Source organism: Maylandia zebra, linkage group LG18 (genome assembly GCF_041146795.1).
Source record: "Maylandia zebra isolate NMK-2024a linkage group LG18, Mzebra_GT3a, whole genome shotgun sequence".
NCBI lineage: Eukaryota > Metazoa > Chordata > Actinopteri > Cichliformes > Cichlidae > Maylandia > Maylandia zebra.
In genome coordinates this window covers 25,308,485-25,552,846 of record NC_135184.1, presented here as the reverse complement: position 1 = coordinate 25,552,846, position 244,362 = coordinate 25,308,485, and the positions used below count along the sequence as shown (strand labels likewise).

The 244,362-nt window shown below is 41.3% G+C and overlaps 16 protein-coding genes and 3 long non-coding RNA genes across 24 annotated transcripts; 13 read left to right on the top strand and 6 right to left on the bottom strand.

Annotated features, from left to right (window-relative positions):
• The first annotated feature begins 42,077 nt into the window (after positions 1 to 42,077).
• Positions 42,078 to 54,112, top strand: LOC143413403 (uncharacterized). Its single transcript, XR_013094020.1, has 3 exons — positions 42,078 to 42,273; positions 53,531 to 53,642; positions 53,954 to 54,112. It is a non-coding gene; the product is annotated as an uncharacterized LOC143413403 (long non-coding RNA).
• A 9,029-nt stretch (positions 54,113 to 63,141) lies between these two features.
• On the top strand, positions 63,142 to 67,817 carry rgs18 (regulator of G protein signaling 18). The gene is made up of 5 exons (XM_004567119.6): positions 63,142 to 63,313; positions 63,805 to 63,909; positions 64,129 to 64,190; positions 64,695 to 64,861; positions 66,198 to 67,817. Exons 1-5 carry the CDS (start codon positions 63,192 to 63,194, stop codon positions 66,450 to 66,452), a joined length of 711 nt encoding a protein of 236 aa, XP_004567176.1. The 5' UTR covers positions 63,142 to 63,191; the 3' UTR covers positions 66,453 to 67,817.
• A 7,396-nt stretch (positions 67,818 to 75,213) lies between these two features.
• Positions 75,214 to 76,715, top strand: rgs1 (regulator of G protein signaling 1). The gene is made up of 4 exons (XM_076876824.1): positions 75,214 to 75,278; positions 75,583 to 75,662; positions 75,749 to 75,915; positions 76,140 to 76,715. Exons 1-4 carry the CDS (start codon positions 75,268 to 75,270, stop codon positions 76,314 to 76,316), a joined length of 435 nt encoding a protein of 144 aa, XP_076732939.1. The 5' UTR covers positions 75,214 to 75,267; the 3' UTR covers positions 76,317 to 76,715.
• A 6,171-nt stretch (positions 76,716 to 82,886) lies between these two features.
• Positions 82,887 to 84,629, top strand: LOC101473583 (regulator of G-protein signaling 13). The gene is made up of 5 exons (XM_004567118.3): positions 82,887 to 83,056; positions 83,156 to 83,215; positions 83,318 to 83,379; positions 83,473 to 83,639; positions 83,750 to 84,629. Exons 1-5 carry the CDS (start codon positions 82,974 to 82,976, stop codon positions 83,933 to 83,935), a joined length of 558 nt encoding a protein of 185 aa, XP_004567175.1. The 5' UTR covers positions 82,887 to 82,973; the 3' UTR covers positions 83,936 to 84,629.
• Positions 84,630 to 94,262: 9,633 nt separating this feature from the next.
• LOC143413685 (uncharacterized) lies at positions 94,263 to 116,379 on the bottom strand. The gene is made up of 7 exons (XM_076877026.1): positions 115,936 to 116,379; positions 114,509 to 114,613; positions 108,352 to 108,948; positions 107,651 to 108,000; positions 94,670 to 94,724; positions 94,407 to 94,530; positions 94,263 to 94,324 (listed from the first exon to the last, which is right to left on the bottom strand). The coding sequence occupies exons 2-7, from the start codon at positions 114,524 to 114,526 to the stop codon at positions 94,263 to 94,265; spliced, it is 1,206 nt and encodes a 401-aa protein (XP_076733141.1). The 5' UTR covers positions 114,527 to 114,613; positions 115,936 to 116,379.
• Positions 116,380 to 116,573: 194 nt separating this feature from the next.
• On the top strand, positions 116,574 to 123,068 carry LOC143413551 (uncharacterized). Of its 3 annotated transcripts, none has more exons than XM_076876774.1 (7): positions 116,574 to 116,710; positions 116,873 to 116,930; positions 117,867 to 118,048; positions 118,131 to 118,202; positions 118,303 to 118,422; positions 118,516 to 118,668; positions 122,857 to 123,068. In XM_076876774.1, exons 2-4 carry the CDS (start codon positions 116,901 to 116,903, stop codon positions 118,144 to 118,146), a joined length of 228 nt encoding a protein of 75 aa, XP_076732889.1. In that variant the 5' UTR covers positions 116,574 to 116,710; positions 116,873 to 116,900; the 3' UTR covers positions 118,147 to 118,202; positions 118,303 to 118,422; positions 118,516 to 118,668; positions 122,857 to 123,068. The 3 variants fall into 3 exon arrangements, with proteins under 3 accessions (XP_076732889.1, XP_076732887.1, XP_076732888.1); XM_076876772.1 differs by having other exon boundaries at positions 116,578 to 116,710; positions 116,818 to 116,930; XM_076876773.1 differs by lacking the exon at positions 116,574 to 116,710 and having other exon boundaries at positions 116,721 to 116,930.
• Positions 120,755 to 124,681, bottom strand: LOC143413550 (serine/threonine-protein kinase pim-1-like). The gene is made up of 9 exons (XM_076876771.1): positions 124,461 to 124,681; positions 123,813 to 124,052; positions 123,526 to 123,678; positions 123,310 to 123,404; positions 123,125 to 123,172; positions 122,803 to 123,021; positions 121,594 to 121,774; positions 121,337 to 121,507; positions 120,755 to 121,247 (listed from the first exon to the last, which is right to left on the bottom strand). Exons 1-9 carry the CDS (start codon positions 124,519 to 124,521, stop codon positions 121,156 to 121,158), a joined length of 1,260 nt encoding a protein of 419 aa, XP_076732886.1. The 5' UTR covers positions 124,522 to 124,681; the 3' UTR covers positions 120,755 to 121,155.
• On the top strand, positions 122,932 to 126,778 carry LOC112436371 (transcription factor 7-like 1-B). The gene is made up of 4 exons (XM_024805888.2): positions 122,932 to 123,068; positions 125,548 to 125,610; positions 125,814 to 125,970; positions 126,106 to 126,778. The coding sequence occupies exons 2-4, from the start codon at positions 125,561 to 125,563 to the stop codon at positions 126,226 to 126,228; spliced, it is 330 nt and encodes a 109-aa protein (XP_024661656.1). The 5' UTR covers positions 122,932 to 123,068; positions 125,548 to 125,560; the 3' UTR covers positions 126,229 to 126,778.
• Positions 126,779 to 126,946: 168 nt separating this feature from the next.
• On the bottom strand, positions 126,947 to 132,851 carry LOC112436473 (leukocyte elastase inhibitor-like). The gene is made up of 8 exons (XM_076877025.1): positions 132,841 to 132,851; positions 132,781 to 132,787; positions 130,382 to 130,499; positions 128,358 to 128,500; positions 127,900 to 127,977; positions 127,665 to 127,754; positions 127,413 to 127,593; positions 126,947 to 127,285 (listed from the first exon to the last, which is right to left on the bottom strand). The coding sequence occupies exons 1-8, from the start codon at positions 132,849 to 132,851 to the stop codon at positions 127,059 to 127,061; spliced, it is 855 nt and encodes a 284-aa protein (XP_076733140.1). The 3' UTR covers positions 126,947 to 127,058.
• LOC112436367 (kinesin-like protein KIF1B) lies at positions 130,408 to 133,361 on the bottom strand. Its single transcript, XM_076876775.1, has 4 exons — positions 133,310 to 133,361; positions 133,088 to 133,209; positions 132,841 to 132,994; positions 130,408 to 130,499 (listed from the first exon to the last, which is right to left on the bottom strand). The coding sequence occupies exons 1-3, from the start codon at positions 133,337 to 133,339 to the stop codon at positions 132,862 to 132,864; spliced, it is 285 nt and encodes a 94-aa protein (XP_076732890.1). The 5' UTR covers positions 133,340 to 133,361; the 3' UTR covers positions 130,408 to 130,499; positions 132,841 to 132,861.
• Positions 133,362 to 134,951: 1,590 nt separating this feature from the next.
• On the bottom strand, positions 134,952 to 137,630 carry LOC112436374 (uncharacterized). Its single transcript, XR_013094250.1, has 2 exons — positions 137,469 to 137,630; positions 134,952 to 137,195 (listed from the first exon to the last, which is right to left on the bottom strand). It is a non-coding gene; the product is annotated as an uncharacterized LOC112436374 (long non-coding RNA).
• Positions 137,631 to 155,398: 17,768 nt separating this feature from the next.
• LOC101465935 (uncharacterized) lies at positions 155,399 to 161,163 on the top strand. The gene is made up of 5 exons (XM_004570455.5): positions 155,399 to 155,450; positions 155,948 to 156,348; positions 156,817 to 157,087; positions 157,978 to 158,115; positions 158,707 to 161,163. Exons 2-5 carry the CDS (start codon positions 156,149 to 156,151, stop codon positions 158,974 to 158,976), a joined length of 879 nt encoding a protein of 292 aa, XP_004570512.1. The 5' UTR covers positions 155,399 to 155,450; positions 155,948 to 156,148; the 3' UTR covers positions 158,977 to 161,163.
• A 9,912-nt stretch (positions 161,164 to 171,075) lies between these two features.
• On the top strand, positions 171,076 to 178,464 carry ro60 (Ro60, Y RNA binding protein). Of its 4 annotated transcripts, none has more exons than XM_004570460.5 (9): positions 171,076 to 171,217; positions 172,154 to 172,742; positions 172,981 to 173,201; positions 175,073 to 175,219; positions 175,312 to 175,449; positions 175,552 to 175,668; positions 175,939 to 176,055; positions 176,309 to 176,455; positions 176,742 to 178,464. In XM_004570460.5, exons 1-9 carry the CDS (start codon positions 171,215 to 171,217, stop codon positions 176,892 to 176,894), a joined length of 1,632 nt encoding a protein of 543 aa, XP_004570517.1. In that variant the 5' UTR covers positions 171,076 to 171,214; the 3' UTR covers positions 176,895 to 178,464. The 4 variants fall into 4 exon arrangements, with proteins under 4 accessions (XP_004570517.1, XP_004570514.1, XP_004570516.1 ...); XM_004570457.5 differs by having other exon boundaries at positions 176,258 to 176,455; XM_004570459.6 differs by lacking the exon at positions 171,076 to 171,217 and adding an exon at positions 171,356 to 171,669 and having other exon boundaries at positions 176,258 to 176,455.
• Positions 178,465 to 178,826: 362 nt separating this feature from the next.
• Positions 178,827 to 185,040, top strand: LOC105941386 (parafibromin). The gene is made up of 11 exons (XM_014411793.3): positions 178,827 to 179,043; positions 179,567 to 179,672; positions 179,847 to 179,916; positions 180,035 to 180,097; positions 182,110 to 182,162; positions 182,287 to 182,417; positions 182,953 to 183,058; positions 183,233 to 183,302; positions 183,421 to 183,483; positions 183,626 to 183,679; positions 183,915 to 185,040. Exons 1-10 carry the CDS (start codon positions 178,913 to 178,915, stop codon positions 183,676 to 183,678), a joined length of 846 nt encoding a protein of 281 aa, XP_014267279.2. The 5' UTR covers positions 178,827 to 178,912; the 3' UTR covers position 183,679; positions 183,915 to 185,040.
• A 102-nt stretch (positions 185,041 to 185,142) lies between these two features.
• Positions 185,143 to 205,542, top strand: cdc73 (cell division cycle 73, Paf1/RNA polymerase II complex component, homolog (S. cerevisiae)). Its single transcript, XM_014411792.4, has 17 exons — positions 185,143 to 185,336; positions 185,999 to 186,104; positions 186,278 to 186,347; positions 186,490 to 186,552; positions 186,823 to 186,875; positions 187,336 to 187,424; positions 187,518 to 187,731; positions 192,320 to 192,418; positions 192,836 to 192,914; positions 193,656 to 193,720; positions 199,234 to 199,291; positions 201,087 to 201,122; positions 201,220 to 201,307; positions 201,669 to 201,830; positions 202,913 to 203,013; positions 204,397 to 204,538; positions 204,687 to 205,542. Exons 1-17 carry the CDS (start codon positions 185,206 to 185,208, stop codon positions 204,721 to 204,723), a joined length of 1,593 nt encoding a protein of 530 aa, XP_014267278.2. The 5' UTR covers positions 185,143 to 185,205; the 3' UTR covers positions 204,724 to 205,542.
• LOC101467453 (beta-1,3-galactosyltransferase 2) lies at positions 193,260 to 197,259 on the bottom strand. The gene is made up of 2 exons (XM_004570461.4): positions 196,497 to 197,259; positions 193,260 to 195,818 (listed from the first exon to the last, which is right to left on the bottom strand). Exon 2 carries the CDS (start codon positions 195,704 to 195,706, stop codon positions 194,432 to 194,434), a length of 1,275 nt encoding a protein of 424 aa, XP_004570518.1. The 5' UTR covers positions 195,707 to 195,818; positions 196,497 to 197,259; the 3' UTR covers positions 193,260 to 194,431.
• Positions 205,543 to 210,429: 4,887 nt separating the features above from the next.
• Positions 210,430 to 214,596, top strand: LOC101468165 (complement factor H-related protein 2). Its single transcript, XM_004570464.5, has 9 exons — positions 210,430 to 210,565; positions 210,667 to 210,855; positions 211,367 to 211,543; positions 211,633 to 211,812; positions 212,549 to 212,611; positions 212,693 to 212,734; positions 213,442 to 213,603; positions 214,216 to 214,244; positions 214,348 to 214,596. The coding sequence occupies exons 1-9, from the start codon at positions 210,508 to 210,510 to the stop codon at positions 214,378 to 214,380; spliced, it is 933 nt and encodes a 310-aa protein (XP_004570521.1). The 5' UTR covers positions 210,430 to 210,507; the 3' UTR covers positions 214,381 to 214,596.
• A 7,674-nt stretch (positions 214,597 to 222,270) lies between these two features.
• Positions 222,271 to 225,761, top strand: LOC101469254 (complement factor H-like). Its single transcript, XM_024806039.2, has 8 exons — positions 222,271 to 222,405; positions 222,487 to 222,678; positions 223,325 to 223,513; positions 224,025 to 224,066; positions 224,187 to 224,348; positions 224,437 to 224,607; positions 225,352 to 225,377; positions 225,556 to 225,761. Exons 1-8 carry the CDS (start codon positions 222,351 to 222,353, stop codon positions 225,568 to 225,570), a joined length of 852 nt encoding a protein of 283 aa, XP_024661807.1. The 5' UTR covers positions 222,271 to 222,350; the 3' UTR covers positions 225,571 to 225,761.
• A 2,234-nt stretch (positions 225,762 to 227,995) lies between these two features.
• On the top strand, positions 227,996 to 229,061 carry LOC143413609 (uncharacterized). The gene is made up of 3 exons (XR_013094215.1): positions 227,996 to 228,302; positions 228,388 to 228,499; positions 228,580 to 229,061. It is a non-coding gene; the product is annotated as an uncharacterized LOC143413609 (long non-coding RNA).
• The last annotated feature ends 15,301 nt before the right edge of the window (positions 229,062 to 244,362 follow it).

Sequence of the window (244,362 nt, the reverse complement as noted above, 5' to 3'; positions counted from 1 at the left end):
TTCTTCTCCAGTTCGATTAACAGCTACAGGCTTTGTGTGGCAGGTACTGTATCTGCATCTCACATCGCAATACTGACAGCTGCTATTGTTAAGATTTCATATCTTGCGAGTTCTCATGTTTTTCATTATTTAGTCCGCTGGCCAAAAGGTAATGGGAGGAATGGATTTGAGAGATGTGATGTTTTAAAAAGTTGTACCTGCTACTTCAGGTTCAGATTCCTGGTTCTGGCACTGTGCTTGAGTTTTACCAGTCACTTTTCCCCTTTTATCCTGGACCTCCTTTGTCTTTAGAACAGCCTTAATTCTTCATGGCATAGATTCAACAAGGCGGTGGAAACATATTTTCGAGATTTTGGTTCATGTTGACTTGATAGCATCATGCAGTTGCTGCTGATTTGCTGGCTGCACAGCCCAAAAGCACGCTATTGGATGGAGATCTGGTTATTGTTGTTATGGTCCCCATGTCTGCCCGGCCAACCCAGGCAACTCTTGCTCTCTCTCTCCTGTGTTCACTCAGCCTGGGCGGAGCTCATCGCAGCCTCCTGCCTTCGGCCCACGCACCTGTCCGTAATCACACACCTGTGGCTCATCATCCTGCTTTCTCTGGCTGCTTCTTAGGATGGTGCTTCTCGTTGCTGGACCATTGTACAACCCATGTTAGTGTAGCCTATTTGTGATTATCTCTCATCTGTGTGTAAATAGTTTTCCTGGACCCATCCCTTGAACCTCCTTTGGATACCTGAGCACGAGTGTTTGGCTGAGATGTGTGGCGTGTTGGCATGGAGCAAGTTGGAGACCGGAGTGCACGGAATGATCTACGAGCGACTGTGGAGTGTTTCCCTTTCCTGCCCTGTGGATACCTGAAGCCCCTGTCCATTCCCCTCACATCTGTATATAGTTCACTGATGTTGTAAATAAAGAATATTTGCTTAAAGTTCGGAGTCTGCACTTGAGTCCATTCAGTCAACCCTAACAATTGTGAAGGCCGTTTAAGTACATTGAACTAACTGTCAAGTTCAAGAAACCAGTTGGAGATCACTTGAGCTTCGTGTTGTGGCACATTATCTTGTGTGAATATTAGTTTCCTGTTCCTCAGCGATAGGAGCAGTACCCAGAGTGGTCATCTGTTGCCATACCCCTGTGCTTCGCGGTTTAAATTATTATACATTCACAGATGCTCTTCTGCATACCTTGGTTATTACAAGTTGTTTTTGAGTTGCTGTTGACATCCTATCAACTGAAAGTAGTCGTCTGACCTCTGACATCAACAAGGTATTTTCACCCACAGAACTTTTTTTGAGCATTCTCTGTAAGCCCCAGAGATGGTTGTGTTTCTGAAATAGCCAGGCTGGTTCGTCTGGCACCAACAGCCATGCCACAATCAAAGTTACATAAATAACTTTTCTTCCTCATTCTGATGTTGCTGCTTTGTGTTTAGCTAATCTGAAAGAGGTTAGTAAGAGTGATTTCCTACCTCAACAATCATCTCATAACCCACCATCATTTTTTTAAGAGCTGACGATTCTTTGGAGACATAACGTTGTTTTTATAATGCCATTTATACTTTACTTTGTGATACATCCGTATACCAAGTGTATTTAATTTTGCTACTTTAAGCACCTTGTCCTCATAATGCACTAATGTACTATGTACTGTCATAGTACTTCATGACTATGTAAAGTGTCTGTTTTAAAACATCCACTTACATAAGTCTATGAAGTAGAGAATGTACCTTTCAAACTTTACTTACCTTTTCTATCCCCCCTCTTGGCTGTCTTTGGGTGTTGTGATATCAGGGACCCTCTCTGGATAAATCGTTTACAGCTACTTAGGTTTTTCCACTACCACCATTTCAACTTAAGTATAGCAGCTGCGATAAAACAAACATGCTCTGCTTAACAATCAAGCCTTCATTTCCTTCAGTTTAGTAACTGCTGGCAGATAAATGTAGAAATTTGAAGTTAAATTTGTGGAAAAACAATTAATAGTAAATGACAGTGGTTTCTTTTCTCTCTGTTTTTTTCTAAGCTTTTAGGACAATATGTATGGTGGCCCCTAGAGACAAAGCACATGCAAACTCCAAAACACAACGGAAGTGCTCCAGGACGCTAGGGGCAGTGTTGAGCTCGATTTGCAAAATAAACGGCAAGTTTGTTGTAAACACATGGAGTTGGATACCGGTGGAAAACACCTGCAAGGATAGAACAACCACACTTTATAAGAAAGGTAATGTGTAAACTGTTGTTTGTTTGATTTGTTTTTAACTACTATGAACGCTTGGTTTATGGTGGAGTCAAATCTCACGTTAGCTAACAGTCAGTGTGCTTTGCTCAGAGGGAAGCTCAACACTGCCCCTAGCGTCCTGGAGCACTTCCGTTGTGTTTTGCAGTTTGTACATGCTTCGGAGTTTGTACATACTTTGTTTCTAGGGGACACCGTAAACATGTAATCGACATAAATTTTATAATAATTAAAATTCAATAACTCGTTTAGTTGTTATATTGGTACCTTTACTTCAATAAATATTCTGATTTTTCTACCACCAATGCTCTGTGATAAATGTGTAACTTCTGTGGAAGGAGGAGATTTGCCTGCATCTGCATAGAGACACGTGTCATCACTTGCCATCACTGGGTCCCATTTTCTTTTGAGTTTATTTGACATTATCACAGCTTGACAAATATTCACATTATGCACAGAGAATGTAAAGGCTTTAAATGTCTTAATAAATGCAGCAGACAAATAAATCCTTTCACTAGTAAGCACTCGATGCAAGGACACTGCGTACATTCCTGTTTCTTCGAATTTTGTGATTGCAGATAGTTGTCAGAGCAAAAACAAAGAGTCGGAAAGATTATCACGTCTCACTGATTCAGTGAGGTTCAGATTTGTCCGGTTTCTTGCATACAGTAATTCCAATTAAGAGAAGAAAATGTAGTACAAATGAAATGGGTGATGACTGAAAAATGTGCCCTTTGGCCCATCAAAGAAATATAATTCTGGCCTTGTCCATGAGCCTTTTAACTAATTAAACAGCAACAAATGTTACTCGCACATTAATTATGTCTTTTGAAAATTGAATAGAAAGGTATACAGAATGAATTCTCATTGTAAAAGAATTATTCATGGCTTGCCTGAAGGCTAAAAAGCTCTTTTTACTTTGAACAAGATTTTTTTTCTTTTTGTGCCTTGAATGAATGTTTATTTGCCAGGCAAATAGACATCTAGCCTGTCCTTTACAATTCATCATGAAACAATAGCCTGCGGGGATAAGAAATAAATAGCTCCAAATAATTCATTTAAACTAAAAGAAAATCCCCTCTCTGTTCTGGTTCACTGCTGGCAGCAAAGGCAGAGATAACAACCTGATGGCAGTGATTATAAACCATGTGCAGTAAAAGACCAGACAAAGGCTCGGTGTTAGCACAGACCAGAAAAATAATGCTGAATCTTCTCCTCAGATCAATGTCAAACAATTTTTATGACATTTTAGAGCCCTTCACAAAATAGTGCACCATGCTTTTTTATATACCCTTTTGTTGTCTTATCAATATGATGCAAAGTGCATTTTATTTAAAAGTGACTATTAGGATAAAGAATACTAAAGCATACAATTATGTTTGAGTCTTGCAATTTGCATTTGTTATGTATAAACAAATCATAAATGCAGCTACCGTACAATTATAATGACTGCAGAAGTCAGCTCTTTATGTGACTTGTGCTCTGTGGGAAGGCAAGAGCCCGCTTTTACTGTGATTGATGTCAAAATTTCCCTATAATTAATGTATTGTGATTTTATAGCTTCAGTTGCTTGGTTGGTAGCACCATATGTTCAGCACTGAAATCTCACGATGACTTTATGCCTCTGAGTGCGCAATAACACGGAATGATTATTACGGCGGTAATGGCTGAAGTGCTTTGGAAATATATAGTACAGCCCCCCTGTGTCACCGGCTTGCTTCGTGTGTTTGTCAGAGTCAGACCATCACTAGAAAACGCATCTTAATGATGTGCTGTTCTTTTTGAATGATCACTCGGAGGTCACAAAGTCACTGAAGATGAATCTCAAAAATCCACGACCGCGTCAAAGTTTTAAAGGTCACTGCTATGTGGTGAGACTAGTCAATCCAATGTCTATAGGGACGGCTAACGAAAGCTTTCATATTAGTTCCTGATAAATAACTAGACAAACACTGCTGCTATCGGTATTTATGCAACATTAATTCATTTCAACATTTTAACAGGTTGCTAATGATGACAAAGCGGCATTATTATGTTTGAGTAACTGTGTGTTTACATTCTCAGCGCTCCAGTCATGGCTACTGGGCAAAATGTTTAAAAGTGTGGGATTGTTTCACTACATTGAATTTAAAATGCAGCTAAATGCAGTTTGATAATGTGGCTGCTTAAACGGGGCGACATTAGCAACTTCAGGAAACACTTATGTTAGTCTTGAAAAATTGAAAGAGTGTAGCAAACCTAACCAGTGTAGCCATCAGTGCTAATAATGTGAGCCTCTTGACCTCAAGCCAAAGCACCAGTGATTTTTTTTTAAAATACAGTCTGTACTTTTTCACTAAAGACACAGTATCAGTTTAAATACTTCAAAAACACAGTGTATTGATTGTATTGTGCATTTGATACAGTGATGTGAATCTGATGTATGTACTGTGTGCTGAAAAGCTAATAGCTAGCACAGCAATAACCACTAACTGCAACCTCAGGTTGCGCGGGGAAAATTCCCTAATCAGTTGTTAAGTGGTTGCTAGAAACTGCTGTTATAAAAAGGGTGAACCAAAAAACGCTGAAACTAACACCTTTCGAAAGGTGCATCTTTTACTTTGAAGAACAGCTCCCGCTTCGCGTCACACTCATATTTTTCACAGTTTCACAACCTCTTAGTGAGAAGTTCCATACAAACTAATGTATAAGCAACCACAACAGTTGGCTACTAACCAAAACAGCCAAATAACCTGAAATCACTTCCCCCCCCTAGCAACCAGTAGTTTCATTTCCATTCATTCCAATGGGCCACCTTTTTTTTTTTTTTTTTACAGCAATTGTGTATCATGGATCCTTGCTCTAATTCCAGAAATTAGCAACATACGTTAGCTGCACATAGACATAGCAGCACAGATAAAGGTAAGATACCCATATTCCATCCATCTTCTTCCACTTATCTGGGGCTGAAGCTCAGAAAAGCCTAGACCTCCCTCTCCCTGGCTACCTCCTACAGCTTGTCCAGGGGAACAACAGCACGTTCCCAGGTCTGCCCCAGGGGCCTCCTCCCGATGGGACATCCCCAGAACACCTCACCCAGGAGGCGCCCAGGAGGCATCCTTGGCAGACACCCGAACCATCTCATCTGGCTCCTTTTGATGTGGAGGAGCAGCAGCTCTACTCTAAGACCCTCCCAGATGGCTGAACTCCTCCCCTCATCTCCAAGGGAGAGGCCAGCCAGCCTTTGGAGAAAGCTCATTCCCGCTGCTCTTATCCTCGATCTTGTTCTTTCAGTCACTACCTAAAGCTCATGACTGTAGGTAGGTGAGGGCCTGGCTACTAGGCACTCGCCCTCAGGCACCCTCCCCGGGCCTGGCTCCAGGGTGGGGCAGGTGAACTGTTCTCTGCATCTTCATCTCATAGGGGGCTTTTGAATCGTGCTTTGTCTGGTCCCACCCCAGGACCAATTTGCCATGGGAGACCCTACGAGGGAGCAAAAGCCCCCAAACAACATAGCCCCTGGGATCCCTGGGACACACAAACCCCTCCACCATGGAAAGGTAGCGATTCACAGAGGGGAAGGTAAGATATTTAAGAAATACAAATAAGTACAACCAGATACAAATAATTTGTGCATGTCTATTGCATGGGTAGATTATCTACCAATAAGCTTGAAGATTTAGGTGCTGTAAATTTATAAAAGATTAAGAGACTGTTAGCGGGACATAACTATAGTCATAGCCTGTTGTTTGTATATTCTGTTATTTTAATGCTGTTATACTCGATGTTACAACATTAGAGAATAAAGGTTTTATTTGTATTTTTGCAGTGGAGTTGAAGTTAAAATAGGATAAATGCATTCGATTCGATACATTCCATTCTACAGCTCTAGGGAACAGTAACTGTTCAAACAAATTCTCATATATTTACTGTTGAAATGCATATATATTAATGTAAACACATAGACAATGGTATATAGGGGTGGGGGAAAAATCGATACTGTGTAGTATCGTGATATTTTGTTTGCTAATAATGTATCGATACAGGGACAGCAGAAATCGATATTTTGTTACAAAAAAGGTTTTTGTGCTCTGACTTCAGAGCATGTTGATCCTCTTTCTGAGCAAGAATCCTGACATTCCTTCACTGTCCAAATGTGTTTAACTTTTTCTTTGGCAGCAATGAACATGACAGTTTACTTATTTTAATTTAAGACATGTTTTATTTTAATTAAGTTTAAAACTTTTTTATTTAATGTAAAATTATATTTTGTTTTAATTTACATTCAAATTCTTCAGTTGCTGAAGGGGCTGCATAGTTTTCATATTGCATAGTTCAGAATAGCTATAATTATACCAGATGGTTGCATTCAGTTAAGTTGGACTAGACTGTAATACAAACCGTTCAGTTTGTCAACAATAAAACTGACTGAAATGAGAGAAAGACTGAGTGTGAGACTTTGTTATTAGATAAAATGAATATTGATAAAGCTTACCTTTATGTACAGAATCTGAATATCGCAAAATATTTTTTAAAAATTGCAATAATATCGTATCGTGCGTTAAGTATCGTGATAATATCGTATTGTGGGATATATGGTGATTCCCACCTCTAATGGTATATGGTATGTAAATATTATAAGTCAGTGCATCTATACATTAATAATTAATTATCAAAGATTGATGGTCTGTCTCTTAATTGAAATTTGCCTGTAAGCACTACCAGAACTATCTGAAGTCTTTGTGTATCACGTGACAACCTGAATTTTGAACCTCCGCTGACACAACTCTGACTTACTCAAGGGTTCTCGTATTACTTATTTCTTTATAATTTCCTTCAAAGGAGCCAGTCTTTCTTGTATTTTTAAGTGCTCTCCAGTTATATTTTAGTTCTCCAGTATTTTAGTAGTATGGTAGTATTTTGCACCATCAAGGTGATTCCCAAAGAGCTTTTAGCTGAAAACTTGTGAAGCATGTTTTGTCTGTCCGTAAAAACGAGTATCTGTTCAAAGTGTTGTCAGCGTTTACGGAGGTGGTGACCAGTGTTGGGTAAGTTACTTTAAAATAGTAACTTAGTTACATTACTAGTTACAGTGGGGCAAAAAAGTATTTAGTCAGCCACCGATTGTGCAAGTTCCCCCACCTAAAATGATGACAGAGGTCAGTAATTTGCACCAGAGGTACACTTCAACTGTGAGAGACAGAATGTGAAAAAAAAATCCATGAATCCACATGGTAGGATTTGTAAAGAATTTATTCGTAAATCAGGGTGGAAAATAAGTATTTGGTCAATAACAAAAATACAACTCAATACTTTGTAACATAACCTTTGTTGGCAATAACAGAGGTCAAACGTTTACTATAGGTCTTTACCAGGTTTGCACACACAGTAGCTGGTATTTTGGCCCATTCCTCCATGCAGATCTTCTCGAGAGCAGTGATGTTTTGGGGCTGTCGCCGAGCAACACGGACTTTCAACTCCCGCCACAGATTTTCTATGGGGTTGAGGTCTGGAGACTGGCTAGGCCACTCCAGGACTTTCAAATGCTTCTTACGGAGCCACTCCTTTGTTGCCCGGGCGGTGTGTTTTGGATCATTGTCATGTTGGAAGACCCAGCCTCGTTTCATCTTCAAAGTTCTCACTGATGGAAGGAGGTTTTGGCTCAAAATCTCACGATACATGGCCCCTTCATTCTGTCCTTAACACGGATCAGTCGTCCTGTCCCCTTGGCAGAAAAACAGCCCCATAGCATGATGTTTCCACCCCCATGCTTCACAGTAGGTATGGTGTTCTTGGGACACAACTCAGTATTCTTCTTCCTCCAAACACGACGAGTTGAGTTTATACCAAAAAGTTCTACTTTGGTTTCATCTGACCACATGACATTCTCCCAATCCTCTGCTGTATCATCCATGTGCTCTCTGGCAAACTTCAGACGGGCCTGGACATGCACTGGCTTCAGCAGCGGAACACGTCTGGCACTGCAGGATTTGATTCCCTGCCGTTGTAGTGTGTTACTGATGGTGACCTTTGTTACTTTGGTCCCAGCTCTCTGCAGGTCATTCACCAGGTCCCCCCGTGTGGTTCTGGGATCTTTGCTCACCGTTCTCATGATCATTTTGACCCCACGGGATGAGATCTTGCGTGGAGCCCCAGATCGAGGGAGATTATCAGTGATCTTGTATGTCTTCCATTTTCTGATGATTGCTCCCACAGTTGATTTTTTCACACCAAGCTGCTTGCGTATTGTAGATTCACTCTTCCCAGTCTGGTGCAGGTCTACAATACTTTTCCTGGTGTCCTTCGAAAGCTCTTTGGTCTTGACCATGGCGGAGTTTGGAGTCTGACTGTTTGAGGCTGTGGACAGGTGTCTTTTATACAGATGAGTTCAAACAAGTGCCATTCATACAGGTAACGAGTGGGGGACAGAAAAAGCTTCTTACAGAAGACGTTACAGGTCTGTGAGAGCCAGAGATTTTCCTTGTTTGAGGTGACCAAATACTTATTTTCCACCCTAATTTACGAATAAATTCTTTACAAATCCTACCATGTGAATTCATGGATTTTTTTTTCACATTCTGTCTCTCACAGTTGAAGTGTACCTCTGGTGCAAATTACTGACCTCTGTCATCATTTTGAGTGGGGGAACTTGCACAATCGGTGGCTGACTAAATACTTTTTTGCCCCACTGTACTTCTCTCAAAAGTAACTCAGTTACTTCAAGTTACTCGTTACTTTCAAAGTAACTAGTTACTAGGGAAAGTAACTTTGGTTTTACTCAGAATTCTCTTGTTAATGTGTTTCTTCCATAACTTTGCCAGTCTTCTAGCTTGCTTACTTGCCACAAGTGCACTGTGCCACCTACCAATAGAAAGGAAAAGATAATGTGCATATTTCCACGAGAGAAATCCCACACCTGGACCGTCATTGACTGCTGCCATGATTCTAGCCTACCTCACAGCGTCATGTGCGCCTTTTACATCCAACACAAAAACTGCAGTCGTGGTGCTTTCGATTGTACTCAGAACTCGGAAATTCTGCCTTCTGAATAGGAAGATGTAGGTAACACCAGACTGCAGATGAGCTGCATACAGGGCTGGACTGGGACAGAAAATTGGCCCGGGCATTTTGACTAGAGACCGGCCCACCATTATAGGAAAAATCATAAAGCCTTTGAATGAAAATAAACACTGTTGTGACAGTGATGTTCACTGTTTTGATGGTATATATGCATCAATCTATCAATCGTTTGTTGTAAGATTCAGATAATTATTTTTTAAAAGCTAGACATTTTAAATGAGAATAAGAAAGAAAAGTATTTCTTTGTGCCCCCCTTTCCCTGTTAATGCCCTACCTGGCCCCCTGGCAACACTTTGCTAGACCCGCCCCTGCACAGTTACCAGCTGTCAGCTACCTAAAAAAGGATCCTGGTGTTATTTGTCTCTCAGAAACAGTTCATAACTTCCCTTCAACTCATTCATGTCACCTAAAAGGTAAACCTGTTTCTCCATCACCTGCTCAGCTCTGATGATTCAGTAAGGACATCTCCTGGTTTCATCTTCATGTTTCCCTCTCACCAGATAACCAAACCATATCATGATCAGCAGCTTTTTTGCAGCTGTGGCTCCAGCAAACATCAGCTGATACTAGAAATTAATATTAAATTAATTCTAACAATAGCTGATCAAGCTTAAACGTGCTGCTGTTGTTTAGCACGACATCCGCTGGTTTCCTCTTTCGGCGCAAAGTGAGCGATAAACAAACAAGAGAGCCGATCAGCTGATCATTGATCAGTTTTCATGATTGAAGTAGAAACGGGAGAGGGAGGGGGGAGAGGATGAGAGAAGAGGCAGCTGTGCAGCGTAAACACAGAATAACTCCAGCTTTGTGCCTTTTTCGTTGTAGCTGAATTACGGGACAAACTGTTCCTTTTCACCTCAATAAGAAACGCGTAATATTTTCTCTGAATACCAGAAGGGACGGTTGGCAACTCTAATAACTTATGAACAAAATAAAGTTCAACATCATTAGCTTCATAGCACCCACCCAGCTGTATAGAAACTCCGTCATGCTAGCTAGCATGCAGTACGGAAAAAGTCAGAATAACGAAAATAAACTCCACCTAAACTTGGTTCATATCTGACCCAGAGAGACTGCAGGTCATAACTTCTTAACTGAAGTTCAGTTCACACTTGGACCGGCGGCCGCCTCGGGTCTCTTTTCCTTCTGCGTCCCCTTTCCATCCTCCACCTGCTGGCCTCCACCACTTGCTAATGTTACTGAATCTGTGGAAGCTCCGCGATAGCCACCACACGAAGTAACGAGTAACGACCCTATCTAAATCCCAGTAACGACTAACGCGTTCCTGATTTTGGCATAATAACTAGTTACCGTGCTCGTTACCACAATAATAACGTAGTTACTGTAACACGTTACTTAATAACGCGTTAGTCCCAACACTGGTGGTGACTAGGGGTGAGTCTGTCATGGTTTGCTGCTGCATTTCATCCAGTAATGTTGGTAGTCTTGTAAACATTATGTAAAAATTGTTGGAACTATGAACCCAGAAATCTATGATCAGATTTTACGCATTATGTAATTTCTGAAAAGCATCTCATTGGTAATGGCTTACTTTTTCCTGCATGACAATGATCCCAAACACACTGCCAATGCAGTAAAAACATACATGGGCAGAAAAACACACATTAGGCATATGTGATTGGCCTTCACATAACCTGAACCTCAATGTGATTGAAGCAGTGTGAGATCATCATTGCAGAGAACAGGACAAAAGGCAGGCAACATCCAAAGAAGAGCTGTGAATGCCTTTTAAGAAGCCTTGTGGAATATTCCTGAAATTAAAAGAAAGCTGCCCAAGAGAGCTCAGGCTGTGCTGAAGAGTAAATGTGGTCATACTAAATATTGGCTTGTTAGACTCCGCTTCTTTCCTTATATGCTCTGTTTCAGAATCAGAATCAGAATCAGAATACTTTATTGATCCCTGGGGGAAATTATTTTTTGTTACAGTGCTCCATTTTAAACCAACATTAAGACAAGACAGACAATACGCTAACTAAGAATAGTACAATATATACATATATATACATACATACATACATAAGTCACTCATAGATAAATAGTTGGAAAAGAAACATGTGTAGTTGTAGCAGCAAACAGTGTGTTAAGTGGATGCGTTGTACAGGGAGATGGCCACAGGCAGGAATGATTTCCTGTGTCGTTCAGTGGTGCTTTTCGGTAATCTCAGTCTCTCACTGAACGAGCTCCTGTGACTGACCAGCATGTCATGGAGTGGGTGGGAGGTGTTATCCAACATTGTCTTTATCTTGGACAGCATCCGCCTCTCCGACACCACCTTGAGGGAGTCCAGCTCCATCCCCACAACATTGCTGGCCTTACGGATCAGTTTATTAAGTCTGTTGGCATCTGCGACCCTCAGCCTGCTCCCCCAGCATGCAACAGCATAGAGGATCGCACTGGCCACAACAGACTCATAGAAAATCCTCAGCATTTTCTGGCAGATGTTGAAGGACCTCAGTCGCCTCAAAAAATAGAGACGACTCTGGCCCTTCCTGTAAAGTGCTGTGGTGTTTTTAGCCCAGTCCAGTTTATTGTCAATGTGTACTCCAAGGTATTTATAGTCCTCCACAATGTCAACACTGACCCCCTGAATTAAAACAGGGGTCAAGTGTTTCCTGGTCTTCCTGAAGTCCACGATCAGTTCCTTGGTCTTTGCCACGTTGAGCTGCAGATGATTCTGCTCACACCACGTGACAAAGGAGTCGACCACAGCCCGGTACTCTGTCTCATCATCCCTGCTGATGCATCCATGTATGCTTGCACATTGCACCTATATTCCATGTTCCTACAAAATATAAAGGAATGAAGGGTGACTCATGACTTTTGCAGAGCATAGCTGGTCTGTGTGATTGGGGCCTTAGTTAACACACAATTTGAACTTTGCGTTGACTCTCCTGATAACTAGAGAAAACCTATTTTATATTGCCTGGTTTTGTTTTTTAATATCTAGGGAGGCTTGATCCTAGAAACACATTGGTAAACACACTTATACCTGCTGGATATAAAATGGAGATGAAAAACAAGAGTGTTAACAGTGAGATTATTCACAAGTATCAATAAGCAGTCTCAGTATTAATTTCAATATTGGTGGAATCCTTGTATTTAAAATCTAGTGCCAGCTTTTAGTCTCATCATCATATCATCTTTTAAAATGATACAGCGACCTTTTTAATGGGTTTACTAGAGATTAGAATTCATTTGGAGCAACATTTGTGTCCAACTGATGAATTTAAGTCCAATTCTCACTCTTTTTTTAATCTTTTTCTTCTCTCCTCTCGAGGGAAATATATCTGACTCTATAACAGCAACATGCAAAAATGGTGCCAGTGAGTAGTGTTCAGTTGTTTTTATAACCTGTTCATTGGAAACAGCTGCCTGCTGTGGCAGATAATGCCATGACAGTGATGTAGGTGAAGAGAAACAGTGAGGTTTCAGGCTGTAAAATTAGACAAACAGTAAAAGGATTATTACAGCTGTGATAAACTGAGAATCCATGTGATAATTCTCTGCAGGCTTGTCTCCGAGGGTCACTGTTCATATATAATTAGTCATGTGATTCATTATTAAAATGAAAATATTGAATGCAAGATTTCTATTTGTCTGTTTAATCTAAATGTTGCCAGTAGCTGTTGGGTAAATATTCCTCTGAGTAATATGGATTCCCTGTAAGAGTTATAGCTCATTTACTAGTGTCTACATTGTTTGCATTTCCTGGCAATCAGGGTGGAATGCATGGCTTGTGCAAATGTTTTATTTAATGAAGAAGAAATTGATGTGTGAAATGTAAATGTCTAAGATGATATTTGTTTCAGAGATGATTAGGCTTCCAGTTCATACTGTGGCTGTTGTTGATTAAAAGCAAACACACCTGCAGTACAGCGTATTAGAATGATGAATTCAGAGCAACAATTTCGGTCTTCGCGTTTATGGAGATGGATCATTATGTCAAAAAGAAGCATCGAAAAATGATGGGCAAGGCATTTTTTTAAACATTTCCCACAAATCACATGGTTGATACATTTTATCGTAGCCTGCTTTACAAACCATAACATGATGTTTGATGTATGAGGTGATCTTTTACTATACATGTAATATCTGGCTATGCCTTTGTCAAAATCAAACAACCATTGCATCTTAATTAAGTGCATTTCAAACCACACTGCATCTATAGCTAGGGAATCACATGTAAAACAACCAAAGAGTCAAAAACAGGAATAACACTTTAGTAAATCCACAGTATGGGATTTGTAACACTTTCAATGCAGACGTCCACGCTTCAGTCCTGTTTTAAGAATGGAAAATCCACAAAGTGTACGACTGATAGTCAAAGGGAGTTTAAGACCTTCTGTAAGATTGTTTATGCTTGTTTCAGGTTTATGGAATATAATGGTGTTACCAGCATGCTGCCTGCTGTAACCCATAATTTTATTCAGGATAAATAAAGGATTTCTGATTCTGATATACAGAACATACCAGAAAGGCTCTTGGGAGTGGGCACCTCTGCTAATGACTCAGTAATGCTAAAGTTAGAACAGAACAAAACTGAAATCTTTTGCTTGCATTGACCGATTGCAAATAGTTGCCTGAACGCACAGCTCACCTGGTGGGAGGCAACCTGTCTCCAAACAATCGAGGTCCAACTCGGACTAAGTGCAGTCATTCTGAGACAGAATCATTCTGTCTATTCTATCAACACAGACAGATTTCCAACATGCTGAGTCAACTTATTTACAGTTAACTCTTTTCAGTAGGCCAAACTGATTGCCAGCTGGTTGTATTCCCGTTTAAAAGCAAGGCTGTTGAGTACTTGTGTCATTTTGCAGTGAAATTGCTGTCCTGCAGCAACCACACCACTGCATGTGGAAGAACTGAACTTCCTTTTCATAACCATGAGGCTGGATTCTAAATGTAAGTAGCTAATTTCTGTTTAATGTGAATTTCAGTGAATGTAGATGGCAACAGATTTGCAATTGTTGGCGATTTGTTATTAATTGTTGCATTATCAAAAACTATTTGATCTCCACGAATTTCACTGTAGTTCGTTGTGCACTAAACCACTGTTTAGTATGATTGTAGCATAAGGCCAGTGCCCTGTGTCAAAAAACGTGATCTGCACCCAAATGGAAATGAGTTTTGTATAATCACATGCTCCATCTTTCAAGTTGCATGAAATCTGGTTTTAGCATAATCCTGCTGACACACAATGGAAAAATATTTTTACTGACCTCTGCATAGAAAAAGCAGTACATATTAGAGTCTATTCTGCGATGCCTTCAAAAATGCGCCGAGATCAGACGGCTGTTTTTCTCCACAGTCTGGACTTTTTATTGCTGAGATAACTTGGAAAAGAAATCACTCTTGTTTTTTTCCCCCTCACATCTTGAAAGTGCAAGTTTTTTGGGGTTGGAGTTGAGCCAAAAACATTGCAAGTCTCTTCTACATTGCAGAAATAAGTCCAGTATTGATTTAATACAGTAACTAAATGTTAAATTCATGATAAACAGTTGGAGGTCTGAATGGTTTTCTTTTAGCTTAAAAACACAAAGGTAAGCCTCTCGTCCATTGCGTCAAGCACAATACCAGTTTTGGACTGTACATAATCCCACACCATTGATGTGTGCACTATGATAATTGATAATTGTTGCACGCGTAGTAAGAAAAGTAATAATATCATTCTTCATACATATCACAGCAGGTGCTGACATATTTGCATCTACTTTATGTTATTAGCGGCTTATGCGTCCCGTAGCTTTTGCATGGTTCCCTTAATTGTTGTTCTTTTTAAACATTTCTGTGGTGATATCACTAAATCTTATGTATTTACAAAAGTAAAAGTAAGTAATGTCCTTTTAAGTAATAGCTCACAATATATAATTGGGAAAGCACTGAAAGTTAACCACACTGGTGTATTTGTATCCTTCACCGTTACTGAAGGACATTATTGTTTGTATATTGCTCCTTTCTCTCCTTTTTCTTTTCTTTATCTTTTTTAAGTTTTGGACGCGATCAAGGTACAAACAGTGAATTCATCACGATGATGTTCTGTGCTGTTCCACTACACTTTAAGAGCAACTATAAAGAAAATGTTTCTTTTAAACTTGATGCCATCAGTATTGGAATTATTCATCATGAAATAAATGTACTTTGCTTTGCTGTCCTCCCTCTTTGGTGAAAAAGAAAAACATCTATGAAAGTTACAAATTAAAGAAACAACACAGGATTGCAGCCAAATAGTTACAGTTTGCATCTGTGTCTCTCCAGACTCATTTATTAAATATAATGAAAACCACAGATTTTAGTAGCTGTGAATAAGTGTGGCCAAATGAACCAAATGTGGACGCAATCAGGATTTAGAAATGAGTGAAGTCCAGAATTTCTTCTTTTAATGTATTATATTTAAGGTGCAGCACCTGTACTCCATTAGAAAAGGCTGCACTTCTGTAGAGACTAGGTACTACAGTTGGAAAGGCTTTTTTTGTGCAGCTTCCCTCTTTTGCACCTGTGCATATATGTAGAAATACAGACGATGCCTGCTCTGTGTGTAAAGCAATGAAATGAAACATGAAGTAAAAAGACTGACTGTTTATTTATCGTTTGTTTTTTGAGTGCCCTTATTTTGTCGTTGGTGGGGATAGTGCAAAATCAGCACAAATTGTGATTTGGGAGAAAACCAGCTAAACAGCTACGAATGTGAATGAAAACATTAAAATAAATGAGGTAATAGTCGAAAGTCGAAATACCAGCTTGATCAAGCCGCGCACACTGACACTCCAGTCGTATTAAAACATTTTTGTTACAGAGCTGCAGAAAGTGCTGCGTCAGAAGACTTTTCTGGGTTTGTTGCCCAAGAGTTTCAGAGCCGGCGTTAAAAATGGAAAATGACACGGGGCAGCTGACATTTACTCAAAACTGCAGACCTTTGCCACACCATGATCTCTGCCTGCCATCACACTTGATTAGTCACACGATCAACAAGCACTTGGAGTGAGAATGACAGAGACGAGCGGGCAGAAAATGATCAACGCAGGCAAAACAAAGAAAATCCTGGGAGGGTGTTGCAGCTAAATGCAGCAGAAGACACACGGCAAGTGTTCAGGTGAGTCTATTAAGTCTCTGTTAACACCATTAACATGTAATTGTGCTTATTGGTAAAAGTGATGTCTGTGCACGGGGAGATAATATAATAATCTGTTAGAAATACACTGCAGTAAAACAATAAAAACTGTGTGCATGTATTGCCACTTGAAAATAAATAATGGTCAGCGGAAACCAAAATCGTCAATCCTCTCAAGTGTGCCCGTTTTTTATTCCTGCAGATAGTATTTGTGAAGTCCATCACACATGATGTGTGCGCCTAAAAGGTTGGGGATCATTTGAGAATAATCTGTACAGGGAGATTTATGGTGTCACTCCTTTGCTCCCTCCCTCTTGGGTTTGTGTTACTGTTATCCCCTGAGCTGCCACCTTCAGCAATTTTTTCTTGACCAAAGTCTGCCCAAAACCTGCTTTACAGAAGCTTTAACTGAGCCAGTAAATTCACTGCGTTCACTTGGAGACCTCTGAAGCAGCAGACTGAAAAGGAAATGCCTTCTGTGCTATGACTGTATGCACAAACCCAACGCACTGACTTGCACTGAGATCTACAGTACTGTAGCGCCTCATTATTTGCTAAAGCCGACCCCTAATCTAATCTTAGCCTAACCTTAAACTGAGTCTTCACCCTAAAATTCACTGATTTAAATTATGGGCTTCCCATGCGTGAGCATGTAAACAGATTTACTGTGTGTCCCAACATCACATTAAGCCCTAACACACTGAACTGTGTATTATCACAGTGCATTCAGTATATTTTTAGAAGGGTCTTGTATTTCCACTTATGAGACCACTCCGTTCACTTGGTTTCCTTCCTCACTGCCCCGTAAAATCATTATGCTTCAGCTGAATAAAGAAATCTCTCACTCTCGCTTCCCCTCTCTGCTCGAGACCTCTGAAATGATTTTCTTTTCACTGCTGTTAAACTTTTGTTAGTACTGCAGCAACCTTTGAAATTGCCCTCTTTCTGCAACACAGACATCAAGGCCACAATGTTCTTTCTGTTTTATTGTTGCATGTTTTGCCCGTGTATGCATGGCTTTTCCTACCTTCTCATCAGTGGTAATATCTGGCTTTCTCCTGCCTTGAACTTAACTTTACATCACTGCACTTTGCCAAATGATACTTGTTAGTAGCACATGGAAAGGTGCATATCAGTAGCTGTTACCTTAGTTCCAAGTGTAAACCAATCAGCACATCACTGTGAAGTTTTAATGCAAGTGCAGATTGACTTTAAGATAATTATTGATGTTCTAGGTAAAACATATCTTGTTTATTTTATGATTACAGATTTGGCTTTGTAGCAACTAGGACTACTGAAAACAAAACGAAAAAAGGATAGTTGTTTTCTGCAGGCTTCCTGAAGTTCTTTCAACATTTATTTTCCATTTTCAGTCCAGTTCTTTTCATGTTTTCCTTTAAACCATTTAACACTGACCTATGAATCATTCAAGCATAAAAAAGGCATTTAACTCAAGGGATGAACCAGAGTTGTGTCTGCGCATAACAGACAGCTCAGCAAAGATCCAACTTTAAATTGTATCTTTACATACTGGGCATATCTTAGCATGGTGTGCAGTATGTGCTTAAAAAATTGGAGGGAACTGGACAAGTGGAGGACAAAAGAAAACATGACAGGCCTAAAAATATCTAAAGCAGGTGAACAATGTGTGAAAGTCATGTCCTTTAGAAATAGGAAAATCCAGCAAAGACCTGACACAGGACCTGAGAGAAACATCTGACCCATTAGTTGAAGCCTGTTCACTGAAGCCTCATCAGAAATGGTCTCAGTGGAAGGGTGGCTGTCAAGAAGCCATACTTAAGGAAGTGGAAGGAAGGAAGTTGACTAAATGGTAAATGGTAAATGGTAAATGGCCTGTATTTATATAGCGCTTTACTAGTCCCTAAGGACCCCAAAGCGCTTTACATATCCAGTCATCCACCCATTCACGCACACATTCACACACTGGTGATGGCAAGCTACATTGTAGCCACAGCTGACTAAAGATCAGTGACCACAGGTCTGATGGAGTGATGAATCCAGAATTGAAATATTTGGCTCAAATTGCCTTTAATATACGGTATATACATAGAGGAGGTCATGCAAGAGTACAACAGTGAACGTCTACAGCTATTTGTGAATTATGGTGGATTCTCTGTCATGGTTTGGTGCTTGTCAAAATATATGAAAAAATGAATGCAGCAAAGTAAGGTGAGATTTTGATCCACCATGCGTTTATTGATAAATGGCTTCATTTTTCAGCATACCTTACCATCCTTCAAGAATCACGGAGAACTATTCCTGAAGATTTCTTAAAGGAATTCAACAAATCTGCCTAACAGAGTTCAGGTTGTGTTGAAAAATAAAGGTAGTCATATCAAATATTGACTTTCAAACTAATTAGAATTGTAAACTCTGTTTTTGCCTTATATACTGCACATGTTTGGACATGTTGTGTTTTTTTAAGTCACAGAACTGTAAAATGTAAAGAAATGAGGGGTGGCTCAATCGCTCAGTAATGTAAAAATGCATCAGGGCACACTTATTGTTATTTTTCTTTTCACTTTCCGTGTTAAGCATATCCACTGATGCAGATAAAATGATAAACACATGTGGATATTTTTCCGTAATATTACTGTGTGGATGCAAACCATTTTTTATTTTGTTCAGTGAGGGATACGGCATGAAGGATTGGTTTGGTAATTGCTGTCAGATCAAGGAAAGGCAGGCTAGGCAAGCAATTAAATATTTTCATTCTGAATTAATATACTTTCACTTTCAATTAATTGGGTAATCTACAAGCTTTTGCTTGTTAGCACAAATTCTCCTCTGCATTTTATGCCCATCCATCTGTGCATTCAGTCTGAAAAACACAGAACCCTTAAAGCTTTCGATTCACAAAAATGTGAACTTTCCTCTTTGTGTAAATGCAGAAAAACCAACTCCAGATTCGTAACAAAATCTATGAGAATACATGTGTCTGACATTGACTTCTGTCATAGTGTTAACAGCAGTGGCAGCGAGGCTGAAAAGAAAAGCAGAGACTTTGTATTCCTGTGTTGAAACAATTATAAAGTTTGGAAAAAGGAAAAAGAAAAAACTGTTTGCTCTCTACAAACACTGCTGTTCTCTGTTGCCAGTGGAAAAGGGTCTGACCAAATATCTTCAGGTTGCAGACTCATATTTCATTAATTCACTCAAAATATTTAAATCTTGGTTAAAAATATAGTTCTGAGGTTGGGGAATTGACCAAGTTGTTGCTGCGCATGTAAATGTCTTTTCTGATTTCTTGCCATCACCCGATTTCTCCATGTGAAGGTGCTCATAAATTCAAGTTAGATGTTTTTATTATAAGTTTGTAGTATAGGTTTGTAGTATATGCCAATATACTGTGCCTATATATTGTAAATGCCCACAAAAAGATTTTCTCGTGTCATAACTATATTTACTGTTTTTGGTAAATATAGTTATGACAAGAAACAAGAAAAGATTTGTCCTCCTCCTCCGTCGCTCCCTCACATACATGAATACAAACACATATAACCCAGCACGAAACATTAACATGTAGGCGTCTGAATTTTATTACCATCTGCTACACCACTTCATGGGAATATAAAAAGTGTCAGCGACGCTCATACATATAAACATGTCCTCATCAGGTATTCCTCTGTTGGAGGATTATGTGTTAACTTCCCCAGACCCTGAGGTAAATTCCACCTTTGCTGTCTCTGCTCCCAGATTTCGCCCGTATAATGTTAATTTAGTTGCTGCGTTGACATTAACTCTGGTGCTGCGGTGATTTGTCACGGGGTGGAGAGCCAGAGCTAAACTTCAAATGCCCCGATGCAGCCCTCCCTTATGTCGTATCAGTCCACTCACCAAGTTCTCCTTCTTTTGACCCACTTTTCTCAATAGTTAGTTGATGTGTTTTGAATAATGACTTTCGAGTGATGGATGCAGCTATCAGTCACACACTAACATTCAAGTAGGCCACTGCCCATATAAACCCTTCATTCATCACTTGCCTCGTGTTGCCATTTTTTTGCCAAACAGAAACCGGAAATTGGAATCCAACTCGCATATCAGTTTGTAGACGGCGAAGGGAAGTGTGTGTGTGTGTGTGTGTTAGGATCATTTTTACTACGGAGGGCTTGCTTTTGGTCAAATGAGGTGAAGGGCAGGCGTTTTTTCTGTGAGAAACCAGTAATCTGTATAGGAGGTGCACTGCTGACTTGATTAGCGCTGAAGGAACTGTGATGGATGGATGTGGACAAAAAACAAGGTCTCGGGCCATGTTTCCTCAATGACACTCCACGTTGTTACAGCATGTGGACATGCTGACACGGTGGCAGGTAAAGCCACGCATAAATGACAAATACACTGTGAAGTTGAAGGGCAGAACTCTCATTACTCATTGTGTTAATTTAACAGTTTGACACTGATATCCATCAGCTGCTCGGCAATGCAATCCGCAGCACGGGCTGCAAAATTGCACTTTAGCAGGTTTTGGCTAGTAAACCAAAGTTAAACGCGAGAGTTCACCGTTTTCGTGCAATTAAATGCAAAATTATTGGTAATATAATGCAGACAGTTTTATGCCCCCGACATAATAATGCTTGATCGTTTCCAAACATTCCCTCCAAATCTCATTTGCAGCATTTTTTAAATATAGGGTTTGACACGCGGAAAGTTTTGCCAACTATACTAGTCCTACCACTGTGATTTTATCAAGTCAGAATGCAATTGCGAAATGCATAATTTCTCAGTGTTTGAGCAAATTATGGCAGCATCCCAGATGTTTTATGCCGAACAGATGGTCAGAATGGACAAAGACGCTCTAACGGATCGCCTTCTGTAACGATCAAAGGCCATTTACACCTGCTGAACCGGTGTGCAGCGGATTATTCACTACAAACACCCTATGACGGATGGATCGCAGCAGTAAAAAATCTTTTTGGCTCTCCTTCTTTCATTCTGTCTGAGTCATCTCTGTTAAAAGCAGTAACGTCCCAGCCGCAGCGAACCGTTTGATTTATGATTTATACACTTGTTCTGCCTGTACCAGTGCAGACAACTTATGGGCCTGTTAAAAGTGTCGCCTGTCAAAGCAGGAATGAAGGCTGAACTTTAAGTCTGGCCGTCTGGCACCGCGCTACGTACCCGCTTCACACTCAGCATCAAAAGCCCCCTTTGAACAAGCCCTGCTTCAGATATTCTGACGGCATCTGAAAGTTTCTCCTTAATGTCTGAATACACTTTATCACAAAAATCACAACAACAATCTTTGCTAGTTTGGACCAAGTGATCTTTACATGTCATTTTTCGCAAAGCACAAAGTCTGATTGTGACCCTGTCTTCTGCATCTTGAATTATCACTAAATACCACTCACTAAAAAAAACACGAGTGTTTTCAGGAATGAAGGGTCTCAGTCTTGTATTGCCAAACTATTCCTGCACCGCATGACAAAGTGCAACCCTCAAACTATTTCCACATCTAAAGCACCGGAAAATTCCTTCCGCGTGAAGATCAGAGAGAGCGCGAAGTACACAGTTTGTGTGGCAGGGGCACCCCGAGTGCATAACACCTTTCATGAATGTTGAGTTTCCCCTCATTCGCATTTTCACGTCCATTAAAGAACAAATTATTTGGAAATTTTAACCTTATAGTAAAGTCTGTGTTGTAATGGACACAGAGTATGACATGTGACATTGCCAAGATATACCAATTATATTTGCACACCTTTATGAACAGGACTAACTTTAATATCTGAACAAATTTATCCAGGCAGGCTCAGTCAGATTATAAGAGTAAACAAACGTCACCCCTGGAGTGGTGCTGGAGTGTAAACGTGCATAAGCTAGAGTTTAATAATTCTCTGATCGGTTCACTAAAGCGTGTGCATGGTCAGATTATTATAAACAGGAATGCAACTTCTCTAATTATCAATGTCACTTTCAAAATACAGCAGCTATGGTAAGAATATGAGCTGACATGCTTTACATATCACTTGTGCCATCACAGTAACTCGTCATGGAAAATGTCTGAAAGAAGCTGTGGGGGAGAATAATGTCAAAGTGACCTATATCATGACGTCGCTGCTTGAACAGATTCACAAAGCCGTGAATCTAAAATGAATGGTTTGATGGATCACGCCATACGTTAGGAGTTGCGGGGTGCGGAGAGCGCAATGCTGAACATTATGAAAGCTTGACAGAAAATTTGCATCTCTCTTTTGTTAAAAAAAAAAGTCTCCATCTCTGTGCAGACTCTTACATACGCGATTTCTTTCACAGTACATGCAGTCAACACTTTTAAAGGAATATTTGAGCAGTTTGGGAAATGTGCTCATTAACCTTCTCTTTGACAGATGATGATGACTGATATCACTAAGCGAATATTAATCTTTCTGCTGGAAGCCAGTTTGCTTCTTAGCATAACGACGGGAAAAGCAAGGAAACAGCCAGGCTGGCCTTGTCCAAAGCTAATAAAAAAACTCTTCTGCCAGAACAGTGAAGCGAATGTTTTTAAGATGCCAAGCAGCCACTGAACACTTCTGTGCAAGCAATAGTCCCAGGCATAATCCCCATTTTAAAGCACATTCTTACCTGCCAGTAAGCAGAGGATTGTTATTACCTTGTATTACCATGCACAGACTCCACAGTCTGTCTCCAAGTTTTCAGTATTTGTACTAAGGCCAGCCAACCAGCTGCTGGATGTATTACCACTGCTAGTAGTGCATATTTACTCGGCAGATGCTTCACTAATTTTTAGCAAAAAATGTATAAAGGTCCTCTGAAGTCATATAGAATCCCTCATTTTGACATAATGAAAAACTTTATTGTGGAACTACCAAGGGGCAGAACTGAAAAATGAAGCCAAAAGTGGCAAATCTGCAGTCGCTCCAGGTAAAACTTGAGGCAGACTGTAAAGAGATATTGTGCCCAAAGACTTTCATATTAAAATGTCCATTTTTATAGTGTTAAAAGATCAAACACACTGCTAAAGTGCACAAGTGGTAATTTCATGGTCTTACCTCGTTTGTAGCTCTGCAAATATTTGCTCAATTATTTTAGACTACACTAATTAAAATAGACGCCTTTAAGAAAAATGCCCGTGGGGGAAGGACCATGCTGGGAATTATTTTACTGGCATGTCCTGGACTTTCTCTCTGTCATTTGTGGATGACACGTGGGTTGTTTAATGTGTAACAGTTTATTTTCCACTCGGTATTGTATAGTGGTGAGAATGAGAATCAGCACCTCCAAATCTGAGGCCATTGTCCTCAGCCAGAAAAGGGTGGAGTGCCCACTGCAGCTCAGGACGAGTTCTTGCCCCAAGTGGAAGAGTTTAAGTATCTCGGGGTCTTGTTCACAAGTGAGGGGAGGGGGGACCAGGAGATCGACAGATGGATTGGTGCTGTGGCTGCAGTGATGCGAACAATGTACCTGTCCATTGTGGTAAAGAGAGAATTGAGCACAAAAGCGAAGCTCTCAATTTACCAGCCGATCTACATCGCCACCCTCATCTATGGTCACGAGCTTTGGGTAGTGACTGAAAGAACAAGATCGATGATAAGAGCAGCGGGAATGAGCTTTCTCCAAAGGGTGACCCTAGAGATGAGGGGAGGAGTTCAGCCATCCTCAGAGTAGAGCTGCTGCTCCTCCACATCAAAAGGAGCCAGATGAGATGGTTCGGGTATCTGTAAAAGATGCCTCCTGGGCGCCTCCTGGGTGAGGTGTTCTGGGGATGTCCGGTTGGGAGGAGGCCCCTGGGGCAGACCTGGGAACGTGCTGTTGTTCCCCTGGACAAGCTGTAGGAGGTAGCCAGGGAGAGGGAGGTCTAAGCTCCTCTGAGCTTCAGCCCCAGATAAGTGGAAGAAGATGGATGGAATATGGGTATCTTACCTTTATCTGTGCTGCTATGTCTATGTGCAGCTAGCGTATGTTGCTAACTTCTGAAACTAGAGCAAGGATCCATGATACACAATTGCTGTAAAAAAAAAAAAAAAGAAGAAGCTGGCCCCACATTAAAAAAATGTTAATTTAGTGTTAGTTTCATCTACTTTTTCGTACTCTTAAGTGTCTTGCTGTCATTTCGATGCAAATCTGATCCATATTTGACTGACAAAATAGATGCAAAATGATTACGACGATGTAATTTCTCTGGTATTCTAGCAAATAATTAGAGGTTTTTTTCTCGATGTCTAAAACGGCTAAGAACAAACTAATTCCTGGGACAGATGACACGGTCACAGCTGGTTAGAGACAGAATGGCATCATCCAGGCAAACATTTTTAATGAGAGACAAACCAAGATGTGGTTGAGAAGTGACTGAGTACTGTCTGTCCGCCGATGTGTACCATACAGACTCTTTTAACATCTGTGTGTGTGTGTGTGTGTGTGTGTGTGTGTGTGTGTGTGTGTGTGTGTGTGTGTGTGTGTGTGTGTGTGTGTGTGTGTGTGTGTGTGCATGTGGAAGTATCTGTGTTCATTGCCAGACTAGTATCTCAATTTACAACAAAAACTGCAGTCGATATTTTAATTTTAGGATTCTTTTGCCTGCAGATGACCAAGAAAATCCTCCAAAATGAAGCTAAAATACATAGCAGCGGGTTATTTTGTAATTTGCATCTGCTCGTGTGTGCGATTTGGCATCCACAGGAGACACAGCTGCTGACGATATGACAAGTGTGACATTTACAAATAAATCTCTGGGGACTGTGAGAAAGCAGAGGCACATTTTCTTCCCCGACAAACTTTGATGAAAGCCAAGATGACACAATTGATCTTCTCCCGCTGCTTGTCTTGCCGTTTGTGTTGGCATCTGCTTTCTGTGTCAGTTTCCTTCTTGTCACTTCAAGTCTTAATGCGCAACCGTCAGGCAGGCGGACTGATCTTTGTCCATGTATGCATCCATCCTGCCAAAACAGCTGAGAACAAGGTCTTGATTGCTTGTGCTCTTTCCAGACCATGTTTCACCAGATGGGTCCCTAACCATTTTAACAGAAGCTCTGTCTTTGGTCTTCCAGTTATTTTTTTCCCCGTCTATTAATAGTTTTCAGTCACATGACCTGTGCAGCACCCTGGACAGCAAAAACATGATGGTCAGTTAAATTAACTGTACCACTTTAGCCTGTCAATTTTCCAGCTGTTTCAAACCAAAAACACTTAAATTGCTTTTTAACATAGTTGAAGGGTGCTTCTAACTTTTCTTTACCTCTAAAATGTTCATTTATTGGCCATTCTTCTTCTATCCACAGACTTCTGGCATCAGTAAAATCAGTTGTAAAGTTCTGCCAGAGCCATGTTTTATATGCATCTCGTGTACAAGTCCTCTCCTTGTCCATGCATTACTTGATATAATAATAATAATAATAAGTGCTGAACAGCTATTTGAAGAGAAAAAAGATAAATAAATGAAAACAATACAGTTTGAAAACTGATCAAACAAAAGGGAATAGCAGTAAGAACCAACAAAAAAATAGAATTAAGACACATAGGATATGGTGAACAAGTGGGTCTTTTAAGGTAGCTTTAAAAACCTCCACAGAGCATGCCTGCCTAATATCTTGAGGGAGGTTCTTCCACAAAGATGGAGCACGAAAAGAAAAACCACCGTCCCCAACAGTTTTTTTTTTCTGGCTTTAGGAACTTTTAGAAGGACCAAGTGTCCTGATATCAGAGAGCATGGGATGGAACATAGAGGTGCTAAAGGTCAGAGATATGAAGGCGCCAAACTATTTAAAGCCTTGTAGGTGAGCAGCAGGACCTTAAAAGCTACTCAAACCTGACAAGGCAACCAGTGAAGAGATGTCAGTTCTGGGGTAATGTGCTCAAATTTCCCAGGTTTGGTTAAAATGCAGGCAGCTACATTTCGTAGTTCGTGTTTGTATCTTCAGCATGGACGAATAACTAATACTCCAATTTTTAAAGGTATAGCACGGGAAATTTTTAGTTGTAAAAGCAATGGTAACAAAAATAGTCTGACACTAGCTACCTACCAACTAAAATCCAAGACTGGTTAGTCTTTCTTGCAGACCAAGTCGACAGCCATTGGTGCATCCAGTGTAACAACTTCCAATGTGATTTTTGGTTGAACAATCCTGGTAGAAATACTAAAGGGAAGCACTGGAAGAAAGACCTGTCAAGTGTAAATGGCATCTATATGGATTAAGCGTAAGAGTACTGGTACAGTAAGCTTTTATAATCCAACCTCCTGTTATATAAGGAAGATTTTTTTTCTACTCCTGCACATGCTTTAAACTGGGCCATTATATCCCATGAATGCAGTAAACCCAGTGGGTTGTGGTTAGCCTTGTGGGTGATCAAAAAATAAAACAGCCTTCACACTGAGTGTCCCTCAGAAATCCGTGATTGAAACCAAAAGAATAACATGCTTTCATAGCAATACTGGAATCCTTCAGGACTTTCCGGAAAGCAAAGAAACCTTTAAAGAACTTCACTTGCTGGGGAGAGTGGTTCATGTGCCTTGGAGCATGCTCTTACCCTGTAATTTCTTCAAAAAGCTTTTTTTTTCACATGTGGGGTCTTGTGGCCTATTGGCTGAGTTCACAGTAATTATGACTGCAGTAGAGAATGTCTGGAAATGACTGAAAAGATCAGATTCATCAGTTTGAGGGCTGAAAAATAAGTAAAATTATATATCAGTAGAGGCAGAGGAGCAATTTCCTCCCAGCCCACATAAGCAGTTACACAGAGAACTGAAGCATCATTGATGCACTATGTATATGTAGTGCATCAATGTGTATTTTGAGAGAGAGAGAGAGAAAGTAAAATTAAATATCCCTCACATACCTGAGTCATGCTTGCAGAAGCACTAATCAGGAATCATCAGAAAACTGCTAAAACGTTGTTTTACATTTTCAGCCTTCTCTGTATCCCAAATATGGGATTAGTTCATTATAGTTATTTGTACTTTATGTAGACAGACTTCTTTCCCAACAATCTGTTACTGCTGACAGAAACCATACTGCCATCATCCTTGCAGCAAGGACTGTACGGAAAGATGCAGTCATGTGGCCGTGTCCCCTTGCCTGCTGCCATCTGGAGACGCTGTCAAATACAGACTGACTATCTGTGATTAGAGCTGGATCTGCAGCCAAACAGTCATATTCTTAGTGCACGGGTTGGACATGATGTTTGTCCGGATGTTCAGAGTTCATGTAGTGGGGCATTCTTAACCCGATCTGTCAGTTCCACAGTCCCATGAGCTCAGTCCTTTCACCTTTCCTGCCATGCTGTCAGCTCCGGGTACACAACAAGGCAGAACAAGTTTAGAGAACAGGAGACATTCCAGGTGGCCTTCTGTGTGTGTGTGAGTCTCCTTGTTTTTTCAGGTGTTTGCTTTTTCAACCTTAAAGCCAAAGCGCACTGACATGAGGCACAACTAATCATTGCTTATTCAAAGAAGTCACCAGAGAGGGGGGCTAATTATGAACTGTGTGACTAAAATACAAAAAGGGGAAAGAGGAAATTTAATTTAGGGAAGTAGCAAAATCTTTAGCACGCTAAAAGGTCATGTATTAATACATCCAAGAAGGATGGACTTAAATCACCGTGCATTGTCTTTCATGTCATTGGTTATATTAGACATATATTAGTATTAGCTTATGAACAGTTGTTAGTTATTTAGTTTAAGTCCTGTAATATATTCTGTTGTATATCTTGAATTATCTGTAAGTAAACTTTTGAAGTACACAACTTCAAATCAAACAAGAGATAAATGCAGACTTTCAGCTTTACTTCAAGGGGTGTTGAACAATTATTGCATTACGTTTTTAGGAATTACAGCCATTTTTATGCACAGTCCCCCATTTTCACAGGCTCAAAATTAATTGGACAATAGACCGACAAACCATTGGCCAGGTAGGACCGGTTCCCTTGTCATCCCATAGCCAGTGAAACAAATTAAAGGTCAGAAGATTATTCCGAATGTTGAACTTGCATTTGCATTTGTTTTCACTGGTATTTTCAATAAGTGTGGCCAATTCTACAAACTGGTACAATCTTAAAAAAGAAGGACTGGACTAGAGATCCCCACACCAGCAGGCCTGAAAGACCACAGAAGAAGTAAAGTGGATGATTGCAGAAGAAAAACCCTTTGCAACAAGTCAACAGCACTTTGGAGGAGGTAGGCGTATCATTGGAAAACAGTCTACAGTCTCTCTGCACTCTACAATCAAGAGATGCATTCATGAATGAAAATACCTGCAAAAACTATTTTACACTGCTCTTCTCTTATTGTCTTCAACTTCCTTTTTCAGCATTTTTTACCCCTCGGTTGTAAAAGGGTGATGAGTTCTTTCGTCACCCTGCTGAGTGGGCGGGTGAGCAGGCGGGCGGGTGGTGTGGACGCCTATGTTTGTGAATTTGATCATTTGAGAACGAGGCAACGTAGGAGCTTCAAATTTACATCGTAGGTGCATCTACTAAAACTCTTAGACGGGTTCAAATCTCAGTGACCTCCACCTCAAGGTCAAAGGTCAGGTTTTGTGAAAATCTTGTGAATGAGTCATAAAAGAGGTCACCTGGCTTTTCAACTGCATACTATAGGTGTGAGGCTGAGGAGTAGCACTGGCTGTTGTCAGTATTTTTTCTCTCATCCATTAGGAATGTTACTGATATCACTTACATAGTTAATTGGTTTTAATTTCTTCCAGCAGTTTGAAAAAGCAAAATGGTTTTTAAAAGAAAGACAAACATTAAGGTGGATGTAGATTGTTGGCATCTTGTCCTACCAGCTCTATTAGTGTCAACTGAAAAGCAACATGCCACTAAAAGAAAACATGATCAACTCATAATGAATACCTACTCCCTTCTGCAGGAGTTAACACTGATAGGAATTACAGCTCAGGGGCTCTGCCTATGAGAGCGCAGTTGGGGATAATGAGGATGTCTTGTTTAGAGGGAGTGTGGATAACACAGTCGAAAGAAATAAACACTGTAGGTATCATTAGTCCTCCCCCCAAAAGAACGCACCGCCAGGGGAACAACAGCATATGAAACAAAGAAGAAAGTGGCATCTAGTCATCAGATCCTCTGAGAACTATTGAAAGAACAAAAGTCTATAAATAGGAAAAGGTGAGGGTGAAGGAGCGCTCGGCTCAGTCTCTCTCCCCGTCTCCCTGTGCGTTTAGCCCCGAGGCTCAGATGTTTGAGTCCAAATCAGGGCAAATTACGATAAGCCTGGGGCTAATTTTGTACACGCACAGTTTCCTGCGTCTTTGTGGTTTTTAAACTGTGATTCTTTTTTTTTTAAATAGAATGAGAGAAATTGTGTGGTGAAAATAGGAAGGATTCAAATTCCTCTCAATAGTTGTTCATTTATTATTATCAGACAGGACTTAATTTTAGGTGGCCATCTGCCTCCCACTAATTAGTCATTTTCATTTTATCGTCTTGGAGGAAGACACCGATTGAGTCATCTCGGGTCAAAACCATCTATTTGTTCATGTTGAATGTGTCATTTCAGAGACTTCAAGAAGAAACACAGGAGAGCTTTTTGCCCCACAAACGTCTATCCACAGCTCTGTATGTGATTTCCCAAGGTTCCCTGATTTCCCTGTTCCTGAGCTGCACCGTGCCATTTGATTACAGCTTATCTAAGCTGCACAACAGAGCAAAAATCAAATTGGATTGGTTTGGTTCTTATTGTTTACGCACAGTCCACCTGCTACACAGACAAACTACAGTGTAATTTGGCACTGACATACGATCCCTCTCCAAGTTGAGTGAGCGAGCATCTGAGCTCTTGTATTTGAGCGGTTCCAACAGTAGGAAACTTTTAATATGATAAGCCTTTGTGCTCCGGGAAGAACAGTGTCTTCTCTGATCTAGTCTTTACTTTAACAGTATGGAAAATAATTAGTTTTATGAGCCTCACTTGGATTACAGAATTTCAGGCATATTACCGAGAGAAGAAAAACACAGTTAAATGGGCCGCTGAATTCATGTATTCTGGCTTTAGCGACATTTATCCATGCAGTTAGTATTGATGTGAGCTGCCCAGTTTGGGAAATTTAGCTGGGGTTAATAGGGTTAAATGGCACGTGTCTTGTGCTGCTCAAAACTACAAAAAAAAAGGAAAGAAATAAAAACAAAAAAATCCAAAACTTGGCCAGAAATTTTATGTAGGAACTATTTTTTTTCTACCAAACTTCATACACAAACTGTATCACTCTTCAGGAAAAGTGTGCTCTACCTGTAATGCGACACAGAATGAGAGAAACAGAATGACAGGAATCAACCATTAATTATGATCTCTCTGAGCTGAACTGTAACATTAGTTGGCTATATGTGTATTTTGGTCGATGGGTGTAGATAGGAAAAAAGAAAATTGTTGCTACAGGAAAATGCTAACAACAACGGGGTTTATAGAATCATTACTGATTCTGGAAAGAGACACCGACATCAGCTCTGTGGCACTTCGTGCACCACGTGTGCCATCTGGTTGCATTAAATTCAGGAGAAGGCAGACACTTCTACGGCTCATATCTTCCAATTCTTAGTCAACTCGCATCAAAACTCTGAAGGTGGATGGATAGCACTACAGGCAGAAGGAAAAAACTGTGAATTTGATTTTAGGGGGAACTGTTCCTTTATGGCCCCAGTCACGAAAGCCTAAAGAGAGGTCAGCAGAGGTGGCATAAAATCCAAATATATTCTTTACCAAAGCAGAAGTGCAGATACTTTAAAAATACTCTGGTAAAAATTCAAGAACTGGATGGAAGTCTTTACTCGAGTAAAGTAAAAGCTCTGAACTGTACTGTGTACTCAGTGTAAGAAAGTAAAAACAGCTCTGGAAGACGTTTCTACCATCTGTTTTGTGTTTTTTGCAAAACTAACTGAACCTTGTGCTATTTCAATAAAATAATAAAATAATAGCAGTACATGGGAATAAAACCTTTTTAACTTTACCTCCACGCCTTAATAGAAAATAAATACTGTTAGGGATTAAAGAAATAGAAATTTCCCTCAGATGCATTAAACCAAAAGTAACAATCCTGTTTTGAGTAGAAAGTACAAATACTTGAGTAAAAATGTGTGTTTGGGGTGGGGGGGAATAAAAAGTTGCCCAAAACGAAATACTTGAGTAAAGTAAAGGTACCTGAAAATTCAGTAAAGTACAGTAACAAAGTATTTGTACAGCAGTTCCTCCAACCAGTCAGCAAGTGGTTGCAAACAGGGCGATTGCTACCAGGCTGAAGCAGTCGCCTGTAGTTTATAAGGAACACACCAGCTACTTACTGGCTCGTAGTAAAAGTTCTAATTGCAACACAACTCAGAACTGGAGAAAATTTGCCTTCAGTATTAAAGCTGTGTCTTGCAGCTGCTGACAACTTGTTTGTGTTGCACATTTAACAAATTCATTACTGCTTGGAGAGTAGTTGGCAAGCGTTTGCAGATTAGGTTGGCATCTTCCACGCAAACTACAGGCAACCTTAGCAGTCTGCTATTAGTCGGAGCAACTGCAAGGTGATTTTCACCTTATACATCTTTACAATTTCATGTCATAGCAACCTTTTACCAACTCATCAGGCATACATCTTCTTCCCTAGTGAACTGCGGTTTCCAGGGGGTTGCTAGCGGGTTTGTAGGCCTGTGTGAGTGGAGCCTAAGAACACATCTTGCAAACAGACAATAAGAATCAGGAACTGAAAGAATCACCCTTACCACTTTGAAAACTTTCTTATATTTTGTTGTCACTGAGACGCACAAAGCAAGTAGTTATTATAATTTAATGCTTTAATGTCACTTTTAGGATTCCCCTCGGCGGTAGATCACTCAGACTTCATTCTCGTCTGTGGATGTGACTACGTGACGAGACAAGCCCACAGTCCATTTTCTGCTTATTCTGGAACTTTCTGCATCAGATGCATCAATTAGATATGAAAGCTGATGCAGAAGTTTGTATCATTTACTTGTGTTTGTATTGCAATGAGATGAGCCCTTTTGGCAAATGTGCACCATATTTTAGAGTTGACAAATAAATGTACTTAATTAATATCCTAACCACTGTCGTTGTAACATCAGGCTGGGTGCTACATTACCCCGAGAGACCCGTAACCCACTCACCATGCATTATATGCTCCCAGACCGGCACCCTTAAACAGATGAGATGTTTGTTCCAGTGAACTGGCCAGCAGCCACCACAGCTCAGTGCTGCAGTGAAGAGGGAAAATAATGACATGTCATCTGATAATGGCTGCATTGCTGACGAACTAGGCCTTTTAATGGATTTATAATTAATGCTTGTGTGTTGGCCGATGCCACTGATGGCTGCCGAGAGGCAGGATAATGTTCTGGAACTACAAAGTCGTTTTAGATCAGTGTGGATCAAGCTGGGGCCACAGAATCAGAGATAAGAGCTGCATTTTTATTCTGTGAGAGGTGCTGGGCTGGCAGTTGAAGCCCAGAGAGCTTTCTGTCCTTCTTCTATTCCCCCCCCCCCCCCCCCCCCCCCCCCGCCTTCCTCCGCCCTTAACCAGGACATTAGAGGCCAATGACTCCACAGGCTGCTCAATACTTATCACTTTAAGGACAGAGGGTCATTATGGCTCAGGTTTTTTAGGTCAGTGATTCATACCTGAACAACACAGTCACATAATTGGTCCACGCGGCCGGTGAAATTTTTCATTCAATAAACTTCAACATCCACATTTGTTACAATAGCCGAGTCAAGATAAGGGAGTTTGTGAATTGAAGTGTAAGGTTATATTTTGGACTGCACCCCCTTCAAAACTATCTTTTTAATGAGTTGGGATGAAACGCAGAGTCAGTCAAAGGTTTTTGTGGCTGTCTGGTCTCCTCTGCTACGGAGCGCTGCACAAAGAAATACTTGAGAGGATTGCTGATTCTTTGATATTTTTTTAACTGCTGTTGAGCATATCTAAATCATGGTTAATCAGAGGGTCCATACCCCTGCCAAAAAAAAAAAATGTCACAAAGTTTCATTTTAATTCATCTGGGATCTGTATCTAAGTAAACACATTTACGTCCCCTTTAGTACATGCAAATAGCCAAATTATAAAGATTTATTTAATAATTATTTCTATTTGTGCTTCATGAAAGGTGATCTATTAATATTCATATGGTAGCAATTAGTCAGATTTTCTTCTGGCTATGACCCTGAACCAATAGTCAGACCTGTGTGATTTATGCCAACACAGAATTATGGATATGAGGATGGATGTAGCCTTCAATTTTGAAAGAAAAGCCCAGGCATGAATGATTTTCTTAGTGTAAAATAGGTATAAATGAGATAAACAAAGCTTTGCTTTATGATATATGGGACATCTGGCTTCAAAGGACCAGGATGGCCATGGCAGAAATGCTTAATATGAGGTTTTAAAATGGTAGACCAGTGGATAACATCATTTTATTAGAGTCTGTGTTGGCAAACTTCATTTACTTAGAAAACAGATGATGCTGGAAGTGGAATTCCACAATGATCCCTGTGGCTTGCAAAGCAGGTAAAAGTCAAGTTAATGCAGTACACATGTGTCTGTGCCTTTATAATCTAATCATGTCTAATGACTGGATGCAAACCTCTTCCTGTGAAGCAATTTAAAATCCAGCACATATAATGATTGCATGGAGTTGAGTCCTGCTACACTACTGCTACTTATCTAACATTTCCCTCTTCTTCTTCTGCTGGGAGATCATCTGCTTCCATCCACTAGCATCCTACCTCTACCTCACATCAACCCTCTGCATATCCTCCTTCACTACTCCATGAACCTCCTCTGAGGTCTTTTTCTCCTCCACCTGCCTGGCAGCTCCATATTTAACATCCTTTGCCCAATATATCCACTATCCCTCCTCTGCACATGTCTAAACCATCTACAACCTTGCCTCTCTTACTTAGTCTGCAAACCACTCACCCTGAGCAGTGCCTCCGATTTCTAATCCTGGAAGGAAGATCTCAGCACTCCTTACATCAATCAATCAATCAAAATTTATTTATATAGCACATTTTTAAAGACCGAAGTACACCAAAGTGCTTTCCAGTAAAATCATGATACAGATAAAAATCACAATATAAAATATAAATTACAGATATAAATAAAATATAAAATAATTACATAATCTAAATGCAAAGCCAGATGTAAATTACTCTAATTCGCCTTGAATGCCAGGTTAAACAAATACGTTTTTAAACGTGATTTAAAAGGCTGAATGGAATCTGATGCGCGAATATGAAGAGGAAGAGTATTCCATAACCTGGGTGCAGCAACGGCAAAGGCACGGCCTCCTCTGGTCTTCAGCCGAGACCTAGGTTGCACTAAGAGCAGTTGGCCCGATGATCTTAGTGCTCTCTGAGGGCTATACAGACAGAGGAGATCAGCTAAGTAGTCAGGTGCCATATTGTTTAGAATTTTATAAGTAAACAATAAAATTTTAAAATCAATTCGGTATTTAATAGGAAGCCAGTGTAAATTTGCCAGAACAGGGGTGATAGAATCGTACTTTCTAGTGCCGGTCAAGAGACGTGCTGCGGCATTTTGGACCAGCTGCAAACGCTGAAGAAGAGAAGATTGTAGGCCCAAGTAGAGAGAATTACAATAATCCAGTCTTGAAGTGATGAAAGCATGAATGAGTTTCTCCAGATCTTTGTGTGGTATGTAAGGTTTAGCCTTAGAAATTAGGCGTAGTTGGTGAAAGCTGGTTTTTACCACAGTAGAGACCTGTTTATCTAGTTTGAAGGAACTATCCATGAAAACTCCAAGATTCCTAGCAGCATCAGTGAGGTGGTTAGCAACAGGCCCGAATGTGCCAGTCAGTTGTCCCAGAGGCATATTTCTATCAAAAACAATAATTTCTGTCTTCTTTTCATTTAAAGTAAGAAAGTTACGTGATAACCAGTCTTTAACATCGCTCAGACAATCAAACGGAGGATGTAGTGAAGATGAAACATCCCCAGTCAGGTGGAGGTAGATTTGAATATCATCAGCATAGCAGTGAAAAGAGACATACATACATCTTCACCTCTCCATCTGTCTCCCTCTCACTCACACACGTATTCTGTCTTGCATCTTCTGGCTTTCTCGTCTCTCCAGAGCATACCTCCACCCCTCCAGGCTCTGACTGACCTCATCTGTCAATCCATCACCACTGCAATCAAGAATGCACTTGGAGAAAATCTCTGATGTAATCCTGCCCCCATCTGTCACTCCTACTGCACACCTCACCACTGTCTTGCTGTCGTAAAATACATGTCCTGCACCACCTTCAGGTACTTCTTTTCTCTCCTGAGTTCCTCGTGGACAGAGGAACTCTATCTTATGTTTTCTCTGGATCGACAGGGTTATCCATGAACACGCTCAAAGCAAACATCCCATCGGTAGAGCTCTTCTCAGCATGAATCCATGCTGCTGTTCACTAATCATCGCCTCTCTCTTTAAACAGGCTTCAACAACTCTTCCCTGTATCTTCATGGTGTGGATCATCAGCTTTATCCCTCAGCACCTACTACAGTTCTTCACTTCACTCTTGTTCTAGAAGCTACCATTTCCGTTGTACACAAAACAGGTTGCAAATACAAATTTCCACCACATCTGAAATCTGCACAAAACCAGCTCAGATTTATACACATGCAGTCCACTGGGAAAATCACCAATTCCAACAGTTCCACTGAATTTGACTAACTGTAATCCTTTCAATGCCATAAATGCAGATGTGACCCAGCACACGTTCCGTGCAGGCAGTTTCACAAAAACCGTATCTGTAGGAAGCAGAAACGTCCCGTGGAGAATAAAAGAGCTCCTTGGTGGAGGTAATAATTAATTTTGACAGGTGAGTCACTATAAAATTACAGGGAATCAAGAAAAACATGTTTTTATACATCAGTCGAACCATTCACCCGACACAAAATTTCAAACGATGGCGTAATTGCATCCCCAATTCTTAATTGAATAAGTGCACCAAGTTTACGGGCTAGTGGTGATATTTTGATTTATTTTGATTAAATTCCTGTCTTTCTGGTTTCACCATCTTTTCATTTAAGTTATGACAACCACAGTCATCGTAGAACACTTTACATTTTAGGCCTTCAAGATTATTATATATATTATTATATAAGATTCAAGATTATATAATAATTGTCACCAGCACTGTTTCAGGCTCAGGACGGGCAGCTATCTGTCTCACCCAATGGGAGTTCATTTCATTTGAAGGTTTACTTAATTAGTGAGATTAAGAGGAGACACAAATCAATGCGAGGGTGTGACACATCAATTTGTATTAGAAAGTCATGGTTTTTGGTAGTCTTTGATTTTTTAAAAAAAATGAAGGTAGCTTGATCAGGATTATGTATAAATTGTGTGCGTGTGTCTTTTATACTATAATCAGGTTTTTACAGTTGTGTTTTCTTCAAGTCACAAACACACTCTTTGTCTTAGCACACAAGCCCGCTCTGTGCCCGTGAATCTCAAACATCTCCTCCATCTCACATAAACTTACTTTCAGAGCTTTCGGATGCTGCGCCCTCCCTTGATGCACAGCAACACCCGGCTCCCCCTTTTTTTATGACTGAAGGAATGACAGATGTGCAAATCTTTTCCTCTCTCATCTGTCTTCGGCACATCACGACTGAACGAGGAGTTGCCAGTGTTGACGTCGGTCAGCGGAGCTCCGTGAATACTAGAGACACGTTCGCAGCCTTTTATCATGTGTTGTTGAAACAGTAATGTCAGCAGAAACCGTGCCCCAACATCTAAGAGAATATTTGTACTTCATCCACATGACTTGCCACATTTCAGCATTTGAGACGGAGGGTTGCATCACTTAACTTCGTCAAAACAGCTCAAAGCCAGGCATCTTTTGAGTGGCATAAAGATGCTGCTGCAAAGCACAGCAGTGACACAAGCTGTGATATAAGATGAGATGCCTGCTTGATGCTCATGAGCTGAGGCTTAGGGAAAGTCTAACTCCTTTACTGGTCCTGGCCAAGTTTTAGAAAAGGCTAAGACTACACCTCTGGCTTCCCTCACCTTTAGGAGGGCGTCAGGCGTGTCTTCAGTTCATCATATCGCACTCCAACGCGTTCGTGAGCATCTCCCAGTGGAGATCCTTTCTAGGACACACACTCCGTCAGAGATCAAAAAGATTGCAATCATCGGTCCTGCAGCACGCACAGAGAACACTTTGGTTACATCTTCTCCCTGGTGATGAACAAGGAGCAAAAAAACAAGCGGGGCATTATTCCAATTTTAGACCTTCACATGTTTTTCACAGAACAAGAACCTTTTATTTCTGTAGTTTATTTCATTTGAAATGCATTTATTCAGTGACCAAGTGTTTTTTTGTTTTGTTTTTTGCACTTGTATTCTTTTGAGAAGCATAATACCGTGTATTCAAGGATAGGAGATGCTCAAACAACCATTTGCCGAAATGCACAAAGAATATGGCCCATTTAATTAGAATTTCTTTCAGTTATGTTATTTTTCATTTATTTATGTGAGCAGTTTTAAGTTATTCATATTTCAGCAGTGGAAACGGAAGGTTGAAAGAATAAAGCCTGCCTCATTTTAAAATGCCTCCTATGCTCGCAAATGCAATGCTATCAGTTAACTATAGCAGCATTAACTACTTGGTGTAATTTTACTCATTTACGGCTGCACCAGTGAATGATTTCAGTGAATGAAGCAATGGCGAGGAGAGAAACGGAGAGACAAAAACAGAAATTTATCACCCAAATCTGCTGTTCAAACTGTTTTAGCATCTTTCAGATGATTTCTTTCATTGTTTTGACTTACTCTCATTTTTTCTTGGTTCACCGTCTCTGCTCACAGCAGTGTTATTTCCAAGTGTAGCAGGCTAATGTTTTCAGCCAAAAAGCTGTAAATACAGATTGTACGCTATCTGCACAGCACGAAAACAGCAGACAGATAAAATGAGCAGACCTCAGGAGCCAAAAATAAGGTGGGAATATTGGATATCTATTCACAGGTAACAGCAGATTCTTCATAACTGTATTTTCCCTCTTTACAATCTGTTTTTTGGCCCTAAAGTGAGGGAAAAGTTAATCTAGGTATAAATATTGTTTCCCCTCTGTTTGGGTAAGAAGATGAAAAAATCACAATTTATTGTAAATCAAAAGTTCAGTGACATGTAGAATAATGGTCGCATAGTGTAATTAATTCATCTATTTTAGCTATTGTATAACACATCATAAATTCTGCCTGATGAATAATGACAAGCCTTCTATTAGAAAAGCTTAATTAATAAGTTTCTGATTGATGGAAACGATCTGTACTCCTATAAATCACGAGAAAAAATGAAACACTGTAAATTGCACATTTGACCTTTGAGGAACAGTTAAGTATTCGTGTTGGTTACAGATGCTGCACTCGTGCTTCTGCTTATATTACAGCCCTGTCGCAGTATCTTCATATCAAAACAGGTTTCTGAATTAATAAAAATAGCTTTAGAGCACAAACAGAGTGGAGCACACGCGGTAAAGTTTAATATGGAAGCTTGTTATCTGTTGTTGTTTACACTCAAAGGCTGATTCTGAAGAGTTAACTTACAGAGGATCAGTCTGGCTTGTTATCTCCCCTCAGTTTTCTGTGAGGAGAATCCAAAAAGACCACGTGTGATAGAGGATCGGCAACCGCGGGAAACGGCAGGAAAGATTTATTGCAGTTTTGTTTTTGCTAGATGCGTAGATCACTTTAATTTGTGTAAGTGTGTGGTCAAACGCCGACAAGCTCTAAGTATAGGCTTCAGTTCAGGGAAGCGAGTTAATTTTTAAATCGGTCCGACCCAGTCGAACGGTCCTGCAAACACTATTGATTGCATGCAAAACGTGTCTTGTTTATCAGTTGTCAGAAAGTTGTGGCTGAAAATAAAAAAAGAAAAAGACATCGTATACTGATTTAGGTTAGAGCTGATCTATCGATTTCTCTCCCTTCTTCTGTCAGTGAGTGATATGGCTGCATTTTGAAGATCTTTGCAATTGATCTATTCCTCCTTCAGAAAAAAAAAACACCTGAATTACTTATTCATTACTCAAGTGTTTGACTGACACACAGTTTGAAGTACTGACTAATTCACTTTGCCAAAAAATCTATTGGGCACAAACTGACATTTTCAGGATGAGTGGTCCGTGAGTGAGTCTTTTGAATTGAATAGAATGAATGTTCGAGGCTGAATGTTTTTCCTGCCTGTTAATTAGTTCTTATAACAGGAATGTGGGAAAGGAAGTGTGTCCTCTATCACACCGAGAGTTAATCCTTCTGAATATTAGGAGGGAGGTTCCTCGACAGGTCCCTCATGGGCTCACATGAATACCAAAGATGGACTTTTTTGAAGCTAAGAAGAATGTCTAACCTATCTAATTTCCTGTTTTTTGTGATAGCGGGTTTCTCCATTGAAAATAATTTGTGTTATAGAGCCAGGCTCCCCCTTCCCTGTATCACTCAGACACACACAAAAACACCGATACAAAGGAAAGCAAGAAATGCCAGAGTGATGCAAAAGTAATCAATTCATAAGAGAGAGGGTCTCTGCTCACTTATCCCAACTCTGAGGTACACAATTGGTAAACCACCCAATGCGTTGTTCTTTACCCTTGACTTAAAACAGACTGTGTCCTGAAGACAAACGAGGCTGGCTACTGGCACAGAATGAAAGGTATCGTTTAATCTCGGCCTCAAATACAATCTAAGTGGGTTAATTAGGGCAAAACACTGCTCCTTCCACCACAGGGAAGATGCTGTGTTGATACAGCTCAACGAGGGCACAGTCTGAGGTGCATGGTTATTGGGGTGATTTGCATAGATCTTTCCAAATTCAACATTTAATCTTAAAAATATTAAATTGCGCATTATATGCACACATGTCACGTCACTTGTCTGACTGTCTTTAAGGCTCATGGGCACCACAGTATAAATAGGAGGCAACTGACTCGCAACTGGGAAAATTTGGTGGTTGAACAGTGATTGCATGTTTTCACATTCATATGATTGCAACTGTTCACCTAGAGGTTGAGCAACACCCTCAAAGGCAACCACTTATGCTCACAAGGGGACTGCACAGCTTACCTGGGGCAGGTACCAATCATGGTCTGATGTGGTAGCTGCACATCTTTTTGCAGTGGGGATTCAACTCAACTAATTACTAACCTGTTTGCATTCTGGTTATATTCCTATATAAAAGCAGGGTTGCTGAGCATCTATGAGATTTTGTTGTTGCATCTCTATTATAAAGGAATTACTATGAAGTTCTGGCTGCACTCACAATCTATGTAGTTTTTATGAATTTCTATGTATGTCACTGGCAATACTTATTCACCAATTTATCACAGTTAATTACCATATTACAACTATTGTTGGTTCTATGTAAATAAAACTCAATTGAATTGAATTATGATTACTCAAGAATCTACAACCATGTTCTTGTGTGCATTTCTCTATTAAACCGATGGTTGTAAATCTCCTGCCTGCTTTTTCTTTCACCATCCCACTGTCACATTCAGCTTGTCTTGATGCACTGCCTGGCCTTTTAACATCATTTTGTCAATATACAGGGTATGACCAAACGTGCCCTGCTGGTGTTGTCACTGTGGCAGGATAGATCACCATGGTAACCAAGGAAATAGCTGAAAAGCTGTTTGTTGTAGGTGGGGTCAAGTGGTTAACACTGCGAAGAGGTGATTTAAAATGAAACCTTGTAAAAATGTAAAACCGAACAAAAAGAAATGGAACAAAGATGACAATCGTGTCACAGCAACACCTGCTGTTTTATCTGCACTCAGCTGGTATGGAGGTCTGTGAACATGTAACACCAAGTGGTCCTGAGTAAGCATCAGTACAGGTGCACTTGTCATGTAAGTAAATGAAGCAAATTTAAAACTATAGTTTGTGAGTTATTGCAGTTATGGCTGACAGTCCATCAAGTAAATGTTCAGACATTTTAAGGAACGAGTGAAAATTCTGACCTGCTGTGGAGCTGACGGGGTCTCATTACAGCCACTATGATGTGAGTTACAGTGTGTATGTGAGGTTGACACTGACTCAAGCATTGAACATGTGTACGGTGAAGACTGCAGTTTTCTTTTACAGTTTGCTATGATGTGTTGTTTTAATAGATAAACCACTAATGTGACTAAAAACATGCTAATATGAAACCACTCTTACAGACTAAGAAAGACCATTGTCAGGGTCCTGAGTTTGGTGACTCGGTGTTTATGTTTTTGATCATTAATATTCTTTGTTTCGGTTAAATTCTTGTTATATCTTTTGGAGTTTTCTAATTCTTTGGTTTTGTCTCAATGCCTCCCCTGTGTTTCACGCCCCTTGTCTAGTTTCCTGTCTAGTGTCTCCTGTGTCTTTAAAGCCAGTCGTGTCCTTGTGTTGCAGTTTGTTACTCCTGTCTCTGTGCTCCTTGTTCGCTCTGTCTTCCCCGTCAGCCGTGTCCCCTTGTCAAATCTGCGTCTCTGTGCCTATCTCCTGTTTCCTGTTTTACTTTGATAGTCTGTGTCCTATATCAATGTATCCTGCTTTGCTTCCTGTGTCTGGTTATGTCAGATTAGCCCCAGCTGTGCTTACCTCCTGTTTTCCATTCCATCGTTACTCCCTGGTGTATTTAAGCCCCGTGTTGTCCTCTGTTGTTGTCTTCTACGCTTGCTGTGTTTTTCCGCTGTCATTCTGGTAATGTTCTGGTTCTCTGTTGCCTGGTTATGTTTTCTAGTTTGAGCTTCATGTTTTGAGTTTCAAACCACCTCTGTTGCCACCCAATATGACCCAATTCCTGCATGCATGCCAAAGAGACGAGCTGCCTAATTGGACTGTTTTGTAGATGAGCGGTGATGCAGATGAACATCAAGAAACCCTTGACAGGTAAACAGTGACAGTGCATCTTTGTTACAATTTTTTGAGCTAGTTCTCATCATAATAGTGGCCAGATTAAAAAAAAAAAAAAAAAAAAAAGTATGGAAAAACAAACAAAGAAAAAGACTTGAGAACTGAGATTTGAGAACTTAAAGCTTACGAGTGGTACAAACAGGACTTTATGACTTTAGGGTGAAAATTGATGCATTTGCACAGAAGGAAACCCAAACGCAGCAAGAACATGATTTGTAAATAAATTCATATGAATAATTCATGAATTAAGTTTGTGTGTATTGCACTCATGTTGCTGTCGGGTTTGTCACTGTGGCTGCATATTAGAAATACATTGTTCTGTTCGAGCACTTGGGTGTGAATAATAAAATTTCCGAATATCGTTCAACATTTCGTGTGGAAAAATATGACTCTCCAGCTCCAGTATGGTGTTTTTCTAGTTGTAAACACACCTATAAATAACTTCCTTGCCTTTGTAGCAACCTAGAACCACATAATACCCTGTGTTAAGATTCAGCTGTGTCATATTTGTGAGTTCTTTGACGTCTACATCATCAGTGTGATTCTTTTTTTTCTTTTTTTTTTAAATGAACTGCAAAAAATGAAAACGCATATGTACAAATTTATAATTTTTGTCATAAGATTCATTAAATAGAATTTCAAAAATATTTAATTTGCTGGCAATTATTTCATTGGTTCAGGCTTTACAGGGTTAAATACTCAACTACTCTTCAAAATGTCACAAATGACAAAATCATACTATTTGACTTAAATATATACAGCTGTAATCACACAGAACAGTGTTGCTGAGTGATTTCAGTGCTTAGTTTAGAGCAACATTTTCCTTGACGATTTACTTCTTGGTGATGAGGGACTAGTGTTGGTAACATTTATGAATTAAATTATTACAAACCAGAAATGAAGCATAGGACAAAAAGTATTCTGAGCTCATACGTTACACACATACATTACTTTGTTACATATTATACTCAAAAATATGGGTTCCAGTGGTGGTCGTGTACCGTAATGGTATGAGGGATATTTTCTTGGGTCCCTAGTCAGTAGTGTTGGTCACTTGAAAATAGTAATTAGTTACTGATTATTTCTCTAAGAAAGTAATCCAGCTACTTTACTGATTATGTATTTTCAAAAGTAATTAGTTACTTCATTACTTACTTTTTAAAAACATGATACACAACCTGAATACCTAATGAAGCAAAACCTTTCAGCCCAATTCTTTTTTTTTTTCTGCATTTTCCATCAATTAAAAATGAATCAAATGAAAATGTCTCTTGTTAAAACTTTTTAACAACTTTTTGTGTTTTATTAGTTTTAATCTTTTAACTTTATGCACATTGCATCAAGTAAAAAATTAAATTATATGCAACAGTCTTTGACTTGAAGAAATTTGTTTAACATTTTACCCTATTTTCTGCATATCCCAGCATATGAAATGAAATATTTTTGTATTTACACTCACTCTTTCAAATAGATGCAAGTAAAACACAGCGAAAAATAAATAAAATCAAAGATTCAGCAGCACTGAGTCCTGTCTCTCTTAAGTAGATTTTCACCTGTTTAGCAGGAGTGGGGCTGTTGGAGGTTTGCCGGGTGCTTGGTCAGATTTGACGTTTTATTTTTCGCTGTAGAAAGAACTTTTCTTCCCACACAGAGTGTACAACAGACACTAGTGTTTTTGTCACTTTTTACGGAATCAAACTCAGAGTAATGTCAGTACTTCCCAGCTTTAAACGCTGCATGGTCGTACTCTCTCCAACACTCCATATTATCCATTGTTGATCTGCACACGTCTGTTGCTGCCAGAGACGTCGCACGCTCGCACGTCATTGTCATGAGACACTCTCATAAACAAAATCACGGTTTAGTAACGCAGTAACACAGCGTGTTTATGGAAAAGTAACAGTAATCTAATTACTTTTTGTAATAGTAATCCCTTTACTCATTACTTGAAAAAAGTAATCAGATTACTGTAACACATTACTGCCCATCTCTGCTAGTCACCTCAGCCTACCTGAGTCCATCCCTTTGTGACCACAGTACACCCATCTTCTGACAGCTCCTTCCAGCAGGATCACGCAGTGTCACAGAGTCAAATCATCTCAAACTGGTTTCCTGAACATGACAATGAGCTCACTGCACTCAAATGGCCTCCACAGTCACCACATCACAATCCATCAGAGCACCTTTGGGATGTCGATGGAACAGGAGATTCGCATCATGGATGTGCATCTGTTGAATTTGCACCAACTGTGTGACGCTGTCATGCCAATATGGACTAAAACCTCTTAGGAATGTTTCCAGCACCTTGTTGAGTCCATGTCATGAAAAATTAATGCAGCTCTGAAGATAAAAGGAGGTCCAGCTCAGCACTAGCAAAGTGCACCTAATAAAGTGGTCGGTGAGTGGAGTGTCTGTCAGAGGCACTTGGGTAAAAACTTCAGTTGCACAATTTGATCCGATTTAAGTCTCTCGTTGTGTAATTGAAGTGCAGTTGATGTTGTTGTTAAAGCTGGAGTCATTGCTGAGTGAATTAGAGGCTGCACAGTAAACGATGATGAGCTGCCAGAGAACAAACGGTCACGTAGCATGTTGATAAATCAATAGGTGAAGATTGGTTCACGACTATCTGTTAAACAATGGAGGTAAGTTGTAAGGATCACTTTCTCCACAAGGACTTTCTTCAGCTACAGGACGATAATGACCCGTTCATTCCTCATTACTGAATCAATATTTACTCTTTCCGCGCACCCCCAAGAGATACATAATACTGAGAAGCTTTTAAAGTTGTGCCTCATTACTTCATGACCTCTGAGTTATTGCCTTTCCACGCAGCTCCATGGCCAAATCTTATTATGGACTAGCATTTACATTTAGTCTTATTTATACTGAAGGCCACTTTCACCTATCCACATGCACATTAAACACAGTTTTATGCTGCAAAAACAGCACTTTATATTTATCGATCTCACGCCCACCCGCCATCAATGAGCACGCGTGCCATCTTCCTCCACAGTACTCTCAGCCAGACTATGATGGGGACGGGAATATTAATAGGCTGTAAGCGCTCTGAGTATGACAGTTCAAATGCCTTCTTTTACAGTCAGCCTGATCCCCAGCTAAAACCTGGAATGTGGTTACACCGCTTCACTTCAAGGGGCACAAAAATCATTAAGCGCTGAGGTACGACTTCAAAAAACCTCAAACGCCTTACTTTGTGTCACCGACATTATGTTGTTCAGCAACTCTTAATGATTCTGTAACTTTCATATTGAATCATAAGTACAAGCATTTTTGTGTACTGTACCAAAATGTATTACTGGGAAAGGACTCAGCTTTGACTGACATTAGCAGCCGAAATCTCGTGATCATAACAGACCGAGGAAAGCTGGAGCAGCGCGTGTGACTGCGATGAATTGAGTAAGGATGTGATTTATGTAAAATTTCATTTGTTAGGTAACAAAAGTCGTATGTCTTCTCTCAAAAGTTACAGCGCTAATGTACTTTTAAATGTACTTTAATGAGATAACTATTTTACTTACCCTGAGAAAGCTCACTTAGTGTGTTGCATGGTGGGAATTAATATCCATTCATTTTCTGTCCTTTCTTATCTCATGCAGGCTTACAGGGGGTTTGCTGGAGCCTGTCCCAGCATGCATTCAGCTATACCCTACTACACTCTCAACAGGTTGGCAGTCTATTTCAAGAACACATACGCACACACACACACACACACACACGCTATTTCTCTACTTCACCTAACCTTCATGTTTTTAGACTGTAGGAGGGCATATTATGTCTCTCTGTGAGTGCCTATGCTTTGTTTCCCAGTCTTTCAGGTGTATAAAGTGTCCCCAGTATTCCATGGTCAGCTTCTGAAGGACATATTTAAGGGCACTTTGCTTTCACCATTACTCCTTTTCTCTTCTATTCACATTCTCATGTCCTCACCCAATTGAGAGGCTCCAAATCCTCATGCTTCCATTTAAGAGCCTCATTCTTTAACCTCCAGCCAACTGTGCCTGTATGTGCTTTATTTAAAAGAACTTCTTCCTGCCATACTCAGCTTTACTCCAGCCTTGAAAACAGCAGATTTTTTAGTATCAAACGCAGTGCATTATCAAACTGGAGGTGCACTGCACGCTGTGTGAAGATGCACAAAGGGACGGAATAAATGGCATGAGGTAGAAGTGGCGAATATTGCACAGACAGAAAGTAGCTTTTTGTGTCATGGTTATATATATTCACATCATCTCTTGGTATTTAATTCATTAGTTTTGATTTCAAGAACATTTACTTGTAAAAGCTAAGGAAATGAAAGCAGAAAGGTCTTTTTAATATTTAATGTGACTTACTGAAAACGACAGGCTTACACATTCTGCGCCTCACCGCGTTCTTGAAAGTTGCTAATTTAAACAAATTAAACGGAGTCATATCTAACAGCATTAGTGTCAGGTCAGTGACTATTTAATACTCGTAATATAAATAAGAATATATTCATATTTGACAGGGCCGTGGATATGTACACATGGTAACCATGGTAATTTGCAAGCATTTTATTTTAATGAAAAATCACAAGTCATTAAATCTGCTAATTATTTTCGACACACACTCTGAGTCACAGTAACTGAATCTATATATTAATGACCACCACCGCAGTTTTTCTTTCTTTTCCCTTTGTAATAGAGTTTTTAAAGCTATTTGCTTTATGTAGCATATATTTGCAACACGTCAAATTGTAAATGGGCCATATTTAACTTGGTGTGGTTTTTTTTGTTGTTTTTTTTGAGGGTTTTTTTTTTTTTAGGTTTTCCAAACAACTTTGTCCAGATTCATGATAATCAGCCAGCATCAGCCTACACTTTGATGGCTGGTGATTCTAATGATGTTCTAAATCATTATAGGTCACTACCGGAGCACATTAAGTCACTTCTTTATTCATCAAAAACACTTTAATGAGACCCAAATGAATTGTGCTAACTAGAGCACGAGCTATTTGGAATAACTAATAAGATTTAGGACTGTATCATGGGCTGGAAAAAGCCAACAAACTACACTGTAAACATTATGATGAGCTCTATAACCTAATGAGGTAAGCTGCTATGTGGTCTTCGTGGTGGACATTAAGGTTTACAAGCTCAATGTAAACACCACTGATGAGCTTTGAGCGTTCACTTTGATGAAGGAACCATTTTTCCCCATGACTTTTTATTTCAGTTTTGATTTGTGAACTCAATTCAGTCTCCCACACATAAGATGATTGCTGTTATAGATCACTTTTTATTATTTATTTATGAATTTTTTAGGCAGACAAAAGCAGCATCCTTTGGTTTTTTCTGACGATTGCTAATTTTGCTTAAGTATAGGAGATTTTTTTCAACATTCAGCTGTAGCTAGGTAGTCAGCCAATCTCAGAATAGCCTCTCTGAGTTCATTCAAAGGCTATGTCTGGTTTTGAGATTATGCTGCAATACAAATACAAAGCAGGTCGAAACAAGCTCATTTAACCCAAACGGCATCCAAGTGTGCTAGTCATTGTGCTTTTTTAAAATAAATAGGTAGTGAGATGGACAAGCTGTTATTTATTCTTATTATTCTGTTATTTATTTATTCTTATATTTATATTTTTGCACTTTTCTGTTTTCATTTTGGTTCACAATTAGCTAAGATCTGATGGAGCTAGACACAGCAACTACTGAGATGCTTTGTTTACAAGAGCTGGTTTTCACATTAGGTACTGAAACAACCTCTCAAGAGTGAAATCTAAAGAACATGTCCAAGTAGAACTGTGACTCCAAAAAGGCCGTACAGAGAAGCCACACACCGAGGAAATCCTCAAGACAGTGTGATGAATAATGGCCGTCAGGTGTGCGCATCCAGCTCTTTCATGAACTTAATTACTGTCACGCCTCCTGAGGCGGTAACCTGCCATGCACATACCCATTCTCACGAGATAAGAGAGAGAGAGAACACAAGAAAGGTGACACTGAAGACATGCGGACCACGACATGGACCTGCTTTTCCTCATTTATCCTGTCACTGTCATATATACACTGACTCACTGGCCACTTAATTAGGCACCCCTCTTCAACTGCTCATTAACGCATATATTTTAATGAGCCAATCACATGGCAGCAACTCTACATTTACACATGCAGACATTGTTCAAACTGAGCGTCAGAATGGAGAAGATTTAAGTGATTTCAAATGCAGCATGGTTGTTGGTGTCAGACAGCATGATCTGAGCATGTCACAAACTGCTTATCTGCTGTGATTTTCCCACACAGCCATTTCAAAGGTCTGCAGAGAATGGTCCGAAAAAGTGAAAATATCCAGTGAAGGACAGCTCTCGGAGCAAAAATGCCTTGTTGCCAGAGGTCAGAGGAGACTGACCAGGCTGCTACAAGATGATAGAAAAGCAACAGTACCTCAAATAACCACTCATTACAACAAAGGTATATAGAAGAGAATCTCTGAACACAGAATAAATGGAACCTTGAAGCAGATGGGCTACAGCAGCAGAAGACCAAACCAGGTGGCTCTCCTGCCAATTAAGAACAGGACAGAGGCTACGATTCACACTGGCTTACCAAAATTGGACACTAGAAAACTGTAAAAATGTAACCCAAATGCTGTGACATTCGGATGGCAGGTTCAGAATTTGGTGTAAACAACATGAAAGCATGAATATTCTTTGCCTTGTATTTATGCTTCAGACTGTTGGTGCTGTAACAGTGTAAGGGATATTTTCTCTGCACACTTTCAGTACAAACTGAGCATCAGCCCAGCTGAGTATGTTCATCCCTTTATGAGCCCAGTGTACCCATCTTCTTATGGCTGACAAACCATGTCACAAACCTGAAATCATCTCAAACTAGTTTCTTGAACACGACAGTGTGTCCATTGTACTCAAACAACCTCCACGATCACCAGATATCAATCCAACAGAGCACCTTTGGGATGTGGTGATTCACATCATGGATGTGCAGCAGCTGCGTGATGCTATCGTGTGAATATGGACCAAAATCCCCAAAACCAAAAATGTTTCAAACATCTTATTGAATCCAGGCAGTTTTGAAGGCAAACAGGTTCAAATGCATTACGAGCATGGTGTACCTAATAAAGTGTCCATTGAGTGTATGTCTGTGAAGGTTCTCAGTCATCCAGGTCATCGTAGTCAAAGGAGCTTGCAAAGAAAAGCGTCTGGACTTCTTTAAGTTGCTTGAAGACGTTTCACCTCTCATCCGAGAAGCTTCTTCAGTTCTAAGGTCAAATGGTGGAGAGTCCCAGATATAAACCGAGTGGGAGTGACCCCCCACAGAGGGACAAAAGGACCCCCTGATGATCCTCTAATCGCCTGAGCCAAGGTGTGAAACTGGGTGTGGGTCCCAATCAGCCAGAGTTTCGGGTGAGCTCATTGTGAGTGACCATCTTTGAACAGAGGCGGGGGTTTACGACACCAACTCTCTGCCATCTATAATCCAGTTTTGAGATCCCTTCCCAGACGCCTTAACGCCCACTCACATCCTGGGCCATCTGACCTCAGGAATTCGCATGATAAGGTGGGGCCAGGTTTCACAATGAACACACCCGAAACTCTGGCTGATTGGGACCCACACCCAGTTTCACACCTTGGCTCAGGCGATTAGAGGATCATCAGGGGGTCCTTTCGTCCCTCTGTGGGGGGTTACTCCCACTAGGTTTATATCTGGGACTCTCCCCCATTTGACCTTAGAACTGAAGAAGCTTCTCGGATGAGAGGTGAAACGTCTTCAAGTAACTTAAAGAAGTCCAGACGCTTTTCTTTGCAAGCTCCTTTGACTCCATTGAGTGTAGATTGTATGGTGGCTGCTTATTTTCTGCTTAATTTCAGATCAGCATATGTGCAAGTATTCACAACGAGCCAGAATCTCAGGATCCATATGACTCTCAATCTGGAAGTTTTTTCCATCCTTAAATGTGTTTGATTTTAAAAAAAGGGAATTAATATGGTCTTGTATTGATCAGCAGAGTATATATAATAGCTTACTATGTTATATAATAGACTGAAAGCACAGCATAAAAGATGTATTTAGCTAAGCTGTAATTTATAATTCTACACAGGTTTTCAAGCTGTTTTGTATTTGAGAAAGCTATTATAAGCCACAGTACAGGGAGCTACCAGTCACCACCACATCAGATAATATTCAATATTTCCAGACAGCAGAAGTTCTCAATTTTAACCTTTTTGGTGCATTTCCCTCGTGTGTGCTGATTAACTGAGATCATATCAATACTGTCTAAATGTAATTAAAAGACTAAATCCAACATTAGCTCTCAAAATGAGCAGGTAATGGGCCTCTGTAATATTAATTGCTGTGGATGTTTGGGCTGTATGCTCTCATAGTTTGGATCAGATTTGGTAATGTAGTGTATTTTGAGAAAGGTGAAGAGGTACTCAGAAACACCAGGTTGTGTTTGGGGCCATGATGAGGATGGGCACTAAAAGGGCTTATTTCAGGCAATGGGTGAGCTGATGACCTGAGGGGGCTTCACCAGGGCTTTGTATAAGTTCAATAAGGATTTTGTTAACTGTGAATAATGATTCTTTTTTAGACACAGAATAAGAATATAGAACTGGAAATTGGTGTAATTTAAATGTCAGGGATCACTCGAACTACAGCCCCATAGACATGTAAGAAGTCAAAGGCTTGACTCACCTCTGAAGCAGTGATTGGATGATTGGATGATGACTGTTCAGGGCAGGCAGCCAGCAGACATTAGCTGAATGACTCCTGCAACACAACTCCAGTAATAGTGTTTACTGTAATAGAAAGATGACTTTTATCATTTGTGGACTAACTCCTAAAAGGTGCAGCCTGGTGACACTAGTTATACTAATTTTCATAAGTACACCACAATGTTTAGTTGGGCCATATATAAATCATATATATACCACATATAAATCAAGACTGAAGAAGGAGGGTGTTACGGCCAGGATAGCCGGTGTGTTTGTGGTGCGGACCCAAGAGCAGGAAAACAGGAGAGAACAGGATTTTAACAAAAAGCGAGCTTTTAATTATGGCTGATAGAGGAACATAGAAAGGCAATGGCGAAACTAAACTATAAGCTGAACTGGGGAAGCTATAGGATTAACTATGTAAACTGTGACTTGAAACAGAAACATGAATATGAACCTAAGCTTGAAAATAATCCTGCGACTTGAAGTACATGACGCTAGACAACCCGACACTGAACAGAGGAAGACAGAGGACTTAAACACACAAGGTTAATGAGGGAAGTGGAAACACCTGGGGAAACACAGCTGACACAAACATGACACGACAGGGGAAGTAAAACTAAACACACTGAACATGGAAGGCTTTCAAAATAAAACAAGAAACATAATGGACATGACAAGACAAGCTTGACAATAGACATGGAAACACACACACGTGACACAAGAAACACAAGGAGAGACACATGGGAACAGATAAGGGAGGCGAAAGCACGGGCATAACTAAACATTAAACATAGAGGACAAGACAGACTAACACAGAAGACAGGAAAAGACTCATAAACACGGAGACATGAAAGAAACATAAACCGGAATAAATCACTCAACTAAACCTTAACTAATTGACACAAAAACTTAACATAAATGCAATCTAACATGAGAAAAACAAAAATACAAAATAAACTCAAAACGCCGGGTCACAGACCTGGGCCCTAACAACAAACAGGAATGGCATCATAGTTAATAAGTCGTTCATTAACAGTAATAACTCCTAACAGGAATTTCTAGCATACGCGCATTGTTTAACAAAAGATAATACTGTAGTGACCATTAGGGAAAAAATTACAGCTCCATTTACACAACAACAAAAAAAGTTGTCACATTGCTGCCTAAACAAAAACAAATTGCAGTAATGTTAAAATCATTAAAGTCTTATATTTAATTGAGAGTCACTTAAAAACAACACAATAATGGCTGAAATTGATACATTTGACAGTCTATTTTTTTTGTTTTGGAAAAATATATGCTTATTTTATGAAAGATGGGGCAGAAGCATGTCTATCATTGTGTTGCATCACCTGTTCTTAAGGAAATATTCTCCTTTATTTCTGAATGTGTGAATGTTTTCAGCGGGCGAGAGGTCTGCGGTCAGGTCAGGTCATCTCCTGGACACTGTTTAGACGGCATCATGCTGCTGAATCAATTCATAAGAATTCCTGATTAACACTGATGTGTACTATTTATTCCAACCATTACTCTTTTTGTGCCACCTGAATCATCATACTTTAATTCGGTCATTATTTCAGAATTACTCATCATTACCTTCTGTGTCTGTGTCCCCTCAAGTAAAGTGAAGCATGACATTTGTATCATTTTAATCAGGAGAGACACATGAAAAAAAGGTGATGAGCGATATCGATTTATGTTAATTATGAACCGATAATTACCCAATGATTCACTAATGTAATATCCTCCAGCTGGTTACTTAGTAAATAATCATTACCGGCTATAACGTCCCGGGTCAGGCGTTATTAGGGAAGCGCTGATGAATGACTAATTAACCGTCCTGCCCATTTGTATTTCACTCCTCCCTCGTTCTCTGGTCACCAAGTTTTTGTGTCGTTTATTGCAAAGTTTGACTGTAAATTCAATGTTGGCTGTTAAGCCATCTTAACTAATTCTCTCCTTCAGTGACAGATGGTGAGGTTTTTTCTAAACAGATGGTTTCTGTTACTAAATCAAATGCAGGATTCATGTAATCATCAATTAAACACAAGTACTATACAGTCTAATGTTTACTTACTACAGTGTAATGTTTCTGTATAAAATGCTATCCTTTAATGACTGAAAAAGACTTCTTGTATTTAGTAAAAGTAATATCCTGAGAATAATATCAGCTAAAGTACCAAAAGATGTAAATTAACTGTGAGATGTGGGATGAAAAAAAATGCTTCCAAATGAAAATGCAGAGTACACAGTCGTGCCAGTGTAGGAGTCTACTCTTTGGCCAGTGGATAGTTTTATCTGTGACCTGGTTTCCTTGCATTTTAATTATGCTTCCATCTCCATGCACTCGCAGGCAGAGGGATTTCACTGATAACGGTCTGTTTGTAGTGCACCGATCGTGGCCGCAATGTGCTTCACAGACCATTGGCCAAATAATTCAACGTAATTAGACTTGCGTCATGCAAAGACGAACAGGAGGGAAGAACTTTTTAGAGATTGTGTGTTCTTTTGCAGACAGGATGAGATGCAGAGAGGACTGGAGAAAGGGAACGAATGAGTCATGAAACATTCAGACCTGACAATACTTCTGACAGAGACATGGGGAGAGAGGATGGCAAGAACGCAGGTGGCATTTCATTTTTTTCTTTTTCTTTTCTTTTTTACCATAAATAGTCTAAATGAAAACATGATAATGTGTAATTACAGATACAATAGCGCAGAATGGGATGAATGTGACTCGCATTCTCCAACGTGACAAAGAACAGATCGGGACTCAGAGGAGAGCTTTCTGCACAGCAATAATGTTCAATTAGGCCTTGTATTGATTTACAGCTGACATAACAACTGCTATAGGAATGAACATTACCACAGATACTTTGCAAAAGAATTTTTGTATTATTACTGTTCATGCATTTTATTTATGCTGTCTGTTTGGAGGACATATTGGGCTGCGAGGTAGCACATTGAGCAGGTTACTGACCTTTGCATCAGAAGACTCGGCAAGAAACCTTCTTACCATAACGTCCTTGAGCTTGACACCGAATCCCTACCTGCTCCAGGACTAGCGGCCTGTAGCTGACTCTGACCTCTGACCTTCCCACAGAGGTAAGTAAGTGAATAAAAAACATTTTTTTAAAAATCTCCTCGCCTTCAGGCGTTAAACACTATCTCCTTTTTGCCCCTGCATGAGTAAGATAGCAGCGCCAGGAAAAAACTGATTTGGTAAGAAGTAGGAATGTTCAATCAGAATTAAATATGTGAGAGATTAGCATTCATTTAAAAACAGCTAAAGTGTGTCTGTCTGTGGAGGCTAAATTGAAACGCATTAGTATTCATACCTAAAGTTAAAAAAAATGACAGACAAATACAAAAAAAAATATCTGGCTACAACCAGTCCAACTTAGTGGTGTTACATTATCATTCTAGGAAGGCACATGAATATGTTATTTTTACATAAAAAGCAAATGGTACATGTAGGACGGCAGAGGACTGCACAAACTGACGGTCCAGCAGAAAAACTCTTCGCAACTTCAATCTGAGTCACAGCATGAGTCTGTTCTCTCATCGTCAGGCAGTCAAACGTGTATTACATTTCTAGCCATGGAGACGTGCTGAGGTCGCATGTGAAATATCAAACATCTGACTGCAAGGATTTAGTAGTCCAGCAGTGTCCAGGCATGCTCCAGCATCTGTCATGGCTGAAATAGGAAGGCATCCTCTTCATCCAACCAAAGCAAGCCCTGCCATTTGTTGCTCCTCTCTCCGGCTTAATCAGTGAAGCAAAATGCTCTCAGTTAATTGATTAAAATGATCTCTGTCTCTTAGGAGCAATGTCATCAGCATCCTTGTAATTTGTGTGTCCCTGCCAGAATTTGCTTTAGGTCTGATTTCATTAGCGCCCTATGTAACAGTTTGGAGTCAGGTTAACGCCACGGCATCCTGAGGTGAGAAAACCCTGTTCTGTTTACGTACACTGGCAGAAAGTACGTGACAAAAGTACTGAGAGGTCACCCCATTTATGCATTTTCTCATTTTTCAATACAAAAGGTTGATCTGATTACGACGACAGGCTCGCAGATGGAGACTCTCCTCAGGAGTAAATGTTTATTGATCAAGAAAGACTTGGGCATGTAAATTCTGATTTGTATGTGCGTGTTGTCTGCAGGGTAGCTGCAGAGCAGAATCCATCACTATTGGCATGTGGACCTGATTACTGGAGAGACTCTGAAAGTCTCATAGACCTATGATAAAGAACTCTGTCCGGGCCTCTTTACAACCGCATCACTCAGAGTGTCTGCACAAAGGAACAGTGCATAGCAAAAAAATAAAAAAATAAAAAAATCTTACATTCAGCACAATTGCCTTAATTCAGCTCTATGCTGGCACAGTTTCTTGTATCTGGACTGCAGGAATACATTTAACGCCCTCAGTAAAAAGGATGGCCACAGAATATTTTTAACAAAGAAAATCAGCTTGAATTGGGGTGGGGGGGTGGAGGGGTATTTAAATTTAAAATCACATTAAAAGATTAATGGCTTCAAAATGTGTTGCCGTAAACAAAACAGATTTATGGGGCGGCAAGTGTGGTGGAAAGTGACTTGCATTTGATTGTCATTTGAAATGGTAGAAGGATTCAGCAGAGACTTGTTGGTGAGAGTAGGTGGGATGATCCATTTTGATTTCAAGCACCACACCGGCAAAAGAGAAAAAGAATATATAATGTGAAAAACAATCACTCCTGCAGCGTGTATGATAATCGGGATGAGGTTAGCATTTTGCAGCTGCAGGCAGAAAAACCCCGTCTGACTAAGTTCCTGGTGCACGAATATTACATCTTTTATGTGTCATGTGATAAACGGTAACTTCTTCAGTATATCTACCAAGTGTGTAGCAATTTTATGTTTTTTATATAAAACAAAATGTTAGACTTTTACATGTTGTGATGATGCTCAGCTGGTTTTATTTTGATTCCCCAACACATCATGGGGAGGCAGCACTGAGTCTGCTTTGACAGTCAAAGCTCTTTATGTTGCGCTCATGTGCAAACTGGATGCAAGATGATGGCCTGTGTTGGCTAGCAGGTAAACAGATGCCCGTCCAGTGGCCAACAGATAGGTGGGTGTACATTTTTTTAAAAGACTGACTTTGGGTAACATAGTAATTATTTCCTTTTGTTTGAAAAATAACTTTACTGAACATGATCTGATCATACAGACACAGACACAAGTGCTTTTAATCACGTGAGGGTTATAGCTTCATATTACTTAAAAGTCAGCAAAATGGTGATGAAGTCATGATGTAAAACTTCCAAGCTGGTTCAAATTAATTTTATGAAAGACTTACAGTAATGTTTAAGAAAAAAAGCGAAAACATTACCAGGTAAAATCCTCATTTAGATGCTGTTTCAGGCAAACATTCTGAATTTCATGCTGAGAAATTTCCCTGACCACAGCCGCTTCATGTTAAGCTACGTAGTGTCAAACTTTTTTCTCACTTCTGTACATTCCCCTTTTACTTACCGAGGCAAGCCAGTGATTTGCGCTGAAACGCAGTACGCCTTTCATCTGTGAAGAGTGCACCTGTATGACTCACTACAGGAAAATTATGTCACCAGATCAGAGCGCTGTTCCTGTGTACGGCCTCTGTTGCCTTTGCAGCTAATTTCCCGGAAACTCACAACGTTCTTGTAAAGTCTAATAAGGGAGATCCCACGCCTTCATAAAGCTGTGAACTGCGCAGACTTGTGAAAGTGTTTTAAAATGGACAGCGTGACTTTATCCTGTGAGTCTATATCACAGCGACTTAGAGCAGATAAAACAGATCAACAAAATCTGAGCGCACAACTGATCTTATTATTTAGACTAAAAAGCATTTATGAGTTGATAAGGATCCCTACAATCTGCTCATACACAAGCTGTAAAGCTAAAAAATATAAACAGCATTCTGTAATAGTGAATTAACTGAATAATGTGACATATGAACGTGCAGCCCATTATTTTATAAATCTTGAACCTTTGACCCCAACTGTAAGAGGAAAGAGTTCAAACCTTTACTTTAATATGTCACATGTCTGTACTTTGGAGGACACTGTATATTTAAATAAGACCCCTGAGGCGCCTTATTAGATCCAGCAACTGAAACTAACATGTTCATGTGAATTGTCCCATCTGTAAAGTGGCTAATGGCCTGGACAAGTTGGTTCCAGAGGCACTATCAAGTGGGTCGCATGGACCACGTCTGTGTGAATTTAATTAAACTCGTGAGACAAGACAGGTTCAGTTTTGCCCGTCAGGTTATATATATAACCTGTGACTCTTTGTTCTGCATTCACTGCACAAGCAACCCTGCCACCCAGCAGGAGTGATTAGTGCAGCAAAGCCATCTGCACAACTGCAAGCGCAAAGCTGAACAGCACCTCAGCTGCGTATTGGATTCAGTTTTCTGCAGTGGTGGGCAAATGCTCTTGTTCCACACCGCACACAGGCGCCAACCATAAGAAGGCTGACTATTACTCAGTAATCGGTATTAAATAACATACTGGATGGGAGTGGCGGGGAATTGCAAATAATGACTGATTTACAATTTAGATTCAGCTGCAGGCCGGCTCATGTTTAACCCACACAGTAACCAAGGGAACCCGCTAACTTAGTCGTTAGTGACCCACATAGGAAAGAAGACGTGTATGTTTTTATTAGGTACATCTGTACAGCCTATCTGATGCATTTTTTTAATATATCATAAAGCCTACTTGCATTATGCTTGTTATCTTTACTTCAGACACTGTTACTGAGATGGTTATTTAATAGTTATATTAGAGTGAGGTGTTAATGGTCTTCTTAAGCCTTTCATCTATATAAACATGTAAGAGCGACAGACAAAAAAGAAAAAGAAAGCTCTTTCATTTTTATGTAATCAAATGTAACACCACCTTTACATGTGGGTCACCTGATGTGTAAAATAAGTTACCATGTGAATGTACCATATGTACAATTATTGAACTGGATCTAAGCCTGGATCTAGGTGCTCCCTGTGTGAAGGGGGAAGCTGATGATGACTTTCCTGCTAGGGGAATTGTAGACTTAATGCCTATAGGAGGATTTGGCCAGTGAGTGTAGCAGCAGACTTCATTTATGAGGAAAAGGGGGAAATCTGTCTCATTTAAATACATTGTTGAACAAAAGCTTTAATAGTGGAATAATGCACATTCTGCACTTTTGTTCCATATCTGGAAGTACAAAAAGGTTTAAGCACAAGGAAAGATTGTGGTATCGGCAAGGAAAATATATGCAACTAACTACGCTTTCCTTAGTTATTATCAGATATAAATCAGATTGTGAGGTGCTCAATATTGCTCAGTATCAACAAGGCTGCATTTGTTCTCAGCCTAAATGTCTTTAGCTTAAAATTTCTACATAATCATTCATAATCTCATTCAAAAAATCTACTCTGTTTGGTGTAACCAGGGCCGCCAACACCAGAGGGCAAATTAAACTCATGGTTCTCTAGTGATTTTGTATAGCTAATGTAAAGGTGCTTCCTTGTCTGCTAACAATGAAATGGCTGAAAGCTGCTGTGCGGTGGGATACAATATTACAGATGCTACAAAGATTGAGATAGCTTCGGAAAAATAAAGCTGGCCTCAAACCTGCATTCTGTCTGAAGACCAGCAAAAAGACTGGATTATAAAGAAGTCTACAAAACAGCTCTCTAGCTTGATCACTGTAAACACTTTCCTGATGAGTTTATGGGCTCAGGCACTTTTTTGTTTATGATTTGTGACATTAGCCACTCGCTCATTGGCTAACAACCTATTCAGTCACAAGCCACTGGCCAATAACTGAGCGGTTTTACAGTCAGACCGGCCTCTACTTGTCACATCGGTTACCGTTTTTTGCAACAAAGGCAGAGATGGCAAAATCGCTCATCTTCATATCAGAACTACAAAAACAAGCATGTGGCATCACAGTAGCTACCTCCATCTGTTATATGGTCTATGCACATTTACCAACAGCCAACAAGGTGGAAGTAACTTTAGTATTTTACCCTGTGTGTTTTACATGGTGCAGAAAACTTTTATTATTCTATAGTTTACATATTTTTATTTACTTTTTATTTGCATGTTTTTATTTTGAAAGTTTAGTGTTAACTTCCGATCCATATCTCTCCAGTTAAGACAACGATCTATACCTACTCAATGACCTGCTATAAAAATGCAGGGAGACACAGCAGAGCAGAGAAACCAACAGAAATATATGGCTGCAAATATTACTTAGAGCTCCTGTGAGCAAACCATGCTGTTTGTCTGTTTTATAAAATACTCAAGCACTGCAGGCAGATAGCCAGAAGCGATCGGGTCCTTGTGAAGTGCAACAAGAACGGTAAAAGAACGACTGGCAGACAGGTGGAACTCGGTTTCAGTCGTTCTTCTGCATGGCACGTCAGAGTGGGAAGTGTTAGAGTATTTTAGAACTTGTTTGTACTTGTTTTTGTGCCTAGTCTGGCTTTTATGTAGTAAATTCTTTTTTTAATTACTAATCAGTCACCCCTCTTCCTTTATATTCAGGGGCATAATTTCCAGGGGGGTTAGGGGGGTTATTACCCCTCCCATAATCAGACCCAACGAATATAACCCCCCAACCCAATAAAATTATGAATTATCTTGCATAAATAGGCTGTAGATTCTCTTAACTCATTTCAGGTATTACCAGCAAAATAGTTGCATGTTTAATCATCTAGGAATTTATTTATTTAGACAGAGATCTTGACCCCCCCAATGTTCAGCACAAAGTTATGCCGATGTTTATGTTCTCCACCCGATTAAAAAAGTCCTCATTCAAAATGTAGAATTCATTTTTGTTTGCATTATTGTTTTGTTTTTTCCTTTTTTTTAAATTATTTTTTAAGCTGCAAATAGGAATGTGGTTAGCAGTGTAGCTAATGTAGCTTGCAACATTAGCTAGCTAACAGCTAATAACAATTGGAGCTAAAAATTCCTTTGATGTAAATGAATCTAGTATTTTTAACCTGCTAGAGGCATTTTGTCACAGTTTTATCTCAGGGCCAAGTATTTAAACCTCTAGTGTGCGTGCTTTTCAGATTATGACATGTTGAGCTCTGTGCTGGTGAAATATGAGTTTTGAATTCCATAAAATGAAACTTGGCTCTTATCTTTTTGTGAATGATTAATGAAATAATGAGTGGCTAGCACAATTCTGATATCACAAATGGGAAAGAAGAATAATGATTCAAAACTGATGTCATTAAACAGAATGTTTTATATGGTAGATGATGAAAAGAAGTGGAAAGTCTTCAGTCATCTGTCCTGGATTGACATATTGTACCCTTGTAGAAAAGATCAAGGCCTGGCCTCTCCTCTCCAATGAGCACCCAAATGTCTCTTTTCCTCATTCTTGCATGCCCTATTTTTGGATAAAAGCAATTCCAGTGAGGCATATTGTTATGAAAATAGGAGCATGACGAGAATGTTGAAAATAATTTTCAAGCCTTAGCACCATTGTTGTGTTTGTTGTGCTTGTTTGCGGTCTGTAAGGGGGTTCCTGCTGATTCACTGAAGTCCGTTATACTCTGACACGTCTGTTGATTCATTTTGTTGTCTGACTTCGCTTTGTTTTCAGCCAATGTAGAGACACAAAGTACAGACTGAACTTGACGTGAAAAGGCGCTTTCAGGCAGGAAGTAACAACACCCCTTCTTCCCCCCTCACCCATGTCAGCACTTTGCAGTTTCGGTTCAATCGCTTCCCTTTTTACCAAGCGACATCCAAAATGCACTCTTAAATGACCATTTGCATATCATCATTGTCCACACATGCACAGCTCTGTATGTTTGCACTGCAGCACAAAAACAACAGGTGGGGGGAGACTCTTGCGGTGTTGGGTGTACGTATGAATTTTGCCAAATATACCTCAACCAGACATCACGTGGTTTCATATCAGTTTCGCCGCTGTGAGCCGATAATGTTATTTGTTTAGTTCGGTGATACTTTAAACACTTCTTCTCTGACAAGAAATACAGAAGCGCAGTCTTCCCCCTGTTTATTAACAGATCACTGCATGAAATAACTGCTACAATACTCCGGTGAACCAGTTACATAATTACAACTGTAAATAGGAATATTATTTCAAAATGATCAAATGAAACAGTTCTAATCTTTTGTCTCCAGCTGGCAACAGAATCTTCTTGGCTCAGTGTGTGTATTGATTTTGTTGGTTCTCTCATCTGGTATGTTGACAAGAGGCAAATGCATACAGAGAAGCTAAATGACAGCTATTTAATTTGGTTTCAGTGATTGTGCAGGCTGCTGTTACCTGAAGAGAAAGGATGCTGCAGGTTCTATTTATAGGACTCATATGCATTTCCAGAAATTGTGTCTTTTATTCAACAGGTTTTCTGTTGTTGTTTTAGTTGTTTTGGGGTTGTTGTTTTTTTAATGTGAGAATAGAAAAAGGTTTTGATATAGCTTGGTGCAAGTTTCAAGGGTTTTACAAATAGACTGTGTTTACCATTGCGTTCCTTTGATTTCTTTCTAGGCTGGATAGCTAAACCTTAACTACAAACCAAGTATCAAGGTTGAATGTGCCTTTATTGCAACTTTATGCAGGGGCAGAGCTAACCGGTGGCTAGCGACTGAAATTTGGCTACCGCTTTGGTCAACCTACACCACCAATGCTGAAACATGTTAGGGGGTTTGCACCCACCACAAAGCTGCTAGCAGAAAGGCTGAACACAGAATATGGGGGAGATCAACAGGATGTAAACAATGCCACTTTTGCCAATTTGCTGCTGTGGTTTCTGCGAAATGCTGACAAAGTCATCACAGACATGTGATTTTCATCACACCAGAAGGAAAACAAAGCCAAAAGCATGATCACGGCCGGCCCCTGTGACTGATGTGTAGTGAGTAGTCATGACTTTGGGGTGTCACTGTTGCCGGTGGTATCAGTAAATTCTGGGTTGTAGAGGCTCTTGAGAAGATTTATCGCGTCACTTGTGCAGGAGGAGCTGAGTCTACTTTTCTGCTCGACAGATGTGCAGTTTACATCTGCAAATTTTGTGGTCTATCAGAACTTGTCCGGGGTCCACAGTTCCCGCTAACTGTCAGCTGTAATTGACATTTGGAAGCTAGAAGCGCTTTGATATCTTTGTACAGCCTTGCCGATCAAGTAGCTGCAGTTTAGACCCTCAGACAGCTACTTAGAGGGGCCCACGATGGGTGGGAGATAAGGTTAGAGGATTTATCAGCTCTGAACCTGTTATTGACTGACAACTTCAGAAGGCTTGTTCATTTTCCAATTACGTTTAATTAGGACCTTGTTCTTTCCTTTCAACTTCTGTTCAAACTAAAGAAACACATCCTCTGCCGCTATGCTGAAAGGCAGCTTCACACTCTCTCCAGCACAGACGTTGCACTTGTCTCCATCTCCATCTAGAACACATCTATTCCCTGTTGCTCTCTACTGTGTCACAATGAATTCGTCCTCCTTCTTTAAGGCTCTCATGTTCGGGAACGAGCTAAGGTCAGCCTCAGCGCATACGCATTTTATTATTCATTACATTGTATTCTTTCCAGCACTGCAGTGTCTGGCCTTGCTGGCGGTACAAGTGGAATCACAGAACAAGTGACCTCTTTTATAATTCACACTCTTAAACGTTTTCTATGTGTTCAAGGTTGATATTATTCATGCAATGTCGAACACGTAATCAAACACGAGACAGTATAAACACAGATATTCAAATTGATATTGATATTCGGACAACATCAGAGTTTTTCTTAAATATTGGGTCCAAATTGCTTAAGTGCAACACGTCACAGTGTGAAAACGATTGTTACAAAAAATCAAGACAAAAATATCACCTCAAGTCAAAACAAACAGAACTAATGAATGATACAAGTGAACGTAATGAACATAATCACAGGTGTCTTTTTCAAGTTTCCTAGTAAATAGTTACAGCAGGATGTTGAACCCAGAGGGGTTTTCTATATCACAGATCAAGCTGATGGCAGTAAGCTGTTATACCGTTACAGGAAGTAGAGCGAGCATGGGAAATGAAACGCGAGCGCCGTTTATAAAAGACGAGGTGGTTCAACGAGTGATGGGTTAAACATTTTTCAGAGAGTTATTTGTGGCCTGCCGCTTTGCACGCCACAGACAGCATGGAGACGCTTCTTCTTCTATTTCCTCAATTCAGCTACATGCCCCCAAAGGAGGAAGCATATTTCAAAATGTTTGGTCCAGTAGGCTTACAGACACCAAAGATGAAGGACGACAGTAGCAGGTTGGTGTGTGATTTTCCGTCATTTTTAAATGTTTACCTGTTTTCTGAAGTTGAATATTTTCAGGGGGCTTTAGCAATTTCTAACAGCTATTACAAGAAATTGGAGCAGTACAACTTTAATCAACCAGAAATAGATTCAGCAAGCGTTTTTGTACAAAGAAGAAATATTTTAATCTGTAATATTCACGACATGTCTCCGTACCTTGTAGATTTGCCTTTTCTGTGCTGCTCAAAGCTGCTATAGCTGACACCATATAAGGCTGTTGAACTTAAAAGCTGCCGTCTTCCCTCATAAGGGTCTCCACGCTTTTCTTAAAAAACACGTCAGCTTATGTGACTGAACTTGCAATCTGTACTATGCTGCAGAGCTGTTGTGCAATTCATATTGTGCCATGAAAGCCACTTCAGAAAGTGTGCCTTTAAGGAGAAAAGTTTGCTGCAATTGTAAGTGCACCTTCTGGTCTTTTATATTTGTTCTCCCTTGTTTGCAGGCAGAAAGACAAAGAGAGGAAGAGTCGGCTTAGCCTTTTTCTCACCAAGTCAGGCTCTCACGAAAACGTCAGTCCCAGTAAAAAGACAGCTACGACACCCAGCAAGTGAGAAAGAAAAAAAAAAATCCATTAACTTCTCATGCAGGCCGTGGTATTTTGCACAAGCGTTATCCCTTTTTAACCTCAGATTTCTGTACCCTCCATGACTCATTACACACTCACAGATACATGACATCTAGTACGTCTCTGTGAGAATCCAAGACATTTTTTTTTTTTGCTGCATCATTAGAGGAGAGCTGACCGCATCTCTGATTTGTTTCACAGCATCTCAACGGAGGCAGCTTTGCAATGGAGCGACTCCTTTGAAGAACTACTAAAGCACTCAGGTCAGATTAATGCCTGAAACTTTTCAAAAATGTTGTGTCGAATTGCCGTCTAAAACCGTTTCTTGTGCTGTCAAACGCTTTGCTTCATTTGAATTGTAAACTGTAACACAGTGTTCGAAGCGCTAAATAGTTAATGGGGAGTGCTGTGAGAGTTTCACTACATCTTTTAATGTTTGTTAACACAGATAGTAATACAGAAACTGTGCAACTTCCTCCCCTCGTCACAGATGCCGCACAGAAACACTGTGACCTGCTGTCGTTTTGGCACGGTTAACAGATCCATGTAATAACATCCACACTTTTGAGCACACTCACACATATTATGGTTAAGCTGTTTCGGGATAGTTAAACTGACTATAGAGCTGAGACTCATAGATTATGAAGTTTTGGCAGGTTTCCACAACACACTGAAATGTGGAAGCTACATGTCCTTAAACAGCTGTAGTTACAGGAGCGTGACTAACAGTGTTTCTCTGTTTCTCTGTTTCTGTTTCTTTACATCAGATGGGGTGGAAACCTTCTCTCAGTTCCTCAGGACAGAGTTCAGTGAAGAAAACATTGAGTTCTGGTTGGCCTGTGAAGAATACAAGACCACTGATTCTGAGACAAAGCTGCTGTCCAAAGCCAAATATATTTATACAATTTTTATTGAATCCGATGCCCCTAAAGAGGTATGACATATGCCTTTTTTTTACATCACAAACGGCATGGATGTTGTGTTGCTAAGCTGGGCTTCAAAAGCTTAACCCCCCCTGGAGTGCAGTTTACCGTTTTTCTTGGCTTATTTGTCAGTGAGGGCTGTTGACAACTTGAAATATTTATATTATCGTAATAAAAAAATAACAGTAGGCGAATTCTAAAGTGCTGTGTAGACAGGAGCCCGCAGCAACTTGACCTTTGCGAACAATCATTAGGAGCAGCAGCTCGTCGAGGTCATGTGTTTAGCGCTTACACGGCTGCAAAGCAGGTTGAGTTATTTCTGTGCGAGACAGTTGTGGTTTAAAAGGTTTCCACTCACTTTGCAAAGATGATGCGACCACCATCTGATATGCTTTCAGGGCCCATAGCATATTTGACCGTTAAAGAGTTCTGCGTCTGGTTTGAGGTTTTCACATTCCTCTGCAAGAGTGGAGAGAGCATCTCCCACACACTTTCAGTCTAAGATGAGTGCATATGTAAATCTGAAAGAGGGTTTTCAGAGCAGCGCTGCAGTGGCATTATTGCACACAAGTACACAGCTCGAGCGATTTGAAGGGAGAAACAAATGTAAATGAATGCAACCTTCAATACTGATGGTAGACGATAGCGTAGTTTCACACGCATGCATATTTATTTTGAAAGCTGCTGGTAGTTTTTCAAAGGAAAGTATCTTAAGAATATTTCAGTCTATAAAGGGCATAAATATGGTTTTGCCGCCAGTAATTAAACATTAAAAAGCCAGTCACGAGAGTAGGAGGCAGAAAATTAACCTCTATCTGTGATGATATCTAAGAAACTGATGTGTGTCAGTGACTGTTTAAACTCAGATTATCTAGAGTTGAAATATAGTGTCAACAAAAACACGCATGGGGAAAGAAAACTCACGCTCTGAGCGCAGTTATGAGTAACTCACATTTTGGCTTTGGAAAGCGATCCATTAATGTCAAGGTGAGGTTTGACATTCTTAACCTTTTTTAAAAGATCCTCTAAAGCAGGCACAGCAGAATTATTTTCTCCTAAGAAGAGCATCTTGACATTCTGAAATTGACTTTTATTTGGTGTCGCGTGTGTGTGTAACCTTCTGAAACATCGAGATGTGGAGTTTCTCCATTGTTGTAAACGACTCCACGCAGCGCTTACTGCGGGTTTCGGGGTTTCCCCTCTCTTATCAGTAACTTGCATATCTACTAAGGCCTTTGTCTAACCCACTGTCTGCCCCTGCTGCAAACCTACGCAAAAATCCCAAACTCGGGTTGAAATGTACGTGGGCAAGTGTAGAGTTAACATGTGTCCCTATTTTTCATTCAGATCAACATTGACTATCACACCAAGACGGCCATCCAGAACAACATGGCAAAGCCCACAAAGAGCTGTTTTGAAGCAGCTCAGATAAAAGTCTACAGCCTGATGAAAAAGGACTCCTACCCCAGGTTCCTGCAATCTGACATTTATCTGCGACTCACCAGGAGGAAAGGGCCCGGAGCCACCATGTTTCGCAGAAGGTCACGCTCCTGTGTATTCAACGACAGAGGGGAGGCCACGACCGAACCCTCAGCCTGGTAGCTTGGAGGAGCAGTAGCTCACTCTGTGCGATGGATTAATTATTATATTGCAGCACAACTGCTGAAATATAAAGTGTGGTGCGGAAGTTTATTATTTTCCACAGGTTTGCTTCTGCAGAGTGCATTATTTTTTTATAACCACCGTTGCCACAGTGGATTACTCCACATGCACAGCACTGTGACAGCATGCCAGCAATAGTAATCTGAATAACATTTTGGGAAGTACATTTGTTTGCTTTCTTGAATGCACAGACTGCTACAAATCTTAAACGCGTGTGCGGTAAATGCGTGGCTACAGCTAGAAGCTGGCTAGTTTAGCTTAGCATAAAGGCCGTTAACAGGAGATTATAGGCACAGAAGCTCTGTTTCAGAGTCACAAAATTCAAGCGCAGTTCCTCTAAAGCTAATTTTGAAAGCTTTAAGCTTTATATGTTAACAGTTCATTCTGTGGAGAGAAAAAAAGATAGTATTTAAAGAAGTTTCACTTCATTCTGAGTCTTTGTGATGGGATACGCTAACGGGCTGCGGGCGGTAGCTTTATGTCATGCAGATAGGAGAGTTCACAGGATTAACCTTCAGCTACAAGAATAATCTCAAAGGTTACGTCACAGCCATGTGGTTATCTGAAAATAATGGACGCCCCCTGGTCAATCAGAATTGAATATTCTCAGTGGCCATTGTATGAAACCAGGTTACTCCGCAGCATCTGTGGATTGATCTATTATCCATTCTTTTCCTCAGAGGCGCTTTACTTGTGGATTCAATCTTTATTGATGATTTTTAGATATATTTTTTTTAAATCTCACAAAACTTGAATGACAATGTGATAGCTAGCTGGAGACAGAATCTCAGATGAGACGCCTCCTCCCCACTGACAGTATCCAGCCAGCCGTACAGGCAGCCACACTGAGGCAGCCCTCGTGACTTCAGACTGGGTATACTTCATTTGGTTTGTTTTCCGATCCAACAACAGCACCTTAAAACACCATTAATGCAGTCAATGCAGCATACGAGCCAATTTGAATGTGTCTCATTAAAAGGAATTCATGAATTTATCCTTCTATCGCACTGCCCACCTGTCTCAATACTAACTTGCAGTGACAGCCTGCTGTAAAAGTACAGAAACCTTTTGTTTTTTACAGATCTCTTATTTCTGCTGTTAATCAAAGACTCATTTTTTTCACACCAAGAAAATGTATCTGTGCTATTTGAATACTAATATTATAAATTATGATTGCCTTTTTTTCCGTTTGCTACCACCTAATAATTTATGTATTATTCATATGTCATCATACGTGTTGACTTGCTGTAAATGATGTGGAGTAACTCAAATAAACACTTTCTTATAAAGCACTTTTAATGAGGCCTTCAGTGGCATTAATTACTCTGAATGACCGCATCTAAATGTGAAAAATCGAGCTGTAGCGTGTGCATATTACACTAGTGGGGGAAATTGTGATCTTGTGTAGCTCCCTATTCCAAATCACTGAAAAATTAATAGTCCGTATCAGGTCCCACCACTCTAGCACGAAATTATTCATGTTACTGTATATGTATGCACAAGCTATACTTCTTGTAAAGACAAATGTGTATTAATTCAGAATTGTTGCCCCTGAACTCTTGAATATGCATGCAGACAGACTACATCTAAGTACTTAAAGCGGTACATACACACATAGTGCTGGTTTAGCTCATTAACACAGATGTCAAGGATTCAAGAATGCTTTAAAGGGATAAAGTCAATCTCAGCCCAAGTACCTGTCACTCTATAAAACCTGTGCAGAATACCTCACATTTCCCATTAATTATGCATCCATCTAGATGGCAGCAGCAGCAGCATGCATACACTGCAGTTCCTGCTGTCTTCTCATACCAATAGTCAAAGAAGGAGTGTGGGGTGTGGGATTTATTGTAATGGTCTTTTAACAAAGGTAGTAGCTCTGCTGCCCTCCCAAATACATCACAGCATAAGATTAGTTGCCCGCTAAGACTTTGCTGGCAGATTCCGTGTTTCTTTCCCCATTGGCATTTAAATTCGAAGCTCTGTCTATGCTAAAAAGCCTCTAAAGTCACCCACAAGTTAAAGATGTATTGTGGAACTGCTGAAGGGAAACAAAAGAGTAAGAAAGCAGTTTGCCTGGAGATATGAGGCTTGTAAAACACAATGAATACCAGTCTAAGAGGAGTTTAAAATGAAAAAGATGTGTTATAAGGTGGCTAACAGTGGATTTTACAGACACTTTCTCCAGTATGTTTTTGTTTTAAAACATTACTCAATGTAGACCGAAGAGCGTCAGCAGTTTATGTACCTGCCGGGCTCTTGTCTCCTTTTTGAGAACAAGTTTGTCCCGTCTCCGGAGCCTGTGTGGCTCAAATTTAGCAAGAGATTTGCTGACACCCAGGCTCACATATTGAGTTGCGAAATCTTCCCCCGTTAGAAATCCATTTGCACTTGATGTGGTTGACCTGCAAAGATATTGACACACTTCAGTATATTTCACTGCAAACAGAGGGCCATGTCGAGTTTAAAAATCTTGAGGTGAGAGTTTGTATTTTGTATTAAACCTCCACTGAAGTAACAGAAGCAGCGAGGCACCCATTTATGCTGGGAAAAATCAGCACTGCTGATTCTTAAAGTGGCTCCATGTTTATCAGTGGACTGGGGGCAGGTTTCTGGAGGAAGTAGCCTAAATCATTTTTAGGAATAATGTCAGACTGAAGGTAAAATGAAACATTGAAACACACGTTGTCAAAAAACATGTCAGTTGCATAAGATCTATAGGAGCAGGCTGAAATAAGTAGCAACTGTACGTATAAGTGGGAATGTAACATTTAACAATTAATAAAAGAAAAATACATAACATGTTTCACCAAGGACAAGTCGATGCTCTGTCAAGATTTTTACTGTTGTTTATAGAACAGTTACATTTGAAGGTACATGAGCAAGAAAGAAAGGCAGAAAGCCTGCTGCTGTCTTTTAATATCATGTAAGTCAAAAGTCATCACCTTCAAGAGTTCGAAATCTAATTTAAATCAAGTGCTGATCGCATCTTCGCTCTGCACCAATCTCTACCCCACAGTCTTGAGGAGAACAGACAAACCCCCCGTTCGAGTTCAAATGAATAAAGCAAGCGGAGCGCACAACAAAGGGAGACAGGCTGAATCAGAGCCGTCAGTAATTATACAGGATGGTTGACACAAATGTAAAGATAGGACAACTAGAGTGCCCCCATGTGTATGGTGAAAAAACTGCATCTCTACTTGCTGTGGGAGTAGTGAGACGCTGCATACATTCTAGGCCAATTTATTAGGTACACATTACTACTGGTGGGTCAGACCCCCTTTTGCTTTTGGAACTGGCTTACTTCTTTGTGACGGAGATTCAACAAGGTGATGGATGTGGTCAGCAATGGTACTCTGTGATGTTTAAAAGATGCTCAGATGGTACTAAGGGACCCAGAGTGTGCTAAGATCTCCTTCATCACCCTCAACCGCTGATACAAAGCAGGATGGATCCATGCTCTCATGTAATTTATGTTAAATTCTGATCCTACCATCTGAATGAAAGACTCACTGGACCAGCAACAGTTTTCCAGTCTCCTGTTGTCCATCTATCCAAACTATAGCCTCTGTTTCCTGTTCTTAGTTGACAGCAGTGGTACCTGTTGCGGTCTTTTGCTGCTGTAGTCCATCTGCTCTTCTGCATATCTTCATTGTAGCCAGTGGTCACTGGGATTAATGTTGCCTTTCTATCAGCTCGAAGCAGTCTGGTCATTCTCCTCTGACATCTGACATCAGCAAGTCATTTTCACAGAAAGAACTACTCCACACTGGCTATTTTCTCATTTTCTATAAACCCTAGAGATGGTTAAGTAGGAAAATCTCAGTAAATTAACAGTTCCCGAAGCATTCACACCAGCCTAGCATCACCTTTTAAGTCTATGTTAACGAGCAGCTGAATAGGTGTGCTTAATAAAACGGCGAGCTGGTGAGCTAGTCAGTATTGCATTATTGATGAACTACCCATTAGTACCTATTAATATCTTAACAATAACATAGGGCACATTGAATTTCTTTCCCGTTGATGCCTTTTATTCAGTCATCTATCCTCTGGGTTAATGCTGCTGTCAAACAGCACCTTTGTATTTACATGGTGATATATTAGATTTATAACTTTGGATTTAGATTTTATTATGTTTTGTTTTATGATATTTTAGTGATTATGGTTATATTCTAACACGGAGTGGAAAAATGTCTTTATTTTATTAAGTTATTTATGTAAAAATTAGACAGAGAACTTCTCTATTGCACCACTGCATTTTCCTTTTCAAATATAAACTTCAATTTAAAAAGACTTTTCATGTTTTAATGGATACCATTTCTCAAAGAGTTTTACTGCAGAAATGAATAGTCCACAGTTCCACTGGCTCAGGATGAAATGTACCTGTTTTCCTAAAGGATGGTACCAATCTAACTCTTCGTCCCATTGCTTCAGTTTGCATGTTTTCCTCCATCTGTTCTAGTATCTGTATCTCTGTTTTGAAAAAAGATTTGTTTTGTTAAATATAATTGCAATTTTTGTGTGGTCCATACTTATAACATATGAATATTCCAATTTAAAATCCTTGTTTTCACCTTCGGGGCTCTGTATGGTAATCACCTGCCTGCTTCACAGGGTTAGGGTCTTGCAGCCTGTGCTTGTTATCATCTCAAAATCCAGACTAAAAGCTAAAGTAATGAAGTCTTCGCAGCTCTAAGGACTCGTGAATGTGAAAACTTGTCTTGTTAAACCAGCATTTTTGTAGCTTTTTACTTTGTTTCTGTCTTATTTCAGTTGTTTTTCTTTTTTCCTTTTGATGTCCTGGTGTTTTTTTTTCTGACATACAGCATTTTGTGATTTATGTCTTGGAAAATGCTCAATGAATATAATTTACTTACTTCCTTAGTTACATGTAAATACTGCAATGTAATACGTCAGCCTTTTTTTTAACTGTTTCCTTGCTTCGCTCCTTCCTTCTTTGATATGTTTTCTTTGCAGCATGTAAGGAGTTTTAAAACATCTCACATTTTGCTTTTTGACTTAATTAATAAAATACAATTTCAACAAAGGAATTGTTCTTTGTAACTTCTCCACAGCGTTATTTCTGGCCGCATTTTGGACCTTTTTTTTTTTTTATCCTTTCTGTGTCTGGTAATTATTTATCAGTAACTAAATCACTGTAGCTCACGGCAATTGAAATGGCTTTTCAGCACAAGTGGCCAACTTTTTAAAAAATCTCATCAACACAAGAGGGTGTTTTTTTAGCATATTGTAACAAATGCGTTCTCTTTTACTAAAAGAGCCTTTTTAGGCTTGCGTTGAGCCCTTTTATTCTTGGATTCTCTTAACTTTTCAGAACTAGAAAAAACATCCTGGATGCAGTGAATGCGCAATGAGAGCACACCTCAGTATAGTCCACACGTCTTTCAGGCCATGGGCTCTTTTGAAAAACAAATTCCTCAACCTGGTGTGTCTACACACATGCAAATAAGGGCAGCCTGGGTGTTTTCCATCACCTGTGTGATCACCTTGTCATTTACATTCTTGGTTTGTTTCGGCCCATCACATTTGAGCCAGTGGTCAACAAGGTCAGCAGGCTAAAGCATTCTAGAAATACTTATGATGACATCTATATGTATGACTTGTATGCAAGCAACAAAGTCAAATGAGAAGAGGACTCCTCCATATATAGCTCCTGGTCCGTCATGCTGTTCTTTGATGCATTAGAAAGTGAGAATGACCGCCCTGGGGTTGATGGGTTTGAACACACAGCAAAATACATTCATACAGCTGCCAAATGCTATTATTTACATTAAGTGAGATGCATCATGGAAATGTAAAATATGAAAAACATTCTCCCTCAAACAACAAAGTAGATATTAAATGAAAAGCTTAAACATTCTATTTGTGAAAGACGAAAAGTATGTAATGGACCTAATGTGAAAACAAACCTCTTGGGGTAGTTTATCACACTGTTAATGTGTGAGGGTGAAAAACTAATTAGAATTGTTTGCCCCCGATTTGTTAATTGGTTGTTTTTTAAGACTTCTCCAAGTTTTAGAGCTAGAAACGTCAATGCAAACTTGCACACACGGTTGACCAAATTAGCTACATCCCCCCAAAAATGTGTCTAAAATACGACACTGTTTGCAGTGTGTAAGTCAATATTTTGTATAGCCGTCTTTATTCTTCAACACAGCCTCTTCTTTGGATGTTGGCAGGATGTGGGGCTCGTGTTCCAGATGAGATAGAAGACAACGTTCTTTTAAACCGTGTTAAAAGTCATTGTGGTTTTGATTTGACGTATGTATATATTCTGTCGGTGACGTATGAAGGGGCGTCATTAATTCAAACCCTGATGCTATAAAAATCTGTGTATGCTTTGATTAAGTCGAAGATTAATTCCTGTCTGCGTACAGAGTGGTCTTCCCACGCGTGTATTCATTAAAATCAATTGTTTGACCAAGATCTTCTGGACCAATGGTTGTTTGTACTCTCCTTCCTCAATATTTGAACCTTAACACTGTCTTTTGTATTCTTTCCTGTTAATGTGATCCCACATTGCTTCAATAATATTGAGGTTCGGGCTCTGGGGAGGCCAATCCATGACTGTTAGTGTTCCACTGTTTTTCTATCCTGTTATGCTTTTTCTGCATATACTGTGTTTGTCATGTCATTGTCATGCTGACAAATGAAGCTTTTCAATCAGTTGCTTTCCAGATGCTATTTTTGTGTTAAAAATTTCAATTTTGACAAGCTCTCCAGCACTCCTGGCTAAAATGCAGCCCTAAACCATGAGACAACCTCTGCCACATTTTACAGATGGCTGTAGACATCCCCAAGAGTTGGGAGTTCGCCTTGTAATCAGAAGGTTGCCAGTTCGAGCCCCAGCTCGGACAGTCTCGGTCGTTGTGTCCTTGAGCAAGACACTTTACCCGTTGCCTACTGGTGGTGGTCAGAGGGCCCGGCGGCGCCAGTGTCCAGCAGCCTCGCCTCTGTCAGTGCGCCCCAGGGTGGCTGTGGCTACAATGTAGCTTGCTGTCACCTGTGTGTGAATGTGTGTGTGAGTGGGTGGATGACTGGATGTGTAAAGCGCTTTGGGGTCTTTAGGGACTAGTAAAGCGCTATACAAATACAGGCCATTTACCACCATTGTACCTCTCTCCTGACCTCCTCTGTCACCAATGATGACAGTTTAACCAAAATTTTCAGTTTTGGATTTACCACTAAATTTTCAGTGCAGGTCTTGTGTGATCGTTAAAAATGGCTTCTTGACAGCCACCCTTACACTTAGACCTTTCTGATGAGGTTTCAGTGAACAGCAAATGAATCAACTGAAAGGCCAGATGACTCTCTTGGGTCCTTTGTCAGGTCTTTATTGGATTGTTTTCCTATTTCTTAAGGACACAGCTCTCAGATACTTTTCATCTGCCACCTCTTCTTTTGTCCTCTACTTGTCCATTTTCCTCAGATTTTTAAGTAAACACTGCACACCATGCTCAGATAGGCCACTTTTTGGTTAATAGCTCTTTGGGAATCATTTTTTTATTGCAAAAATACTATTTTATTGCTGTAAACTGTGTTATCTTTGGCATTTTTTCACAGAAAGTAATGAAAACAAACTGTGTATTTTGGCTCTTTGCTAAATATGATAAGTTATGTTATGTAATATGTTAAGTACCTCTTTCATGGTTGAATGATTCATAAGTCAGTGTTATGTACTGTAAAAAAAAAACAAAAAACAAACAAACAATGAAAAAAATCCTCTGAAAATTATCAGGTAAAAGGAGTGAATTGAAATATCCAAAGAAAAATTTAAAAGGCCCATCATAAAGCCTGGAGATGTATTTCTCGGACTGCATTGGGAAAATCACGCGGGACTCTGGCTTCTTGGAAGCATAATATGAAGAAATGAGGGGTAGCTCAAGACTTTTGCACAACACAATATAGTAATGGTTACACAGCATCTGCCCAACACCAGCATGTTAGCGTTCCCACTGTTGGCATTCCAGGCTAGCATTAGCATTTAGATTGAGACTTTAATTTTCTGTCAGCACAGATTGGCTCTTGCGGTAGACTAATCTAAGAACATAAAACATTTCTATCACAACACTTGAAGGCATACCAATAAATCAGAGCTGACTTGTGCTATTGTCACATAACACTGCTAATATGCAAATGGAAGGATGACGAGGCTTCTCCTTAACAGCAGATTTGTTTATGGATATTTGCATATGGCCAGGATCTTCCAGAGCTTCCTGATCACCGATCATTAGTTTAGTTAAATCATATTCTAAATCTCGCATGTTGTGCTTTGCCACAGCAGGCCCTGTATCCTATATTCTTAATTAGGCTCATTTTTGTTTTTTTGGTTTTTTTTGTAAAGAAAAGAAAAGAAAAGAAAAACAACTTGATTGCAGTTCTTACTAAGCAGCAAATAAATGACTGTAAGAAATTCATGTGCTGGAATTATTTATTTATTCAGCCTTGGTGTGATGCAAGTATCTCCCATGTCTAGGTTAATGTTGGTCAACAGTTAGTAGAATTGAAATCACAGTCAAGCTCTCTCTTCCTCAAGGTACCGCAGACATGGACGGATGCCCTGTCTCTCCCAACAATAACACTTTGCATACAGATTTCCATATATTCCACTCGTGCTGGGCGTGGGTCATTTAGATTTGTTCACTCACTCGACTCTCTCATTTCCAAACAATCACAACCCCATCTTCAGTCTGGCAGGATCTTATCTCTGTCTCCCTTTGTAGAGGACGAGGAGATGGCGATAAAGTGAGTTACTGCATATTTGATTATTCGGCCTTTACCATTTTCAGCAGGAAACAACTTACAGCAGCCATGTGGAAAATGCCAAAAGGCTTTCCATTCACTGCAAGTCTAACTTTGGACTGTGTCTATTTCTGAAGGGGTCTTGTATTGATAGGAGGTTGCTCTCAGGTGCTTGATGCATTTAACAAATCTTTGAGATGTCTTAAAAAGACCCTTTGCAGGTACGGTTTGCAGGCGGGGTGTTGTAATGTGGGGGGTCACAGACATTTGGGCTAGTGATAGATCTTAATGCTCTTTTCAAGGGTAGATTCTGTTGCTTTCCCACGGATCCACTTGGGGATGTTGAGACTTGGAGTGAGTCTGTGGACAAAGTCCTCAGCTGTAAAGGTGAGAGTCTCTTCTGATTCTGTATGATATATATTTGCTTGCATGTGCATGGTTTCCACTCGCTTACTCTGGTCTGTGACTTTTAGCCGGGCAGATAGCTTTCCGGGAGTTCCTGAAGTCAGAGTACAGCGAGGAGAATATACTGTTTTGGCTCGACTGCGAGGAGTACAAAAAGATTAAGACAGTCCCAGAGATGATCTCCTCCGCCAACCGGATCTACTCTGAGTTTGTCCAAACAGAAGCACCAAGACAGGTAAATAATCTGAGCATATAAAACAGGATTTTGCTGGAATTAAATTTTCATATTAATTTTTAGCAGTTAGTAGATCTATAGTCGCATAGCATCTGCAATAAAACTGTGCATTTCATGGTGGTAAAATTGCAGAAATGTAAGCAGATTTCTGTGCAGACAGACAGCAGGTGATGATGGAAGGAACAGCTGTAATGTAGTTTTTGTATGACATTGCTTGATTCCAGATCAACATAGACTGCAGTACAAGAGAAAGCATTACAAATAACATCTCCAAGCCGACCCTGACTTCGTTTGATACAGCTCAGAAGCACATTTACAGTCTGTTGGCCAGGGATTGCTACCCGCGGTTCCTAAAATCTGACATCTATCAGGGACTCCTGAGGAGAAACGATTCAAGGTGACTGTATTAAAAATGACGGCCTCTCAGGCCGAGGCTCATGATGTCTTCAGCTCAATTCTGATCTGCTGTAGCACTCTTTGATTTCAGCGTGGATAACAGGTTTATCCTATACAATCCAGATCCTTAGTCTAGTGGAGGTGGGGGGTTTTCTTAGTCTGTGTGATTTAGTAGCTTAAGTTGAATTTACAGCTTGTATTATACTTTATCCCTTAATTAAGTAAAAAAAAAAGTGCCTATAAGTCTTTTCTTTTGTTTTCTCCCCTCCCACATACAGTTAATAATGAAGATAATTCCTTTATTGTAAAGTATTATCAACGCTTTATATAACACTTCGTGCAAATATAAACTGTCTTACGCTCTGAGAACTTCCACTTTCTTATGCGAATAAATATTGTTACATTTCTGCCTCAGTTTTGTGTTCTATGGAACGTTTTCTTGTCTGCTTTGCATGCACTTCTTGAAATATCAAAAAACAAAACCTGACATCCGGGTGTGGTCTTTTTGTATGCAATGCAAATCACCTGGGTTACTGTAATGTGGTCATTTGTCACACAAACAGCAGATGGCAACAGAGTTCTTTACATCCTTCATTAAACAAGAAGCACAGCCTGGGGACAATGAAATACTTGAGACTTCCACTAAAGTTTGTGTGTCATCTGCTCGGCAGTTTTAAGAAGTTAGAGCGTTTACGTGAAGAGGAACTGCATGAATCAGGAGTCTGAATCTACATTTGCCTCATCAGACGCGGGCTTGTGGGTGTGCACTTTCAGTCACAACTAAGTTAGTTTCATGTTATCCCTAAAAAGTATTTTATATCCCTTCAAAATGTTGTGAGGCAGTACAGTTTTTAGAAAGTATGACACAGTTCTCCTCTGCGTTTGTTTATTTCTGGCAGGGACAGGGTGAACTTTACTAGCTCATATAATAGTCTATGCAAAAATAATGCAAATGGAAGAGAGCACACTAAAAAACAGGCTCTCTATTACTTTGTATTTAGACATAATGTTCAGGTCCACAAAAACAAGATAAAAAAGAGAAAATGTTCATATGAAGGTAATATGAATCAACATAATGAATGTCAAGTACAAAATACCACTTTTTCACTGATGTCCCTTTTTTTGTTTGGAAAGTGGATGTGGGCGCAGCATGGTTTCTCCGTGTGACTACTCAGTGGTGGATGGACATTTTTTTTTCAGTTTCTGTTGGTGGTACTGAGTGTGAGGGCTGGCGGGGGGATTTATTTTAAGAGCTGTTTCAGATGTTTGAAAGACAGCGTTCTGTTTTGTGCAGACATATTGCCGCAACTTCCTCTTCTTTGAGACAACGCTGGTGGCTCTCACCTCTTTGTGGGAGGAAGACTAAGTTCACTGCGTTTGAAAAACAGGGTGTTTGCTCTACACACGCATTCATGAAGAAATGTGTAGCCGAGCAAAAACTGCAGGATACTGAGCGCAGGAAGTGATAAAGACAAAAACGAAAGGTTCTGAAGAAGGTTTGGGTTCTCACAGTCACAACATTTGGAGGAAATTCACGGATGGGTGTTGCGACCGGTAAAGAAAATGAGATAACAATAACAGTAATGTCACCACAGGCACATCTGCATTTTGACAGAAAGTGTTTCCTGTCACTCACAAGAAAAGTACAGACAAAGCACTGTATACCTCAGGAGAAACTGATTACATTTACCGCTACACATGAATGAGGTTATGTACAGCTCCTTTTTTTTTTCACAGACAAGACTGTTGTTAGTTGCTCTTTTCCCCTCCATGCATTCTTAACATGTTCTTAACATTTGTTAACTCTTCAGCAGCCAGCGGCTTTCAGTTGATTTCACAACAGAGGGAATCTTGTGAAATCGTGCGAACATCTAATGTCAGCCTAATGTCATTATGGCTGCCATAAAGACATTAGGATTCATTCTTTTAGCTGAGAGCGTAGATTTACTGAAACTTTACAGGAAAACATTACAAGTGAGTGAGGTGAAAGAGTAGTATGACGCTGAAATCAAAAGCAGATGATGAAAACAAATGAAAAGTTATCGTTAAAAATCTCCAATAGCAGACTACCAGGTACAGTAAAGCAGCTGAGAGAGGCTTTTTGCTATAAGCCAGGCTGCTACATCAGTACTAAACTAAAATACTTCAGCAACTGCTGGGTGATTTTTTATTTTATTCATTTGTTGATGCTTGTTGATGATTTCCAGACAATAAATTCAACTCTATCTTTCTTCCCACGTTAGCTTTCTGTCTTAAGAACACACGAACGACAACAGATTAAAATTAGCTTGTAATGCTAACCTTTTCTTTTCTTTGGCGCTATCATTAGTCATATGAGCAAATAAATGAACTTAAAGTGCCCCAATGGCACGGCATGTTTTTCAATACTGCTAGACAGACTGCTGTGGGAACAGACAAGAGCCATATTTGTAGCATACTGAATAGCATTAGCATTGCAGTCATGCTAGGATGCTGAAAGTGGCACTCTTGGTTCAAACACCATGGGTCCTGATGACTGTCACTTTGTCTTTGCCCTTAAATGTGGCTTTTAAACAAGTGAAACAGCAAAGGGGTGTACCAAGAAACTAACCAACAGTGTTCATCTGTGAAGCACGCTTATATCTGCTGAGTCATTTTACAAGATACAAAAGGAAGACAGAGAGCAACGCTGACCCATTTTTTAGAGCAGCTAGAACCCTTAATAACTGGTTTCCAAGTAAAAAGGATTTTAGAGTCAATTAGTGAATGACAGCTGTAAGGAAACCTCAACTCTTCTCAGAGATGCAGGGTTAGCAGCTGTTTGGCCTTCTCCTTGTTGAGGATTTAGTTATACACTACAAGAACTATGATGCAATATGATGAGGCATAACTGGAGCATAAGTGGACAATCTTCATTCATACATTTTTTGTACATTTCACAATAAAATCTCATCTGTTTAATGATAATAATAAGCTAATAATAGAAAGTACTACTATTTAATATTTGACACACCAAGTGGCTCCAGAAATTAAAACATACATGAATTGTCCAAAGAAAAAGAAAGAAAAACAGGAAACAACTGTTAAAGCAGTTCATAAAATGTTATTAAGGTCTCATAAAGGTGTAACCTAACTGACTAGTATTTCATTGTAAAGTTAACAGTCATTAAAAAGGGGGGGGAAGAAGAAGAAGAAGTTGACCTACATCTCCCACATGAAGTGCTTATCTATGTTATCTGTTGCTTACATCACTGGGATTAAACTGGGGCACAAAAAGAGAGGAACTAAAACTGAAATGTATATAAATTTATGAATACAAAGGGGTTACTGGAATTTTAAAAACACTTTAGACCTCCAGAGAACAGATGAAAGGTTCCTGTCAACAAAGAAGCAGGAAGTAAAGAGTGAAACAGTTTCACGACTTGTTGTCTCTTAAGAGGTTTTGTTGGAAGACAGGGGAAAGCCAAACTGTCACAGCTCACAGGCCTGGGGAAGGATTAAGGATGCTAATCGAGGACGTTAGTAGTTTTTCCTCCATGATGTTGACCGATGTCAGGTTTTAGATCAAAATGTTTCCCGAGCTTTACGTTTCTAAAACAGAGATTGTGTTATACTTTCTGTGCCTGAGCTTCAATTGTGTCTAAAATGGAAACACTGAGGGGGCTTAGTGGTCTAAGCATCACACCACATAACCCACACTGTCCGTGGTTTGGTTCCGACATGTGACCTTTGTCGTCCCCCTCTCTTTCCCCCATGTTTCCTCTCTGCCTCCACCGGCAAGAGATTGTAAACAGAAACAAAACCCGTATTACAAAAGTCTGCCAAAAGACACAAGAGAAATTTACCACAAAGTGGTGCATAATATATGAGGCAGTGTTTGAGCCGCAGTTAAAGTAGATACAAAAGAGGCAGCATGTCAGCTGTTCTTGCATCATCTGACATTGAATCTTGAATTTGTTCACCATATGGGTGTTAAAATACTCATTTATAGAAAGGTTAGGTGTCATGTGGGAGATTTATGAAACCATATAACATAGCTGGTTTGATTTGATTGCACAATCAGCTGCAAACACCAAAGGGGGGGATAAACTTTTACTAAGTAACTCCCACAATGGCAAATTCAGTTCAGTTTGGTTCAGTTTAATAAAACTTGCTTTAAGGTGCTTTGTATTGTAATATAGAGACCCCACAATAATAGAGAGAAACCCCATCAATCAAGCGAGCCTCTCTGTGCAAGTATAGTGCGAGTATAATAACTTCAGTTTTATCTGAATTTAGAAGCAAGTTTGCTTAGGCTTCTGCCCCCGCAACCCAGCCTCGGATAAAGCGGATGAAGATGGATGGATGGATGGATAGAAGCAAGTAGCAAATGCTACTAAAGAACGAAGGTCTTCAGTTAGCTTTGACAAATTTACAAATAGCCAAAGCAGAACTATGATATTGCGTCAGGTCAATTTATGTTTATTTAAGATTTAGCAAATAGAGCCGTGGTGTCAAAGTCACTTTGGTTCCTGGTTTAGATGTACCCCAATTTGATATTAAGTGGGCAGATCAGTAAAAGAGCTGCACAATAACCTAACTTTCTTTTCATGTGATGCAGTACAAGGAAAGTTCACATTTAATAAGCCATTCATATTAAATGTGAGATATCTTATTACCTGTAGTTTAAGGAGCTTGAAAAAGAGAGCAACTTGACTTCTTCAAGCTTTTGTGAAGACATTTCAGCTCTCATCCAAAAGGCTTCTTCAGTTGTAAAACAAAAGGTAGAGGGTCACAGGTATTTAATACCTAGTGGCGGCTGTCCCTAAGAGGTACTCACTATTAATCACATGAGCCAAGGTTTGAACAAAGGCGTGGGTGATACCACTGGAGGTTTCAGGTGTAACCACTGTGAGATCTCGCGCTTCTCTATCATGTGACCTGTTGAGGTCACCTGATGCAAGATGTGACTTGGGGTTGAGACACCTGGGAAGCGAGCTCATGACTGCACTGTAGGTGGCAGGCAGTTGGTGACATAATCCACTCCTTCTGTTCAATAATGGTCGTTCACAGGGATGTAGATGGCCTCTTTTACTTGTCTTTCTCTGTCCAAAATGTGAACGTTGGCGTCCTTAAAAGAGTGACCTTTGTCAGTTGGGTGCAGATGTTCAACTGAGTCTTGTACTGTTGAAGTGGCTGACCGCTTGGTTTCTCCAGTGTAGAGGTCCGAGCACTCCTTGACGCACTGCACAGCGTGGACTGGATTCCTTAACTTGTGTTTGGAAGTTTTGTCCTTGGGATAAACCAGTTTTTGTCTGAGTATGTGGCTGGGTCCGAAGTGCACTGAGACGTCGTGCTTAGAGAAAACTCACCTGAGTTTCTCTGATGAACCTGATGCATAAGGGATGACAACATTGTTCTGCTTGTCACTCTGTTTCTTGCTAGTTGTTGTCTGACCTTTACTGTGGATCATTACTGATTTGATGAAGGCCCAGTTGAAATTACGACATGTTGTAAGTGTTTTCTTTAGGTGTGTGTTTCTTTTTGTTTCCTTCGGGCTCAGAGGTAATGTTTTCTGCCCGGTGTTGCAGGGTCCTGATAACCCCAAGTTTGTATTCCAGAGGGTGGTGGCAGTCAAAGAGTAGCTACTGGTCTGTATGTGTGTTGGCTTCCCGTAAACTTCAGTGTTGAGGCTTACATCCAACTTTTTTCACACCTTGCCTCATGTGATGAGGCAAGGTGTCAAAAGGGACAGCCCCCACTTAGAACTTCCATGTCCTGGATGACTGAGAATCTACAGAGACTTATTAACCATACATAAGAAAAGTACAAACCTTCACATGTGTTGTAAAACTATTCTTTTACTTTTTATGATTGAAACAGTTTGTCAAGATCTAGACATATCTTTTTATTCTTTCCATGCATTTTCATAACCATGCTACAAGATCATTTTTACACTTGCAAAGCCAATGGGCTGAGTTTCACTCTTTGTCCATGTTTGACATTCCTGTATTAGAGGCTAGAGCTCATGGTGGTGTACGCACAATTGTAGCGCCAGACTCTCTGACTGTAGTGAACTCAGAGGTTATCATTTTCAAATGCAGGAACGTGTTTCTTCTTTAAAAAATACAATATATATTTCAAGAGAGCAGAGGAATTTCTGCATTTAACTGGACACCGCTGCTTTAGCTAATGCAAAGATGCAGTCTTTCGTTATCTCAGTGGATTTTTTGGCCCATATAATGCAAATGACCAACAAGGCTAAGGAGCAAGAACATGCTATGTTTAAATTTGACTGTGAGAGCTGAAATAGCCTCAGCATCTAGTTCACTAATGTTTCCAAAAGTTAGAACAGTGGTACTGGCTCTCGAGGCAAAGTGGAATAGAGATTAAAGCATTTGCTTATCTGCTGCAGAAATTTCCACTGGCCTATTTGCATCCACTGACTTTAAACCAAACAAGTAATGATGCACGTTTGAGTACAGTATGAACAGAAACCTGTAGCTATTTGCTGTCTGTCTGTTTGCTCGTTTGCGTCATTCCCCAACTTCCTCTTTGTCGTGTGGTTGCTGCAGAATGTGACGTTCGTCTCTGCAGATATATAAAGGCAACGCTGCGCGGGCTCGTCAAACAGACGCAGTTAGAGATCTCATAACTCTCTAAGAGCCCAACATTTAGTCATACATGTGCAAAGAATTGTTGCCATGCCAGGTTTAGTCACATCTCCAACAAAGGAGCTTCAGCAAATCAACATGGACACTGACAACAAGAAGACAGAGAAATACAGGTAAAATTTATTCTGGCCAATCAATATCATTACATCTTGTCTTGTTTTTGTTTGAATATAAGTAAAATAACTTTTGTTCATTTCTGTTTGATTAACCAGAGGGGGAAACCTGAAGTATCGGCTGCAGCGTAAATCATCCCAAGCCACAAAAACTGAGGGGTAAGTGAGAAAAAACTCAACTACAAGCTAAAAGCAAACCCTGCTCATATTTTATGCTTCATGTATGGATAACTGTGCTAACTTTATTCTCCTCGTTTACAGGCTTTGTTTTGAAGATATGTCTCAGTGGTCACAATCACTTGAGAGGCTTCTTTCATCCAAATGTAAGTTAATCAATACACTGTCTCAGACTCATCTTAGTCACTAAATGTCGAAAAACAATGGCTAACTGCAGATCTTTTTTTTACCATCTTTAGATGGAATGAAGATATTCCAGGCATTCCTGAAGTCGGAGTTCAGTGATGAAAACATTGAGTTTTGGGTGGTTTGTGAGGAGTTTAAGAAGATAAGAAATTCCTTCAGGATGTCATCCAGGGCGAAAAAGATCTTCAAACGCTACATTCAAGCTGAATCTCCCAGAGAGGTATGTAGCTCTTGATAATCCAGACAGATTTATGGCACTTTACAGAACAAGGAGCGCTGGCTGCTTTAGTTTTTCTTCATTGGTCCTCATTATGTTTCCTCTGCTTCCAGATCAACATTGATCAAAAGACGAGGGAAAGGATCCAGCAGAACATAGAGGCGCCTTCTACAGTGTGTTTTGATGACGCTCAAAAGATCGTCTACGGGTTAATGGAGAGGGACTCTTACCCACGTTTCCTCAAGTCTGACATTTACAGGACTTTAACGGACTCCACATCACAATCGGTGAACATGTAAAAAGAAGTGGAGCCTGAGACTTTGTGTGTGTAAAAGCTGGACTTTGACGCTACGCCCAGTACTGGACTACCTGAGAGGAGCCGTGACGTCTGCTTGTTTGTCCTGAGACTGGTGGTGATGGACACCAAAACTAAACCCAGTTTATTTCCATTACATTCATACTTTTCTAAAGAGTTGGAAAATAAATTGGGAGTGGCTAAGACCTCATCTGAACTTGTTAAAAAGACTTAGCCGGCACTTTAGTGAAAATCTGTGAGAAGAGTTTGCTAAGAAGCAGACAGTGTGCTTGGAAATGCTGTGTACAGGTCACGACTGCTTTCCCAAAACGCCACAGTTCTCTAAAGAGAATGCTGGGGACTTTCTGAGTGAGGCACCAGGAAGCATGTGTGGTCAACGCCATCCACACAAAATGAAACTGCACAATCCGATATCTGCACATGCACATCATCTGAAGTTTATTGTTATTTCACTAAAGCAATAAAAAAGTAGATGTATCTAGATGTGGATATTATGCACAGCCTTGTGAATTTAACATTTTTTACATAGTGACATCAGTGCTGACACAGTAAGCCGATACATTGTAATGATAGTAATCTATTATAAGCTATATGTTAAAAAAAATGTATTCCAGTTTGCGAATGTGAATAATAAATGGGTTTGTGACAAATAATAAAAACAAACTGTTTTAAATGTACATTGTGACTACATGGTTTTTTTGAGACACAAAGAAGAGCTGCTTAAGCTTTAGTTAAACACCTTTTTAAGAATACAGGAAGTGACTTAGTCAGCAGTTCATTCATTTCTTTTTCTCAGTCATTCATAAACTGTCTCACAGTTATAGTATTTACTACCCAGTGGGTTTATGATATGTAGAACAGCACAACGTACCAGGACACCTAATCTTGAAACTGTGGCCTCATTTCTTTTCCATGTTATATAAGTAATTCTTTTTAACTGTTTTTAAGAAAAAATCCTTTGCACAGGATGTAAACAGGAAGCAGCTGGCCTCATATAACTACGTTAGCTTAGTTTAGCTCAATGCAAACACACTGAAAATTAGGAGGACCTCGAGAGCCTAATCGTTTTGTTTGTTTCCTTTGTTTTGCTTTTTTGACAATTATTTTAAAGTAGCAAGTTTAGTAATCATGTTTTGCTGAGCCAGCAGGGTTTTTAAAAAATCCCTTTAAACTCCTTAATATACATTTTTCCCCAGTGAAAAGGGGATACCATCACAAAGAACTATTCATTTTAAACTGTCCATATAAAAAGCATTCTATATTGTATCAGCCTGTTGCAGCTGCACTATGGATTGTTTACACTGACTGAAGAATGCCGGCCATGCCATTAAACCAATAGAAGCCTTGGTGTCTTTGAGACTGCCAAAGTTACTACTATAGTTCAAAATCATGATATGCATCGAGCATCAGTGAGGTTTCAGCAATTTCGAGTGCTACGTGAGCAGACAGGTTGTTACAAAATTCTTCCACCTACACACGGTCTGTTCTTACATCAGCCTTTCATGTGTCATCGGCCTTTCATGTTCTTAAACGGGTTATCGTCCCACCATCCTGCAAGTCGCTCAGCCTTTCGCCACCCAGTGTCTCATTCATTAGTGTACCAGATGTTGCCGTTGCATGTTCCTGTTAATGCAGCTAAAAGTTTTAAACTGAAACTGGATTTGTTGGGGCTTTTTTTTAAAAAAGAAATTTTGGCTTTTTTTCTTTTTTTAAAAAAAAAGGAAGTTTATCTGTGAGAACACATCAGGTATCACTCTGCTAAAGGTTACAGAAATTAGGAAGATCTGTTTAGGCCTAACTGCTCCACCACATCCTCTTTTAATCTCACTTGTGTACTTTTGAATTTGCGCAGACACACAATGAGAGAGAGAGAGAGAAAGAGAGAGAGAGAGGCATATATGTAAGCAGTCATGACCCTGAAACACCTTTTGGGTTGTCAGGTGAGTAAAACACAACAAACTAAAGGTTAAGCACCACTAATGCCATGTTGTGTTTTTGTCAAATAAACTTTCAAAAGGATCTGAACTTTTTGAAAAATTCTTCTAACTATTATTTTAATCTTTAGTCAGTCATGGCTGACATGGATGGACCGCTGTCTGCTAGTCATTTCCCTTTTTACACTGGTCTGTGTGTTGGCAACAAGATGATCCGGTGATACGTCAGTCATATGATTATAAGCCACTATCAGAAAAAGTGAGTTAGGGTGCTTTTTTAACCACCCTGAGATACTAATCACCAATGCGTTATTGATGACTATCTACTACCCATTAAGAATACTACTCAGCAACTAAGACTAAAAGTCACCAATGAAACTCTTAGCCACCATATGTGTCATTAGATGGAAGCGATCATGCTTTCAGCACGTGACAGATCTTGCTCAACCAGTTCAACAAAGAAGGCTTTGTTTTACATCTATTTTAATGACATGTAAACACGTTCCACAGAGGAAACATTCTGCCAGGTGCAAAAATTTGCTTTTACCAAACGTGATGCTTAAAAATAATCTGCGCTTGGAGGACGACAGTGAACCTCACGGTACAAAAGTCAACTCACCTGAAGTGGCTTACAGACTTTAATTAAAGCTAATTCAAAAGACAGTGAGCTGAGCTGATACTAGCCTCCTTAAGATCATGCTGCTAACATGACTAAAAGACAGAAGTATATGTTCAGCTCATTTTTCATTTTTTGTTTAAATCCAAAGCAGGCCACACTGTGCATATGCACACACACATTCATACATATATATATATATATATATATATATATGTGTGTGTGTGTGTGTGTGTGTGTGTGTGTGTGCGTGTGTGTGTGTGTGTGTGTGTGTGTGTGTGTGTGTGTATGTGCTGTCAGCGTTAATCTCGTTAAAATGACGTTAACGCCATAACCGCATTAACGCGGCAAATCTCCGTTAGCGAGTTAGCGCGGATCACCCCGTATGTGGGGCTGCACGGCGTCAACGCGTTAGCATGGTTAGCTTGTTAACGCGTTAGTGCCGTCCAACCCAACGCACCAGGTGATCCGTGCTAACTCACTAACGGAGATTTGCCGCGTTAATGCGGTTATGGCGTTAACGTCATTTTAACGAGATTAATGCTGACAGCACACACACACACACATTATATAAATTTAAAAAAAAAACACCCAGCACGCCCCTGCGGGTGGTTTATCCTTCAAGCTCGGGTCCTCTACCAGAGGCCTGGGAGCTTGAGGGTCCTGCGCAGTATCTTAGCTGTTCCCAGGACTGCGCTCTTCCGGACAGAGATCTCTGATGTTATTCCCGGGATCTGCTGGAGCCACTCGCCTAGCTTGGGAGTCACCGCACCTAGTGCTCCGATTACCACGGGGACCACTGTTACCTTCACCCTCCACATTCTCTCGAGCTCTTCTCTGAGCCCTTGGTATTTCTCCAGCTTCTCGTGTTCCTTATATATATATATATATATATATATATATATATATATATATATATATATATATATATATATATAAGGAACACGAGAAGCTGGAGAAATATATATATATATATATATATATATATATATATATATATATATATATATATATATATATATAAGGAACACGAGAAGCTGGAGAAATATATATATATATATATATATATATATATATATATATATATATATATTTCCTCATCCCCACAAACATTGCAAATCTAAAGAATATAAACGTAGACACAGACAGTTGATGAGATAGGCTTTTTTAAACTCAGTAACAGTAAGGGTGAAGTCTTAAATCTATTAAATCTGCCCTAGTTCGCATCAGCCAACTCATACAAAAACCAAATTTGAGGCACAAAATGTCTCAGGTTATTCTGACCTGCAGGTCAATGGACCGCGAAAGAAAACAATAACCCACCGCTATCTCACTGCGCTGATGTGAATTGCAAATAAAAACTTGTAAAACTTTTTTCATCTTCCATACTTTCCACTGCTGCACTATGTAAAACAATAACAATTAAACACTGCTGACCATGACCCTGCCATTCAAATGAAGGCCCCATGTTTAGATCTGGACCATAAGAAGGTTATATATAACTTTTTTTACAACAGGTGTTAAAGAAATTTGCAGAATTATCTGTGAGTGGCTTGCACAACAGAAAAGCTTTCAGGGACTGTGATGTCTGTAACTAATGGAGTTTTACTCATATGTGAAGCAGTCACAGTTTTGTGTATTCTGCAATCAACATACACATTTGTGTCCTAAATACGTGTGAATTAACTGCTTTTATGTAGATAATGGTGTAACACGCAGGCGAGGGCAGACCTGGTTATGCTGTTTTGCTCGCCTACTCTGCTTCTGTTTACATACTTCCCCAGTAATGACCTTAATAAAAAATCATCTGCCCCACAAAGCATCCATATTTAGTCATGTGGTCCTGTTCTTGATTTTCATGTCAACCATGTAAGTAGGTAAGATCATTTAATCTCTCTTCTTTTGGGTTCTTTTATTAAAATAAATGTCTATTAGTTTAAACAAATTGTTGAAAGCACACTGAGTTAGCTGCTTTCTCTCTGTCAGCTACTTCCTGGTCACAAAAGCACACTCTGGTCAGGCAGACCACACGCAGATAACGTGCATCATGTCCTAGTTTCAGTCACAAGTTCAACTTTAAACTTGTCTGTACCGGTTTGTGTTTGATATGTCTGGTCTTTCAGGTCTCTTATTTACAGAGTATTAACTGTTCATACAATCATTCCCTGATAAACAAATGCAAGCTGTTTTTTTTATTATTCTCTGTTAAAGGAACCTTTACATCTACATTTTATCATACTGACGGCTAGTTGAACTTAAAGAAAAAGTTAAAGAAAAAAAGAGGAGCTAATTAGTTAGAGACAGCTAAGTTAGTTAAAGGGGACATGAAATGCTACACATATAACAGCTAATATACACCATTGAGCCCTGCTCTCAAAAACTGACATAGATGTTAGACTGTCTGTGAAGCTGGATTTAAGAAATCAGAGCTAGAAGTTAAAGTTTGGCTGTCTTCTGTCAGTACTCAAACTAATAGACTCAAACAGGCTCTCCTCTACACAATCCTCATTTATAAAGTGCTTTACAAACAGCATTTTGATTTTTAGTTTTAGTGTTGTTATTTTCCTCTGAGTCAGCGAATCTGTCTCTAGTTAGCTAACATAAGCTAATGTAAGTCTATTAGCTGCAACAGACCAACCGCATGACGTTACGTACCGTACTCACAGAAGATGGCGCTAAACATGTTTTTCAAACTTGAACTTTGAGCCTCGATTTCTTAAATCCAGTGTTACATCTATGTCAGTATTTGAGAGCAGGGCTCAGTGGTGTATATTAGCTTGTGTGTGTCTAGCATTTCATGTTCTCTTTAAGAGTCAATGTTGTAGTTTTTGTTAGTAAATGTATTTTCATGAAACCTATTGTGTACTTTCACTGTGTCCATATGAATGTGTTGCTCTGCTCTGACGTTTCCTCCACCAGCAAACCAATATTTCTGCTTTCAAATGTAATGCCTGTTAAATAGATTGTAATGGCTATAATGATGTAAACATGCTACAATCATGTTTTCACAGGATTCTGTGCAGTCCTCTGAATAACTAAGTGCATCCCTGTCATGCTCCGGGGTCTGTTTTCTGATCTTGCTGCGTTTTGGGACTTACCGATTTAGTTATTTGAATATTATGAGATTCCTGCATTGCCTAGTCTTAATGTGTTTCTTATTTTTGTACTATTCTGTGAACATAGTCTTGTTCTTGGTTTCCAGTTGGTTTAGTTTTTCCTCCCTTTCTGTTCCTCTTTCTCTCATGTCACTTCCTTTCGTATTTAGTCCTTTTGCATGTATGTTTTCCTTATCTACTTATTTCCCTTCCTGTTTCCTTCGTCTCTTCCCTGTTTTTCGCCCTTTTGTATTTCCTTGTGAAGTCAGTCTCATCTCCCTGTTGATTCAAGACCAGAGACCTGGAGCTGCAAAACATGCCCAAATCAAATTTTGAATGCATAAATGTGATCACAGAGTTGTATAGTGGTGCATGTTTCACACCTCAGTGGTTGTCATCAGCAAACCATCTGACATCCAGTAATAGAAGAATATGTCACACCAGTCATGCCACTGCTGTGTTATTCTGACTGCGCATGTAAACTTGAACCTGCATGTAAGGAAACGTTCCAGCCAGTATGACATCAATGGTTTAAATGCATGCACTGCCATCATTTGCTGTTTGTACATATTTTGAAAAACATGTCCATTTGAGAATTCAAATATTATTTGAATGACTAAGCAAGTTTAAAACAGACGTATCCAGAGTAACTTGCTCCCATGCTGTCAATGAGTATACTCTATTCAAACTCAAAGTCATATTGTCCTAATTAGAGTAAGTACATTTTAAAAGCAACCCCCTTGCCTGCTAACAAACTTCTACATAATCACAAAAGAAGGCATCCTCTGCCTCAGTATGACAGTATGATATACTATATATATTAGACTGTTCCCCCCATTCCATGCAAGGCCACCTGGGTTGGCTGGAAGACTGTTTACTTAGCCTGGCAGGGCGAAGGGCACTGTCTCAGCTGAACTCTGGACACACACACACACATACACTGATATGCACACACTGATCCCCCCTCCCTTTCCAAACGTCTTCGATGCTTGTGCCCTACTGGGGAAGATGGCAGTTGACTGGACCAGCGCAGACATGCTGCAGGACCGGATGCGCTGTCTACACCGGCTCGCTCTTACTCCTTACCCGCCCCTGTTGCTTGTCTTGTGTTTCTATGGTGTATTGATAGTCATGTGCTTTTTGTGCTCAGGTGTTTTTTTCTGTTATCAAACTGTTCTCCCACTAGGAGCTCAGTCTGAGTGGAGTTTTTTTTCTCCTCCTCTTACCTCATGTTATGTATTTTCGTTGTTTTTTTTCCTATCAGCCTACCTTTCTGACATGTCTCCCCAATGTGATGTTTGTGTAAAGTTGGTCAGAAGGTTCCTTTGTGAGTGCGCATGCGCCATTAGCGTGCTGCCTGCTGTAACCCTAATTTCCTTCGGGATTAATAAAGTATTCTGATTCTGATTCTGATGATATGGCAGCTGCACAGCACAGGACAGAAAGGACTTGGCCCCGGGTAGTGAGAATAGTACAGGGGATTTTGGGAATTTCTTTCCGAGATCTGAACTCAAACTATGCTCGCCGTGTCCAGAAAAAGGCTACCTGTGTTGATGTGGACTCCATCCACCTGGGTAATAAACTGTCCCTCTGCCTTCTGGAAGAAGCTATAGGACTATAAAAACAAGAACCACCAGACAGCATAAATACACACCTTTAAAGAGCAGGCGTGTGTCAATTTCACCATGTGAGTGCACAATGACATTAAGGAATCTTTGAACCTTTATCAGTATAGCACTGGTATCACTCCAGGACTTGACAATCAGTGCATCCCCAGTGCTCTGTGTATATTATCTGTATTTGTTGTTTATTTATGATAAATGTGATCATTTTGTAAAGGAAATCATCACTTCCATTATCCTTTCAGTGTTTCTGATGCACATGCTTTCAGCCGAGTTCTTCCTCTCTGCTTAAGTGATGCTATGCTTTAAAATTCTAAAGAGGTACTTCAGTTCAGTGAAAAAGTAATTTGAGTGTTCCCATACTAATTATTCTGGTGAGGAAGAGCGTGCATTGAAATATAAAATCTCTAATTTAGCTTTTTTTTTTCTGTTCTCTGCTAGTTGAAATAACACCAGTTCATTCCATGTTATTATTTTACATATATACCAAATAACCAAGATTTTATTTTTATTGAAAATATTAATTCAGCCCAAGTTTCTCCTGCTGATATTAAAGCGTCCCTTCCAAGTTTTAATCTCTTGATCATCTGATGTTTCACTCCAACTATGTCACTTCTTTAATCTTTTCTGACACAAACACATTTGTTTGATGCTAACAAATTACACAAGACAACGCAGTAAACAGTAAAGATAGATAGATAGGAGGAACTGCTGTAAAACTGATAAACGAAACTTGATCTGTAACAGTATCAGCACTGACGTGAGTTGTGCGATGTAGAGACTGAACAACTTTTAGCTGGAAAATGTGGTAAAAATGTGAGCGTGGGGGTAAAGAAAAACAATTTGCTGTATTCTGAGCATTCATGTGACTCCTGTAACAATTCAAGAGACAAGGTGCAGCAGGGTGACAACGTCAGAGAGCAGCGTCAGTTGTTTACTTGTTCCACTCTGATCCTGACTTTCATCATGAGGATGGAAGAGCCAGGATCCAACAGAAAAGCTGTGAATGTGAAGACCATTCCTCAGGATGTACTCTACCTCGAATGAAATTAAAGTTGTCTCATTTGTAATACAATGAGGAGGGTTTTTAAGGCTTTTTCTGCAACTGATACCGAGTACACCATTTAAATATTCCAGCTGTTATCCTCTCTAGTTTTTCCTTCATGACCTCAGACTGCATTTTAATATTGCCGTATCTGATGTTTTCTTTAAAATGCAAACAAATCCAAATCATGTGCTGTTCTCTTGTCAGCAGACAGGAAACAAATGAAGTAAGCCTCTCCTGGGACACTATTTGAGCACAAAAGTAATTCTGACTTGCATTCAAGTCAGTTTTGTTTGTAGTGACTGTTTTGTTTATAATGAAGTTATGTTTTCTCCGTAAAATTTGGACAAATAGCATTTCATTCTGAAGTCAGAGCTCTTTGAAAAAGGCCTGGACATCCAACCCGCCTGTCAAGAGTTCCAGACGTTTGACAGTCCAGAGGAAAGACAGAAAGCAGCCAGTATTTACCGAATTCGTCCAGGCTGAGTCACCTAAATCAATAAAAACCGTGTTCATGAAAAGCCTGGAAAGCAAGCGTGAGCACTACCCTGTATAATCTGCACGTACAACAACCGCAACACCTAGAAATTGAAACTGCAATCACAGTGTAGGTGGCTGGATGCTATACATTATCTTCTGCATGAGGGAACACTATGTTCAGATATATTATCCGTGTGTTATTGCTATCCAATTTTTGTGATTTGGATTTCTAGTCAATGGAAGCCATTAGTCATTGCTTCCTTCTTCCTGTGGCACATGAGATAATCACAGCCCACTAGAGAATGCTACTTTCTCATGTTTCATTCAATCTAAGCAATACAAAGACCTTTTTGATGCAGCCTCTAAACAGAGAGGCTCTGGAAAGCACTGCGAGGCCTTGAGGATAAAGAGCACTGGAAACATAATACAACATGATTCCGGCCCATCTAGTCTGCAGAGTGACCTCTGTGTCTGGCACAAACTGACATCATTTGTGTTGTTGACAGTGGAAAGTGTTGCACAGACAGACTGGGGAAGTGTTGCTGATGGGCACCATGCAGACACTTCCCCTTCTCTCAAAATATCCCAACAGACTGATGGCCGTGCCACTGAAACTTCCACACTACAGGGAGTACCATCTGGTGCACAGATAACACTTGGATGGAACTAAAAGTAAAACTCTGCTTTTCAATAATGTGATGCTTCTGGGTGAGATAGCCATTGTTTCAAGTGTGAAATTCAATATTTATTGATCGATACAAGTGAAATGTAGATGGCCAGAGGGCTGTTGCATGTATTCTTGCACAATCTTCTCATGTGTGCATCATAAAGCATTGCGATCCCCGAGAGTTTATTGTGATAGCGATATATTTAAATTGTTCAAGCGTTGCAAAAACGGAACAAAAACCCCCATCTGTGTTTTCATGGGTGTAAAAAGTGCATCACGTCTCTTTGCAGTTGGTGTGCTACTGCCACACAGTGGCGACTTGAAAGACGTGCAGGCAAAATTTAAATTTGAGCCACTGAAAAACACCAAAAATGATGCAGCGAAGAGTAAACATTAAATTAATCTTTATGTTTAAACTGTAAATGATTATATATCATCAACCAGATCAGCAATTTTGTTATAAAAAATATGCCTCCTTCCTTGCGGTGTCCAGTTGGTTGCAATTCAATTAATTTTGGAAATGATGATTAGAATTTGTCCATCAGCAGAATAAGTTGTCAGGAAATCATTAAAGTGCATAAAGGGCCAGTTGAAACACTTGTTGGAGGATGTGGAAGAATCCAACTGCATGTGATAACCAGTGATGGGAGACAACAGGAACGTTTATGTCAGGCGCAGTGGCCCGTGGACATGGGATGGACTCAAGTGCAGATTCAAAACCGGAGGCCAGGGGTGAGGTGTAACGAAAAGAGATTTATTTTTACAATGCTCAGAGGCTAACAGAAAGTGCAGACTGAATCAATGAACATAAACTAGGTGTCTGAGGCGAGAGAAAAATACTGTGGTGATAACTAGATGGCAGGGATAACTGGGTGCAGGTACTGGGCAGGGGAAACTGTGGCGGGCCAGGGCACTGAAACAGAGGACAGAGCAGTCAGGGGAATCCCACAGAGGTTTGCGAGTGAATCCAAGGATAGTACACTGAGCTGTCTTACAAGCTTGCAGGTGGGGGTTGCGTGGAGGGGGGAGGCAGGAGAGGTCCAGGCGGGTGCTGCATGCAATGCAGGGAGGCAGGCAGCAACTGGTATCCAGGAGAGCTTGGTAGGTGGGTTTCAGAGGCTGACGAGAAAAAACAGAGATTCGGTTAACACACACGATTAGTCACCAAGGAACGGACGTGAGGCCGAGAACTGACTAAAGTTGGCAGATAATCTGGCGAAGACCAGTTGAGTGCGCCGGTCATAAATACTGCTGGTACGATTGCCATCAGGTGAGGAGCAACAAAGACTCCACCCAGTGGGGAGGAGCTGATGCTGTGGAAAACCACCCAGACCACGACAGTTTAGGTATCTAGGCAAACATCTGTCAAGAAAAACACAATTAGTGTGCCAAGTGGTGGGAGGTATTCTATCTTGTTATTTCTATAGTACACAACTACTGTACTGTGCAAAAGTCCTGGGCCACCCCTCATTTATATTTTGCTTTCAAGGTGTTAGGTTTTCTGAAGGTCTTTTGTTGTGGATTTTCGGATGACATGTATACCTATATACACTATATATCTATCTGGACTGAACAGATAGATATATAGGGGCGATCGTGGCTCAGGGGGTTGGGAAGCGCATCTGTAACCGGAAGGTCGCCGGTTTGATCCCTGGTCGTTGTGCCCTTGGGCAAGACACTTTACCCTACTACCTACTGGTGTTGGCCAGAGGGGCCGAGGGCGCGATATGGCAGCCTCACTTCTGTCAGTCTGCCCCAGGGCAGCTGTGGCTACAACCGTAGCTTGCCTCCACCAGTGTATGAATGCAAGAGTGAATGAATCGTGGCATTGTAAAGCGCTTTGGGTGCCTTGAAAAGCGCTATATAAATCCAATCCATCATTATTATACTGTAATGTTTGCATAGACTCTTAAGCACAAGACATTTTGCCCTCACCATAGTTTATTGAGGTGGTACAGTAATAGGGAGGTTAATGCCAGGGAGAGTCCTCCTGAACAATTCACTCTCCAGCTCCAGTAACTAGCTCTCCCTTAAGGATCATTGGTATCATAGACAGGAGGAGTAACACTCTAAATATGTTAAGTTTGAAGAGCTCGCTGCTTGTTCTTGTTCTTTTTTTTGGCAGCCATTTTCTGTTGTGGGGAGGGTTTGGGGAGGGTAAGGGTCACTGCTTTGAACCTCATACACTGTTCTTTTTTTTAACCTGTTCTGAACTAATTTCCACCCACTGTAAAGTTATTCTGTTCTTATCATCTAAGGCCAGTGTGCATAGTTTCTTTGCTCTACAAATCAGATGAGTCTGCAATTGAACTTTCTAAGCTGGAATGTTAAAGGTCTAAATCATCCAGTCAAGAGACGGAGGGTTTTGTCACATGTTAAACACCGTAACACTGACGTGGCTTTCCTGCAGGAGACCCACGTCAGGGCCTCTGATAATGTCCGTCTCTTCTCCCGTTGGAGGGGCCAGTGTTTTCACTCACTTTTCCAAGCTAGGGCACGTGGGGTCTCTATATTGGTCAGGCAGAACATTCCCTTTGAGGCCCACAATGTCATAGCAGACAAATATGGTAGATATGTCATAGTCATAGTCCTCAACATGAAGAAGAAGGCTTTCAGGAGCAAAGTGAAGGAGGAGATGAAAGCAGCACAGCGGGAGGTGAAACGCTGCCTGAGGGAAGCAAAGGACACCTACAGGAGGAAGGTGGAGCAGAAGTTGGAGAGGAACAATATGAGGGAGGTCTGGAATGGTGTGAAAACCATCACAGGCCACAACACCAAGAAAAGCACAGTGGGGGGGACTGTGGAGAAGGCAAACGAACTCAACAACTTCTTCAACAGGTTTGACCAGCCCACAACCCCCCCACCCTCACCCTCACCTTCACTACAGAGTCCTCTCCCCACTCTCCTGCCTCCCTCGCTTCCCCCCCTTCCTGACACCATGACACTCCCCTCCTCCAATCCCTCTCTCAGCAGCAAGACATCTCCCCCCCTCCCCTCCTCCCAAACACCTCCCAGTGTCACAGTGGATCAGGTCAGGAGGCAACTGAGGAAGCTTCGCCCCAGAAAGGCAGCAGGCCCAGACAAGGTGTGTCCTAGGATGCTTAAGGCGTGTGCTGCTGAACTTGGGGAGCCGCTACAACGAGTCTTCAACCTCAGTCTGCGACTGGGGAGAGTGCCCGCCCTATGGAAGACATCCTGCATCGTCCCGGTCCCCAAAAAGAACCGGCCCAATGAGCTGAATGACTTCCGACCGGTGGCACTGACGTCACATCTTATGAAGACTCTAGAGCGGCTCTTCCTCAACCTCCTCCGACCACAGGTACAACATGCCCAGGACCCACTACAGTTTGCATACAAGGCGGGTGTCGGAGTGGAGGATGCCATCCTGTACCTCCTACACAGAGCCCACTCACACCTGGATGGGGGAAAAGGCACGGTCAGGATCCTGTTTCTTGACTTTTCCAGTGCCTTTAATACCATCCGGCCCTGTATGCTTCAGGAAAAACTGAACAGGATGGAGGTGGACCCCTGCCTGGTGGCTTGGATCTCCGACTACCTCACCGACAGACCACAGTACGTCAGGCTGAAGGACATCACGTCTGACACTGTGGTCAGCAGCACAGGAGCACCACAGGGAACTGTGCTGTCCCCTCTTCTCTTCACCCTGTACACCTCTGACTTCTGCTACAACTCTGAATTATGCCACATTCAGAAGTTTGCAGATGACACGGCCATCATGGGGTGTATCTGGGATGATCAGGAAGAGGAGTACAGAAGTCTGGTGAGGAACTTTGTCGCATGGAGTCACACAAACCACCTGCAACTCAACACCTCAAAGACTAAGGAACTGGTTGTGGACTTCGGGAGGTCCAGAGAAGGTCCACTGCCGGTTCAGATACAGGGGGAGGAGGTGGAGGTGGTCAACAAGTACAAGTACCTCGGGCTGTGGGTGGACAATAAACTGGACTGGTCATGCAACACAGAGCACCTGTATAAAAAAGCCCAAAGCCGACTGTACTTCCTCAGGAGGCTGAGGTCTTTTAACATCTGCAGGAAGCTCCTGAGGATGTTTTACCAGTCGGTGGTTTCTGGAGTACTTTTCTATGCTGTGGTGTGCTGGGGGAGCAGCACAGCAAAGAGGGACTCATCCAGGCTGGAGAAACTGATCAGGAGGGCTAGCTCTGTGGTCGGCATGAAGCTGGACACTCTGGTGACAGTGGCAGAGAAAAGGACATTAAAGAAACTGATGGACATTATGGACAATGCTGGGCATCCTCTGCACACGGCCATAAACAATCAGAAGAGTCTGTTCAGTGACAGGTTGCTTCTCCCCAAGACAAGAACTAACAGACTTAAAAACTCCTTTGTCCCACACGCCATCAGACTGTTTAACTCCTCTCTGGAGGCGAGAGGGAGGGGAGACAGGAGGACAAAGGAGGGGGGAACAACTAAGCTGTAGTGCCTCTTCACCTCACTGTACAATACCTTGTGCAATACTTTTTGTAAATAGTCAACAGTGCAATAGACTCAATACTTGAAATGTGCAATTCACTTGTATTTTTATTTTTTATTCCTATTTATTCTATTTATCCCCTTTGTATATTTTATTTATATTTGTCTCTGTATTTATATATGTGTGTGTGTGTGTGTGTGTGTATATATATATATATATATAACAATTCTGTAACTGTAACTTCGGTCGTTGCTGTGCTTTTTTTGGAAGTCGAATTTCCCAGAGGAACCCACCCGAGGGATTAATAAAGTTCTATCTTATCTTATCTTATCTTGTCAGTGGGAAACTGTATAACAGTCTTGTTGCTCTAGTAAATGTGTATGCTCCTAATACAGATGACGAGAATTTCTTTAAACAACTATTCTCCTCTTTGCCCGACTTAAATGTCTACTCTCTTTTTCTGGGGGGTGATTTTAACTGCTGGTTAGACCCAGCCCTGGATCGCTCATCCACTAAGAGCAATGTTTTAAGCAAATCTGCATCTGTCATTCATGCCTTTCTATCAGAATATGGAATGTGTGATGTTTGGCGTACTCTAAATCCTCATAAAAGAGATTACTCCTATTTTTCACATGTGCACCATACATATTCAAGAATTGATTACTTTATCATTGACACTAATTGTCTGCAGCAGGTCAACTCCTGTGCCTACCATAGCATAGTTATTTCAGATCACGCCCCCTCTTACTTTGTCTCTGTCTCTTCCACATCCTCCTGTTAAAGCTGCACAATGGCGTTTCAACTCGACCCTCCTGTCGGATGAAAATTTTGTAAAGTTTATCCAGGATGAGATACGCTTTTACTTTGCCACCAACTCTTCCCCAGAGACTTCCAGCCTTGTCGTATGGGATGCCTTTAAGGCGTATATCAGAGGCCAGATTATTGCTTATTCGGCAAGAATTAAAAAACAGTCCACCCATGAAAGGAACAAGTTAATGCAACAGATTAAGGAGACTGATGAACAGTATGCTCTCAAACAGAGTCATGAAATATTTAAAAAGCGTGTAGAACTTAAAACAAGACTTGACCTACTCACAACGTACTCGACTGAACGTTTACTCTTACATGACAAATCCAAATTTTATATGCATGGTGACAAACCTGATAAATTACTGGCGAGCCTTCTAAAAGGTTCTCGGGCAAGGCAAAGTATTCTTAAAATTCGACAACAAATTCAAATTCAAATTCAAATTTTATTTGTCACACACACACAACCATACACAGTATGACATGGGGGTGAAATGCTTGTAGCTGTACAATGCCCGACCATTAAATGACAGAAGAAAAGTTTTACAATATTTACAATTTACTACAAAAATTTACAAATTAACTTAGGAATTTACAGTAAAAATGTGCAAATAGCAGAAGAGATTATAAAGATAAGGATTGTAAATTATAGGAATTATAGGATTATAGGAAATGTGTGGTGGTGCGTGTGGTGACGTGTGTGAGAGTCCAGTCTTATAGTGACGTGTTTGGGAGAGTCCAGTCCTACACCTGGTTCAGGGCCCGAATAGCCTGGGGGAAGAAGCTCCTCCTCATTCTCTCTGTTTTGGCCTTAAGGGAGCGGAAGCGCTTCCCAGACCTCAACAGTGAGAAGAGTCCATTGTTGGGATGGGAGAGGTCCATCATAATCTTCCTAGCTTTGGACTTGCACCGCTTGGTGTAGATGGACAGCAGGTCAGGGAGCTCTGATTGAATGATGCGTTCTGCCGAGCGCACCACCCTTTGCAGATCTCGTCTGTCCTGCTTGGTGCTGTTCCCAAACCAGGTGCAGATGTTTGACGTCAGGACGCTCTCGATGGTGCAGGAGTAGAAGTTCTTGAGCACAAGATGGCAACATAGTCACAGATCATGAAAAAATCAATGAAGTGTTCAGGGATTTTTACTCACAGCTTTACACCTCAGAGTCCCAAACTGACTGTAATGCAATTAATGAGTTTTTAGCTAAACTTAACATTCCTGAAATTCCAACAGAACTTAAAACAAGGCTGGATGAACCCATCTCCCAGTTAGAAGTTTCCTTGGCTATAGCTTCGATGCATTCTGGTAAGTGTCCAGGTCCGGATGGCTTTCCGTCAGAATTTTTCAAACACTTCTCTTCATTACTGTCCACGCAGCTTAGTGCAACCCTCACGGACTGCAAGGAACAAGGATCTCTTCCTCGATCATTCTATGAAGCCTGTATTACACTTATTAAAAAGAAAGGAAAAGATCCGTTGGAATGTGCCTCCTATAGACCCATTTCTCTACTGAACACAGACGCTAAAATATTAGCCAAGATACTTGCCCGTAGACTAGAAATAGTTCTTCCAAAAATTATTTCGAAAGACCAGACAGGCTTCATTAAAGGTCGTCATTCATATTTTAACATAAGGAGGCTATTTAACATAGTCTACTCCAGCTCTACAGACTCTGATGAATGTGTGGTCTCTCTTGACGCTGAAAAGGCCTTTGATCGAGTTGAGTTTGATTATCTCTTTGCAGTCCTTGATAGATTTGGCTTTGGAGCGAAATTTACTTCATGGATCAAATTACTCTATTCTCAACCATCTGCTACAATACGAACTAACCTCCAATTGTCAAAACCCTTCAAACTTCACAGAGGCACACGCCAGGGATGTCCTCTCAGCCCCCTGCTTTTTGATCTGGCCATAGAACCCCTTGCCATTGCGTTCCGCAGTTGCAAAGAGGTACACGGCATTTGGAGAAACAATACAGAACATAAGGTCTCGCTCTATGCAGATGATCTCCTGCTCTTTATTTCTAAGCCCTTAGCCTCACTACCATCTGCATTGAATCTGCTTAGTCAATTTGGTCAGATTTCAGGGTATAAACTGAACCTTAATAAAAGTGAGCTCTTCCCGCTAAGTAGCAAAGCCAGTATGTTAGACTTCACCTGCTTGCCCTTCAGAGTTGAAAGGACAAAAATTACATATTTGGGAATCACAGTGACAAAAAAACATAAAAACCTTTTCACAGAAAATGTGAGTGCATTGCTGAACCAAGTGAAGCGGTCCCTTACCCACTGGACACCACTCTCTATGTCTCTGGTAGGACGTATCAATTCAATTAAAATGACCATTCTACCCAAATTTCTATACCTTTTCCAGGCCATACCCATTTTCATTCCCAACACTTTTTTCAATAAGCTGGACTCTGTCATCTCATCTTATCTATGGCAGGGTAAACGCCCAAGGCTCAATAAGATGCATCTTCAAAAATCTAAAATTGAGGGTGGGTTTGCACTTCCCAACTTTCGTTTTTATTATTGGGCTGCTAACATACGATGTTTGGTGTTTTGGTATTTTTACCATAATCGGAGTGGTTGTCCTGACTGGGTCACTATGGAATTGCATAGTGACAACAGTATATCCTTACTAGCTGCACTTTGTTCTCCACTCCCATCCTCTTCATTCAACTTCATTCCCAACCCTGTAGTGGTGCACTCATTAAAAATATGGGGCCAGTTTAGGAAATATTTTAAACTTTGTGACTTCTCCCTCCTCAGCCCCATTGCATCTAACCATTTCTTTAAACCTTCTACCCAGGACGGTGGGTTTGCGGAGTGGCACAGAAGTGGAATAACTTGCTTTAAGGACCTATTCATAGCCAACAAACTAGCATCATTTGAACAACTTGCTAATAAATATATTCTTCCACCATCACACTTTTTCAGATACTTGCAAGTCAGGCACTTTATTTGTTCCCAGATTTCAGGCTCAAGCCCTCCACCAGAGCCTACACTACTAGAAACTATTCTACAACTCAATCCAACCAATAGAGGGCTGATTTCCTTGCTTTACAATAAAATGTTAAATTTGACACATACCTCTTCATCCAAGCTCAAGACACTGTGGGAAGAAGACTTAAACATGACAACCTCTGATGAAACATGGGCCTCTATACTCAAACATGTCAACACTACATCACTATGTGCCCGCCATTGTTTAATCCAGTTCAAAGTGGTGCATAGAGCCCATTTCTCAAAATCCAGATTATCCCGTATCTACCCTGAAATCACTCCATACTGTGACAGATGCAAAACTGCTGAAGCCTCACTGGTCCACATGTACTGGTCTTGTCCCAATCTCACTCAGTTCTGGTCAGAGGTTTTTCGTACCCTGTCCAGAATTCTCAGTGTGACGCTGGCCCCCGGCCCCCTTCTTGCTCTGTTTGGCATCAGTGGGAATGAGGTGCTTCTACCGGCCTCTAAAAAACAGGCATTATCATTCTGTTCCCTGTTGGCCAGAAGGGCAATCCTACTGAGGTGGCGGGACGCTGCCCCTCCCACTCACAAACAGTGGTTATATGACCTCATGGCCTGTCTAAAACTGGAAAAGATAAGACACTCACTTCAGAACTCCACTGGGAAATTTCAAGACATGTGGGGACCCTTCCTTGATGCTTTTCAAAATCTATAAGAATTTTTCAGCGAACTCTCTTAAGTCAGGTGTGGAAATACAGTGTGCGGGTGCAGGCAGTGACCTGGGTGGGAATGAATGGGATTGTTTTGCAGGGATTATGTTACTTTGGGATATATTATACATTTGTTTATATTCTTTTTTTTTCTCTTTCTTTCCCTTTTTTCTTTTTCTTTTTTTTTCTTTTATTTCACAGCCGAAGATACATTTTTGGACTCATTTCACAGCTTAAATGTACTACTTAACCTTAATGTACAGACCACCTGGGTCTGGGTGCAGTTCCCCCCTCCAGGGGCAAGGGTACCTAGACCCGGTTCGTAGAGTACGCTTGGGGAGTGTGATCGTGTGTACAGCGTCTCTTTATGTCTGTCTCCACGTTGGTTGAGTGTGGAGTAAGTGCATATGAGAGCATGAGGGTGGGAATGGATGTTTGTGTCTATATGTCAGGTTGGGTATCAGACGCCACCTCTCTGGGGACATCTCAGGCCCTCCAAGGTTTGGAGGCCTATCTCCACCCACCACCACTTCCCCTGCCAGTGGCGGACTCCCTCAGGTGTCAGTGCGTTGGTGGTTCTTTGTGTCTGGGGGTGGGCGTCCGGGTACACACCGGCTCACTCCTTGGCGGCCGCTTATCGGGGCCTGGAGCCTGGGGCTCGCTCGGGCCACTTCGGAGGTGGGGTGCCCCCGGCCTCTCGGCCTGGGGCTCGGTCACTCAGGCACAGCTGGCTGCCGGCGGAGCTCACGGGCGCGTCACTGCAACTCCCCCTGGCTTCTGCTCCGTGGCTGCTGAGTGAGCCCTCATCTGGGACTCTCCTCAGCTCTTACTGGGACAGTGGCGCGGCTGCCCCTCTGTTGGTCTTCCTTGGTCTGTTGTGTTCTGGGGGCCTCTGGATGTCTGGAGTTTTGTTCTCCTCCATACCTGCTTCATACCCTGGTGGACGGGGCTGTGGCCCCCCCACACCCTCTAGCAGATCATTACATGGAGAAACCTTTGGAATGCAAGCATGCTGATCCACACAGGTATGCACACAGGTGTACACACGGATATTCACAGACGCGGACTACAGCTTTCTTGGCTGCTGCCTCAAAGCACATTGTGCGCTGTCTATCTTGCGTGCTGCACAATATCGTTTATTATTTAGTATCTACTGCTAGCTAGTTTATTGTGATGGTGCCGTTTTTTTTATTATGTTGCTCTTTGTTGTTTGCTTTCTCTTCTGGTTTTTTTCTCCATACAGGTGACCCAGGTGTTTTTTTGGTTTTTTTTGTTTGTTTTTTTTCTTTCTTCCCCCCCTTCTCACCGTCTCTTCTCCCCTTTGGTTTTCTTTCTCTCCCTCTCTTTCTTTCATTCTTTCTCCCTGTCCTATCCCCCAGTCATGTCTGTCCCGTTTGTAGCAACTGTAAATAAAATAAATTCATAATTATAATAAAGGTCAATCAAATGGACCAATATCGCAAGGCCATGATGATCCACTTGGTAAAATAAATCCGCTTGGCATCTTTCTTGGCCTTAAGACAACAATTCTGATGGCTATAGATCCAAATGGGACACACAAAAAAAAAAAAAAACCCTTAATGTACAGATCATCTGTAATCCTTCTCTTTTCTTTCTGTCTATATGTATAATATATATGTTGATGTTTATGTGTACAAAAGAAAACCTCTTAATAAAAAAGACATTGTTTAAAAAAAAAGTGGGATACTTAGATGTCGGTTAAGTGGAGCTTCCTGTTAAGCTGCGGGAAGCGCTTATAAATTAACATAAGACTTAGAAATCGGGCCGCTGTCCTGGACAGAGAACGGTCAATTGAACAGCAAGGTGGGCAAACCTGGGCTTAGAGGCTTTTAAATCTGTCGAAAAGGTAGGATGACCGATATCGGAGGCAGAGGAAGTGACGTTGAAAATGTTTGTTTTCTCTTTGATCTTTTAGTAGAATAAGCGGTTATAATGCACACTTTCTTACACATACTGAAAAAGTGCTCATGAAGAGATGATCTGTTGTGAAAGGTGACTTAGAGTGCAGTAAAAGGTCAATGCATGCACGCTTATGGTCACAGATATTACGTAGATTTATTTCTAGGGTAGAGGTGAAACATTTTGCTTTGTCTTTGCTTAGCAAGTAGTGATGCAGAAGGTGTTAAAGATATTCATGCCATGAATAAGTCGACAGGAAACATATGGAGAGTGAGACACCTACAGTGGGGCAAAAAAGTATTTAGTCAGCCACCGATTGTGCAAGTTCCCCCACCTAAAATGATGACAGAGGTCAGTAATTTGCACCAGAGGTACACTTCAACTGTGAGAGACAGAATGTGAAAAAAAAAATCCATGAATCCACATGGTAGGATTTGTAAAGAATTTATTCGTAAATCAGGGTGGAAAATAAGTATTTGGTCAATAACAAAAATACAACTCAATACTTTGTAACATAACCTTTGTTGGCAGTAACAGAGGTCAAACGTTTACTATAGGTCTTTACCAGGTTTGCACACACAGTAGCTGGTATTTTGGCCCATTCCTCCATGCAGATCTTCTCGAGAGCAGTGATGTTTTGGGGCTGTCGCCGAGCAACACGGACTTTCAACTCCCGCCACAGATTTTCTATGGAGTTGAGGTCTGGAGACTGGCTAGGCCACTCCAGGACTTTCAAATGCTTCTTACGGAGCCACTCCTTTGTTGCCCGGGCGGTGTGTTTTGGATCATTTTCATGTTGGAAGACCCAGCCTCGTTTCATCTTCAAAGTTCCCACTGATGGAAGGAGGTTTTGGCTCAAAATCTCACGATACATGGCCCCATTCATTCTGTCCTTAACACGGATCAGTCGTCCTGTCCCCTTGGCAGAAAAACAGCCCCATAGCATGATGTTTCCACCCCCATGCTTCACAGTAGGTATGGTGTTCTTGGGATGCAACTCAGTATTCTTCTTCCTCCAAACACGACGAGTGGAGTTTATACCAAAAAGTTCTACTTTGGTTTCATCTGACCACATGACATTCTCCCAATCCTCTGCTGTATCATCCATGTGCTCTCTGGCAAACTTCAGACGGACCTGGACATGCACTGGCTTCAGCAGCGGAACACGTCTGGCACTGCGGGATTTGATTCCCTGCCGTTGTAGTGTGTTACTGATGGTGACCTTTGTTACTTTGGTCCCAGCTCTCTGCAGGTCATTCACCAGGTCCCCCCGTGTGGTTCTGGGATCTTTGCTCACCGTTCTCATGATCATTTTGACCCCACGGGATGAGATCTTGCGTGGAGCCCCAGATCGAGGGAGATTATCAGTGGTCTTGTATGTCTTCCATTTTCTGATGATTGCTCCCACAGTTGATTTTTTCACACCAAGCTGCTTGCCTATTGTAGATTCACTCTTCCCAGTCTGGTGCAGGTCTACAATACTTTTCCTGGTGTCCTTCGAAAGCTCTTTGGTCTTGGCCATGGCGGAGTTTGGAGTCTGACTGTTTGAGGCTGTGGACAGGTGTCTTTTATACAGATGATGAGTTCAAACAGGTGCCATTCATACAGGTAACGAGTGGGGGACAGAAAAGCTTCTTACAGAAGACGTTACAGGTCTGTGAGAGCCAGAGATTTTCCTTGTTTGAGGTGACCAAATACTTATTTTCCACCCTGATTTACGAATAAATTCTTTACAAATCCTACCATGTGGATTCATGGATTTTTTTTTCACATTCTGTCTCTCACAGTTGAAGTGTACCTCTGGTGCAAATTACTGACCTCTGTCATCATTTTAGGTGGGGGAACTTGCACAATCGGTGGCTGACTAAATACTTTTTTGCCCCACTGTATATAGGGCAAAATGTGGTTGAGCTTGTAATTGAATGTGTGCCTGCAAAAGTAACAGTGTTGTACAAGACGTGCTCGAGATGATCAGATAAGAGAAGAAGAGAGCGAGCAACAGGAAACAGCTGGAGGGAAGACGGTGAAAGCGGCTCTTTAAGTGTGTTAAAGGTTGTCAAAAATATCGCTTACACAAATAAATAAAATTGAAGATTAAATACATAAAGGATAGAACCCAGAACATGATAAGTTGAACCAACTTTGAATAATTAAGAGAACAATTGATGAATACATTAGATTACTGAGGCGTAGCAGGGGGAGGAGGTTTTTTTTATACTTTACAGCAGCGGTCCCCAACCTTTTTTGCGCCACGGACCGGTTTATGCCCAACAATATTTTCACGGACCGGCCTTTAAGGTGTTGCGGATAAATTCAACAAAATAAAACTAGTACCGATACCGAAAAAAAGAAGATTTATTCATAACACACGTGAAAAGACCCAGGAAAACCGAGTTAACGATAAAAACACTAACAAAATAACACTGAAAACCGATAAAAACCCTGAAAACCATACATTTCACACCTGAGCCTCAACTCTCGTGGCCCGGTACCAAACGACTCACGGACCGGTACCGGTCATGTTAAAAGAATGTTGGAAATTTGATCAGAATACGGTGAAAATGAGAGAAACAGACATTTTTCTCAGATCATTGTGTTAAATTGTCAAAATCCCCGTGTTCTCTTTAAGACTATCAGCTCTACTCTAAACAACCCTGAAAGCCTCTGCTGACACATGTCATCAGTTCCTTTCTTTCTTTGTAAACAAGGTCGAGTCTGTCAGGTCAGCAATAGTACTTCCTACAGATGACCCATCAGTGTTTATTCCATGACTGTAAACATGTTTCCATTCGTCACTTCAGTCTTTACTCTGAAATACAGGAAATGACATCATGGCTCAAAATCTTTGTCGTTCAAACAATTCTTTATTTAACATTTTTTTAACTTTATTTAACAAAATACATTCAATAAAAACTTCAACTGAAACTGATTTTTAATCCAACCACTGAAAAAAAAGGTAACGACTGAACACAAACACTACAGAAGAACAATTTATAAAGATTAACATTGAACTATAGGAACAGTTTGATTCACAGCCTCATTAGAACTTTAACTTAAACTTAAGGAGAGCCGACCTGAACTCTGTGGAGCCTGATCTCCAGGGTTTTAAGTTGGACTCTGAAACCAGAGGATGTTTCTCTCTCTTCAGATTCGCTGTCGTCCTGTGATGGGAACGGTTTCAGCCCTGCGTGATCGCGCTGATGTTTGCACAGAGCAGATGATGAAGTGAATGTTTTGGCACAGTGGTAACAGTGAAACAGTTTATTAGTAACGTGGGATCGTTTGTGTGCAGAGTATGAACTGAGATTACTGAAGCTCTTGTCACACTGCTCACAGCTGTAGTTTCCTTCCATATGTGTACGTTCATGGTTGCTACGATGACCTGACTGTGAGAAGCTTTTGTCACAGTGTCTGCACTTGTATGGTTTCTCTCCTGTGTGGACTCGTTTGTGTGTTTTAAGCTGACTTGCAGTGGTGAAGGATGACCCACACTGATCACAGAGGTGCTTTTTGACCCCACTGTGAAAGAGTTCATGTTGTTTTAACTCAGCTGATGTGGGGAAGCTTCTCCCACATTCTTTGCAGTATTTCAGTTTGTCTCCAGTGTGTTTATGTTGATGTATTTTTAGGCTGGCTTGCTGACTGAAAGTTTTTCCACAGATGTCACAACGAAAGTCTTTCCCACCACCACAGCGATGACAGGGTTGAGAAGTGGATCCATCTGTGTCGCTCTGCTTCTAAACAAAGACACAAAGACCGTGTAAGTCAGTCCTTCAACACTTTTATCCTGAAAGTCGCCTGAAATAAAGAGCATCTCTGCAGACGTCCAATTACATTTTACTGTTTCGATTAACACACTCAGTTTACTGGGCTACAATAACTACAATACTACCACCATAATACTACAGCAATACTTATTTAATATTACAGTAACATCTGACTTACACTTAAATGAAATGAAAACCTGAATAATGGCTCAGAGCTACTCTTCGGTGCAGCAGAAGTGCTAACATGCTAACACAATTTAATGAGCAGACTTGTTCCAAACAGTCAGACTGAACTTACAAGAATAAAATAAAAATACAAACCTCACAGTAACTGCACTTGTAGAGTCTCTTTCTGGTGTGGATCTGTTGGTGTTCTCTCAGGTACTGTGGAGTTTTAAAAGTCTTCTCACACAGGTCACATTGATAAGGTCTCTCCTCAGTGTGGGTAAACATGTGGCGTTGTAACTGTGTGTCTGTTGTAAAGTATTTGCCACACTGATCACACCAGTACACATCTTCTCCGGTGTGAATGCGTAGGTGTATATTTCGGTACCCTAGCTGGCTGAACGTTTTTCCACAGATGTCACAGCTGTATGCCTTAATTCCAGAGTGGGTAACTAGATGTCTCTGTAAGTGGCTACTGTGAATAAAAGCTCTGCCACACTGATCACAGCTGTAAGCTTTAACTCCACTGTGGATGACTTGGTGTGTTTTCAGGGAATTCTTCCAGGAAAACGACTTTCCACACAAGTCACAGCTGAACGGTCTCTCTCCAGTGTGGATGAGCTGATGTTGTTTTAGTTTAAACTTCCAGGTAAAATCCTTCCCACACTCGTCACAGGTGTTTTTTTTCTCTCTCTTTCTTCTGTGAGGTTTGTCGGCCTCCTGAGAGCGCTGACTTCTCGGTCCACGTTGGTCCTGCAGTGACAGAGATACAAACAGAGGCAGTGAGTGAAATGCAGTCATTAAACAAACTGAAGCTTCAAACTCCCTCCATTAACACTAGTTTTAAACCTGAAGGTGGAGTGTGGCACCAAACACCTTAAAGGTCTCTTATCCCCACCTACTGGTAGTAGTAACACATTACATCCAACCTGCTGTTAAAGATAATTAATCATTGTTCAAACACTCTAAAATCATGCCCATCCCTCCTGCCTGTGCACAAATATTAACGCTAACACACTCAGAATAGTAATAAATGTTTACCAGGTCTGTACTTTTTTATATTTCCTGTTTGTTTCCTATTATATATTTCTATAATTGTATAATTTATTCGATAATAATAAATCATATGTAACAGTTACTAGCTTGGTTCAGTGAAGGATGATGTCAGAGTCTGACTGTAACCTGACGTTTTTTTTTACTTTTACTCGCTACATTAAAAAAAAAAAAAAATCTGTATTTTCTACTCCTTACATTTTCAACACAGGCTTGTTACTTTTGGTTTAAGTCATTTGAGGGGAGTTATTTCATCACTGCGGGCATCAAAGATCAAATTGATTTGAGCCTAAACAGTAACACATGAAATCCAATCCTGCATCATACACCAGGCTGTGTGGTAAAGTCCTATAAATGGAGCATGTAACGATCACTGTAACACAAACCGTAAATCTTATCTGAGTTTAAAGGTTTAAATCACCGTCAATTTCATCCTTCTATGATTCAGAGTTTGGTGACATCCTTATCATACAGAGTTCCGTTGGCTGAGTTGGGAAAAAGTTCTCAATAGAGTTTTTGAGCTCAGCAAGGAAATCTGTCAGTTCATGGTGTGAGATTATTATATTATCTTATGCCACGTTATACCCCTAATTAAAGATAGTGAAATTATTATGTAGTTTTAGTTTGCATTATTCTCCTGACTTTGAAGAAGGTGACAACTATTACAGTTATTAAACTGATTTGTATTACATTAGACTGCTGATTTATTGTGAATGAGTGATATTGTTTTATGATGCATTATACTGCTGAGGTATAAGAAATACTGTTTTCAGAGAGTCATGGCCTTATTTGTCTGATTAGAAGAGAACAGAGCATACCGGAGAGGTTTTCTGCCCCATCTCATCAGGAGGAGATAAAACAGGGAGCCAAGGCCGTCACTTAGGCGCCGTAAGAGAGAAAGAATGTGAATGTTTAGGTTTTATGACTAGGTGGAGGGGGGCTGAAGCTATAAGAATGTGAGAAACACTCAGACGCTTCGAGATCAGGCGGACACCCTCCCGCGCTCATCTCCCCTCCGGATGGTTTATGCTCAAAAGTGTTGAATTGTATGGAATAAAAGATTGTTGATTGAGCATTTATACACCGAGTATTGTCCTTCCTTCAGCCCAAAGATCAAAAGAATTGGGAGATTTAACAATGGACATGGCATGTATGATGCAGTGAAGGCATTTCAAGTGAAGCTGTCACAAATGCACCAGTGCAACCTGTCTCACTTTCCCTGTTGCCAAGTAATGTTGAACCAAGTCGGCGCACTTTGCTAATAAACTGAGCGCACTGAGTTCGCGGCGCTTTGGTGACTGTGAAGCACAAAAAGAGAATTTCAAGCTTCTTTTTTACGTGGAAACTGAACCTGTGCAGATTCAGATGGAGCTGCAGTGTAATGGTACACTCAAGGCAAAGTACGACACTGAATGGCCTGCACAGTTTATTAGTTCCATTCCTGCAGCAATGCCCCAGCTCCGTCTACATGCAGCTCCAACCTTGTGTATGTTTTCATTTATTTTTTCTGGGGTTTTTGCAGCATGTTCATATTTCTAACTTGCATAATTTTGACAGGATATATTTTTATGAAGATCAAAACATTTAAAGTTAAAGTTGATTTTTTAAGTTTATTTATTCTGGAATAAAATTCCTGTCTGTTTTTATTCATATTTCTGTTTAAAAAACATGGTTTTAGTGTGTTCAATAAATGTTTATCTTGTTTGGCACGCGACCTAAAGTGTGCCTTGAGTTTTGCTCCCTGTGCAGTTGAGTTTGACACCCCTGGTGTAGAGGATGGAAATCAGCCAGGACAACTCATGAAACATCTGCAGACATCTGGTTGAATTCAGTTGTGTACATCCACAGAGAGCAGCAGGTCAGCTGATCACAGCCTGTACATTAAGAACATCGACTGGAGCTCTCAATAGAAATGATTGTGAGCTGTGACTCTTTTCCCCACACTGAGCCACTACAGCTGATTTTAGGGTTGAATCCTGCTGAATCCCACTTTAACCTCTTCCCTGCCCATTTTCCTCTTTAGAGGCAAAGTCACCCTCTACAATGTAGGCATTGTATTATTACATGAATATTACATTACATTAATATAGCACAAGGTTCAGTTAGTTTTGCATAATATATATATCAGTACTTCATCTTTTACCCCTTTAAGACCTACCATAGAACCAAGAGCTTATGTTTATATTTTTACTAGAGATGGCACGATACCACTTTTTTATGTCCGATACCATAAATTTGGATATCTGCCGATACCTATATGAATCCGTATTTTTTAATCAACAGAACTGTTTTTTTTTTAATATCTTGCTGTTTTTGTATAAGTTCATACTCAAGTTAAAAAACAAAACACTAAAGCTATTCTGTTATACCTGTATGCAAAAAATACACAGCACCCAAATATTTCATAGTTCAGTAATAGTGATCAATCTAATACACTTAATCCTACTCCATCCTCCCTATTCTGGTATTTTAAGGAGTAAGTAACCTAAATAATAGGGCTCTAAAACTCCCAGCAAAAAAAAAAAATAGATAGGGAATCACCCACCCTCCACTTCATGATGCTTAATCAACATAATCAACTTTAATTTGATGCAGTGTGAAAAAAGATTCACAGAAATCAATTATTTTTCAAGAATAATTAAATAGATTCAACATCTTTCTTCAACAGAATTGCAGACTGCACAGATGGTACCTTCCCAAAGGAAAAAGTAGTAAAGCTTACTAGGGTATATTAGGCTTAGTTACTATATACAGTCATGGACTTCTATACATTTTACATCAGATTAAAACTTTGGGTGTAAGATTCAGATAATTATTTATTAAAATCTAGACATTTTAAATGAGAATAAGAAAGAAAAGGATGTCTTTGTGCCCCCTTTTCCCTGTTAATGCCCTATCGGCCACCCTGGCTAAACTTTGCTAGATCCGCCCCTGCACAGTTACCAGCCGTCAGCTAGAAAAGGATCCTGGTGTAGAAAGTAATATTAAATAAATTCTAACAACAGCTTATCAAGGTTAAACGTGCTGCTGTTGTTCAGCTGCTGGTTTCCTCTTTCTGGCGCGAAGTGGGCAATAAACAAACAAGAGAGACGGACTCGCAACAGAAAAGCCGATCAGCTGATCATGATTTCATGACTGAAGTAGCAGCAGGAGAGGGAGGGGGAGAGAAGAGGCAGTCGCTCCATATATGTTCCATCGCAGGAATGCTTTACAAACATTCAGAGACGAACTTACACACTTGCTTTACTTCTCTCTGGGATAACTTCCTCGGAGATGAAATGCCGGATTGGTAGCGAGGCTACAAATACACACAGCCGCTCTATCACGTGAGCACACTGCTCCGACGTGCTACGGTTATGAGCCGAGTTACGCCATGTCGCAAGTTTTGTGAGGTGCTTTTTTGAAATTTAATGGATCGGATTACATTTTTTATTTCTCTCCGATATCAGATCCAGTAATTTACGTCAGTATCGAACCGATACCGATACATGATATCGGATCGGTCCATCTCTAATTTTTACATGCCCTTAATGCAGGGCTCTAGAGTGCGACCAATTTGGTCGCAAATGCGACCAAATTTTTCAGTGGTGCGACTAAAAAATATATTTGCTTGCACCTGTGCGACCAAATGTTCGGGTAGCAAAAAAAAAAAAAAAAAAAAAAAAATCTGCAACCTTCCCTGTGGTCAACAACAGACACACATTATGCCCCTATCGTGGACTAAACCAATCAGAGATAGTAAGGGGCGGGACCTCTCTGATTGGCCGTGGTCCAGTTGAAAGTGCAGGTGGAAGTGGGAGGTGAGTAGCTTGAATAAAGCGATATCAATTCATTAAATCCTGAATCGACTTTTAAATATAACTGTGTTTTGCCAGAAACGCCAGATTCTCAGATTAAAGCTCACAAAACCATTTCAACAACAACCAAACAGCAAATGAGAGCAGGTACACGGACTCCACACAAAGACGTAAACACAGAGCCAACGCATCAGAATCAGCTTTGTCTTTCTCGGCTTTCTCAGCTTAGCGATCCTGATGCGTCCGGTCCGCGCTGTGATTACGTCTTTTTGCGCTGATTCTGAGCTGCAGGTTTTGTCTCTCTCCAACCAAAATTCACTGAGCCAGCAGCAAAAGAAGCAGCAAACTGCGCTTCACATTTGATCAATGTCGTAATGAATTTTGCTGTTTTGCTTCCACGACTATTAAAATCACACTTCATGCACAGCTAGCTCTCTCTCTCTCTCTCTGTACTTCAAGAACAGTTTCCTGTCTCCAATCTCTGTTTTCTGTATTATTCATTCGCTTATTACCCACCAGTCTACCGCTGTTTACGGCGCTGTGGCTGCTGTCTTTTTCTATTCTTTTTTTCACTTAAATGACATCGGACAAGAAAGCCTATTTTTTCTGTTGTTCAATACTGAAGAAATTTAAACTTTATATGCAGAACATTGTAGAATATTTTGAAGGTTATCTGCTATAAAAAGCCAGACAAGGAAAATCTCCTTCATGTTTTTCTGTGTTTTATTCTCAGTTACTTTCACACAAAGGCATCTGCTGTGATGTTCACAATTCTGAAGAAGTCAGTACTGATAAATGATCAGAATTATAATATTTCTGACTGTCTGAGGCTAAGTTGAATCGAATCGGGACTTTGAAAACCGGAATCGAATGGATTATAGAAATCAGTGATGATACCCAGCCCTAGTGAGCAGCCTAGGCACGACAGAAGTGGATGTAGCTGTAATAGGAAAAGAACTATTGCTAACTTTTCTGTTAAGTTAAGGCCTGATCCTTCTGAAATTCATAGCCAGTGCTCTGACACGGTGTCATCAATCTTTGAATGCTGAAAAAGCACAGTGTATCCAGAAAAACACATTATATTATATAAATTATTATAAAATTTGTGTGCGCCTAACTTTTGTGCTGGTACACCTAACTTTTTAAAGTTAGGCGTACCAGGCGCTGGCATCTATTCCAACATAGGAAGTGCTATGAACAGCAAAGCGTGTTTCTGGTATATTATGTTTTTTTGCTGCAAGTGCTTTTTATGCAATTTCTGCAAATACATATGTGGAAGGAAACGTGACCTAGGGCAAGCTGATGGCATAAGATGTAAGTACAACTATTCCTAAATAAAATAATTGTGTTAGCTTAAGTGCAGTTCTACCGGGATTTTAAAATTGTTACGCAAAACGGAGCATTCCTGCTCCAATAGGCCTTAAAGGGTTAACGGAGTATTTCTTAACACTAGTATCTGTCACCTTCTTTGTCGAACTCATTGTTTTCTCTGCAGTGGCTGAGCTGAGTCCAAGTAGCGTAAATGTTCCCCTGCTGCTCCGTCAGACTCTTCTCCTCCTGCTGATCAGCTGGGACACAAAACAGAACTTTGTTAGGCTCCACACTGCACTGAAGAGTCAAAGTGTCTCATATGTTCATCTGAGAGCACAAACAACAAATTTTAGCTTCCCTGGGTGAGCAACTTGTTTAAAACATACACAAAAGGTTTGAGCACCGATACCAAATTCAGCAGTATGGCACACCAGTACCAGGAGAGCAATTCCTCTTTAAAAAAAGCCCTGGCAAAGAACAAAAACAGAACAATCGATGGACCTGCATAAACGAGTACAGTGTTTCCCAACCACTGTGCCGCGGCATATATACGTGTGCCGTGAGTACTGATCAGGTGTGCCGTGGAAGATTATCCTATCTGAGTGGGTGTAGAAATCTGAGCCATGATCTGAGTAACCCTCATCACTCAGTCACACTCCGATTCTCTACTTATATCAAGTCCATTGCACTACTTTCAAGCATTCTGCAACCTGTCCTCTAATTTATTCTTACTGTCTTACTATTTATATTGTTTTCCATGCACAGTTGGTGTGGAGCACCCACAATTTAGTTGAATATGTACAAAGACAATAAAAGACTATTCTATTCTATTTTAAAATCTCTGCAGTACTTTTAAAACACAGATCCCCTCTTGGGGTTCGAGGCTGTATTTGTTTTAAAAATGAATCTCTGGTATCTCTGGCCTATCATTATTATTTTGCTAACAGTTAATCAGGCTCATTTACTGAATACTGATCAGAATTTATCAAATTATCTTTGAGATGATTCTAACAACAGGCCTCTCAGAGTGAGGCCAGTTTTTACAATCACATGCCCTGTGGGCTGACACAACTTTGCTGATAAGACAAAGGCAGCTGTGTTTTAGTCTGGAATACATTTATTTTTTACCTTTCTTTTAAATTGATTTCATTATAGCACTTTTACCGCCAACATATTTGGATTTTTTGGCGCTGGAAGTGACCTTATATTGATGATGGCTGGCGTTAGCTAGCTAGCTAGCTAGCTTGGATAGCACGCTGCATTCAAAAACTATGCAGGTGCCACACAGTGACAGAGATGCTAACTAGCGCTTAGTAACAGACTAATAAAATAATAGAAACTCTGATTACACTTAGCTAATTTAAAAGCTTTCTTCTAATAATAACACTGTTTTCTTCTCTGTGTTTCATTAGCATTTGTTAATATTTTCTTGTAAATTAGTTTATAGCAGCTTGACTTGATGTAGAGGCTTTTTCTTTCAACTGGTTCACAAATAACTGACAACAGAGACCGAGGAGAGCAACAGAAAACTTCACTCAGGAGCTAAATTCAAGATTGACTGAACTCAGATCAAAGTTACCTTAGTGCTTCACTTTAGATGAGGAAGAAAAATAAACTAAAACACAAACGCAATGAAGCGGGAACTTCGCGGCTTCTTCTTCTTTGGGGTTTTTCTTTGGCGGTTAGAGCTTTAAGGTGCATTACCGCCACCTGCTGGACTAGATGGTTCTTAAACTAAAACTAGACATTTAAAAGTATTTTAATAAACAATAAAAACAAAGACAAAATGTTTCAGTGTGTTATATTCATGAACATAAACATCAGATGGCTTCAGCTTACGCTTACCCCCATTTATTTAAGAGATTTTGCTCTCTGCAGGCGAGGATTTTTTGTTTAGAGGATCTTTGTAAGCCTGTATTTACTTTAAAAGAAGGGAAGCACTTCTTCATTCTACAGAAAAGGTGACACATTACAGATGAGTTCATAAAAAGTGTCTCTGTCACTCTTTCAAGGCTCTGTCATATGGAAGAAATATAGTATCATCAGAATTCAAGTATTTTTAGACATTGAATTTATGACACTGAATTTTTATCCTCCAAATTTCCCTGCAAAAATATTCACCTGCAAAAATTCACCTGAAAAAAATTCACCTGAAAAAAATTCACCTGCAAAAATTCACCTGAAAAAAATTCACCTGCAAAAATTCACCTGCAAAAGTGATGAACTTTAATGACCCAAGCCAGAGCAATCAGCACCAGATCGAGTCGAGTGGCTCTCAGCCAATTAAATTACGCTGTTTGATCACATGACACCGTTAGCCAGCAGTGTGTCTCCTAAAAGAGAGCTGTTTAAAGGTGAGTGATTAAGTTTTTCTCCTAAATAGAGATCATTACAGAACGCCTAGTCCTACTTAAAATCCCATTTATTATTATTATTTTTTTTATCATCTACTCGAACTAAGGAAAACGTTTGACTAACTCAAAGACAATTTCCACGCCTCCCCTGCCTGACTGCAGAGGCAGTTTTGAATTTAGGAGCGCCAAGATGGCAGCGGCAAACCCTGGCGGCTCTCCGGTGAGTATATATATATTTTTTTATCTTCAAGTTTGTCTTTTGAAACCTTAATTTTATTTAAATCCGTTGCTCACGTATAAAGTACACAGACGGGGTCTTTGCTCAACTCGTCTGAGGCGTGTCTCACTAAGCGCTACATGCTAGCATCCTGCTAACCGAGCTACCCTTTACATGCTGTGCTTTAGAAAATAGGATACTCGTTAAAAAAAATACTCCGCAGATATTGATAGATAGACGAACACTGCAAATATAATGTTGGAAACGAGAACGGCCTTTAGTGAAGGGGTAAAATACACCATGAATAAAGCCATAGAGTGAATGGCTGCCATGGTTGCAGAACAGCCTGATTTAATGACAAGAATGGGGAAGAGTGAGGTGAAGTGAACCACAGCCACAAAACACGGTCAGACAAGGCGGCAAAAGGGCAGTGATCTGTCCGTCAGTATGAAGTTGGTGTCTGCTTTGGTGAACAAAAACTCCAGACTGGTAGCAGGAAGATGGGAGACTCGTGTTTCACTGGAATAGTGGTGAATTAAAACATCCTTTGTTGGGGACATTTCGGTGTAAATGCATCCATACAGGCAAGACAGAGGCAGACCAGACAGTGAAGAAAACAAGGCAAACATTAGAAATATAAAAACGGAAATATAGGATGAGTCGGGGATGAGTTCCTGCCCCAAGTGGAGGAGTTCAAGTATCTCGGGGTCTTGTTCGCGAGTGATGGGAGAAGGGAACCGGAGATCGACAGACGGATTGGGGCTGCAGCTGCAGTAATGCGGACGCTGCACCGGTCCGTCGTGGTGAAGAGGGAGCTGAGTGTAAAAGCGAAGCTCTCAATTTACCGGTCGATCTACGTCCCTACCCTCACCTATGGCCTTTACATGACTAACGTCCCCTCTTCTCCCTACCTCACATTAGCCCCCATCTTTCTTCCAGGTGGAAAAGACCCGTCACCTTCTGGGAGTGGCGGCTCCCGTGGGAACAGCTCCCACCACCAAGTCCCTGAGTGAGTCTCTGTCCCCCAGCGTGAGCTCCAGCACTCTGTCCACATCCACCTCCGTCTCCTCGCAGATCTCCAGCACCACCTTTGAAAGCGTGAGAAGGAGCTGGCCACCAAGGTGAGAAAAACATGGGCTTAGTGGGCGTTCTTGTTGCTGCCTTCTTCCTTCTCTGCTCGGTCTTGTTCCTGTTGTGTTGTAGTGCCTGCGCCTTCTGACACACACCTTCAATACTGAATACAACCAGCTGGTGAACAGCATCAGTGACTGCAAGGTGAGAAATAATACAAAGAAATTAAAAAATAGCCTTTCTGTGTCACATCAGGGAGTTCCTATATTGACGTCTACCTCATCCTGCTGTTGTTTCACTTCAGCTTTCTCTCATCTCACCGATCGGACGTGATCCATCCGTGACGAGCTTCAGCAGTGCCACCCTCACCCCTTCCTCTACCTGCCCCTCTCTCGGACTCCCGCTGTGGCTCCATGGGCCAGAAGTAAACATATTTTTAGGAACATTGACCTCGATCTGCAAACGGTTATTGACAGGTTATCCATTTGATTCTAACTTGGTGTGATTTGTGTTAAAGGACCCCTGAGAACAGCTCACGTGCCTCCAGTCCCTCCTGCTCAGACTGTGAAAACTTCCCGATGGTTCCCACTCTGGAGACCTCCTACCTTGCGCGGGCTGCAAAGAACGAGTTCCTGAACTTGGTGCCTGATATTGAAGAAATGCGACCAGGGTGAGTAATGCCATATTAACCCAAATACTGTCACTATGACATGTGTCTCACAGACCAAATGTAAGTCGACACTCATGTTCTCTAGTTCAAGCAGAAATGATGTGGATCGATTCAAATTCCTGAGCCTGGATGATTTCAGCTGGAAACAAACCAACTCTGCTTCTTCCTCAGATAATTCAATTCAATTTTATTTATATAGCGCCAAATCACAACAAAAGTCGCCTCAAGGCGCTTCATAGATACAGAGAAAAACCCAACAATCATATGACCCCCTATGAGCAAGCACTTTGGCGACAGTGGGAAGTAAAAACTCCCTTTTAACAGGAAGAAACCTCCAGCAGAACCAGGCTCAGGGAGGGGCGGGACCATCTTCTGCGACCGGTTGGGGTGAGAGAAGGAAGACAGGATAAAGACATGCTGTGGAAGAGAGACAGAGGTTAATAACAGATATGATTCAATGCAGAGAGGTCTATTAATACATAGTGAGTGACTGGAAAGGAAAAACTCAATGCATCATGGGAATCCCCGGCAGCCTACGTCTATTGCAGCATAACTAAGGGAGGATTCAGGGTCACCTGGTCCAGCCCTAACTATATGCTTTAGCAAAAAGGAAAGTTTTAAGCCTAATCTTAAAAGTAGAGATAGTGTCTGTCTCCTGAATCCAAACTGGAAGCTGGTTCCACAGAAGAGGGGCCTGAAAACTGAAGGCTCTCCCTCCCATTCTACTTTTAAATACTCTAGGAACAACAAGTAGGCCTGCAGAGCGAGAGCGAAGTGCTCTAATAGGGTGATATGGTACTACAAGGTCATTAAGATAAGATGGGGCCTGATTATTTAAGACCTTGTATGTGAGGAGCAGGATTCTGAATTCAATTCTGGATTTAACAGGAGAAATCTGCTCTCTCTTTCTAGTCCATGTCAGCACTCTTGCTGCAGCATTTTGGATTAGCTGAAGGCTTTTCAGTGAGTTTTTTGGACATCCTGATAATAATGAATTACAGTCGTCCAGCCTGGAAGTAATAAATGGTAAATGCCCTGTATTTATATAGCGCTTTACTAGTCCCTAAGGACCCCAAAGCGCTTTACATATCCAGTCATCCACCCATTCACACACACATTCACACAATAAATGCATGAACTAGTTTTTCAGCGTCACTCTGAGACAGGATATTTCTAATTTTAGAGATGTTGCGCAAATGGAAGAACGCAGTCTTACATATTTGTTTAATATGTGCGTTGAAGGACATGTCCTGGTCAAAAATGACTCCAAGGTTCCTCACAGCGTTACTGGAGGCCAAGGTAATGCCATCCAGAGTAAGAATCTGGTTAGATACCATATTTCTAAACTTTTCAGGGCCGAGTACAATAACCTCAGTTTGATCTGAATTAAGAAGCAGAAAGTTAGCGGCCATCCAGGTCTTTACGTCTTTAAGACATTCCTGCAGTGTAACTCATTGGTGTGTGTTATCTGGCTTCATGGACAGATAGAGCTGGGTGTCATCTGCATAGCAGTGAAAATTTATGCTATGTCTTCTAATGATGCTGCCTAGGGGAAACATGTATAATGTAAACAGAATTGGTCCTAGCACTGAACCCTGTGGAACTCCATAATTAACCTCAGTGTGTGAAGAGGACTCTCCATTTACATGCACAAATTGGAGTCTATTAGATAGATATGTCACAAACCAAACTGTACACTGGTAAACTGTTACAATAAAAAAGACTTTAATTTTCTTTACTCTTCTTTATTTATGTAACTTTTGTTTTCACTGGCAATTTAGTATTAGGTTAGGACAAAAAACAAATTAGGAAGGTTAAAGACAGAACATTACTAGATTGTGGTTTTAATTAAAATGTAGCCTTTGACAATGCTGAACACATGAGAAGCTACTTTAAGGCATATCACCCAATTTGTAATATTGCTAAACATTTCTTAAGGCAGACGAGTCATGCTGGCTGGGTCAGTGTCATTTTTGTTGTAATTGATGTCTGGTTTGTTCTGTTCCCTAGTGATGGGTAGGGATGGGTACCAGTATCCGGTGTTCTGACATAATCCTTGAAATAGTAATAACACAGTATCCTCAGCAAAGATGAATTAAACAAGTTTTATTTTAATGGAAGTTTACTTCAAGTCTTCAGATTTTTACTGTCTTTTATTTGATTACTTTAAAGTATATGATTACATTAGAGTAATTAAATAAAGACAGTTTTGATGGAGCTCCTGAGCCAGCCCAAGCTCTCTATGAAGACGAGGAAAAACTCCCCTGGGGGGGCCAGACTGACGGGAAGAAACCTCGGGAAAGCCCATTCAAAGAGAGATCCCCTTTCCTGGGATGGCTGGGGGGGGTTACAGGAATTCCAAAACACTGAAATTTAAAGTGGGCCAATTAAAAAAAATTATTTCCTGAAAAAAAGAAAGGTAATTCATACATCACACATAAATGATAACGTCTGAATTGTGTGTGTTTGTGTGTGTGTGTGATAGGCTTATCTCAGCCAAGTGTGATGCTGTAGCTCCTCCAGTGTCGGCCGCGTCTCCGGGACTTTGGTTAAACACGCGTCCAAGAAATCCCGGCAGTCTGGAAAGAAAGGAAAGAGAAAAAACATGAAGATGATAGTTCCAGTGGTCCAAGCCATCAGTCAGTCTTGAAGTGTGACGTTTTCTTACTTTTGGACAGATGTCTTTTGAATTTCAGGCGCTTTTTGAGGAAGCTCGTGGTGTTAAAGTCCCCGGCATGAAGCGCTTCGTACAGAACCACTCCCATTTGCCATACCGTGGTGGGTCCACACCTGTAGCAACTGCGCCCGTACCACTCGGGAGGGGAGTAAATTTCTGTACCTAATAAACAGACACAATTGCAATTTCTTCTAAAACAAAAGGCGAAAATTGTGACATCTGTGAAGAGCAAGAGCAGAATATGTTACCATAGAAGACGCGGTACTGCGACTGCTCCTTAACAAAGCAGCTCAGTCCAAAGTCGATGATACGAACACGCGGTACATCTGAGCCGGTCTCAATTAGAATGTTCTCACTCTTGATGTCCCGGTGAAAGATGTGTTTATCCTCCAGGTGCTTCGCAGCATCAACCAGCTGCTTCAGAATGACCTGGAAATAGAGCAGGGCGATATGACCAAAAATATTTATCACGATATACATTTGAAAAGTTGCGATAACGATATAACTGACGATATAACTGACGATATAACTGACACTAGACAAAATACTTTACAACTCCACAACTTTATTAGTGCAAAAAACCCCATAAATGTATTTTCACTTAAACAAGCAGCTGTTTTTTTTATGTGCATTAAAGTTATATAAAAATGTAACAGTGCAAATGCAAATTCCTCGCTGACAGTTTAACCAAAAGGCATTTCCAGTGGAAATTGGCCGACATATCCTCAGCATAACCATGTAAAATATCCACAAAGCTTAAAAAGAGGTTATACACACACAATACGGTAATATCACGTTGAGGTGCAGTACGTATCACTCCGCGAGGCGCCTGCCTACGATAGCCGTAATGCTCCGACAATCCATCGAGCGGTGCGGCTTTGTAGCTTAGCAAAGTCGCCGTGTACATAAAATCGTTTTGAGGTCAGTAAACACAACCAGAATTCATACATAAGGCACACGGGATTATAAGGGGCACTGTCGAGTTTCAGAAAAATCAAAGGATTGATTTTAAGTGTGCCGTATTTTCCAAACAACACGGTAATAACGACGGCCCGCTAGCATGCGCTACCAAAAATCGTGCTTTGTTGTGTATCTGACGGACGAAAGCTAAACCAGTTCCACACCACTAAAGTTGCAGCATTTTTACAAACCAGTTCTGGTTCATCCGTTTCATTCAACGATCCACTTTTGCTCTTCTCTTTCTGCGTCACCGCCATCTGCGTATGTAAACATAGGTAAAACGCGCATGCGCAGTGCCTATTCTAGCGCGATATTTCATTTTCCTATCGTTGCCCAAAATTACACCGGTATTACCGTGAATGGTATGATATAGCCCAGCCCTACCTGGAAACGATGAAAAAGACAATAATCAATCAATGGGTTAATGTTTCTCTAATACTCTGTGCTTTGATTGAATGATGTACAGTCTAAGACTCTTCTAAGGCAAGTCAACTTGCCTTGGCCTTGTCCTCTGGCAAAAATCCTCCATTTTCTTCTATGTATTTATCCAGGTCCACAGCGGGGACAGGTCTCTCCATCACCAGGATCAGCTCTCTGCCAAAGTCAAACCACTCCAACAGAGACACTGGGGCTGATGTTTCCACTGATCCATCTGCTTCAGCTGCAAGCTTCAGCATGATGGCAACTTCCACTGACACATTCTTCCCGTTATCATCCTGAAATATTTCAACAAAGTGGATGATGAGGCACAGACGTTCCACAGGTGAACGCTGCATGCAATCCACTAATGTAAAAACAATTCAAGTCTTGCACATTTACCTTCACTTTGCAGTACACTTTCCCCTTTGGGATGTGTTTGATGGCCACCTAAAAGACACAGGGCATTGATGAGCATTTCCTCAGTATGACATCATTAAAGGTGTAAAACAGCATACATCTCAGCTTACGATATTATCCCTTATCTGCATTACTGCCTGTCTTACTACCACCATCTGAACACTTACTGGTAAATGATCCTTTATGCGGTAGCCAGAAAACACTGCTCCACAGCCTCCTTCTCCAAGCCGGTGCTCCTCCACGTATCTCGCTTGGAAGTCACCTAAACAGACAAACACAAATTGGGTTTTACTACAGCTGTCACACAAATTACTCTCTGCTGTACCCTAAATGTTCATTTTGCTCTTCACCTGAATATAAAAGCTAAGCTGCTTGCTACTTACGTTTCTGTTCAGCCACTGACTTTTTGGCAATGGTTTTGGTTTTGTCCTGGTCCACGTTCTTTTTCTTAGGTGGGTCCCTGGTGTCTCCCGCAGCTTTCCTTTTGCCAGCCTTTTTGTTTTTACTGCAGCTCTCTGAAATCTCTATGCTGCAGTCTGCAGATGTGGAAAACACCAAAAGCACGTCAGCTTATTAGATAATAGACACAAATATCTCCCAAACACTAATATCTTCAAACTAGCAACCAGATGTACACTTAATCTATCCCTCACTCAACTAATTAGCCTACCTTTACCAGTGTCCAACCAGGAAGATGCCTGCCCCTTGTCACCGCTCACATGCTCAAGAAGTTTACGCTTTTTTGCTGTATTGGTTGTCCCCGCTTCATCTTGTTGGACCTTTCGCTTGACTCCCCCGACCACATGAGCATCTGAGCTGGTGGAAGGACCAGCCTGCTCAGTGACCCTCCTTTTTATGGGGGTCGTTTTTTCAGGACTGGCCTTTCTTTTAGCCATCCTGCTCTTACAATCTATAAACAACAACAACACATTAGTGAAAAAGAGCGCTCGACATCAGGACTAGAAGGATTTTGATGTCATTGAATTTTAAATTAGTATTGCTTACAATATAATAACAAGTTTATCCTTTTGATAAAAAACACACCAAGACGAGTCCATACTAGGTCTACTAAGTCTAGATACTGATGACACTTGTTGCTCTGTTTTCACTGCTCAGTCCAAGAATAAACTTGTCACATTATTTTACCAAAAGACAAAGTGCCCCAGTAACCTTTCTTTGATTAGACATGTTGCACTCAGGTTAGTTTCAATCAAAACCAGGATTTAAATCCTCTAAAAATGAATCATTTTATACACAGAGCCTCAACATTGTTAGAAATGTACATTCTGTTATTTAGGGGATTTTATTTTTTACTTACTTTGATCTCCTGGATCTTTCTTATCTGCCTCAGTCGTAACTTTTCTTGTTTCCTTTTTCATCTTAATTTTTAAAATAGAAAATGTCACCTTAATGAGTGAATAGTCCTTCAAATGTCTGGATGCTTGACTTTTCTAACTAAGCTGTATAAGTCAGTTCTGTAAGTGAGCTTTAAAAGTAAACTCCGGAGTCTATGGCAACACAACATTAGAACCTTGCCTTTTAGTGACAAGGTTAGTGACATCACTAAAAGGCAAGTAGTTTAAAGAAAAACACTCTGGCATTTCATATAATTCAGTAATTTCACATTAAACTTTCTTTCATTATCCTTTCATTATTTGTTTAAAGACTTGATGTGTGGATGCTACTATGAAGACTTCTAGTTGAGCAAACACTAATAAACACTGACTAGTTTATCTGAGATAAAATATAACACTTTTTTATTAAGTCAGTGTTAACTCTGTTTTTTTCTGTTAGGATCATTCAATAGTATCAGAAGAGAAAAGAAAAGTATGTTTTGTTTTGTTTTTTTTTCTTCAAGATCTGTTCACATGTACTTAGCAAGAGTGAGTACACAGCGTTAAAAAATGGTACTTAGTGTAGTGAGGAAGGCGAAAAGCAAAGAGAGCATATGAAGGTAATATTGAAGAAGGCGCAGTTTTGAAGTGGTGAAAGGCAAAGGCATGAGTGCAAGCGTAATAAAAGGTAATAGGAGAGATGTCGAGCAGGCGGAGGACTTGGCTGGAGCAGGAAAAGGCAAAAGGGGAAACGCGAGTGCACGTCTGAAACTTCTTCACTGTCAGTGAATCCTAATTCTTAAGACTAACTAAGAAGAATAAATCTATGTATGAATGTCGTTTTGAGCACATCTCCTCTTTCTACTGATCAATTCTTCCACCTAGTGGATAGATGATAGTATTGCAGCTTGTCTCGTCACCTGTTGTGTGTTTTGTGTGCTCCAGAACCTGCGTCCTGTTGGAGTACTGTACGTAAAACACACAAACACTGGAGTGAACACAGCTGCTGAACATCTCTATATTCATAACTTCTTCCTGTTATCTCATATCTGTCTCCCTTCATCTGTGTAGGAACGGTGTACAGATGTATGAGTATGTCACTCCTGCTCCTCCACCTAACACCTCCACTCCAAAGTAAGTTTGCTCTGCTGCTTTGGTTCACTGATCTGCAAGTATCTGTCATTTGTTTGCAGATGTCTGCAGGAATTATTGTAATGATCCATTAATGGTGCCTGATTTCATTCAGTTTTACAGCTTGTCTCGTGTTTTTGAACTGCTTCCCTCACAGTTGTACACAGTGCTAACATGTGCTCTTACTCTGTGTTTTATTCCTGAAGAAAAAGAAAGTGCCCAGCCCAGCAGGATGAAGATGGGCCATACGTCAAGAAGCCACCAAATGCCTTCATGCTCTATCTCAAAGAGCAGAGGCCAAAGGTCATTGCTGAACTCAACATCCCTGGAAGTGCAGCCGTAAATGCAGTGGTGGGACAGAGAGTAAGTGTGTAACTCTGCATACATTTATGCATCTGTTAATGTTGTCTGCTCATGTTTTTGCATGTGTCCCAGCTGTCCTGTAGTTATGTGTAGTAGCAGTGCTCACAGTGTGTTCTTATGATCTTCTGTCCACAGTGGAAGTCGCTTTCAAACGACCAGAAGCCAGATATTTCAAGCAGGCTGAAACAGAAAGACAGAATCATGCCAAAGAGCATCCAGCCTGGTCGACCAAAGAAAACTATGTATGTCCAACAATAATTTCATTATAGACGATTGGACCGATTTCAATTGAATTAAACTGTTACTCCTGTTATTTCAACATCTGTCTTTGTGTAAATAAATGAAAAAACAAACAAAAGATGCTTCTGTCATAAGTTACAGCAGGATGAAACAACCTTCATGTAGTTCTTGTTTTTAACACTGCAAACCTTCTTTAGTTCTTTTGTTTCCTTTCATATTCAGCACACATCTGTCAGTGTCCACTAACTGTCAGGGAAAAGCCAGATAAAAACACTGTGGGGTCTTTTGGGACACGTGCTCGTTGGGTTTACTCATAGATATCAGAAATGATCTGTTCTGTATTCAAAGGATACACGAAGGACGTTTGTATTAAATGCAATATAGCGACTGATCATATGCTGCTTTCTTTGGGGGCTTTTCACCACCATGTTACACAAATCCAGTTTCTAACTGAAAAGAAAATCCTTCACCATTTTCTAATCAAATTCCCTGGTTTCCCATGTCAGAGATGTCATGGCTGAAAGGATCATCGCATATTGAGCTCAAAGCTAAACTCTTGTGTAGGGCCTCTTTCCATGTTGTACCATTCATTTTAAAAAGTCCTGGTAACAAGAGACAGAGGTGACTTGATGTATTACAGTTACTTCCCAATTTACAGAAATGATGTGACTTCTGACATTTTCCTAGCAGGAAATGTGCTACTGTGGGACACTGAAAGAATAAACAGCAAGGCACGTTTTGTTTTAATAACTTTTCTTTACTTCATTTGTATGAACTAGGTTTACCTTACAAAATCTTATACTGTATATAATGTTTTATGTTTAATTCATGTCAATGTCAGCTCGTGTTTACTCGGGTGAGCAGTACCGGCCCACAAAGAGAATGCTCTTGGTGGGTTTATGTCGGATGAAGAAGATGAAGGGATGGTCGGCAACAAACTCAGCGGGAATCGTTATAGAGCGGACTTCCATGTCAACCCCAGTGGCAGCAGCAGCCTCAGTTCCTTCTTCATTTACATCCACGAAAGCCTTGTGGACAACTTTGGACACTATCAGGTCATTTGCTGGAGACATTCCTAGTAGATGAAGAGCCCAGAAATCAGTTGTGTTTTATTCTTTACCAGATGATGTTTTGCAGTTTTTGTGCTCTCAATATAACTGTATAATTGATTCAGTGTGTCTCATTGGTGCAATATTTCTCACCAGAGAAGTCTCTCTTGTAGATGTCAAAAGCGTTCTCCATTCCCATGTTGGTCAGGATTTTCTCCAAGTCATACTTCTCCTCCATCTTAAATCGAGGGAGCTTGACATCAACCTCGTTGGGGCTCATCATGTCTGGGCGAGTCCAGTCCACAAAGTTCTGATAGGTCAGCTCCTTCTCCAGCTGTGTGGATACAGTGTCACTAGCTTGTCTGATTGAAACTGGACATTAAAGTACTGGTAAGTGCATCTTACCTTTTCCAAGCCTGTGGTATCATCTTCTATGTCATTAGGCAGGAATATGAGCATGCTGAGGTCATTTCCTTTATACGGCATCTCAAGAATCTGTCCAGAAACATTGTTTTTATTTATTACTCCATCAAAGATGATCTGACTTCCTAATCTAGAAATTTAGGCTGATATTTGTAAAAGACAAGTTTTAGATCATGCTGGTGAAATCCTGTAATAAGCTGAAAGTGATGGATGTTACCTTGCAGTTGGCCTCAGGAATGGTCGCAAAAGGAAATTTACTTTTCTGCTGCATCATCTTCACCGGCTTAGTGTCGTTCTGAAAAATAGGGGAGACAAGAGAAATGTTTTTTGTGTTTAGTCTCAAAATGATCTCAAAAAGTTCTGTCATGGTTTTATTCCAGCCATTGAGTGGATTTGGATGTAGAGCACACGTCACAACACAACTTGTTCTTGTTAGCCGAAGTTTGTGATGTGCTGTTGTTTGAGATTTATTTGAGAACTTATTGGATATTACATGAATAATAAACTGCATTGCATAACTGCATAAAGTTGGAAAGTGATCGTCCTAAAAGCACGATTTTATCCCCTCAGAGCTCCAGGCTTTATGTTCTCATTCAGCAAAGTCCACAGCTCGTTTGTAGTATGACAGATCAAAGTATAACTGCACCATCCTATGCTGCCTTTCTGCACTGTTACCTTGTTCAGTCGAAACTGCACATCAGCAGTCTTCTCCTCCTTAAACTGCGTGTTCCAGCTGCCCTTGAAGTAAATGGCATTCACGAGAACCAGCTTCGTCAGGCTACCCACTGCATCCTGGCTTAGCAAGTCCTTGATTTTATCTGGTAAAAAGAATTTATGAAAACTATTAACTATTACCAAAGATGCACTAGTTACTGTACAACATCTTCAGCTATAAAATCAGAAAACAGGGCAACAGCAAGATGGTTTTTATTTTAAAAAAAGGGGAAAAAGCTTTATGATCAGTATAACAGGGAACAAAAAACAAAAATTCAAGCGTAGGCTTGAAGCCACTGAGGTGGTTGTTAGCGGGGGTGACGCGATGCTTCTGGTATGCATGAATTAATTAAACAGTCCAATAACTCCAGCAGTACTTATCTTGTCCTTTTTGGTCTTTGTTCCAAACATTTTAAGATAAAAGCGCAGCGGTCACAAATGTTTTGCCTTCTTATGATTAACAACACACCTGACGCTGATTACGTGCGTCCACCTTAAATACCTTACATAAACCTACCATACAGAAACTTAAAAAGGTGGAATCCTCAGTGGTGCTTGGTGCCACACCCTCAGGGACTTTAATGTTATATAAAAACACTGACAGCTCAATATCTGCCTCAGTCACTCTCCCTGATCCAGCTGAGTCACCAATAGGAAAAATCTGCTTTTCACAGGAACTTGGTAACAGCAATAAGAGAATACGTAGTTTATTCCAAGAAGATATCGTCTCTCTCCCATATATAACATCTTATTGGAACCGATATGTTCCAGATATCAAGTGGAAGACAGTCTGGATGGTCCCCCATAAATATTTGATTGTAAATAAGGTGAAAGAAGTCTCATTTAAAATTCTACATAAATGTTATCCAGCCAGTCACTACATGGTCAAATGTAAAAGGGACATAAATACTAATTGTACTTTCTGTGGGGATCATCCAGAAACTGTGACACATCTTTTTTGGTACTGTTCTTTTACACAGAGATTCTGGAAGGAATTTAGCAGGTTTGTTATTGTCCATATTTTAAGGGAGTTTTCTTTACGATGGGAAAATGTTTTATTCTGTTTGTTTAAGTTCCCCAAGAAGTATGAGAAATGTTTTTTATGATGAATTTGTTCATACTTTTAGCTACATTTTTTATCCATAAATGTAAGTTTACTAACAAAACACCATATTTCTGTCATTATTTTAAGGATGTGGAAATGTACATACAATCAATATCAGACTCCACCAACACAAAGGCTCTCAAAACAATACATGTATGTGTATTCTTATAATTGTTACCTTTTTCTTTTACTCTTGGCTTTTTGTGTTCATGTTCTGTTGTTTTGTATACTTCATCTGTTCGTATGTTGTATACTCATTGTTTGTTAAATAAAGTTTAAAAAAAAAAGAAAAAACTTAAAAAGGTTACCTCTAGCGGCAACATGAGGTATCAACCCAAAAATGGCTCCTACAAAAATAATGGGATTAAGATTGTCTCATTTCCAGCAGGTGGCACCACAGTCCTATAACCCTCATAGAAAGTCCTTGTATCCTATTATTATAGATGGTAGATTTATAAATGGCCTGTATTTGTATCGCGCTTTTATAAAAACAATGAATGAATTTCCTGCTGCACTTAAGATAATATAAAGATATAGAATCAATAGCAGCCAATCCTAAATGGGCCTGAAAAATAAAAATATGTTAAAGACACAAGTGATCAAAGTAGAAGTACCCATCACATAATATAATAAGAATAGAAGAATTGGCCTGCTATTTACAGCAACATACTGCTGTGATGGTTTTATTAATAGCATGAAACCAAACAGTAAAACCCAGAGATAGTGCTGCTTAATACTGAATAGAAATTAGACTGGAAGAACTGGAAACAGAAAATAATGTGGACGGTGGACAATCCGGTAATAATGTCTCAACTGAACACAACACAACTGATCCCCAAGGATTTACAGTGGAGATCATTTAAAGTTACATTATGCTTACCTTGTGTCTGCTTCTCCACCCAGCTGTTGATGTGGACCCTGGCCTCCTCTGCATTTCCTTTGAAGTCCACAGACTCGAGCTCAGCGTTGTAATGCTTTTTGGTGCCTTTTAAAAATTCCTGGAATTGTGAAAATAAGTCACTCGAAACAGATTCAACAAACTACGGAGACTTCAATCAAGTTCAGTCACTGTGTTAAAACATTTTCAGTCCTTTGGATGCAGTTGAAGCTTGAACTAACCAGTCAGCCTTTGTCTAATAAAAGATTAAAGCAAATAGCTTGTTGGATGCCAATTTAAGTAGCCAGCATAGAAAAATACACAGATTGTGGGTAAGCTGGTTTGTAACGTTTCGGTTCAGATGGCAGCAGTTTTTGCTGACAAATGTAAGTTTTAGTATTTCTAAGTATTAATAAATTATTGTTTTACTTCTTTATATATTTCTTTATACTATTTGCAAATATTTTAAAAGTTTAATCTGCTGTGATGACTGGAACACAAAGGAGAGAAATGGTGCCTTGTCTCTTGTTATGAACTGTAAATAGCTAAGTGCTTAGAGCAGCTGGTCCTAGCACACTTCAAATCCTGTCTCCCCCCCACCCTGGACCCCCACCAATTTGCATACCGCCAGAACAGGAGCACAGAGGATGCAGTCTCCATCGCACTGCACTCTGTCCTCTCACACCTGGACAACAACAACACCTACGCCAGAATGCTGTTTATAGACTTCAGTTCAGCATTCAATACAATCCACCCCTCACAACTCATCAGGAAACTGACAGACCTGGGCATCAGTTCCCTCATCTGCAAATGGTTACTGGACTTCCTGACCAACCGCCCCCAACATGTCCGGCTGGATAACCACTGCTCATCTACCATCACAATGAACACCGGTGTACCACAAGGCTGTGTGATGAGCCCTTTCCTCTACTCCCTCTTCACCCACGACTGCAGACCTGCTGATGGTTCCAACACCATCATTAAGTTTGCAGATGACACCACGGTGATTGGCCTCATCAGTGACAACGATGAGGCCGCCTACAGGGAGGAGGTGGATCGTCTGGCTGAGTGGTGCGACACAAACAACCTGCTGCTTAACACCGAGAAGACCAAGGAGCTCATCGTGGACTACAGGAGGAATGCTGACCCACATCCACCCATCCACATTAAGGGGACGGCTGTGGAGCGTGTGAGCAGCTTCAAGTTCCTGGGAGTCCACATCTCCGAGGATCTCACCTGGATGACCAACTGCTCCAAGCTGGTCAAGAAGGCTCACCAGCGCCTCTTCTTCTTGAGGACTCTGAGGAAGAACCACCTGTCCTCAGACATCCTGGTGAACTTCTATCGCTGCACCATCGAGAGCATCCTGACCAACTGTATAACAGTCTGGTACGGGAACTGCTCTGCCTCGGACCGGAAGGCGTTGCAGAGGGTCGTGAAAACTGCCCAGCGCATCGCCGGAGCACCACTTCCTGCCATAAAGGACATCTACAGGAAGCGGTGTCTGAAAAGGGCTGGGAAAATCATCAAAGACCCCAGTCACCCATCACATGGACTCTTCACCCTCCTGCCCTCTGGGAGGCGCCACAGGAGCCTCCGGACTAAGACCACCAGGTACCGGAACAGCTACTTCCCCACAGCTGTCAGACTCCTGAACTCTGCCTCCTGACATCTGACCCACGTTAAACTCATGGACTGAACATACACACACACACACAATGGACAACTGTACCCTCAAACACACAATAATAACATGGAGTGAACCACCACTCACAACCACTAGCACTTTATATAGCCCCTGTAGAAACTATCTACACCCTCACTTATCTTAACTGAACTACTGTATAGCTCTGTGTAAATAATCATTCTGTACATTCAATAATCTTTAATCCTACAACTGTTTACAACTTGCATAGTTGCCGGGGATTCCCATGATGCATTGAGTTTTTCCTTTCCAGTCACCTTTCTCACTCACTATGCATTAATAGACCTCTCTGCATTGAATCATATCTGTTATTAACCTCTGTCTCTCTTCCACAGCATGTCTTTATCCTGTTTTCCTTCTCTCACCCCAACTGGTCGCAGCAGATGGTCCCGCCCCTCCCTGAGCCTGGTTCTGCTGGAGGTTTCTTCCTGTTAAAAGGGAGTTTTTCCTTCCCACTGTCGCCAAAGTGCTTGCTCATAGGGGGTCATATGATTGTTGGGTTTTTCTCTGTATCTATGAAGCGCCTTGAGGTGACTTTTGTTGTGATTTGGCGCTATATAAATAAAATTGAATTGAATTGAATTATCTGAAGAAGAAGCAGAGTTGGTTTGTTTCCAGCTGAAATCATCCAGGCTCAGGAATTTGAATCGATCCACATCATTTCTGCTTGAACTAGAGAACATGAGTGTCGACTTACATTTGGTCTGTGAGACACATGTCATAGTGACAGTATTTGGGTTAATATGGCATTACTCACCCTGGTCGCATTTCTTCAATATCAGGCACCAAGTTCAGGAACTCGTTCTTTTGCAGCCCGCGCAAGGTAGGAGGTCTCCAGAGTGGGAACCATCGGGAAGTTTTCACAGTCTGAGCAGGAGGGACTGGAGGCACGTGAGCTGTTCTCAGGGGTCCTTTAACACAAATCACACCAAGTTAGAATCAAATAGATAACCTGTCAATAACCGTTTGCAGATCGAGGTCAATGTTCCTAAAAATATGTTTACTTCTGGCCCATGGAGCCACAGCGCGAGTCCGAGAGAGAGGGGCAGGTAGAGGAAGGGGTGAGGGTGGCACTGCTGAAGCTCGTCACGGATGGATCACGTCCGATCGGTGAGATGAGAGAAAGCTGAAGTGAAACAACAGCAGGATGAGGTAGACGTCAATATAGGAACTCCCTGATGTGACACAGAAAGGCTATTTTTTAATTTCTTTGTATTATTTCTCACCTTGCAGTCACTGATGCTGTTCACCAGCATCAGTGACTGTATTGAAGGTGTGTGTCAGAAGGCGCAGGCACTACAACACAACAGGAACAAGACCGATCAGCTCCGAGCAGAGAAGGAAGAAGGCAGCAACAAGAACGCCCACTAAGCCCACGTTTTTCTCACCTTGGTGGCCAGCTCCTTCTCACGCTTTCAAAGGTGGTGCTGGAGATCTGCGAGGAGGCGGAGGTGGATGTGGACAGAGTGCCGGAGCTCACGCTGGGGGACAGAGACTCACTTAGGGACTTGGTGGTGGGAGCTGTTCCCACGGGAGCCGCCTCTCCCAGAAGGTGACGGGTCTTTTCCACCTGGACGAAAGATGGGGGCGAATGTGAGGTGGAGAGAAGAGGGGACGTTAGTCATGTAAAGTCTGTACTCTAAGAAAAAACTTTTTAGAATAGCACTTTGGTCTTTGAGCTGAAAAGTCATTTTTCCCTCAATGATATTAAACAGATTTATTTCTTTATGAATCTTTTAAGGCCCCACCTCCTGCAGCTGCTCCATCTTCTCCAGCTTCCACTGGTGCTCTAGGATGAGGCTATCTCCTCTGGGCCTCCAGCCGGCCAGGTTCTCCTCTCCACGCACATAAGCCACTGATGTGTCCAGGACCTTCCTCCTCCTCCTCTGCATCCCTGCTCAGGACATGAGCCCTCATTAGGATGAAGCTCTCCACAGAATTATGATAAAACAGCTGCCGTTCTTTAAACATGTTTCATGGCCGCTCACCTGGGCTTCCAGTGTCAGACATCTTACACAAGCTCAGCTCGTAGATCCCAGTCACTCGGTTGTTATAATGAAGCAGAAGTTTTGAACAAGGAAACTTTGTAACGAAATGCCAACGACCGCCTGTCTGTTTTCAGGGCTGTATTTGAAGCCATGCTCCAATCAGGCAAAGTTTTAAGTGTTGCACATTTCGATGGGTTTCTTTCAGCTGACATAGTTTCCATTTGGGTCATGTGGTGTTAGATACCCCAGCGTGTGGTCATAGGGTGAAGAGCCCGGACGATTAGTGGGATTTTAGGTGTGGTGTAAAAATGACGCTGCAACTTTAAAAACGTTGTTGCTTTAAGGATTAACGTACAACCATACTTGGGCTGAGTTTGACACTGGTTCTCTTCAGTAATTAAAATAGCTTTAACACATGATAAGATCAAATGTCAGCTACACTGTGACAGTCGAGGGGCCACACTCAGATATATTTATTCGCTTGTTCTCTTTGTGTGATAAGAGTTTCCATCTGAATTTAACCCCTGTGTGGGGCTGATCTTTCATTTCATTTTATTTCAAGCTCAGATTCTTTGCCTTTGGCACATTTTCTGTGACGAGACTTCAAACCATTCCCACCGTCCTTATTAATCAACATGGTGAAGTGATTCTTCGCAAGGTGATGGGATAGGAAGAGTTTCAGAAAATGAGGCCTTTTGTCTTTATTGGAGAGGTCAGTGCAGACAGGACGGATGGGGGGAAGGCGAGGGGGGAATGACACAGGAAACGGTGTTGGTCAGACCCAAAGACAGGCGTGGGCAGTGAGGACTCTCACCTTCAGACTCACTGTCTAATCAGTCTGACAGTGAGTCTGAAGACAGAGCAACCCAACACACGTTACTATGTTCATCATCATCATCATTGTTTATTTATATAGCACTTTAAAAACACACAAGGCTGACCAAACTGCTGAACAATAGAAACATAATAGATACCATAAGAATAATAAATATAGCGAAAAACAATAAAATACAAGTCAGTCAACCACTGAGTCAAAAGCCAGTGAATAAAAATGCGTTTTCAATCTGGATTTAAAAACCAGCACTGATGTCGATTGCCTAATGTGAAGAGGAAGATTATTCCAAAGCTTAGGAGCCACGATAGAGAACGCTCGGTCTCCTCTCAGTTTCAGCCGTGATTTGGGGACTGAGAGCAACAGCTGCTCAGCTGACCGGAGCGAACGAGTGGGGACATAGGGCTTCAGCAGGTGCCAGACCATTTAAAGATTTAAAAACCAATAAAAGAACTTGAAAATGAATCCTAAATTCAATTGGAAGCCAGTGCAGGGAGGCCAAGAGTGATGTTATCACTAAGCAGGACATTAAATCAAATTAATGAGACACCAAAACAAGAGCTGGAGCCCAAGACAGCCATGAAGTCACAGTGTACACAAATACACAAGAAACACAGAAACCAGCTGGGTGGATGTGGCTCGGGAACCTTCTGTTACCTTGAACGTCGGTGTTTTGAACGCTGGCTGCTCCAGTCTGCTTGTATTTGTCCAAGATTTCCCCTCATATCTTGGTTATGGTTATTTTTTCTTTTATTAAACTGATCACACTCCTGTTCATGAATAGAAAAAAACCCCATCAGTGTATTTTCACTTAAACAAGCAGCTGTTTTTTTGCATTAAAGTTATATAAAAATGTAACAGTGCAAATTCCTCGCTGACAGTTTAACCAAAAGGCATTTCCAGTGGAAAGTAGCCGACATATCCTCAGCATAACCATGTATAATATCCACAAAACCTGAGAAGGTTGGAGAGAAGGTAGGTGAACTCTGCTGGGATCTGCGTTTAACAAAGTGTCTAAAGACGAAACAAAGAAATCTTTCTGTAAATGTTCAGATGCACAGACTGGACTGAAAAAGAGTGAAAAAGCAGCTAACGTCCAAAAATAAGAAAACTTTGAAAGAACTCCAAAAAAACCTGGAGAACTTTTGCTCAAAAAACAGTTTTGTTTTTTTTAAATTACAAGGCAATCTGACAAAATGTCATCAAATGAGACTCAAGACTTCTGCAGGTCTCTGCCATGACTCAATTTTTTTTTCTTAACGGCAGAAACAATTGTTCCTTTTTTACTTTGTTTCTATTTTCTCTTCTTGTTTTTATCTGTTGAACAACAAACAACATTCATGCTGATTCACATAATATCCTGTCTCTAATCTCTGGGATTTCCTCGTAGCTCTTTGATGCAAAGAACATCCATCAAACGCTCCAGCTTGTGCTCAACATCATCGTGAACGGTGATGGTACTCTGACGAGAAAATACTCAGTCGACCTTTTGGTTGATTTGTTAAAGAACCCCAAAATAGCTGATTACCTAACAAGGTATGCAGATAATTCACAGCTCTTTTCCTGAATAGCTGCTTTAAAACTCTGCTGAAAGCCTTTGTCCATTTCCAGGTATCCCCACTTCTCGGCATGTGTGTCTCAAGTGTTAGGACTGCTGCATTGGAAAGACCCAGACCCTGCAGCCAAGGTGAGAGACGACAAATATGATAACCCACACCAGCTGTGCTTAACTCTGTAAGTTCCCAGTATTCCCTGAAACCATCACGTGTGACACAGTTTACATCAGACGTGATGCAGCTGACGTCAACACTGACCTTCTTGTGGTAACAGAGACTTAAAAAAATAATAATAAAGCAACAAAGTGGGTCGCTCTTTGACAGTAAATTCCAGTGCGGTCCGCTCCAATCTCCTCAGGCGGACTCTCTTCTAGGCTCTCCTGACTGTTCCCTTTACATGCTGATGATGTGTCTTGTAAATCTGGATCCCTTTCCAGCAGGACGCTCCTCTTTTTCAGACAGTACCTCAGCTGCTCTCTCTCCTGACAGTCAGCTGTCCACCTCTGCATGGCCAGTCGAGCCAGCGCCGGCATTTGAGGCAGAGCTCGGAGCAGAGCGGGCAGCCAGGCTGAGCACAGAGCAGAGGTTGAAGGTCGCAAACTGACATCCACGTCTTCCAGAGAGCCCAGACCTCCTGCTGCAAACAGACTGCACCAACCGTTGTCTCCCACCAAGCTGTTGTAGGACAGATCCAGTGCACGGAGTGAGGAGAGACAGCCCCGTCTGCACACGGCAGCTGCACAGAGGAAGAGGACCCATTGATAACTGATCACTTTATGCCTGTTCACTTTACTGTTTTGTTCACAATGTTTCTGATGGAGACAAAAATAACACCGAATAGTTTCATTGTTTTGTTTTATACGACAGCTACAGATGCTGGCAGCATGAAATAAATGAAAGAAATATCAATTTCCTTCAGGCTTTACTTGTCTTAATATACATTTATGCAGCCTAATGATCCACTACAGACCAAAAAAGAAAAAGTATAATGTCATTGTGTGTTAGTTACCCAGATGTTGCATGTCATCAGTGGTGAGCTCGCAGCTGCAAAGACGGAGCTCGCTGACGACTGATGGCTGCAGAGCATCCAGCAGGAGCGCCAAGTGACCGCCAACCACTTTACACCAGGAAATATCCACCGTGCGCAGATAGGACACCGCCAGGGCTGATGCATAAACACAAAGTTTTCACCATTTCAGGTTAGAGGGTGGAAGAGGTATTCAGGGAGAATGACTTGAAGGAAAACTTCTATAAATAAACAAGTGTGTGTGTGTGTGTGTGTGTGTGTGTGTGTGTGTGTGTTACCCAGAGCAGTGAAGGACTCGTTGCTCATGTAGCAGCTGTTGAATGGCAGCCGCCTCATTTGTGTCGCAGGGAGGGCGGAGACCAGCAGGTGGACCACACCTCCCACTTCCTTATTGGATGACACATCAAGCTCGGTCAGTGCAGTGAGAGAGGGCAGCACCTGGACTGAAAAACAACGAGTCACATGACTGCTGCAGCGAGCATGCGATTAGTGTCCGGCGTGTGAGATTGGTAGCAACTGACTCAGAGCCTCTAGATCATCTCGCGTGAGGCAACACAGGTGGAGGTCGAGTCTCTCCAGGTGTGTGACGTGAGCCAGGTGAAAGGTGAGGCGGCTCAGTCCACCAGCTAGAAGCAGCTTTACAGTATATTAATCAGAACAATGCTGCTCTCTAATGTATCTTGGTAAAGTGCAGAAAAATCTAATGTTTTATATGATACAGTGTGATTTCAGTAACATATCATAATCTACACTGGAATGTTTTTATATATGAGAATCACCATGTTAAGCATTTAACTTATATAGTTGAGCACCTGTTGATGCATACTGCTTGTTGTACGATTTAACAATTAGCATTAATGTGCAAATTTTGACCGTTTTGTGACCTATTGTGATAAAGCAAAGCAAAGGGTTAATCCAGAGCTTCCCAAAGTGTGGGGCCCGCCCCCTAGGGGGGGGCGCAGAGCCATTGCAGGGGGGGCGTGGTATGAAAAGGGAAAAAAAACCAAAAACGCTTGGACACTGCTAGCACAGGGCGCCCACAAAAACGCAAAGCAGGAGATGCAGCAACTTCATTCTAAGCCAAAGACTAGGAAATATGGTGAAGCATATCTTCCCTTTGGCTTCACCTGCACAAGTACCAAGGTAGGTCTCCCCTGCAGAATTGGTTTTCCCTGCGTCAGGAGCACGCGCTGGGCAAAAAAAACAACTGCACGTAAATAATTACACTGTGACGCCTCTGCTTTTCTTGCTTTGTTTGGACCCGGAAAATGCTGGCAAACAGAGTCTGGATTGAACAGTCAGATTTCGCCCATCCCTTTCTTTAAATGTGAAGTGGTGTCGGAATTTCCAAGTAAGAAATGCATTCCTGCCCGTGCACTGCTGGATCTGTTGTGCTGGTTCCGGGTCCATTGTGCAACTGACCCCACCAACATTAATAGGATGCCTACATTAGAGCCTCTTATTTTGTTTGGGTTTCCAGCAATGCGTGAAATTACCAAAATTAGAGAGGGGATAGCCTAACATATGAAGCAGAAAATGACCGCTGTGTAATCCATTAATTTCAAGAAAGTAACTTTATTCTAATTATCACATATTTAAGTGTTAACTGTAAAGGAATACAGTTACTCATATTTTGTATTTTAAATGCATAACGCCGGTACCTGTATTCAGTTACTCCCCGGCACTGCCTATAAGAGATGGGTCGGAGGGGCCACCGGGGCTCTTCTCTGTCTCTGTGTGGCTCTGCTGTCTGTGCTTAAGGCTCTACACTCCAGGGTTTGCTTTGTTTGCTCTGCTATGGGTTTTCTTGCTGTTCTGTGTATGAACTATCTTGCTGTTCATATGTATTAAACTCTGTTCCAAGAATTCTACTGTTTTCCCGAGGATCTTTTTGAGTGAACTGATTTAATTGGATCTTAAAAAAAACTGGATCTCCACATCGTTGGTGGGATAAGGTTATCATATTGGCTTTAAAATTTACAATCCAACACTTTCAGTGTGATTTGTCTTCTGCTTAATTGAAAAGGGACCAACAGTGCCACCTAGAAAACCAGAAAATGTTAAATGAGCAGGTGATTCAAATGCTGTAAGGTGAACCAGAGGCACTGCTTAGAATTTTATTTTATTTTTTTGCCTGTCCCATTTGGTTCTTTTGCCATCAGAATTGTTGTCTGAAGGCCAAGAAAGATGCCATTACATTACAAAAAATACATATATATATATCACACTGATTCTTGAGATAAGGGACAAAACATGTCCGGCAGATAAAACCCAATTTTGTGGTTAAAAATATGCATACAAGTGTTAATACAACTGCCTAAAAGACAAACCAAGGCAATGTTTTTACAACAAAAGCATGATTTTGCATTTTTTATACACATATATTTATTTTAAATGGTACAGTACATTACCAGTACCTTAAAAATCCATTGTCCTGAAGCAGGTGTGATAATATTAAAATACAGAAAAAAATTAAAAGTAATGTAAAATTAAACATCATGGCTCTCGTCACTAAGTATTTAAGTCAATACCTGTGTCCAGAGTTTTTGTCAACACCATCAGATTTTTTTTAAAGTACAAAAAAATCAGGAATTATTGTGGGCGGCTTACACTCTGAGGACCCCTTTACCACTTCCTGTTTGATACACATGCCATGAGGTCACTGCTGTGATAACTTTTTTTATTTTTATTTCATTTATTGCACACCTTTCTGATAAAACTGTGTCACAACCACAGTGCGTCAACACCAAAGTCGATGTAATCAAAAAAATTTTTTGTAAAAAGAGCTTAATTTAGGTAGATTGTAGAGGCCATAAGCAACTGATGAAAAACAAGATGGCTTCTGTCAGAAAAACATGTAATTATGAGAGAAAGTAGGGTATTTTGTCAACACCATCAGATGTCAACACCATCAGGATTTTTGTCTGACGGTGCTGACCCTTTTTCTAATGGTGTTGACAAATGCCACAAAAGTGTCCTATTAATCAATTATATTAAGCTATTTTTATTAATATTTCAGTCATATTACTTCCTGTGTATTTTACTGATATTTCTGCTTTACAGATGTGTCAAATTGTCACAGGTTGCCGGGGCAAGCCGTGTGTGAATTATTAACGGACCCAAGATGCAGACTGTGTAGTTGTGAGCGAGCTTTATTAACAAAAGGTGAAACAAACAGGAGCAAAGTGGACGAAAACCAAAACCTAAGAGTAACCTAAACTGGGAAAAACTAAGCAAAAACAAACCTGAAACCTTGAGACGTGAAACAGAGCTGCGGGGAGATTACACAGAAAAATGGAGGGGAACGACACAGACAAACCAGCAGCTACTACGACAGAAGACACGACTAAAATACACTCAGAGAAACACAGGGAGATCACACACAGGTGGGGGACACAGCTGGGAGTGATTAACGTGAGGAGACCAGGGAGGCAAACTGAAAACACTCACATAAGACGCAGACCTTCACAATAAAACAGGAAACACATACACGTAATGACACAACACACAAACTTAACACTGACTGGGGGACACAGAACATAGGAACATGGGAACATAGGAACATGAAACGTGAAAAAGGAGCGTACAAGAAACCCAGAATAAACAAAACCACAGAATAATAATAAACTAAAACATAAACACAGAGTCACAGACTCCGGACCATGACACAAATCAAATTTGCCTTATCTTGAATCTCATTGTTTATGTATACATTATTAATCCTGTAGGAAAATGCTTAGTCCTCTGCATTTAACCCATTCACTCAGTGATGCAGTGGGCAGCTACCAATCCAGGATAGCCGCTGTTTGTTGGATTTGAACGCCCAACCTTTCGATCATGGGGCATCTACTGAGCTAGCTGTGCCCCGAGAGCTGTTCTTTAAGTGATGATGTATGAATCCTGTTTCTGGGCCTAAACTACTCTGTGTTTATTAAGCCTGTTGTGCTGTTAAAATGTTTTAATGCTTTTTATCGTATTCTATTACATCTGAACAAGCCCCTAAAAACAGCCAGTGATCACTGTCAGCCTAACCATCGGGAACCCTCACGTTAACTTTTATCAAGTGGAAAAAAAGTTAGCATTCATCCTCCAGCTTCACTGTGTTTATATTATGCTAACATAGCTGTGTCGCTAGCGATCATGTAGCACATCACTATATACCAGCTAGCCCAACTTCAGTAACTCTACAGAAGTCACTGCTGTTTAGTTTTCTGTCTTCATTTATGTTGGAAGTGGTAGCAGAGCTGGTATGTTTAGGTGGAAACAAGCAATCTAACTTTAACTCTGTTAAATTTCATATATTCTGTTTTCATGGATGCCTGGATGTTACACCTGGTAGAGCCACACTGATCATTTTATTAAAGATGAAAGAATTTAGACAGTTTGTAACTCTCAGTGATGCCGCAGAGTTCCTTTGGCTTTGGGATCTGCAGCGGAGTTTGGACCTGGAAATGGCTAATGACATCAAACTTAATGGCAGGATAGCATTTCTATTGCTTATTGCATAATTGTGTTGTGAATATTCATCCTTAATCTGTGAAAAAGCATAAGGTTCAGAAAAATTATAGTAATTACAAAATGGTACATTTCAGGCTAAAATAGCAAAGGGGAACCTGTCAGTAGAGGAACGAAAGAGAAGGAACAGGAATGATCGAAAAAGAAGGAGAGAAAAATTAACAGCCAGCCTGAGTTGAAGAAAGAGTTTCTCATAAAGGGAAGGGAAAGATGGAGAAATAGAGTGAAAGAGGGAAAAATAAAGAACACCAGTGATCTGAAAGAAAGAGAAAAAAGGCAAAAGAGAAGGTTTTGGAAGAAAGCACAGAGAGACAAAAGGAGAGAAAGTCCAGCAGGGTCTAAACACACAACCACAGAGAACTTTAGGAATCAAGGAGTAGTAGGCAGCTACTTGCTGGTGAACTATTAAGATGTAGAACCTGAAATGTGCAAAAACAGAATTGTTATGATGTGTCTTGTGATATTACATAAGGTGTTAAGGTTAAATGGTCATTTTGAAAGAAATAATATCTTGTTTTCTACTAGTGCGTCACCACCGTCAGACTTGCGTCACCACCGTTAGCACCTTGTCAACTCCATAATATGGAGTTTTGGTTTATTTTTCTCTTTTGGAGAACCATATAGTTTCCTCCCTCATGATCTTCCAATAAAAATATGTAATTTTCTCAATAAATTTGTAATTTGCATGCTGCTAAATATGAATGTTTCTTATAGAGATTAAATACAAGCTTCTGAAAATATGTATGACTGTAACTTTAATAATAAAAAGCCAAAACAATCTTACTTTTAAATGTGGTATAATTACTTTGAAAACATATGTGCATAAACAATTGAACAGAGAAGCTGCTAATAGTCAAAATAGCTGAAACAACTTAATTTAAAATATAAATTTTTGCATTTCTTTGTGTCTGACGGTGTTGATAAAAACCTTGCACTTCTCCAGCAAAAACTTTGTGTAGCAATTATATGTAAATATGTTTTTGAAAAATCAAAAAATATATTTTAGAAAATTAAAACCTGTTTTGTCCCTAATCTCAGGAATCACTGCTCAATCACCTGGATCACCTGTTGAGAGAAAAAAAAGAGAAAACAAGAAAAAAAGAGAGCAATATAATAAACAAGATCATCACGATAACCTTTGTGAATATAACAGTAAATACTAAATATTGAATATTATTGTGCAGCACGTAGGATCAACAGCGCACAGTGTGCTTTGAGGTAGCAGCCAAAAGAGGTGTACAGGGTGGACCATTTATATGGATACAACGTAATAACATGGGAATGGTTGGTGATATTAAAGTCCTGTTTGTGGCACATTAGTATATGTGAGGGGGCAAACTCCTCAAGATGGGTGGTGACCATGGTGGCCATTTAGAAGTCGGCCATCTTGGATACAACTTTTGTTTTTTCAATAGGAAGAGGGCCATGTGACACATCAAACTTATTGGTAATGTCACAAGAAAAACAATGGTGTGCTTGGTTTCAACGTAACTTTATTCTTTCATGAGTTATTTACAAGTTTCTCTTTGTTCACAGCCATTGACATTTCGAAGAGGTTAACACGTGAGGAGCGGATCGAAATTGTGTTGATATCTGTTGAACGCAGTAACCGGGTCATTGCAGCAGATTTCAATGCAAGACACCCTACGAAACCACCCATCTACCATGCTACAGTTAGCAAACTGCTTGCTAAGTTTCGTGAAACTGGTTCAGTGTTGGATTTGCCAAAATGTGGACGCAAGAAAACTGTTATTAATGAAGAAACATCAGTGGCTGTCCTAGCTTCATTCAGCAAGAGCCCACAGCGTAGCACTCGTCGCATGTCACTGGAGAGTGGCATTAGTCGAACGTCCCTTTGGCGGATATTAGCTACTCACAAATGGCACCCTTACAAACTCCAGCTACTGCAGCATCTCAACAAGGATGACCCAGATCGGTGCACAGAATTTGCAGAATGGGCAAAACAAAAATTGGAACAGGACCCTCAGTTCACGCAGAAGATTTTGTTCAGTGATGAGGCAAACTTTTATGTGAATGGTGAAGTTAACAAACAAAACCACCGCTGACACTAACCCACATTGGATGGATCCCTCCAAGACTGTTGGAACAACAAAAGTGATGGTTTGGTGTGGTATATGGGGTACAACGATAGTGGGTCCATTCTTCAACAATGGAAACCTCAAGGCCACTTGATATTTGAAATTGCTACATGATGATGTGTTTCCCTCTTTATGCACTGAAGCTGGCACGTTCCCTGAGTTTTCCAGCAAGATGGTGCACCACCACATTATGGGTGCCAGGTCCGAGCATTCCTAGATGAACAGTTTCCTGGAAAGTGGATTGGTCGTTGTTGGCCAGCTGAATACCCCCCAAGGTCTCCCGATCTGACCCCCTTAGACTTTTATCTTTGGGGTCATCTGAAGGCAATTGTCTATGGTGTGAAAATACGAGATGTGCAGCACCTGAAACTACGGATACTGGATGCCTGTGCTGGCATTTCTCCTGCTGTGTTGCTATCAGTGTGTGAAGAGTGGGAGAAGAGGGTTAGAAGAGGGTTGCATTGACAATCCAACACAATGGGCAGCACATTGAACACATTTTATAAGTGGTCAGAAATCCCTATCTCCGCCAGGTCAGAGGATGTTTGGACTTATTGGCCAATTTGCATGAAGCCCGGGAGGCGGCGCAAGCTCGGAAAATAACGGACAGACAATGGCCACCCCGGAGCAGCCGCGTCAGCCTCACTTGCCGGATGTGGTTTTGCCCGGCTCGTCTGAGCCATCTGCGGGGAGGAAACCAACCATTCCCATTTTATTACGGTGTATCCATATAAATGGCCCACCCTGTAGTTTGTGTCTGTGAGCACCCGTGTGTACACCTGTGAGCATGAGCGCGCTTCATGTAACAATCTGCTAGAGGGTGTGGGGAGCCATAGCCCCGCCCCCCAGGGCATGAGGCAGGTATGGAGGAGATCCAGGCTCTAGACATCCAGAGACCCCCAGAGTGCAAGAGTCCAACGAAAACCAACTGCGGGGCAACCGTGCCACTCTCTCGGAAAGAGCTGAGGAGAGCCCCAGATGAAGGGTCACCCAGCAGCTGCGGAGCTGAATCCAGAGCGCCGGACACCAAGAACCACCAATGCACCGATGTCTGACGGCGTCAGCCACTGGCAGGGGGAGTGGTGGGGGGAGATAGGCCTCCATACCTTGGGGGGCCTGAGATGTCCCTAGAGAAGTGACGTCTGATACCCAACCTGACATATAGACACAGACAAACAGGCACACACAGATACAAACATCCATTCCCACCCTCATGCTCTCATATCAAAGTCAAGTCAAAGTCAAAGTCAACTTTATTTGTCAATTCTGCCACATGTACAGGACATACAGAGAATAATTTCATTACTCTCAAACCCTAGATGAAATAGCAAATGAACATTTAAATATAAGAGAGTGATTAAAAAATGCAAATAAAATAATTAAAAAGTAAAAATTTTAATAAATACAATACAATTTAACAAGAAAGCTATGCAATATACAATATACAATATTCAGGTAAGGGTAAATGACATTGAGTGTAAACCAGGCAGAGTAGTGCAAATAGGCAAATAGTGCAAATGGAGATTTAGTAATATACGGTAAGAGATAGTATAACAACAAAGTCTTTTTTTTTTTTTTTTTTTTTTTTTTTTTTAAATGACATCAGAAACAGCAGTATGCGACATTACGTGATGGCAGAGCTTCAGTTCATCCTTTGTCATTTTTTTTTTTTTTTTTTTTTTTTTTTTTTTTTAATAAATAGGACAGGGGGAATGAATGAGAGAGAGAGGGGGAGAGAAAGAAAGAAAACCCAAGGGGAGAAGAGACGGTGAGAAGGGGGGGGAAGAGAGACAAAAAAAAACAAAAAACTCCTGGGTCACCTGTATGGAGAAAAAACAAACAAACAAACAAACAAACAAACAGAGGAGACAGCAAACAACAAAGAGCAACATAATAATAGAGAAAACAAAGCACCATCACAATAAACTAGCTAGTCATAGATATCAGTATTTACTAAGTAATAAACGATATTGTGCAGCACGCAAGATAGACAGCGCACAGTGTGCTTTGAGGCAGCAGCCAAGAAAGCTTTAGTCCGCGTCTGTGAATACCCATGTGTGCATACCTGTGTGGATCAGCATGCTTGCATTCCAAAGGTTTCTCCATGTAATGATCTGCTAGGGAGTGTGGGGGGGCCACAGCCCCATCCTCCAGGGTGTGAAGCGGGTATGGAGGAGATCAAAACTCCAGACATCCAGAGGCCCCCAGAACACAAGAGACCATGGAAGACCAACAGAGGGGCAGCCGCGCCACTGTTCCAGTAAGAGCTGAGGAGAGTCCCAGATGAGGGCTCACTCAGCAGCCGCGGAGCAGAAGCCAGGGGGGGTTGCAGTGACGCGCCCGTGAGCTCCGCCGGCCCCCAGCTGCGCCTGAGTGACCGAGCCCTAGGCCGAGAGGCCGGGGGCACCCCACCTCCAAAGGGGCCCGAGCGAGCCCCAGGCCCCAGGCCCCGACAAGCGGCCGCCAAAGAGTGAGCCGGTGTGTACCCGGACGCCCACCCCCAGACACAAAGAACCACCAACACACCGACACCTGAGGGAGTCCGCCACCGGCAGGGGAAGTGGTGGTGGGTGGAGATAGGCCTCCAAACCTTGGAGGGCCTGAGGTGTCACCAGAGAGGTGGCGTCTGATACCCAACCTGACATATAGACACAGACATACAGGCACACACAGACACAAACATCCATTCCCACCCTCATGCTCTCATATGCACTCACTCCACACTCAACCAACGTGGAGACAGACATAAAGAGACGCTGTACACACAATCACACTCCCCAAGCGTACTCTACAAACCGGGTCTAGGTACCCTTGCCCCTGGAGGGGGGAATTGCACCCAGACCCAGGTGGTGTTACCCTTTTCCCTGCGGTGGGGAGAGGCAGACCACCCCGACTCCGCAGCAGCAGGGAGGCCCCACACCCCAGACCGCAGTCGGACGGCCAACTCCTCCTACTAGCCCCCCCGCTCCAGCAGGCCGCAGAGAATGGGGGTGGGAGAAGACTCCAAACCTCCCTCCACCCGCTCATTGTAGTGTTGATGCATATGTGTTCTAAGGTGCAATTAAAACCCAGGAGGGCATGGAGCTACCTGCCAAGGAGCAGCAGGTAAGCGCATGGTCCCTCCTGCTAGCCCTCAATGACTAAGTGTATTTAAAATTGAGAGGTGGGCAACGACGTCAGGGGTGAGGTATACACCCTGATGGTGATTTGGACTCCGTGATTGTGCCCACCCCCAAGATCCTATATGTATGTGTAATGAGAGTGTGAATAATGTGAATGTCTAAGTTGTGGGATAAAATTGAGGCAGAGGCAGCCAGAAGGGGACAGGGGGGGGGTAGCCTCCTCTGCACCCTGGTGACATACCCCCACTCCAAGGCCCTGCATGTGTGGGTGGTTGTGGAGGAGCGGGAAGAGGGAGGCAGCTGGAGATGGGGAGGGAAGGAAGGGAGGGGCAGGTAACCCCTCCCTGGGGCCAGCTCCCCCGCTGACCCCAGTAGGCACTCCCACCCTCCGCGACCCGCCAGGGAAGGGGGGCCCAGGCCCATCAGACCGGGGCCCAGTGCAGTAGCGCCCCCCGGCTCCACAGAGCCCTGGACAGTCCACCCAACCCCACCACAGAGAAAACTGCACCCACCCCACCAACCACACATCTTCCAGACTACATAAGACGGTAAACGCCCAGGCTGAGATCTTCCTCCACCTCTCCTGTATCTCCCCCTCCTGCAGAGAGTTCCTGAGAGAAGAAAGCTCCTGCCAGATGTGACCATCCCCCCCACCAGTTGAAGAGCCCCCCAGGCGGCTCGATGCACCGGCGGCACCCTGCTCCAGGGCCGGGCCCCCATGCACCCACCCGCCCACAACCCCGGCAACACACCAACCAGGACCCGAGCCCCCGAGGCCCGGCCCGGGCCCCCGCCCAGAGACGGAGCACCCCCAGAACCTCACGCCCATCCCGGACCCACCCAGGGGCAGCCAGGTTGCCAGGTCAGTAACCCACGTCCGTCAGCACAGACCCTCCCCTAGCCCCGCTGCACGCAGCCGCGAGGAAACAGTCACCTGAGAGCCAACAGAGCCCTCAACCGGACGTGACCGCTACCCCGGGTTGAGCCCCCCAAGGAAGATGCCTCCGGGGAACCCCCCGACGCCCTAAGCCTGTCCCTACCCCCTCACCAATCACAACAGTGAAGGCGGGACCAAACTATGACCCCCCACCCCCACTAGGTGATGGAGCTGATAAAAGGGGCCCAGAGCAATTGATCTGATGTGGTGGCAGAGGCTGTGTCAAGACTAATGTAATCTAATAGATAATTTCTATATTGGTTAGAATTAAGATTATTTTTATTTTTCCAGTTCATGAGGACTGTTTTCTTGGCTATGCATAGGGCAGTGAAGATCATATGGGCTATATTCTTTTCTGAAGTGACATTATCTAAGCTGCCCAACAAACACACTAAGGGGGAAGTTGGAATGTTACATTTCAGACATTTTGATAAGTCTTCACATATCTCGCGCCAAAACTTTTGCACTGGTGGACAGAACCAAAGAGCGTGGATGTAATTGTCTGGTGTATTGCCTTGACAGTGTGAGCAGTTGTTGGAAGATGTAAAGCCCATCTTAAACATCCGATGACCTGTATAGTGCACTCTATGAAGTATTTTGTATTGTATTAATTGCAGACTGGGATTTTTAATTAATTTAAAAGTTTTTAAGCAAATCTGAGACCAGAAGTTTTGGTCTAGGTTGACTGATAAATCTGCTTCCCACTTTGCAGTAGGAAGGGATATTGATTCATCTAATTTAGAAAGTGTTCTGTATATTTTAGATAATAATTTGGGGGATTTAAGAGTAAGAAAATGTGCCGCACTTAGTGGCGTTTGTAATTCAACTTGACTGAGGTTAAATTTCTTTTTTACTATGGATTTAATTTGTTGATATTCTAAAAACCTTGTCTTGTTGATCCCATATTGTTCAACTAGTCTGTCAAATGGGATAAATTCTGTTCCCTCTAATATATGTTCTAAGTATTTAATTCCTTTACAACTCCATTCTGGGAAATTAATCATATTATTGTTTTGTAATATGTCAGGGTTATTCCAGATAGGTGTACGTTTGCATGGGATTAATGAAGATTCCGTTATTTTTAGAAACTCCCACCATGCTGTTAGAGAAAAGCTGATGTTGATACTTTTAAAGCATTCATGTCTTTTGATGTTTGAGCTAATAAATGGTAGGTCTGAAATCTCTAGATCCTTGCATAGTGCCTGTTCAACATCTAGCCAGGGCTCAACTAAGAAGGTATGTTTTAACCATTCTGAGATGAACTGAAGCCTGTTGGCTAAGAAGTATTGGTGAAAATTAGGCAGATCTAATCCTCCTCTATCCTTGGTTCTTTGTAGCGTTTTTAAGCTAATACGCGGGGGTTTATCTTTCCAAAGGAATTTGGAAATATATGAATCCAGAGATCTGAACCAATCTTGTGATGGTTTGTTAGGGATCATCAAAAATAAGTAATTTATTTTTGGCAAGATCATCATTTTTATAGTGGCGACCCTTCCCATGAGTGATATGGGTAAAGATTTCCATCTAGTCAGATCGCCTTCTACTTTCTTTAGAAGTGGGATGTGGTTTAGTTTAGTTAAGTCTGAAAGCTTAGGAGAGACATTAATACCTAAATATTTAATATTTCCGGATTGCAGTGGGGCAGAGGAAGAATTATGGAAGGAGCAGTTAATGGGGAGAACTGTAGATTTTGGCCAGTTAATTGAATAATCTGAAACTCTTGAAAACCAGTTTATTAAAGTAATTACCTCAGAGAGGTTGGTTTGTGTGTTTTGCAGAAAAAGCAACACATCATCCGCATAGAGACTGATTTTATGTTCTATGTTCTTACATTTTATGCCCTTAATTGTTGTAGCCTGTCTAAATGCTGCTGCTAGAGGTTCGATAAAAATTGCAAAAAGTGAGGGGGAGAGTGGGCATCCCTGCCTGGTGCCCCTCAGGAGACAGAAGCTGGAGGATGTCTGGTCATTTGTTCTGATACGAGCCGTTGGGGAATTGTATAATATTCTTATCCAGTTTATGAAAGAGTTTCCAAAACCAAATTTGTGTAAAGTTGCGAATAAAAATTTCCAATTAACTCTGTCAAATGCTTTTTCTGCATCTAGAGATAATATTATGGCTTCGATGTTTTTATCGTATGAGTAGTCTATTAAATTAAGTAATCTACGAGTGTTTGTTGAGGAGTGCCGACCCTTTATGAAACCAGTTTGGTCAGGATGAATTAAGAGGGGGGTCATTTTCTCTAATCTCTTTGAGAGAGCTTTGCAGATTATTTTAAGGTCTACATTTAAAAGAGAAATTGGACGATAGCTTGAGGGAAATAAAGGGTCTTTGCCTGGTTTTAGCAGGAGACTAATGTTGGCAGAATTCATATTTGGTGGTAGTCTGCCATTTTCCTCGATTTCCTGCAACATGCTGTGGAATACTGGTGCCAAAATTGTCCAGAATTCTTTGTAGAATTCTGCAGGGAAGCCGTCTGGACCTGGAGCCTTATTATTGGGCATACTTATCAGGGCTTCCTGGAGTTCACTTGGCGTCAGTGGCGAATCCAATTCCATTGCTTGACTGTCTAGTAATTTTGGAAGAGTTACGTTGTCAAGAAACAGATCAATTTCATTTTTAGATGGGTTTATTTGTGGTGAGTATAAAGTTTCATAGAAATCCCTAAAAATGTTGTTTATTCTTCCAGGATCATATATTGTGTTCCCCGATAAATCTTTAGCAGCACATATAGTTGTTTTTTCTTTATTTATTTTTAGCTGGTTAGCTAGAAATCGACCTGATTTGTTACTGTGTTCAAAATTCTGCAAGCGAAGTCTTTGTATAAGGAATTGTGTTTTTTTATTAATAGTTTCATTTAATTCTAGTTTTGTTTTGCATATTTTGTTCAATGTTTCCTGATCTTGGTCGCACGCGTAGGCTTCTTCTAGTGATTTGATGTTTTTTTCTAATTCCTGAATATTTTTGTTTTCTTCTTTCTTTTTGTGTGATGAGAAAGAAATTATTTTACCTCTCATCACAGCTTTCCCTGCTTCCCATAGAACAGAAGCAGATATTCCGGGAGTGTCATTAAAGTCTAAATATGAAGTCCATTCCTTTTTAAAGTATTTAATAAAGTCTTCATCTTTAAGTAGTGATATATTAAATCTCCAGTTTTTACTTGGCGTAGTATTATTCTTGTGCATTAGTGTTAAAGATACAGGAGCATGATCGCTGACAGCTATAGGATGAATCTCAGTGTCTGAAATGTCACACAGCAGTGAGCTGCTGACCAAAAAATAATCCAGACGAGAGTAAGAGTGATGAACATGCGAGAAAAAAGTATATTCCTTACTGGTGGGGTGAAGAGAGCGCCATGCATCGCAAAGACCAAAGTCGCTCATATACTGTTTGATTATATTTGTGGACTGCCAATTACGCTGAGTTCCTGTTGTGTTGAGCCTATCCATTTCTTCATTTAGTCCAAGGTTGAGGTCACCGCCAAGAATGAGTGTGCAATCAAGGTGTTCAGAGAGTGCACTAAAAAAACCGTGGAAGAATGAGGGTTCATCAACATTTGGACCATATATACTAACAATACATAGTTTTTTGTTCAATATTGATAGTTTAATAATTAGAAATCTACCCTCTGGATCTATAACTGTATCGAGTACTGTAAAATTAACATTTTTATGTATTAAAATTGCTACTCCCCGTTGTCTAGAATTATAACCGGCTGCAAACGCGTTAGGAAACTCAGGTGTTTTAAGTTCGTTTAAACCTGTGACAGGTTTGTGAGTTTCTTGTAATAAAACAACATCTGCCTGTAGTTTTTTAAGCTGGTTAAATATTTTTAACCTCTTTCCTCTGGTGCCAGCTCCATTTACATTCCATGTGACAAACCTCAGCATGCCCTTAATTGTGCGTGTATGTTTAATGATGTATGCTGGGTGTTTCGTTTAGACAGGTGGAGAGAATATGGAAACATCCCTTGTTTGTAAATAGAAAGAGAAAAAGAAGTGTGGTGAGAGACTCCATAAGTCTGACTATGTGTGTGAATATTCACTAATATGAACAAGCGTGGCTTGCTTATGTGTCCTGCAAGTCTGTGCGTGCTGTGAGGCTGTTGTGAATGTGCTGCCGTTGAGCTGATGTGTTTGCGTGATCGTGTTGTGAAAATATGGAGAAATAGAGGGTGTTGTTTGTAGGTGAGTGGGGAAGTAGGTGATCACAGCAGTGAAAGACAAGAGAAAGAAAGAAACCACATGAACTGTGAGCGACAACAAAAAAAAGGAAACGAAACGGAAACATTCCAATTAAAGCAATGACGGAGGGTGACGGTATTATATCTGCTATGACATCCTACTGATATTACTAGGTTAAACACATTTTAAAGGAGAAAGTGTGAATGAATAAGAAAAGAGTGTAGCGGGTTCTTATCTGGAGTGCAGTCAGTATAACCACGGTGTGGTGCCGGGGTCGCGGTACAGCTGTCCGTCCACGTAGAGCCGGTCCACAGCGATGACAGCACGGGAGCCTTTCTGGATAAAGCTACGTCGAACTGGGAACAGGACCTTGCGTCGTTCCAGGATCTCTTTGGGGAACTGGTCGTTCACGCTGAAGTCCGTTCCTTTCAGCTCTCTGCCGCGACTCTTCACCTGTTCCTTTTGTTTGAATTGGCTGAATTTGGCCACAATAGGCCGTGGTCTCCCGGTCCGCGACCTCACGCCCCCCAAGCGATGTACTCTATCGAAGTCGATGTTCTTTACGGTGTCCTCCGGCAGCTTCAGGTGGATTTTAATGAAGCTTTTCACCGTTGCCTCTGCGTCCTCTCCGGCAGTTTCTGGAATACCAGAAAACACAAGATTATCTCTCATGCTACGGGCTTGTAAATCGATAACGGACTCTTTTATTTTTTTATTTTCAATGTTTAGCTGGGTCACGTTATCGGTGAGAGATTTAACCGACTCCCGTAGCGTGGCATTTTCAGCGGCAAGCGTTTCCACCTGCCGCTGGCTGAATTCCAGGGATTCTCTCAGAGATTTAAATTCCCGGTGTAAGATCTCCACCAGGGACAGCCTCGCATCGAAACTGGACAATCGCTTGTCGATGGACTCCAGGATTTCTGCGATGTCTTTGCCGGCAGGCGATGTTGTACCGGGGGAGTCTGCCTGGCGACTTCTCTTCGATGACGGCGTCTCGATTTTGGCCGGGGAAGATGCACTCTGGGCCTTATGCATTACTAAATCTTGAAAACAGCGGTCGATGTAATCTTGGAGAGCGTCTAAACTCTCCCCGTTGTCCTCCAGGGTGTTAGAGATGATAAAACAGATGTTGTTAGTTATATGACAATTGATTAGTATATTTGGAAAATATTTGGAAATACTGAAGCTTGGAAAACCTTTGTTAAACTCTATGCTACCATTTGCTTTTTCTCCGCCAAAATCTCCGGCGTCTGACGTCACCTACAACATCACTTCCGTCACTTACCTCTCCTAACAACAAAGTCTTATGAGGTAATGGCAGTCCAATGCTCCAATGGCAGTCCAATTTGCTATGCAAATACTCAGCACTCACCCAACGTGAAGACAGAGATAAATAGACACTGTACACACAATCACACTCCCCAAACGTACTCTATGCCCCAGGTCTAGGTACCTTTGCCCCTAGAGGGGGAAACTGCACCCAGACCCATGTCATTATAGAGCTTGCTTTGAAAAACTGGTGCGCAGTCATGTTGGAACAGAAAGGAACCATCCTCAAACTGTTCCCACACAGTTGGGGGCATGAAATTGCCCAAAATGTCATGGTAAACTGAAGCATTTACAGTTCCTTTCACTGGAACTAAGGGCTCACACTATAACCCCCCCCACCTAACTTTACGCATGCAACAGTGCAGTCAGACATGTACTGTTCTCCTGTCAACAACCAAAACCAGACTCGTGGGTTTTTTGTCAGTGGATTACATCTTTAACAGAAAATTGGCAAAACATGACAAAAGAACCCACAAAATCTGTTAAAAGACTGTGATGTGGTCATTTTCTGTGCTATAGAATAAAAATAAAGATGAGCTAAAGTTAATCTTAACCAGGTCAAAGTAAACAAAGTGGTTGTTTTGCATCAATCCTAGATTACCAGAAGAAGAACAGGAAAAGATGGTGGAACGGGCTATTTGTCCTTATGACTTTCTGCTCAAAGCGTTAGAAAGACTAAGAAAGGTAAAGGTTGGAAGAAAAGACTAAAGTGGACTCTAGTAATCCATTAAAAATACTCTCTGCTACAATTTAATGTACATATGTGCATAAAATTAAGTTTAGGGATATTGTGCTCACAAAATAGTTTTGGACGTTAAATCCTTTTGCACATCTGATGGAAAATCCAGTTCTTCCCTTCTCTGTTTTAAGTTGACCTACCTAAGTGAATGGCTCCATAGACTCATGTTTGTCTTTATCTCTATTGACTTTTTCTATTTAATCCTCTATTAAAAGATATTTAATGCAGTTTACCAAATGCCAATGGACACTTCTCCCATTCTTGTCTTTCTTCTTACACCTTTCCCCCTCTCCGAGTGAAGCTATCTCACAGTCTTTTCTTTGTGAAATGAAACACACCAGTAGGCTTTTAGCCAGCAGCAGACTGTGTGGCCAACATACAAACAGTTTATATGTTTGCTGATGTTTGCTGAGCTGATAGAAACGCTGTATTTGTTCCTGCCACTTTATGCAACATTTAATCACGACCAACCGCAGCATCGCACACAGTGCAAGAGTGATGACTTCAGCACTTGTGATGCAGTTTGCTTTATCCTCATCTTCCATGTCACCAGCTGCACCGTACAGTGGTTGTGGTTTCAGTTTTAATTGCCTCCCCTGCATTTCTCAGCTTTTGTTACAAGCAAACCTCAGAGCGACTGCAGATTTCCCCCAGCCTTGCAAACCGTAACATTTCCATTACAATCTCTCTATAAAATTTGTAATGTGAGTAATAACTTTATGGTTTGAAACTGTTTTGTGTAACACATCTTTAACTTCATTGACTCTATGTGTCATGGTCCGGAGTCTGTGACTCCGTGTTTATGTTTAGTTTATTATTATTCTGTGGTTTTGTTTATCTTAGGTTTTTGTACTCTTCTGTTTCACGTTTCATGTGCCGATATAGGTGTCCTCCAGTCTGTGTTCAGTCGGTGTGTTTCCTGTTTTACTTTGAAGGTCTCTGTCTGATGTCAGTGTGTTCTGTTTACGTTTCCCCTGCCTCGTCAGCTGTTATGTCTCCCAGGTGTGTTTCCCTCCTGTTTCCCATCCCCTGATTACTGGTGAGTGTATTTATAGTGTGTGTTCCCCCGTCCTCGTTGCTGGTTCGTCTGTGTTGTTCCCCTCCATCTTCCTGCGTATCCATCTCTGTCCATCTCTGGGTTTGGTTTGTTAGCTGTTCCAGTTTCGTTTCTTCTCGCCATGCCGTTTCTGTTTGTATGTCATCCTCCTTACTAAATAAAGTTCACTCTCATCACAAGCCGCATCTTGGGTCCTTATCTACAACTCCACACGTCTGCCACGCTAGACGTGACACTATGGCTTTTTTCATTTTTGATACATTACTTATCTTAAAAATACAAATGTAGGGTGGAGGAGAGAGACTTTGTAACACCCAGCAAGTAAGTGCTGGCAGAGGCTCCAGTACCCCTGCCAATAGATAAGAAATTGCATGAGTGGATAGAAATGAAAGTATAAGTCAGACCAAAGTATAAATGTTTATGTGGAAACTCGTTTTTATTTAAAGAAAATTGATTTTTTTGATGTTTAACTTTCACAGGGCATATAAGAAGAAATAAATAATGGTATAAAGAAATGTGACTCAGACAGAGTTTAGAAACACTTCCTCTTCAGCAACAGAGATGACTCCATACACATACACATAGCTGTTTGCTATGTACCAGAAGTGAAAGTACAAGATACAAGCTTTTGTTCTTTACATCAAAGCAAAGCACTGCAACATCAAGACAACATCGCCAAGATGATTGACAACGACATCGTACTTGAAGCACTGGGGGTGATCTGCAATGCTAAGATAACTTCTGTTCAACAAAAACAAGGAGAAGTTGGCATCGGTTCTGGTCTTCTCGAAGCTTTCAAAAATTTGTTTTTCACAGCTCCTGCTACGCAGCTGCCTGTTACGCAGCTCATTTCTACAGTTGTGGATGGAGATCAAACTTGGTAAATGTTATACTAAACCTCTGATAACAACTACTTTAAATGTCATTACTGAAACAGGATTGTAGGTTTTTAAAAGGATTAGGCTTTAGAATAGAATTACTGGTGCAAAAAATGTTTCAAAAATAATTTAGATGACACTAGTAAAACTGTGACTGTGCCGAGACTCAAAGTCAGGTTGTAGTTTCGAAAACCCAAAGAAGTTTAATCGTTTCACAACAGGATAGAAAAATATGTGTGCTCATTTTTACCTGCATTTCACTTTATATAGTGTAAAAAAAAAGTCCAATTAAAATCCACCATTTTCATTTTCAACAGCTAAAATTTCAGATTGTTCAAACTTCTGAGACATAACTCATTAACTTTTGTAAAACAGCATGACCTATAAGCCATGCATAATCTGATTTAAAATATATTTAAGTCGATGACATGAAAAGACAGCTGATCTGCTTTGGAACTTTATGCTTACAGCTCGGTGTCACAAAGCAGCTTGATGAGGATTGATGGGCACGTGTCTTCTGGATTGCCCGGGAATATAGGTATTAAAGGTTTTCCAGCAAATAAACATGTATCAAAATTTGAAATAGAGGAAAGAAATGGAAGGCGTTTCATCATCAACGAGGAAGAATTCTTTGACCCCAGATTTCACTACGACTTTACTGGAATGAAAGACACAGATACCTTTTACAGAGGTGACGAAGAGTACTGGCGTCCCTATGGTTGGCAGCGTTTTGCTATCAAGGTAAGTATCCCTTTGAAGCAGCCATGTTATTCATGTTCAGCATTTAAACTGCTATAACTGGTCCTTAAACACTATCAAGCACTGGATGATACTGATACTCACTGAAAAAGACGCATTATGAATTCAATGATACCACCGTAAAAGTTACTTATAAAAAATGAAGTGTATAATGAAATGAAGCATATAGTATATGAAATATATAGTAGAATAAAATCAAAAGATGGTTCACAATGTTATTAATAGATCATTTAGAAGCATTACAATGACATTGATATCAAAATATAGAGTTGGTTTTGTTTTCTGTTGCTGGCTTTATTAGAAACTTTCAACTAGCGGCTGTGATGAACAAATAAAATGCAGACTTTTTTCTCTTGGTAGATACAGTGGAAGGAGGGCTGTGACTTCAATAGATTGTCAAAAGAATTTATATTATATTTCACGGGAAATCAGAATAATGACAATAATAATTTTACTTTTACTTTTATTTGACTTTTTAAAATTTGTGTGTAAAACACGTGTTTAACTTTTGCAAAGATAATCTATGGACTGTCTGAAACAAACAAAAGCAGTTTTGATGACCTCAGACCGACAGACTGTGTCTTCGTACTCGAGCTGCGCCCTCTAGATAGCATCCTCTGCTCTTATGTCCCACTGCCCCATCCATTCCAGCCTCTAGATACAAAACAAACAAACAGATGCAGAAATAACTACAGATAAAGAGATAACTTTTGGCTCTTTGACCTATCAAAAGCGATAGTTTTTTTGTTGTTGTTGTTTTTTTTGACTGTGTTCTGCTATGAGTTGTGCCCCTCAGCTTACGTAACTCTATGAAGCTATCATCTGTTATAACATCATAACAGATTTTCTTGCATGAAAACATTTGATCACAGGTCCTGGATAAGTATGATGGAAATGAATGGCTCGGCACAGCAGGCTATCGCACTCGGTCAGTGTCAGGGGAGTGGCCTGTGTCCTACCATGGGACATCTTATGACTCTGCTTGTGACATCATCAAAGGACGTTTCAAGGTTTGATTACATCATCTCTGGTACTGCAGTATTTTAACCAGTGAAAATATGATACGATGCTTTAATATGGCAATACTTTTTTACATGCCTAGTAAGCCTCCTCTGTCAGGAAGTCTGTGTCTCCATCATCTCCATGATGACTTCCCATGATGCAATGAGCATTTCATCTCCACTCCAATTGCTGTATAGTTATTTGACACAATATCTTAAAATATTTCATGAATGTTTATCTTCTGTCTGTCTGTGTTTTTGTCCTCTTGTTGTTTGTTGGTCTTTCTCTGCTTCTCTTTCCCTCAGCCCCTGATCAGTATCTACTGAAATTTCAATAGATTTCATCTTCAGTAGAAGCAGAACATAACAGAAAAACACAATACGTGTTAACAAAGACTGTGATGTGCTCATTCCCTATGCTGTAGAATAGAAACGTGATCTACTGTTAGTTATTGTACATCTTTAACTAAATAAATAAATAAAATGGTTAAAAATGACTTAAAGTTTATCTTATTCAGGTCAAAGTAAATAAACTGTAACATTCTCTAAATTATCTAAATCTCTAAATTAATTTCTAATTCCTCTCACTTTATTTAACAGCCAGGTCACCGTGACGTCTATGGTAGAGGGGTTTATTCTACACCTGACATCGAAGTGGCCCTCAAATACTGTAAAGATTTCAAGTCCAAAAAAAACGGCAAGACGTACAAAGTGATTCTGCAGAATCGGATCAACCCCAGATACAGAGAGAAACACCACAATGATAAGTACTGGCTGGTTCCCATCAATGATAGAGTATCAAAAGAAGAAGAGGAAAAGATGGTGGCGCGTGCCATTCGTCCCTATGGCCTTCTGTTGAAAGAGTTCTAAAAGACCAAAACGGTCACTAGAGGTCGCAGAAAAGCCAAATAAAGACTAAAGCAGACTCTAGTAATGCTCTGTGCTGCAATGTAATGTGTAGTAAACCCTAAAATTTTTTATTTACCCGCATGCATAAAAATGTTTGTGGAAAGAGAAGTGAAGTTAAGGGGTTATTATTATGCTCACAAAACTGTTCTCACTAAGAAATTCAGGTAGACGTTCAATCCTTCTTTGTTCTTATGAGCTCTGAAGAACTGGTGGATGATTTGTAATTCCTTGATGAGATCTATTACCAGTGTTAGTCAAGTTACTTGAAAAAAGTAATTAGTAACTAATTACTGATTAATACTCCATAAAAGTAATCCATGATACACAACCTGAATAAATAATAAAGCAACAGACCTTTCAGCCCAATTCTACTTTTTCTGCATAATCCATCAAATAAAATTGAATCTTTTAAAAACTTGTTTTATCAGTTTTAATCTTTTAATTTTATGCACATTGCATTAAGCAAAAATGAAATTATATTCAACAGTCTTTGACTTGAAGAAATTTGTTTAACATTTAAACCTATTTTCTGCATATTCCCACATATAAAATAAAATAATTTTTTGTGTTTACACTCACTCTTTCAAATAGATGCAAGTAAAACACAGCAAAAAATAAATAGAATCAACGCTCAGAGTCACTAAGTCCTGTCGTTCTTAAATCTATCTTCACCTGTTAAGCAGGAGTGGGGCGGGTGGAGGTTTGCCCGGTGCCACAGTAGTCATGTCAGTGGGGGTATCCGGGGGTTTCTCTGTGAATTTCACATTCCTGTGGCAGCGTGCTCGGTGCTTGCTCAGATTTCAAGTTAAATTTTTCGCTGTAGAAAGACATTTTCTTCCCACGCAGAGTGTACAGCGGATGCTCATATTTTAGTCACTTTTTACCGACTAAAGTAATGTAAGTACGTCCAAGCTTTAAATGCTGCATAGTCGTACTCTGTCCTGCACTCCATACTATCCATTGTTGATCTACACAAGTCTGTTGCTGCCACAGGTGTCGCACGTGCTTATGTCATTGTCATGAGACACTCTCACAAACAAAATCACGGTTTAGTAACGCAGTAAAGCGGCGTGCTTACTGGAAAGTAACAGTAATCTATTTACTTTTTTTGCGATAGTAATCCCTTATATTACTCATTACTTGAAAAAAGTAATCGGATTACAGTAACACATTACTGCTGTTAATTCCAGTTCTTTGAATTCTTAGGGCCAAGAAAGACACGGCTCAAAAGTGGTCCTTTTACTTTAAAAATGATCTTTAATTAACATATCCTGGATATGGAGACCTGAACACACGGACACACAAGCTCAGGTCTGAAGCACAAAACAGGAAGCCTAGTCATTTATATACTTGCTCTCTACATCATACCACACTTTAAGTTTCAATCAAACAGCCTAGTTGGTTTCACTTTCACTTCATTCTAGCTGCAAAAGCAGGCTTCTGCAAAAGCATGTAATTTCCTGTCAGTCCTGTCGGCACAAACTGTACTAAGAGTTGGGCCTCTCTTATCCAGAAAAAATATAATAGCAGATAAGCCGATTATATTTTTAAATTCCAACACTGCCCATCTCTGTCTATAATAGCTCTTAATTGCACACGATCACACATTTTTACCAAAATATGTATATATCTAGTTGACCTGCTCCTTTTTTCTCATTTCTCATTTTCACAATTTAAATGCATTAAAAATGAAAAAAACTCCCCATCATTTATAATATTGCACTTTGATTCATGCTAATTTTATAAATAATGTGTTCCTTTGCTTTACTCTTTTTGAAGTGTGAAAAAAAGCATCTCCAGAAATTATTGTTTGTACTTTTTGCTGCAAAAGTGTTTCTTTGATGCTTGTTGTTCTTGCATGAGGGGAGAGAAAATCTAAAGTGTAAAAATTGTTTAAGATGAAATTATGTACGTTTAAATGAAATGCAAGCTTAGAGCAGAAAATTGTAAAAGGTTTGATATTTGTGCAATTTTACTTCTCAGATTTTGAAGATTTTAGATGTTTGTCACTAGTAAATATGCTTTTAACTATGTATATTGAGTTCCTTTAAATGTCCCAACATTCTAATCAGTCTAATTTGTAAGTGGGAAGTTACTGAGCTCTTTTTTGTCACAATATCTATATAAATATCCAGTAAGCAGGAGTTCACTGGGTAAAAACAGCTTGAGCTAGAGGTCAGAGAAGAATTGCCAAACTGCTTCATGATGATAGGAAGGTCATAGTCCCAAGTGAGAGTGTGTCAGGAAGCGTGTCCTGTGTGATATCTTAAGTAAGTCAAACATGTAGATCATCGAGAAGAACATTTCGATAACGGATTAGTCAGATCTGTGGACAACACCAACAACCTCTGATGCTGTTGAAAGGCATGTTCAGAGGCATCAAGAAAGACGGAAAGGCAAGGATGTAAGGAGAGGTAGAGACCAGGTGAAAGGGGAGCAAAGCCAGGCGCTACTAATGCTCTAGTCCGCTGTCGCTAGGAAGAGAGATAGAGCAGGTGTCATCTTGAAGGAAAAACTTGTGTTTTGGAGGTGAAGAAAACAGAGGTGAAGAGGAGGTGTTGGTAGGTATGATGTTAAGGAGAACAATGCTGAAGAACAGAAGGTAGTGGATCTTGTGAAAAAGATGGAAATGGCCGTGATGAACACTGATGGGGTTTGCAGAATGTACTCCACCATACAAAATACACTGAATCCTGGCAAAGGTACTTCTTGACACTGGGCTGTTAGAAAAATGCTACATTTTCATTAGAATTTCTTGCTTTGGGGGGGCGTGGTTAGCAAGCAATGGCGTAGGACGTTTTTTGGAAGAGCTCCGCACCAGCCTGTAATTTTCTGTTTATACCCATCTGTTTTTTGACACCTTTCTGTTGATTTCTGACGTTTGGATATATCTTATAACAATGACGAAGCCTAAGGCTCCAAAAGCCCGTGAAAAGACTGAGAAAATCGGAGAAGATGGAGGTGAACCAGCTAGTGTAGCTAACGGGCACGCGCTAGCTGGGGAGCCGAGTGCAATTAGCCCCGTAGTCAGACCTGTTACAGATCGTCAACTTTTCTTTATTATCAGGTGTGTTTCCAGAATCACTAAAAACTGCTGTAATAAAACCTATACTGAAAAAGGACAATCTTGACAAGACACAAATGAACAACTACAGGCCGATCTCAAATCTCCCATTTTTAAGTAAGATCATTGAAAAAGCAGTTTCTCAACAGCTCAATTACTTCTTAAAACAGAATAATTGCTACGATGCCTTCCAGTCAGGTTTTAGACAGAACCACAGCACTGAAACCACTCTGACCAAAGTGTTTAATGACATATGTCTGAATACAGACAGTGGAAAAATGTCAGTCTTAGTTTTACTGGATCTCAGTGCAGCATTTGATACAGTTGACCACAACATATTACTCAAACGACTGGAGAACTGGACAGGTCTTTCAGGAACTGTACTAAACTGGTTCAAAACATACTTAGAAAACAGGAAATACTTTGTATCATTAGGTAACTTCACATCTGAGCAGACAAGTATCACATGTGGAGTTCCCCAAGGTTCCATCTTGGGACCCCTTCTGTTTAACATCTACATGCTCCCACTGGCACAGATTATAAACAACAACAAAATAAACTATCACAGCTATGCAGATGACACACAAATATATATCACAATGTCACCAGGAGACCAAGGCCCTGTGCAGGCTCTTGGTAAATGCATTGAGGAAATCAATGACTGGTTGTGCCACAATTTTCTCCAGCTAAACAAAAACAAAACTGAGGTAATAGTCTTTGGCGCCAAAGAAAAACGATTACAGGTCACCAGAGAACTTCAATCTATACATCTAAAAACCACAAACCAGGCGAGAAATTTGGGTGTAGTGATGGATGCAGACCTAAACTTAGAAAAACACATTAAGACAATAACAAAGTCAGCTTACTATCACCTCAAGAATATTTCAAGGATAAAAGATCTGATGTCTCAACAGGACCTGGAAAAACTAGTCCATGCATTCATCTTTAGTAGGCTTGATTACTGTAACAGCATCTTTACAGGTCTACCTAAAAAATCAGTCAGACAACTACAGCTCATTCAGAACTCTGCTGCTCGAGTCCTCACTAAGACCAAAAAAGTGGACCACATCAGTCCAGCTCTGAGGTCTTTACACTGGCTGCCTGTCCGTCAGAGGATAGACTTTAAAGTTCTGATGCTGGTCTATAAAGCTCTGAATGGTTTAGGACCAAAATACATCAGTGACCTCCTGACCCAGTATGAACCTTCCAGATCCCTTAGGTCATCTGGATCCGGTCTTTTATCAGTTCCCAGAGTTAGAACCAGACACGGAGAAGCTGCATTCAGCTTTTATGCTCCTTATATCTGGAACAAACTCCCAGAAAGCCTCAGATCAGCTGAAACACTCAGTTTATTTAAATCCAGGTTGAAGACTCACCTGTTCTCAGCTGCATTTGAATAAAGCACCAAATCCACACTTTTAAGCTTAAATTTCAAAACTTACATTAACTACTGATTTTATCTACTGTTCTGATTTTATCTGTTTTGATTTTATATACTGTTTTGTTTGTTTGTTTGTTTGTTTGTTTGTTAATTAGTTAGTTAGTTTATTTGCTTGTTTTAATCAATTTTAAATCATGCTTTTTATTTGTTTTTGTTTCTAATGTCTCTGTAAAGCACTTTGAATCACCTTGCTGTTGAATTGTGCTATACAAATAAACTTGCCTTGCCTTGCCTTGCCGTAACTTCCCAAGTGGCTAACCCGACGTCCGCCGACATAATGAGTGCAATCACTAGATTGGAGGCTTCGGTTGATAGCAAATTGACTGCTATCTCAACCACGATGAATGCTGTGGAGGCCGCTCTTTCCGCGGTAACTGGGAGGATACATGATGTTGAGGAAGCTGTAAATGGGCATGACGAGAGGATTGCCGTCTTAGAGGCGCTCTGCGACTCGCTCCAGAAAGGCTACGATTTACATCACAAAAAATTGGATGACCTCGAGTCCCGGTCCAGACGACAGAATATCAGGATCCTTGGAGTCGCGGAGGGAACAGAGAAAGGGAACCCGCTGGACTTTGTTTCTGAGCTTATTCCTAAGCTCCTGGGGAGTGAGAATTTTCCGGGCAGGGTCGTGGTGGATAGAGCACACCGTGCCCTGGGCCCCAAGCCAGCTGACGGGGACCGGCCTCGTCCTTTAATTGTAAGGCTGCACTACTACCAAACCCGCGAGCGTATCCTGAGGATGGCAGCACAAAAAGCTCCGCTGCAGTACAATGGGGCGAAAGTTTTTATCTTTCCGGATTTGACCGCGGAGGTGCTGACACGGCGCAAGAAGTTTGAAGAAATCCGCAAACGATGCAGGGCGGCCAATCTACGCTACGGCTTTATTCATCCGGCTCGGTTTCGGGTGACGATGGACGGGGTCACACAGACTTTCGATAAGCCGGAGGCAGCCAAAAAATTCCTGGACCAGAAACTGGCCGCGGGGTCGGATGAGTAGGGCTCTCCAACACAACGGTTTACGTCCTCGATTATATGTTTTCTCTGTATAAGCCTTATTATTGCTGTTCTTCTGGGCGTGTTGCTGTGGACTCATATAGCTTGGGTCAGTATTGTTGCTGATATTGCTCCCTACAATGTGGACAATATATGCCCTCAGGGTCCTTGTTTATTTTTTGATTTGCTGTATGGGAGCCTAGTAATGCTCGCACATACTGTATATGGTTTATATGGCTCTCGTATTTTAATTTATCTGAATTTTCGCCTTTTTTTTTTTTTTTATAAAGTGTCTTATAAACCTCTCTTTGCTGGTGTGGGGCTGCGGGATGGGTTACGGGAAGGATTGTAGCTACTACTATGTTCCTACTGGGTATGTTGGGTGGAGACGGGCTTCGATGGGGGGGGCCCCTCATTTTTGGTGGGACTGTTTTTTGTGTTTTATGTTTGGATGTTCTTGTTCTATGGTGGTACAAGCTTAAACATGGTAATTTCAGAGTGTATGACTACTGGTTAGCTAGTCGAATTGGGATAAGTAGCATTTATGTTAAATACACTCAATAAGTCTACACTGAGGTTGATTAGTTGGAATGTGAAAGGCCTGGGTAATCCTGTAAAAAGGGCTAAAGTTCTTGCACACCTTAAACGATTGCAACCTGACATAATTTTTCTACAGGAGACGCATGCTAAACGCAAGGTTCAGTCAGTGCTCCGTGCTAATTGGTTGGGTCAGGCATACAATGCTAATTTTGGAGCTAAAGCAAGAGGGGTTGCAATTTTGTTCAGGAAGAATATTCCCTTCTGTCAAAGCACAGTTACTGCGGATCCAGGGGGAAGGTACCTCACTCTTACAGGTCTCTTGAACTCCTTACCTGTCACCTTTGTAAACGTATACGGTCCTAACTTTGATTGCCCTGAATTTTTTCAAAGGACTTTTAAGCTGCTGCCAAATGTGAATAATTCTCATATTGTAATAGCTGGGGATATGAATCTGGTACTGGACACCCGCTTGGATAAAAGTGCATCGGCCCATACCCAACAGTCTAAATCCGGTCATGCTGTGAAGAGTGCGTTGAAAAACATGAACATGGTGGATACTTGGAGATTACTCTACCCCACAGGCAGGGCTTACTCCTTTTTCTCTTCCGTTCATGGGTCGTACTCCCGTATTGATTATATCTTTCTAGACTCTAAACTTGTTCATATTATGAGGGATGTCACCTACCATCCCATTTTGATTTCTGACCATGGCCCTGTGTCCATTAATCTGGATTTTGCAGGTTTAGCTACCTTACAGAGACGGGATTGGCGCTTTGACCCAACTCTGCTTAAAGATGAGACCTTTCATAAGAAATTAGAGGAGCACATTTTGGATTTTCTTAATGATAATGATAAAGGCGATGTTGACGATGCAATTCTCTGGGAGAGTATGAAGGCAGTAATTCGAGGCCACATTATTTCGTTCTCTGCAGCTAAACGTAAATCCCAGGAAATGGCTTTGAAGGATCTTGAGTTAAATTTACTGCAGCTAGAACAAACTTATCAGTCCTCTCCCAATATAGAATTACTGGGCAAAATTACTAAATTGAAGTGCGAGTATAGTTCTCTGCTCAGCAAACAAGTTTGCCTTCAAATCACTAAGTGTAAGCGAACATTCTTTGAACTAGGTGATAAGCCTCATAGGTTGCTTGCAAGATTACTTAGAAAAACACAAGCATCGCAAACAATACTGTCAATTAATGACGAGCATGGGCAGACCACTAGAAACCCCCAAGAAATAAACAAGTGTTTTGAAGACTTCTATCGTGATCTCTATAGCTCTAAGAGTTCTGCGAGTCAGTCGTCAATTGAGGACTTTCTGGAAAAGTGTGATCTCCCGAAATTGGATGATGAGGCAGTTGCAGATTTGGAGGCGGACTTTACATTAGATGAGATTAAGACAGCTATTCAACAGATGTCAAATAATAAGGCCCCTGGACCGGATGGTTTTGGAGCAGAGTTCTATAAAGCTTACTCCTCATTGCTAGCTCCTCTGATTTTGCGTATGTTTAACTACTCAAAATTGTCTGGCTCTTTGCCATGTTCATTATATCATGGGGTAATTTCGTTGATTCTTAAAAAAGATCGTGATCCTATGTCTGTCTCGTCCTATCGACCTATATCTCTCCTTTCTGTTGAGACCAAGATATTAACGAAAGTTTTATCAAACCGCCTTAAGGATCATATTGCTAAACTTATCCACCCGGATCAAACAGGGTTTATCCCTAACCGCTACATTTATTTTAACTTGCGTAGATTGTTTAATCTCATATATAGTTCTGCTAGGTGTTCGGATGATTCTGTGGTAATAGCTTTGGATGCTGAAAAGGCTTTTGATCAGGTCGAGTGGCCGTATATGTTTACTGTATTATCCAAATTTGGATTTGGTGATTCTTTTATTAATTGGATTAGAATTCTGTACAAAGGACCTATGGCCTCGGTGAGGACTAATAATGATGTATCGGTTCCTTTTCGATTGCACAGGGGCACGCGTCAGGGAGATCCCATCTCTCCTTTTATTTTTGCCCTGGCCCTAGAACCTTTAGCAGCCCGTATACGGCTCAGTTCTGATATACAACCGATTATGCATCAGGGTATTCCTCATAAGTTCTCCGCTTATGCTGATGACGTTGTCTTATTCGTGTCGAAACCCAAGACCTCGATCGGTCCACTATTGCAACTTATTAACGAATTTGGCTCTCTCTCAAGGTATAAGATAAACTGGACAAAGAGTGAACTCATGCCTCTGTCGGACGGGGTGGACATGACTTACTTACATAGTACTCCATTTAGAATAGCGCTGGATATGTTTAAATGTCTCGGTATCACAGTCACGCGTAAGGTGTCACAGCTTTTAAAGAAAAATTGGGATAGAAAAGTTAAACAATTGGAGAAGAATATTGAGTTCTGGGTCACATTGCCAATTTCCATGGTGGGGCGGATTAATGCCATCAAAATGGTAGTTTTGCCCAGATTTTTGTACATCTTCCAGTCAATTCCAGTGTGCGTTCCCCAGTCATATTTTAAGAAGTTGGAATCTATTGTATCCTCTTTTGTTTGGTCGGGTAAGGTTCCTAGAATTTCCAGAAAACATCTTGTTAAACATAAGACTTGTGGTGGCCTTGGACTCCCAAACTTTAGGTTATATTATATGGCTGCACACTTAAATGTTTTTTCTTTTTGGCGAAGGTGTGCTCCAGGTGCTAGTTTGGAAGGACAACCCGCATGGTTGATGATGGAACACCTATCTTGTAGACAAACTTGTCTCCCGGCCCTGCTTAATAGCCCGATAAAAGTGAAGAATACACTATATGGCAGAAATCCTGTGGTTCAAAATTCAATTAAGGTTTGGAACCAACTATTGGACACAGTAAAGGCTCCTAAAATGTATTTGGATGCTCCGCTATGTAACAACCATGCCTTCAGGCCTGGGCTGGAGGACAGCACGTTTGTGTCATGGCAGGGAAGAGGGATTTGTTCTCTCAAAGATATTTACATTAATGGATATTTTCCATCTTTTCAACAACTGAGGGTGAAATTTAATCTTCCTAATTCACATTTTTTCAGATTTTTACAGTTAAGACATTTCATCAAAGCATCTGTTCCACGATACGGTCTGATTCCTCGAAGCCCAGTGCTTGACAGCTTCATGTCGGTTGAGCCCTATACTAGAGGTGCTGTGTCCCGCTTTTACAGGGCCTTACTGGATATGTGCAGTCCTTCCTCTGATACTTTTAGGGAGCAGTGGCAGGAAGAACTGGGGGTGGATGTTCCTGATGATCTTTGGCAAGAGTGCATTAAGAATGTATATTGTAGTTCTGTAAATGCTAGACACTGTTTGATCCAATTTAAGGTTGTGCATAGGTTGCACTTCTCTCCCACTAAACTGGAAAAGATATATAGGAACGTCTCAGCCCTCTGTGTTAAGTGTTCAAGTGGTCGAGGAACTTTATCTCACCTTTTCTTTCAATGCCAAAGGCTGCGGCCTTTTTGGAATCATCTGTTTGATTTTTTGTCCAAAGCCATTGGCAGGGTGGTCCCATGTACCCCCTTTGCAGCGTTGTTCGGGGTGTGTGAACTGGGATGGGCAAGGGACAAGACGGAGATGCAGGTTGTGTCAATGACCACACTTGTGGCTAGAAAGCTGATACTTCTCTGCTGGAAGTCTGATAAACCCCCTACCTTCGAAATGTGGTTGAGAGCATTTGGAAATGTACTCCATCTGGAAAAAATCAGGTTTACCCTGTCTAACCGAGAGAGTGTGTTTGATAAGATTTGGCAACCGGTCGTTAGCCTGATGGACAACCTTAATTGAAGTATACTCTGTCTTGACATTTATGTATGATGTATCACCACCTTGTTGACTTGCCGTTCACCTTCTATTGTGTTCTTTTGGAAGGTGATTGTTGTATGCTACTCAATTATAAAATCAATAAAAATATATTAAAAAAAAAAAAGAATTTCTTGCTTTGTACAAACTAAATATAAAAGTGAAAAACAAGTACATTTTTGCCACCCGCTGGGAAACTAGTCAGGTTTTTAATATATAATTTGGTTACTAGATTGTTACTAAATTTGTTAGTAGATAATTGATGAGATACTAGATTATTAACAGACAGTCAAACACCTTCTCCATATACAGATTAGTATTACAGAAAAAATATAACATTTTAAAATATAAACAATATACTATTAATATATTTATATTAACAATATATATTAGCAGTAGATGTGCAGGGAATGGGAGGGAAGGTGCACGAAAAGCAAAAACATGTCATCGTTTCTGTCACTCACAAACAGGTGAAATATAAATTTAAAAAAAGAAATATCTGCAGGGTGAAAGGTATCGGATTTACAGAAATGTTACCAAGAGACAATGGGAAGGAAAGAAAATGCCTTAAGCCTAGGATAGAACAAGTTTGGAAAGTTGGAAAAGTGTCCCGTTTCTGTGGCCCTTTTGGATACATTGAAGGTCAGTTTGGAATTGATGGATGAAAGTGTGTTTGTTTTTTGAAAAGTGAAAATATGTGATGGTAAATCTATCTGGAAGATTGGCTATATGTTTTAATAGCATTCTTCTCATCTGATAGAAATCAAAATCATCCAAATGTATGATTTATTCCTCATGACATAGACATAGACACATAGCACTCCACTCTTTTTGGCCTCAGGCTTGGAGGTGCTGATTCTCGTTCCTGCTGCTTCACATTAGGCTGCAAACCTCTCTAGTGTGAGCTGGAGGCCACCACCTGATGAAGTCAATGGAACCACATCATCTGCAAAAAGCAGAAAGCTATTCTGAGGCCAACAAAGTGGAGGCTTTCTGCCATCTGGCTATGCCTAGAAATTCTGTCCATAAAAATTATGAACAGGAGTGACAAGGACAGCCCTTTGTTCCCATTTATTCTACCTGAAACTATTAAAATTGCCATAAACATTCCTAACAGCCTGAAAGAAGATTTGAAACAAGGAGAAAATTTCATGAGAACGCTGGGCTTAAAATCTGTTGAAACAGGTCTTATCAGAATCAGAATCAGAATACTTTATTGATCCCTGGGGGAAATTATTTTTTGTTACAGTGCTCCATTTTAAACCAACATTAAGACAAGACAGACAATACGCTAACTAAGAATAGTACAATATATACATATATATACATACATACATACATAAGTCACTTATAAATAAATATTTGGAAAAGAAACATGTGTAGTTGTAGCAGCAAACAGTGTGTTAAGTGGATGCGTTGTACAGGGAGATGGCCACAGGCAGGAATGATTTCCTGTGTCGTTCAGTGGTGCTTTTCGGTAATCTCAGTCTCTCACTGAACGAGCTCCTGTGACTGACCAACATGTCATGGAGTGGGTGGGAGGTGTTATCCAACATTGTCTTTATCTTGGACAGCATCCGCCTCTCCGACACCACCTTGAGGGAGTCCAGCTCCATCCCCACAACATTGCTGGCCTTACGGATCAGTTTATTAAGTCTGTTGGCATCTGCGACCCTCAGCCTGCTCCCCCAGCATGCAACAGCATAGAGGATCGCACTGGCGATGGATTGATGATTCAAAAGTTTTTGATTTAAATCAATGTAAGTATGTACGGAGGAGGTTAGAAGAAAGGTACAACAGTTTTTTATACCCATCCAATAACCATGGTGTATGTCACAGTTTGTGGCTGGAACCTGGAGCCTGGAGAACTATTCCTAAAGACATTAAAGAAAAAATTACAAGCTTGTAAAACAGAGTTCAGGCTGTGCTGAAAAATAAAGATGGTCATACCAAATATTGACTTTGAAGCTCAATAGAATAGTTTTTGCCTTTTACTGTACATGTGTATTCCCACCTATGTTTGCGCATGTTTCAATAAATCACTGCACTTATTTTCCGTTTTACTGGCAAAATATAGAAAAAAGAAAGGAGGCTCAAGTCTTTTTCAGTGGATTGTGAACCACTAAAAAAAGTGAATGTGAACGTACGGAGAGAAAGCGAGAGGACCCTGGGTGAACGTGCCTGTGTGATTTTACTCCATATCCCGGCATCCACCGCGGCACCGCCCTGTTATCTCATTGACGGTCAGCGGGGAGGCCTTTCCACATCTAGCTACATTAAAAAAAACCCAACAACAACCCAAAAAACTTGAGCACTGTGTACATACCTGATGGTAAGTGGATATCTATGTCATGTTATTTCAACTCGCAAACAGTATATGTGTTGAGTAAAACCAACACAGTTTTGTTAGGGTTAGCGTATGTTAGTAGCAAGCTGCTCATCCTGGACTAGCTGTATCAAAGTGCTTTCCGGTGTCCCAGCCAGAGCGGAGCTCAGATTGGGGAGTTGATAGTTTTGTGCTGACGGCTAACATTAATATCATTACTATGCAGCCAAGTCACGGCTGGGGAAACTGAGGAGACTTGGTCTGGCTATGAGTTGCTACATGATTGGTCATATTCCTAACTTTATTGTTAAATGATTAAAACCGCGTAACTTAATTCACCTTGCCCAGACCGCCCTCCTTTGCTAGCTTAACTAGTTAACTTAGCAAACGAATCTCTACCGGGAGTGTTAGCTAAGGCTGACTAGCTCATTCCGCAGCTAACTTAAAATGACGTGCAGGTAACTTCTCGTACCATCTCCTGTTAACAGACCAGCGTGTCTTCTCTGTCTTATGCGTATGATCGTCTTCTGTAATCGGCTTTAAGCTATTTCTGACAGCGCTCTGAGGCAATGAGTAAGTCATGTTTGCTTGCGAAGTTAACATTTTCATGCTTGCTGGCTGGCCTTGAACTCGAGAGGCTGTTGCAGGGACTCAAACATTTTAATGTGCATTTTAACAACGTAGCTGGATAATATATGTTCAAAGTAAGGTGTGCTAAGCGCCACCTTAGCAAACGCTGGGTGGTTTATTAACACTTGCGTAATCCTGTCAAATCCGAACCATGGTTTGATTAACACTGGGGACGCTTTACGTCCCATTAGTGTTGGTAGTTAGCTTTTATTTCATTTCCACTATACTATAAGATAAAATACCACAATCAAATTACAGTGCCATTTCATTATAAAGTTTACAATTGCTTCATTTTACTACAATCTGTTTCAGGACACCTCAAGTGTTTCAATGGAGCTATCAGGAAGTACCACTAGCAACCATACCCTGAACTCAACAGGTGGTGGTTCATGGGAGATCAGTGACAAGGCCAAGCTTTGTCGCTTCCTCTGCTATGGCTCAGAGGGAGCCTTGTACAGTACCAGAGAGAATGGTCACATCAGCGTGGAGAAGACTGGAGCCCTGCAGTCCATGCTGCAGGAGAAACAAGGCACTGAGGTGTTGGAGGAAATAAAAAGGTTCGCTCAGGATGGGCAAGCTGTCAGACTAGAGCCCTCCATTTTTGCCTTGGCTTTGTGCTCCCAAAACCCAGATGTGAACACCAAACAGGCAGCGTTCAAAGCCCTGAAGGATGTTTGTCGTGAGCCTGCCCATCTGTTTTCTTTCATCAAGTACAAGAAGGAATTAAAAGAGCACATGAAATGTGGGATATGGGGGCGTGCCCTGAGGAGAGCACTGTCTGACTGGTACAATGAGCAAGATGCCATGAGTCTAGCTGCTGCAGTGACCAAATGTAAGCAGAGAGAGGGCTGGTCACACCAGGATCTGCTCAGACTCTCCCACACTAAACCAGCTAGAGATGGTAAGTATAGAGACCCACGTCATTTAGCCTGCAAAATGTTATTAGTAATCAGTTGAATAAACGTCTGCAGTTATCCAACTTTCTTCTTTGGGGTTTTATTGGATGTTCTCTGTTCTGAGCATATATGTGCATATTTATAAACGCCCCATGCTGAATTTTAATCAGTACAGTGTAAGTTTTTATTTTGTTTCACTTTAGTCAGTGCTAACATGCAACGCCCATCTCTTTGTGTTTTCAGCTATTGCCTTGATCAGCAAATATGTAACAAAGGGGTGGAAAGAGGTCCAGGTTGCTCATGAAAACAAAGAGAACGCCGAAGAGGTTATCAGGGTGCTTTCATATCTTGAAGTGGTGGAAAAGGTAAAGCACAGTCGGGATGAAACTGAGGTCGTCACTTTAATAGAGGAACACAAGCTTGAGAGGGAACAGCTGCTGACCGAGCATCTGAAGTTTAAACAGGCGAGTCTGTTAAATCATTTTAACCTGGTTGCTGTTTATAACATAGACCGTAGTGATAATTGATGAGATGAATCAGTTTTTACACTTGGGATCTTATTAAGATTAGAAATGCACACGAAATAAGAAGATTTTCAGTGTTCTCAGCCCAAACTGGTGACTGACTCGGCTGAGAACACGTAAAGCAGCGCACACTCATAACCACAGTTTGACAAGTGGGGAAACTGCTCACACTGAGTGACTAGACCAGTGTCCAACGCAGAAAACCACGGGGAGATGACCACAAAAATGTTTAACAACAAATCTAATCACTTAAATCACTTTCACCCAGCTGAACATACGAAGCTAGAAAAGGCAAAGTGGCTAAAGGAATACAGAACTCAGAGAAGGTACAAGCTAGCAGCGTCTGTATGAGCAATCAAAGCTTAAAAATGATTATGAGGAAAATTATGAAGGCAAGTGAAAAACAGATAGGGCTTGTGAAGTTCAAAACAAACTGGGTAGTAATGAAAGCAACTTGTATAGTTTTGTTAAATAAATATATTGTACCTGCTGTTGTTTGGTAAAGTAAAATATGCCATGTAAAGGGGGGTGTACAGCAATTTATTTTCAGTTTAGTTTTTAATCTGTACCTCCTTCCAGTGGTGGCTGTAGAGCAGGTCACTGATCAGAAGGTTGGTGGTTCGATTCCTGGCTTCCCCTAGTCTATATGCCAAATATCCTTGGGCAAGATACTAACCCAAAATTGCTCTCCGATGCATCCATCAGAGTATGAATGTGTGTGAATGTTAGCTATAAAACACTTAGAAAGATGTGCTTGTGCGAATGTGTGTGAATGGGTGAATGCACAAGTTGTGTAAAGCGCTTTGAGTGCTCAGATGAGTAGAAAAGCGCTATATAAGAACCAGTCCAGTAGCAGCACAAATGATAGAAAAGTTTATTTTTTCAGTTCTCAGAAGCTTGTAATCAGCAAAAATCTCCCTCAGCAGTTCACACTAAAAAAAATAAGAAAATTGCATCTTTAATTCAAACAGAGCATTTAGAACAGGGGTGTCAAACATGAGGCTCGAGACCCTGGAAGAGCCTGGCAAAAAGTCCAATCCGGCCCACTGGATGTCTTTGACCCACTGGACTTCCACCTGTATTTTCATAAATTTTACAGCTTGTCCTGCTGATGAAGCCCTCCTACTCACAGTCTTACACACTACATCAGATTATTAAATGAACAGAAAAGTTCCTTTTTTCTTTTTGGGTTTTCAGTACTGATAAAAGAATTCCTGTTTTTTACAGTGTGTCCACAGTAAAATAAATAAAACAACAAAACTTTCTGCTTTATAATTACAGGACAGTCTGGTAAATGAGCTACCAGAATTTCTTTATCATGTAGTAAAACTGAGATGCCCTGTTGAAATTGCACCTCTTTATTTATATTGAAATATTGGAGGGATTAAATGTGCAGCTACACGTAGTTACACTGACAGAAAGGGGACTTTCCTAGGTCTGGCCCACTTAGGATTAAAGTTCTGTTTATCTGGCCCCTGATATAAAATAAGTTAAACATCCCTGGTTTAAAAAGTAACTGCTTTCTTGTTTACTACCTAAACACCAAATATCATAAATGATCTTTACTATCTCACGTCCTGAACTGCTAGGACTTTTTTTTTTTTTTTTTTTTTTTTCCAGTTTTTGGCGGTTGGGGTGAGCCCCTTGTAAGTTCCTGCTCACTGCGGAAAAGTGTTCCCTGGAGGGGGAAAAAATCAAAACATTTCTTATCTGTAAAACTGCAATGTTCAGGTAGACTGAAGCCTAATGTAAAGAATGTGGGAATGTATTTTTCTACATCTAACAGGATGTGTGGTGGTTGTTTTCTGCAGGTATGGAGCGCTTTGTTGAAGGAAATGCCTCTCCATTCGGTGGTAAAGATGTTAGGTAGGCTGACATCTGGCAAAGTTCTTGAACCGGGAAGCTCAGAAACACAGTTTTTATGTGACAGAATTCAAAGTGAGACGGCACTAAAACAGGTAAGGCTCACAACTTCTACCAGAAATGTTATTTTGTTTTTAATTATGCAGAGTTCAATATTTAGGAATTAAATGTCTCCTAAAATCACCAGGCAAAGATCCACCCTTTCAGTATACTTTTGGCTACAGAAAACTACAAAAAAGGCCATGGCTATCAGGGTAAACCGAAATGGGAAGCAGACCGCAACATCCTTAAAGCTATGGACTCTGCCTTTTACAAGAGCTTTATGGTATGTTGTTGTAATTTTCAAAACTTTCTCCAGTTGTTGCAGAAGATGTCAGCAGCAGTTCTTTAACGTGAATGTCCTGTTCTGCTGTAACTCTGTCCTCAGAATGTGGAGCCTGTGGGTAAATGCTTTGTTGTGGCAGTAGATATGAGCGGGTCACCGAGCAGCATTGTCCCAGGAACGTCGATCAGCACTGCTGCTGCTGCAGCCGCTATTGCCATGGTAAGACTGTACTACAGCCAGATGATGCTATCTGGTTAGTTGGAACAGCTGCATCTTCAAACAGGGCTCAGGCTGCCCCATCTTTAGAGAGATCCTGGGTGATGGCATGGGACTGTTGACGCATACTGTGAATTCCCTGAAAATTCCTTTCTCAGTATGTTAGCGCATAGGCCCTAACAGTGGTGTACTGTGTGTGAATGTGCATGCAGGATAAAGGCATTTTAGTCAGGGTAACTAAATGGCTTTCTTTTGACCTTGGCTTTGACACAGATTTTTGCAAGGACGGAGGCTGACACACATGTGCTTGTCTACTCTGAAGAGGCTATGGTACCATTCTCTATTTCTGCTGATATGACTCTCAAAGAAGCAACCGATGAACTGGTTAAGGTAAGGCTTTACAGAACATTAAAGGTGACGAGATAATACGAGCGACTGAACAGTTCCTTTCAGGAATATACAATACAATATTTGTTGCAGACGAGCAACTAGAGGCATTTTTTTTCTTCTTCTTCTTCCACCTTCACATCAAAGTACTGCAAAGCAGTGCTGGTTAGCTCAACTACCACCTGTTTATTGTCCTCTCACATAGAGCACGAGAGAAAGGGGTGCACAGCCATCAGGTAGTGCCTTTATGTTGCAGTTCCAGAGTGAGAGCAGAGACTGCACCGTTCCCATTCAATGGGCCACGGAGAACAGGAAAGCTGTAGATGTGTTCGTCACTTTGAGCAACAACCCACTGTGGACGCTTACTGCCAGCCTGGTGGAGTCTCTGAAGAAGCACAGAGAAGTATGTTTGTTTTTTCACATCTGGGGTTGAATTAAATAATGGCCTTGTGTGGTAAAGATTGTTTTTGAACATATACAATACCAAGCAAAGATTAACGGGATGGGGTTGTTGTGCTATTTTTATTCACATTGTTCCATAGATGGCTGATAGGGCACAGTTAATTTTACAGCATTAAAAGTTCTCCTTTAAACTCCTTTATCTAAAAGGTTACTTAAAATATGTACTAAGTGACGATGACAAATGTAACATTTTTACAATAAACATGGTTTGTGTATATTCTCAACAGACATCAGGAGCTAATTCGAAGCTGGTGATGTGTAACCTGACTAACATTGGAATTGCCATCCCAGACACAGAAGACCGGGGTTTGCTGACCATCTCTGGCTTCGACCTTGGAGCTTTTAGTGTCATTCGTAATTTGGCCCAAGATCTGATCTGATAAGATTTCTGGGACTTTTCTTGAGAAATGTAATGAGTGTAGAATATGAAGGCAAAGAGTGGACCAATGAGGCTCATTTAGCATGTAGAGTGTCCCAAAACAGCACTAATCCAAAAGATGCTGACAATTTCAATTCCAGTTTTTCTTTGTTTTCTCTTGCTCACCATTCAGTCGACAAAGTGTCCAGCAGGCTGGACAACACTTTGGAAATGTAAAATGCATCTATATTTCGTGAAAATTGAATAGCAAGTGATTAAGACATGGTATGTGTTAATGTTTTTAAGAGTCTCTATATGATCAGCTGTTCAGTACTTTGGTGGATTTTGATGGATCGTGATTTAAGTGGGGGAAAAATGAACCAATTCAACATTTGTAGCAAGAGGTTGGCAGGTTAAGGGGAACACTGCAAGAGTCAGTCATAGGGTGTTTGCAGATGTAGGTTTACTTCGGGGGGATTACCTGTAGTTTTCAACATGCATGCAGCAACATGCAGTTAGCAGGTTTGATGTAGAGATACTTAACATCAATGAAAGAGAAACCTGACACAAAGCACACAAAGTCAATGGTAAAACTTGGAGTTGCTTTTTATTGTGTTAATTTCACAGATTTCTTAGATCAGAAAAGTTTTTTCAAGTATTAACATCTTGGATTCCTTTTACACAGTCTTTGCTTTAGCTTAGCCACAAATTTTAGTTGTTCTAACATTTGTTTGACCCTAAGCCCAGTTTATTGTTTTAAAGCTGAGTTTTCTGTTTTCTTCTCGTGAGGTTATACTTTAAAAGAAATGTGGTGACACTTTTTATAAAGTAAATTTGGATTCAGTTTTAACAACACACTAATGCCAATGTTTGGGGGTTTTTTTGTTTTTTTTTTGAAAAGTTTGTGTTTCAGTCTGAATTCTATGCATCAGAATTTACATTTTACTGTAATAAAGTATCTGGAAAGGACCAATCATAGCTCTCTGATACCCGTTACCTTATCTTTAATGTGACATTGTTCGTTCTGAAAACTGCTACCTTTCCAGAAAACTTGATATGAATGAATTATTGTGAAAATTATTTGAATGTACTTTTATAAAACCTGTAATGGTCAATTTAAAAAACGTTTTATATTTCTCCAGACACAGAATAAACGTGCACAGCTTAGAGTTTTAGAGACAGGGCCTGTTAATTTTTGAGGAAATGTAAACAAATGATTACAGTGGTGCTTTTTGTTTTAGTCAACAGTAATAATTACTGAGAATATTCAGTAAGCTTTACTTATCACGGTGTCATTTAGTCTTCATAGAATTAAAAGAAAAATACACACTGACCATGTAACTGTGAAGGATGTTTGTCCCAACATGCTGATCTTTTCATTTTTAATTTTAAAGCAACATCCACAGTCTTTTTGGTCAACATATAAAATATTTATAACATGACTGTTGACACAGCGTTTTAGGAGATGGACATGAGATTTGGTCGTTCTCAAGTGTTTCACAACCATTCTGTTGTATCTGTCCTGCTTAACATGTACCTACTGTAGCGGCGATGTAAAGCCCTTCCTAATAAACAACTTGCTGCTCTGGAAATGCGCTTTCATTTTACCAATAACTGCCTGAGTTGTTGAACTGATACATCACTGTGATCAAAGTAAAGTTTACAGTTTAACCTCCTAAGACCCCGAACTCTTCCACGGCATGCATCTTTCATATTTGGGCATATTGGGGCCCAATGAATGTAAAAACAAAGAATTACCAGATTTTTTGTTTTTTAACAAAAATAAGAGCCACATATGAGGATATTCATTAAAATTTCGATAGAACAGTAGCAGTATTATGTCCTTGTAAGTGGATATCAGGCCCTTGTAGAGCAAAATTGAATATTTTGGTCTAAATACCCCAAAATGTGCCGTCCACACATGTGGACGCCAGGTCCTAGGAGGTTAAAGCGGGTCAAGATCAGGCATCTAGAGAGGCCGCACGACGTTGATAACTAGGGGCCTCGCAAACACACTGCTCTACACACATACAACTGAAGATGGCGGATGTGTTGAGTGTTCTTCGTCAGTATAACATCCAGAAAAAGGAGATTGTTGCTAAAGGAGATGAAGTTATATTTGGGGAGTTCTCCTGGCCCAAGAATGTCAAGACCAACTACATAATCTGGGGGTATGTCATAAAACACAAAATCTTTAATTATTAGTGCAACAGGAAGGTCTTTCCCATAGACTACTTTACTAGCTTTCATGAAAGCTAATGTATGTCCTTTAAACTTAGCTCGAGAGAGGAAAAGCCAAACTTGTAGTATTGTGTAATGCTAATTAATCATGGACGTAGCTCAGAGTTGTTTCACGGAGTCAGAAATCCAGAGAGTCGAGTTGAAACACCTGTGTGTTTGTTTTTCTCTTTTAGTCCCTACAGTCATGACTATAAACGTCTTTCTTCACCGTGCAAAAACCAAACTTTGTGCATGTGACGCAGAAACTGAAGTTGCAAGGAGCAGTGCTTTAGCTAGCAGGAGAACCGTTGACAGTGGTTGATAAAGTGACTTTGGCTTTATATTCAAGCCTTAATGCGGTTCACATCAAACCACCTTAAGTGTGCATCACGCAGTAATTCACTTAAAGTTTGTTAGTTGTAAAACTGGACGCCTGCATGCTTTTTAATGTATTTTGCTTCTTTTGATCTTTAGTACTGGTAAAGAGGGGCAGCCCAAAGAGTACTATACCTTGGACTCTATCTTGTTCTTTCTCAACAATGTGCACCTGCCGCATCCATCCTATGTGCAAAGAGCTGCAGTAAGTGCTCTGGAGTTCATATGAAACAGCCCAGAATCTGTCAGTATCAATCCTTCATTGCTTACCAACGTGTTGTTTGAGGACAATCCTGATTCCAGCCCACATTTTGTCATACATGCAGCATCTTGTAAACTTTAAAGAGTGTTGACTTTTATGATTGTGTGTTGTTTATAGACAGAGAACATCCGTGCTGTCAGACGACCTGATCGAAAGGACTTGCGTACATATCTTAATGGCGAGAGCTGTAAGTAGCGCTTGGGCGCTGAGGAGGGGGCTTTCTGTGGCATCTAGTACAGGTGTTGTCATTCCTGGTTTTGGTTCGCTGAAAATTTGCTTCAAATGTTGTTTTTGTCCATTTGCAGCCACGTCAACGAGCATCGACAGAAGTGCGCCCATAGAAATAGGTCTGCAAAGCCGGACACAAGGTAAAGTTACAGCATTTTTACAACATGATGTGGAATTACTACCGTATTTTCACGACCATAAGGCGCACTGTGCTAAAAGGCGCAGTCTCAGTTATGTGTGCCCTTACTGTATTTAACACACACATAAGGCGCACTGGATTATAGGGTGCATACAAGTACCGTATGCGTATTTAAAAATAAAGCGGGAGCAAACCTGAATTCGGTACCTTACTCACATTTCTATTGCCGGTAATCGTCACATCAACAACACACAAGCATACAAGTGTGCATATTTAAAAATAAAGCAGGAGCAAAACTGAGTTTGGTACTCACATTTTTATCATCAATCAAACCCATCGAAGTCCTCATCCTCTGTGTCTGAATTGAACAGCTGCGCTAAATCTCCATCAAACATGCCAGGTTCACTGTCTTCACTGTCAGAGTCACTTTCCGTGCCGTGCGGCTCCTCGGAAACGATGCCAGCTTTTGCGAAAGCTCGAACAACAGTGCCAGCAGACATGTTAGCCCAAGCATCTACAATCCATTGGCAAATTGTGGCGTAACTCGCCCGGCGCTGCCTTCCACTCTTAGTGAAACTGTGGTCTCCACCGGTCATCCATCGCTCCCAGGCCGCTCGCAGCCTTACTTTGAACGGGCGGTTCACACCGATGTCCAGCGGTTGGAGTTCCTTTGTCAGGCCTCCCGGAATGACAGCAAGCTCACAGTTCATTTGTTTCACTAGTTTTTTCACATCGGCTGTGAGATGGGCACGCATAGAGTCACAGATTAAGAGCGATGGTGATGCGTGGAAAAAAAAAAAAAAACACCTGGTCTCCTTACATACACCTCCCTCAGCCAGTCTTTCATCATTTCCTCATCCATCCAGCCCTTTTCATTTGCCTTAATGATGATTTCTGCTGGAAACTTCTCTTTAGGCAAAGTCTTTCGCTTTAAAATCACCATAGGCGGCAGTTTCTGTCCATTAGCATGGCAGCCAAGCACAACAGTAAAAGAAGACTTTTCATACCCCGTTGTGCGTATCGCTACCGTGCTGGTCCCCTGCTTCTCCACAGTGTGACTCACCGGGATGTCAAAAGTGAGCGGGACCTCGTCCATGTTAGTGATGTGGCTGGGCTGGATGTTTTTGTCGCCGATGTGTTTGCTGCAGTAGGAGCGGAAGATGGCCAGCTTTTCCTTATACCATAATCCGCTGGAAGTTGCTGCGCTACCATAGTCCTGGTCCGGATGGAAAAATGGCACCGTTTCATAAAATGAAAGCACCAAGACGGACCTCCTTGGAAATGTTCAATGTTCATCTCTTCAGCTAGTGAAACTGCTTTTAGCCGAATGGTGACCGTCAAAACGCTTCTCCCGCTCGCTCTTTGCTCGATGATCCACCGCTCGAGTCTTTCCTCCAACTCGGGCCACCTCGCCTTATGTCCGCGGAAACTCAGCTGCGTTTTCTTGACCTGCCGGAGCTTGTTTTCCAGCTTCCTCCATTTGCGAACCATCGATTCGTTAATCTTAAATTCTCTCGCCGCTGCTCGATTTCCATGTTCCTCCGCGTAGCTGATGGCCTTCAGTTTAAACTGTGCTTCGTAAGCGTGTCTCTTTGCCATTTTCAGGGTTGTTAAAACAACGATGTCCTGCATAATGCACATACCTGTTCTTTTATACAGGTATGTGCGATTGTCCCGGTATATACGATCAACGCCCACACTTCACCCTTTAACGTTCTCATGGTGTTCTCTACTACGTCCTCCTTACAACACACAGGGCGCACTGCGCTATAGGGCGCGCCGCACTTTTTGAAGAAAATCTAAGACTTTTAAGTGCGCCTTATGGTCGTGAAAATACGGTACTTATAAATGCTAGTGCTGATATTAATAATGGCACTGTCCTGTCGCTAATAGTCATATTTTTGCAAATATTTTCTATTGAATAAGTGAAGGAATTTATGTTTCGCACAGTGAAATAATGTTTTTTTTTGTTTCCTTTCTCTTTGTTATTGTTGTTTGTTTTGTTTTTTTTAGTCAGAAGAGAAGCTGATGAGGCATTTTCTGAAGCCAAAAAACCAAGAGTTGAGGTAAATTATGTTACTTCAGATGGCTTATGTGGTTTTTCTGTGTGGTATCATTAGAAATGTGATGCTTCAACCCTCCTTTGATGGCTGTGTTTACCTTGTAAACCTTGCATACATACAACTGAAGATGGCGGATGTGTTGAGTGTTCTTCGTCAGTATAACATCCAGAAAAAGGAGATTGTTGCTAAAGGAGATGAAGTTATATTTGGGGAGTTCTCCTGGCCCAAGAATGTCAAGACCAACTACATAATCTCGGGGTATGTCACGAAGCACCTTATTAATTATTATTAGTGCAACAGGGAGGTCTCTTCCATAGACTATAGAGCCAATTTTACTAGCTTTCATGAAAGCTAATGTATGTCCTTTAAACTTAGCTCGAGAGAGGAAAAGCCAAACTTGTAGTATTGTGTAATGCTAATTAATCATGGACGTAGCTCAGAGTTGTTTCACGGAGTCAGAAATCCAAAGAGTCGAGTTGAAACACCTGTGTGTTTGTTTGTTTTCTCTTTTAGTCCCTACAGTCATGACTATAAACGTCTTTCTTCACCGTGCAAAAACCAAACTTTGTGCATGTGACGCAGAAACTGAAGTTGCAAGGAGCAGTGCTTTAGCTAGCAGGAGAACCGTTGACAGTGGTTGATAAAGTGACTTTGGCTTTATATTCAAGCCTTAATGCGGTTCACATCAAACCACCTTAAGTGTGCATCACGCAGTAATTCACTTAAAGTTTGTTAGTTGTAAAACTGGACGCCTGCATGCTTTTTAATGTATTTTGCTTCTTTTGATCTTTAGTACTGGTAAAGAGGGGCAGCCCAAAGAGTACTATACCTTGGACTCTATCTTGTTCTTTCTCAACAATGTGCACCTGCCGCATCCATCCTATGTGCGAAGAGCTGCAGTAAGTGCTCTGGAGTTCATGTGAAACAGCCCAGAATCTGTCAGTATCAATCCTTCATTGCTTACCAACGTGTTGTTTGAGGACAATCCTGATTCCAGCCCACATTTTGTCATACATGCAGCATCTTGTAAACTTTAAAGAGTGTTGACTTTTATGATTGTGTGTTGTTTATAGACAGAGAACATCCGTGCTGTCAGACGACCTGATCGAAAGGACTTGCGTACATATCTTAATGGCGAGAGCTGTAAGTAGCGCTTGGGCGCTGAGGAGGGGGCTTTCTGTGGCATCTAGTACAGGTGTTGTCATTTCAGGTTTTGGTTCGCTGAAAATTTGCTTCAAATGTTGTTTTTGTCCATTTGCAGCCACGTCAACGAGCATCGACAGAAGTGCGCCCATGGAAATAGGTCTGCAAAGCCGGACACAAGGTAAAGTTACAGCATTTTTACAACATGATGTGGAGTTTAATATTGAATAAGTGAAGTAAAGGAAGGTGGTATGAAGGCATTTGTTTTGTGCTGTGAAATTGTTTGTTTTTGTTTCTTTTTTGTTTGTTATTGTTTTTTTTAGTCAGAAGAGAAGCTGATGAGGCATCTTCTGAAGCCAAAAAAAACAAGAGTTGAGGTAAATTATGTTACTTCAGATGTCACATGTGGCTGATATTGTTCTCTGTGTGGTATCATTAGAAATGTGATGCTTCAAACATCCCCCACCCCCCAGTCAGGACACTGAAATTGACAAAGTCTGAATATCTTAACTTTTAGAATTTTCTGCAGTTTGGGCAGTTAAAGATGTTTGATATTATATCACATTTTATCCTGTAATTTGCTAATAATGTGAAAACTGCTTTCACCCCAAGGATGAGGAATGTGTGTGTCTGGCTGCCCGTCTAGAGGACCATAAAGAAGGCAATGTGCAAAGCTGGTGATGTGTGGCCTGACTTACATTGGAATTGCCATCTCAGACACAGAAGACCGGGGTTTGCTGACCATCTCTGGCTTCAACCTTGGAGTTTTAGTGTCATTCGTAATTTGGCTGATCTGATCTGATAAGATTTCTGGGACTTTTCCTGAGTAATGTAATGAGTGTAGAATATGAAGGCCAATTCAACATTTGTAGCAAGAGGTTGGCAGGTTAAGGGGAACAATGCATGAGTCACAGTTATAGGGTGTTTGCAGATGTAGGTTTACTTCGGGGGGATTACCTGTAGTCTTCAACATGCATCTATGGTATGAGTTAGCAAGTTTAATGTAGAGATACTTAACATCAATGAAAGAGAAACCTGAAACAAAGCACACAAAGTCAATGGTAAAACTTGGAGTTGCTTTTTATTGTGTTAATTTCACAGATTTCTTAGATCAGAAAAGTGTTTTTCAAGTATTAACATCTTGGATTCCTTTTACACAGTCTTTGCTTTAGCTTAGCCACAAATTTTAGTTGTTCTAACATTTGTTTGACCCTAAGCCCAGTTTATTGTTTTAAAGCTGAGTTTTCTGTTTTCTTCTCGTGAGGTTATACTTTAAAAGAAATGTGGTGACACTTTTTATAAAGTAAATTTGAATTCAGTTTTAACAACACACTAATGCCAATGTTTGGGATTTTTTTTGTGTGTGTAAAAAGTTTGTGTTTCAGTCTGAATTCTCTGCATCAGAATTTACATTTTACTGTAAGAAAGTACTGTAATAAGCTTTACTTATCACGGTGTCATTTCGTCTTCATAAACAAAAGAACAATAAACTGACCATGTAACTGTGAAGGATGTTTGTCCCAACATGCTGATGTTTTCATTTTTAATTTTAAAGCAACATCCAACATATAAAATATTTATAACATGACTGTTGACACAGCGTTTTAGGAGATGGACATGAGATTTGGTCGTTCTCAAGTGTTTCACAACCATTCTGTTGTATCTGTCCTGCTTAACATGTACCTACTGTAGCGGCGATGTAAAGCCCTTCCTAATAAACAACTTGCTGCTCTGGAAATGCGCTTTCATTTTACCAATAACTGCCTGAGTTGTTGAACTGATACATCACTGTGATCAAAGTAAAGTTTGCAGTTAAAGCGTCATTCAGATCAGGCATCTAGAGAGGCCGCACGATGTTGATAACTGGGGGCCTTGCAAACACACTACACACATACAACTGAAGATGGCGGATGTGTTGAGTGTTCTTCGTCAGTATAACATCCAGAAAAAGGAGATTGTTGCTAAAGGAGATGAAGTTATATTTGGGGAGTTCTCCTGGCCGAAGAATGTCAAGACCAACTACATAATCTGGGGGTATGTCAGTGCTAATAACATCTACAAAGTGCTTCAGTAGGCCTGCAGCTGATGCTCATCTGTGCCTTGTGCTGCTAGTAACGACGGAAGGCTCGCTAGCTACGAAGTGCTAACCCAGCTACTTTCCTCAAAAGTTAAAGCACCCTTTTAATTGTTGTTAGTGCATCAGGGAGGTCTCTTCCATAGACTATAGAGCCAATTTTACTAGCTTCCATGAAAGCCAATGTATGTCTTTTAAACTTACCTCGCGAGGGGTTCAGCCAAACTTGGTAGTGTTGTGTAATGCTAATTAATCATGGACGCTAGCTAGCGAGCGAGTTGTTTCACGGAGACAGAGATTCGAGTTGAAACACCTGTGTGTTTGTTTTTCTCTTTTAGTCCCTACAGTCATGACTATAAACGTCTTTCTTCACCGTGCAAAAACCAAACTTTGTGCATGTGACGCAGAAATTAAAGTTGCAACTAGCAGTGCTTTAGCTAGCAGGAGAATTGTTGACAGTGGTTGATAAAGTAACTTTGGCTTTATATTCAAGCTTTAATGCGGTTCACATCAAACCACTTTAAGTGTGCTTCACGCAGTAATTCACTTAAAGTTTGTTAGTTGTAAAACTGGACGCCTGCATGCTTTTTCAAAAATGTTTTGTGCTTGTTTTGATCTTTAGTACTGGTAAAGAGGGGCAGCCCAAAGAGTACTATACCTTGGACTCTATCTTGTTCTTGCTCAACAATGTGCACCTGCCGCATCCATCCTATGTGCGAAGAGCTGCAGTAAGTGCTCTGGAGTTCATATGAAACAGCCCAGAATCTGTCAGTATCAATCCTTCATTGCTTACCAACGTGTTGTTTGAGACACCCCTGATTCCAGCCCACATTTTGTCATACATGCAGCATCTTGTAAACTTTAAAGAGTGTTGACTTTTATGATTGTGTGTTGTTTATAGACAGAGAACATCCCTGTTGTCAGACGACCTGATCGAAAGGGCTTGCTGTCATATCTTAATGGCGAGAGCTGTAAGTAGCGCTTGGGCGCTGAGGATGGGGGTGTTTTGTGGCATCTAGTACAGCCTTTGGCATTTTCCAAAATTGTAATGATTTCTTCCAGGTTTTGGTTCCCTGAAAATTTGCTTCAAATGTTGTTTTTGTCCATTTGCAGCCACGTCAACGAGCATCGACAGAAGTGCACCCATAGAAATAGGTCTGCAAAGCCGGACACAAGGTAAAGTAACAACATTTTTACAACATGATGTGGAGTTTAGTTTCATAACTTAATCCTGAAATGTAAATTTCAGGAATAATTACTACTTATAACTGCTAGAGCTGATACCAGTGATGCAACATACACTGTCCTATTTTTACAAAAACAATTTTGCATAAGTGAAATAAAGGAAGGTGGGATGAAGGAATTTGTTTTGCATAGTGATACAATGTTTTTTGTTTGTTTTTCTTTCTTTGCTATTGTTGTTTGTTTTTTTGTTTTGTTTTTTAGTTAAAAGAGCAGCTGATGAGGCATCCTCTGAAGCCAAAAAACCAAGAGTTGAGGTAAATTATGTTACTTCAGCTGTCACATGTGGCTCATGTTGTTTTCTGTGTGGTATCACACAGGACACAGAAATCACAGTTTTCCTATTCTGACATACTTAACATTGAATTTGTTTACATATTCTTACTGTAATAAATGTGGACCACTCCCAACACCTGAAAATACTACCACTACTAATCATGATGATGATAATAATTCATTTTTAAAAATAATTCCATTAGGAAAATATTTAAATGAATTAACTTAGTAAACTAAATAGTGGGAAACGCAGCTCATTAAATATTCTTCAGTGTTTAGTGTAACTGAATATAAAATGGGTAACTGTGTCATGCATGCAGGTGACACAGTGAGTATTTTAACTTTTACAAATTTCAGCAGTGTGGGCAGTTAAAGGTTTTTGATATATCATTTTTTATCCTGCAATTTGCTAATAATGTGAAAACTGCTTTCAATCTCAAGGATGAGGAACGTGTGCGTCTGGACAAGGAGCGTCTGGCTGCCCGTCTGGAGGGCCATAAAGAAGGCATCGTGCAGATCGAACAGATCAGGTATGATCAGGTTATGAGCTTTTCCTTATTCTGATTACCAGTTCCTCCTAACAGATAGTTCAGCTTATCAAAACGTTTGTCCCTGTCTTCCAGATCACTGTCTGAGGCCATGTCTGTGGAAAAAATTGCAGCCATTAAAGCAAAGATTATGGCAAAGAAGCGTTCAACTATCAAAACAGATCTCGATGATGACATAACACTGAAGCAGAGAAGCTTTGTGGATGCAGAAGTGGATGTCACCAGGGATATTGTTAGCAGAGAGCGGGTCTGGAGGACTAGGACAACCATTCTCCAGAGCACTGGAAAGGTTAGTGTACACTTTATGCCAGACTGTTTTCTGATGAAACTTTGAAACTAATGAAACTTTCCTTCAGAAGCAAGAGCCTTAAGACAAGTGTGTTATCAATTAGCGCTGTATAAATGAATTGTAATTGACTTGACACTATAATGCCAGATGTATCATATCATGTAACCAGAAACCCCTTTTAACCCTACGCCATCACCTGACGTGCACCTCCCTAGAAGTCTGTCTAAAACTTGGGTCGACGCAGAAATAACTGAATGGCCTGGAACATAAAAAGGGGTTTCTAGTTACCTTGTGAGTTATGACATAGATTTCCCACAGAAGTCTAAATTATACATTAGCCTCCAGAACCCTAAGAGACAGTGCATTGGGTTGAGAAAACATTCAAATGGCCCAGCCATGAAAGCACCATAAATGTGTACCAGTACATGGACCAGTGTGAACCACTAGATGGCAGCAGAAGCTGAATTTAAATGTTAGGAATTAACTGATAACTACAGATTGTTGAAAAGATGTGCTCACCTATCAGTTTAAATTTGGCTTATCAAAAACGAAACCATCTTATTTAAAGTCCAGCCATCTTTGTTTTGTTTGTTTTAAGGTTGTCAGATATCTGATCTTATCTTAGTTTAACCTTTTTAAAGCTAAATAGATTTGTTTTGTCAGTCGCTCGATAAACTAATTTATTTAATGTGTCTCATTATGTCTAACTGGAGAGAGATATAGGGATAGGGAGGTAACAGTGCACAGTATTCAGTTAAGTATGAATGCCTGTTCAGATTCCACATGTTTAATATTTTTCTTATGATATCCAGAGTATTAAATGATAAAAAATCTAAACAAAAACCAAATATTCATGAACAAGAATTTAGAGTTCACAGTTAAATGAAACTAATCCTTCACACCAGTTGTGCCGTTGAAATTTTTTTTTCTTTAATGAAATGTTCAAAGTAAGGCAGCTGTCTCACTTTGTAGACACTGAGGGCAAAACTTGGAATTCCACCTGAACATCTGTTCTGTGGATGGATCGCTTGTTAGGAGAGAAATTGCAGAATCATGCAAAATATTGATTTTAATTATTGTACATATTTAATGAACCTGCTGCGTTGTTTATATGCAACAGCGAATGGACCATAACTAGTGAAATTTGAGCTCCTATTTGAATGTTCTTTTTGTTGTTTACATGCAAAGACTTCAGTTTTCTTGGCTCACAGTTCAAACTTAACCTGGGAAATTCTGTACTGAGGTGGGCATTAGAGCAGGGCGATATGGCCAAAAATATTTATCACGATATACAGTGGGGCAAAAAAGTATTTAGTCAGCCACCGATTGTGCAAGTTCCCCCACTTAAAATGATGACAGAGGTCAGTAATTTGCACCAGAGGTACACTTCAACTGTGAGAGACAGAATGTGAAAAGAAAATCCATGAATCCACATGGTAGGATTTGTAAAGAATTTATTCGTAAATTAGGGTGGAAAATAAGTATTTGGTCACCCCAAACAAGGAAAATCTCTGGCTCTCACAGACCTGTAAAGTCTTCTGTAAGAAGCTTTTCTGTCCCCCACTCGTTACCTGTATGAATGGCACCTGTTTGAACTCATCATCTGTATAAAAGACACCTGTCCACAGCCTCAAACAGTCAGACTCCAAACTCCGCCATGGCCAAGACCAAAGAGCTTTCGAAGGACACCAGGAAAAGTATTGTAGACCTGCACCAGACTGGGAAGAGTGAATCTACAATAGGCAAGCAGCTTGGTGTGAAAAAATCAACTGTGGGAGCAATCATCAGAAAATGGAAGACATACAAGACCACTGATAATCTCCCTCGATCTGGGGCTCCACGCAAGATCTCATCCCGTGGGGTCAAAATGATCATGAGAACGGTGAGCAAAGATCCCAGAACCACACGGGGGGACCTGGTGAATGACCTGCAGAGAGCTGGGACCAAAGTAACAAAGGTCACCATCAGTAACACACTACAACGGCAGGGAATCAAATCCCGCAGTGCCAGACGTGTTCCGCTGCTGAAGCCAGTGCATGTCCAGGCCCGTCTGAAGTTTGCCAGAGAGCACATGGATGATACAGCAGAGGATTGGGAGAATGTCATGTGGTCAGATGAAGCCAAAGTAGAACTTTTTGGTATAAACTCAACTCGTCGTGTTTGGAGGAAGAAGAATACTGAGTTGCATCCCAAGAACACCATACCTACTGTGAAGCATGGGGGTGGAAACATCATGCTATGGGGCTGTTTTTCTGCCAAGGGGACAGGACGACTGATCCGTGTTAAGGACAGAATGAATGGGGCCATGTATCGTGAGATTTTGAGCCAAAACCTCCTTCCATCAGTGAGAACTTTGAAGATGAAACGAGGCTGGGTCTTCCAACATGACAATGATCCAAAACACACCGCCTGGGCAACAAAGGAGTGGCTCCGTAAGAAGCATTTGAAAGTCCTGGAGTGGCCTAGCCAGTCTCCAGACCTCAACCCCATAGAAAATCTGTGGCGGGAGTTGAAAGTCCGTGTTGCTCGGCGACAGCCCCAAAACATCACTGCTCTCAAGAAGATCTGCATGGAGGAATGGGCCAAAATACCAACTACTGTGTGTGCGAAACCTAGTAAACGTTTGACCTCTGTTATTGCCAACAAAGGTTATGTTACAAAGTATTGAGTTGTATTTTTGTTATTGACCAAATACTTATTTTCCACCCTGATTTACGAATAAATTCTTTACAAATCCTACCATGTGGATTCATGGATTTTTTTTTTCACATTCTGTCTCTCACAGTTGAAGTGTACCTCTGGTGCAAATTACTGACCTCTGTCATCATTTTAAGTGGGGGAACTTGCACAATCGGTGGCTGACTAAATACTTTTTTGCCCCACTGTATATTTGAAAATTTGCGATAACGATATAACCGACGATATAATTGATGCGAGACAAAATACAACTCCACAACATTACTAGCGCAAAAAGACAACCTTCCATTTATTTTCACTTAAACAAGAAGCTGGTTTTTATGTACATTAAAGCTTTATAAAAATGTAACAGTGCAAATGCAAATTCCTTGCTGAAAGTTTAACCAAAAGGCATTTCCAGTAGAAATGGGCTGACATATCCTGAGCATAACCATATATAATATCCACTGAAGTTAAAAAGAGGTGCTTTGCAACATTAAACTGCAGTGTGCAGTACGCATTTTTCGGACCATAAGGTGCACGGGATTATAAGGCACATTAAGCGAAACAAAGCAGTCAGATAAATCAAACTTGATTAAACTCATTCTTCTTGCTTCCTCCACTTCTGTACCATTGATTCATTAATGTTGAATTCTCTGGCAGCTGCTCTATTCCCATGTTGTTGCAGTATATTAATGACTAACCTCGTATTTTGGATGGATTATCTCAGTTGTTCTCCTGACTGAAGTTTGGTCCGTTTACAGCATCCTGCCATGCGATTGCATTTGTCTCTAACCATGAAGAACCTTCACGTTAACTTTTATAAGTGGAAAAGTGTTAGTGTTCGTCCTCCAGCTTCACTGTTTATGTTATGCTAACATAGCTGTATCGCTAGCGATCACGTAGCACATCATTATATACCAGCTAGCCCAACTTCAGTAACCCTACAAACGTCACTGCTGTTTAGTTTCCTGTCTTCATTTATGTTGGAAGTGATAGCAGAGCTGTACGTTTGATTTTTTTCAGAAATCTCTCGGTCAGAACATGCTATATCATGCTTAGGTAACTAGCGAAACTAGCGAGCTAACTTCCGCTAGCTTCCTGCTAACTTCTAACTCCGTTAAATGTAATAACTTTTGTTTTCATGGATGCCTGGAAGTTAAACTTTATAGTTACACCTGGTAAAGCAGCAATGCTGATCGTTTTATTAAAGATGAAAGAATTTAGACAGTTTTTAACTCTAAGTGATGCTGCAGTGTTGTTTGACCTGAAGAATACGGAGTTTAGGACCCAGATTACTCCCAGATTTTAGAGCATCTTAGTCCGACAAATATGACAATAACAACGGCCGCTTGCATGTTCTGCAAAAAAATGTGCTTTGTTGTGTATCTGACGGACAAACACCAAACCAGTTCCACATCACGGAAGTTGCACCATTTTTACAAACCAATTCTGGTTCATCTGTTTCACTCAACAATCGGCCATGTGCGTATGAAAACAAAGGCACTGCGCATGCGCGTTTTACTCCCATTCTATCGCGATATTTCATTTTCCTATCGTTGCCTAACATTATACCGGTATTACAGTGAACGGTATAATATGGCCCAGCCCTAGTGGGCATGATACGCACACATGACGCTCATCGTTTCTAAACCAAACTAAAGATGTAGACAGACTGTTAACTTAACAGCACACAGTTTAACTCATTCACTGCCAGCCATTGGCAGTGAATGAGTTAAACCCATTGACTCATTCACTGCCATTGACGGCTATAGACGTCAATGGCAGTGAATGAGTTAATAACTTGTACATTTTAAATGTGTTTTAATTGAATCTCTTCTGTGAGGGAAGTCTCGTTTTTGTTTTTAAAAGGAAACGACTCCTGCTCAACCTATTTTTGTTCCTTTTTCAGAACTTTTCCAAAAACATTTTTGCCATCCTTCAGTCCGTGAAAGCTCGAGAAGAAGGGCGAGCTCCGGAGCAGAGACCAGCACAGAACACAACTCAAGCGGTAAACTGACAAATATCCACTTCCTACAAATTACGTTATGTTATTTTTATTTTTTATTGGACCTTAATCTTTTTTATTAAGTGTTTATTTGCACATGGTTTAGATCTTAATCACACTTTTTTTGTAAATTAATTTCTTTACAATTTGAAAATACAGGAGTAATAAGGACGATTAAGAACCAGTTGATGATTTGTTGGTTGAATAAGCTTTGATTAGCTGTTAGTCCTGTTACGTTTGCATCTCATAAATAAATCAAAGTTAAAACTGACATATATTCATCTTATAATGAATTTGTCCAAAGTTATGTGTGCAAAAATAGTCTGTAGGTGTTTGAGTTAGTTGCAAATCCACTATAGTTTAAACTGAAGAGCGGTGTGTTTGTATATACAGGTATTTATTGTTTCGTATCTTTTCCAGGACCCGTCCCTAAGGAACAAGCAACCTGTCCCAGCTGCCTATAACAGATACGATCAGGAGCGATTCAAGGGAAAAGAAGGTGCGTTTTAGAAATGCTTTACTGATCATTTTAGTATCAATCCTTTTGCAAAAGAGTGCTTGTTTGTTTGAGTTAATATAAGTTCACTGATCCACAGTTTCCACATTTAAACCCAGCATCAGTAAACAAATGTGGTCAGAGTATGGAGAGAAATTTGCCACAAATGCATGCGATATGATTCACAAGCGTAAACTAAAGATTCACAAACGCGTACAATGATATGTGTGTAACTTTTGAGAACTCAGACGCACGTGCTTTAATCCACACACACACAAATATCAAGCAATCTGACCACACGTGAAACAATTTTACAAATGCGTTCATCCAAACTTGAATAAATACTGATCATTTATGATCATTTATGCACACTTTATTAAGTTTAGCTTCACGAATCAGATAATGTTCTCTTTCAAAAACATTTCTGTGCGCGCACACATCTAAAAATAATCATCTCTCATGTCCTTCACAAAACCATAAATGCGTAAGCACCAGTCACCTGATACTCACAGACCACGTCACATGCCCACTTGAGATTTTAAGGCAAATTTAATGCTGCTAGCTTCACACAGATTCACAAATGTAAGCTGCTTTCAAGTCCCAGTGTAAAACTGGGACATCTGGGCTTATAAGCGGCGAACACGTTGCATAATATGCAGGTATTAGATTTCATTATACTTATAAAGAAAAAAACCCTCTTTGTTCAGCCAGTGAGCTCCAACTCATAGCATGTTGTTGTCCTAGAAACGGAGGGCTTCAAGATCGATACTATGGGCACGTATCACGGCATGACCCTGAAGTCAGTGACGGTAAGAAATAACTTTTTGCACAATAACTACTAACCAAAACCTCAACCTGTGACGCATGTATACAAGCACGGTTTTCCACAGGAAGTTGAGTCATAAAGTCTGTCAAGTAGTTAAATAACACATTTTAAATGTGCTTATGTATGTAACAGCATTTGAAAAACAGATGCCTGCTGTTCTTTCTAAATAGATTTTACTGTTTCAAAGAAATTCAGCACAAAGTACAGATAACTGGATACATGTCCTCTGTGTAGGTAATGATGTCGCATCCTTACACGTCACCTGTCACAGCCATTTTTCAAAATAACTTCTTGGACAGTTTAATATGTGGAGATGTTTACTTGCACTGTCTGCTTCAGAAATCTAAAAGTCATACAGTAGCTCTGATTATTACAAAAAAGTACTTTATTTCTGTACAGTGAAGCACAGCGTGTTCTTTCATAAAATAAAACTCCAGTAGTTTGACTCAGACGTAGAAATAGTTCTTATCTCTGTTGTACAAAGTTGGCTAGAGCACTTGATTTGATTTTTACATTTCCAACATTTATGCACATTTTGTGTTGTGGATAAAGTGGGTTTGGATTATAAGTAAAGTCCCTTGATATGAAGTTCAAAAAAGAGGATGTGCTGAGATATAAATCTCTTTTTATTTTGTTTTTATTTATTTATTTATTTTATTTTTAACAGTGAGCATGTGAGTGTAACAGTGTCCTTTCACTCAGCTGATTTCTCTCCAGTCACTCTGTGTAAGTGTGTCCTGCCTGCTCTCTCTTTAAATGCGTTGATGCAGGCGTTTCGCTTGTTGCTCTGAAGGTGATGCCAGTATTTCAGGAGCTCATTGGGATGAAACCCATGTGATGTTATCAGATGGCTGTACTTGCAGCTGGAGTAAGATACTCGCCAGTGGTTGAATAAGAACTCATTTGGTGGTGGCGTGGGTTCGATTCCGAGGCTGGCCAGACATATTCCCACAAACACGTCCTCCAGATGCAGATGGCGGATACGTAAAGACACTTGATAGATTTTCCTTGCGAGATCCCCAGAAAAGACGTAACCAGTCCCAGAGCAAAAGGTGGGATACTTGTCACCTGGGTACAGCTCCGGGGGCATGTACCACTTGCTGTTTTTATTTCGGTTGGGTGCGTAGCCTCTCATGTTGTTTCCTGTGAAGTAGTTCCTCCTGGGCTCCAGTTCAGGCCTGAGCAGCTTAAAAATGAGGTACTCTGTGTTGACGAACATGTCGCTGTCTGTCTTCATGACGTAGCTGGTGTGCGGACAGTGCATTGCAACCCAATTTAGTCCCATCAGTGTCTTTGTGGTGAGGTTTTTGTAAGAATCCAGGAAGTCCTGCTGAATGATATCATGATGCCTCCGGCTCTCTGCTTCTAGCATCCTTTGTTGTAGAAGTCCCAGTTCTCCATCTTTTTTCCCCAGCAGAAAGAGCCGGATAAATCCCAGAGCTGGAGCAACACTCTCGTTCCCCCACGTCTGCCGTATAGCATTCCTCGCCTCCACCTGCCGAGCTTCAGTGGCAATCAGCAACACCAGAAATGGCGCAGCTGTGTTGTCTGCACATTTATCAGGCTCGTTAATGATGTAAGGGTACGGTCCGTGGGTTATCACGGCGCTGAGGTCTGCGTCGTCTCTTTGGCTTGTGTTTGCTGCCAGAACGTTCTGAAAATTTGGGTCTGGTTGAGTTGGGTAAACTCCCTGATTTTCACGGGAGCTGATGTTGGCGTCAGCCTTGAAAGTCTGTTGAGGAATGATGACGAACCTCCACTGTGAATGGCGGGTGCTTGTGTTCCATTTGGCTTTGGTGGTGTGAGCTGCTCCACCTCCATACACCAGAGGATGCCCTCTCCACCATGGCATACCAGTGAGCCTCGGCAGCCACACCTGGTGGACTAGAAAGAACAGCACACCCAGCAGAGAGAGCAGATACAGAAGTTTAGCTGTGTGTTTACAGCAGTGGCGTCGTTTCCACTGCATGGTGTCGACACTTCTAGTCTTGACAGTTGTTACGCTTCAATCCAGTTGTCAGCAGGGTTTCAGCTCCTGTTGATGAGTAATATAAATCACTTTGTTGATACCCAGTGATGGCCTAGGAGACAGTGGAAAGAAGAGTATACATTTTCATTGTGAAAAACGAAATTATACTCACAGTTTTCATTCTGATAAGGCTGCAGTTTACAGTAAATAAGCTTGTAAATACCAGCCAAGTTAAGAAAACTTTGCAGCAATCTGGTGAGCACGTTTTCATTTCTTGATTTGGAGAAATACACAACTTGATTGGCCCATCCTGTTGTTTTTAAACATATTTGATATCATATTAATGTAATGAGGGTACATTTCTATAGTCTAAATATAGTTCGTAGGCTTTTATATCGACATTAAAATCTACAAATTACCTGCTTTGACGTCTTCCTCTACCACACTCGTTTGGTTTTAGTTTTCATGTAATAATGCTAGAATGCTAGTTGTGGCTAATTGTAGAATGTCAACAGACGGTGTAGTTTTTGCAGATGAGTTTTCTTTCTTTTTTTTAAGAAAATTACAAAACAAAGGAGCCTAACATAACAGAGAGGACTTTGAGAGAGTTTAAATTCTCTCCACTGTTGCATGCTTCAGTAGAAATGTTTTTCTCCCTTTAGAAAGACACACCCTTTACATCCTGTAAGTTAAACCACAACCAGAGGAGTGAATTATATCAGTCATCTGTTATGACTGTTTTTATGTCGATGTTCGTCTGTATTTTCAATTCTTCACAACATAAACTCACCTTTTTTAGTCTAAAAACTTGTCTCTGTGGTATTCATCGCTGCTGGATAAATTAGTCTTCACACATTCCGACTGGCCTCTCGGTCTCTGTTCCTGCGGTGCTTTTGGCCACATCATAAATGCACACAGCCCCATGTCCTCACTTTTTTTTTTTTTTCCTGCAGCATATGTCAAATTGTCCTCTTCTTTGGCTGGTAAGGTTTCTGTAGTCAGTCCAGGGAAATTAATTTTTCCAGGTAATCCTAGCTTTTTGCCTCATGCGTGCACAAATGTGCTGCTAGTTCATGCGTGCATGCCTGGCAAGAGCATGTTTGAGCGCTCCGGTGTTGCAGTCTCTCAATCTGCCTTGGCGCATTGTCCCTAGAGGCTTGATTTTAGCTGTGGTGTGCTGCTTCTTTTGCTCATGGCCGAAGAGAGAGGATAGACGGTAGTTGACAGTAAGCTGCAGCCCTGGGTCCTTTTACTGTCCCCGCTGTCATGTTGTGTATATCAAAGCAGGCACGCAGAGATGGGATTCACATCTGAATGATAAATAAGCCTACATGTCTCCGTTCAGCTTTGCTCCCCCTTTCTGTGCTTATCCTCGTTTCCTCTTGTTCTTCCTCTTTGATTCACATGCCCGCTGTCCACTGTGTTTCTCAGATCGTTCAGATTTCGGTTTTTATGCTTATCCCCCCTCCCTATTCAGCTGCCTCTCACGCACTGCTCCTTCTAGCTAGAGGAATGAAAGCAACGGGGGAGGAGGAAGATGAACGGAAGGAAGAGCTGTGAGTTGTGAGCTCGCTCTGAAAGGCAGCTCTAGGCTCGGTGGCATTACGCTCTCTCACCACGTCACGCCGTCTTTGCTGCTGTTGCTGCCTGCTCTGTTAAAGGGGAGGGGGTTGGGCTACTGACCTATTTGTATTCACACCCACTCTGAGGAATGAGGAATAAACCATTGTCTCAATTGGCATGCTGTGAGAAAAGGGAAGAGAGGTCATTGTGTACACACTTCCACAAATCTTAGAGGGTCACTGATTTAAAAGTGGCAAACATCAGCTTACATGTTGTTGACTGAAAAACAGTGGACATTACCACCCAGACCCCAGCAGTCTGTCACCCCCAGCTGTCATCTCACACAAACGTCTTGCATATAGTTAATTAAAATTATCTTTACACTAAGCTCACTAAATCTAATATTTAGCATCTTTGCCCATGTTACAATACATATATTTTATTTGTGTCTGGTAATGACAGAAAAATAAAAAAACGGTGACTTTTCAGGTGACAAACCACAACTGTGATTCTTAGCAGCACAAAGGCACAGAGATGACTGAAAATGCCGGCATAAGTACTGTTGCTGAAGCGTGAACTAAAATTGTAAGTGACCGTTATGTTTTTATGACTGTTCCAGCAGTAGAAATCCCATTTCTGAATTTTACAACATAATCACAGTTTTCTCATCCTGTGAGAAAGTTTGACTCCACTAACTTTTGCATGTTGGACTTTTATGTTTCTTTTTTCTGGTTTCATCTAAACATATAGGCCTTTGCCATAGCTTAGTACAGTGGTGGTGCAGATTGAATTACAGAATAGATCGATTTATTGTAAGCTATGCTTTAATGTACAGTTATCACCCATCACACCTGCTCCGCTCCACATTTCTGAAGCAGCAGAGCTCCTTCTCCCTCAGACTGATTCAACCTCACTGCCACAAAGAACCCTTGAGGAAATCATTCCTACTGTTCTCTATAAAGCTGTGTTTAAAACTCTCTTCATGCTGTGACAGGTGAACACACCTGTCAGGCATAAAATCCCAAATGTACTTTGTATTAAACCTTCATTCAGCTGTTTGTTTGTTTGTTTGTTTTTTTAATTTGCTTTTTTTATGTAATGTACATATAAATTAATGCAATTTTCACTTTTCTCTCAGGCAATGTCAGTCTTACTATTACTGTTTTTAACTACATTTTTACTTTTTTGTTTTTAATCACTGCTATAACTATAAATTCCTGCATAAGGCTTTTATCGTGTATTTCTTTGTTTAATGCGGTCTCTACTATTTTTACTTTTTATGTTTCTGTTCTAACACCCACATTTCCCTTGTGACGTCAGTAAAGCAGCTATCTGTCTTGTTTTGTAGGTTAGCCCTGACAAGTTTAGCTCTCTTTCACAAGGGTAACTTGTGAACAAACAAATACTAGTGCTAAGAAAAACTACAGCAGTGTAATTAGCATTTGAGAGGTTTAAGGAACTTGCACTCGCACTCAGATGGGGCCTTCTAGTTAACATTAACCCACATTCAGTTCAAGCAGATGAGCTCCAGACATGCAATTTATCTGTAAATGACACACTTTGTTGTAGAGCTTCAGTTAGACGTTACCTTGCAGATCAGAGGAGTTGGAGTATATTTGATACTTGATGCCCACTAATATTTAACTGTTGGTTGATTGTAGTTGTGTTAAAATGCTGAAAACTTTAGAAAACAAATAACAGATCACGATAAGGATGACTACCAGCTGCTTCAAGAGCAGCTGCTCCTGCTAGGTGGCTATCTAAGCCTAAATATTCAACACTGTTCAGTTATTTCACTGATGAAACACCTTGAACAATTTATTTCAAGTGGCCTGTTGGGCACAACAATCGAAGCTGCACAATTTTTATATTTCTTGTTAACATCAGAAGTTTCTGAAGACACTGTATGATGGGACTGTATATAACCTTGTATTTTTAATCTTGAGGTGTTGCTTGTTTTCTAGGAAGGAGCATCTGCTCGAAAGGCCCAGACCCCTGCACTGCAGCCTGTACCTCGTCCAGGTTAGTGTTGAATTCTAAATGTTCATGTTTAATCATGCATAAAGAATAAATACAGAGTAAAAACCTTTTTTTAGTTTTTGCCCATCGTGCCACAGAGTGTAAGGACTGTTTCTGTTTGAGAGTTTGTACTGGAGTGATGTTTTTAACAAAGACAGACTTGCACTCTGTACTACTACAATATTCTTTTCTGTGCCTTATTTTTCATATAGCAAGGGAAAACCGCTAAAAACACCCTATAGTCTGTACATGCTCCAGCTGAGCCTGGGCTAGTTCCTTTTTCATTCATTTCTCAAGGGTTAAATTGATTCTGTCTTTTTTTTTTTTTTTTTTGTCCTCCTCCCAAATCCTGACGTAGTCACATCATGACTGTTTTCAGTTTTCAGTGCTCCCAACACTGCCTGTTAGTATGTGTTGATCAGCTCTTTTCATATATCAGTCACTCGGGTCTCTTACCAGCAATTTCTAAAGGGACTGTATCAGAGCGTTGTGTAATAATAACGGTATTTCTTTTATTCACAACGTCGACTGTTTCCAGGCGTGGCATTTAGACACATGACTGTACTAATAAAAAAAGAAAAGAATATTCACATGATTTCTGAATGAAGCTGCATCGCTAAAATAACCTTTTGTCTGTAGAGAAGAATCACATGTTTGTTTGACTCTTCTACAATGGGTCAAACTGGTTCTACTTTTTATTTCTTCCACACATGCAATGGGAAGTTGCTAAGCGTTTGACCCATTTGACCTGCAGCAGAGGTTTTAAGCTAAAACTTTGTCTTTGAGTGTGACTGCAAGTCTGACAAAAACTGTCTTTTCTGCTTTATTTAATTATACTCCAATTAGCAAAAGACTAAACGTTTAAATATATTTAGTGGTCTTTCTTTAATTTTTGCCACTACTTTTATAAACTATCTAACGGTTCTCCAGTTGCTCACTCCATGGTGGTATTTCACATGGGATTTATGCATTTGTGTTGCTTTCAGTTTTATCTCCAGCTGCTTCAGCCGGTTGGTAGATATTTATTACTTTAACACATTGCAGAGTTCTTGCAAATCCCCAACCCCAATTCCAAAAATGTTGGGACACAATAAAATGTAAATTAAAAACCGAATGCATCCTCTCCTCTTTCAACACCAGTGCAGACCAGATCATGTGCTGTCTGATGTAGGATTCAATACTTGATGTAATTGAAATATGGGTTGATGGCAAATTCTGTTCTTACTTGGATTTTAAACAAGGTCCCAACTTAAACATCATGAAACTGAACCACAGTTTGATGAAATGGGGAACTTGGAGAATCGGCTACATGTATTTTTAGTCTAACACTTTTTCTTTTTTTTATCATTTGACACACTCCGTGTATGCAAGCTTTAAGAGGCAAAGTCGGGTTTCCGTTTTCTTTTCTTTTTTCTTTTTCCCCTTTTGGACCTAAAGGGTTCATTTATTTCATTGGTTAAAGTTAGCATTAGGTATACTGATAGACACCAGATTCTTCCAACTATCATGTGGAAGTACCTCCCCTTTTCCAAACAGTTTTTAAGGATAAATTCCAAAAAAAAAAAAAAACCCTTTCTGTGTTCAGGTTTAGTGATGTTCGTTCAGTCGTTGGATATTGTAAGTCTTACTATTGTTAGAGCTTATGAAGAAAATTTCTTGTCAAGGAAGTGACTTAACAAATACTTGACGCATAGGAAGCAGTTTTACTGAGGATTGTTGTTCTTGTCTTTGGACTCAATATCCACATTCGTGTTTGTATTTATTTAAAAATATATTCTTTTAACTGTTTTCTCTCTAGTTTCACAAGCCAGACCTCCACCAAACCAGAAGAAAGGTACATCACATTTGATCAGAGTTAATCACTGTTTTTTAGTAGTACTGACCAACTGAGCTGTAGTTTTAAACCATTTTTAATGTGGCTTTCTCCACAGGATCCCGAACACCAATCATCATCATCCCTGCTGCCACCACCTCCCTCATCACAATGCTCAATGCTAAGGATCTCCTGCAGGATCTGAAGTAAGTACAAATCATTAGTGCCCTTCTTCTTTCTCTAAAGTGGAAGACAGTGCAATGAATCAATTGCACTGTCTTCCATGCATTGATGTTATTTGGCGGTTGATGTTCTTCAGACACGCAGTAGTGGATTTTTTTTTTGTCAAGTTGCTCAACACTAAGTTTAGGGCAGAGATTGAAAAAGAGCTTGGCGTGCCAGCGGTGACTGTCTGTGGTCGTTGCCATAGAGCAACAACTGTTTGGAGGTTTAATGACTGGATTTAATGTTGGCACCTCTGCAAAATGGGCAGTGTTGGCAAGAAAGGTAAAAATTGTACCCTAAGGAGCAGCAGTGAAATGACTTCCAGACTCTGGCCTGTACCAGGTTTATCACATCAGAAGAGAAGAAGAAGCAGGGCATCCCGCGGGACAATGAGGTTCTGCTACAGAGGCGCAAAGACCAGATCCAGCCTGGTGGCACAACACTGAGTGTCACCGTGCCGTACCGCGTCATCGATCAGCCGCTCAAACTGGCTCCCCAGGATTGGTCAGTATATGTATTTTCTCAGTTATATTAGCATTTTACACCATACAGGAACACTATGGAATCAACAAGCCTGTACTCCCCTCTGTACCTTTATCATGAAATGACCATTCATCAGATGACTCAGCTGTTAACGGGGATATTTGAGTGTTTAGCAAATATGACTCATTATTATGCATGCAGCCTGTGTTGAAACCACAAGATGATTATGTTTCAGAGTCTGAGTTATCATATAATGGGTACACAGTACTGGCCGATTGTTGAATAATTTCAGAGGGAAATGGGGGGGAGAGGTGTGCGTTTCCTCTTCCTCACTTCTGCTGGAGCAAGTCTTAAGCCCATGTATAACACCCACTGGTATTGGCATATATAGCACATTACTGGTACTTGCCCAAGGACATGTGGAGCCGAGGATCAGTCCACCAGTTTTCCGAACCACTCCACTTGACCTACAGCCGATCAAGAATTTCAGCATCGGGCATCCTTGGTTGTAAATCCAACATCAGGAAAACACATATTGTCATATTAATGATACCTGAGATCCTTGCCCTCTGCTGCAGTGTTCAGTGAATGTGTTTACAGCTTATTGCACCTTCTTTAAATGCAGGGCTCTAGAGTGTGACCAATTTGGTCGCAAATGCGACCATATTTTTCAGTGGTGCGACTAAAAAAAAAAAAAATTTGGTTGCACCTGTGCGACCAAATGTTCGGTTAGCAAAAAAAAAAAAAAAATCTGCAACCTTCCAACAACAGACACATATTATGCCCCTATCGTGGACTAAACCAATGAGAGATGGTAAGGGGCGAGACCTCTCTGATGAGGCCTGATCCTTCTGAAATTCATAGCCAGTGCTCTGACACGGTGTCATCAATCTTTGAATGCTGAAAAAGCACAGTGTATCCAGAAAAACACATTATATTATATAAATTATTATAAAATTTGTGTGCGCCTAACTTTTGTGCCGGTACGCCTAACTTTTTAAAGTTAGGCGTACCGGTACGCCCATGGCAAAAAGTTAGTCTAGAGCCCTGAAATGTTTAATCCAGTTTTTTTTTTTTTTTGACAAGCCTGTTTCTTCCTTCAGGGATCGAGTGGTGGCTGTGTTTGTGCAGGGTCCTGCCTGGCAGTTCAAAGGCTGGCCGTGGCTGCTGCCCGACGGCTCTCCTGTCGACATTTTTGCCAAAAGTAAGTAATATTGTGAAGTCTAAATAGACTATTTAGTCTATTTAGTTTCACTGTGTTGAAACGATAGCAGTAAAAAATGGTTGGAGTCGTGATGTTTGGTTTTCCACTCATTCAAAGAATCAGCAAATTGTGAACTCTGTGCCTGTTGTAGACATATTTATCTGTGGACACCTTTCAAAGCACTCAGTGTTACCTTACAACAATAAAATTAACAAGTAGATCAATATTAAAGACAGATTTAAGTTTGAGATTCAGAAATGTAAAACATAAGGCGTTGATGGTTATAGGTGATATGCTGATACTAACAGGTAGGTTTTGCGCTGTGCTTTTAAGCTGTGTCATAGTTTGGTTGACGGAGTTAGAGGCAGTGAGTTCCAACGATGAGTCTCAGCTAAAGCCTCTAGTGTTAAAGTCTGAAGCGAGGAGCAGTGAGGAGAGCGTGGAGCACGGGCAGAGGTGTGAGGAGATGAGGGTGCCAGGTCATGGAGAGCTTTGAAAGTGAGGAGCAGAATCTTGTATTGGATGTTCTGGGAAATGGGGAGACGGTGAAGCTGGGTGAGAATAGGTGTAATATGATAAGTGTGGGTGATTATTCTCTCTGCAGAGTTCTGTACAATTTGGAGCCAGTTAAGAAGTTTTGGGTGGAGATCAGAGAGAATAGCATTCCATTAATCCAAAGGCATGGATTATTGGAATGCTGTTCAAGGGCATGAACTAGAACTTGTGTGTAGCCTGAAGATGTTAGGTGGACTTGATGTGGGTGACAAAGAGAGTATTGTCCATCTATAGAGACATCAGATAGGGTGTCCTTTCATTCAATAAAATAACTTCATGACGGCTTGCGAGCAGGTAATGAGGAAAGGACGGGCAAAGGAGTTGTCAACGTAAAAATGAAACTATATTTCTGAGAAGAAAGAGATCATTTATAAATAGCAGGGGGTCCAGTACTGATCCTTTAGGGACCCCATGTGTGACCGAGGCTAATAGAGAGCGTACAGTCTTGCCTTGAACTATATCCTGTCAGAAAGGAAGGATGTAAACCATTCTCATGCTGTGTCCTGGAGTCCAGCACTGGCTCGTCATTCTAACAGGGTGGGAAGTGGTATCAAAGCAGCACTGAGGTCAAGGAGGATGAGGATGGTGAGAACAGTGCCATGTGATGTCAGGAGGGATGTCAGTGGTCTGTCTAGAACGGAAATCGCGTTGAAATGGCTCGTAGAAATTATTGTTAACTAGAGCTGTGGTGCCACCGTGTCTTCCAGGATTTTAGAGATGAGGTTGGAAAAGGATTCAGAGGGTTGAATGTGTAGAATAAACTAAGACGTTGAGGAGATATTACTGAAAAACATCCTTACGGTTGCATGAATGCATTTTCCCCTCCAGTACGAGCTTTTCATTTAAAATACGATGAGGCAACGACTGATCCCAATGTGCAAAAGTGGGATGTGACCGTCCTGGAGCTGAGCCGCCACAGACGCCATCTGGACCGGCCCGTCTTCCTGCGCTTTTGGGAGACCCTTGACAGGTACTTAATTTTTATGCACTTAATTAAATTTCTTAATGTAATTTAATTTCACCTCGATGCACCTTTTTTATTTGTTTTTAATATGTAGTTAACGAAACTTTCTGTAATAAACTCTTTTCCTCGCTCCCTTTTCTTTCTTGGTGAACAGATACATGGTGAAACACAAATCTCACCTCAGGTTCTGAGCCAGGATCACAGCCACAGACACCGAAAATCCCACAAATCAATTCGTCAGCCTTCCCCTTCTAATTGGTCCAACTCCCTCATCCAAGCTGCCAATCCATCTTCCAACATGATCCCCATTTTAAGAGGAAGAGGAGGAGCGATCATTCCAGGGCTTCCTCCAGGACTCCTAATGCAGTCTGCTGGAATTGTTACTTTGGACATCAGAAAGGAGATTTTTGTGTTTTTTGTTGTAATTGTTTTCTAATGTTTTCAGGTAGTTAAAGACAAATACCAAAATAAGTTTTATATAAAAGGTAACATGCTGCGGAGATGATTAAAACACAATACTAAGCAACATGAGCTCAGAGGGAGATGCTTGCCTTTTGTCAGCGGTAAACAGGAAATGTGAGCGTTTTAGTCTGATGAAAACGTGAGAATCTCTGGGTACAACTGAGGCAAGTGCTGAGTTTGAGGAAGAGACTTTCTTTACACTTCTCTTTTTTTTTTTTTTTTTTTTTTTTTTAATTTTGGGTGTTTGTGGTCTGAATGTACATATGTGATCAAATCTGTGAGAGCCAAAACTCCTTGAGCAGAAAGGGGAGTGCAGGTAAATGTGTTCATATGTTAGATTGCTCCTCTGCTCTCACTCAGTTAAAATGATCTCAGTCAAGCAGTCAATCCCTAGTTCAGTTTTTGACAGCTCTGCACACGTCTTGGTCATGCAATGACCTTGTTAAACTCCTTTTTTTTTTTTGGTGTTGTGCTAGATGAGAGAAATTATGGAGAGTATTGCTTTAAAACATCACATGAAAATAGACAATAAAGCCTCTGAGAAACAAGTGCTTGTGTGCAGTCTGCTGAACGTGGGTAGTGCTTATTTGATTTGATATCTCAGTAGTTTAATGTTAGTTTCATTTATCCATGTCACCTGAAATACATTGTGTGGTTAATGAGGCTGAACACAGATGCAGCTGAGCCCTAAAATATCTCTCCAGTTTTACTGTGTGGCTCCAGCACTGTTACATAATGTCTTGTGAAATGTAGCTACTATAAACAATTCTAACACATTTTACTGTTGCAGTTAATAATCTGCTCGTGGTTTGATGACTTCATAATCAAAATACGAACTAAAACAAATCCACGAGTATCAGAACAAGTGATCTGTGACGGCCGTGATTGGCTTCCTAAGGATTAGGAATAACCTCATTGGGACTGGAGGATGTTTAAACTGGATAGAGTGCATGCTTGCTCATGTTCCATCGTATATAATCTCCAGACGCTTTATTAGGAACACCTTAGTACTTCAAGGTTTGACCCCCTTTTTGCCTGCAGATCTGCCTTAATTCTTCATGGTATAGATTCCGTGAGGTGCCGGAAACCATGTTGATATGACAGCTTTGCACAGTTGCTGCAGATTTATCAGATGCACATTCATGATGTGATTTCCACATTCTCCTACATGCCTTCCAGGACCAAGGAGCCGACAGAGGAGCTTTATTAACATGTGAAGAGCCCAACATTTCTGACAGGGCTTAAACAAAGAGCTCAAAGGAAGAGTCGGTATTGGACTCCACCAGGTGGGCAGAAACACAGCAGCACATGAGAAAACAGTGACACAAGTGCTGGTTTCATTTTATTTTACATTAACATTTTAACATAAAAATAAACACGTAATTCACAAAAATCCTGTTAAACCCACTCAAACTCCTCCATAAATGAACTCAAAACCCCATCTCAGGTGGGACAAACACAGGTTCATTGATTTATTTTTTTTGTGACCTGAGTTGTCGCCTCTTTAGGCTCTGCCTGTTAATCGTGGTCCCCTGACAGTAAAGCACTTTCGTTCCCACGGCCCTCGGCCTTTCAGACTTCACATAGGGGAATATGCAAGATGCTGTGGCAGGTAATTTCAAATGCAATGTTTCTATCAGATCAATAAACATCAGCAAACACACGAACCGTTTGTGTGCAGTTTGTAGCACAGTGTTGCAAGCTAAAGGTCCAGCTGCTGTTTTCACGGGGAGAGAAAAGAAAGGGCGCGAACTTCACTCAGAGATGGAGAAAGATGACAAAGACAGGAAAGAAAGAAGAAATGTTTATATTTAAAGATAAGGACTGATCAGTGGTGTTGGAAATTTAAAGCTTACATGTAAGTCCTCGTTTTTTTTAATTGGATATCGGGTTTGTGCATGTGACAATATGCTTTTGTTCATGTTGTGAAACCTGCTGCAAAACAAACTGAAGTAGACTCGCTGTGGTTTGCTGCACTGTGATGGGTTTAAAGTAAAGTACAGTGTGTGACCGGTGCACAGTGGCTAAGGTTTCATGAAGTTAAACTGATGATGCTGAGATGCAATCACTGAATTCCACCTTCATACCAACTTTATAGTGTCTAATATAAAGACAGCATAAACTGTGTATTGTATAGAGAATGGAAATTAGCCAGAACAACTCACGAGAGATCTGCTGACACCTTGTGTCAGCTGATCACAGCCTGTACACTAAGAAAATCTACTGGAGCTCTCAATAGAATTATTGTGTGCTGTGATTCTTTTGCCCACACTGAGCCATTAAGAACGATTTTAGCGTTCCCCCACGTGCTCAATCCCACTTCAGCCCCTGACTGTGCTCATCTTTTGCTTAGATGCAGTCATCCTCTACAACGTAGCCAACAGAAAACAGATTTCTTTTCTCTGCTCATGTTCTGCTTCACTGATTCAAACTGAGAATATTTACTAGTATTAAAATTTAGACTAAAATAAAGTTTGTATTTCCATTTCCTAATATTATTTTATTATTACATTAATAAAAAAACAAGGTTCAGTTAGCTTTGCATAGAAGCAGCTGGTAGAAATGTGTTTCAAAGAGCTACTTTTACTCTGAGTACATTTCAGTACTTTTTCACTTTCACTTGAGTAAAGAAGTGGAATCAGTACTTCAACTTTTACTGGAGTATTTTTAAACACTAGTATCTGTACTTCTACTTAAATACAGAATCTCTGTACTTTTTCAACGTCTGGCTAGCTGCAATTCATTTACAGCAAATCCCACTAAGTGTGGGCCTGTCTACCCCAGTATTTCTCCTCCAGCTGTATTGGTGGATGAAACCTACATAGAGGATGCTTCCTAGGTGAATGAGAACCAACGAGGACTTGATCAGCAGCGGTCAGAGTACCCAGTGCCCACACTGTGAGCGATTGAAGAGCTGCTCCAAAGGTTTCTGTCTGACTGTGGTAACACAACATCAAATATGAGGCATCTGGAGTCAATCTGCATTGACCACTTTGTTAAACTTCCTTCAAGGCCGTCTTACATGAACACAAGTTAGAATATTTAACTTTGACCTTTGCCATTCAGTAAACTTCCCTTTCTTCTTTTTGAGCCATGGATTTAAGATTAGTATTATTATCCTACTGAAAGTCTGATTTTTCTCACATAACTATCCAGAGGGAAAAATCCAATGTTTTCTTATATGTTCATTGGCAAACAATTGTTTTGCTGTGCACAGGAGTAGAGTGGCTCCTCCACCTTTTTGGAGGGTTGGTGATTTGATTCTTCAGTCTGAAGTGTTCTTGAGCAAGACACTGAACATCTTATTTTCCTGCTATTCGACTTTGAACATGTGTGATAGTTAGTAAGCGCCTACAAGGCAGAGAATAGAGTGCTGGCTGAAGGAGTGGATGCAACTAGAAGGAAAAGGATTATTGAGTCCGTTTATTCCACCCTAGTGTTCGTTTTGGACAGCAAAGGCTGGAACACTTGGAACACTTCCCATCCCAGTTAAATTTGTCTCTTTGTGACTGGAAATGCATGCAATTTGGCACTGAGATGCAGATTTTCCAGCAGATCCTTGGATCAAATTGAAGTGTCTGGACTATTCTTTCCATCAAACTCTACTCGCAATTTATTTTCTTTTTTTTCACAGTGAATGATTTTTATTTATTGATTTTACAAAAGTGACAATTAAATATGAACTGGTGATTCTAAATTGGCAAGATGTGAACATCTGAGCGTGTTGGCCCCTCTGTGGCCTTGTGACTGGCTGGTGACCTGTGCGGGGTGCACCCTGCCTCTCGCCCTGCGACAGTTGCGATAGGCTCCGGCCTGTCAGCGACCCTGAATCGGATGCGCAGAAGAAAATGGATGGATGCATGCAAAATGTTGTTTTTGAGTGTCAGCCGTTTCCGCTGGATACAAATATATTTTTCACACATTGTCGATGCTTCTGTGCAACTGGTGTTGTTTTGTTCTCAGCGTCTGTCTGCAGCTTTGAACCCGTTTCAGGAACTTAAAAGTAATGTTCAAATCATAGCAGAGCTTTTTCCATGAAATAAATAAATAAAGGAGTATCCCAAAAAAGCAGCTCAGAGAGTGAAGTTGTGCTCTTTCATTTCTTCTCGTTTTGAAACACCATGTATGCCATTTTCCAGCCCTGAAATTAGAAAGTTACAGATTCATTAGAATCAAAAGTAGTAACAGAAATGTTGCCTGAAGATGTTCCCTGGATCATCAACAGGGAGAAAAAGGGCGATGCGAGAATACAGTTGCATTTAAAAACACTCAAATCAACCAAGAGCATGACATTATGATACATTTATTTTCCTGCCTTTCTTTGAGAATGTACCATCCTAAAATCTCCTCATTAAAATGTAAAGGTGGTAAAGTGCTTTCATTCAGCCATTGTTTTCTATACAAATCCTATCATTGCATCTGCAGGGTCAGCTAACATCAAGTGGCTGATGCTGAGCCTCAGTTTTTGTACTAATGTGTGCAGTTACAGGTCAAGCTCTAGCATTGCTATGCTTGTCCTGAGCTAAGTATTACAGCATTGCACATATATAATATTTAACTGATTAATTTGATGACATCAGTTGAATTTGTTGGAGCAGAAGCAGCGAATAAGGTCAAAGCAGGACAACCTTTACATATGTCATGTGACACAAAATGATGTCAACATATTCGCTGTTAAAAATATTTGCTCTTTTATGGGATGTTTTATGTTTTCTTTGCCATTTGAAATTATAGCCAGAAATCCAATTTTCCCACCAGCACTTTAATGCAGAGCCCATGAAGATCCAGGAGATGGTGATCACACACAAACTATAGGATCGCATTACAGTCATCAGTAATAATCTAACCCTAAATCATTATTCCTCCTTATTTTATAACATGTTTTCACTTTTTTGCCTTTCACCTGTGTTACTCCAGCCTGACCTTTGGCTTGGCTGTGTTTGGTATTTCAAAACAACAAAACCGTGACCTCTGATCACGGCAGTCCGGGAAATCATTTTGAAATGCGCACTCTAAACAAACTGTTGTGAGAGCTGTTCCAAACAAGGCTGAATCCTGGACGATATATAGAGTAACCCAGCCCACCACACACACACACATACAAACACAGACACGCTGGCATTACAGTTATAAAACCAAAAGTCAACATTAAATTAGAAATTAGAAGCTCAAACTAAAGGTGCACAGAGAGTCTGCAACTATAATTGTACAGAAGCAAGTATTTTTGCAATGCTGGTCAGTACATTCCTCCTCGTACAGTTTTCCTGTGCGTCTGAAATCAATTTGAAGGAAGAAAAAATGTAACTCTACAGGTTTGACTTTTCCCTCCAGTTTACTGGATTTTAGATGCTTGCTCCATTTGGGCATGTGGGCAGAGTTACGGCATGATGCCACAGGCATGGTTAGATTTTGGGGGAATTTCCTTAAATAATTATTAACCACCTCTGATTTTATCTCGTCTCTGTGCTCTCATGTTTGTTGCGTTACTCTGCAGTATTTGAGCTCCTGACAGGATGTGTGCGCGCTATCTTGGATTTGTGCTTCTGATTTGGTTTGCAGGAGTGACGCATGGTAAGAATATTAAATTCACTTCCTGCTATTTTCATACTTAAAAACACACTTTTAAAAAGTGCATTTTCCTCTAGTTGCTTACTTGTTCATCACTTTTTCAGCACAAAATGAAAATGTCTGCAGGGCTCCTGTGCTGAATGGGGGTTATTATGTCCCTGAAAAAGAGACTTACCTTAATAAAGCAGAGCTCACTTACGCTTGTGATTCTGGACTGAAACCGGTGGTGGAGGGTTGGTGGGCGAGAAGCAGATGTGAAGATGGGAATTGGGTTCATAAACCACAGTGTATAGGTAAGTGTTCAGTAATATCTCAACAAATTTGTTTCAGTTAGACGCTACAAATCTGCAGGAGTGCGAACTTTATTCAATACCATCAGTTAGCTGTTCATTAAAAGAACAATGTGGAGTGATGCTGTTGTATGAAAGAAGTAATGCATTCAGTTTGAAGCCATAAAAAATTATCCTTATTTGTTATTTGTTTTATTAAATTGTACTCTAATATGTAGTATAATATTTAAAAGTACACAGTAATGTAATGCATACCAAACCCAGCAATTACTTGACAGCTTAGTGTGAGTCTGACGGGTGATATTACTTTCTTCTGTTTACAGAACAGGGTCCTAAATCAGAACAATCGAGGAGCGTGTCAGGATACATTTCACTGCGTGTTGTAGTCGTATAACTATGCATGTGACAAATAAAGAATCTTGAATCAATTAGAGGACAAGAATAATATGAAAACAAGTAAAATACAGTTTAAAGAAAGTCATCAAATGAGTTTGTTGTTTTTTATCTTCTTCAGATCAAAATGCCTGCCTCCCCCCAACAATATCTCATGGGAAATATGATAAAGCAGAAGACGGTTGGTACAAAGAACGGTACTCTATTTTGGTACAATGTGACGATGGATATGAACGCAAAGGCAACAGTAGGCCCAGGTGTAGAAGTGGAACCTGGAGCCCTTTGCCTGTCTGTGAGAGTAAGTCTGCCAGATCCCACACAAACAAATCACTTTCTCACCACCTTCGTCAGTCGGCTTGTAATGACAGGTTTTTTTGTTCCTCACAGGAAGGAGGGATTCATGCAGTGAGCCTCCAAAAATCTCTCATGCAGTCATAATTCATCAATACAAGGAAGTGTTTTCTGCAGGTTCAGAAGTGCAGTATGAATGTGAAGAAGGTTATACTCGAGAGGGCAACAATATCATCATTTGTGAACGTGGACAATGGACTGCAGGGCCAACATGCAGTAAGTGTGTAAAAAATTCATTTTATTTTTTCTCACCTTTCTAAAACCTAAAACAATGTTACAAAAGTTTATAAGGAACCAGTTTCTGTATACGTTCATCAGAAGAGATTCATGCACAGCATGTGTAGAAACTGAATTATTGGCTTTTGAAATTGCAGTTGCACTTTGGGACAGCTTTTTGTTTACTTTTTCCTGGTGCAGGTTGATCCAATGTTGCAAGATGACAAATGACCTGCAAGAATATTTATTTCTGCTTATGACATTAAAAATGAACCCTGCAATCCAAAACAAACAAACAAAACAAAAGCTGCATAATAAATACAACAAGGTCTCACTAAATTGAAAGTGGAAAAAATAAAAATCCATATAATTATATAAATGCAGTCCAGGTCTGAGAGACATTAAACTTTACTTTGGCAACAGTCTGTCAGCATCATAACAGGGAAGATTTACCTTTTTTGGGGTCTTTTTTCTTCTTTACATGGGCTGCTTAGTTTTTATAGGATGACAACCACACCTTTTATCAGCAGTAACTGAGATGATGTAGGACTTTTGTCTTGTTTGACAATTTGTATAAAATTTGAGAATAAATCTGATAGGATTGCCACTGTTACTTGAATTGTGCTCTGAATTCATTTGCAAGTCAGCATGTAAACAACAGTTTATGTGACAGAGCACGTTAGCATTAAAGCTGCTTTTAAGCTGAATAGTCTCAATAATATCTTCGGTTCTGCAGACAAATCATCAGCAGATCAGGGACACTCTGCATCAGACACAGACGTCCAGCCTGAGGGGGGAGGTACATTTTTAATCTTTTTGTCCGTGCACGTCATCTCTGTGTTTGTGTATACTTTAAATCTAAAGCATGTTTTTCATTTAGACAGAAGAGAAAGTGGAGCTGGCAGTGGTAAACAACCGGAGGGTAAGTGAAGCATATTAATTAGTGGATCCAGTCATCTCATTTCTTAGACTATTGGAACATTTTTGGACACAGATATTTATCTTTGACTCTCATTTTTGATTTAGAAACAAGACTTGCAAGACAAGCATTAAAAAAGAAAACGGCAACCAATAAATTTTGAGCACTTAGTAGATTATTTGGCTTCAATTTTCACCCCAACCCTTATCACAGATCTGAGGAAGCTCTAAGTTATCATCTCATTATTCTCCATGTTAATAAAACAGCCCTTTGTGCTTCTGACCCATTACATTTTTACTTTTTTTTTTTTTAACTTTTTTTTTTACCTGAAAGAAAACCTGAATAAAACTCACGACTTAAATGAGTAGGTTAAAAATATGAACTGTTGCCGTTTGTGCTGTGACCTCTTCTTGTCACCAACCATTGGGGGGAATGGGCAGAGGACAGCACGACCCTGCTGTCAGTGGGGGACAACCTTCAGGTGGAGGCAGGTTTTAGACATAAATAAGATATGAATGAGTGTGTATTTGCCTTGCAGTCCATGTCTTTATGAAATCAATGCAGCATGTACCATATAACTAATGAGTTATCTGCTCTCATCAGGTAGAGGAACCACTGGACATCAAAATTCAAAAAATAATTTTTACTCCAAAAGTTTATTAAAAATACTACCTAAAAATTCTTCTTACTGTTTTTTTATTTTATTGCAGGAGCGTTCTGTGTAATGAATGCTGCTAGATATGCTCATTATGGTCTTGCTGCAGCTGAACCTGAAAACATGTGGGAAGGACAAGATAAATATTTTTCTTGTATAGCAAGAGACAAATATATCCGTGTTCGGTGTACTAACAGAAGGCTAGATTTCACCAGATGTAAGTATTTATCTCTTTACATTTTAACTCTTTGAGTTTCTTTTTTTGTTTGGCAGCAAACAAAATTTCTTCTCTGGGATCTGATACACAAACAAGAGGAATAGTGAAAGAAAAGTAAATAAAATTTCCCACACAGGAACATATTGAAATAGAAACCTAGCATTGCTGATTTGTTAAAAGCTGCAGCTGATGTTTGTCTATAGGAATGACACCCCCGCTTCATGTTGTTGTATGGAGAGTCATTCCCAGCTTCCAACAGCCAAACTCCTCTATCTGCCTTTGTCCCAGCACATCACAAAAAGCAGGAGATTCACTCTTTATCACAGAAACAAAGTTTTTTAGTGTTTAGCATCCACACTTGTTCCAGTTGCCCCCAAATCACCACAAAACAGTTTGTTATGGTTACAAAACCTCAAAAACATCAATGAAGTAACTTAAACAAATGTTAATGTGGAATAAAAGTAAAACACGAGGAATAAAAGCAGTCTGGCTCTTTAAGAACAGAGAGGATTTTCCTCTGTAGGTTTATCTTTGAATGCAGTGAATCAGTCTTCACTGATAAAGTTTATGGATCTGAGCTTCTAACTGACAAACTATCTGCTTCTTGTTTAGGCTGTGATGGAAATGAATTTCAATCTTTTGTAAGTGTTATTCTTTGATTTATTTTCAAACAAATATAGTTTCTTTGAAATAAATGTGCTTGATGTTTTTTACTCAGCTGTTGTTTGTTTGTGTTTTAATCAGCCTGACTGCTATAGATTCGGAGAATCCTACTGACAACACAACCTTTCTGAAACACTTCAACCAGAACCTGCAGAGCAACAATGAAACATGTTTCTTTTCTTTGTCCAGTTTTGGGGCTGATTGTTCTTTAAACACCAAACTGTCCATAAATGATTTGAACTTTTCATGCACTCAGTACATGATGTGTACACTGAATCCATAAAGTGTCGATGGCTGGCTGAGGTCTGAATAAAATGTTTCGTCATCAGAGACGTCTTTGTATTGCTTTGTCTACTAACTGCGTAGAACAGTTCTTTTACTATGTACATCAAAATATTATTTAATAAATAACAATAACGGAAACACTATAGTAAGCAGACAGGAACAAGTTTATTGATTTGTTTTACTTCATGATGGTGTTGGCTTTGGTTAGTGACCAAAAGAATAAGATTGTGGATACAAGCATGCAGAAGATGCAGTAAGTGTCATGGTCCTGGGTCATTTTGACCCAGCGTTTTGTGTTTCCTTGAAATTCATTTTTGTGCCTTGTGTTTATTCTGATTTTGTATTAGTTTAGGGTTGAACCTGAAGTTTAGTGTTTTATCAGCCCTACTTGTGTCTGTCCTCGGTGCTCTGTTCATGTCACCGTGTTGTGTTGTAAATCAGTCTGTGGGTTTCCTGCTTTACTTTGAAGGCTCGTGTTCTGGATTTCCTGTTCTATTCTGAAGGTCTGTGTCTGTTGTCATTGTGTTCAGCTTGTCTCCTCCGGTCATCATGTGTATTGGGTTCAGCTGTTCTTCCCTCCTGTGTGTGATTACCTCGTGTGTGTATATTTAGTGGGTGTCGGTCTGTGTTCATTGTCGGCTCGTCTGCGTTCTATGGTGTTTCGTTCCTGTCTCTGCCCCGCACCCCTTTTGTATGCTCTCAGGTTTGTCATTTAGTTCTCCCAGTTTAGGTTTCTTCAGTTGTTTTGTCATGCCTCACTGCCTGTTTTTGCCACTCCACCACTTGTAAATAAATGTCACTCGAATCATCAGTCACTGCCGCATTTTGGGTCCTCCTTTTCCTCCAACACCACACGGCTCACCCCGCCAGCCATGACAGTAAGAGCGTAGGGAAATATTTTATTTTAAGCCAACATGAATATAATCTCGGGAAATAATTTAAACAGATATTATTAACACATTTATATTTAAACACAGATTTTTTTAGTAGATATGTGTCCAACTGATATTTAGGCTTAAAATGTCAGAGGTCTGTGATGGCACAAAACCCTCATTTGGTGTCCTGGTCCAAGAAACATACAAGAAACAGGAGCAGAAGATTTAAAGAACTGACCATCAGACAAAGAAAGTTCTTATATCCAACCCAACATTTGAGCCAAGCCCAAAGATTCTTGTGCTTCACAATATCAAAAGCAGAAAGCAGCTAATGTCCAAAATAATGAGGGCTGTGATATCTCCTGAATCTAATGTGAGTCACAAATAATTGATCACCTTCAACAAAGCTTTTTCAGGACTATGAAAAGCTCTGAAGTCTGACTGAAATAGTTGCTGTATATCATTTGAGAAGAAGTCATAACAAAATCACTTTTCCCAACACTTTTGACATTAATTTACAATTTGTAATTTATGTTAACAGGACAATGATTTCTTAGACTCGGCATAAAGGTTGAATTTTTATGTGTAAACCCTGAAATACAGTATTCTTAAAACATGCAGGAACAATACTGTGAAAAAGCATTTTCATATTTTAATATTGCACATAGCCTGAGTAAATACAAAATCCAGTTTGTAAATGACGATTTCATTTATTAAGGGATATAAAGCTATTCAAACCCACCTGCCCTTGTGTGAAAGATCAGATTAGATGATTGGAGTGGAGCAATGATGTCAGCACTGACTAGGACACCGTGAAAAAGTGGAAGTGACGTGATGAACAGACTAGCAGCCAAACAGCCAAGAAAGCAGACAGATGAACACTTACAGATTGTCCTTACTGAACATACACATGATAACGTAGGTGTAAGTGTAAAAATGTAAAATGAGCCTTGAGGAAACTGTTGTTGTGAATTGAATTGAATTTATACACCACAATTGCAGACAGACTGATTACCTGTCCAGGGTGTATCCTTCTCTCACCCTTGGATCAGCCCAGCACCTCTTTCTGCTCATAACATGGCAACTTCATTCAATATTCTATGTTCTCGTTTTGCTGCTACCTTCGCAAATTGGCCTCAGTTTGATCTTCATTTCATTTTTTTCAAATCATGGCAGCCTCTGAGTCCTGCATTTGGGCCCTAATGCATAAGCTCACGGTGACTAAGATGGAGAAATATTTCACATGCCAGGACTGACAAGGATGCCTCCTGGGTGAGGTGTTCCGGGCCAGAGCGTTCTCACTCCCGAGGCGTAACATGTCGACGTTTTGTCACGTCCCGCGGCGTTCCTGAGGAACGCGAAAGGAGACCTTCGGCGTTCTTATGGTACGCGGCGGGTTATGGATGGAATCCAGTGCAATGACGCTCCCGCGGGAGTAGACGTTCCAGCCCTGTATTCCAGCCCTAAACCTAACCTTATCCCTAGCCCTGACCATAACCTTATTCCTGACCTTAACCAGGACTTTAATGATGTTAAATAGCGTGTTTCTAAGCGATTTGAAGAATAAGAGCGAACATGTGTAGGTTCAGTCCAGACGGTTCTCATATTTCCTCTTTTTCCGAGGTCGTCATTTAGGAACGTGGTGGGTAGCCGAAAACGTAATATGGTGACGATTTGTCACCTAGCGTAAAATGTTACGCTTTGGGAGTGAGAACGGGTTGTCCGGGCATGTCCCAATGGATGGAGGCCCTGGGGCAGACCCAGGACACGCTGGAGAGATTACACCTCTCAGCCTGGCCTGGGAACACCTTGGTGTTCCCCCAGACAAGGTAGAGGAGGTGGCTGGGGCAAGGGAGGTGTGGGCTTCTCTGCTGAGGCTGCTGCCTGCACTTAACTGAAATTATTACAGTGCATCTTGAAAGGCAGAAGAAGAAATAAGAAAACCATTGTATTGTGGCAGACCACCAGGTGGCTCCACTCACACCCAAGTTGAAGGGAAGTGCTGGGGTGGAGATTTTGGCGCTTACTATATGTGAAGTTCTGAGAGTCAGTTAATAAAGTTGGAGTGAGACACTGAGACCTCTCCTGTCGTTATTACATACCTCCACATTGGTGACCCCTGTAGCGAACATGCTAAGGCTCGATGACAAAGCCAGCTCCGGCTTAGAAGCATCGCCGATGGCTGCGTTTGCTGTGGCGCTTAAATTGCCGGATTTTTGGCTTCAAGATCCTCCTTCATGGTTCGTGCACGTAGAAGCTCAGTTTGCTCTTCGTGAAGTTTCAGCCGACGATACTAAATACCACCATGTGGTGGCCTCACTTGACCCGCTGTCAACCCGCCGCGTGATGACTCTCCTCCGGGACCCCCCAGCCCAAGGCAAGTACGCCGCCCTCAAGGCGCTGCTGCTGCGGCATTACTCCCTCTCTGATGCTGAGCGGGCCGAGAAACTCCTTTCCCTCGCGGGCCTGGACGACGGCACCGCTCTCGAGCTCATGGAGAGCATGCTGTCCTTGCTGGGTGCGGATGACGGAGGATTTCTCTTCACCCACCTCTTTCTCCGACAGCTGCCGGCTCCAGTGCGCGCTGGCTTTGCCAACTCCCCGCTATTGGCCACGAAGGATTACCACTCCCTTGCGGAAGAGGCGGATCGCATCCTCCTGGCTACCAGGACTTTCGGCGTCCAGGCGATTGTTCAGGACTCACCAGCGTTTTCCCCCGTCCACGGTGGCTGGAATCGCTGCACGGCGGCACCGTGAAAGGGGCTTTGTTTTTATCACCAGCGTTTTGGAGTGAAGGCACAGCGCTGTCTTCCGCCTTGCAGTTTCCAGACCCAGGGAAACGGGCATGTCAGCGCTCTGTAGCAGCCGCGACCGCTGGCAACAAGGAAAGGCTGCTTTTCTTAGAGGACTCACGCTCGGGGAGGCGTTTCCTGGTGGACTCCGGCTCACAGAAGAGCCTTCTTCCCCCGGCTGGCTCGGACAGGCTAGCTGAGGGCTGCGGGCCATTGCTAACAGCAGCTAATGGCTCTCCCATCAAAACCTTCGGTGAAAGGTTGGTGACTGTTTGCTTTCACGACCGTGACTTTCAGTGGAACTTTGTTGTTGCTGCTAGCTCTGTGCCTATAATAGGCGCTGATTTTCTTTGTGCTCACGGACTGCTGGTTGATGTTGCTAACAGACGTTTAATTGATGCTGTGTCATTTTCCTCATTACCCTGTTTGACTCGGGGTGCTCAGCCCGTGGTGCATGCTAACTCGATTCGGTAGATTCGGGTGACATTTTTCAGTGTTTGCTTTCTGAGTTTCCCTCACTCACTGTCCCCACTTTCTCGAGCACGGTGACGAAGCATGGGGTGGAGCATTACATAACTACAGTAGGGCCCCTGGTGTTCGCGCGCGCGTGCGCGCCGCCTCGACCCTGCCAAACTGGCTGTAGCTCGGGAAGAATTTGCCACCATGGAGCGTCTGGGCATCGTGCAGCGTTCGAATAGTGCCTGGGCTTCCCCGTTACACATGGTGCCTAAATCTGATGGTCGGTGGTGACCTTGTGGGGATTTCCGCAGTCTTAATAATGTCACAGAGAACGATCGTTATCCCATTCCCCACATCCAAGATTTTTCCGCCCATCTTGCGGGGACCTTGGTTTTTTCGAAGATCGATTTGGTACGGGGATATCACCAGGTTCCCGTGCGCGCGGAGGATGCCCCCAAAACCGCCGTAATTACACCTTTCGGCCTTTTTGAGTTTCTGCACATGCCGTTTGGCCTGAAAGGTGCCGCCCAAACCTTCCAGCGGTTGATGGACTCGGTCTTGCGCGGGCTGCCCTTTGTTTTTGTATATCTTGATGATATACTGGTGGCCAGCAGCTCGAAGGAGCAGCACATGTTCCATCTGCATCAGGTTTTTCAGCGTTTGGCGGAGCATGGACTGATTATTAATCCGTCTAAATGCCAGTTTGGGTTGCCCGTTCTCGATTTCCTTGGGCACCGTATTTCCACCGAGGGCGCGGTTCCGTTGCCTGACAAAGTCCGAGCTGTTTTGGAATTTCCGCGTCCCACGAATGTTAAGACACTGCAGGAATTTTTGGGGATGGTGAATTTTTACAACAGTTTTCTCCCCAGAGCGGCACACCTGCTGAAGCCCCTTATGGGGCGTTAAAAGGTAAGAAAGCTAATGACCCCGTTGACTGGTTTCCGGAAAGCATCCAAGCGTTTTCTGATGCTAAGTCAGCGTTAGCTAATGCTGCCCTTCTGGCCCACCCATCCCCCTCAGCGCCGATTGCGTTGACCACCGATGCGTCGGACATAGCGGTGGGTGCGGTGCTGGAACAGCGAATCTCGGGTGTCTGGCAACCGCTCGCCTTTTTCAGCCGTACGCTGCATGACAGTGAACGCAATTACAGCGTTTTTGACAGGGAGCTACTGGCGCTCCACCTGGCGACTCGTCATTTCCGTTTTTTTCTCGAGGGTCGTCACTTTACCGCATACGTGGACCACAAACCCTTGACGTTTGCCATGTCCAAGGTTTCTGATCCATGGAGTGCACGCCAGCAGCGCCAGTTGGCAGCCATTTCTGAGTTTACCACGGACATTCAGCACGTGGCTGGTAAATCCAATCATGTGGCTGACTGTTTGTCCCGTGCGCTGGTTTCTCCCGTCTTTCTCGGCATAGACTACTCCGCCATGGCTGACAATCAGAGAGGTGACCCGGACATCCTCGCGCTTAAATCCACCCAGACGGGCCTCATACTAGAGGACAGACCAGTGCAGGACGGTGGTCCCCTCCTCGTCTGTGATGTTTCCACCGGCCGCCCTCGCCCAGTGGTTCCCGCTTCCTGGCGTCGTCAAGTTTTTGACTCGGTACATGCTCTCTCTCATCCGGGGCTCCGGGCCTCTGTTAAACTGGTCAGCTCTAAATTTGTTTGGCCAGGCCTTCGCAAATCTGTTAAGGAATGGGCGTCGGCGTGCATTCCCTGCCAGCGTGCGAAGGTTCATAAACACACCAAAGCGCCCCTGGAGCCGTTCTTCATACCCAGCAAACGTTTCGATCATGTGCATGTCGATCTGGTGGGTCCTCTGCCGCAGTCACAAGGTTTTACGCACCTTTTGACTGTTGTTGACCGGACCACCAGGTGGCCGGAGGCGGTCCCCCTGGCGTCCACTACCGCAACAGTGGTGGCCAGCCTCGTTCACAGGATGGACCTTCCTCTGCCTGTTCTCTCCCTCCCAGGTTCAGTCGTTCGGGTCGTTTGCTTAGACCCAGGGTCCTGGACTGAATAGAGACCTAACTGTGTGTTCGGGGGGGTATGTGTGGCGGACCACCAGGTGGCTCCACTCACACCCAAGTTGAAGGGAAGTGCTGGGGTGGAGATTTTGGCGCTTACTATATGTGAAGTTCTGAGAGTCAGTTAATGAAGTTGGAGTGAGACACTGAGACCTCTCCTGTTGTTATTACATACCTCCACATTATATCTGTTTTTCAGTTTGTTTGTTTTTGTGTACTGCATTTGTCCACAATGCAGTGAAAAATAGATTTGTGACATTAAAGTTTTAAACGTATGGCTGTTAAACTGTGGCCTGTTAGAAGTGTCACAGTGACTGAGTGCATACTTGAACTTTTTCTCAAATAAACTTGGTCACAGGTGTATAAAATCCAGCACCCAGACGTCTACAAACATTTGTGAAAGAATGAGTCGCTCGCAAGAGCTCAGTGATATGATAGGATGTACCACCCGTGCAACACGTCCAGTTGTGAAATTTCTTCACAATTAAATATATTACACTCTGCTGTCAGTGGTATTATAACAAAGTGGAAGTGATTGGGAACAACAGCAACTCAACCACAAAGTGGTAGACCACGTAAAAACACAGAAGGGGCCAGCAAATGCTGAGGCACACAGTCAGCAGAGGTCACCAACTTTCTGTAGAGTTTATCGTTACAGACCTCCAACCTTCATGACGGCTTTAGATCAGCTCAAGAACAGCACGTAGAGGTTTCATGGAACAGGCTTCTTATTCGAACAGGACTGCGCACCAGTGCAGAAAGCAAGGTCCATAAAGACATAGATGAGCAACTTTGACCTTCACAGTCATGACCTCAATCTGACAGAACACTTTTGGGATGTATTAGAGCAGAGAATATGAGTCCAGTCTTACACCTCCATTCACCACGATGCTAGCCTAGCAATTTAATGATGCTCGCTTAAAATAAAATGGTGGAGTAATGTGACTTTATTTACCTCACCAAGGTTCAACTGCATCACTTTGACTTCTTGCATTAATCCTCACATTAGAGTCATGTACACCGTGAATATATCACCCACATTATCGTTGCTACTTACTACACAGATATATGTTTCTTACAGTCATTTCAAGTAGTGTGTAAACTTTGATGGAAACCATAAAAATGTTAGCAATGTTAGATATACCTTTAGAAGCAGCTGAATGAATTGCACAATCAGGTCAAACATACAGCCTCTGATCCATCGAGTCCGGGAAGTGACTTTGAAATTTGGACAGTAAATAGTTTCATTGATTTGATGTTTCAAAGTAAATGATTCTGGTTGGCTTCAGGGAAAATGCTCAGAACTGCTCCAAACATACGAACCAATGTGTAATGAATAAAATCAATGAAAAATAGATGTTGCTGAGATTTTTCCCATATTTCTTTTATTCATGTTTAAAAACAACTTCAATAAAAAAAATGTGACCACATATTTGAGTAAACGTTTGTGGGAAAACAGTATTTTTTTCCACGTTCTTTCTCAAAAGTTGTTTTGGATGTGTACGAACTTTTTTCCATCCCACAAAATGGGAAGGGCCAAGGTGATTGCACAAACTTTCGGGTGACAGTTGTGATAAGTAGCTGGTTCTCATGTGGATTACCTTTAACTGCTGGTGCTGCTTTGTTGTTGGACGATTTAAAAATGTGCATCAAATATTTTGCATTTGCTCTTCTTTGGTTTCCTGGAGTGCTGCACGGTGAGAACAACAAGTAACTTCACAGAAAAACATTTACACTGGTTGATAATGTTTTGCACTTACTTCAGTGTTGTGTTTCAGCACAGAGCACCACACAGGCCTGTGATGCTCCCACACTGGACGGTGGCTTCTTTGCCCCAAAGCAAGAGACTTACTCTCAGGGCACCAAGCTGAGCTACACCTGCAACGAAGGACGTACGCTAGCAATGAAGGGTTGGTGGGCAACCAGCACATGTCACAATGGAAAATGGTCTCATCAGCTACAGTGTATAGGTAAGTCCTGCCAATAGCTCTTCTTTCTTTGCTCACCCACTTAAAGAAATCTGGTCGCCTTCTTTCCAAGATCCTTAAACTGCTAATCTTAAAAGTAGAGAGGGTGTCTGTCTCCTCAATCTAAACTGGGAGCAGGTTCCACAAAAGAAGGGCCTGATAGATGAAAGTGCTGCCTCCCATTCTACTTTTAGAAACTTTAACTCTTTATTTAAGACCTTTTATGTCAGAGGAGGAGTGTCAAATTTAATTCTGCATTTTAAAGGAGCCAATAAAGGGAAGATGATACAGGAGACGTATGATGATAGTACTCTTGCTATAGCAATTTGGATTAACTGCAAAGTATCTGTAAGTATCCGGTTGGACACCACAGTCTGCACACTATGATGAAAACTATTGGTCAACCAAATTAATACTGGTCAACACAGAACAAATTTGAGACCAATGCTGTTAATAAAGGCATTTTATGTAATTTGTTTACAGTAGCAGGTCCTCACTTTTCTTTGATCCATAACTCAACTCACAGGAGTTTTTATGATTAGTGTTTAAGGACTGTAGGTTTTGTGGGTTTGATCCTGTGAATAAGCTACAAACAAACGGCCCTGCTCTGGGATTAATAACGTTTTTGAGTCTAAATCTAATTTTACAGAAAGCATGAATGCGTGCAGCGTGCCTCCTAAAATCCCCCATGCAGTCATCGTTCATCAGGACTACCAGGAAGTGTTTGCTGCAGGTTCAGAAGTGCAGTATGAGTGTGAGGATGGATACACTGCAGAGGGAGCACACAACACAAAATCTGTTTGTACACAAGGAAGCTGGACACAAGGCCCGACCTGCAGTAAGCTGACTGTTTACTGAGATCTGCATTTATGTATTTACTTTTTATGAATTGGCAATAATCCACAGTAAGTTTAAAAACAACTGATCACATGACACTTGTATCAGTGCACAAATGAATGAGAATGTTTAGTGAATGATCAGGTGGTCAGAAATATAATAAATAAAAAATAATAAGTAGTCTGCAATCAATCGAAGTTTACAGTCTACAAATGATGCACGTTTAAACAGGAAGTGGACTGTCAGTGTCTGTTTACAGTCTTTTCTGCTGTTCATAGTGAAATTTAATAAAATACAAAAATACAAAAAAAACAGATATTTAATACATATTACAGTGACTTTATCCTTTTATTTCTGGGTGTTTTTGAGCAGTAAAAGTTCTTGGATGCATATGTAGTGTGTGTAGAACCTTGTTAACATAAAAATGACTGACAAACTTTATATAATAATAGTAGAGAAAATGTTCAAATTGGCCTAATCTCAAAGCAAAATAACTGTTTTGTATCTTTCAGGATCTTCAAATGAGGGAGACACACGTCTTCGTTATACAACAAGTAAATAAGTACATTATTTTCTCCTTGAATTTATTCATGCTGACCAATCAGAATGTTAAGTGCATTACCTCAGCGACAGTTTGGTATGTTTTCAGAAATATTCCTGCGTTTTCATTTCAGTTCAAAGTTGCGGAAACTTCCCTGTTATTGAAAATGCTGTTGCTCAGCAAACTTCACGATACTATTTGATATACCGATGCCAACGTTTGTACAGATTAGTGGGTCCAGAAAGAGTGAAGTGTATCAGCAGTGGCACGTGGTCAAACTTACCTGAGTGCAGAGGTATAAACACATCAATGATAATCATTTTTAAGGATCTCTTAAAGCGTTGGGGAGAAATTTTAATTTGATGGTTGTTTCTTGTGTCCAGTTAACTTCTGTGCTGTCAACACCAATGACAATCCTGAATACAAATCTGTGGGAACTGTGCACATAGAAAATGGTGAGGAAGAGAGAGTGGAGTGTGTGAAACCACACAGCTGGTCGTTTGAACATTATTCTAAGGTTCGATGCATCAATGGAAGAGTGGAGGCAACTAACTGTAAGTATTACTGTAAACTCTCTATGTTTGAACGTGTCAGTCAGAAAAGTTTTCAGTGCTGTGTTGCCTACATGTTACCACGTTTTTATTACCTATAAGAAAGAATTTTTTTTAACAAATAATAAAACTGAACATGAATCATTTTAATAACAACTACTTTTAAAAGATCTGAGCACTTAATGTCTCTCAGTGTCGTCAAATTCAAGCAAGCTTTTACAACTTTAAACTCCTTTAAACACACAGAAAAAACTACAGCAACTCTGCTGATTCACTGATTCCTTGTAGCACGTGCTGCAGCCCTGACAGCTTCCCTTTCTCTGCACTAATGCCTGTGATGATTTAAATCTGAAGTTATCCTTGCCTTTTCCACTTGGCAATTTCTAGTGGAATCACAATAGATCTTATAGACCTGATGAATATGTATTTCTTTAAAACATGCAAAAAAGCTTTAAACAGAGTTTACTGTGTGATCACCTTTAATGAGGCTGATAAATATGTTGTTTACTTTGTGCCTCGTGTAAACACAGGTGACTATTTAGTAAACAACCATATCCACTTCTATAGAAACTTCTGCCTCATGCAGTGATTTAAACAGTATCCCAGTAAAGTCGATTAAACAAATTATCAAACCTGATAAAAAAAACTGCCAGCAGCTTGTAGACATGTAGAAAACTGAACACACCTCATCTGCAAATGTTAAGTAACTGAAGTGTTCACACTGAGCTTCTGCATCACTGTTTACAGGTTGTGACAGGGCAGAGCATGCAGTGGTGAGTGTTCCTCTTTAAAAGAAATGCTGTTATTGCTCTGATTTAACGATGTTTCAATTGAAGAATGACATCTTGACTTTTATACTTAGTTTTCACACTTTCGTTATTTTCTCCTTTGTTTTTACATTTTAAAATTATATTTGTCATTTATTCATAAAACATCTGTTCTTCTAACCAGGGATTGTGTGACTAAACCTGTAGCTGAGGATTAGCTCACCACTTTGGAGCTTTTACAGGAGGAACCTGACTTATGATCGCATCGTCACAGCCTGTGTTAGCTTTTCATTTTCATCTTCAAAAATTTAAGAGAAAATGGTTTGTGTGCTCTTATTTGAGACACAAACACCACCAAACTGAATAAAGTCTCAGATTTTACCATCAAAACTGCTCCTGCTTTGTGTGTGTGTTTTATTTGTTTAGTATCTGAAGAGCACTGATTTAAACCTAGCTGTTGTCAGGTTTATATAATGGATTGTCATTTATGCTTAGAAATATTTACTCATATATGCTTAGAGTTTTATAATTAGTTGTAGATTGATAGAGGTTTAATCCGTAGTAGTCTGTGGAGACTGTGTGCCTCCCAGAGCACTCTGGCATGCACACACAACTTAAGGTCAGGAGAGAAGTTATATCTGCTCTTACTGATTTATGGTATAGGACAGACCTTCCCAAAGTGTGGGGCCCGCCCCCTAGGGGCAATGGCGTGTCCAGCGGGGTGGCCTGGGGGGACACAGGCCACCCCCCCAACCAGACTGGCCACCCCAGGTGCCACCCCAAAGGTAAAACAATAAAATTCAATCAAATGTACGATTATGTTTTCACGGTGAAGCTCAGATATCCGAGTGTAAGTGAATGCAGCATCGGCTTCTGCGCTATGTGCATCACGTTAGCAAAGGTAGGAGAGCCAAGCACGAAAGACGGCACTGCAGGAAACAATTTTTCGGTGAAAGAAAATGAGGACAGAATAAATGTCCCGGTAAGTAATATCAAGTTTGTTGAGTTTAGTAAACTTCGGTGAAATTAGAATCCCAAGGAGAAAATAACACTTAAATGTCACGGTTTGCGGGGCAAGCCGTGTGGATTTGTAGTAAGGACCCAAAAGGCGGCAGCTCTGGTGCAGGTGAGTGTTTATTTACAGCAGTGGGTACAAACAGCAACGGGGTGTGAACATGAAACCGAAACCTAAACTGGGTAAACTAACAACACAAACCAGGAATGACGGTGCAGGGAGGTCCGGGGAAATACATACGGGGAGACGCAGGGAGACCGAGGGGAAACAACACAGACGAACCAGCAACTACTATGACAGAAGACACAACTTAAATACACTCAGAGAACACAGGGAGATTACATACAGGTGGGAACACCGCTGGGAGTAATTAACATGACGAGACTAGGGAGGCAAACTGAAAACACTCACATAAGATACAGACCTTCACAATAAAACAGGAACTTACACATGAAAGGACACAAACTAAGAAACGCGGACTAGATACAGGAACACACGGGCAGAACAGAGTAAACACTAACCAGAGGAAGAACAGAACCAAAATCGCGAAGAGAAAACACAAAACGCTGGGTCAAAAGGACCCAGGATCATGACAGTAACCCCCCCTCAAAGGCTGGCTCCAGACAGCCCAACAAGAAACAAAACAGCCAGAAAAAACAGAAAACAACCCGACCAGGGCGGGCGGCGGGGGCCCAGGAAGGAGGGCTCGAAGCAAAACAAAACCGGAGCACCAGGGCCCTGTTTCAGGAAGCCGGTTTAGTGGAAAAACTGAGTAAGTATACCCTGAGTTAACGAAAACTCCGGGTTTTCGGTTTCACAAAGCGATTTCAGATGAAGCCTCAGTGAGTCACTATGACGACACACTCCGTGAAGCTAACCTGCCCCCTAGCAGGTTTACTTCAACTAACCCTGACTGTCTCCGCTCCTTTGTCGGAAACCTGACTGTAGGAAGTAAATGGTAAATGGCCTGTATTTATATAGCGCTTTACTAGTCCCTAAGGACCCCAAAGCGCTTTACATATCCAGTCATCCACCCATTCACACACACATTCGCACACTGGTGATGGCAAGCTACATTATAACCACAGCCACCCTGGGGCGCACTGACAGAGGCGAGGCTGCCGGACACTGGCGCCACCGGGCCCTCTGACCACCACCAGTAGGCAACAGGTGAAGTGTCTTGCCCAAGGACACAACGACCGAGACTGTCCGAGCCGGGGCTCGAACCGGCAACCTTCCGATTACAAGGCGAACTCCTAACTCTTGAGCCACGATCGCCCACGAAGTGTCGGACATGGCGTGTCCCTTCCTTGAAGAGCCAGTAGATCGTGAAGCCCAAATACTCCGCAGAGCTCTCCGCCGGGAGAGAGTGATTAGAGCGCGTTTGGACATTTTATCATTTCCTGATGATTTTCTGTGTGAACGTCACCGTTTCTCAGCACAATCTATAAGTTATTTGGATAACATCCTCAGGCCTAATATTACGCATGTGACACATCGCGGACATGCTCTCAGTTCATTACATATTATTTGTATTGCACTTCGGTTTTTTGCAAACGGGAGCTTTCTGTATAATATTGGTGACGCTGAGCATGTTTCCAAGGCTACCGTCTGTCGGGCAGTCAGGAATGTTACAGTTGCACTGAAACGTCTCCTGCACTCGTTTGTGGTGTTCCCCGGTCATAGACCCACAAGATTTATCAAAGAGGGATGCCACAAAATTGCAGGTATCAGGATGACCAAAACTTAATTTATGATGTGGTGATACTTGAACTACTACTTAAATTTTACATTTATTTTCACGGTTCCCAGGCGTGATTGGCTGTACAGATGGCACTCACATTCCAATCATTGCTCCTTCAGTAAATGAAGGAGACTATGTGAACAGGAAGTCTTTCCACAGCATTAATGTACAGGTACATAGTTCCCTGTAGCATTTCAAACTAACAAATTATTTCATTATAGTAATGGATGCTAATTTGTGTTCTCTGCACTGTGAAGATCATATGTGATGCTGCCAACATTATCACAAATGTGGAAGCCAAGTGGCCAGGCTCTGTCCATGACTCACAAATATTCCGTGAATGTACACTGAGCACAAAATTTGGACATGGTGAGTTGAGAATACTGTAAAATATATAAAGACCAATTGCTACAGGGACATTTGAACTGAAGTGTATCCTTCTGTCTTAGGAGAGTTCACTGGCTACTTGCTTGGTGATAGGGGGTATCCATGTTTACCCTATTTGCTTACCCCTTACCCTGACCCTGAACCGGGCCCACAGCAGCGATATAATCTGGCTAATTGCAGGACAAGAGCCAGAATTGAAATGACTATCGGAATGCTTAAGGCCCGGTTCCAGTGCCTGCAAAGACTCAGGGTCACCCCAGAAAGGGCATGTGACATTATTGTGGCATGTGTGATTCTTCACAACATTGCCACAATTAGAGGAGAACACTGTCCTTCTGAACCAAACATCAGCAGTGATCCAAACCATGAACATCCTGACCCTCCCACGGACATACAAGATGGAAGCGCAGTCAGAGACACCATATGTCACAATCATTTCTTTTGACCCATCACCTCAACATGTTGAAAGAAGAATAAACAGATTTTTTGTTCAACTGGCTTTATTGGTCGCCTGTGTTTCCTGTACACAAAGTATTAAAAGATGTAAACCTCATAAAGTGTCTCTGTTGCTTCCACCTCTGTAACAGCTGTCAATGTTTCTTCATTATTTTCCTGTAGTAAAGAAATAAACAACATTGCTGTTCTACTGTAAACTCATATAATCTGTGGAGTATTACTCACAACTGCATGTTGGTCTGGCTCAACAGGAGGCTGCACCAGATGCAGTACACCACCACCATCAACTGATAGAATATGAGGTTTATACAGGTCACTTATAACTTACAATCAGAATCAGAATCAGAATCAGAATGGGTTTATTGCCAGATGTTGAGGTTTACAACATTAGGAATTTGCTGCGGTGCTTCAGTGCAAACAATAAGAATTAAAGTGCTATGTAGAAAGAAAGATATGTGCATGAGATATACATTAGATATATACATGAGAATAAGAATTAAGAGTGCTACGTAGAAGGATATATACATGAGTGCAGGTGGTGATCAGTGCCAGACATGAAATGATGCAGTGACACAGCGTAGGGTCATGTGTGAGTGGCGGGGACAGTCATGTGGTTATTGTTCATGTGTCCAACAGCAGAGGGGAAGTAACTGTTCTTGTGGCGAGAGGTTCTGGTGCGAATGGACCGGAGCCTCCTGCCTGAGGGGAGCAGGTCAAACAGACTGTGTCCAGGGTGGGAAGGGTCAGCTGAGATCCGGGCTGCACGCCGCAATGTCCTGGAGGTGTACAGGTCCTGCAGAGATGGGAGTCTGCAGCCAATCACCTTCTCAGCAGAGCGCACAACACGCTGCAGTCTCTGTTTGTCCCTGACAGTGGCTCCAGCGTACCACACGGTGATGGAGGAGGTGAGGATGGACTCGATGATTGCGGTGTAGAATTGCATCATCGTCCGTGTTGGCAGGTTGAATTTCTTCAGCTGCCTCAGGAAGTACATCCTCTGCTGGGCTTTCTTGATGACGGAGGTGATGGTGGGCTCCCACTTCAGGTCCTGGGTGATGGTGGTACCCAGGAAGCGGAATGAGTCAACAGAGGTGATGGGGGTGTCAGTCAGGATGATGGGGGGGAGTGGGGCTGTGTGCTTCCTGAAGTCCACAATAATCTCCACTGTCTTCTGGGCATTCAGCACCAGGTTGTTGTGGCTGCACCAGGACACCAGACGTTCAACCTCTCTCCTGTAGGCAGACTCGTCCCCGTCCGAGATGAGTCCAATAACGGTGGTGTCATCTGCAAACTTGATTAGCTTGACAGACTGGTGGGTGGAGGTGCAGCAGTTGGTGTACAGGGAGAAGAGCAGAGGAGAAAGAACACAGCCCTGAGGGGAGCCGGTGCTGATGGTCCGGGAGTCCGAGACATTCTTCCCCAGCCTCACGTGCTGCTTCCTGTCCGTCAGGAAGTCAGTGATCCACCGGCAGATGGGATCAGGCACATTCATCTGGGAAAGCTTGTCTCGGAGATGGTCTGGAAGGATGGTGTTGAAGGCAGAGCTGAAGTCCACAAACAGGATCCTGGCGTAGGTTCCTGGGGAGTCCAGATGCTGCAGGATGAAGTGTAGGGCCATGTTGATGGCGTCGTCTACAGACCTGTTGGCTCTATATGCAAACTGCAGGGGGTCCAGGAGGGGGGCCGTGAGGGTCTTGAGATGGGAGAGAACTAGGCGCTCAAATGACTTCATGACCACAGATGTCAGAGCCACGGGTCTGTAGTCATTTAGTCCAGTGATCCTAGGTTTCTTGGGGACAGGGATTATGGTAGAGGACTTGAAGCAGGCAGGCACATGACATGCCTGCAGTGAGGAGTTGAAGATGCCAGAAAACACTGGGGCCAGCTCGTTTGCACAGTGTCTGAGGGTGGCAGGAGACACACCGTCTGGGCCGGGAGCTTTCCGAGCATTCAGATTCTTAAACTGCTTCCTCACATCTGCTTCATGAATATGAAGAGTTGTGGTCGGAGGAGGTGGTGTGAAATCCTCTTTTGTGTGGGGTGAGGAGGGGGGGTGTTGTAGGTGAACAGTTTGAAGGTGGTGATGGCTCTATGGAGGGGGGAGAGGTGGGGGAATGAGTGTCCAAAGTGCCTCTATTGTTGGGGTCGTTGGAGGTGTGAAGGCTGCCTGATGGCTCGTCAAAACGACAGTAGAAGTCGTTAAGGGTGTTGGCCAAGAGCAAGTCGTCAGTGGAGTGGGGGGTTTTAGGCTTGTAGTTTGTAATATTCCTAAAACCTTTCCACACAGAGGCCGAGTCATTCTCTGATATCTGCTGCTGCATCTTCTCAGAGTGCTGATGTTTGGCAATGTCCACTTCCTTAGTGAACTTGTACTTGGCCTCTCTGTAGCAGTCCCTGTCTCCGCTTCTGAACGCCTTACTCTTTTCCAGCCACAGCTTTTTGAGTTTAGGGGTAAACCAGGGTTTGTCATTGTTATAACTCACCCTGGTGCGTGATGGCACAATGCTGTCCTCACAGAAGTGGATATAGGAGGTGACAGTGTCCGTAAACTCGTCCAAGCTGTTAGAAGCAGCCTTCAAAGTGTCCCAGTCTGTGGTTTCCAAACACGTGCGAAGCTCCTCCACAGCCTCGTTGCTCCACAGTTTTTTGGTCCTCACGACAGGTTTGGAGAGCTTCAGCCTCTGTCTGTACGCGGGGATTAGGTGGATCATGACGTGATCAGAAAGTCCGAGTGAAGCGCGCGGCACCGCGCGATAGGCCCCGCTGATCGTGCTGTAGCAGTGATCCAATGTCCTCTCCTCTCTGGTCGGGCATTTAATATACTGTTTGTATTTCGGAAGCTCATGGCTCAGATTGGCTTTGTTAAAGTCCCCAAGAGCAATGATGAGAGAGTCCGGGTATGTCCGCTCCGTGTGGAGAATCTGCTCTGCGAGTGCGCACTGAGCTGCTCGCGCATCCGCGTCTGGCGGGATGTAAACAGCGGCCAGGATGAATGAAGCAAACTCCCGCGGAGAATAAAACGGTTTGCAGTGAATGAAAAGATATTCCAGAGAGGGAGAGCAGTGCTGAGCAATCACTGTTACATCTGTGCACCAGCCACTATTGATGTAGAAGCAGACGCCTCCACCTTTGGTTTTACCGGAGAGAGCGGCCTGCCGGTCCGCGCGCAGCAGATGAAAGCCCTCCAGCTTGAGCGCGCAGTCCGGGATGTCCTCACTGAGCCACGACTCCGTAAAACATAAGACACAGGAGGAGGCAAGGGACCAAATGGCAATTAACAAACATACCAATCACCTTACACTTCATTGTCATTATGCTCTCAAAGACAACCAAGACTGAGGGAAGGCAAAATCAGTAGGAAAATAACTTCACTACAAAAAAATTCATTATGGTAAAGAGTTTATCAAATGAATGAGTAGCACTGCAAAGGTGACTGTGAAGAAAGGATGTATGCACATCATGTATTATTTTGAATTTACCCCCTATGTAGGCACTTGTGTCTTGCGGGGTTATTGACTCAGAGGATGTCCCCGCAGAGATGCCTTCAGCCACAGGGCGCCCACTGTTTTGGCTGAGGGCCAACTGCTCAGCCTCTGTGAGTGGTGGTGGTGGAGGACCCCCACCTGTTTTTCGGGCCTCCGCTTTTTTTCTGTTGGCTATAACGGGCCACATTTGAGCATACAGAGTAAGCAAATATGTACTTGTAATGTGCTCAGATAATTTCAATAAGTGCTTACAGAAAGAAAATTAATGTAGCCTCTAACTGCAATCGATTTACATGGGACAAACAGACCAAGCACTATGGCTCATAATACCTTACCTGTTTGGACTATATTTTTATATTTCATTTTTACTTGCTGCCAGGAACGTTTGGGGCCTGTTAGGTTGCACCTGCGCTCACATCACATCACAAAATAAAATGTATAAAATAACAAATAAAATAACATATGATAAAATAACGTGTTAAATGGGTGGAAATCCCTCGATCAATGTTTATATTAACACTCACGCATTGACTCTGTCGGCTATGTTTTGCCATGCATGCTCTCTTTCTTTTGCAGCTGTGGCTGTGTTACTTTTTTCCGCGGAATTTGTATGTTATCAGCATATGCTGCCATCAGAATTTCGGCCTCAAGCGCTGTGAAATACATTGACTGCGCCTTCTTTCCCTCCGTCTCCATGGTGACTCGCTTACTCTGTGCTCCGCTTATCAGGGCTTTATGTATCCTCGTGCGCGCGCTTCACTTGGGGTTAAAGCAACTCCGCGTTGATTGAACTAATTGTTATCAGCCTTTCTGAAACCGAATATTCCGAGTTGGACAGTTCGGGGTTACTCAACCCTGCGTATCGTTTTTCACTCTGAGTCTTCTAAACCGGCTTCCTGAAACAGGGCCCAGAAGGCCAAAAGACAAAAACAAAAAACGAGCCCAAAACCAAAAGAAACGAAGCACACCAGAACACAGGAAAAAACAGAGTCCAAAACAGAAGAGTTCAGGGGGCCGACAGCACAGGAGTCCAAACAGTTCAGGGGGCCGACCGTGCGGACGGCAACGGCGGCGACGTGGACACAGTTCGGGGGGCCGGCCGTGCGGAAGGCAACGGCGGCCACTCAGGCGATGGCGGTCCGGGGGCCGGCCGTGCGGAAGGCAACGGCGGCCACTCAGGCGATGGTGATCCGGACCAGGCGAGGATGAAGACTCGGATGAGGCTGGACCAGGCGAGGATGAAGGCTCTGAGGCTGGACCAGACGAGGCTGAAGGCTCTGAGGCTGGACCAGACGAGGCTGATGATGATGCTGCAGCCGACGAGGATGATGATGATGCTGCAGCCGGCGAGGATGATGATGAAGCTGCAGCAGGTGGCTGGACGGGCTCCTCGGGCCCTCCAGCTGAGACAGGTGGCTGAACGGGCTCCTCGGGCCCCCCAGCGGAGACTGGAGACAACGGCCGGAGCGGTCCCTCGGACCCTCCAGCGGAAACAGGAAACAAAGGCCGGAGCGGTCCCTCGGACCCTCCAGCAGAGACACGGGACGAAGGCCGGAGCGGTCCCTCGGACCCTCCAGCGGAGACACGAGACGAAGGCTGGACGGGCCCCTTGGACCCTCCAGCAGAAGCCATCACAAAGCCAGCAGGCATGGAGTCCTCTGGCAGACATGAAGGCAATGGGTGCTGTGCTGAGCACTGGCCCTGCTCAGACAGCACTGACACGGAGTTGTTCTCTGAGGGCTGCTTAATCTTCAGGGGTCCAGAATCAGCTGGGGACTGAGACCTAGCCTCTGGGGAAGCCCTGGAGTGCAGAACGGTGCCTGAAGCAGCTAAAGCGCGAGAAACTCCCTGACTGGACCTTAAATCTTCTCCCTGCATGGAGTGAATGAGTGGAACCGGTACTGCTGGAGCCAGAGCTACGGGTAGCGGGGGCACTGGAGCTACTGGGGCCTGCGCTACAGGCGGCACTGGAGCTACTGGGGCCTGCGCTACTGGCGGCACTGGAGACTGAACTGAGGGGGGCACTGGAGACTGAACTGAGGGGGGCACTGGAGACTGAACTGAATGGGGCACTGGAGACTGAGCTGAAGGGGCCACAGGAGACTGAGCTGAAGGAGGCACAGGAGACTGAGCTGAAGGAGGCACAGGAGACTGAGCTGAGAGGAGCACTGGCTGCGGGGGAGCTAACTGAGCTGAGAATGGCTGCGGGGGAGCTAACTGAGCTGAGAGTGGCTGCGGGGGAGCTAACCGAGCTGAGAGTGGCTGCGGGGGAGCTAACCGAGCTGAGAGTGGCTGCGGGGGAGCTAACCGAGCTGCCGGTAGTAGTAAGGACCCAAAAGGCGGCAGCTCTGGTGCAGGTGAGTGTTTATTTACAGCAGTGGGTACAAACAGCAACGGGGTGTGAACATGAAACCGAAACCTAAACTGGGTAAACTAACAACACAAACCAGGAATGACGGTGCAGGGAGGTCCGGGGAAATACAAATGGGGAGACGCAGGGAGACCGAGGGGAAACAACACAGACGAACCAGCAACTACTATGACAGAAGACACAACTTAAATACACTCAGAGAACACAGGGAGATTACATACAGGTGGGAACACCGCTGGGAGTAATTAACATGACGAGACTAGGGAGGCAAACTGAAAACACTCACATAAGACACAGACCTTCACAATAAAACAGGAACTTACACATGAAAGGACACAAACTAAGAAACGCGGACTAGATACAGGAACACACGGGCAGAACAGAGTAAACACTAACCAGAGGAAGAACAGAACCAAAATCGCGAAGAGAAAACAAAAACGCTGGGTCAAAAGGACCCAGGATCATGACAGTAAAGAATTATTGCAGCCGTGGAATATTTCAGACAGTAGGCTACTGAGGACAGCTAACATAAGAGTTATGAGTTATAAGATATAATCTAAGTCGTAACATTGCTGTATGGAGCTGCAGATTTGGTTGTAGGTTAACATAGCTGGACTGGCCATCGGGCATACTGGGCATATGCCCGGTGACTTATTTTTTATTATTTTTGTAACGGCATGAACAATGAGAGGTGGTGGGCTGGCCAGATGCAGGTCGATGTGTAAAAATAACTCCGTTGTTTGGTGGTGGCTATGGCGGGGCTTCCACAGAGGCCAGCAGGTGGATGAGGGAAGGGGAGGCAGGAGGAGAGCCCCGAGGCAGCCGCCAGTCCGAGTGTCAGGTGAACTGAACTTCAGGGAAGAAGTTATGACCTGCAGTCTATCTGGGTCAGATATAAACCAAGTTTAGGTGGAGTTTATTTTCGTTGTGCTGACTTTTTACCGTCAGTTGCAATAACTCGTACTGCGTTCTAGCCAGCTTGATGGAGTTTTTATACAGCTGGGTGGGTGCTATGATGTTACTGATAGTGAACTTTATTTTATTCATAAGGTTAGTTAGTAGAGTTGCCAACGGCTCCTTAAAAAAATGGGATGGTCCCTCATTCAGAGAAAATATTACACGTTTCGTATTGAGCTGAGAAGAGATGCAGTTTGTCCAGGACTTTAGCTAGAATGGAAAAAGACACAAAGCTGGAGTTATTCTGTGTGTTTACGCTACACAGCTGCCTCTTCTTCTCTCATCCTCTCACCCCTCCCTCTCCTGTTGCTACTTCAACCATGAAACTGATCAATGATCAGCTGATGTCTCTCTTGTTTATTTATCGCCCACTTTGCGCCAGAAAGAGGAAACCAGCGGATGTCGCGCTAAACAACAGCAGCACGTTTAAGCTTGATCATCTGTTGTCAGAATTTATTTAATATTAATTTCTAGTATCAGCTGATGTTTGCTGGAGCCACAGCTGTAAAACTGCTGGTCATGATGTCGGTTTGTATATGTGGTGAGAGGGAAACATGAAGATGAAACCAGGAGATGTCCTTACTGAACCATCAGAGCTGAACAGGTGATGGAGAAACAGGTTTACCTTTTAGGTGACATGAATGAGTTGAAGGGAAGTTATGAACTGTTTCTGAGAGACAAATAACACCAGGATCCTTTTCTATGTAGCTGACAGCTGGTAACTGTGCAGGGGTGGATCTAGGAAATTTTTGCCAGGGGGCCAGGTAGGGCATTAACAGGGAAAGGGGGCACAAAGAAATACTTTTCTTTCTTATTCTCATTTAAAATATCTCGCTTTTATTAAATAATTATCTAAATCTTACAACCAAAGTTTTTATCTGACGTAAAATGTATATGGCGGGGCTTCCACAGAGGCCAGCAGGTGGATGAGGGAAGGGGAGGCAGGAGGAGAGCCCCGAGGCAGCCGCCAGTCCGAGTGTCAGGTGAACTGAACTTCAGGGAAGAAGTTATGACCTGCAATCTATCTGGGTCAGATATAAACCAAGTTTAGGTGGAGTTTATTTTCGTTGTGCTGACTTTTTACCGTCAGTTGCAATAACTCGTACTGCGTTCTAGCCAGCTTGATGGAGTTTTTATACAGCTGGGTGGGTGCTATGATGTTACTGATAGTGAACTTTATTTTATTCATAAATCATACATATACCAACAAGACGGTGTACATCACTGTCACAACAGCATTTGTTTTCATTCAAAGTCTTTATGGCTTTAATACCTGGTGGGCCGGTCTGTAGTCAAAATGCCAGATTTTCTGTCCCAGTCCAGCCCTGCAGGTTAATACTGGCAGTGTCACCATGCCAGCTGACTGTATTTCATCATCAGCCAGTGTTGTTCTTGATCAATATTACCAAAGTTGACCATAAGGCAGCATAGAAAGTATTTACTTGCTTTCAGGTTTTATTCAAATGTTAGTCTTTTCAGTTGTTTCCCCACTTTTTTCCTGTTTCAAAATCAAACACCAGTTTGTGAGAAGATTATCTTCTTTTCTTAATAGGCAGATAAAGTTTTGCATTGGAACTGGCTAATTTGTCAATTGTTTGTTACAAATGTTCGTATTTTAATATTCAAAAATGTTTTTGCCCAAAACATATGTGCACTACATGTCAGTAAAAATACTATGCAAATATTGCTGTCCTTGAATGCTGAGTAAACACTGACAAAGCACTGATTGTATCTCTTGTACTTTATCAACGCAGTATCTAAAAACTTTGCACCGTAGTGGTTAAAATCTCATTCTAATAAGAGTTAAAAGTGCATTTGGTTATTAGGTTTATAGGGTTATTGAATTATGGTTAATGGTTGGTAGAATTTTTTTTAAACATTATCTACCAATTACATCTGCCATCCTTCTCCAAATCTGTGCCCCTACCTGGCCCCCCCAACAAAAATTTTCTAGACACGCCACTGCCTAGGGGGGGCGCAGAGCAATTGCAGGGGAAAAAAAAAACAATGCTTGGACACTGCTAGCATCTGCACCTCATCTGCAAATGTTAAGTAACTGAAGTGTTCACACTGAGCTTCTGCATCACTGTTTACAGGTTGTAACAGGGCAGAGCATGCAGCGGTGAGTGTTCCTCTTTAAAAGAAATGCTGTTATTGCTCTGATCTGTCATTTTAAGAATAAGAATTGCATCTTGATTTTTTTACACTCGTAAATTATTCATAGAAGAGATTTTCTTCTAACCAGGGGTGCAAAGCACAGCTGTAGCTGTGGATTTCCTCACCACCTTGGAGCTTTTAAAGGAGACACCTGACATATGATCACATCACACCCTATATCAGCTTTTCATCTTCATCTTTGAAGGTGTCAGAGAAAATGATTGTGTGTGTGTGTGTGTGTGTGTGTGTGTGTGTGTGTGTGTGTGTGTGTGTGTGTGTGTCACATATATACAAAAACACCAGTGAAAAGAATAAAGTCTCAGATTTTACCATCAGGGCCCTATTTCAGGAAGCTGGTTTAGAAAACTTAGAGTGAAAAACGATACGCAGGGTTGAGTAACCCCGAACTGTCCAACTCGGAATATTCGGTTTCAGAAAGGCTGATAACAATTAGTTCAATCAACGCGGAGTTGCTTTAACCCCAAGTGAAGCGCGCGCACGAGGATACATAAAGCCCTGATAAGCGGAGCACAGAGTAAGCGAGTCACCATGGAGACGGAGGGAAAGAAGGCGCAGTCAATGTATTTCACAGCGCTTGAGGCCGAAATTCTGATGGCAGCATATGCCGATAACATGCAAATTCCGCGGAAAAAAAGGTAACACAGCCTCAGCTGCAAAAGAAAGGGAAAATGCATGGCAAAACAAAGCCGACAGAGTCAATGCGTGAGTGTTAATATAAACATTGATCTAGGGATTTCCACCCATTTAACACGTTATTTTATCATATGTTATTTTATTTGTTATTTTATACATTTTATTTTGTGATGTGATGTGAGCGCAGGTGCAACCCAACAGGCCCCAAACGTGCCTGGCAGCAAGTAAAAATGAAATATAAAAATATAGTCCAAACAGGTAAGGTGTAATTGTATTATGAGCCATAGTGCTTGGTCTGTTTGTCCCATGTAAATCAATTGCAGTTAGAGGCTACATTAATTTTCTTTCTGTAAGCACTTATTGAAATTATCTGAGCACATTACAAGTACATATTTGCTTACTCTGTATGCTCAAATGTGACCCGTTATAGCCAACAGAAAAAAAGCGGAGGCCCGAAAAACAGGTGGGGGTCCTCCACCACCACCACTCACAGAGGCTGAGCAGTTGGCCCTCAGCCAAAACAGTGGGCGCCCTGTGGCTGAAGGCATCTCTGTGGGGACATCCTCTGAGTCAATAACCCCGCAAGACACAAGTGCCTACATAGGGGGTAAATCCAAAATAATACATGATGTGCATACATCCTTTCTTCACAGTCACCTTCGCAGTGCTGCTCATTCATTTGATAAACTCTTTACCATAATGAATTATTTTGTAGTGAAGTTATTTTCCGACTGATTTTGCCTTCCCTCAGTCTTGGTTGTCTTTGAGAGCATAATGACAATGAAGTGTAAGGTGATTGGTATGTTTGTTAATTGCCATTTGGTCCCTTGTAAGTTATAAGTGACCTGTATAAACCTCATATTCTATCAGTTGATGGTGATGGTGTACTGCATCTGGTGCAGCCTCCTGTTGAGCCAGACCAACATGCAGTTGTGAGTAATACTCCACAGATTATATGAGTTTACAGTAGAACAGCAATGTTGTTTATTTCTTTACTGCAGGAAAATAATGAAGAAACATTGACAGCTGTTACAGAGGTGGAAGCAACAGAGACACTTTATGAGGTTTACATCTTTTAATACTTTGTGTACAGGAAACACAGGCGACCAATAAAGCCAGTTGAACAAAAAATCTGTTTATTCTTCTTTCAACATGTTGAGGTGATGGGTCAAAAGAAATGATTGTGACATATGGTGTCTCTGACTGCGCTTCCATCTTGTATGTCCGTGGGAGGGTCAGGATGTTCATGGTTTGGATCACTGCTGATGTTTGGTTCAGAAGGACAGTGTTCTCCTCTAATTGTGGCAATGTTGTGAAGAATCACACATGCCACAATAATGTCACATGCCCTTTCTGGGGTGACCCTGAGTCTTTGCAGGCACTGGAACCGGGCCTTAAGCATTCCGATAGTCATTTCAATTCTGGCTCTTGTCCTGCAATTAGCCAGATTATATCGCTGCTGTGGGCCCGGTTCAGGGTCAGAGTAAGGGGTAAGCAAATAGGGTAAACATGGATACCCCCTATCACCAAGCAAGTAGCCAGTGAACTCTCCTAAGACAGAAGGATACACTTCAGTTCAAATGTCCCTGTAGCAATTGGTCTTTATATATTTTAAAGTATTCTCAACTCACCATGTCCAAATTTTGTGCTCAGTGTACATTCACGGAATATTTGTGAGTCATGGACAGAGCCTGGCCACTTGGCTTCCACATTTGTGATAATGTTGGCAGCATCACATATGATCTTCACAGTGCAGAGAACACAAATTAGCATCCATTACTATAATGAAATAATTTGTTAGTTTGAAATGCTACAGGGAACTATGTACCTGTACATTAATGCTGTGGAAAGACTTCCTGTTCACATAGTCTCCTTCATTTACTGAAGGAGCAATGATTGGAATGTGAGTGCCATCTGTACAGCCAATCACGCCTGGGAACCGTGAAAATAAATGTAAAATTTAAGTAGTAGTTCAAGTATCACCACATCATAAATTAAGTTTTGGTCATCCTGCTACCTGCAATTTTGTGGCATCCCTCTTTGATAAATCTTGTGGGTCTGTGACCGGGGAACACCACAAACGAGTGCAGGAGACGTTTCAGTGCAACTGTAACATTCCTGACTGCCCGACAGACGGTAGCCTTGGAAACGTGCTCAGCGTCACCAATATTATACAGAAGGCTCCCGTTTGCAAAAAACCGAAGTGCGATACAAATAATATGTAATGGACTGAGCGCATGTCCGCGATGTGTCACATGCGTAATATATGGCCTGAGGATGTTATCCAAATAACTTATTGATTGTGCTGAGAAACGGTAACGTTCGCACAGGAAATCATCAGGTAATGATAAAATGTCCATACGCGCTCTGATCACTCTCTCCCGGCGGAGAGCTCTGCGGAGTATTTGGGCTTCACGATCTACTGGCTCTTCAAGGAAGGGACACGCCATATCTGACACTTCCTACTGTCAGGTTTCCGACAAAGAGGCGGGGACAGTCAGGGTTAGTTGAAGTAAACCTGCTAGGGGGCAGGTTAGCTTCACGGAGTGTGTCGTCATAGTGACTCACTCAGGCTTCAGCTGAACTCGCTTTGTGAAACCGAAAAACCAGAGTTTTCGTTAACTCAGGGTATACTTAGTCAGACTTTGCACTAAACCGGCTTCCTGAAATAGGGCCCAGGACTCCTGCTGCTCTTTATTGTTCTTGTTTGTATCTGAAGAGCACTGATTTTGAAGTGTCAGGGTGACAAGTTGCTAAAGGTTCTCACATGTCCTGTCCTACCTGGAGCCACCAGACACTCAAAGATCCTACAAACTAAAACACATCTTTTGTTTATTTATTTTTCAGTTGTCATTTATTGATTAAGAAACAAAGTTTGGAAAGAAAAAAAAAACATTACCACTTTAAAATATTTGGAATATTGAATTCTCAAACAATTCTGATCAAAGTTATAGGAAAACAGTAAAGAAAAGAAAAAACCCCTCTTTGTTTTACATTTCTTTACCGTTTAACTTTCACTTTCTGAGTGTTTTTAATAAGGTTCTTACACGTTTTATTACACTAATAAAAGGCCGGGCGGTCTTTATCCTTCAAGCTCGGGTCCTCTACAAGGGCTTGAGAGTCTCGTGCAGTATCTTAGCTGCGCTCTTCTGGACAGATCTCAGATGTTGTTTCTGGGATCTGCCGAAGTCACTCGTCTAGCTTGGGAGTCGCTGCATGGACTGCTCTGATTACTACACGGACCACTGTTCACCCTCCACATCTTCTCGAGCTCTTCTCTGAGGCCTTGGTACTTAAAGGCAGACCTTCACAGTTTAAACGATCTGTAATTGAAACTAGACCATTTAAAGCTGCTGTCCACCTCGTCCTCATCAATCAATCAATCTTTATTTATAAAGCACTTTTCATACAAAAAAAAAATGTAGCACAAAGTGCTTTACATGGTTAAAAGCAGCCCACCCCACCCCACCCTCCAAGTCACTCCCCACACTCTCATTAACATAAACGATGTGAATGCACACATACCCCCCCCCCCCCCCCCCCCCCCCACACACACACACACACACACACACGCACACATGCACACTTAAAGAGTAAAATTGGGCTGGGTACGCATGAGCCAAGTGAGGAAACACTATAACAGGGAGCCGTCTGCACCGGGAGCCGGTCACAGACCGCAGCCTCCAGGCTGGGCACACAGCAGGAGGGAGGCAAAGAAGCCCCCCAGCCAGGCTGAAAGGACCCCAGAGCCACAGCAGCCACGGTCGGTCACAGCCCCGGTACAGAGAGCGCCCTCCGAGGAAACACTGGAGATATGACACAATAGGATATATACAGGGTAAAACGATAAAATAAATAAGAACGGGATACAATATAAATATAAATAGAGTAAGAAGATTAAAAAATGAATAAGAATAAAATCAATAAATATTAGGTAAAGCCTAAATTAATAATAGAATAACAGGATAGAATAAATAAGCATAAAATAAATAAACGTTAAGTAAAAGCTAAATTAAAAAGGTGGGTCTTGAGCCGGTTCTTAAAAACATGTACGTTCTCTGCGGCCCTGAGCTCCTCCGGCAGGCTGTTCCACAGACGAGGACCATACCACTGAAACGCTGCCTCTCCGTGAGTATGTGTCCTGACTTTAGGGACGATCAAAAGGCCAGCACCAGAGGACCTCAGGGTCCGCGAGGGTTCATATGGTAGAAGCATTTAACATTTAAAAACCAATAAAAGAACTTTAAAATCGATCCTGAAACACACGGGGAGCCAATGCAGCGATTCTAAAACCGGTGTAATGTGGGCCCGCCCTCTGGTCTTCGTCAGCACACGAGCTGCCGGGTTTTGTAAAAGTTGTAAAGGTGGAATATTCTTTTTAGGAAGACCAGAGAGCAGGGCATTACAGTAATCAATGCGACTGGTAATAAAAGCATGCATCAGCATCTCCGTGTTGACCCGAGAGAGAATAGGGCGGACTCTGGCTATATTCTTTAGATGATAAAATCCAATTTTGGTTACATGTTTAATATGTGGGAGAAAAATGCATTTAGTCAGACAATAACAAACACTGGGTGTCTGTGACAGATTCTGAGATAAAATACATTTTATCATCCATTACATGGTCACATGAGGTCACATGATATTTTAAATCTTTATACAATACTTTATATATGTTGACAATAAACCAAAAACTTGTATGAACTATAATTTTTAGGTTAAGGGTTTTTTTTTGTTGATCCTGGTCCTATAAATCATTACCTCAGTTTTGAGTGTCTTGGCAAAGGCAGTAAACACTTATGTACATGTTGTGTTTTTGTTTTGTATTTTTTAATAATAAATCCATTTTGGAATAAGAATGTAGCAGAGAGCTTCATTTCCAAAACCAAGCAAAACGTTAAGGATTTAGTTCAAGCTGTGATTGGGGTTATGTCATATCATAATATTAATGATGTTTCAATAAGGAGAGTATTGAGATTATCAGCGTGGGAAAGTGGTAGTGATGTAAAGAATAAAAAAAGCAGCCTAACAATGACACTTTCCACTGATTCCTTTGCTTCCTTACCTGAGTGAGTCCTGACGTGCATTTCTAGACTTCCTTTAAATTCTTTCATGCAGACTTGACATGTAAATTCTTTCCTTTCCTTCACATTTTAGCACTTAACCATCAATCAGGTCAATTAGGTGTCAAAACATGTTTGTGTGTCCCTATATGGAGGACGAACAGAGAACATTCAACAGGTCCAGAGACCATAACCCTGTCCACGTATATATACACACACAAACATCTTATCTCCTTTCACTGTGTGCAGCTGTCACAAAGCAGCAATCAGTGGCTTTGCGATCTTTGTTTCTTGGACCCAACTGGCACCTCTTTCTCTTCTGCTGTGTGCTTCTTTCCTGTTGCCAGATCGGAGCACTTTTTGTCCCTCCACACCTTCCCATTGCTTTAGTGATGTAGGTTGGTAGGGTCGGGGTACCTTCCAGTCGACTGTTCATGTGAGGTGTCACAAGCGACATCAATCATGTTGTACCAAAGCACCGTGGGCCACCTTTGCGTCTGGCATTTGCAAATGTAGTTGCCAACCATCTGGTCCATAGTATCTACTCCTCCTTTGGTCTGGTTGTAGAAGAGAACTGCTTCTGGTTTTTGCTTCGGGCTGTTTTCATCCTCCATCTCGCTGTGGTGCATTGTGCTGAGCAGCAGAACAGCCGTTCCCTTTTTTCTCCCATAGCTGATCATGGTCACACTGCCATTGAACCCA

Excerpts from the sequence above, each read along its gene's own strand:
- rgs18 (XM_004567119.6), top strand. The coding sequence starts at position 63,192 with ATGGAGACGCTTCTTCTTCTATTTCCTCAATTCAGCTACATGCCCCCA. Across the intron at positions 64,191-64,694 it reads AGAACTACTAAAGCACTCAG|ATGGGGTGGAAACCTTCTCT; the intron begins GTCAGATTAATG and ends TCTTTACATCAG. Across the intron at positions 64,862-66,197 it reads AATCCGATGCCCCTAAAGAG|ATCAACATTGACTATCACAC; the intron begins GTATGACATATG and ends TTTTTCATTCAG.
- rgs1 (XM_076876824.1), top strand. Across the intron at positions 75,663-75,748 it reads CAAAGTCCTCAGCTGTAAAG|CCGGGCAGATAGCTTTCCGG; the intron begins GTGAGAGTCTCT and ends TGTGACTTTTAG. Across the intron at positions 75,916-76,139 it reads AAACAGAAGCACCAAGACAG|ATCAACATAGACTGCAGTAC; the intron begins GTAAATAATCTG and ends GCTTGATTCCAG.
- LOC101473583 (XM_004567118.3), top strand. The coding sequence starts at position 82,974 with ATGCCAGGTTTAGTCACATCTCCAACAAAGGAGCTTCAGCAAATCAAC. Across the intron at positions 83,057-83,155 it reads AAGAAGACAGAGAAATACAG|AGGGGGAAACCTGAAGTATC; the intron begins GTAAAATTTATT and ends TTGATTAACCAG. Across the intron at positions 83,380-83,472 it reads GAGGCTTCTTTCATCCAAAT|ATGGAATGAAGATATTCCAG; the intron begins GTAAGTTAATCA and ends TACCATCTTTAG.
- LOC143413685 (XM_076877026.1), bottom strand. Across the intron at positions 94,725-107,650 it reads TGTGACAAAAGCTTCTCACA|CATCAGCTCCTCCCCACTGG; the intron begins GTCAGGTCATCG and ends GGTTTTCCACAG. Across the intron at positions 94,325-94,406 it reads CAACCCCCACCTGCAAGCTT|TGCCCTGGCCCGCCACAGTT; the intron begins GTAAGACAGCTC and ends CCTCTGTTTCAG.
- LOC143413551 (XM_076876772.1), top strand. The coding sequence starts at position 116,662 with ATGACACCGTTAGCCAGCAGTGTGTCTCCTAAAAGAGAGCTGTTTAAA. Across the intron at positions 116,711-116,817 it reads TAAAAGAGAGCTGTTTAAAG|GAAAACGTTTGACTAACTCA; the intron begins GTGAGTGATTAA and ends ACTCGAACTAAG. Across the intron at positions 116,931-117,866 it reads CAAACCCTGGCGGCTCTCCG|GTGGAAAAGACCCGTCACCT; the intron begins GTGAGTATATAT and ends TCTTTCTTCCAG.
- LOC143413550 (XM_076876771.1), bottom strand. The coding sequence starts at position 124,521 with ATGAAAAAGGAAACAAGAAAAGTTACGACTGAGGCAGATAAGAAAGAT. Across the intron at positions 124,053-124,460 it reads GAAAGATCCAGGAGATCAAA|ATTGTAAGAGCAGGATGGCT; the intron begins GTAAGTAAAAAA and ends TGTTGTTTATAG. Across the intron at positions 121,775-122,802 it reads TGCCAGAGGACAAGGCCAAG|GTCATTCTGAAGCAGCTGGT; the intron begins GCAAGTTGACTT and ends CTCTATTTCCAG.
- LOC112436371 (XM_024805888.2), top strand. The coding sequence starts at position 125,561 with ATGTATGAGTATGTCACTCCTGCTCCTCCACCTAACACCTCCACTCCA. Across the intron at positions 125,611-125,813 it reads CCTAACACCTCCACTCCAAA|AAAAAGAAAGTGCCCAGCCC; the intron begins GTAAGTTTGCTC and ends TTATTCCTGAAG. Across the intron at positions 125,971-126,105 it reads ATGCAGTGGTGGGACAGAGA|TGGAAGTCGCTTTCAAACGA; the intron begins GTAAGTGTGTAA and ends TTCTGTCCACAG.
- LOC112436473 (XM_076877025.1), bottom strand. Across the intron at positions 128,501-130,381 it reads GGTGGAGAAGCAGACACAAG|ATAAAATCAAGGACTTGCTA; the intron begins GTAAGCATAATG and ends TCTTTTTACCAG. Across the intron at positions 127,755-127,899 it reads TTCCTGAGGCCAACTGCAAG|ATTCTTGAGATGCCGTATAA; the intron begins GTAACATCCATC and ends GTTTCTGGACAG.
- LOC112436367 (XM_076876775.1), bottom strand. The coding sequence starts at position 133,339 with ATGCTGGTGAACAGCATCAGTGACTGCAAG. Across the intron at positions 133,210-133,309 it reads ACAGCATCAGTGACTGCAAG|CTTTCTCTCATCTCACCGAT; the intron begins GTGAGAAATAAT and ends GTTTCACTTCAG. Across the intron at positions 132,995-133,087 it reads TGTGGCTCCATGGGCCAGAA|GACCCCTGAGAACAGCTCAC; the intron begins GTAAACATATTT and ends TTTGTGTTAAAG.
- LOC101465935 (XM_004570455.5), top strand. The coding sequence starts at position 156,149 with ATGATTGACAACGACATCGTACTTGAAGCACTGGGGGTGATCTGCAAT. Across the intron at positions 156,349-156,816 it reads GTGGATGGAGATCAAACTTG|CTCGGTGTCACAAAGCAGCT; the intron begins GTAAATGTTATA and ends TTATGCTTACAG. Across the intron at positions 157,088-157,977 it reads GGCAGCGTTTTGCTATCAAG|GTCCTGGATAAGTATGATGG; the intron begins GTAAGTATCCCT and ends ATTTGATCACAG.
- ro60 (XM_004570457.5), top strand. Across the intron at positions 176,056-176,257 it reads CAACCGATGAACTGGTTAAG|AGCACGAGAGAAAGGGGTGC; the intron begins GTAAGGCTTTAC and ends CCTCTCACATAG. Across the intron at positions 176,456-176,741 it reads CTCTGAAGAAGCACAGAGAA|ACATCAGGAGCTAATTCGAA; the intron begins GTATGTTTGTTT and ends TATTCTCAACAG.
- LOC105941386 (XM_014411793.3), top strand. The coding sequence starts at position 178,913 with ATGGCGGATGTGTTGAGTGTTCTTCGTCAGTATAACATCCAGAAAAAG. Across the intron at positions 180,098-182,109 it reads TCTGCAAAGCCGGACACAAG|TCAGAAGAGAAGCTGATGAG; the intron begins GTAAAGTTACAG and ends TGTTTTTTTTAG. Across the intron at positions 183,059-183,232 it reads CCTATGTGCGAAGAGCTGCA|ACAGAGAACATCCGTGCTGT; the intron begins GTAAGTGCTCTG and ends TGTTGTTTATAG.
- cdc73 (XM_014411792.4), top strand. The coding sequence starts at position 185,206 with ATGGCGGATGTGTTGAGTGTTCTTCGTCAGTATAACATCCAGAAAAAG. Across the intron at positions 186,348-186,489 it reads ATATCTTAATGGCGAGAGCT|CCACGTCAACGAGCATCGAC; the intron begins GTAAGTAGCGCT and ends GTCCATTTGCAG. Across the intron at positions 203,014-204,396 it reads TGTCGACATTTTTGCCAAAA|TACGAGCTTTTCATTTAAAA; the intron begins GTAAGTAATATT and ends TTTCCCCTCCAG.
- LOC101467453 (XM_004570461.4), bottom strand. The coding sequence starts at position 195,706 with ATGCAGTGGAAACGACGCCACTGCTGTAAACACACAGCTAAACTTCTG.
- LOC101468165 (XM_004570464.5), top strand. The coding sequence starts at position 210,508 with ATGTGTGCGCGCTATCTTGGATTTGTGCTTCTGATTTGGTTTGCAGGA. Across the intron at positions 211,544-211,632 it reads CCCTTTGCCTGTCTGTGAGA|GAAGGAGGGATTCATGCAGT; the intron begins GTAAGTCTGCCA and ends TGTTCCTCACAG. Across the intron at positions 212,735-213,441 it reads CAGTGGTAAACAACCGGAGG|GAGCGTTCTGTGTAATGAAT; the intron begins GTAAGTGAAGCA and ends ATTTTATTGCAG.
- LOC101469254 (XM_024806039.2), top strand. The coding sequence starts at position 222,351 with ATGTGCATCAAATATTTTGCATTTGCTCTTCTTTGGTTTCCTGGAGTG. Across the intron at positions 222,679-223,324 it reads TCATCAGCTACAGTGTATAG|AAAGCATGAATGCGTGCAGC; the intron begins GTAAGTCCTGCC and ends CTAATTTTACAG. Across the intron at positions 223,514-224,024 it reads GACACAAGGCCCGACCTGCA|GATCTTCAAATGAGGGAGAC; the intron begins GTAAGCTGACTG and ends TGTATCTTTCAG.